The following is a 288,358-nucleotide window of genomic DNA, read 5'->3' on the forward strand; positions in this document are numbered from 1 at the left end:
CGGTCGCGATCCTGACCGGCTGTAAAATATTTGTTTTATTCACAGACGTCGAATTTTATGTTTAATTTCGTCGACTTAAATGCAACAAGACGATAACCTATGCGCAACTGTGGGAACTTATTACGATATTATTTCCGTAGGTATATAAATAGGCATACGACATTGATAAATACAAGCATTCCGTAATGGCGTTCCGTATGGAAGAATTTCTAACGTTCCCTTTATTTGAAAACTTTCACTATAGTATACAATATGTTTAGAGGAATTTATATAATTTATATCTTGTTGACAAGACATTCCGTGACCTTTTGGAGCTCTAATCTCTCTGGATTTTTTTCTCCAGCGGCACTGTAACAGCCACGTTTACGCTAATAAACTGGGGATGTCTAACCAGCAAATAAATGTTCGTAATCCCACGATGTGGCAGCTAATTTACAATCTAGATTGAAGGAGTGAACAACTAGATGACCATCATTCGTGTGATGATATTATTAACACTAAACTTATTAGTGGTACCGAAAAGTAATGTTACTTTCTTAAGTTAAATTCACACGACTACATTTTTAACAAGTTTTTATTTCTAATCAACAATATATTCACCTTCGTTATCAACTACCTTTTGTCATCTACTATATAAATTTTCAATGCCGGAGCGGTAAAACTCAATCGGTTTTTCTGTAAAATATGTCGACAGACACGAACCTAATAGTCTTATCTGAATTTTTTATAATTAAATTCACACTTTAGATATAGAGATATAATTTAAATCGATAACTATACGAATTGCGCAGATATATATATTTAAATTAACTCTTGATTCGAAATTCAATAAGAATTCCTTTGTAAAATAACACCTTCAAAAAGTAATGTTAAAGATGTTTCCAATGTCAGCTCAAGTCGAGGTTGACTCCATGTAGACCTTGGACACATGCACATATCCGGTGATGTAACTAAACTAATGACTTAAATCCAGGTCTTAAGGATATCCCCGAGTTTAATCACTGTAAAAAGTTCTTGGTAGTTAGCTCTGACACTGGACCCTTACAGTCGTTCAACGGGCCATAGAGAGACCTAAGAATGAGGAGAACTGTAAATGAACAAAAGTGACCGATATAGCCCAGCGGATTGAAAAGTTTAAGTAACAATGGGAAGACTTATATGCAGGATAGTCCGTGGAGCAGTATTTTCCAACCTTTTTTGTGCCATGCCCCACCGCGGCCTTTCTAAAATCATCATGTCGAGTCCATTTTCTTTCCCCCTGTGGGGCGTGGGCCCCAAGTAGGGACACACTGTTCAAGAGTCTTCAGGTTCTGAAATGGAGTCCGCAGACTGGAATAGTCAGCGTAGGACATCAACACACAAGGACGGACGACAATGTTACGGTCGTCGGAAGTCTCTGATCCTTTCGTATCTCCGGGGTAGGCCACAACGTCCAGCAATAGTGGCCTTAAAGCTGAATTGGTGATGGTAATGAAATAGGTCTTGGCTATGAGTTTTCTGTGCTCTCCTACGTGTCTATCGTTCAAAAACATAAAGAAAAATCTTTTGACTTGTACCAAACATAATATTGACGTTTACGTGGGTAAACACCTACCGCACAATGTTTCACCAACATTAATTAAACTTTACATATTTTTTACATACGTAATACTAATGTATTGTTTAATGTTGTCGGTATTAATTACATGAGAAACTTTTGATGACGATTTTTTTCTTTTTCTTTATACAGGTTGATTAGATATACATCTAAAAGTTTTAAATGTATGAATTTATTGATCGTTTGCTGTCAATCAATGTACGCCCTATCCAAAAATCAATGGTTTCAAAAATAATAAATAACTTAATAAAATGTAGTACAAAGAAGTGTTTTTAAAATTCGAACTGCTGTATATTCAAAATAATTATTGTTTACAATTAATATTGTTTATTGTTTAATATTGTCAATACAAACTTTTTATTGCCTGAAATTACTGGCCTGATGCATCCCGATAGAAAAAAAACATATTTCAGAGTGATCACTATATACAGGGTTATTATTAAAGTGTAAAGCCTTGAAGCTTATTGTTGAAATATGAACTATAGATTCACCCCATGCTTTTATACCTGTATCTAATCATCCTGTATAATATGTCTAATATTATTATTGTATCGTTACCACAGGTTGAACACATGCATTTTTTTTTGAGAATTGGTGCATGTAGATGTCCCATAAATCGGCGTCAAGGCCAAATCGGGATAAAAGGTTAAATAGTGGTAAGTCCCAGAAAATTAATTATATACATAACTTTTCCCGTGCGGTAGATCGAAGTTGTATGTCGGATATAAGAGTAATGACTATCGAACCCACTTAGAACCCAGATAGAACCCACTTATTTTAAGTTTAAGTATACCATTATCGACAAATAAATACAAAAATCTATTTAATTTTAGCCTGTATCAAATTGAATTTTTCTAGCTCTCTGGACTTACTTAAGTGATAAAAGTGAACTTACGTATATGATAAATAAAAGGGTCAATGTATAACTTATTTGTAGTCAATTAACATATGGTACATCTAATACAGAACTGTAACCCAGTGGTAGAGGACTAAGACTTGAGATCATAGGTCGCGGGTTTGATTCCCAAGATACAATGTTATATAATTAACCCTTAGTAGACTGATTTACGAAGGTGATTTTTTTTAATATTACTGTGTTTGGTTGAGGGTCTAGATGAAGGGAAAAACAGATTTTTTTTTAATTACGTTGGAAAGAATATTATACAACAGTAAATTGAGTACAGCCAACCTATTAAAAAAAACTAATAGTAATGTTAACATTCGGTTTAAAAGATTGTTATCAAAATTGAAACTCTAGGTTATTAAGGGTTAACACTTTTTAATTATATTGTCAATAGTCACAAACAATTTCCAAATGATGGGTTGTACCACCACACTGCGATCGCCAACTCGCCTGTCAAGCATGGCGATTATGGTATTTCCCCCCATAGATATCTTTAGGAGAGGCCTTCGCTTTGTAGTAAATTTTTTAGTCCACGGACCTTCTGTTTCCACGGACTCAATTTCGATGAAGCTGCACAAAGCCTAGATCAGCTAGCGACATAACTTCAAACGCATCAAATGCAATGCAAAATCATATATTAATTCATTCATATCAGCGGATAAACGCTCATTGCAATGCATAGGCCTTCCTGTATGATCACAACAGTGATCGGTATTTTTTTTTATGGCCTCCGCTATTGGGAGCCTCGTACCCCTATTTATGGTGGAATAGGGACTTTATCGGCAATTTAATTTTTTCACATAATTTTTTATTTTCTCTCTCTTCTTTCATACTTTACTTTCTCTTTCGGTCTATTATCTATCTTTCATGCTACATTTCTGCTATCTTTCCCTTTTGCTCTGTTCGATCTTTCATTCTTTCCTCTTTTCTTTTTACATTTTTTCAATTTACATTTTTATTACTTATATCCTATAATTATTTTCTATCACAATTTTGTATTTCATTTTGGTTCTATTTTGTCTTTTTTTTATCTATTTATTTACTGTGTTTGCTTTTTGATTATTTCTATCGCAATTTTTGCGATTTTTTTGCAGAGGGATACGAATGACTGTTTATCTTTTCCGCCTGACAGGGAGGCTATTGTCTAGTGGCCGGTATTATACTGGCAGCGTCCAGTGACTTTCCGCGGACTTAATTAAAACGTAATTATAATGTTATAAGAATAAGTGTTCCAAAATTCGGATTCCTACATATTAAAATTAATTATTGTTACCTATGTGTCTCTGCAGACTTTGAACCAGAAGTAATTACCTTATCCCATTACAAAAGAGAGTATAAATTAATGTACATATTTTTCAAAGAGGTCTTTTTTACATATTGTATGGTTTAATAAAAGTGACGATATATACAGAACGTCATATAAATCAACGTCAAGCCGAAATCAAGTGAAACGACAGGTATTGGCTAACCCCAGAAAATAAATAACAAAATATATCATATGTATATGTATATATTTTTAACGTGGTCGAATAGTGTGCTAGTGTAAGGGAGTCTCGTGGTAAGTTAAGACCGGCCAAGCTGGTCTGAATATTGGTGATGGGCGCTAATGGCAGAAGTGCTTTTATAGCTTCGTTGGCATTAGATTGGATTGGCATTCACTAACTAATAAATTAAAAATAACTACATTTAAAAAACTTTTAAGTTAAACGGTTTTTTTATACCCATATTGTGGTGGTTGTGGAAAAATATGTAATCCGCCATTTTGTATCGGCGGCCATCTTAGATTTATAATGTTATTGATTTTATTATATTGTATTGTCATCTAAATTAAATGTGTGTACCAAATTTCAGATCAATCTGACAACGGGAAGGTGCTTAAATTTCAATTTCTAATTTTGACCCAAATAAATAAACAAATAAATTCCGTACGGGTCGAACTAAATAAAACCGTTTAAAAACCCACGGCAGATGTGCCGCCTGATGTATTGTATTGACTAATTGATGCCTAATCATTTGTCGGAAGAAAGCGTGGTCCTCTTCTTCGAAGACCTTTACCTGAATTGACGACAGAGTTGGAAGAGGCTCCGTAAGAAAAGGACCAATATTTAGCCACTTCCGCACATGCAGTGGAGTTATATTACACAGATTATGTTACACCGAGTTATGTTACACTCTGTGTTTGGCACTAATCGGTGTAACATAACTCCTGAAGATGCCCCTTGGAGGGGTGAAACACGTGTTGAGTGATTTGACGGTGGCAGTTGTATAATTCTCATTCTTTGCCGCATGCGCATTTGTCAGCGGGCTAGCGAGCGGTGCACTTTGTTGCGCGACTACCACTGCATGTGCGGAAGTGGCTAAATATTGGTCCTTTTCTTACTTAGGACGCCTGATTCCATTAAATATAGAAGAGGCTCTGTTTAAGTCGCAGGTGAGTGTAACACTACGTCGCACACAGATGCGAGTGCGGCGCGTTTTAAATCCGATTCGGATGTCTTTAGCGCGCCGAGAGACTCGAGCTGGGGAGATTGCCTTGTGACGTGGTCGATACCTTGGAGCAAGCTTGGAAGAACTCTTGGACGATTTCTAGTTGGAGGTCGCTGTGAAGATCAATGTTACGTTGGAATCACCTGGCACCGGTTGAGAGCCTGGTGAAGCGGTTCTGTAACGTTTGTAAGGGTTGTAGTACGTGCGCCGGGGCGTGGGCGAAGACTACGCTTGCGTAAGCAAACATGGGTCTTACACAGGTTTTATAGAGAAGTAGTTTATGTCTGACGCATGCTGTCCATAAGCTGGACTTAGAAGGTGACCAACGTCGAAGTTCTGAAACGAATCGGCCATATACGCGCACTAATGCTCACAGTAAAACGAAGGAAAATCGCTTACTTGGGACACGTTCTTCGACACCAACGATACAATCTTCTTCAACTTATCATGATGGGAAAGGTCGCTGGTAAAAGGAAGGTTGGTAGGAGAAAGAAGTCGTGGCTTCGTAACATTAGAGAGTGGACCGGAATCGCCAGCGCTGCTGAGCTATTACGTAGAACTAAAAATAAGAAAGAGAGAGCAGGAAGCTGATAACTAACCTCCACTAGTTGGAGAGGCACTTCAAGAAGAAGAAGTTTATGTCTGAGGGACAACTTACTTGATGGAGGAGGGGGTAAAGCCTGAATAGTATGGTGCGGGATTTGTTTGCAACTAGGCTCGTGTGCTTGTGGAATAGTAGCCTAGTGTCGAAGGTGACACCTGGGTACGATACTTTCGACGAGCTGATCTAAATGGCCCTTTTCATTCCCCCACTAAGTAGACCGACGATATATTTAGGGTCGTCGAAAGTCTGCTTCTAGGTTAAGTTAAAGTTTAGTTTAACTGATCACCATCGATAAATAGAGTAAGAGAGAGAACATAAGACTAGATAAAGATGGAAGTACATAATTTTAAATTTCGAATTTTGACCAATACAGCTCATCTACCAATCTTTTTCAACATCAGGCCACTGAAATGATAATATTTATCTGTTGTTCACAGTAGAGTTATTTACTGTGACGTGGAAACGAAAGATGCATTACAAAAGTGTAGAGTTTTATCGGAACAACCAAATGAACATCACGTTACATTTGTTTAGTATTTTTCAAATTTTTTTATTAGGGCATGGATGACACTGACTGGTACACCTGTATATTCGTGACTACTATGACTAGTTTGCTATCGCGGAAAAGCAAGCACCGGTGGCCACTTAAAGCTCATGACCGGCAGAACAGAAGAGGTCGACATACGTCAAGCTATCTGTCCTCAAATATCTCATGTGCGTTCTGTCAATCGCGACTTCGCCTTTGTTTGTGCTCACATATCTTAGACGGTGGTTAACAGCTATACGCGCATACTCTTCGTTAAATATATATTTATTTAGAGGTTTTACAAAACAGGATACAGTCAAAGTACAGTAGTAAACAGTTTTTTTAAACAATCATATATGTGTCTAGGATTCATCGCTCAATATACACAGCAAAAACAAACACAGATGTATTATTTTCTACATCACACTAATACAGGGATTACCGAAAGGCGGCCCGCTAAACATATAAATGCGGCGCGTCAAATATTTCTAAAATTAAATTTATTTTAGCGATTTATTACTCGATCATTACATTGTTATAAAATTAATTATAATAAAATAGTAGTACAAACTAAAAAAAATGAAATAATTTAGCATTCATATGTTAAATCTTTACATTTTTAGTTTCATATTTTTTTATTCTTATATTTTTTATTAATAAATATTTGTAAATTATTAACAAGCGGCTCGCAAAAATTTTTTGTTGATTAAAAAGGTAGCTCAACCCTGCTCTAATATATATAAACATATATATGAGTACAAAGAAAAATTACGCTGAAACAAAAAACACGTTTTTCCTGAGGAAACTTGGAACCTGCGTTAAATCTGATCTCATCATCAGCCGTTAGGCGTCGGCTGCAAGTGATAGGTCTCCCCAAAGATTGCCACGGTGATCGGTCTTGCACTGCCCTCATCATTAACTATGTTGTCGGTCCTCCTTAAGAAGTCCAGTGTCTACAGGCCTTTCGGACCTAACGGTCTTAGGTTCGAACTCCGTCAGTGACCTTGATTCTTTTACGTATCTCCTCATTTATAATTCGATCTCTGTCTGCTCTGAACTGCTGCTAATTAAGTTGTTTGTTTATAAAATTCGCAGTTCAAAAAATAAGTCGATGCCACTAGAATTTACGGAAATAAAATTTTATATAATTCACAGAATAAAAATCGGTAAAAAAACTTTTAAGTTAAACAGTTTTTAAACGGTTTTATTTGATACCCATATTGTGGTGGTTGTGGTAAAATATGTACCTAGTCCGCCATATTGGAACGGCGTCCATCTTGAATTTTTAATTTTGACACAATCATCGTGTTTTACTAGTGTAGCCCTTTCATTTGATACCCATATTGAGGGGGTTAAGGAAAAATATGTAATCCGCCATTTTGTATCGGCGGCTATCTTAGATTTATAATGTTGTTTTGATTTTATTATATAGTATTGTCATCTAAATTAAATGAGTGTACCAAATTTCTGATCAATCTGACAACGGAAAGGTGCTTAAATTTCAATTTCTAATTTTGTTCCAAATAAATAAACAAATTCCGTACGGGTCGAACTAAATAAAACCGTTTAAAAATGAAATGAACATCCGTATATTGTAACAGGTGACACCTGTTAAAATTACGTTTATTTTTAGGTTTGTTTCATGGTAATTATAATTGTTTCAACCTTTATATAATACGAGAAATTTCAGTTCACAATTACAACGCCAACGAGGTATTTTGATTGACACGCTCCTTGATTTTTAATTGGTGGTTTATTAATATTGTATTACATTTAACAATACATTTTGAAGCATTCATAAGTAAATGTTTAAATTTTTTTAATGTAAATGACTCTTTATTTATTTCCTTTCGTCATTCTTGATGGTTGATCTCCATAGGTTATGGCAGAAGTGACCAAGTTCCGGAGCAAATTTAAAAATTTCAAATTTTCAAACAGCTTTTGAATACATATTTGAAAGTTATGAGAAACAACGATTTTTTTTTTCAGAAATTTTATTTATTGAAACCACATTTAAATAAAAGTACGAAATATGTGCATTAAATTTAAATATTCAATACTATTATTTTACTTCTCACTAAAAAAAATCAAATTTGGTGTTTTATTTTTCTTTGTTAATTAATTAAAAGTCAATTTGAAACACATACGGAACGGCATTTTTATTAAATACAGAATGAGACAGAAAAGTGCAAATTTCGATTAAGGTACTAACAAACCGACAATGATTATCTAGTTCAAAAATAATGTGATACAGGCACAACCCTGATGAAGATATTTTTAACTATAAAATTTCCTTGTAAATTTTCGTGGTTTCAGACCACAGACGCAAAGGCCTCCCCTAAAATGGGGTAAATATCTATGGGGGGATGTACTACAATCGCCAGGCTTTTATGAAATATTGTACTTTTATATCTCCAGGTTTTTTAAGATCTTGAGCAGTGTCTGTCTAGAGATAAGATTAACATTGTTCAAGATCCTAAGACCATAATATACAGTAAATAACCAGTAAAACTCACAAGCAAAGGTCGCAAGTTCTTATATATTATACTTTGCGTATCATTTAATTGCCACTGCTCACAAATAACTTTCCAGTGGATGGGCAATAGCGTCCTCTGCGCACCAAAATACCATAGTGCGATTGCCAAGCCGTCTGCCAATCGTGGCTATTATGGTATATCCCCCAAAGATATTAATATAAAGAAAAATTAATTCCCTTTTTTAGGCTCCATAAAGTTGAAACTCCTTTGTTTTTTTTTAAATGTTCGTTTTTTAAAAGTCCATCAAACTTGGACTGGTGAATAATTCTATAATACTGTGAGGAAATTTTAAGTAATAGTAAAGTTCGAATATTAATTATTCTATTACTGTAAAGGATATTTATTACAAGTATAGTAGGATATTTTGTACAAGTAATAATATCGATCATCCGTCTAAATTTCTTGTGGATTTTTTTCATTCTTAAGGTTTCAAACGCCCTCTGATCTACTTTATCTCTAACGATGCCATTATTGATCACAATTTGATACCAGTTTCAATCAAAATGTACTCTTATAAATTATAATATATGAAATGCACCGCCCGCCAGCCCGCTGATAAATGCGTATGCGGCAAACAATGCGAATCAGACAACCGCTTTCTTACTTAGGATGGACTTCCGCGAAGTAACGCCTGATTCCATTAAATATTTATAATATATATAATAATATGAATAAATAGCTGAACCTGTACCTACTACTAAGGGCGCCTATGAGCCTTGGTTACTGCTGAGAAATTTAGGTCGAGCTTGCACTGGCCACCTTAAAACCGGTGATGAATATATAGACTACCAAACAGTGAATGGTCGTCGACAAATTAGATTCAACTCAAGTCTGAAATTTTGTTCATCGCCCCTCATTATTATCGATTAAGTGTTGGCAACCAAAAAGGTCAATTTATTTCTTTTTAAATTTACCAGGCAATTATAAAATCAGAATAACCCAACCGTAGATGATCTATTTTAAGATAAAAGCTGTTTAATGTAATTGTATATTGCCTTTTTTGTTAAACTTTTTACGATCTACATATGTATTATGTCCAGATCACAGCCATAACTGTTCGGTTATTTATCAAGAATGATTTAAAATTAAGGTGTGGACATTTTCTGCCAATCAACGAGTGTTGTGCCGGTATTTAAGAATAAAAATAGATACGATAGTAATATGGTATGTGCAGGGCGAGTTACCGAACGAGTTATTCTCAAGCGATATTTGTCGAAAAGAACTTAAAATAGAACATTCGAGAGTCAATGAGAGGTTACTCAATGAGCTATATTGAGTCATTTTTTTTAATATATATCCATATATTAAAAAAAATGACTCAATATGGTCGACCGATTTCTATTAATTACTTCTAAGTTTCTCTCCCTATTTGTAACCTCTCTTCTATTTATAACAATGATTTCCAAGACATAGAGGTAAAGAAAAAAAATATTGTACTATATATTTGTAGTCTCACACGGTTAAATTTAGTAAATAACACATCAGGATGACATTAGCGTAATTGTGGTACAAACGCGAGCGAAATCGAGCGAGCGAACGAATTGTTTCGGGCAAAATGCATCAGATTCGGCTTGCAATTTGACTGGCTGTAGTTTACCGGAACAAATCGGCAAAAGCAGCGTTGCGACAAAGGTCTACTGGCTATATTCGAATGTTGATGCGCGCTGTTAGCCGTTTTGGCTTTTACAGCTTCTTCGGACTCAGGGCTCGCGGAACCGAAATCCGAGAGTTAATAAACTAAAAAAAAAATCTCGCGATCGCAAAGGCCACGGACGGGAACGTGGGATCACTGCATAATATAAAGGGCGATTACGACGTTTTCCCATCAGAAACTTTATTACGTCACCTATAAGGGAGGGGGGAAAGTCGTCGACACTCCACGCGTTGAGATCACAATGGTATTCGAACATTACCCTGCAAGAGTCGAGAGCCTAATATCACGCAACCATACGCATAAATATTTCGTCGGTCTATTTAGGGAGGGGGGGGGAGGGTTCTACCCACGTCTGCCCGTTCGTGGTCGACTCTCGAGAACCTTTCGTCGATGTCCCTCGACGCCATCGACAGCAAAGCGTAGACCACGCCACGCAATGCCGGACGAGGACGCACCGACCCCGAAAGGACGCATTAAAAGACGCCCCCCAAAAAAACCGAGGGGTGCCCCCATCAAGAAGGTCACACACAAAGTGACAAGACACGCTCAAGCAAGAGGGCGCACCGAATAGCAACTACCAGGAGGTAGTTGCAAGAAGAAAAACAACAAGACATCGACGCCGAAGCGGACTCCAACACCACCATCGAAGGAGAAAAGCAGCAGCAGCAACACAGCAAGTCTCTCAGCAGCGCGACGAAGCGCCGGGAGGCGGCGACTAGTATAGAGTAGAAGGAAGGAATTTTTTATTACTACTTATTCATCCCACTATCATCGGTTTAACAATAGAAATAATCGAGACTATGATAAGTGGCCGTTAAAATTAGGTAATGTTCGCAATACGCGGGCCGGGCCGGACTGGCGATCGAGTGCAGAGAGATGGCTGGCGGGCCGGCTTTCTGTGCGATCATTAAACAACCGTTACTCGAAATCTGTTGGTCTAAAAATGGCATCTCTCCTACATTTTTTATGAAGAATTGAAGTCCGAATTGGTTATACAGGGTGATTGATTATATGCAAATTAATGTTGTTACATATGCTATACCTACATTGATTAAAGAGTTTCAGGAATATTAAAAAACGTAATAAAATGTTTAAAAAAATATAATTTACTAACTGCCCCCGCAGATTTTGTACTGACATATGTTATAAGTCTCCCGAAAAAAAATTAGTGTAACATATTACAGAATGATCATTTTGTACATTTTTACACAGGGTGATTTGAAAATAGGTGTAAAGCATTTTGCTGACAAATAACTTATACATTAATACCTTTATAGTTTTAAGTAAGAAAAGGACCAATATTTAGCCACTTCCGCACATGCAGTGGTAGTCGTGCAACAAAATGCACGGCCCGCCAGCCCGCTGATAAATGCGTATGCGGCAAACAATGCGAATCACACAACCGCCGCTGTCAAATCACTCAACACGTGTTTCTCCCCTCCACGGGGCATCTTCAGAAGTTATGTTAGACAGATTAGTGCTAAACACAGAGTACAAGTCATGTTGTTTACATAAATGGTGTTCACGTGACACTAGTTACCATCTTCTATTTTAAAATGATTCTTTCTTCTTCTTCTTTGACTTCCCGTGATCATAACTATGTTGTCGGTCTTGGTGAGGGTTTTAGCCAAGCTTGGATTACCAGCTCGTGGACCAGACTTGAGAACTTTTCAGCCACATAGGTCATCGCTTACACGAGCGGTGTACCCCGCCAGCTGCCATTTAAAACGAGCAATTCTTCGAACTACGTCGATAAATGAGCATCAACAGGTAAAAAGATGATACATATAATGTCCAAAAAAAGCCACTAATTCAAAATATTCGAAATTAAAAGAGGATGTTTTAATAAAATCCAAACGATTAAAATCGACATTATCAAAATTAAAATGGCGCTAAATGCAATTTGATACGTTTATCCAATTACTATATAATTACTGAAGCGTCAAATGCAGGATGTGGACAATTAAAAGAAATACAATATTTTTGTTTATTAAACACCGACCGCCATTATTTGAGGTTAGTTTATTTAATAGTGAATAATAATTAAATTTTAATTAATTACTGTAATCATTAGCTAAATCTTGGCGAAACGTATAGCTATTAACTCGTTGGATGGCTTGTAATTATATATAAAGATTTTTAGACTTCTTTTTTTAACGGATGTCAATATCACTGGCAAGTGGTTTGGATATGATAAACTGAAACTATAAATTTATAGTTTAACGAATTTTCATTTAATAAAGCTTCATATTCGTCGCCGTCATCACACAGTGTGAAATCTACTGGATTTATTAGACTGTTTTAATGATATTTAATCAACAGCAATCTTAGAGCTAATCTAAATTCATTTTGTAATAAATGAATTTGAGCTGCCTTTTTATTGTTATATGTAATTTTATGTTTGTATATATAATATTGTTAATGTTTGAACGGTAATTAAAACTCTTACCTTCTTTTTAATTCTTTTCGTTTCTACTCTATTCCTTTCTTTTCTCTTTGTTTATATCTCTCTTCCCACGTACTGTTCTTCTTTTTTCCTTTCTCTGCTAGCCTGTTTCTTTTTTTTTTCTATCGGTCTTTTTTACTTCTTTGATTCGTTCTTTATTTCTAATTAATTACTTTCCTCCGCTTTCCTTCTTCCATTTCTCTCTTTCTGTCCTAGTTTGTTTATTCTTCCTTGTGGTATGTTCTTGCCTTTTTCGACGAAATAAAGTAGGTTTCGATCAATATTTTTTGGAGAAAAACTTAACTTTGTCAGCAATTGTATTGAGTTATATAAACGTAGATATTAATACAAATTTTTGTTACAAATAACACATACTGTACAGTGACGCGTGGCCGTTAAAAATAAAATAATGGTCGCGGTAAGCGGGTAAAATCGGACTGACAATCGAATTCAGATACATGGCTGGTTTTCTTTACACCCCTAAAGACATTACTCCTACTACCACTATGTCATGTGTGTGATTTTATGCTGCTAGCCAGTTTGGCTTTGTGCAGCTTGGTCGAAATTGAACACATAGAAGACAGAGGTCCGATATCTAAAAGCTTTAGTCTGGCAAATCGTATTCCAGTTACAACGGTGACTCACGAAGAGCGACTATACTTGTGTAGGTTTATAATATTTTAATTGTAGTGTAGTTTACGAAGCCAGGGGTACTCGGCATTCGGAACCCTCTCCTGATCACACTCACTTGAAAGCGCTACCGACACCCATATTTGTCACTTAAACAATAGAGTCTTAAAGTGTGTTTTAAAACATCACGTGTCCTTCATAGTTAATTAACTTTGTCGCCCAAAGCATAGATGGACAAATCGTCTCGGTATCGGCTGGCGGGGGGTGCACTTTGTTGCACGACTACCACTGCATGTGCGGAAGTGGCTAAATATTGGTCCTTTTCTTACTTCTATTATTTAACATATAAAAATAAGTATATCCGATTGGCGCTCAGACAGGCTCGCCCACGTTTAACTTGTATAGAAATAGACTAAGTATTATTCTCTTGCTGGACTAAAAGAAAAAAGTCTATTCCGATGTTTTTCACTAATAGTGAGATCTAGTACATAATACAGAATCTATTTTTAAGATATACAAATGATGTTTGTAATTGACTCGCTGCGTTAAATTCTCTTAAAGATTTCCTCATCATCATATCAGCTGATAAACCCACTGTTAAGACATAGAACTCCCCCAAAAATATTTATGAGGTCATGTATCGTAATGGCCACGCTTGGCAGACAGTTTTGCGATCGTAGTGTGGTGCTATAGTAAGCAAAGGTCGCTGCTGCCCATCTGGAAACTTGTAAACAGTTGCATTCCTATATAATATATAGGATGGTAAGTAATGCTATTAAAAGGAACAAAACCAAATGAAAAAACTGGAACCAAAAATGAAATAAATTCACATATAAACGAACTTATCAAATAATAATAGAACATAAGACAAGTCTAGCAACGTATTAAAAAGTTCAAATCCAAACAAATCTGTGATATCAAAAAGTAAAGATAAAGATTGGAAAATAAAAATGTACCTAGCCACCTAAGAGTAAAAAAGATGAGGAAAGGAAGACGATGAAAGCAAGAAGGAATGAAGGAACAAAAATTGCAAGATATTGTGAAGGAGAAAGGAAAGAATAAAAGAAATTGAAAAGTATGAAAGTGAGTGTCGAATAAAGATAAAACTCTGAAAAAATTATGTGTAAATAAAATCCCTGTCCCAAACTAGATAGAGGGTACGAGAGGCTCCCAATAGCGGGGGCCATAAAAAAAATCCTATATAATGAATGCACAAAGTGTGAATTATAAGATTGCATCTCTAAAATCAAACCTGCGACCTACGATTGCTAATCTTATTCCTTTACTGAGATACCACACCGCGCTTATTTGTTGCCAAATAATGTATAGCACAGCCTACTAATGGTTTTAGAAGTGATAACGACATTATTATAAAGTAACAAAAAGTATTTACAAAACTGATCTTGCTGCTACTGCTATCTGTTTCTACTGACTTTGTACTACTAGATGTTGTTGACCGATCGTATTCTAGTGGAAAAAAAAAATTCCGAATGATCACTTTATACAGAGTGTTTGGAAATATGTGCATATTACTGACTATTACTTTAAGTGTTGGAGCCGACTATTTTGTATGCGGCGAGTGTATGGCCGCCGGCAGCTAGGAAGCTGCTGGTACGCAGGCAATTAGACGCGGTCCAGCGGAGCTTCGCGCAAAAAATTGCGAGGACCTACAGGACCGCGTCCCTGTACTCGGCCCTCATCCTTGCCGGGCTGCTTCGTTTGGACCTGCGGGTCCAAGAAGCAGTCCGTTTATTTGAAATAAAGCGAAGATTCTCTCAGCACGCGGAGGGGGACCGGGAACTGGAGTTGCCGGCAAGCTTCTTGAAGCTACCACACCCGTCTGAGCAAATCGGTGTGGAGTTCTCCTACCTGGAGGCAGGTGAGGAGGCTGCTCAGCTTGCCACCGCGGCTGCTGATCAGGTAATTTATACCGACGGCAGCCGCATAGAGGACAAGGTGGGTGCGGCGTTCTGTGTCATGCAGGGTGCCGCACAAAAATACAGCAAAAAACTCAAGTTGGGCGGCTTCTGTACCGTGTAGCAGGCAGAGCTGCTGGCTTTAGCGGAAGGAACGGGATACGCGGTCAGCGCAGAAATGCGCCATACTAAGCGACTCGCGATCCGCCCTCCAGACTGTCGCAAGACCTGGCACCCTCCATCCCCTAGCGTCAAGAAAGCGCGCGAGAAAGGGAAGGATGTAAGTATCTTTTGGGTGAAAGCGCACGCAGGGGCGGAGGGTAATGAGAGGGCGGACCAGTTGGCCAAGGACGCGGCCCTGAAAAATAAAAGTAAACCTGCATATGAGAAATGCCCCATCTCATTCGTCAAGCGGCAGCTTAGACTGGAAACGTTCGTCGAATGGAATAGGAGGTATGTGGAAGGAGAGACGGCTTCGGTAACGAGGATATTTTTCCCGAATACCACGCAGTCCTATCGCGTGCTCCGCAAAGTCGAGATGGATGCGCTCTTGGCCCAGCTCTTCATATGACACGAGGGGTTCTCTGAGTACCTTCACAGGTTTAAGCTCAAAGAGGACCCCTCGTGCTACTGCGAACCGGGCGTGGGCCAAACCATGGCCCACCTTGTGGCCTATTGGTCGCACATGCAGGAATGCGCAGTGCCCTGGAAACGGAAGTAAAGCTAAGAGCAGATTTGGAGAGCATCGCCGTAATGATGAGCGACGACAACATTCGCCCATCATTCCTATCGTTTGCTCACAGGGTGGTGAGTGATACTGTTGAAAGGAATAAAACAGTATAGATAAGTAGGTACAAAATAAACTGCACAAATAACTAGTCAATTAATAATAGGAAAAATAATCTAAAATAGAATAAGAAAAAAGTAGTATTGTATTAAAAAAGTCAAACCCAAAAAAAGAAAACTGTGATATAAAAATAGGATAAGTAATAAAATAAAGAATAAAATAAATGTACCTAGCCACCTAAGAGTAATAAGATGATGGAAGGAAGGCGATGAAAGCAAGAAGGAATGAAAGAACAAAATGAAAGATATTGTGAAGGAAAAAAAGTAAGAACAAAAGAAATTGAGAAGAATGAAAATGAGAGAAGAATAAAGATGAAATTTGAAAAACTTATTTGTAAACAAAGACCCTGATCCCAACAAATTAGAGGTACGAGAGGCCTCCAATAGCGGGGGCCAAAAAAAAATTACTTTAAGAAATGAGCTCTTCATTCACTTTTTTTAATCGTTTACACCTATAACCGATCATCCTGTATATGTTAAGTCAATAAATTATATGATAACATCGCTTTTTTCTATTGGACTCCGGCAGGTCAATAACTTTTGAAAGCGCGAAGTCCGTGTGGAATGTGCACAGCGGCAGCAAGAAGTTTCCAGCGAAATCTCGAAAATGTTTTAACATTACGTTTTCGAATTGCAAAAAATAGTTTTTTTTGTTTCGCTACCCGCTGCGAACGGCCTTGACATTTTCGAGTAACGTTAGCTTGCCGAATATAACCGGATCCGCTGGCGCCGCCGACTTTGTTTCAGGAACTGAATATAACACATAAAAAAATTAAAAAGTAATCAGTACGTTCATTTTTTTTTTATCGCGTGATAACAACTTTTAAATAGGTTCACTGGGTACTTTTCCGTTAGCCGAATAAATAACCAAAAAAAATCTGAAATAATAAATGAATAAATAATCGGCTATTGTTTTGATAATATCTGCTATAAAATAAGGCATAGGTCTACTCTAGCGATTGCCTTGATGATCACATCCAACGACTAACCGCGATCTTCACCATGTAGTCAATCCACCAACAATAAATAAACAGGACAGCGAAGTTTGAGTAAATAAGGTTTTTTTTTTTTTGTTGGCCCCGCTATTGGAGGCCTCTCGTACCCTTAATTAGTTGGAATAAGGGTCTTTGTTTACAAATGAGTTTTTCAGATTTTTCATCTTTATTCTTCACTCACTGTCATACTTCTCAATTTCTTTTATTCTTACCTTATTTCCATCACAATATCTTTCATTCCTTCTTGCTTTCATCGCCTTCCATCCATCATTTTAATACTCTTAGGTGGCTAGGTACATTTTTTTTATTATTTATTTGAGTAAATAAGGTTAGGTCAGGTTCACAATCGGCGACGGACAGATCCAACTCGAACCAAGAACGCGCCATTGGAATCGCTGACTTTAAGAGACGGTGACTGAACTCCCATTACCTTCAGCGACTCTTAGGCGGACGGTGCATCGATGTGGTTTCGAACCAACGTGATAGCAACATGGGAGTTTCAGGAGTAACGTGAACAACTCATACTCCTGGACAAGTCCCACATTATTCAGTCTTCCCCCAGACGGTATCTTGAACATCCAGATTTTTCCTCGAAACCAAATTCTTCAATAAGATAAGATAACCTAATTCTCCGCCCTTCCATTCGCAATTATTGTTAAAAAAAGTAATTTACTATCATCGCTAAAGCTGGTAATCGTTCACGACAAGACATGAGCCTTCATTGGCATCGTCCTGCACCTTGCGTCTCCTAGCGACTTTGATTCTTAAATGCATAATAATGAAAAACTACAACATACCACTTAAACGGAATCAGTAGCAATAAATGCATAGTTTATCTGCAATATAATGTGTTTTTAATAAATATATATATACTAGCTGATCCCGAAAACGTTGTTTTGCAAAAAAAATATTTTTAATTTTAAATTTAAAAATAAGGGTTGATCGTAGAGGGGTGAAAATTTAGGGTTGTATGTATTTTTGTATGTAGGGGTATGAAAAATAGATAGTAGCCGATTCTCAGACCTACTGAATACGCATATTAAATTTGGTAAAAATCGGTCGAGCCGTTTCAGAGGAGTTCAAGTTCGAACACCGTGACACGAGAATTTTATATATTAAAAGGTATACATTGTTGTAGGATAGTTATAGGACATAACTTGTCAGATATGAACTGAAAACAACACTTGTGAATATGAGTTTATTGGGTATGCCAGACAATTTTAATAGGTTACGCGGTAAGAAAATAAACAAGGAAACACACGCGTCCGCCGCCGTACTTGAACTCTCACTAGGATGATTGATGTTTGCAAGCATCTCCGTCATCGCTGCTTGCGGGCACCGACGTCGTCGATGCTCGTCGCCTGCGCACACGGCTCTGCGCTTTGCACCCGACCTCGTTCACGGCAACTACGCTAGATGACGTAAATTTGCCACATATTCTATTTTTCCTTGCATTATAGTGTACTTATCTGCGAGATATATTATAAAACGATAAATAAAAGTCATGCATTTAATGGTTAACGTCTATCCGCTTTGTACATCTTACACTGCGCTTGCACATTCGTGGACTCGACTCCAGAATTTTAAGGCTCCAGCAGCACTCGTTCTGTGTGTTAGGCACTGTGTGCCCGCTGCAGATTCAACTTGCCAATCCTCTAGGCTATGCCGATTACTTTCGACCACCACCAATAAAGTCACGCACAAGGTGACAAGACACGCCCAAACAAGAGGGCGCACCGAATAGCAACTACCAGGAGGTAGTTGAAAGAAGAACGAAGACATCAAGAAGAACATCGACGCCGACGCGGACTCCAACACCACCATCGAAGGAGAAAAGCAGCAGCAGCAACACAGCAAGTCTCTCGCAGCGCGCCGAAGCGCCGGGAGGCGGCGAATAGTATGAAGCAGTAGGCAGGGAAATTTTCTATTAGCTCTATGAGCCCTGAGATCGACGAAGTTGTAAAAGCCCTGTAAGGCTAACAACAAGATCACCATTCGGAATACAGAGATTACTTTCGTTCCTCTACGGAACTCTACGGTGGGCTGCTATTTTTTATATAAAAATATTCGCACTGTTATTAAAGCGTTAATATTATTTACCATTTATTTAAATTGCAACGTAAATAAAACTCTTGTGACATACATTTTTTTTTTTGTTATTTAACATAGGCAACCATTTGTTAAACAAATACTTCAATAACAACTTTATTTTCAAAACTAAAATAAAGCAAATAATTTTATTATTCGAACATCGTAAGGATTTTTTTTGTATTTTGAAAAAATAAGGTTTTGGCAATAGTTTTATTGTCCTAATATAAGATTATTTTATTGAGTACAATGCCCTTTAAACCGGAATATTGTAACACAAACTCATTGCCGGTCGACGCCAGAAATAGGTTCCGTATGTGTTCTGATACGACGGCCTCGTACAGAGAGTCCTTTCAAAATATAATTTAAGGCTATATATTCATGCGTTCAATTTGAAATTAATCATAAAGTGATAATTAAGATGTGACACTGAAAGTTTGTTTCAAAAATTAAACCATGCAACTACTTATAAATTATTTATTCTTTTTTATAATTTCTGAGCAAATTTTGGATTTTTCTCTGCATTAAGTTTCATAATGCATTAATGATCGTATCAAATATTTTAAAATAGTATCATACCATTGGCAGAAATTGCTCAAATTTGTTTGTTGGTAAGTAAAACATAGCCAGACTCCATTGTGAGCCCCAGGACGTCCCTCAAAGAGCTTTGTACGACAACGTTTGAACTTGTTAAACCAGTTGCGGAGTTGAACGAGATGAAGCTTCATTACTAATGCTAACCGAAGTCAAGTCTGTTGGTGACTGACCGACACTTTATAGGTGACAGGTCGCAACGAAAATCTAGAAACTTCGTGCAACGAAAACGATTACGTGTTAAATCCATAACGACGTTGTTCAAATGTTTTATATACGTAAAAACATTGGTGAAGTGTTCTATTTTTGAATTTTACATAATTTTTAAAATTAATGTTTTAACTGGCCAGTTTTAAAAACTTTAATTATATTAGAACTCCACGATTTCAAGCAGAGAGTGCCCGAAAAAGTCGAGGCTTAACTCGATTGCTTTTATCAGTTAAATGGAATAATTAAATAGCTCTGTGTTTGGCACTAATCGGTGTAACATAACTCCTGAAGATGTCCCGTAGAGGGGTAAAACACGTGTTGAGTGGTTTAGCGGTGGCGGTTGTGTGATTCGCATTGTTTGCCGCGTACTGGCGGGCGGTGCACTTTGTTGCACGACTACCACTGCGTGTGCGGAAGTGGCTAAATATTGGTCCTTTTCTTACTAAGGAATAATTTCTGCCAGAAAAAGACAAAGACTTTTTTTTAAATACGTTTATACAAGTTAGTTGGCTAAAATTCCTCTTTCACAAGAAAGAATCAAAGATTAATCACCGCTATGACAATTTTTTAACATACTGAAAAATTCACATGTTATCAAACTGGAATAATCATTAGTTTCGTAAGACTACATTACAAAAGTAACTGTACCATAACACCGCAATGCGATCTCCAACCTGTCTGCAAAGCGTGGCGATCAAGGGACATCCCACATAGAAATCTTTGAACGTAGTTTTGAATGAAAAGCTCTCTGCAAGGCTTAGTCCTCTATCGATGGGTTGCCATTGCTTAAAATCATAAGTATGGTTTAACAATAAAACTTATTGTAGCCGTAGTGAAGAATAATACGGAGCATTCTCATGTGCGCGCTACATATTTTTTGCATTCCGAAGAGCAGCTTCTTATCTACCTTCGTCTAGCAGCTGTTTTTTCAGACTTCTGTCAAGGAATCCTTCCATCCGGTCATTTCAAGAAGCGTTCGCCTAAGTGACCTTACTCCAACACGAACAGGATCAGCACCTTCAACATTCTGGTACTTCAAATCCTGTAAAAGTCTCCATGCCAACACGAAAGTGAAGTGCAGTACCCTAGAGACTGAAACAAAGCTAAAGATAGTCATAGAGAGCATCGCCGTTATGATGGGCGACGACAACCTTCGTCCATCATTCCTAACTTTCGCTCGTGGGGTGCTGAGTGATACGGTTGAAAGAAATAAAACTGTATAGAATAAGGTACTTAATAAACTCTGCACAAAATAAATTGTTAACTAATAAAAAGAAATAGAAAAAGAAATGTGTAATAAAGAATTAACAAAGTAAAATAAATGTGTAAATAAAGATAAATTAAATGTAAGAAAAAATTTAAGAATAAAAATAAATAAAATGTACCTAGCCACCTTAGAGTAAGAAAAGATGAAGAAAGGCGAGGAAAGAAAGAAGGTATAAGAGAGCAAAACGAAAAATATTGTGAAGGACAAAAGTAAAGAATGAAAGATATTGTGACGCGTGAAAAAGAGTGATAAATAAAGAAAAGACTGAAAAAAATTATTGAACAATAAAGTCCCTAATCTCAAAAAGTTAGGGGTACAAGAGGCCCTTAATAGCGGGGGCCATAAAAAAGAAAAAAAACACGAAAGTGCGTCAATGCTTGACTAAACGCTGGATATTGTATTTGAAGAGTGTCAATGTAATCAAGAATGTGTAAAATAACATATTAATTAAACAAGTAACTATACAGTGTGATTATTTATAGGTGTAAAAGCGTGAAAAGGTTGAACGCATAGCTCATTTATCAGCAAAGGACATCACGCTGTATTAATCGACCACTCTGTAATGTTTTACAATAACTTTTTTATTAGAATAATAATAATAATATACAGGAAAACAGTAAAAAATAATTAATTTTACACCATGTTAAAATTAAAATATTTGTTAAAATGTCTTTTCTTACAAAATTATCAATACTCTATTTAATTAATTACATTATTTACATATTTTATTCATTCCATATAAATTAATTAAAATTGGTAATTTTTAAATAACAGTTTTTATAATTTCAAACTACATTTATATGGACCCCCTCAGGGTAAAAGCCTCCTCCAAAGCTTTTCATTTTTCTCTATCTTAAGCAACTTGAAGCCACCCGTGACATGCCGTAACCACGTTCTCGTCAGCCCATCTGGCATTAGGTTTGCCTCTGGTACCTCGTGGTCCTATCTATTTTATAACCCATTGTGTCCACTTGTTACAACCTACCCTCCGAACTAATTATTTACATACCAAATATTAATTAACTGCAACAGACTTACACAATCACGTATTTAAAGATTTTATACATCATTCTAATCATCCTATATATCGAGTTCGTACCGTGATCAAAAATAATATTTTGACAGAACGCTCGTTGGGAAATCAAGATATAATAAAAAACATATCACAGTTTTTTCTGTGTCTTTTACCATTTTAAAACTTATTTCTTGTTTCTTACTTTTAATTTATAAATGTTCACCTTTGTAAACCATCAACCATACAGGTTTTTCAAAAAGCGAAATATTTCATTATAACTTTTTAAAAAAAAAATTATAAATTATGAGGTAAAAATATTAATTAAAAAAATTAATATCAAAGAATAAATTGTGTAAACATAAATATAAACTGCATATAATCTAGTGGCCACAGTTAAATGCTAATCGAAGGAATCAACGTGTCTGCCTCCCAAGAGTAGGGAGGCCATCAACATCAGAACAGACAGGACACGCTCAGAGGGCCGCCATAAAGAAGGCAATATCAACACCGAGAGGTACAGAAGCAGTTACGACGGCAACAGTTACGGAACAAGAACTGCTTCCCGCAACAACTCCTGGGGGACGAAGAAAGAATGTACCTAGGGTTGGAGATCCGCAAGCTAAAATTTCAATTTCTACAACGCTGTTAGCCTTGTGGGCGGACGGACATCTAGTATTACTAGAGAGATGACCTTTGCATCTCTACAAGGCTTGTGTAAGACCAATAATGTCCTACGCGGGTGTAGCCTTCGTTCACATTAGTGAGTCAAAATCGAAGCGCCTGCAAACGATCCAGAACCGCTTTGCCCGAAAAGCAACCAGAGCAGAACCCTACCAGAGGAACGTCGATATTCACAGCGACCTGAACCTCCCAACCATGCAAGAATTCTTCGGAGAGGGGTCAAGGAAGTACTTCCAAGACGCCGTACACCACCCGAATCATCTGGTGGGCCATGCGGCCGACTGCGAACCAGAACAAAACTTATCGACAGCGTAAAGCGTAGGTCACGCCACGCACTGCCCGACGAGGACGCACTTACCACGAAAGATATCAAAAGACGCCCCCCAAAAAGACCAAGGAGGAGCCCCCATAAAGAAGGTCACACACAAGGTGACAAAACACCCTCAAGCAAGAGGGCGCACCGAATAGTAACTGCCAGGAGGCAGAAGCAAGAAGAACAACACAACACAACAAGACACTGACGACTACTCCAGCACCACCATCGAAGGAGGAAAGCAGCAACACAGCAAGTCTCTCGCAGCGCACCGAAGCGCCAGGAGGCGGCGAATAGTATAGAGTAGAAAAAAATTCTTATTAGCTCCTCCGCAAGCCCTTCGATCGACGAAGTTGTAAAAGCCCCACAAGACTAACAACAGAAACAACAACTAAAATACAGAGGGATGATGACCTTTGATACAGCAGTATTTACATTGGTTGTATATATATGGTATATTGGTGCATCATTAAAAACGATATGTATACGTTTATAAATGCGCCTGTTTTAATTATTATTTAATAAGTGTTTCGGTGATATTGTATTGAAATTTAGCGCAATAAAATGCACTAGTGTAAATCACCGATTAATATGAGGACTGGGGATATAGATAAACGTCAGACCGTCTGTTCTTGAACATCTCGTGTGCTTGTCTACCGCGCACGCGCCCGTCTCATCACTCGCATGCTTCAAGCTGTGATTTTCACTAGTATATAATTCAAAATTTAAATTATTTTTAACCCTTTTCTTGATAATGTATCTGTAGATATACATCAGAATTAAAAAAAAATCATTAATCATTTGTATGTGAATGTATAGGTAATTACTTAATTTTCGAACGCTTGTTCAGTTTTTTCTGTTGGCATCCTTGGGTCTTAAAAGTCAAGTGGTATGAATATTAATGTAATATTTTAAAAAAATCTACCAAGTTATGGATTAATATAGTACCTATTTATACGTACATTTGAATCGTCAATTATTTAAACATTATAAGCAATAAGCTAGCTACCGCTCGGAACGCTGGAATGGTGCCGTTCCCACAAACAAGCCAAGTTCAAAACATTTCTAATAACATATAAAACCTCATTTCTATAATAAGATTTATTAAATAATATACTTTTAAAACTAAGAAAAAAAATCCAAGACATCTTGTGAAACTTTATTATATATGAGTACACTCAGACCCATAAAGGATTTGATAATTTTATCAGGACGATATTTACTCATTAAAAGTTTATTTATATTTCTTGTACTTATCACGTGTATGTCACTGTTTTCCAATTAAATATTAAAATTTTCGACAATGTCTTATTAAATACGTATGTATTTAGTGATTGTAAATTTTCCGTCACTTTATATTTATAAGAGTTTATTTTATGTTTTTGATGTAATTTTTGTTGCCAATTTAAAATTGATAATTACATGTATTAAAGAGAGAGCGAAATGCTACAAGGCTGAAATGCAGGAAAATGGAATATGAAGTCCTTGCCCTCTGCTCTTTAGTGTTAGTTATGTTTTTACTAAAATGCGATAAGAACATTTCGATGGTAAACAAATGTTACGTCTTACACAGATATCGATTACAATCCTATGATTTTTACGTGTCTTTTAGCCAATTTACTTTCTTAGGATTCCAGATATATTTAGGCAAAGTCTAAGTTTATTATATAAGATCATTACGATCATCTAAATTCTTCAGTTTAAAATCAACTTTACGTTAGATCGTGGCACGCCATCTACCGAGAATGACAACAAACTCAGTCTGGTTTGTTATTTTTTTTTTAAGGTTGTGTTTGCAAAAAAAATTTTTTCCTCAAATTTGTAACAATCATTAATTTGAATCGTAATAAAGATAAGAAGCCATACTTAAATGCTAAAATAAAGTAATTTATATATGTATACACGGATTACATAGTACAGTATACATATTACACGGTATAATATAGTACCTTCTAATATTTTTGTTTGTTTTGCCACAATGAACGATCATACACTACCCGAAACAAGCGACATCCTGCGACTTTACCTATATCGCCGGTTCGCCTGAAGGGAAGCCTCTCTAAGCCGCGTTTACCGGATCGTATTCGCCGCTCAAGAACCTTTCAGATCATCGGTCGCACGAGCGATATGCAACGCCCACTGCCACTTTCGACCAGCAATACTTCGGAGACCTTAGTTCTTGTGCGTCATTTCTGATTCGGAGATTCAGCAAAATTCATCGAAGAAACACCTCTAAGATGCTAGCCACTACCAACTGGTTCTTTAGATGTCTGGGAAGCGGCCTAGACCCAGCAATAGAAACTTTATGACTCTACAATAAAATACCTGGCGTGTCAGAACTATTTGTTAACATGTATATAAACTATATGCGTGATATATGACATTTTGGATTTGTCAAAATTGACCAACACTTACTAGAGTCATCTTTTGACAAATACACCTATCCCCCGATTTACACGGTAAATACGTTCCTGAGAAAAACGTGTAAATCGAAAATTAAAAATTTTTTAAGTCAAAACCGTGTAAATCGAAAAGCTGCATAATTTTGCTATTTAACAGTTGTGTTTTTTTATATATTTTAGGTGTACACAGAAATAAAAATAAAATGCATTAACAAGTTACAATATTTAATATATTACGGCAACAATGTTTTTTTTTAATTTAATTACAATACATTAAACAGAAGAACAAAAAATAAAACCATAGGTGTTTATTATCCTTTATCACTGTCAGAAATTGCACTCATTTTGGAATCGAAGGTCGAATTCACTTTCATCACTCAAAGTTATTCGATGTTTGAAGCAGAAATATTTACATTATGGTAGATGGTGATAAAATCGGTTATTAGAACAAAAAAAAACTTATTTGGAAAACCGTGTAAAAGCGAAAACGTGTAAAACAAGTACCGTGTAAACCGGGGGATAGGTGTATATGATAATACCTTTTATCTGCGTTCTTTTATTTATGCAAGATGATGAATTTTTTTCGTCATCATCACCATATCCAGCGACTTCCCGCGAGCATGTTTGTGTCGATAATTCAGCTAGTGGGGGCCCCCACTACCTGCAAGTCTGTAAATGTTAACAAACAAACGAAAGTACATTCGTTTATTTTTATAATCTCAGTATTAAACATCAAAATACATTTTTTTATTCTAATTACTTTTAATGTTTGCGGAACAGGCACGGAAATCGTACAGTCATTAAGCGGTAACATGGCTCGGCTGTACAGTGAACTGAACACTGAGATAGCGGAGAAAGGTGGGAAAATACCGAGGCAGGCGGTCGCGGATTGTGTTGCCGGCGGTGTCTTCACTTCTGAAATTTTGCGGACGAGTCTCGGAAAATTTATGTAAAATTTCAAAATCCCAAGTTCTTTCATAAAGTTTAGCATCAAACACGTCATTTATATTTATACAAAAATGTAACAATTCATTATTTTCATTTTATCCGTGTGTCCGTCCAAAGATATTTTCGTTTTCCGAAGACCTCTACTCGTCTTTGCAATTTAAAAAGTAAGACAATTAATGGACGTTAATATGGCCCGACTCGTATATATTAGTTATTTTCATATCATTTAGTATTTTTCAAGACAAATATCTTACGGTTTATTATGGGATTATGCTGCAAACATTATCTCTATATTTATTTTACAAAAACGTAGCAGTTTAGGCTATTTACATACATAATTTTAACTTAAGATTCCCAGAGAGATGTTTTTAAAAAAAAAATATTCTGTCTAATGCGTTTTAATACTTTTTTTTTTTAATAACATACAAACTAAACTACGACTAAATTGAGTGTTGAAAAAGATAACATATCCCTAAATTTTCCACAAGGTATCTGAGAATTTTATTTTTTTTAGTTTTAAATCTAAAATTAAAAGTTTATTATTAACTATTATACTTATCCCCCTTTTATTTACATACTAAGTAGAAGAAATTTCCACCTCTGATAACACCGCCCATTGAACTTTTCTATACTAGTTTATAACTATGTATATATTATCTAAAGTACATAATAAATAGTAATTAAATAAAACAAAGACTCTAGACTCTATGTCTTATAACATCCAAAAGTTTTTAGTCGATCAAAACGTGGAACTTGGTTTATATACTCATTAATATAGTTGATATTATAATGTATACATCAAATAATGTTAAATTTCATTTGAAAAGAGCAATATTGAGTTTCTAAGCGGACCTTTTCAATATATCAGCATTCAGAGCCAGTTGCTTGGTTTCAGTTGAAGTTGACCCGGAGGCTTTTACAGTCTCATCGGAACCGAGTTCACGGAGCGGAATGGTCCGTGAACTTAAAAATAAAACAGAAGCTGGACAGACGCATTTCAGTTGTACGATGACGTTCGCACTTAGTAAACCGCTCTACCCGAGTAGAGCTGTGTAGTGTTGATGTTGTGTATGCGGCTTGGGACGGCACCTTGTACCACATGCGAGCCAAGGATGAATCCAGATCCAACCTCGGTTCGCCCACGCTGTTTGCAGGTAATGAGCGGGCGGCCGCCCCCTAAAAACGGGTGTTGTGAGTAGTGTTTTGTTTCATTGTAAATGACGCGATGTCACGTGCGGAGTGTCGCAGTGGTTGCTGGTGCTGTGTGGCGCTTGCAGTGTTGTGAATGTCTGCAGCAGGTGTGGTGTAATACGTGTTCAGTGGGAACCCTGTGATGGGCGTGAGGAATACGTCTTTGGGAGGTCTCTTGGCCTTTACCGAGATACGGGGGGAGTAGCGGGAAGCACTCGCTATGAGAGGGTTTGGGCTAGATGAAGCCGACTCAAAATAAGTCTCTAAGCAAACCTTAAAGAATACCTTGGACCATCAGGAGTTTGAGGTCGCTACAGAGCTGGTGGTAGCTCTCTATTTACAATAATTGGCGATTCAAAAATGTGTTTGTCAGAATTCTTGCAGAAAGATGTCCAATGCTGCGCTTGTTTCGTGATCTCCACTTCAAAACTTTAAGGCCTCCGCCACCATCTATTCTGCGGGCTCTGTCCGTAGCTTACTTTCCTCTTCGGATCCTATTATTCAGTTCAATTTAGTAATTTAAGCCTGCTTGGTATCAAACAAAGACATGCCATTCATCTTCATAATCCAATAAAACTATTAGTGATTGATTTCAAAGGCTACTTCTGATACGAGATTTGTAACTGTACATATTTAGCTATAAGAAACCTTTTCTTATTTATTTACACTATTTTATACACCATAGACAATAACTAGAAAAAAAGAAGAAAAAGTAACAGTTCATATAGAGGTAATAAAGACGGTCTTATCGCACGAGGCGATCTTACCAGACAACCTTTGCATGAAGATGCAAGACATGTAGTAAAGGGCAGATTAGGTTGTACATACATATAAATATATACATTACTACATACATATATACAAACATACTTATATAATATATATACATATGTAGACATAAACATACATACAAATTCTTATATCGTGTTATGAAATTTGTATATATATATATATATAAATAAATATATATATATGTGTATATATATGTTGTATGTATAATATTGTTTGTTAAAAAAAATCTGGTGGAGCAGTAGACGCCAATAAGAAGAATTATTTCATCATTCATTTCAGCTGTGTGATGTTACCGACTGGTCATAGGTATCTCCAGCAATACCTTGGAAGCGGTCTTAATTCCACGTCCATCGATAATCTTAACGAGAACCTCTGCGTCGTGCGCGCTGCGCCTTTCATTCCTTGGTCCTCACTCTAGAACCTTAAGACTAAAAAGAACTACGTAAATGTTTCATCAATATCTATTATATTTATTGCGTGTCAAAATAGAAACGGAGGGAAATCGACTTTTAACATGTCAAGGCAAATATTTTAGAGCATAAAACTAAAAGTTACTATTATATTATGTTCGATTGTTTTCGTTGCTTATTGGTTAAGATTTCTAAAGGCGAAAATATTTGACCAGTTTGTGTTTGAGATGATAACCTACCGATCTGAGATCTGATGATCTGTTTCCGAGGAGTTTTATAACAAAAGTTCTAGGTCACACAGAGAGCTATGGATTGACAGCGGGCAAGTGCGAATTCTCGTAGGACTGACGGCTACTGCTGATGAAATGTTACCATGAGTTGGTGGACTCCTTCACTAGGTAGACCTATGACAAATAGTAACTGTGGCGATCTTAGACAAGATATGGCAATGATATGACAATGATAATAATTGAAGAAGTTATTTAAATATAAAAAATAAATGCACAAACAAACCGCTAGACTTATTTGAAACGTGCTATTACTAGGAATTACATCCGTTGACGGCGCATCGTGTTCCTGGAACCGATGACCTCATCAAAACAAATACGTCATTATCAATGCAATGCTATGGTTGTGCGTGAAGCATAACTATGAGATACGGAATTAAAAAAAGTTATTTCAAATTACGAATAAGTTTCTGATGCGCATATTTCAGTGAGTGAGACGTGGTATCTCAGCGGTAGAAGACTGAGATTTGCGTTCGTAAGTCGTGAGTTCGATTTTTCACGATTATATAGGATCGCCATTGCTCACTAACAAGATGTCAAAGGATGGACAGCAGCGTCCTCTGTGTATCATTACCATTACAATATCATATTGCGATTGCCAACCCGCCCGCCAAGTGAAACGCAGGCTGAAATTGAAACGATATTTCAGCGACCATAGCCGAATATATGTCAAACATCAAAATTTTTTTTTATTACAGAAAATTTTATTAAATTTTTTTCAGTCTCATCAGCACGCTGTGGATTCATTTACATTATTGATATTAAAACGTACACATAAAAAATTGTCAAATTTCATTTTAAATACCAATCTTTGAGTTTCTAGCCGGCTTTTCTCAACAGTTCAACGTTCCGAGTCGATGATCACTTACTACTTATAATATTAAAATAAAGGACAATTCAAAAGCATATATAAATGCCTACTTTAGTAAAAGTATTATGAATTTGAATATGAATTTGTTTGAAAGTGTGAGTGAAAGGGTTAAATTAATACATTGTAATTTAAAAAAAACCAGTGATATTTTCGGTCTCCTGGTAGTCAAAATTATGAAATACATTACCGTTTATAATAATTATCATTTTATGTGAAACTTACATTTTTTTTTCTTTCAAAATATGACAGGCCTATTATAACTTCTGCGAGTACCAAAATCGGCAGGGACAAATAAACACTAATCAATTATAACATGTGATATTTTTATTCGAATTTTAAAAACGTATTTTTTTTTCTATAAATTACTAGCTGATCCCGCAAACGTTGTTTTGCAAAAAAATTAAAGTTTTTAATTAACAAATGTAAGATAAGGGTTGATCGTAGAGGGGTGAAAATTTAGGTTTGTATGTATTTTTGTATGCTGTATCATAATAAAATAAAAACCAAAAAAATTGTCTAAAAAAATTAAAAATAAAATTTAGGGGTGGACCACCCTTATTACTTAGGGGTATGGAAAATAGATAGTAGCCGATTCTCAGACATACTGAATACGCATGTAAAATTTGGTAAAAATCGGTCAAGCCGTTTCGGAGGAGTTCAAGTTCGAACACCGTGACACGAGAATTTTATATATTAGATTATTTAGTTTTCGAAACCGAAGATTTTTGATAGGGTATACCATACATTATTTGATTGCAAATGTTATACAATCACGTATATAAAAGCTTGTACAACTAGTTTCAATAATCCTGAAAATCTAGTTTGCGCCGTCATAAAAAAAAACTATTTTGACAAAGACGTAATACAAAATGGCCACCCTATAACCTCCAGTTCGCAGAGGTATTTCGTTAGACGCTCGTTTGGAAATCAAACTAAAGATGGTAAAAAACGCGACACAGTTTTTTTCCGACAATTTTTCGAAAATGGTCTATGCACACATTTCGCAAGTGAACGGAATGCGGTTCTGCACGAAGGCCTTTTCCAGTTTCTATAGTTATATTTGCAATCTAAGAACGGAGTAAAAACGTCACCGAGCAAATTCTATTTCCTAACTGAAGGCGACGCTTGAAAATCGTTACTGAAAATAAACCACTTTTTGACTGAATTATATTTTTAGTTTTGAGTAGATATATTCATTTTTTCCCATCTTCTCCCTTCTACCAAGTTTAAATATATCTCTAAATAACTATAACATATGGAATTCCATCATGTCAGCCCCACCTGTCACCATGGACTGCGAAGAGCGCAAAACTTCCGGAAAATTTTATTTCAAATCTTCTTTGTTTTTAAAAACTATTTGATATAAAATAACTCACGTAATATTCATCGTTATATATTCATGGATTTATTGAATAGAGATCGTATAAAACTATGATTTTATTGTTTTTTAAAACATAGAAAAAAAACAAAAATTGTATGTTATATAAAACCATAGAAAAAGATGAAGGTAAATGGGAACATCAAATGTGAACGATATTTATCAAGTAAGACTTCCGATCATCCTGTATATTGCTATGTGTGATCAATAACTGCATTACACTTCATCCTTCACAGTTTCATTCATTCATCGTCTATTTTTCCTCAAAATATGTTCCATTCCTCTTGCTTACTAATCATCTTCTACACAACGTCTTCCTCCCTTCTCCTCCTTCTAGTTCCTAACTATATTTTTAAATTTTTCTAGACCTATCCAACCTTTCTAATCTATGTGTTATTTTTGTTAGTTACAGTTTGTGTAATCCCATTGCAGAATTACAAGGAAGTAGAGCTTAAGCCCTGACGTGTCGAACTCGTGGAATCTGCAGATTCCACTTACGCAGTAGAGCGAGAGTAAAGTCAGGTCAAAAATTATAATTCTTTTATTAAAACTATTTATCACGTTTTGGCAACACAGTGGAGACAAAGGAGTCCGTATAAAGATTTACGTTTTAAAAAGGTTATATTTAACATGTCCTAAACGAACAGAAACTATTCTTCTAAAGTTATACCACGTGATTTTGGTGGCAAATTAACAACGTAATCTTGTAAAATATTCAATAGAGAAATTACAAATGCAAAAAATTACTTTGTTTTTCACCTTTAAGACATTTAACAACCACATAAATGTGGTTCCAAGGGAACGTTCAAAGGACAGATAAAGTCCATAATTTTATAGAAAAAAAAACAAGGAAAACAAAATAATTAATTATTTTTCCTAGAAACTGTGACATACAAAATATATGTTTACAAGAAGCAAAAGCAAATTATTTTTACGCATCATTTTCTGGACATTATCACAGAAATTATATAGAAAGCTTCCGTTGCTATATTAAAAAAAAAACTTGTTTGTAAAACACTGTAAATGACTTCATGGAAGATAGCATAGCTTGTAAATGACGTCTTTGGCTCCATGTTATTACAATCTTTAATAAGTTATGTAAATTTAAATTATTAAAAAAAAAAACAAAGTCCCGCTGAGTTTCTTTCGCCAGTTTTTGCTGATCTGTGGTATTTCATCAGAACAAGTGGTAGACTCAACTTGACGTCAATGAAAGATGTAATCCATCGTAGAATTAATCAATAATTTTTAATTTTAAATTTGTTAAGTAAAAATACAATAATTCTTACTAATTACACAAAAACAGTCGAAGCGTCAAAATAGTTATAAAAGCGTAAAAATGTAAATTTATATTGCGTCTATTGTATTTTGAAATAACGCTGATAAGATAAAAACACGCCAGCCTCTAATAATTTAATATCGTGAAACATAAATAATTGTAACAAACAATCTATAATTCATGTGTCATTATTTTTCGAACGATAAGACATCCGTATTCCATTTTAAAAACATATCAACAAAGTCAATAGACGGCATAAATTTTCCGCTCTTTACCTAATTTAACGATAGAAATATGAACAAGTACGACACGATATTGCAATGACTATTACCACGGCGGTATTATTCGCTATACTGAATTACGTGTCAATGATTTGCACGACTCTTACAACCGAATCCAACGATGTACCAAACGGAGTCCGTATATTATTTATTTCAAGGAGCTATTCGCTTCCACGTGCAACGATTTATAAAATAATATCACAAGCGTCAGGCAAAATACCTATCACAATAAGACATAAAACATAGCTGTTGCACATTCTATTGAACGCAATTGCTAGTACGAGCCGCTACGGTCGCATTTATCCGTAACTGTATTTAATTTGTAGGGAAGTCGGTTTCGAAACAGTCGACTAGCGCAATGAAAGAACACGGACATGACTTGCTCAAAAATATAAAACGAATTTTTAGATTATCGATTCCGTAAGCCAAAGTCGCCGACTGTACTATTTTTATGTAATACAATAACGCCTACAAGTGCACTTTTCATTCGTACAGGAAGTCACGCACACATATGCAGATTTACATAGAAAAACAGTCGCTCTAGCACTGTGGGCATAGAAAAAAAACTTCAAAATAGTACGGCTTCTCTTGTTTCCTCGTCTAGCGATAGGAAAGTGAATCGTTTAAGTATGCGGCCCTAAGACCGTAAGGTTTAGTTTCGCCCGCGCGTAAAAACGTCCATCCTTGTCTAAGGCCCGAACGCTTTCGAGTTTTCCCGTTCACGATCCAACTCAAAATACGCCAAAAATGACGTCGGACCGAATGTTTCGAAAACAGTGTGCCGCGTTAGAGACCGCGGGCGTCGCGCGCGCTCCTTCATTTTTGTTTGGAATTTTCCAACTCGCGAACCGTCGCCCGGCGTAAGTTTTACAAACAAATCTGTATCCGTTTCGCATTTTTCGCGATTAGCGCCAGATACGAAAGTCACAAGTGTCTATGTCGATAGGGTCGCTTTTCGGTCGCCGGCGCGCGTTTACCCGCCCGAGTTGAATCGGTGCGTTCGCCTACGACCGGACGAGAGCTCGACGGGCTGCTCGAATCGGGCGCGTTTTGCGTAGAAAATTCTGACAGGTCGGAACCGTCACAGGGAATAATGTCGTTTTTATTACATTTTTTGATAAATTATTATTTTAGTTGCGACCTGACGACCGCTCGACGGCCTTATCGATTTTCCTATTTGGCGCGCGACTGTGTTTTGTACTTTTTCGAAAGGTCTGCATGCGAGCGTCTAGGCGCTTTCGAAAAACGTTTTACTTGTATTTTCTCGCAGCGAACGGACGTCGCGCGCGGTGCTGCAAATTGGTAATAATTCCGTCGATTACACAGTGATACGGTGCCCGAATATGGGTTAGTGCTCCGAAGGGAGTCGACACGGGGCCGATGTTTGCAGTGCGATGTCATTGAACGGTTGTACAGTGGGTGTTTTCACTAATTTGTTTGTCTAATAGTTGTGTCTAGTGCATTCCGTGCGTGAAAGCAATCGGCTGAATTGTGTTGTGACGGATGTCCGGGGGGCAGAGCGGCGGGACGCGTCGCCAGCGCCAGGGTTCGCCTGCCGAGTGACCACCGTCAGTCGCTTGAAGTCACAGCGGCTGAACGTCCCAGTGAGTACTCCGTTAGAACAATTCTAGAAAGTCCACTACAATTGATGCATGTCCGCAAAGCCCCAGACCTTCGACCACGATTCATATTTTTTCCAAAGTTGTAAAATGTAGAAAAAGTTACGTGTTACGATTAATAACAACAAATATTTAAACCTTATTAAACACCTAGGGAAAACGTTGAAATGACGCCCATCAATCTACATCTCCAGTGTTGCGATTAGCATAGATAAAACTAGTAGAACGAACTAGAGAACATTGTTATTTAAATTTATTTAGTTACAGATTTTATGTCTGATTTAAAATGTGTCTGAATTTTATCTATAACTAATCTGCACATGTTTAGTAGGAAATGCATGCAAAATTTCATTTAAAATCATTTGCAACTGTACTGCATCAAATAAGAATCTAGTTCTAAAAAAATGTTTTATTAACTTTAGTAGCAATTAATATATTCTTTATGACCATAATATAACAGGAGGAAAGACCAGTCCAGGTGTCTAGATCATTTAAATATTTAACATCTAATGTGTTCACTTTAAGCTGCAAACTATTAAGATTTTAATGTAATTAATTTTTTATCTATTAAACATGTTTTTAAAAAAATATGCGGGAAAGTGAATCACAGCACTTAAGAAAACCAATATTAAAAAAGCTAATTTATTTTGAATTATTTTAATAAAATTATGTATGCAACCTACACATTATACATTTAACCAATTGACTGATATGAATTGTTAAGTTTGGCTGTATATTTGAACCCAAAAATTAAGTTAAAGACAAAATGGAACAATGGTTTTTTAACCGATTTCAACTATCTCCATTACCTAATGTTAGGTATACATTATATAAACTTTCTACTGAAATTACAGATTGAAATATGGTGTGTTTATCCAAAACTAGCAGTTAATTCTCACAATATTTTTCACTATCTCTATTTCTGTATAGTATTCTTGCATGTATAATAATTAAACTTTAAAGTGAATCACCATAGTCCATTTCAATTCAATTCATTCAATCACTGCTTTTAGTTTATAACTATCTAGATACATTAGTTCTAATTAAAAATACTCTTAATCATAAATATAGACAGTTATAACAATAATATGTTCAGATAAAATCTGATTAAGCATTATTTGAATGCATTCATAAAATCATTTGAAACTTTCTTTAGCATCTATCTGAATAAAGAAGTACTTTTCTGCTGTAATTTATGTTATTTTATGGCGATTTAGGTCTTAAAGTTTAGGAGCGGTGACTGCATACTGGTAATTGCTTTGTAATACCATGATCATAGACAACCTCAGTAAGAACATTGAAAGATGCTGGTCCGAAAGCTGAGATGTAAAAGTTGAAAGATTGTTTATAATAGAATGTGCTTTATATTTTTTGTTAACAGGCATGTAAATGTGTGACAGATAAATATACCTGCTATTTGTGCAAGTAAGGATTCCAAAAACCATTCCTTTAAATAATCTAACCATTGAACCTGCTTCCAAAATTTGCTATCTTATTCTTTAAGTAAATAAGTGTGTTAATATCTAATGTTTGGTCATAAATAACATGTATTTAGATATTCAATTAAAACTGTGCATAGATAAAATAATTTTGATATGAAACTATATCCAATCTTCAGACAGAATATCGCTTCTTATGCTTAGTGTTAAAGGAAGATTATAAATGATTAAATATTTATACTGTGGTAGAGTTCGAAAAGAAATAAATAAACAGAAGCACTTAAAAATTTTTCTTTTCATTACTAAGACCAATGTTCATACCTAATTTAAAACAACAATTAAATAAATATATATTCCGTTATTTGCTATTTAAGTAATTATGTTAAATTTAGATTAAAATAATCAATTTTTAACAACAAAAATTAAGCAAACATGTGAAATGTCAGTGAACTACGAATCGCTTATCATAGTTCATTATTAAGTTTTATATGCATATAGCAAAATATTTAAACTAATAAGCTGTATAGTCAATGGAAAAGTTCATTTTTTTCATTAATTAATGCATAAATTAATTATAAAAAGATCTTGGAATGAATATTAAATAATGCAAGTTTTTACAGGTAAATTAAAATAATTTAGGTGCGTTTTAGAAAGCTAAGAAACCAGATATATGCAATAGATATACAAGGTGATCAGTTATAAATGTAAAAACTTTAAATTAGCTCATTTACGATCAATTATTATATGCTACAAAAATATAGTGATGATATAATAATGGAAATTAATTTTCAAAATTAATATTACTGCATACTAAAATGAATTATCTGTCCCTGCAAACTTTATAGTGCCAGAAATCATTGGCCAGTCTCATTTCAATAGAAAAAAAACCTAAAGCTCTATATATTTGCTCCTTTAAAGCTGCTTTAAATCTATAAGCAATCACTCTGTGATTAGAGAAATAATCTCTGTGGTGTTTTTTCCATGTCAGTTCTATGGATGTCAGTAACTTAATTTCTATGATAAACACTATTTTAATATATTTTCTGCATACTTTCGACCACATAAACGAAAATATGTTAGTAGTCAATTAACAGCTGACTTCTTGGCCTTCAAGAAAAACACATGCACATCTACTAATATATTATATTTATAGTTTCTGTTTGTCAGTTTAAGCAACAAAAATTAAAACATTTTTCATGTTTCAAATTATTTATTTATTAACTCTGTCTATTTACACATTGTTTAATGGTGCACTGAATGCCATGTAGCACATGAATGCATTATCGATTCAACTCAAGGTAGAGAAATTTTAAGAAGGTAGAAAAATTATGTAATTATTTAATGATAAATTATTGTAAAGGAAATGTATAGGACATTGTATATGTAATCAATTCTTAAAGAACTCACGCTTTTTACTGCTACCTAAATGGCAGTTGCTAATTCCGCGGGTTCAAGTAGGAAGGGCGCAGAAGGCGGACTAGCCTAAGACATCATTTTAAGTAGCGAATGTCGGGGGCTCCTAGAGGAGCTTCAGCTCGAGACATAGTATTATTTCACCCTGTCAGTTGTCGGCAATACCCGCTTAGCATTCCTACACAAGGGCGCTAGAGAGCGCTGAACCTCTATTTGGCCGGATGCTATTGTCTTCTTAATATTTTGAAAACGATTTTGAAAAGCGTTAGCGCTGGTAAAAGTAGGCAAGAAACTCCAGCACTGCGTAAATTTAGAGGCCTTAATAAGAAATTTTGTCCAAGATGATTTATGAGAGATTCATTATCGTCATCATATCAGACATAAATGTCACATAACCAGAAAAGACGTTCATAATCTGGAACAGCCGAGAACAAACGTCTGAGCGGTAGAAGTCCCATCTGTCGAGCCAAATCTCCTAAACACTCGACATCGAAGTTAATGCTTGACGATGCCAAACATATCTATTTATTTATTAACACTTTTTGTACACCATAACAATAAATAGAGGAAAAAAATAACAATACATAAAGAGGTACAAGAGGCGGTCGTATCGTTCGAGGCGATCTCTACCAGACAACCTTTGGATGGAGATGAGAGACATGAAGGAGAGGGCAGCTTAGAATGAACATACATACTAATACATACACTACTATACACACGTACAAATATATATATATATATATATATATATATTCTATTTTAGTGGCGAAGGAAGTGCTGTTTTATTTTTTTAAATGCGATTTAGCGCATCTAAATATAATGAATTACCTATCAAAACATAGGAACAGATGGTGTAGCATAATGACGAATATCACTCTGCGTTTAGAGGATGAAGATAATTATGGGAGAAAGAGAAAGCTTACGTTTGCGTACTTTAATATCCCGTCGAAAGTACTGCCGGTAAAGTTTAAGCGGGGTATGTTTTCTGAACTTTAACAAGATCTCTTTCTCTATAGCTGGAGGTCCTATACTGCACATGCTGAAGTAGCCTCAGTAGCCACCCGTGCTCTGCATAAAATAAAGACAATGTAAAATTTATTATTGTATTAGATATTACTTCAACAGCTGTATAGTTTTTATTATTCCAACCACTAGATCTTAGGGACGTTTTAAAATCACCATGAGACAAACTTGGTTGGTCATCGCTTTTGCCTGTGTTACTGCATGGCATAGGAAACCCCCTAAGGTCATTTGTCCACATTGTAGGCGGATGAAATACGCTGCTCGTGTCGTGGTCTCCACTCCAGGGCTCTGATCTTAAAGCCCCAGCTGCATCTATTACTGCGCAGATAGAAAAGATATTGTGATATTATCCTAGTTAAAAATACATCTGTTTCGCTTTATTGCAACAACATTACTTGCAAAATAATTGTATACGTATTGATAATTTTATTTTATGGTATTATTAGCAGATTAGACACCTGTTTCCATTCACTTCAATTAGTGTTAATCTATATAATTTTTTAATTAAATAATACTGTTTACTAATTCGAATAGAAGTTTTAATTTCGAATTTTAATTGTATATTAAGAACATATCACGATGACCTTTTAAAATTGTTTATCGGTCGGTTTAAAAATGTTGATAATTTTCCTATATATTTCTTCATTAGCGATAATAGCATAAAATGTATCTAAATATGTTATTAATTTTGATGATTAAATTCGCGAGGTTATGACGAGTATGTCTCTGGATCATTTTGATCGTAAGAGAGTTTGACACTTGAATCAGCCAAAGTTATCCTGGCTTTTAATACGTATTGCGTCTGTATATTATTTCTCCTCTACCGGTAAACACACAAAATCGTTAATAGTAGGTGACGCCAGGTAGAAAATATTAAATTATAAAGGAATGTAAATTTTCATTCTGGTGGAAAGGCGAGGAAAGTGTAATACATATTAGAATTATTAAAATTAACAATATAGGAGAACTCATAAAATAAATTCATACAAATGCAAGTGTTTGGACTCTTTTAGCGTCCCTCAAAAAGAGACAAAAAGATGCCTAAAAATGTCACAATAAGATCTTCTTCTTTTTACTTAAGTCATGAGTGATCAGGTACCTTCTACGCAATTATCTAGCATCTTACACTTCGTCATCGTTTAAGATCAGGCGAGAGTAAGTAAAAAACTTCGCCTATAAACAATAAATAAAAACTCTAATTCTTAATATTGACACTTATAATGATTTAGAAATTTTAAAGAAAGTATATTTATTGCATATTGATATAGGTGTAAGCAAATATAACATCGAATACAGAGTCAATTGACATAGGTGTATAAGATTTAAATGTATAACTAATTTTCTGTCAATATTTTCATAAATAACGTAATGATAATAAAGTTGGAAAAATCGTTAAATATATCTGATTACTGCATATTAAAATTATTTTTTATTATCTGTTCCTATTTTATGCAGATTTATCGCAAATAGGTGTAAAAGTTTGAACGCTAAGAAATAAGTTATATATTCTCCGTTTAAAGCTTCTTCATCTATGTAAATCTTTATTCACCCTGTATAAATATTGCAGCGGAGAGTTTGTGGGCTAACAGACTTTTTTTTTATGGCCCCCGCTATTGGGGGCCTCTCGTACCCCCCATCTTTTGTGGGACAGGGAATTTTTGGGGCAAATTTATTTAATTTTTCACAGAATTTTTTATTATTTTCTTTCTCTTCTTCCATACTTCACATTGTCTTTCGGTCTATTCTTTCATTCCACAATTCTACTGTCTTTCCCTTTTGCTCTGTATCACCTTTCATTCATTCCTCATTTCTTTTTACATTTTCTTAAATTACATTGTTATTTTATATCACAGTATTATATATTACTAGCTGATCCCGCAAACGTTGTTTTGCAAAAAAAATTGATATTGTAATTTACAAATAAAAAATAAGGGTTGATCGTAGTGGGGTGAAAATTTATGGTTGTATGTATTCTTGTATGCTGTATCATAAAAAAATAAAAACAAATAATTTCGTTAAAAAAAAAAATTAAGTGTGAACAACCTTTATCACTTAGGGGTATAGAAAATAGATAGTAGCCGATTCTTAGACCTACTGAATACGCATGTAAAATTTGGTAAAAATCGGTCAAGCCGTTTCGGAGGAGTTCAAGTTTGATCACCGTGACACGAGAATTTTATATATTAGATTTTGCTTTTATTTTGTCTTTATTGCTAACAGACGTTCGAGTAAGCACGCGTACTTGCGGCTCGGCGACCTATTTCGCTCGTCTGTCATTTTACGTCTCGTCGCGCACGTTTTGGAGCAGCGATCCACACACAAGTGCACTTATAACTCGTTAACTAATTGTTATTTGTTTTCTTTATTGAATATCCATACCAGTGATTTAAATAAATACTTACCTTCTTTATTTATCAAGAATAAATCAATCTTAAATTTTTGCTGTGTATAACGGTTCTATTTAATTGTGTTTGTAATTATACGTGTTTCGAAAAATTTTGCTATGCATCTGTCATTATTAAAATATTTGAACTCTTTATTAAATGATCTATCCCAAACTTTTTTGTGTCATAGACCCCTTGCCATGTTTTTCCGTGTTGGGTACACCCCCTAGGTACCTGATATTCTTTTCCTGTAAATTTATTTGTTTGTCCCACATTCGTATTTATAGAGTGACGAATTGAACAAGTCAGTGCAAGGTAGCGAAGCTCTGAGACTGCGACTCTCAGGGTTTTACTTTGGGAATCACTGATCTGTCTGAATGATAAAAAGATGAAGGTAATTTATCGCATAGACGCAGCGTGGGTAAATCGCCCACAACTGGCTTGATGCGATAGACCGCTCATTGTGGCGTCTATCGGCCTATATGATGATGAATAAATTATATTTCCTCAACGACAAGTCTTTTGTGTTCCAAATCACGGAACAGTTTTATCACTTTGTTTGCCTGTTTGTCGACGTCATGCTGAGTTAAGAAATTTTAACATCGCGATCTTTATAAGTACGAAGGTCTGTCACGTGTGTTAGAACGTTTTTAAATTAAAATCTCTTTGTTTATAAACACTTTTGTGAACAGTGATGATGTCATATATTTTATACGAAGCCAAGCCAGTGCACGCCGGAATTCCAATTGATAATCTAACATCGGAACTAAGTCTTTAACATACTCTGTTATCAAAAAAGTAAAGTAAAATTGTTATTTAAAACAACTGGGCATTAGGAAGACAGGTTTTTCCTATGTTTGTAGGACAGTCAGACATTTGCCAAGCGTCTGTTTGTCAAAAGGTTTAATTATATACGAGTTACGTGTTTATGTATACTACCAAAATTATGAATGAATGATGTTTTCGATTTTTATTTGGGGTGATTTTGTTGAGCTTGTGGTTGTTGAACTTGTGTCAAATTTTGTTTTCGGAACGAATGTTCTTGTGCGTCGTACGTCAATAATGTTTCGGAAGGCCTTTGGTTATCAAACTATGACAAAAAAACATATAAGCAGTACAATGAGTTCAAAGTGCACCAAGAACGCGTTGAAGACTGGACGACCATCAACATCTACCGAAGAATGAAAAATTTCGTGCTTGAAAATCATCAACTATCAATTAGAAACCTCGCTGATAGTATTCGAATTTCAAACGCGTAAGTCTCGATTGGTACTAAAATAAAAAATCGAAAAAAAAAAAAGTCTTTTTTTTCGATTTTTTTTTGCCAAAAGTCGTTTCATATCTTTCCGCAACCGCCGTATTCGTTTGATTTGACTTTGCGCGACTTCTAGCTATTCAGCAACATGAAAAGACCAACGCGGGGACGACGTTTCAACACGATCGAGAAGATAAAAACCGAATCGAAAAAGGTCATGAAGGCTATACAGGACAAGGACTATTCCGACTTTTTCGAGGACCGGAAAAAGCGTTGGACACGGATTACTTTAAGGGGAATAAAGTTGATTTGGAAGAATAAATAAAAAAGAATTTACATTTTATCAACAAATTTACTTTACTTTTTGATCACTGTATTATATTCAACGATTTAATGCTTTTACGTATTACCAATCACCCTGAAATGCTTGCCTTTATTAACATAACCATTAATGATATATATATATATATATATATATATATATAACAAGAGATTTCCTCCCACCTATGTACTGACTAATCGATATCTCTGGAATAATAAAGCTAATTATATATTAAAATTTGTTATGGTAGGAATATTACTTTCGCCGAGTACAGGTCAGCTATAAACGAATTTTACGAAATTCCAGGGCAGGGAAGTTTTTTTATCTATATATGTGATGAAATTGTCTTAAACATTTTTAACCAATTCGATATACAGTCTTCCACTGATAGGTGGAACGGTAATATGTTTAGATAAGTTTACGAAGTATTTTGTAAGTTATGTTTTTCGGTGTCGAGTATGCTGGGGTCATTATTGTTATCTTAATAGGGCAAGTAACGTCGTGACGCGATGGTCCAAATCCAACACATAAGAGACGCTAGTAAAGATAGAAAAATCTATAAATATCTCGACGATTATTTGCGATTTCATTTAAATTTTTAGTTATAGTTGACGATAAAAATTTAAATACTCTGACTGTGTTATTCAAAATGTAATTAATTTATTTATACAATACATAAAAACAGTTTTAAAAAATCCTATTAAAAAGTGGCCGTTTCTTTTACAAGTGATCGTTTGTGTTTTTCAGTAGAAAAATGCCGCAAGAGCTTAAATTAATATGAACTAGGATCAAATTGAGGTCCTAGTTTCTAAAGTAATTCGAAATACACCCAGGAGTTCAATGGAAGCTAGACTGGATTCTACCTTTGTATGATAAAAAATGGTTGTTCAAATTCTTAAGCTTATAGGGTTGCTGTTGCTCACAAGCTTACAGAAGATAGGCAGCAGCGTCTGCGTACCATAATACCAATGCGAACATACTCCCTCAACCTTTGGTTAAGACCTATGCCTAACAGTGGGCGTCTTCGGCCTGAAACGACGATTAACCCGTCGTACGCCGCGACGTGGCGCCTGTCAGTGTTGGAAACGAATTTTTTAAAATGATAAAAGAAATATTATTGTTTATGATTCTTTCATCTGCAGTATATACAGAGCAAGCGATTTTAAACTGTGTTTCTAAAATGATGTGATATAACGTAGCCTACTTTATATCGTTAGAGTTGGGACAGATATGTCCATTGACGACATGGAAGGCTCAACTACAGGCTTGCGCAGGTAATTACCTGTGTAGGATGGGACGCGAAGCAACGGCGAACTGCTTCCACTGCGGTGGGGCCGCCCAGGATTCCGCCTCGCACACGCTCACGGACTGCCCGGCGTGGCAGTCGGAGCGGCAGATCCTGGCGGACGAGATCGGACAGGACCTTTCCTTGCCAGTAGTCGTGTCGGCGATGCTGAGCGGGTCATCGGCGTGGAGGGCCGAAGCGTCTTTCTGTGAGACCGGCAGAAGGAGGCGGCTGAACGAGATCGGCAGAGGACAGATCCCGCTCGGAGACGACGCCGTCAGTGCAGGGACGCGCCTCGCGACGGCCCTCCGATGAATGGTGCTCCCCTACCACTTCGGAGTAGCGGGCATTTAGGGAAGGGGTCCTAAACTCCCACTAGCTTCGGCGACTCTGAGGCGGACGATGGTTCAACGTGGTCTCGAACCATCGTGATAGCACCACGAGGGTTTCGGGGGTAGCGTATACACGCGGGGGGGGGGGGTTTAGTGGGTAGGAATCCCACATATCCCTGGCCCCCGCCAGGGGCGGGGCATCTTGAACGTCCGGAAGATTTCCCCCCGCGAAACCAAAAAAAAGAGATATATGTCCATAGGCAGTTGACAGGTTAATAATAAATTTGCATAAAATTTAACAATTACAGTTTTTTTTTTCATTTGATTGAAAAGAAAATATGCAATCAGTTACCATACTATTTATAATTGAGCGTATTCCATATTTACGGTACGGAATGCATTCGCCGTTGTGCGTCGCGTGTGTGTGCGCTACACATGCAGTCGCCACGCTTCAACGAGTCCATTTATTAAAAGTGTGGAATTAAACACAACACTAAAAATGTTTTCTATATAAGATAAAAAATGCGTTACCGGTAATTGCAGTACGTGCAAATTCACCTACAATTTTCTAGAAAATTGCTGGAGTGTATTTTCCTAATGATTGTTTATCATTATATAAGTCGGTAGATGTCCACTAATATACGGATGAAGTTAGTGATGGTAAGCCTGTGGAATTTTGCAGCTTCATGGGAATGGAGGGATGAAAATATGTGCAGTGTATCGTATGTAAGTATACGGGTTGGAGGGCAGCGAGGACCACTCGGCAATCTAGGGTACTGATCCGACCTCTGATCGCTCTTGCTGATGACGAAGACGGGGGCGGGCAGCCGCCAACATGCCAACTGGTGCCCCAAAGATCGCAACGATTATCTCCATAGCAAATACTAACTTCATCAAAGTTTATTCGATATATTGTACATTTAGTATTGTAATGTTTATATTAAATAATAAATATGGATAATCTAGGAGAAAATAAAAACACCTACTACATTCTGTATTCTGCCAGTGTTGTTTATTAAAACTATTTAATCCTTGATGGCGTGTATATTTACAAAAATCTTGGATTTTTGCTGCGAAATCGAATCAGAAATGAGAAAAATTAAAGTTATATTAATTAAATGTCTTAACCGACTTAGCCTAGGGAAAAAAGCTGGTCCCATAGCACGCGGAACAAATGGCCGCCGGAGCCTTAAGGCTGTTGTATCCCGGTAATCGAATCGGCGACCTATGAGTCGCAGTCCTCCACCACTGGGCTATATCTGAACTATGGCTCTGGCTATACTGAACTTATTCTTGAAATTAGGTTTCACATATTATAACATAAGCACCAATTTCAAGATACCTTAACGATTTTCTTATATGTTTAGTGTTAACATTCTTGGTGTGCTCCAACTTGTAAATAAATAAATAGTTCTCAATATGCTGTTAATATATTGAAGTGCGATTAATGGGTAATGTTATATTCAACATACAGGATGTTTAGTGTTTATTTATACAGGATGATTGGTTATAGACGTAAAAGCCTTAAAGGAGTGAAGGTATAGCACATTTGTTAGCAATGAGCTTATACACCTATTTCCAATCAACCTGTATAAAGACATCGCTCTGAAATATTTTATATAAATTTGTATTTTCTCTTGGAATGCGACAGACCAGTAACTACTCACAGTAAAAAGTCTCCAGGGGCAGATTGTAAACAGTAGTTAATTTTATTATGTTATAATAATATCAAAAATGCTCTTTCTTCCTATATTATTACCACGTTATTTATTATTTCTGAAAACATATATTTTTAAACAGGTTATATCCTACATGACTGACTGGTTTCTGATGATGATGATGTTGTTAGCCTTGCGGGCTTTCACAACTTCGTCGGACTCAGGGCTCGCGAAAGAACGTCGTCGAAGACCCGCGAGCTAATATTTATATACTATCCTACTGCTGACTCTCGGCGCGTGTGAGCACTGCAAGAGACTAGCTAGAGTTGCTGTGGCTTTCCTCCTTCGATGTTGGTGTTGGAGTCGGCGTCGGCTTTGTCGGAGTTTTCGTCTTCATGTCTTCTGTGTTGATGATGATGATGTTGTCTTCGTTTTCTTCTTCGATGTTTTCTTCTCGCTACTGTCTCTTGGCAGTAGCTATTCGGTGCGCCCTCTTCGTCGGGCGTGTCCTGGCCATCTTGGATGTGGTCTACTTGGTGGTGGCCCCCTCTGATGTTTTCAGGGGGCGTTTTTTAATGCCTTTCGGGGTCGGAGCGTCCTCGTCCGGCACTGCGTGGCGTGGCCTACGCTTTGTTGTCGTTGCGTGTGTGTCTGGTATGTAGTTGGCCGCTTGGACCACCAGACTGTTCGGATGGTGTATGGCGTCATGGAAGTATCTCCTTGACGCCTCTCCAAAGTATTCTCTGATTGTGGGGAGGTCTAAGTCGCTGTGGAGGTCGACGTCCCTCTGGTATGGTGCCGCACCGGTTGCTTTCCGGATGAAGCGGTTTTGAATTACCTGCAGGCGATTCAATTTCAGCTCGCTGACATGAGCGAAGACTACGCTTGCGTAGGACAGTATAGGTCTTACGCAGGCTTTATAAATGTGAATTTTGTGCTTCAGCGAGAGTTTGCTGGAGGCACAGAGTAGAGGGTGGAGTTTACCCAATACGAAGGCTGCTTTGTTCCTCACGGTTTTGATGTGAGGTGAGAAGTTTAGTCGGGAGTCTAGGGTGACTCCTAGATACTTGACCGATGCTTTCCATGGGATTGGACGGTCGAAGAGGGTGATGTTGCCTAGTTTCCTTCTCTCAGGTACTGGCTTGAGTCTGCGCATCGGCTTTCTTTCGAATTTCCGGCCGAAGAGGACGGCTTCGCTTTTGTCCGGATTGATGTTGATTCTCCACTTCCGGAACCATTCGCCTAGGCGGTTGGCCGCGGTTTGGAGTCTGATCGTGATTCGGCCCTGATGCTTGTCTGTGTAGAACAGGGCCGTGTCGTCGGCGAACATAGCTAGTCCGACCTGGGGGTCTTTTGGTATGTCGCTGGTGTACAGCGAGAATAGGAGCGGTGAGAGGCAGGAGCCTTGTGGTACTCCTGCCAGGAGCGGTCTTTTGGAGGACCGGGCTCCTTCCACACGATATCTGAACGTGCGGTTCTTCAAGAAGGCTTGTATGGTGAGCACAAGCCTGTCGGGCACCTTGAGTTGATAGAGCTTATATATTAAGCCCTCGTGCCAGACTTTGTCGAACGCTTTCTCGACATCGAAGAAAAGTGCGCCGGTGAGGACGGGCTTTTTTGATCTTCCTTGACCTGACAGTATGTGTTCTGTCAGTCTGTGTACTTGGTGTACACATGAATGCTTCGGTCTGAACCCGAACTGTTCGTCCGGGATGAGGTTTTGACCGAATGCGAATTTCTTCAATCTTGATAGGATTATTCTCTCGTACACTTTTCCCTTGGTGCAGAGGAGGCTGATGGGGCGGTAGCTGCTTGGCAGCTCTCGGGGCTTGGCTGGCTTGGGGATGCCGATGACGACCGCTTCTTTCCACTCGTCGGGGAAGGTGCAGCTGGCTAGCAGGACATTGAAAATACCTGCAAGCAGAGTTAGTAGCTGCCCGGGCAAGGCTCGGAGCACCCTATTGGTGATGCCGTCCGGCCCGGGTGCCTTATTAGGTTTGAGATCTGTTATGATCTCGGCGACTTCCTTTTCTGTCACTTCCGGTAATGCATCTCCCTCTGGGGGGAGTGCGGTTCTCCTACTTACTTCTGTGTTTACCAGATGTAAGTGAATAGGGTCGGTATAGTGCGTAGATGGTGTGCACTGGTTTTCTAGACTGTCGGCTAAACATTCGGCCTTTCTGAGTCCTCGAAGGCGAGATCGGCATTGTTTGTCCTAACTAAGGGGGGATGGTTGCGCAGTTGTCCATCTTCAGGCTTCTGGCCAGCCGCCAGAAAGCGTACTGCGACGGTTCCAGGTCCTGAAGCAGCGCATCCCACCTATCGTGTCTAAAGTCTGAGACGCGCGCTTTCACTTGCCTTTGTAGGCGGCGCAGTCTCTGTTTGTTAACCTGAGAAGGATGTTTGTCATGCTGCCTCATAACGGCATTCTTTTCCCTAATCAGCCTCCGAATGGAGCCTGGGAGAGCCCCGAGTCGGTGTTCCGATTCGGGTATCACCCTTGTGGCTTCTTCGATTGCTGATGAGAGGTGAGCTGTTAAGGATTTGATCGCTCGGCATGCTATGTCGGGCGTATCAATTACGTCTGGAATCTCATCCAGGTACTGGGGTTTCGTGGCCTCGAGTTTGACCCCGAGGCTACGCCAGTTGACGACGGTTTTGGTCAGAGGGACCTCACCGCCGGACCGGCCCAGCTTCATGACTACTGGTCGGTGGTCAGATGTAAGATCTTGTACCACCTTTATAGCTGCTACTTCTAATGTTATGTTTTTAAGCAGCGCTATGTCTATTGTTGACGGCCGATGGGTGACTGAATGTGAGTACCTCGTCGGCTTATTTGGAGCGACTATGTCATAGTTAAGTGTCCCCGCTAGCTTGAAGAGCACCTTACCGTTCTGATTTTGACCTGATGCGTTCCAGGAGGTGTGTTTACTGTTGAGGTCACCTGCCAGAAGCACTGCTGGACCTAGATTCATAATGGATTCCAGGTCCGATTCTAATATTGGTTTCTTGCATTGTTGGTATGCAGACACAATTACTAGGGACTGATGGCCCGTCATTGCCACCTTGCAGATGGTGGCTTCTAAGTTGACTAAAGGGGGGGGGTGTGATAGGCACACAGTAGAGTTTTCTTTTGTAATAGATCAGGGTGCCGCCTAATGGTCCGGTCAGCCTGTCCTGTCTAACTATTTCATAATTGGCTATCTTGGGGTCGCGAGTTGCTGGTTTAAGAAATGTTTCTTGAATGAGCATGATGTCTACATCGTGCTCCCTAAGAAACAAGCCGATCTCGTCCCTCTGAGACTGGAGTCCGGCCGCGTTAAAGTACGCGACAGTAAGTGTTTTAGGTTTAGTCCTTTGTGTATTTGTACTACCCATTGTGGTTAGTTCTTGTGTTTAGTGCTCTGCTTTGAGAGCCCTGATTGTTGCGGCGTGTCTGATCGCCACCTCCATCCTTTCTTTCCACCCGCTAGCGGCGTGGAGGTCATTTGATAGCGCTAGAACGCTATCGATGTCTATACGGTCCAAGAATCCCGTAAGGGACTCTAGTCCCGCACCTAAGTCTGTCATACCTGACCTGGGGGTGGGTTTTCTTGCTGCTGGTGCTGGTGGTTGCGGCCTTGCGGCCGCCGCAGCTCGAGCTGACTGGGTTCCCGGCAGGGGTTTGGCCCATGCCGAGACTAGTGGAGCCGGTGCCGGGCGCAGCGGCGCTGGCGGTGGCTGGGTGGCGGTTGTGGTACCGCGTGGTTCCGGGCGGGGGCGGTGCTGGTAGCGCTGATTGCGCTTAGCACCCCCGCGGTGCCTGCGCGGAGCTTTGGAGCATCCGCGATAGTTCGCGGGATGTCCTTCAGCCTTACACAGGCAGCAGGTTGGTGGGTCGGCCGAGTTGGCCGGTCTATCGCACTTAATTGTGCTGTGATCTCCATCACATTTAACGCATCGGGGGCGGGCGTAACAGTTACGCGCCGAATGTCCGTATAGTTGGCAGTTGTGGCACTGCCCTACCTGTCCTTTCCTATGCGGGGTTTCTATTTTAATGCCGCTGAGCTGGCACAACGTTTTTACGTTGTACACTTTTTTGCCCTCCGGGGAGAGCTCAATTGAAGCCATCAACAAGGGGATGGGTTGTTTTGTCCTAGAGTTGGACATCCTGTAGACACTCCTCGCCGGAATGCCTTGTGCCTTAAGGTCTTCGAAGGCCAGGCCTGCGTCAACCTCAAGAGGGATGCCTCTGATGACAACCCTTAGCTGTTTGTCCTCCGGGAGAGCATAGGTGTGAAACCCTATGTTCTGTGCCCTGAGGTGCTTTGTAAGTTTACGGTAGTCGTCTACCGTACCTATGTTGATAATGATACCCTGCTGGGTATTTTTTGCCTTAAGGCAAGAAATTTTATTTCTGGCTATCCATTTGGATAGCTCATCCCATTTGCCCTTCTCCTGAAGGATAATGGGCGGAGGGGGTTTGGGACCCCTGGGTGCCTGTGGTTCGATTTCTTGCGGAGCCTTGCGCTCCGTCTGGGCCACTTTCTTAGGCGGCGATGCGCCTGGGGATGGGAGGACCGAGGTGTCCTCGGTTTCGCTTTTTTTGAGCGCACGTTTGCGCTTTTTAGTAACGAGGGTGAAGCCCTCGTCACCTGTCGAGTTAACTTGTTCGACTTCCATGTCGGAGCCGCTGGACTCTGACTCTGAGGTCGTTTTGGACCTCCCGTAGGAGGTGGAGGGCCGGCCCTGTGGGGTCGGACGGGTCTCTGGCCTGTGTGCGGCCTTTGGGTTTTTATCCGGCACTGCTGTGCCGTCGTCGGTTTCGCTTCCGAGGAAGCGTTTATGCTTCGCTATGAAGCCTTCCCATAGCTTGGGGTGAGATTCCTGAAGGAAGAGGACTAGGTGCCTCCCTAGTTCCTCCATCTTGGTGCTGTTGGATGGTCGCGTCAGTTGGTTACTCCCCGCCTAGCGGCAGGGAGAGAGAGTCTTTCCTCCCTCGGTAGCCTGCTCGCTTGCGCGGCAGCCACCAACGGGAGGTAAGGGCGTCGAATTGGTCTCCCAAGGGAGACGAAATAATTGGTGTACTTACCCCACTGGAACCCAGCGGCGTTTTCCACCTCAGCGTGGCACGTGCACACTCACACACTCGGGCGCTTTGAGCGCACCGTCGGCTGCGCGCACTTGCACTAGACACGACCGCCCGGTGGGCTGTCGCGTCGAACACTGAATCACACACAACTACTCGTCGGTAACTTTGGCGGGCAGCATGGGCTGCCGGGGACTGCACTATGGGAGCGCACGTCCGTCCGCGTCGACTACCTGCGAGCGAGTCTATCCTACATGAATTGACAGAAATTCGACTATACATTCGCCTTTTTGAACTGAGCCTCTGTAAAACCTGTAAAATCAATCAACTTGTATAAATAAAATTAATTTTCACCTAAATATAATTTAGTACCAAACCGATTATTTTAGCATTTGCTCCATGTTTAGAAATAAATTAAAATAGGAATACGAAATTCGAACCCGATATTGTAACCAGCATTTACAATTCAAAAGTTTTCACAACTAATGACTTTATTAGGTATAAAATAATACATTAATAAGCATAATTAATTTGTTGAAATAATGAAAATAAAAAAATCTGCTTGGTTGCAATTTTACGACAGCAAATGCAAGGTCGATAGGCGTCCGATATCGGTTTCGCATCACAAAAACGTTTTAAACTAATGTGTATTACATTTCAATTATTGCGTTTCTTTTTTAATATTTTTGTTTATAAAAGTTTGTTTAAATCGGTGCGGTTCAAGCTGGTGATGATATACGGATCCGAGAAGTGATCGCTTAAGATGGGCCTTATAAGAAGGCCACTCAGAGAGCAATGGAGAGAGCTGTGCTCGTTTCGCAGAAGAACCAGTCACTGACTGAAGTGGCAGCGGCCGATACACAAAGCTTGTGCAACCGATAGCCTGATGGGTCGAAAGGTTCTCCAGTAGCGACCACGTGGACCCCGCTAGGTGGACCGAAGATACAGAAGTCGCGGGAAGTTGTTACATGTAGGCTGCGCTAAACCGGTCTTCGTGACCATCTTTGGGAGAGGCCTCTATACCTTGCGTGAACATCTATGGCCTAAATGAATGTATAAAACACATCGAGGTTAAATAAATACGTCGATTTATATATTTTTTTGTTTTCTTTTTACACAGTAATAATGTGCATCTAATAGTATATATAACAGAAAACACTAAAAAAATTAATCATAACACATGAAAATTATACGATCCATGCAACCTCGAAAAGATCTCTGCTGGAAAGCGTTTGCACGACATAAGCTTCGGTTGATGGAATTAGCGGAAAAGCAAGCAGAATTAACTTAGTCTTATCTTCTTTTATTGTTTACTTATTGTTAATTCTTTGTCGAACATAGGGAAGAAATGAACCCTAGAAATTTATCGTATATTTAACCTGTATCAAATTTGTCTCTTGAGTAACTTTAAGTATAGATTGGGAATACGGTGACACATTTAGATCTGGTTGGTTGGACTTGACTTACTCCGACACAGGGCCCCTATGATAGATAGTCGTTTCGTTTCATATACGCCGACTACAAGGGAAGAATAAATGAAAGTGTGGCAATGATGTCACCTGATTATTTTGATTCAGGCAATATCTAATGAAAGTGTATAAATATGTATAAATCTGTTTTAAACATAATTAGAAAAATAGTTGTTGAAGAGTTTCTTCCTGCTTCTTCTCCACAACTGTAACACCTTGCGAAGGAAAGTACAAACAATAATATTACAGATTAAAAATAGATAATAAGTTGACGATCAGTAAGATTCCTGTTAAAAGTTTCTATTATGAATAAACGTGTTTTATCTTTATTTTTATTTATATTAGATTGTATCCCGGAATTCGAACCCGTAACCTGCAATTGCGTCTCAGTCCACATAATTTGAGTAAGTATTTTTGAGGCTTTTAATTGAAATTGTTAAAATTTTGGAGCAATCTATTTAAACTTTTTTCATGGGTGGACAGGGTCCTTATTTACAATATAATTTTTCAAATAATTTTAATTTATTTCCATACTCACCTTTCGCCCTTCTCAATGTCTTTCAATCTTTCCTCTAATTTCAAATTTTTTAAGTTTTTATTTTTTCTTATTTGTTTAACAATCTATTTATTCTCAATTCCTTGTTTATTTCATTACTATCCATACGCGGGCCGATATCGCAGAGATCAAAATGGTTATATATGTTTAAAAACGTAAATTTTAAAATTATAACTTATATATAGTTCTTTCTGGGAGACATGTGTTTGCAGTGGGCGTATATATATACAACTTAGTCACGATGATTTTTTTTTTAAGAAAAAAATTATTGCGGATCACACGAAGATAGTTACTAATATAGACTTAAATTTTCTTGAAACGCTTATAAACATAATATTTTCAAATAAAACCTTCTGTTCAACCTTAAGAGAGGTTCTCTTCTACGCTTTGTATAGAGTCAATCTTTGTGCACGTCGACAGCTAGTTGTTACAATATCAACTCTGGAACCTTCCGTCACATGGAAACACAGCGTTAAACATCGATTAACCTGTGAAACTGGCGAACTCAAACCGGTTCTTATCCAGTTTTCGACTGAATAGAAAAATACGGACTGTTCTAGAACCTACAAAATTATGGATACAACGACTTCTAAATAATGACATGGTTACAATAGAGATTTATTAAAGTAGCCGATACGCATGTTCCATACTTTTAATATTTTTTAATTTGTTTATTTTTTATATTAATAATGTATTGCATACATAGCAGCGTAGAAAACTTAATATAAAGGTTGAATGTCTTGACGTCTTTTGGAAATTCAACCCTTTGAAACCTTTAAAGGGTTGAATGTCCAAAAGACGTGAAAGACTTATACATACAAACACATACAGGACCCTGTATGTGTTTGTATGTATAAGTTTTGATAGTAAATATTATTTAATTGTATGCTATTTAAAATTTCGTTTTACTTTCACCTTTTTCTGTTTTAATACAGGGTGATTGATGTGTAAACTTTTAAGGGGTTAATGTATCTCTTTTGCTGTCAAATTATATTAAGGCGTATCGTATTCAAAAAGTCAATGATTTCAGAAATAACGAATAACGTAATGATATTGGTAAAAATCTTTTCAAAATTCGAATTGCATAAAATTTATAATTGTTTTCTTAGTTCCTGAAAACTATAGTCTCAGAAAATACTGGCCAGTCTCATTTCAATAGAAAAATAAATTATTGACATAAAATTTAGCAGGAGAAAAATTAAAATAATTTCTAGAAAAAATGGTATAAATACACTTCATTTCCCATGTGAACCACAGAGTATAAAAAACCTGCTCCTTCTTGACATATTGACGTCAATCAAAATATTGGATGTAATAAAAAAAAAACACGTACCATAAAGCATTACAAAGAAGATATAATATCACATTATCACAAGTCTTTGTATATATAAAAATAGAAATTTTATTTGGTGTTGCTTACAATAAATATATTAAATCATTAAATAAACTGATGATGAAGATGCATTTTTTTTCTGTCGTACGGCGACAGATCAATATTTTTGGATCGTAACATTCGTTTTTTTTTATGGCCCCCGCTATTGGGGGCCTCTCGTACCCCCTATCTTTTGTGGGACAGGGACTTTACGGGCAAATTTAATTATTTGCATAATTTTTTATTATTTACTTTCTCATCTTTCATACTTCACATTGTCTTTCGGTCTATTCTTTCATGCCACAATTCTGCTGTCTTTCCCTTTTGCTCTGTATCAACTTTCATTCATTCCTCTTTTCTTTTTACATTTTCATAATTACATTGTTATTTTATATCACATTTTTATTACTTAAATTCTATAAATATTTTATATCACAGTACGTAACATTCGTTGGAGCAACTTGTGTGTAACGAATATTAAACGTGTCTTTATAAATAGATAGTAAGAAAATTCTTAGAAATGTTTAAGTTGGCAATAAAATATATATTTTTAATTAGTTAGGTAAAAAAAATAATTATGTTTGTAGCAAAAATTAGCCAGAAAAGACGGACGTGAATAAACATCCGCAAGATGTCAGTGACAGGAAAAGGTGTCGACGCGTGTCAAGCTTGTGTACAGAGATCACGACCCTAAACGATGAAGACGTGACAAAAGTAAAAAAAATGTTCGATATTTAAAATTAATGTATTAACCTTATTTTAAGAAGTCTCAAAGGTAATGTAACAAATTTAAAAAGTTTTTTTTTAACAAATACTTGTGAAGTTCCTATTACAGTGTGAAGTATTTTTAAAAGTGATAATAAAATACTACTATATTAAGGATATTTTAAGAGTGACAATAAAAAACACGTCTGATTTGTTGCGGGCTGCTCTCAAATTAGCGTGTTTAGAACCATGTTTGTGATGTATGTGTTTGTATTTAGAACCAACTTTAGGTTGAAATATGTTTCCGTCCTCGTTGTTACAACCCATAGACACCGAATACAAAGCATAGACCACCAGGGGATATACTATACATGCTATAAGTACACTATACATATATAACTAGGAACCCGATCTGTGCTAGACGAAAGTATTGACCACATCATATGCTCATCTCGCGCGTTCAAGTCACGGCGCGAACGATAAACCGAATCGGTTTTAAAACGCGCCGCCCTCGTGTCTCGTGTAGTGCCATACTCGCCGGCGATTTAACCCTTAAATGCACAATGATGTAAAACTGCAACATACTACTTAAACGTAAAATGGGTACGACACTTAAGAGTAAATGCATAGTGTTGTATATCTCCAACATAAGATTTTTTAAAAAGTAAGTATAAAAAATATTATATAGATAATTCTTTCTATTTTTCCCTGAATTTTAGTGTACTTATCTGCAAGATAGATATTTTTTAAAAGTATAAATAAAAGTCATGCATTTGAGGGTTAAACCGATCCTCTTCCAACTCCGATATCGATTAGCTAAAATGTCTTCGGAGAAAAGGTTCACGCCTTTCTCCGAAAACCGAGTAGATAACAAGTAGTCAATACAATACGTGTAAGCGACGCATCCGACGTGGATTTTAATAATTAGCTCACCGAGTTCGGATCTGCGAGCCCTGAGTCCAAAGAAGCTGTAAAAGCCAGAACTCCTAACAGCGTTCAGCACCAATCAAATATGGTCTGGGAGGCGTGTAGGTGATCGCAGTGTGTTGCTGTGGTATGAAAGGACGCTGTTGCCCATCCTCTGAAATTTTTACATAAAGTTCGAATTATATAACATTATATCTCGAGAAATGAACCCGTGACCTATGATCGCATCATCTTGTACAAAATAACTAGTCAATTAATAATAGGAAAAATAGAATAAGGAAATGTAGTAATGTATTAAGAAAGCACAACTCAAAGAAAACTGTGATAAAAAAATAGAATAAGTCAAAAATAAAGAATAAAAAGAAAAAAAAATGTACCCAGCCACCTAAGAGTAATAAGATGATGGAAGAAAGGCGATAAAAGCAAGAATGAATAAAAGAACAAAATGAAAGATATTGTGATGGAAATAAGGTAAGAATAAAAGAAATTGAGAAGTATGACAGTGAGTGAAGAATAAAGATATAAAATCTGTAAAAACTTATTTGTAAACAAAGACCCTGATCCCAACTAATTAGGGGTACGAGAGGCCTCCAATAAAAAAAATCATCTTGTACAGTTGGACTGCCACTACTCACATCCTTACTGTGATGCTAGATGTTATAGGGAAGCTCAATATGATCCTTGTTTCTAACAAATTGCGCTATATCTTCTCATGACGTATACAGCAGTGATTGTTAATGATTCAAAGGAGATAATATAATGAATAAATAAATGTATTAAAAATACGGTTTCATATAACACTCAACTGTTTTTTTATTACTATAACATCCGTTCATAACAAATATTAGCAAAAGGAACATTCTGGATTAAATTGCACACCGAATATATCATGCATGTGATTGACGAATGAATTTATAAAAACAAATCTAAATTCTTCCACGATTTAAATTTTTATTACTTTCATCTCGATCAATTTGAATGCATACATTAATATATTTAAGATAACTTTAGCTTAACTTGCAAGTTAAAAAAAAAAACATTGAGATTGTCCAATAAAAATATCCGAACACCGGAAAAAATATTTAGAAAGTTAATTTTTAATGTCAGCTGGATCTTGAACTTTCGACCGCTGGATCGTAAACGTATGGACGGGGTTGACAAGGCCAGACCTTTTAGTGCCGACTTTTTGAGGATATAGATATTCCGCAAGGGCTTTTGTTTCTAACTACTCCTTCTCATGGTCCTCTTGGATAACAGACTCCGGGGGAGTCCTTTGGTTCGCTAGGTTGCACTTTGCATCTCCCGACATCGGACCTCGTGGACGGCCATGACAATGTGTGAAAGCGTTCTCATGTCTCTGCCATTTAGCGATACCTGAGGAATCACAGGGACATTCGATCCAAGTCCAAAACAACCTCTCTTTCCTTAAAGAAATTTGCGAAGGTATTCTATGTGATGGCTGTTTTATGACTGCGTAACATCTTGAATTACCCTCGCAGTTGCTTTAAATGCAAGACTGTCGTCCACTACCATCTATTAATAGGCTAATTGCAAATTTTGAACAAGCTACGTCATTTAGTTTGACAGCCATTAAAAGCAAAAAATCACTTAAATTTTAACAAAAATAAAAAAGTGTATTTATGCGTTGATTAGTGTAAAAAACCATCAGTGAAACCACGTAAAGTTTTGATAATTAGCTAATCAAGAAAAAGATCGCTCGCCGAAATCAACTCTGATGGGCAGCGTTCAGAAAGCTCCGAAACTTACGTCCAAAATACCTCAATGTTAGAAAACGAAGTCCTTTGACCTAGTTGCCGGTGATGACATATAGATCCGAGATGTGATCACGACGGGACTCAGGAGAAGGCTCAAGGTCACTCATAAAGCAATGGAGAGAGAACGGAGTTTCGCTGCAAGGTAGATACAGAAATGAGGAGAGCTGCAGAAGAACCAAGAACACCGATGTAGCTTGAAGAAGTGTGTGTGTGACAGTGGTGCACATCGCTCGTGCAACCGATGACCGTTGAGGCCGAAAGGGTTCCGAGTGGCGACCACGAGCCGGTAGACGCGGCGTGGGAAAGCCCCCACTAGGTGGACCGACTACATAGTTACAGTTGCAGGAAGTCGCCTGGATGTGGGCAGCGAAGGACTAGTCATCGTTGCTGATTCCATCTCGCTGTGAAGCTTCGGGCACAGTTCTCTCCATTGACAACGTTTACAGTTAGTACTAATAATAGTAATAATATTTATTGTCCGAATTGAAATCGACGTTCTGTTTTTAATTCAATGTACTTTAATTTATTGTTAATGAAAATGGACAAAATATTATCATAAATATATTATGGCCACTGTAAAAATATTGAGCTCTTTAAAACGATTTTTTAAAGAGATATCAAACTTTATTAAATTCGAATGAAAAAGATAAAGCCGGCAACCGAACACGGAAAATAATTGATGATTTAAAAATGCGTATACATACCTACCTCGATAAAAAAAATTTGAATTTTAATTTGTTAAACTCAATCGAGAACATTTTGAATGAAATTCGTATATTTATAATGTTAATATATTAATGTATAAATTAATATACATAAAAGTAATAAATATTATATTTAAAGTAAATAAAAAATGGATATTTCTTCATAATAATATTAAAGACTTTATATCGTGATATTTTTTCTCCGAGAGAATTTCATACGTAGGGAAGCGTTTTCGTTTCATTTATTTACAATAATTCATGATAGTTAATAATAAACTACGAATATGCAACAACATATGACAAATTATGAACAGATATGTTGGACTGTACGTGACAGCGGCCAAAGTAGTTTTTAAAGTGACGTCACAAAACAATGGGTGCTCTCGTCATTTGTTTTTTTTTTTTTAACATAGCTCGAATCGGAGCTGTTATAGCCAAAACTGAAAATTCGCCAAATAATACGGGTTAAGCTGTACTGTAGTACGTGGCCGAGTAAGAGTTTCCACTGTCTGTATTCTTACCTATATATTATATCTTGCCTTGTAATCATTTTAAGTTGAGCCATCAATTATTTCTCTCAGAACAGTCTCGAAGCAGCATGTCCTAGTGGGGGAGCTTACACCACCCACTAGGGTGGACCGACAACATAGTTAAAGTCACGGGAAGTGCCTTGATACGGGCAATCTAGTTCACGGACTCTTTCGCTCCGTGAACTCGGTACCGATGAAGCTGTAAAAGCCTTAGGGCTAACAGCATTAACATCTTCAGAAACAATACAATGATACGGGCAGTGCAAAAACCGTCATCTTGGCGATATTTGGGCCTCTATCAGCAGACATGATGAAGATGATAAAATAGTCAGTTCTTTATCGATATATTAATAGCTGGCTATATGGCTATATTCCAATGTTGATGGGCGCTGTTAGCCGTTTTGGCTTTTACAGCTTCATATCTAATTGTGAATATAAGTGTGAGTGGCTAAAACCCACGAACGCTTGGAGTGTTAGAGTGAGAAAGATACTTCGGACCTTCCCTTTCTCTGAGAGATTGTAAAGTCAAAACCAAATACACAACAATCACATTTATTTTTGTTCTCTCAATTTAAAAAGTCAAAGTTGTCCATAAGCGGTTTACCAATTAAAAGCTAAAAATATCCGTTGGCGCACCATTCCGAGCTATTTATAGCTTTAACAAAAGATTTATCGCGTCGCCTGACCTCCGAGACGATATTATTTAAGTAAACAGATAATATGAAAGGATTGGGGCGGCCGTGCTGCGCGTGCCATTTGGCTAGTCCCACCGCGGACGGCAACAATATAAATGCCAGTATTGTGAGACAATGAGGAACGAATAAGCTTATGATTCATTTGGAACCGGTACAGCGATGTATGAGCATGTTGTATGCGCAGCACAATTATATACATGATGTTTTGTTAATACGACCAATGTTGATGTATGGCTGTGAAGCTTGGACGCTAACTTTGAAAGAAGAACAAAAACTGCTAGTGACGGAACGCAAATTCATGCGGAAGATCTTGGGACCAGCGAGAAATCAAGACGGATCTTGGAGGCTCCGAAAGAATGCCGAAATTCAGACTATAGTAGCACAGCCAAATATCATTGGCGAATATAAAGCTCAACGAATCCGCTGGCTTGGTCATTTGGAGCGAATGGATCGGATCGGAGCGTGAAGGTAGCGTACCTGAAAAAACCGAAGGGTCGAAGACCAGTGGGTAGACCCAGGTATTGCTGCATCGATCGCGTTGATGCAGACTTGCGCGAATTGAATGTCAGCCAATGGCAGACGATGGTGCAAGATAGAGGAAAGTGGAAGTCTCTCGCTTCGGAGGCCAAGACTCACTTTGGGTCACTGAGCTAGCGGAGTAGTAGTAGTAGTATTATGTTTTGTTATAGATGTGAAAGGGTGAATGTATAGTTCTTTTGCTGAAAATTAATATATGGAACAATCTAGCCAAAAGTTACGGGTTACTACATATTTTTTATTTATGGCCCCCGCTATTGGAGGCCTTTCGTACCCCTAATTTGTTGGGATCAGGGTCTTTGTTTACAAAATAAGTTTTTCAATTATTTTATCTTTATTCTTCACTCACTTTCATACTTTTCAATTTCTTTTATCCTTCACAATATCTTGCATTTTGTTCTTTCATTCCTTCTTGCTTTCATCGCCTTCCTTCCATCATCTTATTACTCTTAGGTGACCAGGTACATTATTTATTTATATCACAGTTTTCTTTTTTTTTTGGGGTTTACCGGCTTAAGGACCTAGTCGCATTCCAATAGAAAAAAAACTGTTTAACATATTTGAAAATTATGAATATCAGGGTGATTAAAAATAGGTGTAAAAGAAAAAAAAATATTTGTAGACATGTAGCTTACGTTTCTTATCATTCTGTTCGACAGAAATAAGTTTATATTTTCACTAAGTCTCTCTCCCACTGTTCATAAATAGTTTTACTATGAACTGCTTCCATATGTCGCGGCTCCTGGACTTTGCACATGTCTAACTAGATCTAGGCCTGTTCACCGGTTGAACCGATGTCCCCGTCTTCGTCAGGACCTCAACTGATTGTACTGATTGAACCGAAAGGAAATGCTATAGTTTCCACTTATTATGTTTTATTTGGCCCCCGTTCTTGCGGACATCTATAGCTATTACAAGGACTCTTTGTGCAATAATTTTTCCGTTTAATTTTCATTAGCATTCTCTCCTCATAACCTTCTCTTTTTCTTCCATTTTATCCTCTTTCAAACATTACATTATGTAAGTAAGAAAAGCACCAATATTTAGCTACTTCCGCATAGCAGTGGTAGTCGTGCAACAAAGTGCACCGCCCGCCAGCCCGCTGATAAATGCGCATGCGGCAAACAATGCGAATTACACAACTGCCACCGTTAAATCACTCAACACGTGTTTCACCCCTCCACGGGGCATCTTCAGGAGTTATGTTACACCGATTAGTGCCAAACACAGAGTGCAACAGAGAGCACTAGGATGGACTTCCGCAAAATAACGCCTGATTCCATTAAAAATTACATTATCTTTCACACATCGTCTCTCTTCGCCACTATTGTCAATTTATTATTTTTTATTTTATTTTGTTTTTAACTCTAATTCGCGTAGGTATTATATAGTTGTGGAGAAGAAGCTAGAAGAAACTCCACAACCACTTACTCCACGATGACCGCTTGCCATCATTCGGCGACTTAGACTTAGATTAAGTCGTCGCTCCATTTATTGGGAAGCATTACCAAGCCACGTCTACGGGCTCGAAGATACCACTAGATTACCTTATAAATAAATAATTTATTATTTTTTATTGTTTCAAAATTAAGGCTCCACTTTGGTGAATTAAAACACGTGCCAAAAACAAGGTCAAGCCGAGAATCATCACTCGGAGTCCGGAAGGCAAAAAAAAAATTAAATACCTTATGTGCAGTTGCGTGTTACGTTATTAACTAAATTAATTAAATTTAATTAACCTAATGGTTTGCAAAGTTTGATGAGTTTATATCAAATAATATTATTTGGACAAAAATACAGTCATAACAATAAATTGACGGAAAAACCTTTTTATTGAATAAACGTATATTTAAATGACAAAAATCATTGGCAGTGGTGTCGCTTGATTATTTTGATTTCTATTAAGCGATCTTATAAAATGTATATGTCTAAATCTGTCTGTTTAAAACTATATAAAAATTGTGTGTTGTGGAGTTTCTTCCTACTTCGTCTCCACAACTATACCTCCTTGCGAAGCAGAGTCAAAAATAAAATAGATTAAATAGAAAATTTGTCGATCAATAAGATCTGTTAAAAGTTCCAATGTTTAATAAACGAATTTAATTTTTTTATTTAATAAATTAATCAATATTTAATTGTGTATTTGCCGTTCCGTGTAAACCAACTTTTACATGCTGTTATAAAAGTTTTAACATCACACAGCACAAACCAATCTCTGAATGTGCAACACCTACAATCAATTCAATGCAAGCAATCGGAGTTGGACTCTTTTAAAGACGTTCTTCTTCTTCTTCCTTTCCTTTTCCCTTTATTCGGGGTCGGGTCTGCTTATCAATTTGCGCCAGGCCACTCTTGGGTTGTCTCTGCATCAAGTTGAAGGGTTCCCAGTTACTTTCCAATCTTTTAAAGACGTTAAGTCTATTTAATGATATAGCGCTTAAACACTTGCCGATGTACTCGTTAATTGAATTATAAATTATTATCTGAAATGCTTTTTTAACTCGTACAGTAAATAATCTTTATTCGCGGGATGAATGTTCCATCAATATGCCGAGAATACAGAAACTGAGAATCTTGAATGGTAATTTAATTGGGATTATAGGCGATACGTTCCTAAGTGACAAAATTCTGCCGGCCGACTGGGTCGCGCTGGGTTTGTGTCCTCGAGGGCTGGCTGGGTGAGCCCCGCTGCTCCTATCTCGCAGATACTACCTTTGTGTCTTCCTCGTCTCCTAGCCGAAATCTGATGCAGGTTCGGAAACTCGAATCCGGTAATTTTTATATAGTTCACGGACTCCTCCGTTCCGTGAACTCATTTCCGATGAAGCTGTAAAAGCCGCAAGGCTAACAGCACAAACTTCATACGAAACAATACAATACAAGTGACAAAGTAAAAAAAATAATGTAAATATCAATTTCATTGAAGTTTTTGAATATATTGATTAATATCTTAAGACTACAATGGTATAAAGATTTTTGTGATTATTCTTTATTCGCAGGTTATATGTTTTATAAATATGCCGCGAATACAGAAATCGTGAATACGGAATGTTGATATATATGCGATTAAAGGGAAAACGTTCCTGGGTAAAAAATAAAACAAATATGTGAAAAAACCTATTTAAACGAAGATTTTGTAATTTTCTCTTGCTTGTCAGTTTTTAAAAGCTCCTTCAATTCGGACTGACACGCAGCAGTCGTATTAGCAATATGTCACTTAAACTTAAGACTTGGTTACATAGATGGATAAAGTTCATAAAGAAATCTCAAAGCTCGTTTGCTATTTTTAAGCCTTCACTAAGATTTTTCAAATTAAATGTCACGTTTCCAGCGCTTGTTGAAGTCTCTTTTTCAATGGGCTGTGAATTTGACATTTTAACATAACTTCTTTTATTATTCTTTTCGATGACATTTACAAAGGATATTGGGTTCTATACCTATTGCAATCCTGTTATTATTATATATGGTACTTATTACGCGAATAAAGAAATTTTTAGCTGCGAATATTTTTTATTGGGTCGCATTTAATTCGCGAATTGTGAAAACACGTATGAAGGACGCTAATAAAGAGTTTTTATTCTATTGTCTTGTTGATTATTAATTATAAATATCGTTTTATATTTTTTTTATGGCCCCCGCTATTGGAGGTCTCTCGTACCCCTAATTTGTTGGGATCAGGGTGTTTGTTTACAATTAAGTTTTTTAGATATTTCATCTTTATTCTTCACTTACTGTCATACTTCTCAATTTCTTTTATTCTTACCTTATTTCCATCACAATATCTTTCATTTTGTTTTTCCATTCCTTCTTGCTTTTATCGCCTTCCTTCCATCACCTTATTACTCTTAGGTGGCTAGATACATTTTTTTTATTCTTTATTTTATTATTGACTTATTCTATTTTTTTATCACAGCTTTCTTTGGGTTGTGCTTTCTTAATACTTTACTGCACTTTTCTTATTCCATTTTTCCTATTATTAATTGACTAGTTATTTTATGTGTAATTTATTAGGTACCTACTTATCTATACTGTTTTGTTTCTATTAACAGTATCACTCACCACCCTACGAGCAAATTTCGTTTTATATTTACTGCCTGGTATACTTACATTAAAATTGAGCAGTGGTAGCCCAGCGATAGACGACCGAGACGACATGCGATCGCAGGTCGCGAGTTCAATTCCCGGTATACAATCTTATATAATTAAAACTTTGTATTAATTGTACAAAATTGTCAATGCTCAGTAACATCTTCTTTGTACTATATTGCCACGCTGTGATCGCCAACCCGCTTGCAATGCGTGGCGATTATTGTATATACCCTTATAGATATTTTCTTTACAGTGGGAGCCTAGGGGCTGAAACATAGACACCTACATTAGTGAAAATATATTTAAATTCATGTTATATGTTATATGAAACTTATAAAAGTACATTATGTTTCGCTTTTACAATAAAAAGTTATAACATATTATTTATGCGTCATAATTTAAAATTTATTACGTAAAATAGTGACAGATACGGGATGTACAAAAAAAATGAAAATTAACTCGTAACGAGTAAATTTCATTTCAGCCATGGAATGTCCACTGATGGACATAGAACTCCGCTATATATGTCCAATAAGACCAGTAGGTAGCGGTCCGCATGATTGTCAAAAGGTCTTATAGTTCTGGAATGGAGACTACGGGCTGGCAAGTGACAAGGCGACCTTTTTAAGGTCCTTCGAATAGACTCAAAAGAAGGAGTGATAAGGTAAAATTAATTCAAATTCAAATCCCTCAAGGTTCCGTTAACCAAGTTGTGGGTGTGGTGAGGGCGGAACTGTGTTCGGACTCTTGGAATGTCCACTTGTCTTCATTTACATAAACTGACCGTTAAAGGCCCAAAGTAACGGCTTCGGTCATAGATAAATATTTATGGAATCGGTTTCACTGTCCGCCATCGTTTACTTTAGAACTGGTGCCGGGTGTAGCTCGCGGCACAAGAGCGTCAGTATAGTCATATAGACAAAGCATAGATTTTTTTTTCAATTTTAAAATCAACAAGAAAACAATAAAATATTTCACAAGTAATTTTATGTACAGTTGGCATGGTGATTAATCACAGTTAACTCTGCGTAGGTACTTCGGCGAGGCGTTTCGGTACTTGCTCGGACTTTCCTCGTGGAGGCACTAGAACCTGATTACTCCATAGTACGTCCCCTAAGCTGTATTTGTTGCTACTGTGATTTAGTAGTATGTAGCAGCTTGAACCGAAGCTCTCACAGGAGCCCTTGTAGATGGACCGTGGTTTCCACTCCAGAACCCTATGGCAACATCTGCCATCTGATTACCATTAAGTAATCTATCGGGGATGATAAAATTTACCTGAGCTTCCTTACACATGTTGGACGTATATCCTTAGCGTATCGCATAACCAAAGATGACTTGGTTAAGGTCGTCGAATAACATTTGATGTTAGTCTCTTCCAACCGGTCTTATTGTAAAATTATCAGGGAGGCCTATGTCCAGCTGTGGTCATCTTACAGCTGTAAGGGTGGTGCTGAATCTTCTTGAATCCTATCATTTGTCCTAGTAAAGATTTATTTAATAATTGTGTAGAAATGTAATCATTCCTGCTTAGCCCAAATGTTCGGATACAAATACGAATTATAGTCCTTCTATCTCGTTAGTGTACATTGTAAAAATGTGCATCACTGCACAGGATGATTGATCATTGATGTAAAAGTTTTAAAGCGGTGAAGCCATAACTCATTTGCTTTAAAATAACGTATGTATACCATTAATCAAGAATTAAAAGTGACAGGAATAATAAATAACGTAATAAATATATTCATTTTCAAAATTCGGAATATTTAATTAATAAAAATTTATTTTTATTTTTAATCTGTGCTTGCAGACTTTGTACTGCTACAAGTCATTGGACTGACATTCCAATAGAAAACATAAGTTAGTGTGACATATTACAGAGTCATCACTTTAAATAGGCCTTTACTCCTGAAAAGCTTTTGCTCCTATCATCGAGCACTCTGTATGTACAGAATTCAATTTTATATAATATACTCACATAAATTACCTGTTAATACGTATTTTATTGCAATCGGTTGCTTCGCCGAATGCGTGCGACTTGTAGCCGTCGGTGTAAAGCAAAACATAAGGCGATCTAACTTTATCAAACGACAATCGCGAGCGATATCTCGTTTTTCGACTTTTATAGCCGAATACTAAATGATACTACACAATAAATCTTTCAGATTTCGATCGGAAAAAAATAATTTAATGTCAAATTTGCTTGCACGCCTGTCGACGGTTGGTCACCACGTGGGTGGATTTAAGTTATTTATTATGTCAAATGTAAATTTGAAATGTGTTTTCGTCATATACATCATATTACCTGATAGACGTCCACGGAGGAGCACAGCTCTCTCCGCCAAATATCGCCATGATGATCTTATCTGCCCTCATTCAGCGACATAAGACTACCCCATACATTTCCTATTGGATTGGTTGGAAGCGACCTTCATCCATCGTCTTCAGACATCATTGCTGTTCTGTGGTCTCCACTCCAGGACCTACAGGGCCCAGCGACCATGTGTTCTATGCGCTATGTTGCCACTGCCCCCTCAACTTGGCAATGCGTTAGTCTATGACGAAAACTCTTGACCTTTGATCTCGTAAGAACCCGACTATTTTCCTTTTTATCTATCTTTTCGTGAATCATTGAACGATTGTGAGCGTGCCAATGATGCCTGCAGTATAAGACCACGATTCATTGCCATAAGTCATCACTGGCAACACACAGCGATCGTAGACCTTCGTTTTAAGTAACTATAAGCAATGAAAGAAATTTCTCTGACTACCCACATAATTTATCTCGGAGGAATAGAGATATCGGACAGCGAGAAGGGCATGTGTATGGTAAAGTCGGCAACATTTTGTGTTTGTGTGAACATTTTGTGACATTTTCTCGAACCAATAAGCTACTTATAATATATTTGACAACTTAGAGACTAATCAAAAGTACAATGTTCCCTGTTTTGTTATTCTACCCGCATTAAAACACTTATCGTCATGATTTTATTGCATTTTAAAGTTGCGTTGGAATAATTAAGGTGTTAATACTCAATCGGGTGAGATGGTAAGGCGCTATCAGACGATCGCGGGCTGCGATTGACAGAGATAAGGCGGTGTAAATGTATTTATGTTGCATTAATGCTGCCGTTCAGAAGGCGAACGTGTGAAGATATCTTTAGATACCATCGCCTGTAAATTTTATCGCAAAAAGATCGGTGGCCACCATGTTTATGGAGGTGGTCCAAAACTGTGAAACCATGGTGGTGTAGCTTTATTTATATTCCATTAGGATTGGGCATTGTTGACCTTTGCAGCTTCGAACTTGGGACGCACAGATCCGAAGTTCGTGAGCTGTTAAAATTTAATATGCCGACACTGGATACAGGCCGCTTCCAATCAGTCCTGTTCTTGTTCAGCTGAACTGTTGATGATGATACTCCAGGCATCTCAACTTAAACCATATTCCAATCTTTTTGTGCATTTAGGAGTAAAAAGTGTATCTATCATAACTGAAATGAAACAATGTTATGTAAAGTAAAATATCATAAAAGGTTCTAACAATCGCGCGGCCTATCAAATGGCACACCGTTTGTTGTGGCGACGTTTCTCAATGCGTTGTCCTGTTGCGAAGCCTCCACTCAAAGTGTGTCGTTCGGGACAATAGCGTTCTTGAAGACGATAGACGAAATGAAATGTGATATTACTGCCGTTGGAATGAGGAATAGATCACCTCTGATCTCAAGTTACATCGAGATCTTAATTATTTAAAACACAGACTCTACGGCGCCAGAATTCATGAGTAAATAAGATATGTTATATACTAGTCTTTGTAAATATTGACCTACCCACATTTGTGACAGCAATGTAAGTTTTTATTATATATTGAAGAAATAGCCGCAGTACTTTTTTTGAGAAAAGCGTGATATCTGCTTAGCCGACGACGTTAACATGATTTCGGAAATTAAACAAACTTCCGAAGACGAGAGATGCAGGTCGCTTTCAACGAAAACACACAACATAATGGACAAGGTTGCATTAGGCGGGGCGTTTATCTAGTAAAGGCTTTATTACTTCACTTTCACAGCGCACTGAATCAAAACTAACACAGCATCAGGGGACATGCTTCCGCACAGCATTTCTCTGTAATTCGTGTAATTCATAAAATTTAACTTATTGCTCTTTACAAAGTGTTGTCAGTGCATCTGACAATAATTTTTTAGTAAGAAAAGGACCAATATTTAGCCACTTCCGCACATGCAGTGGCACCGATTAGTGGCAAACACAGAGTCTCTGTGTTTGACACTAATCGGTGTAACATAACTCCTGAAGATGCCCCGTGGAGGGGTGAAACACGTGTTGAGTTGTGTGATTCGCATTGTTTGCCGCATACGCATTAATCAGCGGGCTGGCGGGCGGTGCACTTTGTTGCACGACTACCACTCCTTTTCTTACTTAGGATGGACTTCCGCAAGGTAACGCCTGATTCCATTAAATAATAATTCTTTACTCCTCGACCGCACTGATAGAATGCTAGAGGATTTTATTTTCTAAATTTAAATTTTTGTTACAAACAATGAAATTAAAGTAAAGAGCATGTGCTAGTCAAGAGCGAGTAAAGCAATTTCGGATTAATCCGCGGAAAAATTTCAAACTTTTGTTACGGAAAGATAGATCAATAAAGCATATTATTGTGTTAAAGGTTATATAGGAGATAAACATCTAAAAATATTAAGCTGAAGTCCACATGACAAATAGACGATTTAAAACAGGAAAAATTGCTTTAAAATAGTAACTTTCGAGTTTTCTGACAGGTTTTTTCTAAAAAATTAAAATTCAAACCTGGCGGTAGTCTTTGTAAAAAAAACATATTTTAAATGTATGTTATGTTAAGTGCTGAGATTTATGTTTTTTTGTGCACGGCAAAGCCTATTTAAATGAATAAATATTTCATTCATTTGTTTCAATCTTTCAAGGAAACAGGTAGTCACTATTTACTATTGGCCTTCGAGTTGACCTCCGTGACATGTGATCGGAGGTCAGTTTAATATAATAAAAAATTATTACAAAAACTTGTTTTATTATTGTTTATTTTCTGTTTACCCAATTCCGGCCCTGTTCATTTTGATATAAAAAAGAAGAAAAAAAAATATCGTCAATATTTACAAATGCACTCCGTAGAAGAACCTGACACTACAACAAGAACTAATATTTATTTTTTAATATTAATTAACTAATATTGATGTTTGGCTGTGAAGCTTGGACGCTAACTTTAAAAGAAGAACAAAAACTGCTAGTGACGGAACTCAAAATCATGCGGAAGATCTTGGGACCAGCGAGAAATAAAGACGGATCTTGGAGGCTCCGAAAGAATGCCGAAATTGAGACTATAGTAGTACAGCCAAATATCATTGGCGAATATAAAGCTCAACGAATCCGCTGGCTTGGTCACTTGGAGCGAATGGATCGGATCGGAGCGTGAAGGTAGCGTACCTGGAAAAACCGAGGGGTCGAAGACCAGTGGGTAGACCCAGGTATCGCTGGATCGATCGCATTGAGCCAGACTTGCGCGAATTGAATGTCAGCCAATGGCAGACGATGGCGCAAGATAGAGGAAAGTGGAAGTCTCTCGCTTCGGAGGCCAAGACCCACTTTGGGTCACTGAGCTAGCGGAGTAGTAGTAGTAGTAGTAGTAATTAAGCATTCCATCACCAATACATAATAAATAATTTTGAAAGTTTGTAAATAACATTATGACAAAATTAAATACGTTTATCTATTGTAGGTATTTACAGATCTGGCTATACGAGTAAAAATGCTTATATCTAAAAGTCAATAAATTAATAAAACGGATTTTGAAATAATAATACGGTCCTTTTGGCATTGTATTACCTACATAAGTAATCATTATGAATTAAAAAATATACACAAACGTAAGTAATTTTTTTGTTGTACCCTCACTTACGACGGGCCTCATAAGAAGGTTCAAGGTAACTTAGAGAGATGGAGGGACCTATGCTCGGAGTTCGAGACAGAAATGAGGAGATCCGCTGAAGAACCAAGATCACTGACCTTGGAATGGACGCGGGACATCGCTTCTGCAGCTGATGGCCATTGGGGCCGAAAGGTTCTCGAGTGACGACCAATAACTAGTAGAAGCAGACTGGATAGGCTCTTTACTTTGCACTTTAGAAAGTGTATACATAGATAGCATAACAGAAAAGAAAAAAGTACAGTGGGCGATTTTATCGCACGACGCAATTCTTCCAGAAAACGATAGTATGGAAACAGTAGAGTATGCTATGTAAACATGTACATGATATACATACAGACGCAAGATGAATACAATAATTCAAAATAAACTCGTAACACGATAACAAATCGTTTATAGTTCTGGGTGTGCGCATATGTATATTTAGCGAGATATATCAGACCTTCCTTTTCTTAGTTTTAAATAAAATAAAAGAATATTATATAAATCTTATTTTAGCATTTAAGAGTTGAAAAAATAAGAGATTCGTATTATATCCGTGGTATTAGATTATGAATCTATACATATATTACAAGTACTACATAATATTTTAATAAATTCAATACTTGCGCCAATAAGTCGAGAACTTTCCTTTTTAAACATGTAACGATTTGCTGACAATCTAATTCCGAGGGAGTTTATATCAAAGTAAGTACGCTTTGTACAGGATATCATAAATTAAGTTCGATTTTTAAAAAGGACAAAGTAGTAAAAGATTAATGATCAGAGGACTTAGTTGAAAGACAATGTGTAAAAAAATGTGAGAATAAAATACAGTATAGATAGCGAAAATGAATATTATTAATTTATTTATATTAGTCTAGTACCCTTAGTATAATGTCTAAATTGATTGATTTCAAAAAAAAATCTTTTGAATTTAACTATTTTAATGTGTTTTATTAAAATAAATAAGAGTCGATTACTCGAGAGTTTATATTAGAACTGTGAGTCTAATGGTACTCTAAGCTATTCCCCCGGAAACCTACTCCAAGTTGTAAACTTGTTATTCACAGATAAGACTATGGATCTTTATATAAGTAAATACAGCTTACCTGCTTATCTATATTTCTAAGAAATACACGTTATATCTTATTTAGTATACGCTTTGATTTCTAGAAACTCAACTGTGGCCTTTATAACAAATTTGTAGTATTAATATCAAGCAAAGGACAAACAGGAAACGTAAGATTTTTGTTTGTGTTCAAAAAGAAGCTACGCGAAATCTTTTGGCATAAATATTAACACTTGGATACGAGAGCTCGGCTCAGGGCCGACATACAATAAGACTCCTTTCGAAACTCACCGACATAAATTAACTGCGAAAACTAATCAAGACATCTTTCCATCTCACACAACTACTAAGCGGGCACGGGTACTGCAAGCAGTACCTGCACCGTTTTAAAATAATCGATAACGAGACTTGCACATGTGACGACTCCACTTTACAGACTTTTGATCACTTACTCAGACACTGCTCCCGATTCGCATCCAAAAGACGTGACCACGTGACCTTGTGTCAAAACTTTAATATACCTCCGTTCAACTTACCGGACCTTCTCAAGAAAAAATGTACTGCAGAATCTTTTGATGAGTTGGCCCGGCACATTGTCCTAAATCTCAAGGCATTTAACGGGCTATAGTGCTTGGGCGGCGAGTTCAAATAAAACTAACGATACCAATTACAATTATTAAAAAAAATATTAACACTATTTAAATATTATATATGTTACATGTATATATCACCTCTGCCTATAGGCAATTGCCCACGATATGGAGAAACAGATAATTATCGCCACACTGGGGAGTCGAGTTGGCGATCGCAGTTTGGTGTTGAGGTGCGCGTGTTTATATATATATATGTATATATATATATATATATATATATATATATATATATATATATATATAGAAACTAGATGTACCAGTATAGTGTACGTTTGACGAGACGCACACGGGGTTTTCATGGCTTGACGTTTGTCTACCGGTTCTGCCGCTTATATATCGGCAGATGACTATCACTTGCTTGTACAATATAGATGATATATTTATTACAATACAAAATAAATTAAAATTCTAAGTTTGTTAATCGTTGGGTCGACGTGTCACTTGAAGTAATATAGGTCGCTTTAGTGGCCACTCCACAGTTTATAGACCTCTTCGCTGCCAAGGTCGGAAACGCATCCGATCGATTTGTTATTCTCTCAATTGATGATGACGAATTGGGCAGGGCCATTGTTATTATTGTTAACGAAATGAATGAAGAACCTAACTTAAATATACAAATGAATCACTATTCTCTTATGGGAATAGACATTGTCATTTATTTATTCTCCAAGATGGGACAAAGGGCATCTACAGTACTTCGCCATCCCGAGCGGTCTTGAGCCTCACGCTTTACTTCGCTTCACGTCATTCCAACTGCCTTCACTTCTGCAGTGATTGTCCGCCGCCAGGTTTGCTTTGGGCGGCCACGTCCTTTCTTTCCTCGAGGATTCCATTCTAGGGCTTACCCCGGTATGTGCTCAGGGTCCCTTCGGAGCGTGTGCCCTATCCAGTTCCAATTGCGGCGTTTGATCTGCTGGTCGATCGGCATCTCACCGCAGCGTTTCCAGAGGTCTACGTTGGAGATTTTCTCAGGCCACTACATACCGAGAATTCATCGAAGACAGTTGTTAACGAAGACTTGGAGCCGACGCGTGATATCCTTGGTAACCTTCCACGTCTCGTATCCATATAGTAACACGATTTTCAAATTGGACCGGAATATTTTGAGCTTAACTCTCCTAGTTAGCTTCCGTGATTGCCATACAGACCCTGAGTTCGACGAAGTTGTAAGAGCCCCACAAGGCTAACAACATGTGTAACATCCAGAATACAAATTAAATAAAAAAAAATAACGCTAACAGCGTTGTGGGCAACCCCACATATGTCATCTAAATTTATGAGTACTACGAATGACATAAAAACTTCGGTGCGACATAGACGTTATAAGCATTATTACTAATTGGAGCATTCCACATTGGTGACCCCAGTTCTAGATCATAACCTCCAGGAACTATTTCGGCAATACAAAAATCGCTGTGAGTACATACCCATATAAACAAAACTGTCGACTAGAAGCTGATTGCTTTCAACTGAACCCATTGCAAATGTATGGAGGAGGCTTATGTTCCGCATTCGATCACTGAACTATGAAAGTTATTCTGTCGAATGCAAATTAGAAGAATTTTAAATGTATCTACACCACGTACTTAGAGTGGAATTTTAAAAATTAACCTGCTGAGATAATTTTTAAGGGCAATAAATTATATGATAACCTCAGTACGAGATAATGAGGATAGAAGCCGCGACTTGCTGACGACCGTTGGTATCTCGTTCACTCCTAGTCAGCACAATCAGATTTCGATGCGAGATCAAATGATCTATTAAATACCTTTAAAAATTATTCATATGTTTACTGTACTTAAATTTTATTGTATCATTCATTTCGCACATAGGGTCTAGGAAGTCTGCCTACTGTAACATATAAATAAGAAAAGGACCAATATTTAGCCACTTCTTTTTTATTATCACTCTGTGTTTGGCACTAATCGGTGTAACATAACTCCTGAAGATGCCCCGTGATGGGGTGAAATACGTGTTGAGTGAATTAACCGTGGCAGTTGTGTAATTCGCATTGTTTGCCGCATACGCATTTATCAGCGGGCTGGCGGGCGGTGCACTTTGTTGCACGACTACCACTGCACGTGCGGAAGTGGCTAAATATTGGTCCTTTTCTTACTTAGGATGGACTTCCGCAATTACGCCTGATTCCATTAAATATATCATACTAAAGCCTTAACGTACGTAGAGGTAGATACAAAAACAGGAAAGACTCGATAGAGACCTGCAATTGTAGGTCGCGGGTTTGATCCCCGGGATATAACCTTATATAATTCACACTTTGCGCATTAATTATAATAGCCATCGCTCTTAAACAGGTTTCCAGCATACGGGCAGCAGCGTCTTCCGTATACTGTAATACGACAATACGATAGCCATTCCACATACTAGTCGTGGCGATTATGGTATATCATTCGTAGATACCTTTGGGGAAGGCCTATATACACCTATGAGCCTAAACGATTACAAGGCTTTGCTATTCCTTTAGTAGTGGTAGATAGGTAGTGGTAGCGGGCGTACATTTATGGTACAATGTGTCTAGTGCGAATTAAAAAATCAGCTTCTAAAAACTCTAATGAAAATCCTTTAAAAGTTGGAATAGACTGTCATATCAATTATATTATCAATTTATATAAATTTATATGTTAGTGATATTGATATATTCCCGTGTTCTCTCGTATCTGTTAAAAAAAAAATTTCGTTCGAAATTATTGAGTACATAAAGTGCAATTTAAACCATAATATAAATATATAAACCATAGTCTTTGATCCCTGTTTAGTAATGTTTTTATTTTTATTTGTTTTTTCATTGTTTGACTATAAATCATTATATGTTCTCTGTGAGATAGTTATAAGGTAACAACTGTAACTAATTTTATATTTCTAAGCTTCTAAGTTCGTACTTTCTTATTGTCTTTTGTTACTGTCTATCTCCAATAAAGTAAATAAATAAATAAATAAATCTGTCCGTTTGCATTTTATGTTTAATATAAAAGAGTATGCCCATTGACGTATTATCATGTGAGCCGATTGCCGCCCATCTGCACCGCATAGGCGTCGCCCAAAAAACGCCACAATGGCAGGTCCTGATTGACAATACCGTGTTAAGTAAAAAGGTATTATTTGTATAGAAATGTATTGCAATACAGTACACTGTGAGGTACAAATGGCAATTGCTTACAAAATATACACAAGGAACATCACCCGCGCAAAAAGGACAAATAATAAAAAAATAATAACTGTTACGGAAGGCAAACATTAGCCTTAAATGATATGCCTGAAGAGTTTAAATTTAAAATAAATAACATACTATAAGGATATGAAAATAGTTAAGTTTCATAAATCAGAAATATAAAAAAAAAGTTGTACATAATGTCTTATTGTATTGTATAACTTATCTAAGAGTCGATTTGGATACTCTGTGAGTCTGAGCTAGTCCAGAACTGACACTGTGACCATCCGATGTTCTTCACGTACTTCAGTGGAGTTTCTTAGAAGAGACATCAAATGTTTACATTGTTTTACAAGCAGCTTATTCGGCAAAGAGAAGTCTAAGAAATAGATATCGTTCCTTGCCTAGCTTGCGCATTATTGTGCAATAAGCCGTCTGCTGATTTTATTACTAGGTATAAAATAAATAACAGAAACGAACAATTTCATCTTGACGTAGATGTTTATTTGTATAATAATTAAATGTAATTTGTAAATGTAATTTAGCTTACCGTGAAACTATATTTATTTACATTATACTCTGAATGTGAGCACTAAAACAAAGTAATAGTTTATATGGTGCAATATTTTTAAAAAACTTGTATTTTTTTGCTACTCTAACTTAAATAAAAATAAAAAAACAAGATTTAGAGACGGGGTAACTTTATTTGGAACTATCCCATAACACGAGAAATAAAATTTAATTAAATTTCTTCTTCAAAAAATCTAACAAATCTTTCACGGGTGTGAATGTACGCACATATAAATTTTCTGGAGATATCATAGGCTTTCTTTTTCTAAGTTTAAAATTAAAAATTAAAGTTTGTTGTTAAATAAATCGTATTATGGCATTTGAAGGTTTTTTAGTTGATCATAATGTGTGGAAACTTTGTTGACTCGATACATAAAGGTCGATATTATAATGTATACGTAAAACATTGTTAAATTTCATTTAAATAGAGCAGAGTTCCCCAAACTTTTTTGTGACGTAGATCCTTTGCCATGTTTTTCCGTGTTGGGTAGACCCCCTACTCACCTGATATTGATTTCCTGTAAATTTCTAACTGTAGTGAAGTTTAGTGTATGTTCAAAATGTATTGCGACCACAAAGCGAATACCAACATCCTACAACTTACACAATTTTATAAACATATATAATAATTTTTTTACTTCATAGGTACTTTAATAAATAATGTAAATGTTTTGATATTATAAGATAGTATGATGAAAGTAAATTGGTACTATCAGTGTATGTGTTGAGATCTACTATCATGGACCCCCATTTTCATTTCATGGGCCTCAAATTTTTTTTCGTCGTCGTAGACCCCTTGCAGGTTGTCATAGACGCCTAGGGGTCGATATAGACCACTTTGGGAATCACTGGAATAGACCAACTGTTAAGTTTTCGGCTGACTCTTAGTAAATTAGCATTCAAATCGTAGCTTAGTACTTATAATGTTAAAATAATCAACAGTTCAAAAGTGCGTGTAAATGCCTATTCGGATACAGATATTTTGAAATTTAAATAATAGCGACGCTACATAATTTTGTAACACAAAATCTCGTGTAGCGCCCCACGTTTCTGTTGGTAACGTCAGACGATTAGAAATATAGTCGTTGCGAAAGTGTTACTGCCTGAGGTATAAGATCGATGCAACGGGGAGAGCGCAGTTGACAAGACGCACACGATATATAAGAGATTATTATATTGGGCGTGGCGGATCCAAAATCCGCGAGTTACAAAGTAAATGAACAAAAACCTACGTCAGATATACAATACGCTGTTGAAATAGAATACGTATTGTGAACAAGCAAGAATGAGTTTTAAAATGCGCCGCGACGTATAGGCGACTCAGAACAGTTATCTCCCAACCCTGATGTCTGTTCAGCTGATGGTCTTCGGAGAAGTTCACGCCTTCTTTCGATAGCCGAGCTGATGACAAAAGCCTAATGACTAGAACTCGCATGCACTTTGGATCTGATCGTCCTAATTATAACAAACTCGCGTGCCTTCACTGAACGTGGACATTAAATAATATTTAACAAACTATTCACTTTGGTTATATAAATATTATAAATTCCATTAATGCTTCATTGTAATCTTTACCCTACATGTTTACACTACCCTGACGTCGTGCAAATGTTCGATGGTCAAATGACTTGTGACGTTTCCAAGATTTAATATATGGATTTCAATTTTTAATTAAGCATTGAATATTGATTGTTGTAAAAATAGAATTATTATAATCTATATTTTTATTAAACATGATGTTCGACTAGAGCAGAGTTCCCCAAACTCTTTTGTGTCGTAGACCCCTTGCCATGTTTTTCCGTGTTGGGTAGACCCCTACCTACCTGATAAAGATTTCCTGTAAATTTTTAACTGTAGTGAAGTTTAGTGTTAAAAACTTAAAGTAAAACACATGTTAATTTATACATTTATTAATTGAATTTAAATTAAAACTACTAAAAATAAAATTCTGGCGTCAATTTTGTAAGGGTTAATCTTAAATCTCCTCGGCTAATGATGGTCGAATCTGTTTCTTTTTTTCTTCATACGTACTTTTATAAATAATGTAAATGTTTTGATATTATAAGATAGTATGATGTAAGTAAATAGGTACTATCAGTGTATGTGTTGAGATCCACTATCGTGGACCCCCATTTTCATTTCATGGACCCCCAATTTTTTTTTCGCTGACGTAGACCCCTTGCAGGTTGTCATAGACCCCTAAGGGACGATATAGACCACTTTGGGAATCACTTGACTAGAGTAATGCAAAAATGTCACTTCGGTAAACTTACCATCGTTGGCCTTGTAATATATAATATAAATATTAATTTCACTAAGTTTCCTTATATGAATTAGTGCCAATATCATTAGACTGCCATTTATAAGTAAAACTAGATATTATTTTTATGCTCTTTAACCAAATTAACTAATTATTAATTTAAATTACAAGATTAAAATTACTAAGTATTTATTATCACTGTGATATGATGAGACTGAAAACAATTTTAAAGCCATAAAATTATATTTGGGTTCGTTTCTTTATTTTCCAGTCGGGAATGTTTCTTCTAGAGCTTCGATTCAATATTAAGTATAGTTCTTTTATTCCTGTGTATATCTTACTAGAGTACGTACTCTAACTTTGTTTTATTTATCTATTTATTTATTAACACTTTTTTTGTACAGCATAGACAATAAATAGAGGGAAAAAGAAAGAAATCTAGAGGTACAAGAGGCCGTTATATCGCTCGAGGTGATCTACCAGAGAATCTTTGGATTGAGATGGGAGACATGAAGGAAGTTTAATGTACTCATAACCTTATGTTTTATGTTGCTATACTACCTGATCTGTGAATCTCGCTGCTACTGCCCCTGCGATACAAGCTTTGACTAGTGTGCGGAATAACAGTACTCGTGTCGCCATGCATCTATCAATTGTAAATGTATTCTTTATATCTGTTTCTAGTATGCATTTCTGTACCTTGATGAATAAACCTGGACTGGCGGGCGGTGCATTTCATTGCACGACTACCACTGCATGTGCGGAAGTGGCTAAATATTGGTCCTTTTCTTACTTAGTATGGACTTCCGCAAGGTACTTAGATATTTAAAAAGAACTCTTGGCAATCATATGAGGTATATATATCATACTTATATTGTTTGGCAAAAGTAAGTCTTTTCGAAGTGTTATCCAAGTATTTTTGCCTGGCAAAAACCACCGATGAAGGCAGAGGGGAAATGATGAGAATGACTCCATAGAATCAAAATTTAATTTAAAACCTTACAGCGTCCCTATTCGGTGAAATGAATTATATGCCCGAGCCATGGTTCTCAAGGTAATGCTAAACGCCTACTATTATCTGCCAGCTCAAGTTAGTGAATATATATATGCCAATGAGTAAATATCGGTGGTTAATGAAAAGACATAATTTATATAACTTTGGTAATTGCTTTAAGGTGTAAAAGCTTGAAAGAAATTACATATTCATTGTTTTCCAAAACTCTATCAAAAATCAATGGTTACACAAAAGAATAATAATGTGGTAATAATATAGTAAGAAAAAAGTCAAATTCAGATAACTATAATACGTATTCAAATTAATTACAGTTTACTATCTGTACAGCCAGTCGTTGGCTTGTCACATTCCAATAGAAAAGAAAAATTAATGTAACATATTTCAGAGTAGTTTATACAGGTTGATTAAATAGATTTAAAGTATTTTTGACAAATGAGCTGTATAATCATCCTGTATAGATAACTGAATAACGAACGTATCTACAAAGTTTTGGTCGGAGAAATTATCAAGAGAAAGAAAAAAAATATATATTTAATTGGTACACGATAAGAGGCGGTAATAAAAACCCCACCCGAGCAGATAAGTGAAGGCGCTGTTTAAAAAGGCTCGCGGGCAGCCGGAGAGAGCTAATGGTCGTTGGTGTTGATAACAGAATCAACTTACCTAATTACTTTTAATACTGTATTTTGACAACCGTTAAAGATCTAAGACCCATAAAATTACTGCACCCAGCTGTTTACTGCAAAAAATATATAAAAATACACTGTTAAAGCAATTATCTTTACATTATTTATTAATTCAGGAACTGTCTATTTTTAGAAAGGTTGTATTATACGTTGATTAATAGTAAATAAGATATATTCTGTCATAAAGAAGTAACCGACAAGGGCCGCGTCCAAAAAATCAAATATTTGGTGAGATACCTCGCTGATAGTGTTGGAATATCATTGTCTTAGCTCGAACCATCTTGAAAGATTTTTTGTTTCAAACGCGTCTAGACTGGTCGATGTCATGGGCCCATATCGCTCCGCAACCACCATGTTCGCCTCATTTGGCTTAGTGCACCTTCCGACTATTCAAATTCAAAAAACCAATGCGCAGACAAATCAAAATGTAATACAATTGAGGAGGTAAAAACCAAATCGTAGAAGGTCTTGTAGGCTTTAAAGGAAAAAGACTGTTCCGACTGTTTAGAGGACTGGAAAAAGTGCGTATAATTCGTGACGGGATTACTTTGTAGGGGATGAAATTGATTTGGAAAAATAAATGAAGAATTAACATTTTATGAACAAATTCGTCTTAGCTTTTGATCAGCCATGCACCTCGCGATACTCGCCTATATGAAAATGACCATATACTAATAATTTACTCAATTAGTGATTATTGTAAATTTAAAAGAAAGGATATTATTAAACCTTAACCGTTTTATTAAACGGTTTTATTTAGTTCGACCCGTACGGAATTTATTTGGATAAAAATTAGAAATTGAAATTTAAGCACCTTCCCGTTGTCAGATTGATCTGAAATTTGGTACACACATTTAATTTAGATGACAATACAATATAATAAAATCAATAACATTATAAATCTAAGATGGCCGCCGATACAAAATGGCGGATTACGTATTTTTCCTTAACCCCCTCAATATGGGTATCAAATGAAAGGGCTACACTAGTAAAACACGATGATTATGTCAAAATTTAAAATTCAAAATGGACGCCGTTCCAATATGGCGGACTAGGTACATATTTTTCCACAACCACCACGATATGGGTATCAAAAAACCGTTTAACTTAAAAGTTTTTTAAATGTATTTATTATGGGTGCAGATTCCGCGGACCAGCTCTGGGTTCTCTTATCAGATGTTTATTTTCTTTATCTCTTCCATTTGCGTGGTAACCGCACAGTAAGAGGGCTCTCGGAAAATATCTTTTACACAACTGTCCGGATGTTGTTTATGCATTTTTATATACGTATATGTGGGAAGGCGTAATTAAAACTATACGCGACTAATCACTCGTTTATTGTTTAAAAAGTTTTTAACACGTTGAATGCCATGGGGGTCACTGGTGACCCCTGCACTCGGATTGATAAAAATATATATAATTCAAACAAATGTCAGTACTTATATTTTTTATTATTATCATGGCTGAGGTAGTGGTGTAAGGAAATGAATGCAGTAGAAACATCTGAAAATAGTTTAATTTATACATGAAATATAGTTTTATTATGCGCGCACGTTCGTATTATCTTCAGTTGAATGTCAGTTGAATTGCTTGACGTGGAATCTTCATTTGAAATCATAATTTTATGGGCTAACTAAAAAAATAAATAGGAGATACGAAATACGTGATTGTTAACACTTTCGAAAAGAATAAAATCTTGAAACTATTTCTCAACAACGCGAGGAAACAATATGAGACAAATGACGATTGCATATTTTCAATTGTCAATTTTTGAGATATTTTTAGAAGTCTCGCGCTCCAGCTCCGCGGGGGTCACTGGTGACCTCCGTCGCAATTAACATGCCAAACATGATTGTATACTGTAACTTATCCATTGCAGATAATATTTTGATGTTATATGTATCGCATAATAGAAAATTTATCGTGGCGCTGCAGACATTTCCTTTAAAATTGGCGTGGCATTCAACGTGTTAACAAACAAAATGCTTCTTCATTTTTTTACTATTAACATACTCATTGACATATGTCATAGACGGGCAGCTAAAAATTAAAAAAAAATCTCAGAGATTCTTGAAACATCACCCGCAAGGGCTTTGTAAGGTTTTTATTTTCAAATTATAGCCTACAATTTAGAGTCCGGGTCCACTTTGAAGAATAGCAACACATCCTTTCTTCGTAAAACTTCCTTCCTTCGTAAAACGTGACTTCTTATTTTTAAAGAAAGGCCCCGCCTACTGCAAGGCATAATAAAAGGATGATGGTTGCTCAGGGAGAGACTAAACCCAAACAAAAAAGCTTGTCCAATATTTATGGGCGTGTTAAAATGACTAAAAATGTATTTTATGAAATTATAATTGAAAACCAAACACGTAATGAAAGATAAAGTCAAAAATGTGTTCATGTGCGATTTGTCCGATATTTTTTTAGAAATAACAAATATATTAAGAATTAAAGGGCTTCTGTACGATAAAACGCTTAACTACGAAGAAATAATGATAATACAGAAAAAATCTAGTAAAATACTTTAAAACATTATCATCATTTCACCCGTAAGATGTCCACTGGCGGGATATTGGCACAGTTCATAGCTAAACTAATGCAACAAAATAAAACTATTCGTTTAATATTGATATAGTTTGAAACAAATGATAAAAAATGTGAAGTATAAAAGAGAAATGTCTGTTAGATACTGTGAAGAGTGTACAGTGATTTAAAATATTGTCCCTGTGTACCTAAGGCGGGTTATACGAGAGCTCCCCAATAATAGCAGGAGCTTTTTTGTTATTAATTCTAATTTGTATCGCTAGTATTATTTTTACAATATTTTTTTTCGCTTTAACTAAACGCAGACAGTTGGGAGAGGGTTGCCGCTATTTGATACGGATCTTATTTCTCCCAGCTGCGAGGCACGATAGCGTTTTATAATTTTTTTACAATTTTTCTTACATCATTTTCTCTTATGAGTAAATACAGCTAAAATTTTTAGATATTGACAATACAATTTGGAATTTTTCTCAATTATATATTAGTTGGTACATTATTTTATTTCAAGTCGTTGCCCAAGCGCTACAGACCGTTAAATGCCTTGAGATTTAGGACAATGTGCCGGGCCAACTCATCAAAAGATTCTGCTGTAGATTTTTTTTGAGAAGGTCCTGTAAGTTGAACGGAGGTATATTAAGGTTTTCACATAAGGTCAATTTAAAAAATATATATTGATATCGTAAGCCCTTAAAGTTGAATACACAAAATATATTTAATTAATTATTTCATGTTATTTAATTAGGATCGTTCTTACTCACCGCTTGTCACTACTTGTACCGCAATAGATAGCAACTGGAATGAAATTAAGCTTCTCTTAATTACTATTAATGAATTTTGTAAAAGGCAATCAAGTCTACCATTTGTGTTACTCATTAGCAAATTATATTATTTAAAACTGGCGCCAGACTAATTTAAATTTATAAGAATAATTCGAAGAAATTATACGGAAGTTAATTATAAAACTTTATATAGTTACCCACAAAAATATAGAACGTGTCTTAGAGGGTGGAATTGATTTATCACCCGAGTACGTTGGCAAGGAAATTGATAGCTAAGATTGAATTAGACCGTGTATCAAATATGTACAAAGAATACTTGCAGTTTACGAGACCCTATCGTAACGGCAGCGACCACATCACTGATGGCGTTCGAAATCAAATCGCCATTCGAATTTCAATTCAAATTCGAATGGCGATTTGAATTAGAACGCGAAAGTATTGTGGTCGTACTGGTCGGTAATACGGAGTGAATGCTGCGTCGAGTGAGGAAGGGACAAAGATTCTTGGTAGACATGTCGCAGTGTATGAAAATATCAGTGATGTATTCGTTCGAGCCATGTGAAGCTCTGCATCACCTTACAACAACAATATAAATAATTTCGACTGTAAAAACTCTTTAAATCATTTCTTATAAACAGAATCAGATCTTAATTAAATGCTGCAAAACGTTATTGGAAGACCATTAACAAAATTCAAAACACATATTAATAAATTGACGGAATAAGCTTAATATTCAATAAACGAATATTTAAATTCCATTGCAGTGGTGTCGCCTTATTATTTTGATTTCATTGATGCTATATCTGATAAGTGTATATGTATAATATATGGAGTTTCTTCCTGCTTTTTCTCCACAACTACAATACCTCGCGAAGCAGAGTATAGTTAAAATAAAATAGATTTAAAAAATCATAAATAAAAAGTTTGCGATCAATAAGAGTTCTGTTAAAAGTTCCAAAGTTGATTAAACGCATTTTATTTTATCTTTAACACTTGCACAAATTCAAATTCGAACGCGTGAGAATTATATGACGTGAAAGTGTTATGGTCTTAGTGGGGAATATGTAGCTACAGGTGTACAATTTTATTATTCAGATATAATTTAAATACAATTGAGTACTAAATATTAACTTACGTATAAACATACGGAAGGCATGGAACGGAACATACGGAAAGGAAAATAGGGAAATAAAATCATGAATGCTTTATCTTTTAAATTTACATACATAAAAGATACATTGATAATTTACATAAACCGTGATGATAACAAAAGAAAAATAATTGTTATCATTCATACGTCATTTCTATGTTATTTTTCAAGCAGATACAAGTTAAGTCAAAGTACCGCCCTTTCAAACGTCCTTGACTCGAAATGTTAAGCGAGCATCGAGAGACAACCAAAGCATAAGCGATCTAAAACCTCTGCGGTCCACGATCCGGAGAAATAAAGACTTGGTTAAACGTATTAGGCATCTTACAATTTATTAGGTTCTCGTTGTTTCGTTTTTTCGTATCACAAACTGTATTACTTCACAAATGAACATCACTCAACAGCTTTTTGTAACCGCGTGAATCAAAACAAGATAGAAAAACAAATCGTATTTACGTAAAACTTCGTTTCTCGAAAATCTTTATCTGTAGTTTAAAATAGTTTATTATTATTGCTGGTAATTTTGTTAAACAGATAATGAATTTATATAATTAATATTGGAACGCGCGTGTTTTAAAGTGGTGACTAATAATCTTGTATTGTTTCTGAAGATGTTAATGCTTTTAGCCTGCTAAGGCTTTTGCAGCTTCGTCGCAGCGGAAGAGTCCGTGAACTAGATTATTAATTTAGCGCTATTGGCTATTAAAAAATCTAGCGGCCCTAGTTGAGGCTAATTAATCCTTCGAAATTTGCTGCCACTTCGAATCGTGGAATATGCAAATGCCGGCCTATTTGTACAGAATGAAAATGTAAACACCCTTTCATTTTAAATATCGTATTGGTCTCAACAACAATGAATTCCGAACGAAGGGAACTACCGCTGAGCGTCAGGTGCGTTCGACATTCGTTCGTAATTAAAAAAATGAAAGAGTCTGTATGCAGCCAGCGAATATCAAAGTTCGATGCCCGGTAGTCAATCGTGCGATGACATAAGGAACACACCGTGGGAAACTCAAGAATTATTGTTTTTTTTTTTTAATCGCCCGTTAGAATTGACATAGGAAACGAACTAAAACCAGTCCACTGCATCAGACGCTGCCTAATTATATCTGCTACGTGCAAAAACCTGTTCCGACTTGTACATCACCGAATTGACATTTTGCGATGGGCAGGTCGAATAATCTCTATCGAAAATATTTAAATAGATTAGCTTCTTTTTATGTATCCCAATATCAAGGAGCCGGCGAACTGGGTTAACTCGACAGCGTTTCCGGTAAAATAAAATAACATCTAAAAAATCAGAAACAAAATCGAAAAATCAAGAACTGAAGTTTGAAGTTCATTCTGAAGTATGTAGTACCTATTTTTTTTTATTAATTACGCCTCAAACTGCCCTTTTCCTTTATGTCTATCATCCCCATCCAAAGGTTGTCTGGTAGAGATCGCCTTCAATGAGACCGCGTTTTGTACTATCGCGGCATAAATTATTTAACTTTTGTTAATTATATATAAATCTTTATTCTACATATCTTACGTATTCATATTATTATGATGTACAAAAAATAACATATAAATAAAAACCAAAAAATAAACATGTCAAGTTATATCCTTAAAATAAAAGATCAGATGGTCACCCTACAGTATTAAATGTTATTTATTATATAATAATTATTATAATTATATAGTTTATGCAACAATGTGGCGATGGAAGAAACAAACCTAATTTACGTGGGAACACGGAGAACTTCAAAAGATAACGTTGTTGATAAGGTAAAAAAAAATGAATTAATTCGCATTTGATGCGATCGTTACGTATAAATTAACAAAAAACGTGTCCGCTCTGAATGAAATCTCTTGATGTTTTTATACGAATTTTAGTTGCTATGAGCTATTTAGCTGCTAAGCTTAACGCTAAACCTGCTATATTTGGTAATTGCGGAATAGCATCGTTTTATATAGTCTTGCTATTTTTATTGCGTAATAAAAAAAAACCAGACGGCCGTTGGTATCGAAGGTTCTCGACGACGTATTTAAAGTAAACGATAGTCGCTAGATGCGAGCAGCGTAACACCGGTCACTGTGGCGGTCTTTGGGGGAGGGGGGGGGAGGCCTGTGCCTTGAACTAGGCGTCTATCGCCTGACATGATGTCTATGCACAAACACAATTGTTTTAGTGCAAAAAGCGATGTAACTTGATCGTAATTTATAAGAATAATATCACATTTATTGCCCATAATATACACAATAGGACTCCTTTCGAAACTCACCGACATAAACAAACTGCGAAAACTCATCAAGACATCTTTCCATCTCACACAACTACTAATCGGGCATGGGTTTTGCAAGCAGTACATGCACCGTTTTAAAATAATCGATAACCAGACTTGCCCATGTGACGTCTCCACAGTACAGACTTGATCAATTACTCAGACACTGCTCCCGATTCAAACCAAAAGACGTGACCACGTGACCTAATGTGAAAACTAATATACCTCTGTTCAACTTACCGGACCTTCTCACGAAATAATCTGCAGCAGAATCTTTTGATGAGTTGACCCGGCACATTGTCCTAAACCTCAAGGCATTTAACGGTCTGTAGCGTTTGGGCAGCAACTTGAAATAAAATAATATGCGAACTAATATATAATTGAGTAAAACTTCCAAATTGTATTGTTAATATGTATAAATTTTAGCATTTACCCATAAGAGAAAATTGTGTAAGAAAAATTGTAAAAATTATAAAACGCTGTCCTGCCTCGCTGCTGGGAGAAGAAAGATCCGTATCAAATAGCGGCAACCCTCTCCCAACTGTCTGCGTTTAGTAAGAGCGAAAAAAATATTATAAAAAAACACTTGCGATACAAATTAGAAATAATAATATATTACTATTTAATTGCGGGTTAATACACTGGCAGGGTTTGAATTCTTACATCAACAATAAGTCTATTTAAATAAAAATGAATCACTAAATGACTCGCTCAAAGAAAATTTCTGGGACGAATCAATTCGAATATTTCTTTAATGTATTAGGTACGTCGCAAGAAAGAGAAAAAAAATGATAATTTGCGACGAAAATAGTTAAAATAAAAATGCACATTTAACCATCGAGTTAAATAAACATTTGTTATTAGCTATCAAACATTTCATACAATTAAGATCGAAACTAAAGAAAAATATGTCTTGTACCATAAAGCATTAAAATGAAAGAATAATCACATTATAAAATTTACTATACGAAGTAAAAATAAGATATGAAATTATTTATTTTGCTGTCCGAATAAGACCAACCAATAATTTTTGGCGGTGTAAAGTCTATGACAGAAAAACATAGAACAAAACTTTCTTCTGCTATATAGCATAGCACATTATGTTATTTATTATATTTGTAACCATATATTTTTGGATAAGGTGTATCATATAATATTTGACAGCAATTTAAAATTAAACTTCTTAGGTTCTCTACTATCTGCCCCATCGCCAGATTTCGATTTGACATTGACTTATGGGACAGTTTATATGTATATAATAGTTTAAGTACACCGAACACGTCTAACAGGAAAACCTTATCGTTCGCAACGATTTCGCAGTAGTTTTTTTAAATTTTGAATTGTCCAAATAGACTAATTATCTTTTACGTAACCGGGTCCCTGAGGTCAAATATATACAGCGAGTCGTAGCGTGCGAGTTTCGCGTAGCAGATCAACGAAATCGTCGTTACTGGCTGTGTTATTGGTTTGAATGAAGAGAGTCGTCATTTCAGCCCATAGACGCCCGCTGCAAATCATAGACCACCCCCCACAACATTTTAGAGGATATATCACCACGCTTGGCAGGCGGGTTGGCATTCGCAGTCTTGATATGCAAAGGACGGTGCTGCTCATCTTGAAACTTGTTTGTGAACAGTGGAATTATATAATTAATGTACAAAGTGCGAATTATAAAATAAAATATTAGACTGTACCCCGGGATCGAACCCGCGACCTGCGATCGCAAGCCTCGGTCCTCTACCGCTGAGCTATTAGCGATTAATGCACGCGAGTATCACTATTATATGTAGAACGTTAAATAATACAAACAACACCGAATGTTTTCACATCGTAATATTTTTTTTTACAAGTTTGTTTAATGACCTTAAGTTTAACATAATTTAGCAACATTACACGAGAGTGTATTATGACACCGTGCACAGTTGATTCACTGAAGTTACTATTTTTATGAAGCCTAGAGAAAAACATAGCAAAGATTTACTTTACACTGTCATCAATGTGGAATATGAGGTGAATTTGTTAATATAATATAAATACTTTATATATTCTTCCAAATTCATATACATATATACACACACACACACACACATATATATATATATATATATATATATATATATATGTGTGTGTGTGTGTGTGTGTGTGTGTGTTATAAGACAAAAGGCACTTTAGCCTACGCGTTTTCCAGTCCCTGAAACAGTTGGAATAGTTTTTTTCCCGTCAAGCACAGCCATCAAGACCTTCGATTCTGTTTTTATCTCCTCAATCGTGTCGAAACGGCGTCCCCATTGGCAATTTGAGTTAGCTGAATAGCAAAAAGTCGCACGGCGCCAAATCAGACGAATACGGTTGTTGCGTAACGATATGAGTCGAATTTTTGTTTTAAAAAAGCCGATAAGAATCAATGCATGGCACCGACATTCATCAAAATGGTTTGACCTCAGCCAAATGATGTTCCAAAATTTGACAAACAGGCGCTTCTATCTTTTATCTTATAGTATCTACTATCAACGTAGGTTAAGAATATTACATGGCTTCATTATGCCCGGAATTTTAAATGACAATTTTACCTTACTTTTTCATCACAGTCAGAGATATATATATATATATATATATATATATATATATATATAAGAACAGGCTTCCATTGTTTAATTTAAAAAAAATGTTAAAGAACGTTAATACGCTAAACGTTACTACTTTTATTAACCTTTATAGGCGGAGCATTTGACTTTTGTCTCGCTTGATCTTAAGCGATGACGAGGCCAATGATGGAACATGCCCAGAAGAAACCTATTCACTCTTGTCTGACTCTTAAGTTATATTTATCTGGAAACAATAACTCCGGTAAGTTGTTTCACTCTCTAACACTACACTGTTAATGACTTCATAAAAGATAACATACCTTGGGAATGATTTGTTGCCTCCAAACTATTTTCAAGGTTTATTAAATTAAATAATTTTTTAAATATATGCATATAGACCAGCTGAGATTATATTCCAGTTTTTCCCGGATCATTTCAGAGCTATTGCATCCGAACATGTAGACTCGACTTATAGTCAACAATAGGTGTAATTCTTCGTATGTTTAATAAATAAATTTTGTAATATTTAGGATGCGAATTCGCGTTACCGTAGTTATGACAACAGGAGTCAAAGAAGATCGTGGTCTTTTAGTCAGGATTCTAGCTTAACCCGTTCCATTGTCCCAGTTTTTAAACTTAAGTAAATTAATTTTCTTTCCTGTATGTGTTTTTGTTGTCGTTGAGACAGTGCAGTTGTTTGTTCTAATTACTTACCCCGGACGTATAGGCCAGTCTTTAGCCGCTCCCATGTTTCCGGCAGCTTTATAATCAATACATCCTCATTCCAAAACCGGTTGCCAGACATATATTAATACGGTACACGGCGCGAATGCACCGTAAGACGTCATAGGGTGGCTGTAGGGAGGTTTATTGCGTCGGCCATTTTGAGACAACCTCCTCCTCCACCCACATCTCCATATCGCCGTAAATATAGATTTTAAATTAGGTCGCTTTACCATGGCGTTCCATACATTTCACTCAAAATAATTTACATTAACACTTTCAATACATACCTACCGCATATATTTATAGAAGAAATATTAAACTATGTCTAGCCATAAATGTGGTACAAGAAAAATACTTTTTATTTAAATTACATATCACATTATTTAAAGTAAGTAATATTTGTTAATTTAGTAGGTATCTCAGCGATAGATACTGTGTAACGAACTTGCAATTGTAGGTCGCGCTTTCCATTTCCAAGATACAATTTTACATAATTCACATTTAGTGCATTAATTGGACCTAAATTTATAAAAAATTATAGGACCTAAAAATGAGGGGTGGAGTATCTTCTGGATATCCACAAGATACCCTTCTCTCTGGGAGAAGAACAGAGTTATGTGAGATCCTATCCACTAAAACCCACTCGGTGGTCATTTTCGGTACCTTTAAAGGTGCCGCCGAATCTCTTACGAAACCTGCAGCTGGGTAGTAGTACTACGTCATAATATATCCTGGGAGTAAACTATGTCTCCCCTGCTTCCTCGCTACATCGCAGCAACACGAGGCCACTTCCCGTTGTTATTATCGAGTTGGCATTGAGTGAACGATGAAGGCCTTACTCTCAACGTCCGCGAACACTATGAACTTTTAGTCGCCTCTTACAACAGTGAACCCGGGCTAAAAAGGTTTTATAAAATGTCTATGCCTTACAATGGTTGTCTATATGCTGAAATAATGACGATGTGTTTGTTTATACGTAAATATACGAAAATGAAAATATTTAAAAATCAGCCGATAATCAAGTTCAAGTTGCGAGTGAAATAGCGCGTGGAACAGATGGCTGGTGGGGTCTTGAAGTTCTGTAAACTACCGGCACACGTACAGACTAAATCTTTTGGAGAGGCATATATCCAACAGTGAACGCACTGCGACCTAAATAATGATGATATGAAGCTCATTCAAAATTATTTATATCATGTTCAAATTGATTATCTTAATTGGGTTTAATTCAGTCCATTAAACTATGTGGCCAGTTATCAATAGAGTCACGCACGCTGTTCATGAAAAAACTCTTCACTGCCAATGTCATGGTTTGTTCAAGGCTTTGAAATAATCATGGCGTTTCGAACAACGCTTGAGTGGCACGAGCTTTATGAGTTGTTGGTAAGTCCAGCTGATATGACCATTCTTGGTTATGCAACATTATCATGCTAACAGGTTTAACCACTTCAACTCGATGTTTTGACATTATTTACCACAAAATGACGACTCACTTCTCTGTAGCTTCTATCTCAATACAGACACGGAAGTCGAACAGTATCTGAACTTTGAGCAATTAATATGGTCTTCCTAACTACACGAAAACCTCACTTTGCGTCGTGGTTACGTTCCAAAAAAACAAAAAATAAAGTTTTACTATAGCAAACCATGTAAAGATCTAAGATAGGTTCCAGGATTACGATAAATACAACTTTTTTTAAAGGAAATTGAACAAAGTTTACTATATTTAAAAAACAAAAATAATATAACTCTGCCAATTAATAAACTGGAAAAATATATACCTTTTTTGTAACCAGAAACAACTCGTTAAAATTTATATAAATTTATTGTTCTCTTTTAAAAAAGCACAACACATTACGTAATTAAAACTGAACTCCAAAATTAGCAAAACAAAGTGAAAATAAAACTGTTTTAAAATTGCGTTTATTTTTAGTTAGAAAGGCAATCCTCGACTTTTGATAACATGGCGCAATTAGAAACAAAAGTGTTGCCATCTTTTGGAAAAAAAAAGACAATTTTTAAAAAAAATTGAAGACTCGAACCAAAAACAACGCAACCTCAAAAATCTAACGACGCACAGCGAAAATTAGTACTAATTAAGCAGCGACGCAACTTTGAAAAAAAAAAACGCAAAACGAAACTACATAAAGCGAGGTATTGATGTATGATATAATGAAATATTGCTCAGCAGTTAATATTTTCTAATCAGTTAATGAGATTTTTTCTGCGATCTCGATTTGGGGTCCAACCATAGAATTTTATTTTGATTTTAAACCTCTATTTATTTTTAAATTATCAGTTAAATAATGACTAGTGGTTCTCTTAAAGGCTGCTGATCACAAATATTTAAAAATTAGCGAAATGATTATTAGCACTATATTCATTTCTTCGTATAAAATATTTTGTGTTCGGGGAGCTTCTAGATTTTTTATCGCATCAATATTATGAGACCATATATTTTTCTTTCGCAAACAGAGGAGAAAGAAGTTTCATTGTAACTATTACTAGCCGTCGCAATCTTAGTTTTAAATATGAAATTACAAGTACGTTATCAAATAAATCTTATCACAGCATTCAAAGGCTTTTAGTTGATCGAAATGTATGGAATTAGGATAGTAGACTCATTAAGACAGTTGATAAAAAAAGTACAATGTAATTTTTTAAAAAAAAACAGCAACTTTTGAGTTTTTGGCCGGCTCTTCTCGGCGGTACAGCATTCCGAGCCTGTGGTAGTTTACTCCTGGACTGACTTCTTCTTTTCAGTCCTCCTGCAAAGATCGCCACGATTACCAGCCTTTATTGCCCGCAACCAGCGAGTTCACGCGATCTTAATTACGTCGGTCCATCTAGTGGGGAGCTTGCCCACGCCGCGTCAACCAGCTCGTGGTCGCCACGAAAGAACCTTTCGGCTCCAACTGGCCATCAGATGCATTAGCGGTGTGCCATATAAATTGAGTACTGACATATGTTTATTGTAAAATAATTGACGAATCAAAAGTGCATTGACTAGAGACACTTGACCATCGCAGAAAGACTGGCTGCAGGCAGTGCAAGATAAGTCATTATTGCGATCTTTGGAAGAGGCCTGTACCTTTTGGTGGGCGTCTATGGGCCCAGATGACGATCGCGATGAATTATAACCACTGCTGGTGTTCCTGCATTAATATATAAATACAGTAATACCCCGCTTTACGCGAGGGATACGTTCCAAAAAAAATCGCGTTAGCTGAAATTCGCGTATAACGAGGTTTGTGATGAAACATAGTCAAAAATTATTACAAAAAAATACAAATCATTTTAATCAATCACTTTAATTCTAGGAAAACTTTATGCAATACATACTCTTATTTTTTAAGGTAAAACACATCTATTGTCTTTTGGGTAACGTTTTGTTTACGTTCTTGTAAAATACGTTCATAACACTCAACACTGTTTTTAATTGTTTGACAGATGGTCAAGACACCATAGAGAAGTTGAAATTCGAGGCATTTGAGCGCGAAATTTGCAATTCACGTTATAATGAAACCGCGTATAACGGGGTCGCGTAAAGCGGGGTATTACTGTATCACGAAGCACTAGCGAACAGGTGCACGTCAGGCTTTCCATCGAATTGTGATAATAAAAACAATACAGTGGTGTCAAATTAAAGACGTGGTAACTCGACATATGATAGAAATACACATCGCTACACCGGGTCGAGTGGTCGGCTAATTCTTAGAAGCGTCCAGAACCACGGTCAGTCGGCGTTACGTTTCAAACAGTTATTGTTATATTTTTGACACTTGTTACTTAGTCATGTGTATATGTAATAGAGCGGATGCCTGAATAAATTTGCGTACCTGGTGAAGAACCTCAAGTTAGAAGATAAAGATAGCATCACTGTGTTTTATAATTACCATTCGACTAAGAAAAGTTTCTAAAATGGTCCAGGTGGACTTCCAGAGGCCCACGAAGTACCAACAAGGGTAAAATGTGGTTGGAATAAAAATGAGAATTAGTGCGCTTAAAAATAAGTGGCTAAAAATGCTGGGTTATACAGTAATACCCCGCTTTACGCGACCCCGTTATACGCGGTTTCACTATAACGCGAATTGCAAATTTCGCACTCAAATGCCTCGAATTACGCGAAAGAATGCGTATAAATATAATGTAGTCATCAACTTCTCTATAGTCGCGGGATCCCAATCCCCAACAGTGTTGGGTGTTATGAACGTATTTTACAAGAACGTAAACAAAACGTTACCCAAAGAACAATAGATGTATTTTTCCGTAAAATTATAAGAGTATGTATTGCATAGTGTTCCTAGAATTAAAATGATTTGTATTTTTTTGTAATAATTTTTGACTATGTTTCATCATAAACCTCGTTATACGCGAATTTCAGTTAACGCGATTTTTTTTGGAACGTATCCCTCGCGTAAAGCGAGGTATTACTGTAATAGTAAAAAAGAACAAAATCAAAGTGTTCTTAGCAGATGCTAGCTTGACAATAGCGATGTGATGTTTTGTGTCATTTTTATTTTCATAAAAACGTAACTAATGGCTACCAAAGTCGATTCGCGCGCGTTTGCTAAATATTGCATCGGAATGAAAGTAAATTGCCCACAATAATCTTGTCCGACTGCGGCAAAACAAAATTGTTGCGCAAAAAGACCTTCTATTCGATTGAAGTTAATCAAAATGGCCGCGCTGCTTTGGCGCCATTTTGTAACATTTAGCGCCAAATGTCGGACAAAAAGCGACAAATAATAGTTTTTGTGAGTAGTTCAAAAGGTGAATATTACAAATCGATTTTCATTTTGTTTAATTGTTATCGATTTGAACTTTCAAAGTTTTAAGAACGTATATATATATATATATATATATATATATATATATATATATATTCTAGAAACTGCACTTGAAAATATATAATTTATTTGATGTCCCCGTCCGCTTCGCTTGCTCCTCGCGCTGACTTTGTATTTCATAATCTCTTTTATAGTCCCAGAGACAATAAGTCAGTACAAACTTTAAAGCTATAAAGTTATCACTTTGAAATATATAAAAAGTATCTATTGGATTGCGACAATCCAATATCTTCTTTCAAGTACATGTACGAAACAATAATTATTTTTATGCACAGTAATCCGAATTGTAAAAGCGATTTTTCTTACTATATTACCAATACGTTTATTTTTGTTTGAAATGTCACATATGTTAATTTAGTGAAAATATCTGTACATTGACCTCTGTATAGCTTTTTTTTAACCTATCATCCTGGATATACGTATATAAATTTATATTAAGGAATTAGACATTAAAATGTACAAGTGAAGAGAAGAAAGAAAAGAGCACGAAAGTAGTTATTGCAGCGGTCTGCTTCATCTCGTTCTTCGCGCACGAACTCACATCGCCACGCGAGAAGAACCCTTCTTCCACAACAGCTGGTTGAAGGAGCAATGTTATAAGTCCACTGTCACTTCGGACGTGCAAATCTTTGAGCTTCGTATATGTATATAAATAGATAGATATAATGGAATAGTAAAATAAACAAAATTTATAAGAATTATGACCTAGAACCTTGAACTCTTAAAAATCCAAGTGACGTGGACGAATGAATCACGTCTCCGATATCCTCGCGATAAACGGAGTTCGTTTCGGACATTTGTTTATTTATGGTCGTTTTTATTGACATTATTGCGGTTGAACATCTATACGATCGTTTTAACTGTTTAATCTACATCATCTGTGGACATTTGACACGGCATATAAATTTATTTAATATTTTTTTATTAGTTACCAGCCGAAACATGTCCAGTTGTAGATATGAATAATCAATTAGGCCTTAATAAATAAAAAGGAGCTATATGTAAAACACGTCGTTTATTAAAGAATGCCTTATAGGGGGGTTCAATCTGATACTTGTTATACGAGTGGTAACTATATTATATATGTTTGTCTAACACAACTACAGGCGATGTACAATTGGTCGTGTGAAAAATATGGAATTTTAATATTGATGCCACATACACTCGAACTGCTCACGATTCCGTTATCGATGTACGAACCACAAAGTATTTGAAAAAGCAATAAGTGATAATCATGAATTCGGCAAGATTATTCTCTATGGCGTGGAAGAAGAAAATAGGTATTCAAGTTTATAAAATATGTAAAGCTGATAGAAAGCAATCGCAGCTTAGTAGATCTCTATCCACAAAGTGGACAGAGGACTTTCTTAAGGTCGACGAAATATAGGACGCAGAATATATATATATATATATATATATATATATATATATATACACATAAACAATGAAATACGATTATTCAACATAGAAACTTTTAACATAACTTTTATTGATCTCCAGCTTATTGTGTTTATTTTTAAATATATTTTATTTTTGACTTTGCTTTGCAAGGTGTTATGGTTGTGGAGAAGAAGCATGAAAAAATTTTACAACAACCCATCTTTTAATAAAATTTAACACAGATTTACATATAAACACATTTTCAGATACAGCCTAAATGAAATCAATAATGAGGCGACGTCACTGCCAAGGATTCGCTTCAGCGCATCGAGCGATCTTCAACTGGCCCTTCTGATTGCTCTGAATCGCCATCGCCATCGCCATCATGATAAATTTCTAGAAGTGTAGTCTTATAAAAGTCTTAATAATAATTTTGATTTGTTCGTAATAATCGCCGAAACCAACCGATAATCGATTAAGAATTTTTATCGAAATTGCTGTAGTTTTTTGTGGCTCGATCCAACTGGATACTTTTTATGACGGTCGCGTTTCCATTTTAACAAATTAACGAATTATAATTTCGAAACTTGGTGTATTCATTTTTACGAATTTATGTTTGCTAAAAAGTATGTATTAGCTAGATTAGATTAGTTAAATATGTTGTGCCGAATAGTGTATACATAATTAAAATATGATTAATTGTTTGCACATTTATAATGCCCGCGTTTTTAATTAACCATCTTGTTAATTATTCATTATGCATTATGAAATGTTCGTATAAGCTAAATCAAATATGATTTAATATGTAAATTTTTTTTTTCAATCTACCTACGTTAGAATACGTGCCATTCTCTAATTACGCTGATATAGTTTTTTCCGTTATTCTGTGCAGTACTCAGAGTTTAAGTCCAATGACATATGTTAAACGTTTTTTTATACAATTTATATTTTCTAAATTTAAAAATATTTTTAAACTGCCAGCCAGTTTTAAAAACTTTAGTGTCACGAACGTTCTTAGCGATGTTATATAAAACGAAATACCTATACATCCAGTGACATGGCACATGGCCAGTAACACTAGTTTAATCTGGACAAAATGAAAAGAGCTCCGTAATGCTACCGAAACAGCTGTACCACGCCTTAGGAAAAAGCGGGGTGGTGGAAGCTGATGAACAGAGAACATAGTGCTGCCGCCGCGAGCGTTGTTAGCGGACTGACGGAACGGAGTAAACGATACCCACATCCAAAGTGTTTCAAACACTAGTATAAAAGCCAGTAGAAATTGATCACAATAGTGTGCACTACTTTTGAAGTGGAAAAGTGAAGGTGGACAGGCTACATGGCAGAACAGAGGGCTGCGGGGATGTTGGGGCTCAGGAGTAGTGACCACGAACTGGCAAACGCATGTCAGGATATTCATTCATAATATGGAGAGAGGACATTATCAAGTTTCACTGTATGAATGTGCTTCCGATCGGTTCTTTTGAAAACCGGGGGGGGGATGTCCAGAACTAGCCGCCCTACAGCTTAAATGATGATAAAGTTATCGAGCCTTCAATATCTTAAAAAATATTGAACTTAAGTACAAACGTTAAATTTTAAAATTCTTTATTCAAGATGGATCACATCTCTTATTGACGTCAAGATGAATCTAACAGCTACTCGGATGATAAATGCCTCAAGCCTGAGAAGATAGCTCGATGGAATTTCAGCCAGACATATACTTGTCTATAAGAATATAAACTGACATATTTAATGAATATAGAAGTAACTCAGATGTTTATACATCACGCAAGGTGTCCTAAATTTTAAATGTAGGAAATAGAAATTTATCTGGAATTTCAAAAATACTGTCTTTCTAGGTTTGTTAACATGTATTTAAATAGAATACTTCCGACGAAATGTTTTATTTTGTATATTTACTATGCAATAATACGTAAATATGACGTACGGAAATTGTAACTCTGTAAAAAAAACAACTGCGTAAAAAATATGTTAATTTCATTGTGTGTCGCGTATTGCTTGTCGCGTATTCGAGATTCTTGAGTTATTGTAAATAGTTGTTGTATAATATAAGTACATATATATAGAAAATATCTGCTATATGTGAATCTCCTATAGACAACCTTGACGTGTGTTTGAGTCCCTAGCCCAGCGGTGGACGTTGTGCGGTTGAAATGATGATGAAGTAATCACATGGAACCGACATATAATCGAGAATCTGAGTTATCAGTTTATTTTGCGAAAGAAATTTCTTGTCTAAAGTCATTTGGGGTATTCACGTAATAACGCGACCGAAGCATTAGGTTGAGATAAGCTTGTTTTTAAATAAATTGTTTTCTTTTTTAAAATAATTCCTTGGGAATTTATGCGATAGCGTCCATTAATTAAAATAATTATGTCAACTAAAATTAATTCAGATATGAATGCTATTTGAATATGTATGTAGACATCGCGATGGTATCGAGGTACTGTCAAAGGAGAGGCCAAAATAGAATAGCTCATGAAGTTAAAAAATAGTAAAATAATAAAGTAGAAATAATCTAACACTCGAAAGTAAATGAAAACAAGTCGGCGCGGTCGGACCGCATTGGAAAGTCGACGGCGCAGTCAGACGGCGGTCAGGGCTGTCGCGAGAAAATTGTAAAATAAATTGAATCATAGTACAATTGGCAAATCAGTTGCTTTTTTATTAATTCTAATTTGTATAGCTAGTGTTTTTTTTACATTATTTACTTTTAGCTTAAACTAAACGCAGACATTTGACATCTTCTCCCAGCTGCGAGGCACGACAGCGTTCTATAATTTTTTACAATTTTTCTTACACAATTTTCTCTTATGGGTAAATACAGCCAAAATTTATACATATTAACAATACAATTTGGAATTTTTACTCAATTATATATTAATTGGCACATTGTTTTATTTCAAGTCGCTGCCCAAGCGCTACAGACCGTTAAATGCCTTGAGAATTAGGACAATCTGCCGGGGCAACTCATCAAAAGATTCTGCTGCTAAGGTTTTCACATAAGGTCACGTGGTCACGTCTCTTGGATTCGAATCGGGAGCAGTGTCTGAGTAAGTGATCAAAAGTCTGTACTGTGGAGTCGTCACATGTGCAAGTCTCATTATCGATTATTTTAAAACGGTACATGTACTGTTTGCGATACCCGTGCCCGCTTAGTAGTTGTGTGAGATGAAAAGATGTCTTGATGAGTTTTCGCAGTTTGTTTATGTCGGTGAGTTTCGAAAGGAGTCCTATGGTATGTTGACCCTGAGTCGAGCTCTCGTATCTAGCCTGCCAAATGCGGTTGTGTTCAGCGCGGATTGCGCTCTTCACGAAACTCATTGGGAAGTAGACATAAGCCGGTGCAGAGTGCATTGCGGCAGCACTCTTTGCTGCCAAGTCGGCTGCCTCGTTACTGACAACGCCTGTGTGGTCTTTGACTCAGGTAAAGTGTGGTAAAGTGCGTGCGTGTATCAGAGGGCAAATCAGTTGCTGTGGGCACAACTGATAGCCGCTAGACGCTAAACCAAGACTAAAGAAACTAAGGACCTGCAAACCTACATTTCTGTACTTTACATCTGTTTTGACTTTATATAAGATAAATTCAGTGCTCTTAGTCAGTGAGCGCATAAAGCTTTCGCATCGTATGAGGCACGTGGAAGTAACTTGACTACTGCTGCGGTCTGTAAAGGGTCATTTTCATTTTAAATATTATTTTAGTTATTACGAAGAGGCCATTTCGAATACGAACACATTGTTAGTTAACGCGGCTAAGTAATAACAATAAATAATAAACCGAACTGAGCTTCTTGACATGACAATATGAACTACGTCATAAGCTGCTCAAGTCTCTGCGCGAACGACAAACGAATCGGTTTTAAAACGCGCCGCCCTCGCCTGCAACTCAGAACAGTCCTTTCCCAATATTTAATTGAATCAGGCGTTACCTTGCGGAAGTCCATCCTAAGTAAGAAAAGGACCAATATTTAGCCACTTCCGCACATGCAGCACCGCCCGCCAGCCCGCTGATAAATGCGTATGCGGTAAACAATGCAAACGGGCGATGCACTTTGTTGCACGACTACCACTACATGTGCGGAAGTGGCTAAATGGTCTTTTTCTTACTTAATCCTTTCCCAACTCTCATATCGATTCAGCTGAAGGTTTTCGAAAAAAAAAAGGTTTACAGCCTTCTTCGACAAGCGAGTAGATATCAAAACGTCAATACAATATGTCAGATGTCACAACTGATGTAGAATTTTTTTTGAATTTATTAGTTCACGGGTCCGAGCAAACTGTAAAAACTAGAAAAGCTAACAGCGACCAGCAACAATTGTATATATATAGCCATCAATATATTAAGAAATTTTTAATAGCGACCTCGTGTCATCAAGGGTATAAGTGCAATTGAAGATATAAAAGATATCTTAACATAATTTAATTTTTTCACTGATGACTGATGACTTTTAATATGTCCATTTTGCCGAATTTACAGTTATAAGTACGGTATATAGTAATTGTATTTTTTCATTCCATTACTGTTTTTGTTTAGTTCAACTTCATCATACGTAGATCCGTCATAAGGTGATCATTGAAAATCATCGATGTCTCGTCGGAAACGAGGCCAGATCTTAAACCACAGGGTTTGCTAAACTAGACAGAAGCGTTCGTGAAGTTTCTTCCGACACTTCTCCCATCGCTTACACATTTCGAAATTTAAGTAATCCAGGCAATAGCAACCGACCAAGTCGAGGATGGGCTCTTTCGGGCGCCTATGTATAGAAATGCTAAACGAATATTATAAATGAGTAACTACACAAACCGAAGTCACTTCGTTAGAACCTATCTACTGTCTATTTTTTTTATGACCCCCGCTATTGGGGGCCTCTCGTACCCCTATATATGGTGGGATAGGGACTTTATTAGCATTTAATTTATTCACATAATTATTTTATTTTCATTCTTCACTTAATCTTTCATACAATATGAAATATATCTTTTATATATCTTTTATACCACAATTCTGCTTTCTTGCCCTTTTGCTCTGTTTTACCATTCTTTCATCCTCTTTTCATTTTACATTTTCTTAATTTCTAGTTTTGTTGTATCACATTTTTATCTTTACCTTTATCACAGTTTAATATTATTTATTTTTACATATCTTTTTTGTTTTTGTTTTTGTTGATGCCTAACTTTTATTTTTTTCTATTGCATATTGTATAATTCTTTTGCAATAACTGAGGAATTCTTTCATGGTTTCTTTTCCGCCTATCAGGGAGGGTATTGTCTCCTCCCTGATTTCAACGCCAGTCTACTGTCTATTCTATTCTTTCGGTGAAGTTATTGCTGCTTGCGTTAAGGCTTTTACAGCTTCGTCTGACATGAATTCCCGGAGCGGAAGGGTCAGTGAACTATACCAAAAACAAAAAAAACATTCGTGTTTTAGAACCTACATTTGGTACTCTGATTCAGGTTGAGGCAGCTGAGACGAGGCTTACCTGGTCGTGTCAGTGTTGATGTTGGTGCAGTGCGTGTGGAGTGAGGATTATAGGGCTGCGTGGACCACTCGGCAACCTGAGGAAGGATACTGATCCTACCTTGGATCGCTCACGCTGTTCACGATGACGGGGTCGGGCGGTCGACGCCATTTGCGTATCGGACCGTAGACTCGTTAGAACCCTGAAGCCTAGATACTATTGACTGAAAAAGCTATCTAACACACAGTGGCCTACCAATCCAGTGTAATAGTATATAGTGGCCCAAGCGGAGGCACTCCCGGATTCCCGTGTGCCCTAAAGCTTCGATGCCATAAAATAAGCCATAACCTAGCCCTTTTAAATCCGCAGGATCAGCAAATGCCAAGTAGGTAGCAGTGAAAGACTTGTAAAGAAAAATGGTCAACTACCATTCACAGCCGCAACCAGCTATTTTTTTGTCGCCTTATGCACTTGTATATGCTTATGTATAATATAATATGCTTATGTATTATGCAAATAGCAACACTTGATTTCTCCAAACTCAAGGTTAACCTTAAGGCACGCGGGTGGCGGGGAATTGTGCGTCGTTTAATGCAATTTTAGTCACAACGGAGCGCTTCACGGGACAACAGCGTGTTTTTCGCGTAAAACTATTTTACAAAAACAACGATTCAAAAGTGCAAAAATTTATGGCTATAGGGTGGCTATATAAAATTTTCTTTATTTTCTTGAATTAGAAGATTTTGTGTTACGTAAAAACTTTATTTCATTTCGCCTCAATTTGGTGTGCATTAAATGGGACATACGCGCACAGTTTCTCACTCTGACAACCAGTTATTTATTAATTTGACGCTATTTTTAGTTACCAATTCATAGATATGCGATTTAATAAATATCTTTCCTAATCATTAATAATTGAGATTAAATTCAAAACTAATGCGTTCGGAGAATTTTAATGGAAATCATTACTTAGCATATTAATTATTTACATCTATTTACTGTTTTAAATAAAAGATTTATATTAATATATACTGATAAGGCAGGGTGATGACTTACTTAGAGATACGTGGTTTCTGATTCCGTACTTCTTCGGCAAGCCCACAGTCAATGAGCCGTGGAGGTTTATATACGAGATTTCTCTATGAGATCTAATCAGGAGTACGAAGATCTTTAGACTAATGGAAGTATCTGAAACAATCCAGTCGATTTGCATGTTGAGCTAGCAGTGGGCATACCCTTTCGGCCTTAAATTTCTGGACTTAAGCCCGCAAGGTAGACAGGTGACCGTGTTAAGTTCTCCGTAAGTTGCTAGATGCAGGCATAACCAGTCTTATACGAAATCTAAGAGGGTGGTCTATGTGATTGAGACACTTAGTTAATATAACATCTGATTACATTTGTTTAAAAAGTTTCGATGCTCCCACAATTAGGGAATAATGTTTGTGTTACTCTGTGGTTATTTATGATACCTCTTGTAATATATTTGTGTGCACTATATAAGAGGCGTCCTTTCAATGATCTTCATACATTAATATAGGACACAATTTGGGAACAGTGTTGGTTTGCAAGTTTTTTAAAATATTCCGCACTGTTTGCGCTTCGATTTAGTTCTTGCAAAAAATATATTAGTCACAATTATTATTAAAAAACAATATTCAAATGTTTCACTAGTAGTCCTTTCGGTTTTCTATAGCATTTAATTACTGAATTACAATCTTACTTTGAGTTAAGATCCATGCCTACATAGTTATATCCTTAAACGACGTTTCTTGGTTTTTATTCGTATAAAAACTAGTGTTTCAATACATTTTATAACGTCTGTAATTTTGCGTGTTCATACTTTACCTGTTCATTTAAGTTGGAAGAAATTATTCTTTTATTTTTTCTTGTTGATCAAACCTTTTCACTAGTTACACTATAACAGGCGATTTATACAACAATGCGATCACTACAAGTTTCCGCCTCTAGCATTATTTAGATTGTGAGGATGTGCAAAAGAATCATAATTCTACGTAGAAGAAAGTTACCCAATAAACTTTATGGCATATACAGTATGCGGCGGGCACGTAGAAATATATATATATATATTTATAGCCCAGCATATTCACTGCAAAGTGGTCACGAATAGCAATTTGAAATGGCAGTGGGCAGATAATACAACGCGTAAAACACGAGTATTTACTTTCTGCAGTCGAAAACAAGAACCGGCAAGCGCAATATAAGACAATAAGGAAGACGGACGACCTTGTTTAAGTTACAAGGAGCTTCCAATAAATTGTAAATCTATGAGAGTGGCCTATGTCTAACTTTGGAGGTCCAAGAGCTGAAATGATAATAATAAAAGATGTAGGATAAGCTACGTAATATATGTTCCAGTTAAAACAATTTAATGTGCGATCGAAACAGGCTATTGAGACATCAAATTCAGCGCAGACACTACACTTGTGATCTCGAAACATAACATACTAACTGCATTGGCGGCGGAATAGACGCCAAAGTGATACCAAAACCCACCACCAGTTCACTACCACCTTTCACCCGCCGAACGAGCTGTGATTTCAAAAGTAAATCATTATATAGCGGTCGCGAAAGGCTACTGCCATTGGCTGTTTAAGTCGACCGGCTTGATGAGCTTTGATAAATTAAAATATACACGTGACTGGTTATTTCGATGCAGAAGCCAATTTGGACAGATAGGCGTGTTTACATACCGCCGGCCCAATAAACGTGTGGGCGGTTTACCAATAGATTAGTGTATTCACCGCTCGTTAGGTATTTGGTTGACGTTGACCACTCCTTTTCTTGGCGAGCCGATGACCACGTTGTTCACCACTCAGTTCACACTGGAGCTGTGCAGAGCTTGGGTTCTATTGAGGAAGTACATCAATCAGGCTTCTTTATTAAGATATTATAACGAAAGGTCATGGAACCCTTGTATAACGTACAGAAAAGTAATCTTGTAGAAAGTGGTTGCGGATTGGAACAGATAAACATCATAATTAATGGAATCAGGCATTATTTTGCGGAAGTCCATCCTAAGTAAGAAAAGGACGAATATTTAGCCACTTCCGCACATGCAGTCGTAGTCGTGCAACAAAGTGCACCGCCCGCCTGTCCGTTGATAAATGCGCATCGGCAAACAATGCGAATTACACAATTACCACCGTTGAATCACTCAACACCTGTTTCACCCCTCCACGGGGCATCTTCAAGAGTTATGTTACACCGATTAGTGCCAAACACAGAGACTCTGTCGTATTCTTGTCGTAGTCTTGCCACAAGACTCGGTCAAGACTCGGCGCCAGATAGTAAAGTTCTATTCACCCAATCTTGGTTAGAAACTAACGTTCCTAATTTCATCAGAGCTGAAGACTAGCCGTCAATCTAGTCTGGTAGACTAGATTATGATTTGTGATCAAATTTAGAGAGTAAGGCTTGCTTTAAACGTCATGATAATTTGGACTCCCTAAAACAATTCATACGATTGGCGTTTAGGAATTTTTGTGATATATAATTTGCGTTTTAATTTTTATAACTGATCTCAACGTTAAAAGGACTGTATTACAGCCTGTAAAGAGCATTTCTAATAAGATTTATATATTCTTAATGGTTTCATTATAACACACTGTAGTAACAAATGTCACGTACAATAAGTCGCTTTTATTAAACGGTTTTATTTAGTTCGACCCGTACGGAATTTGTTTATTTATTTGAGTCAAAATTAGAAATTGAAATTTAAGCACCTTCCCGTTGTCAGATTGATCTGAAATTTAGTACACACATTTAATTTAGATGACAATACAATATAATAAAATCAATAACATTATAAATCTAAGATGGCTGCCGATACAAAATGGCGGATTACATATTTTTCCTTAACCCCCTCAATGTGGGTATCAAATGAAAGGGCTACACTAGTAAAACACGATGATTATGTCAAAATTTAAAATTCAAGATGGACGCCGTTCCAGTATGACGGATTAGGTACATATTTTTCCATAACCAACACAATATGGGTATCAAATAAAACCGTTTAACTTAAAAGTTTTTTAAATGTATTTTTAACTATATTTATGGAAAGACTAAGTATTTGTCGGCGCTGTCGTGGTGCTGTCAAAGTCAACGTCAAGAGTGACTTGTCAGTCACTAGCGGAGCGTCGTGTCTATGGCAACGAGGCGGCCATCTTCGATCTTGAGAGTTTATGATAGAAGGTTCGCAAGCGAACCGCGTCAGCGATGAATCGCTCAATATCGTATCAATCATTCTGATATCCTACTTAATTATTATCTGATTGCGTAAAAACGTTATTAAAAAGAGAATAAAACAATAATTTTGAATCATACACAAGATTACTTTAATTTTCAAATTTTAATAACTTCTCACGGCCACGCCCTCTTGCGCTTTCATATTTATTATCTGTGTCTTTTGTGCATAGTACAAAAATTCAAGTGAAAACATTACAGAATGAAGTAATAAATAACATCTGTTAATAGTCCCGATAAGAATGCCTAATTGTGTATGTTTAAACAGAATTTGATGATCATCACAGAAGAGGTCCAACCCTGCTTCCGTTGTACACATTTAATTGTAACACAAGTATACTCTCGTATATATTTACTTATACACTCACAGATTTCGAAACTGAGAGCCCTGAATCCGTTGAGATTTTAGGTACAGTGTGTTAATAAAAATCCATCAAAACACCTAACGCAATTAACTAAATAAAATTATTTTATCACGAAAGTTGAAGGAACATATTTAGCAACACAAAATGCGCAAGTATAACACGATGTCAATCAAGTAACAAGTTTTTTATTGCCCATATCTGATGGGTATTGGGCATTTTAACACCGAGATTCGACGATTTAGAGCCCTATTTATTACAATGTCTATACCTAAGGATACAGAATTAAAACACTAGACAAAAGATCCTTTGTCCTATCTATACAAATTAATTAAATTGGAGTGTCTGTTTGTAATAACAAAATAACTGCATTTTACTACATGCTTATGAATAATAATTATACCAAAATGACATTTTTTTAATTTTGTCGTTATGTTTGCTCCGGTTAAACTCTGAAATTAGTGAACCTATTTCGACGGGACGTATACTGGCAGGTAATTGATATAATAAAGAGTAACTTAGGTTAGTTTTATTTTAGAAAAATTGTTACAATTTAATAATCTAAAAGAATCCAAATTTTCACTACGAAATACGGAGTAAGAAAATAAGCTAATGTAATGAGGAGAAACAAAGGCTAGTTTTATTTCAGAGAAACTCTTAAACAAGAAATAGAAAGAAGTCCACTGACGGACTTGGTAGCAGTAGATGTAAAGTCGCTGAAATGATGATGTCGAGCATTATGTCAAAACGTATGTTAAAATGAAACTATTTTCTATTAATTTTTATAAGTAAATTTTTACTATTTTCTTGTGACAACCCTGAGTCGCAGAGCTATAATTGCGTCGACGCATTGAAACGCAACGCCGATTGGCAACACTGGCAACAACTGGGCCGCAACCACACCGCGCTCTCCGTCGTTCGTTCATTCATATTCGGTTCTGTTAACCATTGTGGCATTTACATCGAAGTCTGTGGTCAGTGCACGCCCTGTTGTATTGTGCGCGGGCCTTTGCAGCTTCATTTGTATATTTTAAAGTTAATATTGCTGGCACGGTCAAACCAATATCGGCCACGAATAGAAACGACTTTGACATATTAACACTAAAGGCTATGCGAGTCCATGCAGGCCACCGGTGTGAGGGGTCACCCGTGAGCCAAGTATGAGATTTATAGGAAGTGTTTTCCACAATCCACATAATTAAATCGCAAATAATAAATTGATTAACAAGCGCGATGTGCGTACGGCGATTTATTCGGTTGTTATTGGATTTATCAGGAATGCTAGGATCGAAACAAGCGAAGCTCTTTCCATGAAGATAAGAAACAAATTAAAATTCAGAATGTTTATTTATTAAATATATACATACTGGTATCAAATAATGTTGTTCGGTTCGCCGAAATCTATTATTAGAGCAAATAAATATTTATAAAATAGATAAAGAAACCTGACTTCAAAGTTAATTAATATAATTGTAATCTTAAAATATCTCTAAGGAAATTAATGGATTATAAATAATGTAATTTAAATAGAAATATACGCAGTTATCTATTATTAGTTCTGTTATTGGTATATCATTAAATATTGTGTATATATATATATATATCTTTATTTAAATAACATGTTACAGAAAATGTCCGGACGTAAACGATTTTTTTTAAATTCTTACTCTTTTCTACCTTATGGGATAGGGAGTTTTATTTTCTTAAAATTAGTTTGTCATATGATACTTTTATTTCCGCGCTCTTCTTTCATTGTTCCTTTTTTTTCTAAACTCTTAATTTTATATTTCTTTATTCTTTTTACCTTATTTGTTATTCTATTTTTTAACATTTATTTTTATATTTCAACTTTTGTTTCTATTTATTACTTTTGCCGCGATTTCCCTACAAAATTAAAGGAATGTTGGTCTCTTCTCTTCGTCATTTATTAGCAAGGCCATAGTTTCCTTGCAGATCTTCATGCCTAACCTCGACTCGGGGTCCATCGAATGCGGAGGCGTATATGTTACCTAGTACTCATTGCTTGTTTTATTGTATCACAGGATTCATTATAATTTTTGTCTTTAATTATTTAACTGTTAATAGGCTTAAAGATACTAATACATAAACAACATTCATTTGCCTGCCATCTATCTTTTTACCTTATATATGCTGTGTGTTTAGTTTTATGTTATAAAGTTAACCAGTAATTGTTCAAGTTAAATCTCAAACAAATATAAGTAAAGACCCAGAAAACTGCACAATATGGCTACATGAAACAAAAGGCGAGCTAACCAACCCAACCAACGCCCATCGCTTACCCAGGGCATAGTGAGCGGGTAACGTTCTGTTTTCAACGCCCTCATTATATATATTTAAGTAAGAAGAGGACCAATATTTAGCCAATTCCGCACATGCAGTGGTAGTCGTGCAATAAAATGCACCGCCCGCCAGCCCGCTGATAAATGCGTATGCGGCAAACAATGCGAATTACACAGCTGCCACCGTCAAATCACTCAACACGTGTTTCACCCCTCCACAGGGCATCTTCAGGAGTTATGTTACACCGATTAGTGCCAAACACAGAGTCAGAGCCAGACTCTGTGGGCGGTTGTGTGTGGTTATATAATTGTACACTAGATAGAATGCTAGAAGTTATTGACCTTTTGCATTCTATTAGAAAAAAACCTTAGATACTATATTTGTTGATTAAATGTGAAATAATTTAATTTTACTATCGATAAATATTAACTGATATTGCTTTTAAACGACAATATCAATTTTCAGAACGTGCGAACTTAATTTGGACACATATGTCGAAAATTTTTGTAATTCGGATTATATCTTTAACTTCAAAAATGCGTATTTATTCGTATGTATATAAATGTAAACAATATTCATTTTGTGTTTCTAGAAATCTATAGGTTAAGGCCTGTTGACGACGAATCGACGGTTGATTTGCTGTATGCTGGCTATTAGTACAAGCTTGTTGACATAAGAGGCGAGCGCTTTTTTCTCTTTTAGAGTATTCAATATGAATAGTAATATTAATAATAAAGTTTTTTATCATTCCATACAATTTTGATAATTTTGCACTAAGTTTGTACGGACCCCCTCAGGGTAAAAGCCTACTCCAAAGCTTTTCATTTTTCTCTATCTTTGGCAACTTAGAGCCACCTGTGACCTGCCGTAGCCGCGATCTCGTCAGTCCATCTGGCATGAGGTCTGGTACCTGATGGTCCCGTCCATCTTATAATCCTTTGTGTCCACCCGTTATACGAATAGTATACAAGGATAATCTTAAACTTGTAAGGATTCATGATTTTGAACTTATCGACACTTATCAGTGTTTCTTTAGCTTGAATTGAACCATGAAGAAGCACATATACTTTTTAAACCGTTCCATGGACAACAGGGTAAAGATAAGAAAGTCAGAAAAATCTAAATTTGAAAAAAGAATTTATATAAGCACTTGTACGACATCTCTGAATCTTAAAATAGACCTGCAAAAGTTTCGGGACGTGGTACGGGATCAAAACTTGCGCCACCCGATCGGCTCCGCGATAATTTCAAATTCTTTACAACCGATAATGTTTACCTATTTTAATAAATAAGGTGCTTTATATAAGATTTATCGTTTTGCTAGAACACGACCTGATAAAATATGTGCGTTGGCGTCTTATCGTAAATTTAATTCAATTAATATTTAATATTCATACAGTGATAAGTTTTTTAAATTATGTGAGAATAAAGATGTGCTTAACATCTAAATTGCACTCGGCCCCGTCACGTACGGAAACAGGAAAACCTTATCGCATCAGTAAGGAAATTTTTCGGCCCGGCCTACAGGTGGGGGTAAAACACTTGTACGGGGTTTACCTAAAAGAAATTTGCTTTTTGAATCAAAGCTAAAACATTTGTGTGATAAGCCATCTATTCATCTTTTACTCTTTTTATTTTTTGATTAGTTTGGTTTGACTGATACTTCGATTACTAATGTACATAATATAAGTTCACTTATTTTGTGAAGTTTTTTTTCTTTTGTTTTTATATGTTTACGTGTGCAAATAACATATATATTATAAAACATGAATATCCAGTAGATTAGGATTATTAGGGCTAGATGATGGCAACAGCTCTGATGAAGACCCGTTTGTATCCAACAAACGCGTTTTTTTCGTTTAATCACCTACTTTAGAATCGAATCTTCATCACTTGTGCGGATGTAATGACACCCTGCTTACAAAAATGCGGCTGCCGCTCCGCGGTAGCGCTAAAACATCCTAAAACGGGAGTAGTAAAATTTTTTCGTCAGTAAATATTTTTTGCAACGTTCCTTTACTGCGGGTTAAGTTTTTTTTTTATTTTATAACAATACCAATATTAAAAAAAATTTCACACCGAATAGCAAATGAGGAAATTTAAATTAGTAAAGTTTTTTTTTACTCTTTTACAATAACACTGTATAAAATGCCCACTCTAAAATATGTTGCTTTAATTTTTTTTATATTGGAATGCAACTGGCCAATACCTAATAATTAATTTTAATGTGTAGTTATCGGAATTTTCAAAACGCTTATTGCAGCATTATCATGATTACTATATTACCATTGCGTTAGTTTTTAATTTTAAAAACAAAAACATATCAAGGTTTCTCAAATGAACAATTCAATTTTCTAATATTAACAATTATGTATGTTACATAAGCCGGTCATACGAATTTTGGAAAGACTAAAATATATAAGGCGTGGCACAAAAAAGGTTGGGAAATACTAAATCACATGACATATGGTAAAACCATATAAAACTTCTTGACACTGTATTAGAATTTTGTTTTACATTTTTATTTAATCAACATAACAGCTCTGAGCCTTATAACAATGTTAGGTATTTAATGGAATCAGGCGTTACCTCGCGGAAGTTCATTCTAAGTGAGAAAAGGACCGATGTTTAGCCACTTCCGCACATGCTAGGCACATGCAATGATGACACGTGACAGAGTGATAAAGTAAACGAGACGATGACTCAGCATATTCTGCAGAGCGTTCAACAAACACTGCGACGGCACTGTTCTTCCGTCAGGACCATTCTGATGAACGCGTGCGGCTCCCAGGACATCCGATTTAAAATATTGTGTTGTCTTGTCCTTTTTCTGTATTGTACGTAATATAAAACATGTTGCTTGCTGCATATGTATTGTGACCTCTGTATGTTTACATATTATATCTCGTATCTTTTAAAAAACAATTTCGTTCCAAATTATTGAGTACATACAATGCAATTTAAACCATAATATAAATATATAAACAAACATAATATAAATGTATAAACCATAGTCTTTGATCCCTGTTTAGTAATGTTCTTATTTTTGTTTTTTCATTGTTTGACTATAAATAATTATATGTTCTCAGTGAGATAGTTATAAGGTAACAACTGTAATTAATTTTATATTTCCAAGCTTTTATGTTTGTACTTTCTAACTGCCTTTTGTTACTGTATCTCCAATAAAGTAAATAAATAAATGAGTAAAAGTATAATTAAATAATTTGTACTTATAGCATCTGACGTAGATTTTTTTTAAGACTAAAGGCTCGCAGATTTAGGAAACCTTAGTGTGAAGAAGTTGTAAGAGCCAGAACGGCTACCAATCGAATATAGTCAGTACTTATTGATAATATATTTTAATAGATAGACAGTAAAATATTTAGTTGAAACTTTATTATTTATTTTAACATAGTTAAATAAGTAGGTGACGATATAGTTTTATATAATACTAGCTGATCCCGCAGACGTTGTTTTGCAAAAGAAATTAAAGTTTTTAATTAACAAATGTAAGATAAGGGTTGATCGTAGAGGGGTGAAAATTTAGGTTTGTATATATTTTTGTATGCTGTATCATAATAAAATAAAAACCAAAAAAATTGTCTAAAAAATTAAAAATAAAATTTAGGGGTGGACCACCCTTATCACTTAGGGGTATGGAAAATAGATAGTAGCCGATTCTCAGACCTACTGAATACGCATGTAAAATTTGGTAAAAATCGGTCAAGCCGTTTCGGAGGAGTTCAAGTTTGAACACCGTGACACGAGAATTTTATATATTAGATTTAAGCGAGTAACTTTTGATTATTTATTACTTTTTTGTTCCCATTTAACATTTAGGTGATTAAATATGTAATTTAGATAAATGTATCCTATCCGTGTCAAATGTACTCAAATTTCAATATGTATCATAGCGCTGAACCTGAATGATGGATTATGACCCGTACTGTATTTAAAATAAGACTTATATTTCAACTGTAGGAGGAAGTGTTAGTAACCAACACGGTGTGACGTAAGAAAGGACTGTCTCACCCAGAACGTCTGCCGCAGGAATTCGTCGACGCTCTGTTATCGATACAGTAATTGGGTCAAATACAGAGCTCGCTAGTCGGAGCGTACAAGGAAGGTATTGATAAGTCAGTGCATATTTAACTCTTTGTAAATGAACTACGCAATGATAAGTTTAATGAGAGTCATTTAGGTGACTTACGTGAAGGTTCAAGGTTAACCACAGAGCAATGGAATCAGACGTAGTTTGACAGGAGAACCATGATCACCGACGTACCTGGAAGAAATGGACAGTGCGCGGACACATCGCTTGTGTAACGGACCCAAAAGGTTCTATATTCGAATGTTGATGGGCGCAGTTAGCCGTTTTGGCTTTTACAGCTTCATCGGAGTCGAGCTTTATTAGCTCGCGGATCCGAAATCCGTGCTAAACAAAAAAAAAAAGTTCTCTAATAGCGACCACTGTCTCTAGTGGCGATTTTTTAGGAAGGACTCTGCCCCCCCCCCCCACCCCCATCTATGTGACCCTTGATTATATCATTGGTCCATCTAGTGGATGCCACCCACGCCACATCTACCGACTCGTAGTCACCATTTGTAAAGATTTCCACGCAAACGGTTGTCACCTGCACGGCGATGTGTATCGCTACACAACGACGTAAGACTAGCAATTCTCCGAGCTACATCTGTTACTTTGTAAGAAAAGGACCGACCAATATTTAGCCACTTCCGCACATGCAGTGGTAGTCGTGCAACAAAGTGCACCACCCGCCAGTCCGCTGATAAATGCGTATGCGGCAAACAATGCGAATTACACAACTACCACCGTCAAATTACTCAACACGTGTTTCACCTCTCCACGGGGCATCTTCGGGAGTTATGTTACACCGATTAGTGCCAAAAACAGAGTGTGAAACTCGCTCTGTGTTCACTGTGCTCTCTCCGTTAAAAATCTGTTACTTTGGTTCTTTTGCGGATCTCCTCATATTTGTCTCGATATCGCAGCGAAACTTCAAGCATAGCCTTCACGTTTGATATCTGGGTGATCTTGAACCTTTTTACGAGGTCCATAGCAAATAACTACGTCTCTGATCCGTATGTCTTTTTTGAACCTTTTTTGAAAATTTATTTCGAACGAGACGGTTCGGAGTTCTCCGAACGCAGCCCATCTGACATTAATCAAAAACTATTTTTATGAGTATAAATATGCGAGTGTTTTTGCGCGTGTGATACAAAAATATAATTTTAAGGTAAAAAAAATAGTTAAAATTGAGCGCAGGCTGTTTTCCACTCCGATCCTATTGGAAATCTATGACGAAAATCTACATCCAGGATGCTATCGTATGATTTAATTACACATTCAGCTTCTGAGAAATTTTCAATTATATGTCACTTCGAAACAAAAAATGTAACTATATATCAGTCTCACGTATTTCAACTGTAGATCGTTATTAGTTGTTTATATTTTAAAGCAGTGATTCCCAAAGCTGTCTACATTGATCTCTAGGGGTCTATGACAACCAGCAAGTGGTCTACGTCAGCGAAAAAAAATTGTGGGTCCATGAAATGAAACTGGGCCCACGATATTGGATCTCAACACACTGATAGTATCTTATAATATCAATACATTTACATTATTTATAAAAGTACCTATGAAGTAAAAAATTATGTTTATTTAATGTTACGTATATTTTATATCACAGATACAAATTTTAATTTTGAGTAATTTTAATTTAAATTCAAATAATAAATTTATAAATTACCATGTGTTTTTACTTTAAGTTTTTAACACTAAACTTCACTACAGTTAGTAATTTACAGGAAATCAATATCAGGGCAGTAGGGGGTCTACCCAACATGGAAAAACATGGCAAGGCGTCTACGACACAAAAAAGTTTGGGGAACTCTGTTTTAAAGTGATCAATCAGACAGACTCCATAACTTTCTATAAATCGATTGACAAGTTAGTGAAATGAAATCGTAACTAATTGCGAATTAAATATTGTTTGAAACGAATAAACTTTGACCAACGAATTATAATCAAATTATAATTTGCCAAAAATTGTTTGGCAAATGAAGCCTCCTGGGCACGAAAAATTATAATTCATATGAATATTATCGTTTATGGTCAAATTATTTATCGCACATGCCTTTCGATTGTGAAATGATTTACCGCTAAATTTAACTCGTGCTAACTCACTATATTTAAGAAAATGGTTAGGATCTATTTACTAGACCTATGATTATCTATCTGTTAATTCATTTCTTTTTCTTTCGCTCTTCCTTTACTCTTTCTGAAGCAAGTGCGATCCAAATCAATTTTATTTTTATTTATTATTGTATGATATTTATAATGTGTATAATACATTATTTATTGTAAGTATAAATGCTATATACATATGTATTTATGTTTCTTACACAGTAACTACCCTCGATTTTTATTTCTGCTGTTTCCATACTATGGTTGTCTGTAAGAGATTGCGTCGTGTGATAAGATCGCTCATTGTGCTCTTTTGTTTATTATTATGAAACTTTTTAAATATATCCTGGCTTGTATAATGAAGAATTTTAAATAAATATCTGTCTACTGGTTATGCATTATAATTTTTAAATAACTTTTTTTAATTATTTCCAAAAAATACCTATTTTTCTAATGTTTAATACTGAAATGTTTATATTTTTATTTCTTGCTGAATGATGTTATAAATAAATAGTGGGCAGGCGAACTGTAAACTTCGATTTTGTACAGCTGTCAACGAATAAACTCTGATACAGACCAAACAAATGTCACAGAGATAATTATATTTACTTATGTCTGTACCACGCGGAGCGGGACGGAGCGACGCGTGCGAGCGAGACGCGTGCGAGCGCGGCACGAGATAACTTATCATTTTCGGTTACTTTGAGCCAGAAAAACATGATTTTGTTAATTTTAAATGAAGTTCAAATATACTCTCACGTAACGGGATGTGTTCTAAAAAAACAAAATTTCATTTTATTCATTAAGAAAATTTAAGGGAATTTATTGCTAACAAAGTATAATGTTTATATCAAATTTAAATTAGTATCATTCTTACTTTGTTTGGCTAGCGATGCATTTATCACGACGTTGATTCCACGATCGGAAGCACATCTGATTGCTTCTTGTTGAAAGCCCTGCATCTGCGACAGGTTCTTCCGATGTCGGGTATTGTGTCAAAACAGTTTCCTTTCGGCAAGGATTTTAATTTTGGGTAGAGCCAGAAATCGCATGCTGCTAAATCCGGAGAGTATGGCGGGTGTGGACAGATAGTTTTTTTGACAGTTTGACATTTTCAGAAAAAATTTAATTGCTAAATAATAAATTAAATACTAGCGGGTAAAAGTGAGTCAAGACTGAGGCTCTCAGAAATTCCTTCGCGTTTTGCTACATATTTAAAAGGTGTAGGCTACACGCCAATTGCACTCTGCCTTGTCGAACCAACGGAAACTGCTATAGCCAGCTCGGTAGCGGTCTTAATGCAAAAAAAAACTTTTCGGTTTGAGTGAAACACCAATCAAACAGATATACACAAAACTATCCATTTCTTAATACTGAATTTTTAATTACTTTTCATTTAATTTTATCCACAGACTTACATACCCATTATTAATATATATTATTTATTTATTGTCTAATTAAAAACTATTATCAAATTTAAGTAACTAAATATTTTTTCCCAAAATGCTGTCATTGTCCAATAAGGCAATTCTTAAAAGGTTACACTTAACTGTATAATGCTTGGTCAATATATCGAAATGTTTAATATGTACAAGTCATCGTTTTACAACGGAATGTACTTGTAATAATGATATTACAAACCTTTGAAAAAAAGATAAAGGTTTACAATTACGATTGGATTTATTTTAATATTCGTTGTTGGCACCAGTCGTGAAGAGTCAGTCGTCATCATTTCAGCCGCACCACGTTCACTGCTGGACTTGGGCCTCGCCCATAGATTAGTCCTAGATCTTCCGACTACCGTAGCAAGATCATCTGTCCAAGTTATAGGTGGTCGTTCCACTGGTCTTCGCTTCATACAGCCTCGACGAGCATTTGTTTCACGCGTTTATTTTATTAAACGGTTTTATTTAGATCGACCCGTACGGAATTTGTTTGGGTCAAAATTAGAAATTGTAATTTAAGCACCTTCCCGTTGTCAGATTGATCTGAAATTTGGTACACACATTTAATTTAGATGACAATACAATATAATAAAATCAATAACATTATAAATCTAACATGGCCACCGATACAAAATGGCGGATTACATATTTTTCCTTAACCCCATCAATATGGGTATCAAAAGGGCTACACTAGTAAAACACGATGATTATGTCAAAATTTAAAATTCAAAATGGACGCCGTTCCAATATGGCGGACTAGGTACATATGTTTCCACAACCAATATGGGTATCAAAAAACCGTTTAACTTAAAAGTTTCTTAAATGTATTTATGTTGCTTGACTTTCGCTGCATCCTGGCGGCGGACGAAAATTTGAAAGGCGGAACAAATAAGAACGAAGCTTAGAACCAGTAGAGATGGCGAAGCGTTGTGAACTTCCCCTGCCTCACTTGAAAGACATGACTTAAATCAAGCAAAGTGTTTTAATTTTCTGGCTCATTTTGTAAAATCCACGGGTACCGCTTGGCATGCGGCGATAAGGACTGACCCTTTGACCGCGATATCACTTTCCAAAATACAGCGCTTTACTGATAGTTATATCACATTCCTACAAACTGGTCTGTTCTACTGGATACTCTCTTTTCTCTCATACCTTTATTTGGTATCCTAATGTCCCATTAGCTCCACGTACTTAGGTTGACAAATGATATTACATAATTTATTTATTTACTATTGTATATTACATTACTGTACTATTATAGTTGTAAAGCTCATAATCGCTCAACAAGCATTAGAGGGAGAGGGCTTTGTACTCACCTGGTCGTACGAAATAAATCTACGAAGTCCACCGGATTGGAATGCGACTAATGACCTCCGGTACAAAGTACACCTATCCCTCGATTTACACGGTAGATACGTTCCTGAGAAAAATGTGTAAATCGAAAATATAAAATTTTCAAGTCAAAACCGTGTAAATCGAAAAGCTTGCATAAAATGCATAAAATTGATTTTTTTTTTCAATATTTTTAGGTGTACACAGAAATAAAAATAAAATACAAGTTGAAATATTTAATATATTACGGAAACACTGTTTGTTTATATTTAATCACAATACATTAAACAGAAGAACAAAAAATGAAACCAAAGGTGTTTTATTATCCTTTATCACTGTCAGAAATTGCTCTCATTCTTTTTTTCTGAATCGAAGGTTCGAATTCACTTTCATCAATCCAAGTTGTTTGTGCCGATTCGATGTTTGAAGCAGAAATATTTACATTATGAGAGATGGTAATAAAATCGCTTATTAAAACAAAAAAAAACTTATTTGGAAAACCGTGTAAAAGCGAAAACGTGTAAAACAAGTACCGTGTAAATCGGGGGATAGGTGTATGCACTAATTCATTTTAATGTGTAGTAATCCGAATTTTGTAAAACGCTTTTTATTACTACATTATTATTACATTGTTATTTCTGAAAAAAACAATGATTTTTTCAGATAATGTGTACCATAGATTAATTGATAGAAAATAAGCGATATACTCTTTAAAGATTTTACACCTATAACCAATCTACGTCACAGACATTACCAACTAGACAATTAATTTTGCAACTCTGTAGGCACTAATCGGTGTAACATAACTCTTGAAGATGCCCCGTGGAGGGTTGAAACACGTGTTGAGCGATTTAACGGTGGTAGTTCTGTAATTCGCATTGTTTGCCGCACGCGTATTTATCAGCGGGCTAGCGGGCGGTGCACTTTGTTGCACGACTACCACTGCATGTGCGGAAGTGGCTAAATATTGGTCCTTTTCTTACTTAGGATGGACTTCCGTAAAGTAACGCCTGGTTCCATTAAACATTAATTTTATCACGACTACTATCTAGTCGGCCGTTGGTGGCCAGTCTTTGATTTCGACCGATGACCTATTTAGATTTTTTAATAAAATTACGCAAAACATTATTTGACTACCATGAACAAAATTCAAAGCGCATATTAAAAATAGATCGACAGCTAAAGCTTATTATTCAACAAACGAACATTTAAATGATAAAAATCTTTGGCATTGTTGTCATAAAGTGTATATGTATAAATCTGTATTGTTAAACTTCATAAGATGTGTTGTGGAGTTTCTTCCGTGTTTTTCCACAACTATACCACCTTGCGAAGCAGAGTAAAGTCAAAAATAAAATAGATTAAAAAAATAAATCGATAATTTGTCGATCAATAAGATCAGTTAAAAGTTGGTATGTTGTTCAAACCCATTTTTTATCTATATGTATATAGGTGTAAGTGTAAGTTGAATAATCAGATTGAATGATGTGAATGCACGTAGTGCCCTCTGTTGTGATTAGTAAGACGGTGGAGAGCGAGGTTAACAAGATAGACACGAAATATTTTAGAAAAGAAAGTTTGACTTTTATCTACTTGTCCAGTCCTGCTTTACACAAGATAACTGGCGTGCATACGGATAATAAACGTTACCTACGATGACATTGAACCGTATTACATTTGACTTGAATATTTATTTATTTATTCTTATATTCATCCTATATAATCATACCTATCTTTCGCTCGTGGGGTGGCGAGTGATACGGTTGAAAGAAGTGTAGGAAACTGTATAGAATAAGGTACTTGATAAACTCTGCACAAAATAAATTGTTAACTAATAATAATGAATAGAAAAACAAATGTGTAATAAAGAATTAAGAAAGTAAAATAAATGTGTAAATAAAGATAAAATAAATGTAAAATAAAATTAAAGAATAAAAATAAATAAAATGTACCTAGCCACCTTAGAGTAAGAAGATGATGGAAGAAAGGCGAGGAAAGAAAGAAGGTATAAAAGAGCAAAACGAAAGATATTGTGAAGGACAAAAGTAAAGAATGAAAGATATTGTGACGCGTGAAAGAGAATGATAAATAAAGAAGACTGAAAGAATAAATTATAAAGTCCCGGATCCCAAAAAGTTAGGGGTACGAGAGGCCCCCAATAGCGGGGGCATGAGAATTACAAAAATATGTTTAATTACGATTACAAAAAAAAACTATGTAATATTTCATATTGTTTTGATGATGGGTCTATCGAAATTCAAGACGCACATGAGATATTTAAGTACAGATGGCTTGACGTTTGTATACGTCATTCATCCGACTGCCCAGGAACTTTATGTGGTGACTAACACTTCTACGCACACTGTTCATTTTTCAATAACCATCTGTCAGTAATAAAATTGTGATGACGTCACAGAAGTATTCAGTTGATATAATTGTAAGTCACGCAAATATTCCACAGGATCTATTTTTTTTTAACTGACATGTGTTTGTTTAACTTTAAACCGGTCGATAAGCGCTTATCGCTTGGTCGTGTCGTATTTTAAAAATCATATTTTTGACCAGCGCCGTGTTGATATGTCTATATAAATAAAATCAAATTATTAAAGGTTGACGAGGATATTTTTCGCGGACGCCATTTCAGCCTACCGCGTGCTCCGCAGTGTCGAGGTGGACGCGGTCACGGTCCAGCTCTTCACGAGGCACGGGGGGTTCCCTGAGTGCCTCCACAGGTTCAAGCTCAAGGAGGACCCCTCGTGCTTCTGTGAACCGGGCGTGGACCAGACCGTGATCCACCTTGTGGCCCGGTGTCCCGCATTCGGGGGACTCCGGTTCGACTTCGAGTGCCGGTCTGGTGTGAAAATCAGGGAGGAAACAATAGCCTCCCTGATAAGAGAAGAAAATACCAAAGAAGAGTTCCTCCTACTCTGTAGACAAATAATAAGTATAGTAATAGATAGAAATAAAAGCTAATAAAAATGTAAACAACAAAAATATAAAAAAAAATAATGTAAGACCAAGTGATATTGTAATATTGTATATTGTTTAAATGTAAAAGAGTAATGAGGGATGTATGAAAGGCGTTACAGAGCGAAAGGGAAAGACAGAAGAATTGTGGCAAGAATAAAAAAACGAAAGATCATACGATGTATGAAAGACGAAAATGAAAATATAAAAATATGTGATACCACAAAAAAAAATTATTAAAGGTGTTACCAACCAACCACAATATGTGAACGGCTTCATTAAATCAATAAAGCTTTTTTGTCTATTTCCGTTAAGGCATAACGAAGGTTCTTATGGAGAAAAATGAATGCGTGGGAAATAGTTGATAACTTCATTTCCCATGTAAACTATTAAGTACTTTAAAGCATCTGTCAGTCGTAATATACAGTAGACATGTAAGGATATAAACACCAAAAAATGTCACCTATTTATGATATACGTAATATTACAATGAAAAAATAGAAAAAAATAATATAGCAATTCTTATTTATTATTTTGACATTATATTAATAAATAAAGAACATCTTTAATTACACTCTATTTATTTTATTTTATTAGATATAAGAGCAGTGGGTAAAGAAATAAATGTTTCTGTGTTGAGATTACTAGGTCGTTGTAGCTTAATATGTGTAATACAGTTTTTATAAACCCATTCTATGTGCCATGCACCTAAGCCTGCCTAAAATTCTTACGACCCCCTATGTAAAATAAATACTTATGTTGAAATTTAAAGGTTAAACTATCGGCGGAGTCCATTTCGAATTGCCCTCTTAATTATCAAATTGCCGCCCTGTGAGGAGAGTGCCTCACATCATTATTAACCATCAAAATATAAAATTGATTAATGTATCAGAAAAAATCCAATTCACTGTAAAGTAAATACTGTTATTCCACTTTTCACACTATTATCAAGGCCAAGTAGCATAGTTTCCACTAGACAACTTATCACCTCGATGGTTATCGAATGACTGACTGAGCTCCTGACTCAATAATCAAAACGCTGTTCAACCCCACCACTCTCAATTCTTTTACCGGAAGTTATCACAAAAGAGTGACGGGGTCAAGTAGTGTTGCCATTTAAGAAAAATAAAACTACCCTACCTTATAAAATTATTACGAATGATTAAATGTAATTTTGTAACGAGTAGGTATTTATAAAATGTGAATCTACTATATTATATCAATTTCAACACTTAGCAATTTTATATTTATATGTATGTGGGATGTGATTAGAAAACAAAATTCTAAGCAAATCTCATTTCTCACAAGGTTCTCTTGTCATCTTCAACCAAAAATTACCATAATCAAAAATATGCTTAACTAAAATATAATCTAAACCACACCTGCACACACGCACATACACACATATATATATATATATATATATATATATAACACACATATATAACATGTGATGTGATGACCTATATGTATATAGGAATAATATAAACAAACAGACGGACAATATCGCACCGGAAATATAAACTCGTATGGCCGCGCAGACTGCGTTGAAATAATAAACTTATTGCTGTTTAAGTATCACGCAGCGACTCGCCGGCGATAAAACTCACATTTACTGCTAACTGCTATTCCCAAATTTAATCGATGCTCTGACGTTTCTCTTAAACGAGAGTTGACGTTGAATATTGAATTTTAAATTCGACTTATAATTTATTTATTGTTTTTCGAAATACACCCATGATTATATATGCATCATTGCATGTAAAATCAACGTGAAATGCAGTACGCCCATTTCTCTTTAGGGTTTAGGCTTCGTTTTGTTTGGCTTATCTTTGGCATCTTGAAACTATATCTCAAACACTTACGAATTCGTTCGAAATATACATACATAGAATACAATCAGTAACTTAGTTATAAGCTATATTGTAACCGTAAATTATAATTGTTTAATAGTGGTTCTCCAGTGGTAATAAATACATTTAATAAACTTTTAAGTTAAACGGTTTTTTCATAAACATATTGTGGTGGTTGTGGAAAAATATGTATCTAGTCCGCCATATTGGAACGGCGTCCATCTTGAATTTTAAATTTTGACATAATCATCGTGTTTTACTAGTGTAGCCCTTTCATTTGATACTCATGTTGAGGGGGTTAAGGAAAAATATGTAATCCGCCATTTTGTATCGGCAGCCATCTTAGATTTATACTGTTATTGATTTTATTGTATTGTATTGTCATCTAAATTAAATGTGTGTACCAAATTTCAGATCAATCTGACAACGGGAAGGTACTTAAATTTCAATTTCTAATTTTGACCCAAATAAATTCCGTACGGGTCGAACTAAATAAAACCGTTTAAAAAAGGGGCGGTAGTCGAGGCGCGGGTATACCTCCCACGAGTTTGGCATGTGTGCGAAATCCCCAATCCACCTAGAAGCTTGCGTTTATCAACCGTACCGTTCTGTTATGAGTCTCCTTTAAGAAGCCTTTTATCTTTTTGCCTTTTCTAAATTTTAGGAAAAGGCTTTGAATAAATAAATTAATTGTAAATAAAATGACAACCGTTTAGTGTGGAGGATGGATGGAAACTCGACAGGGTGCGTTGGATTGACGAGGGACTAAGCGCAGAGTGGTGGAGTGGTGGAGTTGGATGTAACAGTTCATCTAATGTTTATCCCACTTGTTTCAGGTACAGCAGATCACTGAAATACATTCCAGGCTCCACGCAACCGTCCTTCACCTCAGCGCAACCACTTCCACCTGATGATACCAAAGTTCTAGAACGTTTTCGTTGGAGTGCCGTGGTGGGGCTGCCAAGATGGTGCCGCAGCAGTACTGCTTGCGATGGAAGCACCACCACACGAACGTGCAGAACATGTTCGCGCAGCTGCTCGAGAAAGGTGAGACCGTCTCGCTGGCTAGGAACAGCCCCCTAACGCCATTTCTGAAATGTCAGACAATTTTATTTTTTTATTTCATTGTATCAATCATTTTTGATGCAAGAAAAAAATGAGCTTGTAACACCAAATTTCCTTTTTGTGACAAGGTATACACTTACCTCTGAAGCATTATTAAATATATCTGCGTTAAAATTCTAAGCATATGTTAAAGCAAGATGGATCAGTAGACTTATTACTATATTAAAGATCACATTAGAGATAAATATGGCAATAGTATAATGGTGATTTTCGTGATTTTCGTAAGGGTTTAAAATGTAACCATCGAGTATCTTACCAGGTTCTTTTCAATTGAATCAAAATTCTCTTTTTGATTTTTAATTTTCTTTCTCTTTTACGATATTTACTTATTTCAACTATTTAAATTATTTTGTACCTACACCGCTTTGGCATATATTTGTAATTCTTGTGCAGATATATATGAACAGTAACAAATAAAAGATGAATAGGAATGTACACAAAGTAACCACAAGATATTAGGATGAACTTGTTGTGACTTTCTCCAGTCTCTATTAAATAAGTGATTACTTTGTAGGCACATGTTTACTATCTGAAGTAAGCAATTGTTTATTGAAACACCTGTGTAACTTCGGAATAATGCAATAATTGCAAAAATCCTCCAAACCACCAAAACTTCATACTATAGTGTAATGGATTTTTAAGTGAAAATACAACTTTGAATGAATTGCTTTAACGACTGTTTAGAAAGCATGTGGAAGTGTTCACAGGAAAAAAACTAGACAAACTTGTGTTCCAACTGTTGGAGTATCGAGCTCGTGTTTTAAGATTTTGAATATTATGGGACTTTTTTATTAGTTCTAATTTGTATCGCTAGTGGTTAGGTTAAGTTAGGTTAGAGACGTTCGCGGGAGTTTAGGGTGGGGGCCCTAAACTCCCACTAGCTTCGGCGACTCTGAGGCTGACGATGGTTCGACGTGGTCTCGAACCATCGTGATAGCACCACGAGGGTTTCGGGGGTAGCGTATCCATGCATACCCCGGGACGGGCTATCGAAAAATAGCACAGCGCGAGGGACGACCGCGTGGCGATCCCTGACCGGGAGATACCGCGGTCCCCCGTTTAGCGCAGAGGGCGACCACCGGGGGGGTTTTAGTGGGTAGGAATCCCACATACCCCTGTCCTCCCCCCCAGAGGCAGGGTATCTTGAATACCAGAAGATTTCCCCCACCGAAACAAAAAAAAAGGTTTGAGACGTTATTATGCTTGCATTCCAGCTTTAGGAGCATTATAAGGCAACAACTATAGCCTAAGTAAGCCCGGGCTGCGGTTTGTTTGCTGTTAAACTTATTGGAAACTTCGGAATCGAAACTCCACCGGACACCTTACAACCAAATAGAGACCCCTCTTAAGCTACTTTAAGCGGTTTTATGCATCATATAACTTACTTGACTTAATTTTGTTACACCAGATGAACAAAAATTCGCATCGATGAAACAATCGATATATTCCGCTACGTTTTGTCAGACCGTTAATACGTGCACGTATATAATGCATTTGTTATCAGTCGCCGTTACCGCCCGAGCCTCGAGTTAGTGGAATCAAATTAAAATTTCTTAAATTAAATCTGATCTGCAGATAAAATGTTATCTGCGTTTTTATACAGCCGTCTGTATTTGAGCATTATTATTCATATTTTTAATGACTTGTTACGTTTATTGGAATATCATTTATTTAAATTAAACTTATTTTTTTTAAATATTGTATTCAAGTTATTGTATTGGTGGGACCAACAAGTAAAGACGTTTCTACGCATGTTGATTTTTGATTGTCTTTTGGTTGCTAATTGCGTACTTGGAAGACTTTGTATGCTAGATGGCAAAAGCTTATTAATATCGAAGGCGAATATATTGTTGATTAGAAATAAAAACTTGTTAAAAATGTAGTCGTGTGAATTTAACTTAAGAAAGCGACATTATTTTCAGGATCTTTTAATATATTGAACAAATTGAACAATATGTCCCAAAAAAAACTACCTCTACAGCTTAGCTAGGGAAAAATGGTTTCAGAATAGAAAACGGTAAATAAGTAGTGTTATTCCCCTAGTGTTACCGTATCCGCTGCACCGCGCCTTGGGAATGGTTGAAGGGAGGGAGTGGGCAGAGGAGAAAGAGAACGAGCAGTTCGTCAATCCGTGAATGTTGTCGGCGGACTGACTAACCACGATGTCTCAATATGCGATCGCAAGAATAATAATAATCATCTCAGATACTAGCGCACAATACAACTGAATGTTGGCAATGCGGAATAGGTGTGAGGAAGTGATCGCACAAACCGTATTTTTAAAAAATGGACTTTGATAGGGCGTCGTTAAAAACTAACAAGACACCAATGATTTTATAAATATAATCATGATGATTAGACGACTTCAACTTACTTAATAATAGTTCACAATGTATGTAATATTATACGTAATTGTAAAAACAAAGGCACGAACGCTAATGTCTCTGGAATATGGATCAGTGTTAGTCCCACAAGTGGCAACTTTGATTGTCAAGGGGAGTGATTCAAAAATGGACTCGTCAGGTGTTTAATCTTTTAGCTTTTAGCTTTAATATAAAGTTATGCATGTTACATAGGTGGGTCGTGAGAATTTTAGAAAGACCAAGGTGGGGCATGACATAAAAAAGGTTGGGAATCGCTGATATACATCCTGCTAGAAAAAAAACATGAAAGACGTCACAAAATGTCGTGATTTATGTCTTTACTTTAAAACGAAGATACTGCACGATAAAATTTCTAGTCTAAGAAATCTCTAAACCACAAATGGAGGCAGCCAGATGAAAGTCAAGTCTTCTTCCTGGCACATTTCTTAGTCCTTTGCATTATGCCGGTAATTTACGATATACTGGACGATATAATCAGTAAATGTTTGATAAAATGATAAAAATAACATAAAATGAATGACGAAACGTCGTTTCGATGCCTTTAAATTGATACTTTGCTTAATTTATTAACACAGTTAGATTTGAGATAGGCTTACCGAATTACGAAGCTGCTTCCTTGTGGACTTACATTTCCGGGCGAGCACCATTTGCTTTTCCACTGCGTTGGAAGGCCGCCGAGAATTTAGATGGCACTTGAGGAGGTTTCCTAGGACTTCGGCTTATGTCACTCAGTACATTGCGTATCAAAGGCGCACAAGGTGGGTCGAACTTCGGCTTGTTCAGCTACCACCTGGCTATCATTACTAAAAATTTAACGCTGGCAGAAGATGAGGAAGAAGATACTGGCAAACGTAAACACGTGATAATAAAAGTAATGAATAAACCTAGTTAAATGTCCATAATATTAAGTTAAAATGAAAAGATTAATTTTTTTTATGAACTATCGAATAAATAAAAAAAACAATGTAATAACTCTCTACCGTACATTAGTAGAGTTTTCTTGGTGTAACTACAAATAAAATCTATGATACAAACCCACTGCTGGTAGATGATGACATTTATTGTAAATGTAAGACAATACAATATAAATGAATCGAGGACATCGCACCCTGTCATGGGCTCGTAAGACAGAAGGGTTCTCGTCCGAAAGAATTCCCACGAAATAAACAAACAATGAGCATAATTAGCGTTTACGACTTCGGTTTATCGGTGTCGATTGGAAAATATAAATAAACAGGATCCCGCGCGTCGCCGTGGGAAATATTTAGGGTGACGACACATTAGGGCGTAATGGCTTTTTTACTGATAATATGCTAAGAAATATTATTTTAAATAATTTAATCTTGTGCTAATGTTCATTTGTATTTCAATTAATAATTTACAAACATTATTTTGCATATAATAGCACGCTGCATGTCGCGCAAAATAGATAGTTCTAAAGTGAAGACGGGCAAATGTAGCGGAAGACGCCAAGTGGCCCATTTGGAAAACTGAATTAAATGAGAAAATAAATGCAAGTTCCTCAATTCCATACTAGATGGCGCTGAATGTATTTTGCATCGCGCTATTGTTTGTACGCAGTAATACGAGCAAATTAACTAGAATATTTTTTTGCCAATTCTTCTATAAACTTAATAAACGGAGGAAGTCAAGACACACAAAGGGTTGTAGTGCCACAGGTAGTAAGAAGTAATAAATGAAAACAGCCAAGTTTTACAAGTAACTTTACATTTATATATTTTTAATGACTTATGCATTGTTGGGGTAATTCCAACCTCTAAGCTGCTGTCTCGTGCGTGGGTGCTTACGTGCCATATATACTATGTACATTTTTTTTTATTTCATTACGATTTTTTTATTATTACTATTAATTCTCATTTGTATCACTCGGATCTTTTCGTTACGGTGTGATTTTTTCGCGTTTAAAAAGCGCAGACAGTTGAAATTCAATTCGGTTCTTTCTTCTGCCAGCTGCGATTCACGACGTTTCATTACTTAATACAGTTAAATTTATATATGTAAAAAATATAATTTATGACTTACTAAACTATACATTCATTTCTACATTATTTTCATTGAAGCTTCCCAAGCGTTACAGACCGTTAAATGCCTTGAGATTTAAGACAATATGCCGGATCAGCTCAACAAAAGATTCTGCAGTACATTTATTCTTGAGGAGGTTAACTCATAGTTGTATTGCCTAGCATAGTTTCAACACTCGTACATGCTAAGTAAGAAAAGGACCAATATTTAGCCACTTCCTCACATGCAGTGGTAGTCGTGCAACAAAGTGCACCTCCCGCCAGCCCGCTGATAAATGCGTATGCGGCAAACAATGCGAATTACACAACTGGCCACCGTTGATTCACTCAACACATGTTTCATCCCTCCACGGGGCATCTTCAGGAGTTATGTTACACCGATTAGTGACACTCTGTGTTTGGCACTGGTCCTTTTCTTACTTAGGATGGACTTCCGCAAGGTAACGCCTGATTCCATTAAATACTCGTACATGCGTCACTATTGTTGTCGATAACCTAAAAAACAGCGGTATGATGTGGTTTTTCGCCATATTGATATCTGTGGAAAATTTGTCGACTAAACAATCCATCGTGGGTAAAGGGCTACCATCAAAGTGGACCGAGGACATAGGTAAGTTCGCGGGAGGTCGATGAATTTGGGCAGATGACCAATGCCCTGCCGTGAGTGTCTATCGGCTGAATAGAGGAACAAAAATATTAAATTGGCCGTGCAATAAATACATTTGTATTTTAAATACAAACATCATGTATACCATATAGCGATAGATACCTCTAATGGTATAATGATGATTATAAAACAATCCAACTACGGTAGTCGGATGAAGCTAAAAGCAGTCCGCTTGCAGCGTCCTATGGGAAATCTTTGGTGAAGACCCATGTCCTGCGGTGAACGTCCTGTGGCTGAAGTGATAATGGCGATGATGAAGGTCGAACGAGGATTTCAGGTTTGAAGGCCTGAACAGTAACACAATTAGATTATTTGGCTTATAATCAAGAAATAATGCATTCGCACCAAATGGCGGCATTTGAAGGGTTAAGTATTTGACATCGTTTAACACGGATGGGTCTCAATAAAAGCGAGGGACGACTGGATTAGTTTTACGACTATCCACGTAATCACGCCGATATGATAATATTTATGGTGATTTTTGTTCCATCGTAAAAAATTTAAATGCACTTTAATTATCTCATATTTTACTAATCTTAATGGAAATTGTATAAAGAAAAAAATATTTATGTCCGTCGATTAAATAAATAAAACGATTATTGATAAACAATTATTTTTTTAATTGAATAAAGATGGCCGCTGAGTACTTAAAGTGGAGAACAGCGTAAGACGTTTGCCCACTAGGTGAACAAACGGCCTTATTAAAAGTTAAATCACTCAACACATATTTCACCCCTCCACGGGGCATCTTCAGGAGTTATGTTACACCGATTAATGCCAAACACAGAGTCATTCCATTAAATAGATAAACAATTCCCAAAATTTTATTATTGATACAGTATAGTCGATGACTCGTGAGGTAATTGTTTTTATTATTGACAAAACACTCGTCCGGTCTTCGGACAGGCTTACTTCAACTGGTCAATGTGAACAAGGCTTTCTAATTTATTTCGATCTAATTGATCAAGGGGCGTGGCTGAGGTGCATAACAAGGTTGAGTCACAATTCTCTTATTTCGAATACATTATTGTTGTTATTAATGCCACGTGATGTATAATACATTGTTGCTTTTAGTAAATGCTCTGTAGAAGGTAAATAATAAAAATAAAATTTAATAATAAGATCGGTGAAGCGGAACGCTAAACAATGTAATAATTAATTAAAAATTAAAATAAACACAAGTAGAAATAAGTATAGAAACAAGTTGTAAACATACGTGACATCAAAGAATGTAGCGAAGAAAGAGGGGCGATCTGTGTAAGGACTGTGAATAATAGGATAGAGAATGCACGAAAAAGATTGAAAGAGTATTTAATCGTAAAGATTGTTAAGGACAAGAGATGAGAATAAAAAATATGTATGATGAAAAATCTCATTGCTAAAAATACTTTCTGTTATAGCTTATTGATAGGGGAACGAGACGGCCACAAAAAGGGGGTGCCATATAAAAAATATACTATTAATTATATTATACTGTCAAATTCGAGACGAGCTACTTAATTTGTATTTGACAGCCATTAAAACAAGAATTTTAGCATTAGTTTTGGCGTACAAAATCAGTCACTGAAATTCGCATTATAATGCTGGTGTTTTTTTATCGCAGTAGATGCCAGTTTGTTTAGAACGTGATTCCTATAGGTTGAAGGAATGCAACTCGCTGCGAGTTATTTTGTCCACCGTTAGGCCTGTTAGATAAGACATTATCGAAATTATTTCGTGACCGGTGGTCCCTTGACTACAAACCAGTTCATTGGTTCCGCACAGATAAAATTTTACTTAAAGCCCTGAGAGTCTAATTCAAAGGTTCTCAGCTTGTGCATGTGGATTCCCATGGGACTACAGGAGGCTCGAAGGGGGTCTACGATAGCGTGACTAAAAATGGTAATTTAAGCGGTAGTACACGAAAAATAATTTGGTTTATTATTTTATTATTACACCGTAACAGTTACGTTACATTGTTACAAGTTCTCTTTAAATAAATCACAAATTATCAAATTTCAGCCGTAACATAGAAAATTGTTGAACATACGTATAAACGAACATATATAAACAAATAATAAATATTTATAATTAATTAAATTATAATAATCCTTGGCAGTGATGTCGCTTGATTATTTTAATTTCATTGATGCTATATCTGATAAGGTATATGTATAAATCTCTATTAAACTTTATTAAAAAGACGTGTTGTTGTAGTGCTGCGAAGCAAAGTAGTCAGAAACAGAATAGACACAAAATTAAAATAATAAGTTTACGATCAGTAAGAGTTCTGTTAAAAGTTTTTTATTATTTTATCTATTATACATGAGAGTGAAATACCCACCCTGTACTACGTTTGATCCGTCGATCGTGTTACACCCTGTATAATAAATGTCGCGGTCAGACTCTCAGATGCCGAGGCCATCTCATTAACATCTCCGTGCATTCAAATTATGTTCTGTAACATAGATAACAAGCATCGTTTTAATTCCATCGTGATAATATCGGACATTACAGTAATTAATCGGTGCACATAAATTATTTGGCCTCCGATTTATTTTACCATGTGATTTAATGGGACCAACGGAATTTTACTATTCGGTACAAGATGCACCCGAATCGAAAACACGTATGAAAGGTAGTAACAGAAAGTGAAGATTTGAAAACGTGAAAAACAATGATCCAGTTGTAAAATCGGATTTAATCCACGTGGTTTTAAATAAATACTTACAAATATGCACCGTATTGTAGTACACAATAAACAACATATAAAAAAAATTCGCAGTCAATTGAAAGCGACCGCAACCTCCGATCATAATATATTGTGGTTTTGCTTGAGTATCTTCCTATACTTCTCCCAGTAAAAACTTACTCTTGTTGTCTTGTGTGTGTAAGCTGAAGAATGTCACTTTGATGACACCTATCATCATCATTTCAGCCGCAACACGTCCACTGTTGGACATGGACCTCCACCATACATATGTAATTGTACCGGTTGGAAACGGTCTGCGTCTAGAGTCGTCCAAGGATCCAAGCTTGTTGGTGAACGTTCTACGCCAAGTCCCGTGGTCTTCACTCCAGAACCATATGGCTCCAGCGGTCATCTGTTCTGCGCGCTATGTGGCCTACCCACTTCAAGTTGCCAACCCGCTGGGCTACGTCGGTCACTTTCCTTCGCCTACTGATCTCCTCGTTCCTAACCACCTGCATTGAAATATATGTTTGTAGACGATCGCTTTCGGTGTATCACTGTTACTTTATTTCCAATCCTTCTGTATCTGGTTGTGATCTAAATCGTGATCTTATCTAGCTTTGTTCCTCCATCTGGTCTGATTCTCTGTGACTCAGAAACATTCATAATGAGAGTAATGCACGTCACTAGGTCTTTTCGACAATGACTTTCTGAAAATTTTAAATAACGGCATTAAATTAAAAAGAAATATTATAATGTTTCAGAGCGCTTCTGCGACGTGACGCTGTACTGTTCGCCAAGTTTTGCGACGCAAGTGCCCAACAAGGACACCGTGGAGCCAGAAAACATACGGGGCGTGTCCCTCCGGGCGCATAGGTGAGAACTCTCTGTCTCCTATTAGAACAAAAATCATACAGGTAGTTTGAAGAGTTGCTCATCTGAAGTAGCATGGGCAGGGCATATCGCTCATGCTATCGAGAGCCGTTGTGGCAGAAAAGTTCACGAGAGAACAACAACATAGTCAAGGTTGTGGGAAAACGCTGCCGACTAGTCGTGGTGACGGTTTTGGTAGCGGAAGCAAATGCATTGTAGCGGACCTCTATCGACTACCTGGCATCGAGTTCAAAAGTGCCTTCGTGCGAGAACAGCTGGTTCAGCTTCTCGTTTTAGTGATCGCTTTCACAAACAGCCTTAATACACGAATTAAAGGAATTAATTTAAACAGTGTATAAATAATTAAAAACCCTTTTCACTGTAGTAAGATTTTTATATTACATTTTTATGTATTTTATTTAGCGCGATAATTCGGCGACATTAAACGGGGAGTTTTTTTTATAAATCGTATACTTGTACACAGTTGCTGTAATGGTGTTACTTAAAATTTATGTAGCCTAGACAAGGGTGTAGCGCAATCTTTTCCATAGCGGGCCCCACACGGGGGCAATTCGAAAGTGGACTCGACACTAGTTTAACTCTTACGCTTTAACATAAAAATTATAGATATATATGGTTTACTGCACCAGTGAATTTTAAGGTACTGCGAGAGAAATTTAAAAGTATTTTTTAACAGTCTTGGTGTTCATTTACCTTTATCATACCAACACTTACTAGGTACTTAGATACCATAGCTGGTCAAATGACCCGACTTTGTTTCGTGCTATAATGTTTGAAATAGATATACGATATACGACAAGTATTACCTAAAATAAACAAAATAAAAAGATAGTATGAAAGCCGTAGAGTAATTAGTAAGAAAAAGTAATGAAGTCAAATGATAAAAGCAATAAGACATTTACTAGCATTTTCAAAGCAAATGTTGATAATTTGTTGTTTGACCCGTTGTAGCATGTTTAGTATCAATAATTAATTTTTCGAAAAAACATTTTCTTACTATATTAATATAAGTTATTCATTCAAAAGTGGGTGGCGGATGCAAAGATTAAGTGTTTTCAATCCGAGAGTACATAATATTACATATCACAGGTATACTTTGGAAAATCTATCTCGACTTTTCATTTAAAATGCGTAGGAACTTTAATTTATTGCACTAACCTTCCGAATAGTAATATCCTCTATTCATCTAGTCATAACGATAAAACACCATCGCCGGAACAGTGAATTACAGACGAAACTGATTAAATTAAAACAACCTGTCTCTTATTGAACATCAGCGTAAAAAAAATTATATTCTTAACAATTTTTATTGCCTAACCCAGAGTTCCCCAAACTTTTTTGTGTCGTAGACCCCTTGCCATGTTTTTCCGTGTTGGGTAGACCCCCTACTTACCTGATATTGATTTCCTGTAAATTTCTAACTGTAGTGAAGTTTAGTGTTAAAAACTTAAAGTAAAAACACATGTTAATTAAAACATTTATTAATTGAATTTAAATTAAAACTACTCAAAATAAAATTTTGTATCTGTTATGTAAAATATACGTAACGTATTAATATTTTTTTACTTCATAGGTACTTTTATAAATAATGTAAATGTTTTGATATTATAAGATAGTATGATGTAAGTAAATAGGTACTATCAGTGTATGTGTTGAGATCCACTATCATGGAACTCCATTTTCATTTCATGGACCCCAAATTTTTTTCGCTGACGTAGACCCCTTGCAGGTTGTCATAGACCCCTAGGGGTCGATATAGACCACTTTGGGAATCACCGGCCTAACCTATCATCCCGTATCTGTGAGATCGAACTCACTCCCAAATGATATCGTTATAGCCCATCTATGGTACCAATGTTTAACGACGTCCCACGGAAACATATTAACTGAAGGTTAACGGCTAGAACATTCGATGGGTTGATCGTAAAACGTGTGTTATGTACGTCGCTTCTCTGTGCTGCTCGCCATAATCATACCATAAACCGTCAGAAGCAACAAGCTATATAGATAACATTATGTGGACATTAAAATTAAAATCACACTAGTGTTTTATTACCTTTATCTATCGTCTTACACCTAGCGATGGACGGTTAATATAAATTTTAGTTTTGATTGCAGCTTAAATGAAGCGAACAGCGTCCAAGGTGCACGTGACAACAACATTAAAAGCGGCATTAAAATACATTAGTGTTTAAGAAAAGGACCAATATTTAGCCACTTCCGCACATGCAGTGGTAGTCGTGCAACAAAGTGCATCGCCCGCCAGCCCGCTGATAAATGCGTATGCGGCAAACAATGCGAATCACACAACCGCCACCGCCAAATCACTCAACACTTGTTTCACCCCTCCACGGGGCATCTTCAGGAGTTATGTTACACCGATTAGTGCCAAACACAGAGTCAACTACTATCTATCTAATGGCATTTTATTGCACGACTACCACTGCATGTGCGGAATTGGCTAAATATTGGTCCTTTTCTTACTTAGGATGGATTTCCGCGAGGTAACGCCTGATTCCATTAAACAATAGTATTTGTTCTATCAAAACAAGACTCTTCCTTCCCAGGTCATGTTCCTCACTACTGAGGATCGTGCCTCTTTTTTGTACAGTTTTTGGTGAACTATGTAACACCATTTGTCTGCGGCAGTATGCTTCAGCTCCTGTAGTGTAGAACGTAGTTGGCATCTAATCTGACCAGCGCAAGAAGCTGCGGTTTCCTGGTCAACGTTTATCTACCTGGTCCAGAGATCAAGAGCTTTTGTAAATTATTACAGCTTTTTCCTGTGACCAAAAAACTTAAAAATCTCCCTTGAATGTAAGGCCAACGGGCAATATCCATCAGTATCGATGCTAATAAGAATAAACAGCCGATAAATGTTACACATGTATATGAACGTATATATGTTACATATATTTTCGTATTTTCTTCCCTACTCTTGTCACATTAGGTTTTGTTAAAACGTTGATGGTGACTTTATTACACTTTAAAACACAATATATTTGGAAATACATTGAGTCGTTTTAACTCATAAAAATTGTTTTTTTTTTTTATATAAGTTATGTTGGAAGATGATGGATGCAAGCCACTTCCAACTGATCTGGTATACAGCTGAAGTGATTGTGGTGGTGTTGCAGGGTGGTGCTAGCGGCGTGCTCGGAGCTGCTGGGCGCACTGCTGGGCGCCCACGAGGCCCATGGCGAGCCCGTGCTGGTCATCGACGGCGCGGAGCCGCGGCACCTGCGCGCGTTGCTCGACTACATGTACACCGGCGAGATGAGCGTCCACCACGTCGGTGCCCTACTTACACTTATACACACCCGGCTTTTTTTAAAAAAGGAATATATTTATTTAAAATTCGCTGTGATTGGGTGATGCCCCCCATTAGGTGGACTGATGATAATTAAGCGTTATGAGAAAGATTTATTACAATAAATTTTATGTGTAAAGGGGATTACTATATCAACACTAGTAATCATATGTATTACATCACCGATTTTCCTTGAAAAAGATATAGATATTATACAGATATATAAACAAACATAATATAAGTTTATAAACCATAGTCTTTGACCCCTGTTTATTCATGGTTTTTACTTGTTCGGCATTAAATGTTTTCAGTGAGATAGTTATAAAGTAGCAATTGTAACTAATTTTATATGTCTATGCTTCTATTTTGTACTTTCTTACTACTTTTTGTTACTGTTTATCTCCAATAAAGTAAATAAATAAATAAATACGGAGACAAAGTCTCTTCACCTTTCTCGAAGGTTGTATTATAGAAACAGAGAAACTGCTATTTTTTACTGTGGCCTCCTCTTAGTTTATGACATTGTTGTTATAGTGCTATTGAAACCGTCTAAGGTATGGGCGGCGACGGAGGGAAGTATTGGCCATATAACTTCGTTCGGTAATTTCCTCGTTCCCCACACCGCTGCTCTCTCCTAAGGCGCGGTACAGTCGTTTCGGTAGCTTACGTGTAACGCAATTGTATCTGGTGTTGCAGTCCCAGCTGGCGAGCCTGCTAAAGACGGCCGAAGAACTGCGCATCAAGGGTCTGACGGATCTTCGGTGGAACAACAAGGACGAGCCACCGCATTGCGACACGGGTGAGCAGCTGCGGCTGATGTTATTAATGACGTCACTAAACCATCTTTTCTAGAAGATTCCTGATCTCTTAGATCTCGCTGGAAGAAATTCAATACTTATGTTGCATCCATCCAGCAATCGTTTGCAAATATTATATGCTTTAGTTTAGAAAAACTATCTCTACAGTGTAAATCTCACATAGTCACTGAAACAATTAATTTATTGCAAACTTAATTACCCGCATTGGTATCATTTCTCTCTTAACTTCAATTTTAAGATTGATAATAGTAATGACCGGCTATAAGATGTGAAAATACAAATAACTGGGTCCTTTACTAAAAGCCACCATTATATTATGTGTTAAGATCTGCAGCAAGCTGAGTAAGGGTTCATGTTAATTATAAAGTATTTCCACTGTTCACAAGGTTCCAGAGGAGGAGCAGCATCATCCTCTGTGTGCCAAAATACCACACTGCGGTCGCCAACTCACCACACAAGCCTAGAGATCATGGTTTACGACCATACAGTGCCCGACGATAAATATTGCTCATCGACCTTTGGAAAGAGACAATTGGCTAATTTCGGCTTCGTAGATCACTATCTCTGTCCCCCACTACCTATGTGACGTTTTGTCCATCATTATTTTTCATACGACAGAGATAACGAAGCCGAAACTAGCCGATTGTCTCTTTCCAAAAGTCGACGTGCAATATTTATTGCCGGGCACTGCAGATATCTTTGGGGATAGCCTATGCCTTGCAGTGGCCTTGCACTAGGAAAACTTACCTATTGATTTTTCTTAATGCATTCGTTCCGAAACTGAATTTTGAAGTTTTACAAAAGGATTCGAAAGACTTGGCAAATCTCCCATTGCTAGATTTAAAAAAAATGTCAACAAAAGTTTTTGTTTAGAGAATTACGAAATACTTCATAGAAAATGGACCTTAGGAATGATGGGTTTGTCACCAGAATATTTCAATCTTCATTACACATGTAATAATATTTTTTTTCGTTTAGTGGTCTGTGGCATTTGTCAATAGATGTAAGCAATCCAAATTTATTGAAACATATCCGCCGTCTAGGTGTCGTCACGACCACAACCACGTCCCAGGACAAGAGACCGGCCGCTGAGAAAGTCGAATACAAGTCTGTCTCAGAAACAAGGCCCGCGCCCGAGACGAGAACGGGAGTCGAGACCAGACAGGGCCTGGAGAGCAGATCTAGTTCCGAGACCAGACCAGGCGCAGAGATTAAAACGGATCCGCACGAGACCAGGAGTTTTATGAAGCGAGAGACTGACACCGCTGAGATTAAGTCCACGGAGAAATTTAATGTTAACGGTGAGATATTAACTTGCTTTGTTTACACTACAGTAATGTATCTGTAACCCGCATTGACATTGCACTCATATTTATTTAAATATTTATTCATCTATTCATGTTAATGCCCACATGTCACATTCATAAGATAATTTGTGTGACCACTTGTGTTCTTTATGAATATAATGTCAGAGAAGCCCAAGATAAACTGGAATCATAATATAAGGCATTCTTCATGTGAAAGCTATAGAAAAGTCCAAAAATGTGCAGATCTGAAAAAAATTCCACAAAAATCTCTTTTTTTCGTGGTCACCTTTAAAATATCTCTAACAAAGTAGTAGAGCAATTCATTTTCTAATCTTTTTATCACTTACAAATAATGTACAAAGTAATGGGATTATTTTAGTCCTGAAAAGTTCAAGTTCACTTAAAGATCAATGAAGCGAGCAAAATGTATAGGCCTGCCTTAAAGATCGTCACGATTACTGTAGCTAGCTGCTTCCCGCGAACTTAACTTATGTTGTCCTGACTATGCCTGAAGACGAAGATTCTTGATCGGTGTGTGTTGCGGATAATAACTTACGGATCCGACATGTAGTTCGCCGATGGAGGCCTGTAGTGTATTATTATAGCATATATAGATTTGTCCAAATTTGAGAAAGGTATAACAAGCTTATCTTTATTACTAGTGTTAACCTTATGTACATCACCATGTCATCAAATTTCATGTCTCAATTATATATATATGAATAGTTTCATGATTATCTAATACAAAGTAAACATTTATTTACATATATTCCTTTACATGAGCAATACAATATTAAACTAGTAGAGTAACACCCTAATTATGTCTTCGGTTCGCTTAGTAGGGACCCTACATACGCCGCGCCTTTGGAACGTGTTCACCAGACCAGAACCTTTCGGCTCCAACGGCCTGCGGTTGCACGAGCTATGCGCTCCAAGCAGTTGTTCGAGCTACGTCGGTAACATTGATTCTTCTGCGGATCTCCTCAATTCTGATCTAGTGGTGAAACTCCAACCATAGCTTTCATAACCTTTGGCGGTCCTTGAACCTTCTTATGTAGCCCATTGGAAGCGACCATGTCTCAGACCCCTAATTCATCATCGGTAACACACACTAGTCAAGAACCTTCGCCTTCAGGCATAGTCAAGATAAAATAGGTTCGCGGGTTGTTGCTAGTTGCAGTAATCGAGGCGACCTCTAGGGGAAGCCTACGTATTACACATACAACCTCTCGCTTTCTACCAAACACTTCAGTCGTAAAACGAGATGTTTGTGACCAAGTTCGTTTGTAATTTTTCAGGAGGACCACCGCCTTTAATAAAATTACCCTTGAAAGAGAAAAACAGTCCTGTTAAGAGAGATAACTCCGACACGTAAGTAATTTAACTTGAGAGCGAAAAGATTAAACTATAACTATAGTTATACTATAACATAAATGTACTACGACTTGAATATATACATCAGGCGTACACGAATAACTAAAATAATAAAGTTTATCTGTAGAGATTTGTATACAGAATTGCTTGAATTTTAAAACATCATGTCCTCAAGTTCTATGGATTTAGATTTGTGTGCTTAGTTTGTAAATACTGTTTTTTTTTTATTCTATTAAAAATCCAAACAGCAATGAGGAATTTGAAATTGTATACTAAATGATATGATATAATGTGGCTAAGGAAGAGAAGGGATGTAAAGATTATGAATGAAAGAAAGAAAACAAGAGAATAGGAGACGAATGAAAGAGGATGTAGCAATAGAAATCGTGAAAGATGAGAGATAAGACGAAAATAAAATTGTAACAATAAAAAATATTGAAAAATGAAGTTCCTGCCCCTAATACGACTGGGGGAAATGAGGCCTCCAATAGTGGGATATAAAAATGCCATTTGAAGTCTATGATAGTTACTCGTCTTGTAGATAAACATCCCAGGGGAATCGCCTTTGTATTAAGTACAGTATACCCATATAATTTTTTATTCTGTATTTCCAGCGACAGTCCAAGCCCAAAGAGACAGCGACACACTAGCGCCACGGAACACACCGACGACGAGTTGCACTCATCCAAAACGTGAGTACCAAACAGTGCCGAAATACACAAACAAAACTGTATATTTAAAAAGGAGGAGAAAACTCAAAATCCCATCCCTGAAAACAAAATGAATGCCTAAATCTAATCAAAAAATTTTGGTTACAAATTTTGAAATAATATGCGATACTAGTACATGAACAATTAGCTTTATTTCATAAGCATTGGCGATGATATATGATATACAAAGTGATTGATTATAAGTGTAAAAGCATTGAAGGGGTGAATTTATAGCTTATTTGATGTCAATTAATGTATATGAAATCTTATCCAAATATCAATAGGTTAAAAAATGTCGAATTATTAGTAAGAAAGCTCATTATAAAAATTGAGATTACTGTATATAAAAAAATATTTTTTACTATATGTTAACGCAAAGTCTGCAAGACTGCCAGAAGTTGTTGGCCTGTCGAATTCCAGAGCAGGCTTTACCTTAAAATAGGTCTTAGTCTAAGCGACCTCTTTGCTCTGCTGGATCAAACCCATGGAATCTGCACAGCAATTTGTACAAAAATAAAAGTCAAGTCCACAAAAGAAACATCACTAAATAACTTTATTTACTTTTACATTTATTATAACATATTTACTTTCTTTAATTTCAGCGAACAAGAGTGGCAGCATGGCAATATGGTAAATGTCTTTTCTATTTAAATGATAATGATTAATTTTTAAAAATATGGACAGTAGTAGCCCTGGGGTAGAGGACTAAGACTTGTAATCATAGGTTGCGGGTTCGATTCCCCGAATATAATCTTAAATAATTTGTGTTTTAATTATAAAGGAATATTACTAATTATAAGTTACTTGAAGATGGGCAGCAGCATCCTCTGTGTACCATAATACCACACTGCGATCACCAACCTGCCTGCCAAGCGTGAATTTTGGCATAACCCCGCATAGATATCTTTGGGGAAGGCCTATACCTTGGAGTGGGCATCTATGAACTGAAACAACGATGAATGATAGCTGCTGAACGTTAAGGTTCTGGAGTAGACAACTGCAACGAAAACGTTTACCCACAACGTGACAAGACGCTGGATAGGTCAATCCTTCTGGTCCTATTGTAAATCTAGTATCCAGTAGTGAACATGTTACTGCAGGAATGATGACGATGGGTTATGTACTTTGACAGAATATTAGTAAACTTGACAACATCCCCAGTAATACTTTGCGGAGGATTTATCACTGGACATTATAATGTATTTCCTGGATGGTACCACTTTCAAAACCCTAAGCCCCCTTAAAGCCAAGGCAGCCATCTATTCTACACACTAGCTAGAGCTATGGTTACTTTCTTACTAACCATAACCCGCTCTATAATGTAGGAATAATCCTTTAGGTAGAGGTCTGCAAAGAACTGATTTCAATAAAATCTACCCACAAGAGGAGGGTTCCCTTCCGTTAACCTTGACCGGTTGATCAGTAAAAGAATGCTTATTTTAAAACTAGTTCTTGTAGATATAATAATTGTCAACAATATTGTGTTATACAGTCAGTTCTCTACTTACGAAGGGGTTCGGTTCCTCAACTTTGAAAGTAAGTTGAAATGGTCGTAAGTCGAATTTGATACAAAATAAATAATATAATATGATAGACATATATGTATATATTATATAAGCAGATATGTTATTATTTTAGAAAGTTAATTAAATAACTACATACGTAAATAAGTGTATATATGAGCATTATTCTGGCTTATGGTCGATTATCATCTGAGCTACTGATATTCATTGTTGTCTCTTGAGATTTATCAACGAGTGTAGTAGTAGTGCTTTTTGTTTTTGTAAACAAATCCAATTTTGTTTTTTTTTTTTTGTTATAAATTTCATCATAACAGGCAGTTGCTTGGTGAATATTTGTACCTTCGAGAATGTATCGTTGCTTGAGTCCATATTTACAAATATTTTAATTGTCACTAGAAGCGTGCAAGATTATATTAGATATATATGTGACGAAAATTATATAAATAAATTGACACATTTTTTAGTAAAAAAAATTATGAAATTTTTTCTTCGTAAGTCGAGGCAGTCGTAACTCGAGAACTGACTGTATATGTTTAAATTACTATGAATACATTGTAAGCCTGTGGGTGGATTCATATTCTCAATTTTTGTATATTCCTCTGTATGTGTTGTGTTTGTGTGTTGTCTAACATTGTGTTTGACTGTGAGAATATAACGGCGGAGCGCGTGGTGGGGCGGTGCACGGGTGAAAGCGGAGCGTGGTCCCGAGATACGTCCGACGACGAGTGGGCGGACGCTCCCGCTGACATTGGCTCCTTCCTCAGCACCAGTCTACGGGTGGACGGCGACAACAGTGCTGGTGAGTATCTTTCACCATCATACCGTCCACCATCACACGTTTTCTTTATAAGCCTCGTCATGGTAGTTGTTAAAATAAAACTGAGTTAATTATTGCATTGTTTTGTTGACCGTGGCAATCTGGTACATATCTTTTATATTCAAATAACATTAATAAATCTTTAAAAGCTGTTGAGGACTTTAGGTTCAGAAGTGGTGATAACAGACCCACAACCTTGTTAAGGTCGTCATAAGACACTGGAGGCAAGTCCTACCAAACTGTTTTATAATCTACGAGGAAGTCTGTATGTGTGTGTGTGAAAGTATGATCAACTGTGGATGTCTTAAGACTTAAATAATTATGGTTAAATGTTTCATTGAGTCATGCAACGCTGCCTTTCTCTTTTATTATATACAGGATGATTGGTTATAGTAAAAGCTTTAAACAGTTGCATGTATTGCTGTCATATAAGGTACATTTTACCCAAAAATCAATGTTTTCAGAAATAATAAATAACATAATGATAATATAGTAAAATTAGTTATTGTTTATTATCTGTCCCTGCAGACTTTGTAGTGTCAAAACTTTTTAGCGTTTTGCATTCCATAAGAAAAATGAATTAATGCAACATTCATCAGTGTCATCGCATATACATTTAGTTGGCAAAATGTGTACAAGCTTTAAATCGTTTTATTGACAAATAAGCTATACATTCCCTACAGACCAGACCTACACTAAATCACCCTGTATAAACGTCGAAGAAGTAGTCTTAGTAGTGTATTAAAGAATGATGTTAGTTTTTACCAATGTCATTAACATTCCCGTGTGTGACCCGCGGGCATGAATTCACGCCTGGGTGACGTCTTAAATATTTCTTTTTTTATGAAATACTAGTCTATATTTCTTATTGGAATACGATTGTAAGCACTTATTCTTATAGTAAAAATCTTCCAGGATCTATTTTTATCAGTACTTTATTGCTGTAATGTCGGCGGCATTAAAAATCTAATTGATTCTGGACAGTTACCATGCGGAAGTCCATCCTAACTAAGAAAGGGCTAATATATTTCTACTTCCGCTATGCAGTAGTAGTTGTGCAATGAAGTGCACCGCCCGCCTAAAATTAATGTTTAATGGAACCAGGCGTTACCTTACGGAAGTCTATCCTAAGTAAGAAAAGGACCAATATTTAGCCACTTCCGTACATGCAGTGGTAGTCGTGGAACAAAGTGCACCGCCCGCTAACCCGCTGATAAATGCGCGTGCGGCAAACAATGCGAAACACAACTACCACCGTTAATTCACTCTACACGTGTTTCACCCCTCCACGGGGCATCCTCAGGAGATGTCACACCGACCAGTTCCAAACACCGAGACTCGGTGTACTTCTAGTCACTTTCTTAGTGAGAGTTAAATAATTGTGGGCGTGGCACATTGGTCGTGCAACCGACGGCCGTCATTGGACGTTCACTGAGCGCATGCTCATTGCTAGCAACGTAAGATCGTTCATAGTGGTGATCTTTGGAGGCCTAGACCTTGCAGTGGGCGTCTGTCGGCTGATATGACACACACAATCACACTTTTAATTCAACACCAATTTCTTCACTATACAATCACACAGTAATACAGGTGTAGCATTTACACCACCTGATAACTCATTGGTGGAGTTTTTCCTGCTTGTTCTACACAAGTATAACACCTTGCGAGAGCTGAGTGGTGTCAAAAATAAAATAGATACAAAAAAGTAATGATCAATAAAATTCTGACAAAAATTCCAATGTTGAATAAAAGAAATACACCTTTTTTATCTCATCTTCTTTATTTTACGCACCATTAATATGATGTAGTAGCCGTCACATGGTGTTCTGATCAAAAATGTTATTTAGAAATAGTCTGTGTATATGTAATTTACGTCATAATTTGTTAGCCGCTCATCTCCTCTGGTTAAACAAGTGTCTAGTCATAATCACAATCGCTAAAAATATTGAGAGCAGTGTAACCTATTACGACACTCTTCTAGACGCTTCTGTCTCGGTGACATCGATATATTATATCGTTCCATGACCACGCACTATCTAAAATATGTGTAATGTTTTTATTTAACCAGTGGACGCCCACTGCAACACATAGGCCTTGACATGACCGGTCCCGTCCGCATCAAACGACTTCCCGCTACCTTAATTATGTCGATGGTCCTCCTAATATATATATATATATATACATATATATACATATACATACTAGCTGATCCCGCAAAGCTTGTTTTTCCATGTATGTTACTTCTAGGAAACATTTTTTTAGTTCAATACAATAAAATTCTTGCAAAAACAATTGAAGGGGTAGGGGGAATTGGTAGGGATTATAGGGTTGATCGTAGAGGAGTGAAAATTTAGGGCTGTATATATTTTTGTATGCTGTATCATAAAAATACAGAAACAAAAAACTTGGTCTAAAAAATAAATAAAAAATTTAGGGATGGACCAGCCCTAACATTTAGGGGGATGAAAAATAGACTTTGTCCGATACTCCACCCTGGCCGATATGCTCGCTAAGATTCACGAAAATCGGTCTAGCCGTTGTGCGTGACACGAGAATTTTATATATTAGATGTGTGTATATATATATATATATAAAAGGTAAAAATATTTAGTTACTTAAACTTGAAATTAATAATAAAACCCTGTGATTACTTAATCAAACACAATGCTTTAAATAAAAATTAAAATGATAATAGCACTGAATAAATAATATATATATATATTATTTATTCAGTGCTATATTATATCGAGTATATTAAAAATCTATCTGAAAGTGAAAAATTTTTACTCGACATTGTTACGCGTTATTACAGCTTCTCGAACGCCATTAATACACTGTATATTTCACGTTGCTTCCAGGAGACGAGTCAGACGACAGCACAGCGCTCACCGGGGCCTCCAGCGTCACAAACCCGGCCTCCGTCCCCCCGCCTCCCACGCCGGACCCCTACTCGTTAATCCGTTAGTACTCTTATTTTTTTACACCGGCATTAAATACTTTGGCTAAAGCCTTTATTCACCAAACCTTAGCAACTTGAGCTTCCGAATTTTTGGATCTGACTGTACGCATATATGATAAAGTTTCACAAAATATCTTAGACTCTTTTTTTTTTACTTTTAAATTTAAATTAAAAAATATATATATTATTAAATGACTTATCATTGCATTCAAGAGATTTGGTTGATCGAAATGAGAGGAACTTAGTTTAATGGAATCAGGCCTTAACTTGCGGAAGTCCATCCTAAGTAAGAAAAGGACCGATATTTAGCCACTTCTATGGCATATAAATAACAAGCGGCAACGGACTGAGCTCACTCTGTGTTTAGCACTAATCGGTGTAACATAACTCCTGAAGATGCCTCGTGGAGGGGTGAAACACGTGTTGAGTGATTTGGCGATGGCGGTTGTGTGATTCGCATTGTTTGCCGCATACGCATTTATCAGCGGGCTGGCGGGCGGTGCACTTTGTTGTACGACTACCACTGCATGTGCGGAAGTGTCTAAATATTGGTCCTTTTTCTTACTTAAGAACTTAGTCTGATGACTTATTAATATGATTGACATTATAATGTAAATATGAAAAATTGTTAAATTTCACATAATTAGAGCAGCTATTGAGTTTTCGGTCGGTGTACCGAAGTGAGGGTAAATGCATACTTGAATAAAGATATTTTGAATTTGTTGAAAATTTTAGAATCGAACACGGCAAGCGGGAAGTCGTTGCAGATAGACCCTCGCTTTGCAGACGTGGTGAAGCTGAACGACTATCTGCAGCACGGCCGCCGTCCGCACTTCTGGGAGGAGCATTACGTCAAAAGGGTAAGTTTCACGCCTAAAACGAACACGATACCCGTAGTCACGGGTAAAATTGAATCGCGTGTAAGTGAAACGAAAAGGCTTCACACAGAAAGACAAAGGTACTAGAGCAATATGGACTTCAGCTATTTGAACCTAACGACTTCATCGAAGTGTCAAGAAAATATTTCAAAGAAAACCAAAAATCGCATCAAACAATTAGTAGCACAAATTTATCAACACCCGACGCATATACCATGAAAGGACTAAGAGATCTCCAAAAAATTAGAGAAGTTGTCACTGACCAGACACGCAAGAATGCCGCCCGATAGAAGAAAAGAAAGAAGAATATTTTAGTGTTAAGAGTTCTGGAATGCGTCAAACAATGCCCATGTAGGGGAAAAGGACGTCAAAATGCAGGTGTAGTAGAAGGAGGTTGATTGTAGCACGCCGTTCTTAACAGCGACGACCACAGCCAGAAACCAGCACCTAATTCACCTAACTTCCTCTTTGAGAACTCCCACTTTCGGATTCTAGCATAATAACCACAAATAATAGGAAAAAAGAATAGGTCACGCAAAATGGAATTTTTAATGGCTCATACATATAGTACCAAATAAACCACTATCCTAATATAACTGGCTGTTAATTGCGTATCTCCTCTCATCACCCCCTCCCCCTTTCAACTTTTATTGTTTCTATTTAACTTATTTTTATATTATGATAATTGTTGTATGTACATACTGCCCTTTATAATTAGATTACTTAGAAATTCAACAATCCAGTCTCCGGCAGTATAAAGTCCTCACAGAGTAATTAGAATTTTGAAAAAACTTTTTTACTACAAATATTTTTATATATAAACTTTGTAACTTTTTTAAAGCGTAATACATGCCACCATTCTAGCCAGATTGCGTCAAATATATATATATATATATATATTAGTAGGAAAGTAAAGACGTTTTTGCGCATGTCGACATTTGATTGTCATTTGGTAGTACGTACTTGGAAGACGTTGCATACTAGATGGAAAAAGGTAGTCGATAATGAAGGTGAATATATTGTTGATTAGAAATAAAAACTTGTTCAAAATGTTGTCATGTGAATTTAACTTAAGAAAGAGACATTACCATCCGGTCCACCTAATATAATAATGAGAACTGCTGCTTTCCCCAGGTGATGGAGGCGGTGCGACTGAAAGAGTTGGAGATGAAGCAAGCGGCGGAGATCCTGGGTGTTAGTTACGGCACGCTGTACGGCCGCTACCGCGACGTCTACGGCTGTATCAACAGGCCTTACCGGTACGCTTTAGCCTTCTTTATTTCTCTTCGACGAGACAAGGATATGCTGTCTTCAGAATATGCACTACCCCTATGAGACCAGGGTGAACGCTTTTCCGATTTTTTTGTAAATATGGAAGAAAACACCAGAGTAAAAATATTTTCTTTGGTAACTAGTCCCAAAAAGACTTCCATGTCTCTCATTTATATTCAAAGGCAGCCTGGTAGAGATCGCCTCGAGCGATAAGACCACCTCCTGTACATTTATATAAATTCTTTCTTTTTTTGTAATTATCTATGGTGTGCAGTAAAGTGTGAATAAATGAAATAAAAAGACCGGAGAAAACCCTTTGAACATTAGTAACTATACCCTAAGGAGACTATAGGGAGCTCTGTCCTGTATATAGGTAACAACACCATAACAAGACCGGGAAAACCGCTCTCGGATATTAGTAAATAAACCTCAACGTAGCTAGGGTGGAACCTCTCTCTAATATTAGCAAATACTCCATGAATAAGATCAGGAGGAATGTCACCTAAATATTACTAACTACAACAAGGCCAATGTGATCTCGTTCTTTTAAGACTGCATTTTGAATATTAGTAATTGCAAATAAGATCTGGGAACGAACTGGTAGACAAGTCGCGGGATGCGGGCAGTACCAGACCGGTCATCGTGACGAAATTTGGGGGAGGGGGCTGTGAAGCCTTGCAGTGGGCGTTTAGCGGCTGACATGATGATAATGAGACCAGGGGAAACTCGACGTAGTCAGGGGAAACCGTCTTCGAAATATTGGCAATTAACGTAAGTAGAAGGCGTAACTTATTGCGTATTTATTTATACGCATATAGTAAAAATCTTGCGAAGCCAAAGCCTAAGTAACCAATTTATATATGATAATCATATCTATGTGCATAAAAATAGTAATTAACATAATCAAAATAAGTTAATTTATGTAGGTATTTAGTATCATACAGTCATGATTTTACAATGAATTTCTGTTTAGTTGTGCTGTCAGCTCATAGATGCCTTCTGCAAGGTATATGCCTTCCCTAAACATGTCTGTCATGGGGGTATATACCATAATCGCCATACTTCGCAAGGCGGATTGGCGATCTCAGTGTGATATTATTGTATGTAGATGGCGCTGCTGTTCACGGGAAACTTGTTTGTGAGCCGTGGCAATTCTATATAATTAATGCACAAAGTGTGAATTATATAAGATTGCATCTGGGGAAGCAAATTTCAGTTCTCTGCCGCTGGACTACCATTGTTCCAGTGGGCGCCACTCAACAAATTAACATGTAATTAATTTTAAAAAATTCAGTAACTGTACTAATATAATCCTTAAGTTTAAAGTTTATTACCTATTCAAAAGTATTGCGACGTGTTGCGTCTTTCTTTGCTACAATAACACATATAACAACAGCTCGGAAAGCCATACAAAATGAATGTACACCGGACCTCTGAACTGTCAAGATACAGAATTTGCACCATATTTAAATGATGGCAACTGATATTCCAGCACCGCGCGTGACTTCTGGCAGGCGAAGGGTCCGTCGGAAGTGCTGGAACGGCTGCAGCGTGGTGAGCTGACGCTAGAAGCGGCGTCCCTAGCGCTGGGTGTCAGTCCTGCCAACCTAGCGGCTTACGTCGCGGACCTGGCTGGTGAGAAAGGTGAGCTTCTATCACGACAAGTTTCACGCACACATGCATGTAAACATACATCCAATTACGAGTGGTACAACTATAATATACTGGTGGCAGGTGATCATTTTCTTATACCTAGCTTACACTGCTGCCCAAGTGATATTTTCAGATGCGGTTTTGAGAAGGCAGAGTGCTGTAGGCACTTAAGCCTTAAACCTTTTTTAATGTAGTGAAGCTCTAGAGCCTCTTAAAGCCTCCATTCTGACCGCTATGTACACGCCATTCATAGCAGTCTATATATCTTAACTTCTTAACATATTTAGAGTAAAAGATAATTTAATTTCTGTTCACATTTCATAAATTAAATAATTTGTATTTTATCGAAGTTTAATATAATTAAAATTATATTTGTGCCTTTCTATCAACATAATGTCCCTGTACTAATTATGACATGTCTAAAACCATATTAATTGACTTGAATTTTGGTTTGATGTATGAATATTTATTTCGTCGAGAAGAGATCAGATATAGATTATATATCAATGTGTAAATTACCATACATTACAATAATAAATGTTTAAAGTGATAATATTATTTTTTAAGTATATGTTTGTGTTATAGCTTCAGAATTCGAGCCAATACCCATCGAGGTGGACCCGTCGCTGAAGATGCGGTCGCGTACGTTCAGCGGCGGTGCTTCGGTGCCCAGACCGCAGCGCAAGCCCGCGCCGCCACACGACAAGGTCAGCAACACTTACACTCCCTCACTATGTGCATTTTAAATACGTATTTATATAAATGTGATATAATCCGGATCTGTGATATTTGAGAAACGAGTCGACGAATGAACGAAAATTACTATTAAAAATTACGATAGTGGATTGTAGAATGAAAGAAGAGGAAATATAAGATCGTACGAAGAATAACATAAAACTATAGAAATAAAAGGGAAAGTAAGTGAGAAAATTATTAAAGAATATCAGACATATGTACAACAAGATATTGCTTCCGCAGTGAGGGAGAGAATGCTTATTTTTCTACCACATGATGCAAATGTATGTATAGGTTATGGGATTCTTCCTAGGGCCTGTAGAGCTTGAGGTAGTAACAACACGAAGTCCGAAGTAGAAGTGTGTATATTCATTCGAGCATCGCCCGTATTTATACCAACGTAAATGAATAATTTGTATTTCTGTGGAACTTCCCTTTTCTATGCGCTGGCGTAGTGTTGCCCCTACAAGGTCAATAGGCAAAATGTAAATTAGCATAGCTGTAATATTAAGAACTGAGGTGAAGAATGAGAGAAGACGGAAGAAAGGAATGTATTAAATGATAAAGAGTGGAAGACATTGTGATGTGTGGCAGTAGAGAGATTGAATGCTAATGTGACGTATGACAGAAGAAATAAATTAAGAGTGTGCATAACTTATTGTAAATATTAAAAACCTTAACCTTACCCATGTTAGGGGAATACGAGGGGCCTCCAATAAAAGGGGGCCAGAAAAAAAAAGAATAGGTCAATAGGATCGTGTACAGCAGTAATTTTGTTAAAGATACGACAGTTACAATTGAACGGATTATTTTTGTAATAGTTTTTTCAACAGCCTTGATAAAGTAAAGGTCTCCGTACCTAAGCATTATTATCACTAAAGATACTTTACACTTTAGTATTTTTTTTTTTCGATAATTCAAAGAAATCACACGAAAGTACAGTATATATTGTACACAATTGACAACGGCAATAACAGTTCCTGCTATAATGTAAGTCATGTTTATAACAATATGATTTACGTAACACTATTAATATATTATTTATAAATTCATGTGCTTACTCGGAACCGTGGAAACCGAATTTATGTAATGTAACAAACAACATTACTCCTACAGCGTCCGAAAATATATTTTTCAAAGCAATTGCGCAATTAAATAAATGATATATTATACGTACCAGTTGCTGAATGTGTTTTTTTTTTATTTCTTTTTTAGGTGAGTAGGGAAAATGATAAAAATTATCAAAATGATTAAATGATTAAAATGACTGCGTAAATGGTTATAATAATAATACGAAGACGGTGAAAAAAATAAAATTGCTTATATATTGTGGATATTTTGGTCGTGTTGTAAATCAACAATGGGCCCGGGGTGCCCATCTATGATCTACTAATTATACTAATTTTTGACTCTTATTTTTTTCTTCATATATCGCATTATTTTTGTCGTTTATATAGTATATATGGTGAGTAGAATATAGAAAATGTCAAGTAACAAATCAATGGGGACTTTGGGAATTGTAGTTCTATATTGACCGAATAGAATCGGTTGCAACATTAAAACTCTAAAACAGTGACAATGGATATACTTTTGCGATATTCTCCAACCGTATACTCTCCTATATTTTTTATATAATTTGAATTGCTATAAGTTCTTGTTGAAACATTTTACTAATTTTTGAGTCAGCAACTCAAAGGGCCTCGGAAAGTCTCTAAGAAAGCCTCTTTCATCATCGACTAGCACTACTAGACATAAGCCTCTTACATAGATTTGCAATAGGATCGATTGTAAAAAGCCTGCTTCTAGCATAGGAACGATATAGATATAGTGAAGTAAAAGCCGGCTCAATAATAATGTGCACTCTTTCCTAGGATATTAAAATTTATTACAAATTAAAATATATATAATGAGTGTAAAAAATAACTATAATAATTATTAATTTAAAAAATAATACGAAAGTTATTTGTGCAACAAGTTGTACTATTCCTGTTGCATAAGCGGAATATACAAGACTTGTTATTATGTTAGGCAAAAATTTATTTTAACCTTTTTTATTAAATAGTCGACTAGCTTGCCCCCTTCCCTTTATTTTTTTTTAATGGTCCCCGCTATTGGGGGCCTCTCGTACCCCTATCTTTGGTGGGACAGGGACTTTATTGGCAATTTAATTTTTTTCTCATAATTTTTTATTTTCATTCTCTACTTTCATTCTTCACATAATATTTCATTCTATTCTTTTATGCCACAATTCTGCTTTATTTCACTTTTGCTCTGTGTCCTTTCATTCTTCCCTCATTACTTGTTACATTCCCTTCCCTTTATCAGGCGCTGAGTGAAGCAAAAAGGGGTGCCATTTATGATCAGTATATATGTCATCTGTACAATAGTGAAATATAATGCCGGGTTATCTGTTATTGCAGACAAAGAAGGTGATGGTGGGTAGCGTGACGGACGAGGACACGATCCCGGCCAGCGTGATCGCGACGCACGACAAGACGCAGTACGGCGCGCACCCCGCGCACATCGCGCCCGCCAGTCAGTACACGCGCAAACATATACATACCAGCACAACAGACACATACCAGCACAAGAGACACATACCAGCACAACAGACACATACCAGCACAACATACACATACTAGCACAACAGACACATACCAGCACAACATACACATACCAGCACAACATACACATACCAGCACAACAGACACATACCAGCACAACAGACACATACCAGCACAACATACACATACCAGCACAACAGACACATACCAGCACAACATACACATACCAGCACAACAGACACATACCAGCACAACGGACACATACCAGCACAACAGACACATACCAGCACAACAGACACGTACCAGCACAACAGACACATACCAGCACAACAGACACATACCAGCACAACAGACACATACCAGCACAACATACACATACCAGCACAACATACATATACCAGCACAACAGACACATACCAGCACAACAGACACATACCAGCACAACATACACATACCAGCACAACAGACACATACCAGCACAACATACACATACCAGCACAACATACACATACCAGCACAACAGACACATACCAGCACAACAGACACATACCAACACAACAGACACATACCAGCACAACAGACACATACCAGCACAACAGACACATACCAGCACAACATACACATACCAGCACAACATACATATACCAGCACAACAGACACATACCAGCACAACAGACACATACCAGCACAACATACACATACCAGCACAACAGACACATACCAGCACAACATACACATACCAGCACAACATACACATACCAGCACAACAGACACATACCAGCGCAACAGACACATACCTGCACAACAGACACATACCAGCACAACAGACACATACCAGCACAACATACACATACCAGCACAACAGACACATACCAGCACAACAGACACATACCAGCACAACAGACACATACCAGCACAACATACACATACCAGCGCAACAGACACATACCTGAACAACAGACACATACCAGCACAACAGACACATACCAGCACAACAGACACATACCAGCACAACAGACACATACCAGCACAACAGACATATACCAGCACAACATACACATACCAGCACAACAGACACATACCAGCACAACAGACACTTACCAGCACAACAGACACTTACCAGCACAACAGACACATACCAGTACAACAGACACATACCAGCGCAACAGACACATACCAGCACAACAGACACATACCAGCACAACAGACACATACCAGCACAACAGACACATACCAGCACAACATACACATACCAGCACAACAGACACATACCAGCACAACAGACACATACCAGCACAACAGACACATACCAGCACGACAGACACATACCAGCACAACAGACACATACCAGCGCAACAGACACATACCAGCACAACAAACACGCACAAGCACAACAGACACATACCAGCACAACAGACACTTACCAGCACAACAGACACATACCAGCACAACAGACACATACCAGCACAACAGACACGTACCAGCACAACAGACACATATCAGCACAACATACACATACCAGCACAACATACACATACCAGCACAACAGACACATACCAGCACAACAGACACATACCAGCACAACAGACACATACCAGCACAACAGACACATACCAGCACAACAGACACATATCAGCACAACAGACACATACCAGCACAACAGACACATACCAGCACAACAGACACTTACCAGCACAACAGACACATACCAGTACAACAGACACATACCAGCGCAACAGACACATACCTGCACAACAGACACATACCAGCACAACAGACACATACCAGCACAACAGACACATACCAGCACAACAGACACATACCAGCACGACAGACACATACCAGCACAACAGACACATACCAGCACAACATACACATACCAGCACAACAGACACATACCAGCACAACAGACACATACCAGCACGACAGACAGATACCAGCACAACAGACACATACCAGCACAACAGACACATACCAGCACAACAGACACTTACCAGCACAACAGACACATACCAGTACAACAGACACATACCAGCGCAACAGACACATACCTGCACAACAGACACATACCAGCACAACAGACACATACCAGCACAACAGACACTTACCAGCACAACAGACACATACCAGCGCAACAAACACATACCTGCACAACAGACACATACCAGCACAACAGACACATACCAGCACAACAGACACATACCAGCACAACAGACACATACCAGCACGACAGACACATACCAGCACAACAGACACATACCAGCACAACAGACACATACCAGCACAACAGACACATACCAGCACGACAGACACATACCAGCACAACAGACACATACCAGCACAACATATACATACCAGCACGACAGACACATACCAGCACAACAGACACTTACCAGCACAACAGACACATACCAGCACAACAGATACTTACCAGCACAACAGACACTTACCAGCACAACAGACACATACCAGCACAACAGACACATACCAGCACAACAGACACATACCAGCACAACAGACACATACCAGCACGACAGACACATACCAGCACAACAGACACATACCAGCACAACATACACATACCAGCACAACATACATATACCAGCACAACAGACACATACCAGCACAACAGACACATACCAGCACGACAGACACATACCAGCACAACAGACACATACCAGCACAACATATACATACCAGCACGACAGACACATACCAGCACAACAGACACTTACCAGCACAACAGACACATACCAGCACAACAGACACATACCAGCACAACAGACACATACCAGCACGACAGACACATACCAGCACAACAGACACATACCAGCACAACATACACATACCAGCACAACAGACACATACCAGCATAACAGACACTTACCAGCACAACAGACACATACCAGCACAACAGACACATACCAGCACAACAGACACACACCAGCACAACATATACATACCAGCACGACAGACACATACCAGCACAACAGACACTTACCAGCACAACAGACACATACCAGCACAACAGACACTTACCAGCACAACAGACACATACCAGTACAACAGACACATACCAGCGCAACAGACACATACCTGCACAACAGACACATACCAGCACAACAGACACATACCAGCACAACAGACACTTACCAGCACAACAGACACATACCAGCGCAACAAACACATACCTGCACAACAGACACATACCAGCACAACAGACACATACCAGCACAACAGACACATACCAGCACAACAGACACATACCAGCACGACAGACACATACCAGCACAACAGACACATACCAGCACAACATACACATACCAGCACAACAGACACATACCAGCACAACAGACACATACCAGCACGACAGACACATACCAGCACAACAGACACATACCAGCACAACATATACATACCAGCACGACAGACACATACCAGCACAACAGACACTTACCAGCACAACAGACACATACCAGCACAACAGATACTTACCAGCACAACAGACACTTACCAGCACAACAGACACATACCAGCACAACAGACACATACCAGCACAACAGACACATACCAGCACAACAGACACTTACCAGCACAACAGACACATACCAGCACAACAGACACATACCAGCACAACAGACACATATCAGCACAACATACACATACCAGCACAACATACACATACCAGCACAACAGACACATACCAGCACAACAGACACTTACCAGCACAACAGACACATACCAGTACAACAGACACATACCAGCGCAACAGACACATACCTGCACAACAGACACATACCAGCACAACAGACACATACCAGCACAACAGACACATACCAGCACAACAGACACATACCAGCACGACAGACACATACCAGCACAACAGACACATACCAGCACAACATACACATACCAGCACAACATACATATACCAGCACAACAGACACATACCAGCACAACAGACACATACCAGCACGACAGACACATACCAGCACAACAGACACATACCAGCACAACATATACATACCAGCACGACAGACACATACCAGCACAACAGACACTTACCAGCACAACAGACACATACCAGCACAACATACACACACCAGCACAACAGACACATACCAGCACAACATACACATACCAGCACAACATACACATACCAGCACAACAGACACATACCAGCACAACAGACACTTACCAGCACAACAGACACATACCAGTACAACAGACACATACCAGCGCAACAGACACATACCTGCACAACAGACACATACCAGCACAACAGACACATACCAGCACAACAGACACATACCAGCACAACAGACACTTACCAGCACAACAGACACATACCAGTACAACAGACACATACCAGCGCAACAGACACATACCAGCACAACAAACACGCACAAGCACAACAGACACATACCAGCACAACAGACACTTACCAGCACAACAGACACATACCAGCACAACAGACACATACTAGCACAACAGACACATACCAGCACAACAGACACATACCAGCACGACAGACACATACCAGCACAACATACACATACCAGCACAACAGACACATACCAGCACAACATATACATACCAGCACGACAGACACATACCAGCACAACAGACACTTACCAGCACAACAGACACATACCAGCACAACATACACATACCAGCACAACAGACACATACCAGCACAACATACACATACCAGCACAACATACACATACCAGCACAACAGACACTTACCAGCACAACAGACACATACCAGTACAACAGACACATACCAGCGCAACAGACACATACCTGCACAACAGACACATACCAGCACAACAGACACATACCAGCACAACAGACACATACCAGCACAACAGACACATACCAGCACAACAGACACATACCAGCACAACAGACACATACCAGCACAACAGACACATACCAGCACAACAGACACATACCAGCACAACAGACACTTACCAGCACAACAGACACATACCAGTACAACAGACACATACCAGCGCAACAGACACATACCAGCACAACAAACACGCACAAGCACAACAGACACATACCAGCACAACAGACACTTACCAGCACAACAGACACATACCAGCACAACAGACACATACCAGCACAACAGACACATACCAGCACGACAGACACATACCAGCACAACATACACATACCAGCACAACAGACACATACCAGCATAACAGACACATACCAGCACAACATACACATACCAGCACAACAGACACATACCAGCACAACAGACACATACCAGCACGACAGACACATACCAGCACAACAGACACATACCAGCACAACAGACACATACCAGCACAACAGACACATACCAGCACGACAGACACATACCAGCACAACAGACACATACCAGCACAACATACACATACCAGCACAACAGACACATACCAGCATAACAGACACTTACCAGCACAACAGACACATACCAGCACAACAGACACATACCAGCACGACAGACACATACCAGCACAACAGACACATACCAGCACAACATACACATACCAGCACGACAGACACATACCAGCACAACAGACACTTACCAGCACAACAGACACATACCAGCACAACAGACACATACCAGCACAACAGACACATACCAGCACAACAGACACATACCAGCACGACAGACACATACCAGCACAACAGACACATACCAGCACAACATACACATACCAGCACAACAGACACATACCAGCACAACAGACACTTACCAGCACAACAGACACATACCAGCACAACATACACATACCAGCACAACAGACACATACCAGCACAACATACACATACCAGCACAACATACACATACCAGCACAACATACACATACCAGCACAACAGACACATACCAGCACAACAGACACATACCAGCACAACATACACATACCAGCACAACATACACATACCAGCACAACAGACACATACCAGCACAACAGACACTTACCAGCACAACAGACACATACCAGTACAACAGACACATACCAGCGCAACAGACACATACCTGCACAACAGACACATACCAGCACAACAGACACATACCAGCACAACAGACACATACCAGCACAACAGACACATACCAGCACAACAGACACATACCAGCACAACAGACACATACCAGCACAACAGACACTTACCAGCACAACAGACACATACCAGTACAACAGACACATACCAGCGCAACAGACACATACCAGCACAACAAACACGCACAAGCACAACAGACACATACCAGCACAACAGACACTTACCAGCACAACAGACACATACCAGCACAACAGACACATACCAGCACAACAGACACATACCAGCACGACAGACACATACCAGCACAACATACACATACCAGCACAACAGACACATACCAGCATAACAGACACTTACCAGCACAACAGACACATACCAGCACAACAGACACATACCAGCACGACAGACACATACCAGCACAACAGACACATACCAGCACAACAGACACATACCAGCACAACAGACACATACCAGCACAACAGACACACACCAGCACAACATATACATACCAGCACGACAGACACATACCAGCACAACAGACACTTACCAGCACAACAGACACATACCAGCACAACAGACACATACCAGCACAACAGACACATACCAGCACAACAGACACATACCAGCACGACAGACACATACCAGCACAACAGACACATACCAGCACAACATACACATACCAGCACAACATACACATACCAGCACAACAGACACATACCAGCACAACAGACACATACCAGCACGACAGACACATACCAGCACAACAGACACATACCAGCACGACAGACACATACCAGCACAACAGACACATACCAGCACAACATACACATACCAGCACAACAGACACATACCAGCATAACAGACACTTACCAGCACAACAGACACATACCAGCACAACAGACACATACCAGCACAACAGACACACACCAGCACAACATATACATACCAGCACGACAGACACATACCAGCACAACAGACACTTACCAGCACAACAGACACATACCAGCACAACAGACACATACCAGCACAACAGACACATACCAGCACAACAGACACATACCAGCACGACAGACACATACCAGCACAACAGACACATACCAGCACAACATACACATACCAGCACAACAGACACATACCAGCACAACAGACACTTACCAGCACAACAGACACATACCAGCACAACATACACATACCAGCACAACAGACACATACCAGCACAACATACACATACCAGCACAACATACACATACCAGCACAACAGACACATACCAGCACAACAGACACTTACCAGCACAACAGACACATACCAGTACAACAGACACATACCAGCGCAACAGACACATACCTGCACAACAGACACATACCAGCACAACAGACACATACCAGCACAACAGACACATACCAGCACAACAGACACTTACCAGCACAACAGACACATACCAGTACAACAGACACATACCAGCGCAACAGACACATACCAGCACAACATACACATACCAGCACAACATACACATACCAGCACAACAGACACATACCAGCACAACAGACACACACCAGCACAACATATACATACCAGCACGACAGACACATACCAGCACAACAGACACTTACCAGCACAACAGACACATACCAGCACAACAGACACATACCAGCACAACAGACACATACCAGCACAACAGACACATACCAGCACGACAGACACATACCAGCACAACAGACACATACCAGCACAACATACACATACCAGCACAACATACACATACCAGCACAACAGACACATACCAGCACAACAGACACATACCAGCACGACAGACACATACCAGCACAACAGACACATACCAGCACAACAGACACATACCAGCACAACAGACACATACCAGCACGACAGACACATACCAGCACAACAGACACATACCAGCACAACATACACATACCAGCACAACAGACACATACCAGCATAACAGACACTTACCAGCACAACAGACACATACCAGCACAACAGACACATACCAGCACAACAGACACACACCAGCACAACATATACATACCAGCACGACAGACACATACCAGCACAACAGACACTTACCAGCACAACAGACACATACCAGCACAACAGACACATACCAGCACAACAGACACATACCAGCACAACAGACACATACCAGCACGACAGACACATACCAGCACAACAGACACATACCAGCACAACAGACACATACCAGCACAACAGACACATACCAGCACAACAGACACTTACCAGCACAACAGACACATACCAGCACAACATACACATACCAGCACAACAGACACATACCAGCACAACATACACATACCAGCACAACATACACATACCAGCACAACAGACACATACCAGCACAACAGACACTTACCAGCACAACAGACACATACCAGTACAACAGACACATACCAGCGCAACAGACACATACCTGCACAACAGACACATACCAGCACAACAGACACATACCAGCACAACAGACACATACCAGCACAACAGACACTTACCAGCACAACAGACACATACCAGTACAACAGACACATACCAGCGCAACAGACACATACCAGCACAACAAACACGCACAAGCACAACAGACACATACCAGCACAACAGACACTTACCAGCACAACAGACACATACCAGCACAACAGACACATACCAGCACAACAGACACATACCAGCACAACAGACACATACCAGCACGACAGACACATACCAGCACAACATACACATACCAGCACGACAGACACATACCAGCACAACAGACACTTACCAGCACAACAGACACATACCAGCACAACATACACATACCAGCACAACAGACACATACCAGCACAACATACACATACCAGCACAACATACACATACCAGCACAACAGACACATACCAGCACAACAGACACTTACCAGCACAACAGACATACCAGTACAACAGACACATACCAGCGCAACAGACACATACCTGCACAACAGACACATACCAGCACAACAGACACATACCAGCACAACAGACACATACCAGCACGACAGACACATACCAGCACAACAGACACATACCAGCACAACATACACATACCAGCACAACAGACACATACCAGCACAACATACACATACCAGCACAACAGACACATACCAGCACAACAGACACATACCAGCACGACAGACACATACCAGCACAACAGACACATACCAGCACAACAGACACATACCAGCACAACAGACACTTACCAGCACAACAGACACATACCAGCACAACATACACATACCAGCACAACAGACACATACCAGCACAACATACACATACCAGCACAACATACACATACCAGCACAACAGACACATACCAGCACAACAGACACTTACCAGCACAACAGACACATACCAGTACAACAGACACATACCAGCGCAACAGACACATACCTGCACAACAGACACATACCAGCACAACAGACACATACCAGCACAACAGACACATACCAGCACAACAGACACTTACCAGCACAACAGACACATACCAGTACAACAGACACATACCAGCGCAACAGACACATACCAGCACAACATACACATACCAGCACAACATACACATACCAGCACAACAGACACATACCAGCACAACAGACACACACCAGCACAACATATACATACCAGCACGACAGACACATACCAGCACAACAGACACTTACCAGCACAACAGACACATACCAGCACAACAGACACATACCAGCACAACAGACACATACCAGCACAACAGACACATACCAGCACGACAGACACATACCAGCACAACAGACACATACCAGCACAACATACACATACCAGCACAACATACACATACCAGCACAACAGACACATACCAGCACAACAGACACATACCAGCACGACAGACACATACCAGCACAACAGACACATACCAGCACAACAGACACATACCAGCACAACAGACACATACCAGCACGACAGACACATACCAGCACAACAGACACATACCAGCACAACATACACATACCAGCACAACAGACACATACCAGCATAACAGACACTTACCAGCACAACAGACACATACCAGCACAACAGACACATACCAGCACAACAGACACACACCAGCACAACATATACATACCAGCACGACAGACACATACCAGCACAACAGACACTTACCAGCACAACAGACACATACCAGCACAACAGACACATACCAGCACAACAGACACATACCAGCACAACAGACACATACCAGCACGACAGACACATACCAGCACAACAGACACATACCAGCACAACAGACACATACCAGCACAACAGACACATACCAGCACAACAGACACTTACCAGCACAACAGACACATACCAGCACAACATACACATACCAGCACAACAGACACATACCAGCACAACATACACATACCAGCACAACATACACATACCAGCACAACAGACACATACCAGCACAACAGACACTTACCAGCACAACAGACACATACCAGTACAACAGACACATACCAGCGCAACAGACACATACCTGCACAACAGACACATACCAGCACAACAGACACATACCAGCACAACAGACACATACCAGCACAACAGACACTTACCAGCACAACAGACACATACCAGTACAACAGACACATACCAGCGCAACAGACACATACCAGCACAACAAACACGCACAAGCACAACAGACACATACCAGCACAACAGACACTTACCAGCACAACAGACACATACCAGCACAACAGACACATACCAGCACAACAGACACATACCAGCACAACAGACACATACCAGCACGACAGACACATACCAGCACAACATACACATACCAGCACGACAGACACATACCAGCACAACAGACACTTACCAGCACAACAGACACATACCAGCACAACATACACATACCAGCACAACAGACACATACCAGCACAACATACACATACCAGCACAACATACACATACCAGCACAACAGACACATACCAGCACAACAGACACTTACCAGCACAACAGACATACCAGTACAACAGACACATACCAGCGCAACAGACACATACCTGCACAACAGACACATACCAGCACAACAGACACATACCAGCACAACAGACACATACCAGCACGACAGACACATACCAGCACAACAGACACATACCAGCACAACATACACATACCAGCACAACAGACACATACCAGCACAACATACACATACCAGCACAACAGACACATACCAGCACAACAGACACATACCAGCACGACAGACACATACCAGCACAACAGACACATACCAGCACAACATATACATACCAGCACGACAGACACATACCAGCACAACAGACACTTACCAGCACAACAGACACATACCAGCACAACAGATACTTACCAGCACAACAGACACTTACCAGCACAACAGACACATACCAGCACAACAGACACATACCAGCACAACAGACACATACCAGCACAACAGACACTTACCAGCACAACAGACACATACCAGCACAACAGACACATACCAGCACAACAGACACATATCAGCACAACATACACATACCAGCACAACATACACATACCAGCACAACAGACACATACCAGCACAACAGACACTTACCAGCACAACAGACACATACCAGTACAACAGACACATACCAGCGCAACAGACACATACCTGCACAACAGACACATACCAGCACAACAGACACATACCAGCACAACAGACACATACCAGCACAACAGACACATACCAGCACGACAGACACATACCAGCACAACAGACACATACCAGCACAACATACACATACCAGCACAACATACATATACCAGCACAACAGACACATACCAGCACAACAGACACATACCAGCACGACAGACACATACCAGCACAACAGACACATACCAGCACAACATATACATACCAGCACGACAGACACATACCAGCACAACAGACACTTACCAGCACAACAGACACATACCAGCACAACATACACACACCAGCACAACAGACACATACCAGCACAACATACACATACCAGCACAACATACACATACCAGCACAACAGACACATACCAGCACAACAGACACTTACCAGCACAACAGACACATACCAGTACAACAGACACATACCAGCGCAACAGACACATACCTGCACAACAGACACATACCAGCACAACAGACACATACCAGCACAACAGACACATACCAGCACAACAGACACTTACCAGCACAACAGACACATACCAGTACAACAGACACATACCAGCGCAACAGACACATACCAGCACAACAAACACGCACAAGCACAACAGACACATACCAGCACAACAGACACTTACCAGCACAACAGACACATACCAGCACAACAGACACATACGAGCACAACAGACACATACCAGCACAACAGACACATACCAGCACGACAGACACATACCAGCACAACATACACATACCAGCACAACAGACACATACCAGCACAACATATACATACCAGCACGACAGACACATACCAGCACAACAGACACTTACCAGCACAACAGACACATACCAGCACAACATACACACACCAGCACAACAGACACATACCAGCACAACATACACATACCAGCACAACATACACATACCAGCACAACAGACACATACCAGCACAACAGACACTTACCAGCACAACAGACACATACCAGTACAACAGACACATACCAGCGCAACAGACACATACCAGCGCAACAGACACATACCTGCACAACAGACACATACCAGCATAACAGACACATACCAGCACAACAGACACATACCAGCACAACAGACACTTACCAGCACAACAGACACATACCAGTACAACAGACACATACCAGCGCAACAGACACATACCTGCACAACAGACACATACCAGCACAACAGACACATACCAGCACAACAGACACATACCAGCACAACAGACACTTACCAGCACAACAGACACATACCAGTACAACAGACACATACCAGCGCAACAGACACATACCAGCACAACAAACACGCACAAGCACAACAGACACATACCAGCACAACAGACACTTACCAGCACAACAGACACATACCAGCACAACAGACACATACTAGCACAACAGACACATACCAGCACAACAGACACATACCAGCACGACAGACACATACCAGCACAACATACACATACCAGCACAACAGACACATACCAGCACAACATATACATACCAGCACGACAGACACATACCAGCACAACAGACACTTACCAGCACAACAGACACATACCAGCACAACATACACATACCAGCACAACAGACACATACCAGCACAACATACACATACCAGCACAACATACACATACCAGCACAACAGACACATACCAGCACAACAGACACATACCAGCACAACAGACACATACCAGCACAACAGACACATACCAGCACAACAGACACATACCAGCACAACAGACACATACCAGCACAACAGACACTTACCAGCACAACAGACACATACCAGTACAACAGACACATACCAGCGCAACAGACACATACCAGCACAACAGACACATACCAGCACAACAGACACTTACCAGCACAACAGACACATACCAGTACAACAGACACATACCAGCGCAACAGACACATACCTGCACAACAGACACATACCAGCACAACAGACACATACCAGCACAACAGACACATACCAGCACAACAGACACTTACCAGCACAACAGACACATACCAGTACAACAGACACATACCAGCGCAACAGACACATACCAGCACAACAAACACGCACAAGCACAACAGACACATACCAGCACAACAGACACTTACCAGCACAACAGACACATACCAGCACAACAGACACATACCAGCACAACAGACACATACCAGCACAACAGACACATACCAGCACGACAGACACATACCAGCACAACATACACATACCAGCACGACAGACACATACCAGCACAACAGACACTTACCAGCACAACAGACACATACCAGCACAACATACACATACCAGCACAACAGACACATACCAGCACAACATACACATACCAGCACAACATACACATACCAGCACAACAGACACATACCAGCACAACAGACACTTACCAGCACAACAGACATACCAGTACAACAGACACATACCAGCGCAACAGACACATACCTGCACAACAGACACATACCAGCACAACAGACACATACCAGTACAACAGACACATACCAGCGCAACAGACACATACCTGCACAACAGACACATACCAGCACAACAGACACATACCAGCACAACAGACACATACCAGCACAACAGACACATACCAGCACAACAGACACTTACCAGCACAACAGACACATACCAGTACAACAGACACATACCAGCGCAACAGACACATACCAGCACAACAAACACGCACAAGCACAACAGACACATACCAGCACAACAGACACTTACCAGCACAACAGACACATACCAGCACAACAGACACATACCAGCACAACAGACACATACCAGCACGACAGACACATACCAGCACAACATACACATACCAGCACAACAGACACATACCAGCATAACAGACACTTACCAGCACAACAGACACATACCAGCACAACAGACACATACCAGCACGACAGACACATACCAGCACAACAGACACATACCAGCACAACATACACATACCAGCACAACAGACACATACCAGCACAACAGACACATACCAGCACGACAGACACATACCAGCACAACAGACACATACCAGCACAACAGACACATACCAGCACAACAGACACATACCAGCACGACAGACACATACCAGCACAACAGACACATACCAGCACAACATACACATACCAGCACAACAGACACATACCAGCATAACAGACACTTACCAGCACAACAGACACATACCAGCACAACAGACACATACCAGCACAACAGACACATACCAGCACAACATATACATACCAGCACGACAGACACATACCAGCACAACAGACACTTACCAGCACAACAGACACATACCAGCACAACAGACACATACCAGCACAACAGACACATACCAGCACAACAGACACATACCAGCACAACAGACACATACCAGCACAACAGACACATACCAGCACAACAGACACATACCAGCACAACAGACACATACCAGCACAACATACACATACCAGCACAACAGACACATACCAGCACAACAGACACGCACAAGCACTAACATATACGGACAAACGTATGCGCTCTCTCAGAGAGAATGTTTGGGTCCCAGTTGTAGCTACAACGTAATATACACATACATAAATAGAGATAGCTTTTGTTACCGGATGTTAAAATTAGCGTAAGGCAGTATTAAACATTTTGGTCAACAGGCGGCAAGTGGCCGACGATCCGCGTGGCGTCGCTGGAGTCCCTGCGCGAGGCGTCGGGCTCCGCCCCCAGCCCGGCTCCCTCCCCGTCCGCGCTCATGCGCACGCGACCCGACCTCACCATCGTGGCCGCGCGACGCCGCGACGACGACGCGTGATCACCATCACCGCCGGCTATCACCACGCTACCACCGCTCCCTCGCGACAATCTAAACGCAAAGTAAATTGGTAATTTTACCTTGTTTCACCGACTCTTGTAATAGGGTAATTTATTACATTATCACCGTAGAGACATGACTCTACCTACCCCGTATCTTTAGTAACCTTTAACTTAACTAAATGTAAACAAGATGGTAATGTCGAACTTAGTGAAACATCATTATTTATCTATTATTATTATTTCGTAATTGTTGTCAAGCCAGATCATTTTTATTTGATAATAAGTGATCCTGTGTCGGGCCGGTTCATTGCTTTATATATCATCGCCAAAGAAAAAATTTATATACTTACATCCTACCCGACAACATATAACTAAGCTAAGATATGAAACCTTTATCTCATGAATGTATAGCTATATTTTGTATATATTTGATCTTAAAATAAAATCGTCGACGTCCACTGTAAAACGTAGTTATTATGGTATAGACCATAGATTTGCAGTTGAAACTCTAATAAGGACGTCCACATCAGAATCATAAGACCCTGGCCATTTGTTCCGTGCAATACGTGGTCTGTCCACTTTAACAATTAGCAATTTCCACTTGCTAATTGCTGGGCTCCGGATCTCCTCATTCCTGAATCCTGATAGCCCTCTCCGTGTTGAACGATTGCCAATGAGGCCTGAAATGAGAAATCTGGTTCCAGTGTGGTAAAGACACTGGTAACATAAAATATTTAGTGGCCATCGATGATCATGTCAACGGCCCGTTGCAAGGGAAATGCTTTCTCCAAACATGCCTCGATTACTGGGCTTACCTTGACCCGTATGATCAGTCGGTCCAACTAGTGGGAGACAGAAGGGCCTGCCCACTGCAATTCTTCGAGCTACGTCGCTGACTTTTATATTCGGTGGTCACAATTTGGTGACATAAATTCTTTAGTTCTATTCATACATTAATTTTGACATTATGATCTTGTTAACATATAGTTAAGCACTTACCTCTATACAGTATAGAGTATTATATTGTAATATAACATTTTGTGATCGAGCGGTAGGCGAGTGTGGGCTAGAGTGATACGGCAGAGCCCGGTGAAGCTAAATCCCTCGACTGTCGGCTTAACCAGCTGATAGTTAACTCCTATTGTACATATTGTGTAACAGACCAAAATATTTGCGTGCCCACAACGGGCACAACTAGCAATGTATATCGATTATATATTTTTACTTGTAGATCTAAAAAAAAACAATCATGTCACACGACTGATGTATATGTGCGTGTAATAAAAAAAAATACTTTACACATGTAAATGAATATATAAATGTAATATATCCAATTCCATTTATTTCTATAAAGAGGATATTTTAGTATAATCAGATTATATGAAATAGACAACTAAATGTTATAATTTAAATGAACTTGTAATGATACGAATAGTTTGTATTCATATATATTAATTTTTAATATAATTTTTATTGTATTAAATGATCACATGAATACAAGAGCCGTCGCTTAGTTAAGTTTTAGCTTAAATGAAAAGTAGTTTATATGAAATGAGATATATTTATATTTTCAACTGTTCCTCCGGCCGTTTGGCGGTGTTTGTTAATTTTTTTTTACATTTTATAGTTTTTTTTTTTTCGTAAATCGTCAAAGGAGTCTCTCAAGTAATCCAATGTCAGTGTATCAGATCGTAGTTATAAACAAATCGACAGAGACTCTTGTTAAGTTTATATTGTGTCGATGTTTTAAGTTAATTTAAGTATTAATTTTCTCTCATCTATTCCGTTAGTTTTGTGTTTTTCAACCTATAGTATGCAACCTCCTTGGGCAACAGATGTCATGATTCTATTTAAAAAAAATTGTGACAATTATTCAAGAGTAACCTTTTATTTATAAGACATTTAAATAAATAAAACTGTTTTAAATTTTTAATTTATAATTTTCTATGGCCCAAAGATATTGCGTATTTAAGTCTGAAAAACACTGTTATATGATTATAAGTAGTCCTATCATCTGTTTACAAAAGACAAATTAGTAGAAATATTATTCCCAGGGCATATTGATTGTTGATAATTTATTAGCTGGTTATTGGGACTTTAAGGCTGCGTTTCAGAGATAGATGAGGAAGTGTTTGTTAAGAGACCATAGAAACATTTCTGGTGTTGTTTGACGTTTCTATAATAGAAACAGCAAAGTCGATCGAGGTTTTTGTTCATAAATTACTAAAGGATTTCTATGTAAAGGTCAATCTTCAGATGATGTTTGAGCATGTGAGCTGAAAGATTTAGGCCTTTCTAGAACGAATATCAGGTCATTTCTGAAACAATGAACTACCAACCTACCAATACTGCCTGTTTTGGTAATATACCAATATTTAGGTTTAGTAGTTCATTTAAAATTTTTGATTAGGTAGAGAAAGGGGTACCCTCTCCCTATATACAATGGATCCGAAATTCGCACGGTTAGTCCATAGAGTGCTGAGAAGTTGCGTTTCACCTTCAATAACTGACGCCTGTCAAAATCTCTACGAGTTAAACATCATAACCGCCCATCGGTTCTGTATTGGGATCATACGATGAAAAATTTAATATATATCTTTTTTTAAAAAATTTCTAGGGCTCACGAGATTTTGTATTATGTCGTATCTATAGAAAACATTGTCAAGTACATAAAAACAGTTTTATATTTATGTTTTTTGACGCATCCTAGTTCTACAGTGCTACCGGAACCTCTTTACCGCGCTTTAGGTATGCGTACAGCGAGACTTGAGTGGTTAGCGCTCTTCTTTTCTCTGCCCCCACCTCGCCGCTGTTGACGCGGTACAGCGGTTACGGTAGCACGCATATATCTTGTGAAACTGCAGCTTTAAAGAATTCTTTAAGTGTCGATACGAAGATTTGTTCAGATCGACAACACCGTTTTGTTTCGTTTAATATAAAGGTTCATTTAAATATATGAAAAATGATTATCAACGTCCCTCCCACAGCCCACCCCTCGTGTCTTACGCGTATTTATATGAATTAATATATTTATTATACATAGCCATTAGCCTGTCCAACATCAATTGGATGTCTCGTACCAAATTGTCAATGTAATATAATTTATTATTTTTATACGTTAATTGTTATCGACTCATAGGTTAATTATTAGTTTATTTATTAAGCGCAACGGCGACGGAACCGCGGCGCGCTCGGGGAGAACAGCACGCCAACACGCAGTATGTTCACGTTATACACGGCATATTCCTCGTTCAACTTACTTGCGTCTTGAGAATTTAAAAGTGCAATTTGATAGAAATCTGAATGAGATTCATTAAGCTACAAGGGCACCAAATGCACTCTGACCTAAGAAGAGCCTACAACAAATTAAAATGACAAATACAATGCTTGGACAAATACACTCTTAAAACTTACTAACTAAAATTTTTAATGGAATCAGGCGTTACCTCGCGGAAGTCCATCCTAAGTAAGAAAAGGACCAATATTTAGCCACTTCCGCACATGCAGTGGTAGTCGTGCAACAAAGTGTACCGCCCGCCAGCCCGCTGATAAATGCGACAATGTTGAGTAATTTGGTGGTGGCGGTTGTGTGATTCGCATTGTTTGCCGCATACGCATTTCATTGCACGACTACCACTGCATGTGCGGAAGTGGCTAAATATTGGTCCTTTTCTTACTAACTAAAATTTCGTTAAATAAACTTCTTAAATTTATTGCATGATTTATAATGAGAAAAAATACTTGAAATAATTTGTATTTTAATATAAGAACATAAACGAATCTTTAATATTAATGCTATGTGTTTGTGCTGCCATCTTGACCTACAAGGTTAGACGATCTTGTTGAAGATTTAGACTGCCCAACTATATGTTATATATAAAAATTGTAATTACTGACTCATAAATAAGTTTATTCGTTCAAATAAATTTATTTTTTAATAAATAATCAAATATAATATATTTAGTGGTTTATAAATGATAATTATTTCTGTTTTACTCGCTATTAATTTGTAAGGCAGGCTGTCCCATAAAGTATCTTTGATGTTTTTTGGAAGCAATTGATGGACTTACTGTACAAATGTTGCGCGAGTTGGAAATGCATTTGTAATTATTTATTAATAATTTAAAATGTTTTACGTTTCTCATCCCCGAGGCTCGCCATCTGATTCCGTCTGAATATGAAAGCTCGGTGTAACCTTCTCAAAGCGAATGTTCCGAGTTAAAAGCGTGGAGCGGTTGACATCTTACTACGCAATTTGTATACATTATTCGTTTTTATTCTAGCTGTTACTTGTTATTATTTACACCGGACACTTTGTAGAGTTTTATATTGATATGTATGAAATGATTTATGATTTACAATTAAATATATTCACGTTTTTGTAATTTATATATTAACATTTGCAAATGTTCATGTTGATGCGCCGTGTGTGCGATTGCAAATCGTCTATAGTTTTGTGTCGGACGACGAGACCGCTCTGCCAGGACTACGCGACTACAATACATACTGTTAGGTAAATAAAGATAAACAAAGTTTAATAAATTGTGTTTTTATTGATTTCCTCCTCCTCCTCCTCCTCCTCCTCCTCCACTACCATCTGGCTTAGGTGAGTGGCTACGTTCAAGATCACGTTTTTTGAAGGTAGCACTCACAGTCATTGGGTACCGCTCCATATTGCAATGGTTGGCTATGGCAGGTTATTCCCCGCGTAAGATTCGGCGTTGAACTGCTACGGTTTTATTATTATTATCCAGTTAGGATACGGAATACCCAATTTTGATAGAAACTACAATCAGATTAAACTCTACTAATAACAGAATCTGTTAACTAACTTTAAATGGCCAGGAGAATCCAAAGGCAACCTAATCTAAGAACTCGTCACAAAGTCGGGAGGTTTGTTTTTGTGATCCATCTCACAATATGTTTAGTAGAACAATTCATTTCACAAGCTTTATTATAATCACTTAAAAATACGTTTTACTACATGATTATTGAAAAATTACATGTGAGTACATTGTGTTAGATTGTTACATGAGTTTTAAAAAAAAAATTCTACTTTCTATCTGAACTTGAACATATTGATAGCATGGCAAGGCTGTTAACTAACAAAACTTTATCCTTTACTTTAAACTATTTGCGCGTACTGGCGCGGTGCGCTAGAACTCAGTGCGTTGCCGATGTCCCCGCTGCCGCTCTCCGTTGCTTCTATCGATGCTCTCCTTCCTTCTGTTGGCTTTTTTCCGATGGACCCTCTTGCTTGGATATGTTGAGTAACTTTGTACATAACTTGTTTGGGTGGCCTTTCTGGACTTTTTTCGAGGCGTATTTTGATCGCTTTGGGTATCAGTGCCTCTTGGTACAGTAATTCGAGACGTGGCCAACGATTTTTTATAGCCGGGTTCTTTTCTGGTACGTATTTAGTAAAGGGTGGTGTACGGTGTCTTGGAAATATGCCCTTGACGCTTCTCCGATGTACTCAGTTATTGTCGGGAGGTTTAGGTCAATGTTCCGCTCCGGTTGCTTTTCGAGTGAAACGTTACTGGATCACTTTCAGGTGATTCAATATGTCCTTAACAACGCGGGCGAAAGTGATGCTCGCGTAAGGCATACCTGGCCAAACAGAAGGATTTTGTGTGTCAGCGATTTAGTGTGCTGGACGCATTATCTACCCATATCGAACGCGGCCTTGTTCCTTCTTAAAGTAGAATGAAAAACTGAGTTGGGCACCAAGGCATATAACCGATTTCTTCCAAGTAAGGGAATTCCAACTGGAAAATATTAAGAAAACCAGTTGGAACCTTACTTCGCGAATAATAGCGAACATCCGGGGCCTACAAAGGGTCCGAGGACCGCGAAGGTTGCAGCCGGGAGCCGGGAGAGCCCTGGACTTAGTATAAGTAAGGTAGCCGCCGAGTATTACACGAAATTACAGACAGTTTTAAAATAAAAAAGTGGTGGGTAGACATTAAAAGTTGTCGAGGACCCTGCGCACACTGCAGGGTGCCATTTGCAGGGCCCCCTAAAAGGGCGGACAACTTAAAAAAGTCAAAAAGAACCTTGCCCACCACAAAAGGTTAAATTCCTGCAATAAAGTAAAATAAGTTTGGCATTATTATTAGGAATAAAAATACTCGGCGGCTGTCACCGGGATTGAGGTCCTTTTGACCTATCCCATAGCTTTAAGATTAGTTTTATAAGACAATAGTTGCTGTTTATAACAAAGCATCTCAATAAAGATAAGCGGACGGTAGACAGGAAATAAGATAAAACCGAGCCAAATTCGCGTCGCCGCGGCCGTAGCAAAACATCTGGCGCGCACCTGAACGCCGCGGAGAGGGACGGAAGCACCGGGCGGCGCAACCGTCTCCCTCGCACGCGCACGCGTTGCCGTGCGCTGTTGCCAATTAATATTACAGCGAGTTTTGGATCTTTGTTATAAACAGCAACGGCAAACAGCAATAGAATAGTGGCCCTATTGCCTTAGATTAAGAGCCATATTGCACTAGAATTAAGTTGACTAATTTATATTTTATTTAAAAATTGACATATTCTATTTTACATTTTAAAATATTTAGAAATAGACCAAGTATACAATACTTGAGAATAATTACAATAGACAAATATATTGACCAAGTATATAATACTTGTATACACTTTTATATTATAACATCGTATAACGAAATCAAATTTAAATTCCAGACGAGTACCCCTACTATGTACCGGACCCCCACAAAAACCACCGACGCGGGCGAGGTGAGCCAGGCAGGCGCCAGCAAGGCGTGCAGGGTGAGCACCTCGCCCATTAGAAGCGTCCGGAGGAGTGTGGGGGAGTGGGAAGGGCAGGTAAAGAAGCCCAGGACCTCTCCGCGTAGTGTCGTACCGGCCGTCAAAACAAGGACGCGTGCGATGCCGAAGGCCGTGGAGCCGATACCTGCTCCCGCGGTGGCCGGACAATCCCCGAAAGGGGACAAACCGGCGTCCGCGGACCGAGTGAAGGAGGCGCAAGCGTGCCTAACAAAGGCAAAGTTACATCTGGGCAGCTCGCGCAACCTGAAGACGGAGATTAAAGAGCAGGTACTACACGTTATAAACCGGCTCTACGAGCTCTTTAAGGAGGCGGAGCTCGCAAATAGGGAGCGAACCCGGGACCCAACAAAGGGTCCAGTAGAGGAACCGGCGAGTGTGGCGAAGCGGGTGGAAGTAGAAGCGAAGAATCCACCCGCAAACCCCCCGCCGGTGAGTCATTGCGAGCTCCTCAAAAAACTAGACAGCCACGCGAGACTCCTTGAAGCCAATACCAAGGAATTGGAGGGCTTGAGGGAGTCTCTCGTGGCTGTAAAAATACAAAAAATACAAGAAAAAGCGAAGCCTCCCGGCACGTACGCGAGCGTGGCGGCCGGCCCGGCAAAAAGGCCGCCACCGGGGTGCGAACCTAAGCACTCGGTGGCAGTCTCGTCGGGGACCGACACGGGCGAGCAGGTCCTGGGAAAAATACGGAAAGCCCTAAACGCCACCCAGACCGGCATAAGGGTCGACCGGATCCGCAGGGTGCGGGACGGTCGGGTCATCCTGGGCTGCGACTCAGAGGTCGAGCTGGAGAGGGTGCGTGAGGGGCTGAGGAGGACAGGTAAGGACCTGAACCTTGCAGAGGTTAAAAACAAGGACCCACTGGTGCTGCTTAGAGACGTAATGGCCTACAATACTAACGAAGAAATAATAAAGGCCATTAAGACCCAAAACAAACACCTGCTAGTCGACGTCTCTGAGGAGGATCAGAGGGCGGAGGTAAGGTTTAGGAGGAGGGCGCGAAATGTGCAGACGATCCATGTGGTCATGCGCGTGTCGCCTGCGCTCTGGGGACGACTGACAGCTGCGGGCTATATGCACGTGGACCTCCAGCGAGTGCGGGTGCAGGACCACTCCCCGCTAGTCCAGTGCACTCGGTGCCTGGGTTACGGCCACACCAAACGGCATTGCGCGGAGAGCGAAGACCGCTGCAGCCATTGTGGTGGCCGGCACCTACGCGTCGAGTGTCCGGATCGGCAAGCTTGCCGGAACTGCCGACAAGCTAAGGCAGACCGGTGGGACCACGGCGCATTCGACGAAGACTGTCCTGTGCGGAGAAAGTGGGACACCATTGCACGGGCGTCCGTAGCGTATTGCTAAGGGCACCCAGGTGACTCACCGCACTCTCCGCGCAGGGCACCACCAGTACCGCGTGGCGCAGCTAAACCTGCAAAGGTCCAAGCTCGCTACTGCCGAGCTGATATGCGAAGCGCCGAAGAGAGGCTGGGCGTTCGCATTGGTCCAGGAGCCGTATATCGGCGCTATTGGCGAGATGAGGCACTACCCAGGGACAAGGGTGGTACAATGTGTCGCGCGAGGCAACGGGGAGGTTGTCAAGGCGGCCATTGTGCTATTCGACGACACCATCGATATCACTCAATGTCCCCAACTCACGTCTGGCAACGTTGCCGTGGCCAGGCTGAGGACTGGGGCTTGGGAGATAGGGGTGGTGTCCGTCTACCTGGAGCCTAATACGCCCGTCGGACCATACCTGGACCGGATCGGCTCGGCCGTGGAGGGCTTGGGGACTGCCAACGTGGTGCTGGGTGGCGACGTCAATGCGCATAACACCTGGTGGGGTAGCCGGTCCACGGACCGAAGGGGAGTGGAGATCGCAGCCGCCCTCGACCAACTGGGGGTGCACGTGATGAACCAGGGGTCTGAGCCGACGTTTGATACGTATCGGGGCGGTAAGCACTACTCCAGTCGCGTCGACATTACTGCTTGCTCGACCACCCTGCTCGACCGAGCGGTGGGCTGGAGCCTCGTGGACGACATATCCTCGTCGGATCACAGGGCAATTGTGTTCAATCTGAAGCTTGACAGGTCCCGAGGCACGGACGTCAAGCGGACCACACGGCAGTACACTACCCGTAGAGCAGACTGGGGCGAGTTCCATCGAACTGTCGCCCGGCTGCTATCGGATCGCTGCCTGACGTCTGCCGAGGTGAATCAAATCACCGAGGAGGGGGCGTTGGACAGCATGGTCGGTCGGTACGTGGAAACCGTGAGGGACGCTTGCGAGTTGGTCCTGCCGAAGGCCTCCAAGCGGAAGAGGACGGAATTGCCCTGGTGGTCCGAACAGCTCTCTCTCCTCAAGGCGGATGTCTTGAGGAAGAAGAGAAGGATCAGGGCCACGAGGCCGGCTCGTAAGGAGCTGGTCTGGCGCGAGTACTGCGACGCGAAGGAGGCATACCGCCTCGAGGCGAGGCGCGCTCAGACCCATAGCTGGAAGCGTTTCTGCGAGAGGCAGGATCGCGAGACCATGTGGGACGGGATCCACCGTGTGATGCGTCGCACGGAGGTGAGGCGAGAGGACGTCCCCCTCGTCCAGTCAGGTAAAGTGCTGGACGCAGCGGGATCAGCCAGGTTGTTGGCGGAGGTTTTCTTCCCGGAGGATGACCCCGGGAAGGACAATGCGGACCACAGAACTGTAAGAGCTAAGGCCGATGAAGTCAATTCGGGGGACCATGACGGAACATGCGATCCCCCGTTTACGATGGAGGAGCTCCGATGGTCCGTATCGACCTTCAATGCCAAGAAGGCACCTGGCTCTGACGGACTCACCGCGGACATCTGCCGAGCGGCCGTCGCCGTGGACCCCGCTCTGTACCTCGCGCTCTCCAACCGGTGTCTCGCGCTTTCCCACTTCCCCACGAGATGAAAGGAGGCAGTGGTCGTAGCGTTGCGGAAGCCGGACAAGGAGGACTACACGCACCCGAAATCCTACAGGCCCATCGGACTCCTGCCGATTCTCGGCAAGGTCCTAGAGAAAATGATGGTCCGTAGGATCCGGTGGTACACTGCGCCGTATGTCAGCAGCCACCAATACGGCTTTATGCCGCAGAGGTGTACCGAGGACTCCCTGTATGTCCTGATCCAGCATCTGCGAACTCGGTTGAAGGAGAAGGAGATCGCAGTGCTGGTATCATTGGACATAGAGGGAGCCTTCGATAACGCCTGGTGGCCTGCTATACGGTGCAGACTGGCAGAAACTCGCTGCCCCGTGAATCTGCGGCGCCTTGCCGACAGCTATTTTAGCGATCGCAAGGTGTCCGTACGGTACGCGGGGGCAGAGTGGGCCAGAGAGACCACCAAGGGGTGCGTGCAGGGATCCGTAGGCGGCCCAACCTTCTGGACCCTCCTCATCAACCCTCTCTTGGAGGAGGTGGTAAAGACCGGGACACACTGCCAGGCGTTCGCAGATGACGTCGTGCTGGTCTTCTCGGGGCAGAAGGCCCAGGACATCTCGAGTCGGGCCAATGCCGTTCTCGCCCATGTTCATGAATGGGGGGTTAGGAACAAGCTGAGGTTCGCACCACACAAAACCAAGGTGATGGTGCTAACCAACAAGCAGAAGTTCGACTACCCATTACTGAGCATGGGGGGCGAGCCGCTTGGCCGGACTGGGGAGGTCCGGATACTAGGCCTCACAATTGACGATAGGCTCACGTTCAACAGTCACGTGAAGAACGTGAGCAAGAAGGCACAGGGCCTCTATCGTCAGCTGTGCAGGGCTGCGAAGGTATCTTGGGGTCTGAACTCGGAGGTGATCAGAGCGATGTATCTGGCGGTGCTGGAGCCGACGATTTTGTATGCAGCGAGTGCATGGGCGCCGGCGGCTAGGAAGCTGCTGGTCCGCAGGCAGTTGGACGCGGTCCAGCGGGGCTTCGCGCAGAAGATCGCGAGGACCCACAGGACCGCGTCCCTGCACTCGGCCCTTATACTTGCCGGGTTGCTTCCCCTGGACCTTCGGGTCCAAGAAGCAGCCCGCTTATTTGAAATAAGAAAGGGTCATTCCCGGCAGGTGGTAAAGGACCGAGACCTGGAGGTACCGGTCAGCTACCTGAGACTACCACACCCGTCTGGTCAAGTTGGTGTGGAGTTCTCCTGTCTGGGGGAAAGTGCGGAGGAAGTCCGACTTGCCACCGCGGCTGCCGATCTGGTAATTTATACCGACGGCAGCCGCATAGAGGATAAGGTGGGTGCGGCGTTCTGCGTCAAGCGGGGCGCCGTAGAGTCATACACAAAGAAACTCAAGTTGGGCAACTTCTGCACCGTATACCAGGCAGAGCTGCTGGCTCTAGCTGAGGCAACAGGGTACGCGGCCGGCGAGTCGGCGCAAGTCTGCGTCGTACTGAGCGACTCGCGGTCCGCTCTCGAAACTGTCGCAAGATCGGACACCCTCCATCCCTTAGCGTTAAGAGTGAAGGAGAATGTAATGAAAGCGAGAGAAAAAGGGAAGGATGTAAGGTTGTTCTGGGTGAAAGCGCACGCGGGGATGGAGGGGAACGAGAGGGCGGACCAGCTGGCCAAGGAAGCGGCCCTGAAGAGTAAAAGACGACCAGAGTACGAGAGATGCCCTGTTTCATTCGTCAAGCGGCAACTGAGACTGGAGTCGCTCGACGAATGGAACAGGAGGTATGTGGAAGGAACGACGGCTTCGGTAACGAGGATGTTTTTCCCGGACGCCGTCTCAGCCTACCGCGTGCTCCGCAGCATCGAGGTGGACGCGGTCTCGGCCCTGCTCTTCACGGGGCACGGGGGGTTCTCTGAGTACCTTCATAGGTTTAAGCTCAAGGAGGACCCCTCGTGCTTCTGTGAACCGGGCGTGGACCAGACCGTGATCCACCTTGTGGCCCGGTGTCCCGCATTCGGGGGACTCCGGTTCGGCTTCGAGTGCCGGTCTGGTGTGCAAATCAGGGAGGAATCAATAGCCTCCCTGATAGGCGAAATTGAAACTAGAAATGACTTCCTCGAGTACTGTAAAATAATCATAATACAAGCAATTAATAAAAATAAAAGTAGGTAAAAACAAAACAAAATAAAAACAAGACTGAAGTAAAATAAATAATTAATTGTATAAGAAAACAACTGTGATAAATGTACCTAGTAAATAAGAACTGTAAAAAAATAAGAGGACGAAAGAAAGAGGAATAGAGTATAAGGGCATAAAAGAACAGAAATGTGACATGAAAGACAGAAAAGAACGGATGATAAGATGAACAAGAGAAGATCATGAAAATAAAAAATAAAAAAAAATTTATGTGAAAAAATAATTGTAAAAAAGGTCCCTGTCCCAAAAATCAGATAGGGGTACGAGAGGCCCCCAATAGCGGGGGTCATAAAAAAAAAAAAAAAAAAAAAAAAACCGATTTCTTCCTAGTGTTAGATCGGTCGAAAAAAACCATGTTATCGAGCTTCCTTTCCTCGAATATTGGCTTCTGTCAAGCCTTCTTCTTTGTTATGTAGCCTCGGTCGAAGATGTTGATTCTACAATGATGGCTGCGGCTTGGAGTACGATATGCGGCCATTGTACTTGTCTGAGTGGAACATGTCGTCCGCGAACTAAGCCCTCGTACCAAACTATTTATTCTGGAATATTTCGTGACCGAACACGGAGTTCTTAAGTTGGGACAAGATGACTCTCTCATACACTTTTCCCAGTGTGCAGGGGAGGCTAGTGGGGCATTAGCTGTTTGGCAACTTCCCGGATTTAGCCGATTTCAGGATGCCGATGACTTGCTTCTTTTCATCCCGGTTAAGAGCAGCTGGCGGGTAGAATATTTAATATACCTGCAAACAGAGCTATTAACTACCGGAGCAGGGCTTAAAGGTAAGGTGCTTACCTTATCAGAGATGCCGTTCGGCCCGGGCGCTTTTTCTGACTTAAGGTCATTGATAACTTCTGTGATTTTTATCTCTGAGACTTTGGTTAGCTGGTCGCCCTCTGGACAGAGGGCGGTTTTCTTACTGCTGTGTGAACTAGATATAAATAAATGAGATTTGTGTGTAAATGGCGTACACAGATTTTGCAGACTATCCGAAAGACACTCGGTCTTCTTGAGTCGTTGAAGGTGGGGTCGGCGTTATTTGGTGTAATTAAAGGAAGGACGGTTGCGTAGTATCCCTCTGCGAAATTTTTTAAAACCACGTGAGCCACGATAACCAGTGATGCTCTGCCCGTATCCAGCGACTTCTTGCGACCTTGATTATATCGTTTGTCTACCTGGTGTGTGAGGTCTTACCCCCGCAGCTTTTCCCGGCACACTGTCGCCACTCGAGAACCATTCAGCCCCAACGTTCGTCAGTTGCACACGCGGTGTTCTCCGCCATCGACCACTTGAGAAGAGTCGTTATTCGAGATACATCAGTGACTGGTTTTTCAGCTGATCACATTTTTGATTTCATATCGCAGCGAGGCTTCGAGTATATCACTCTCAACTGCTCCCTGGGTGACTTTGATAAAGATATATACAAGCTCATCTTTATTTATTCTGCTAACCTTTTGTATATCATCGCTTTTATTTCTTATATTTATAATATAGAAATAGACAAGATTATTATCTATATAGCGATTACATACAGTAGTCATTAATTTTCTTTACCAAATCTTTCTTAGAGTCATTCAAGCTCTCATATTATAAATTCCACTCTTGTAGGAATAGAGAGATTTTTTGTCTTTACTAAAGTGAAACAGGTGTGTGATGATTCTTATAAGCGAGTGGAATGCCAAAAAGACAGTTCCGTCATTCAAATATATCTAGATCTAGTGTTCTCAACGGAAACGTACATAGATAGTTTGATGAGTCTTAATGTACAGTGCGGTTTGTTGACTCATTGCTTTCTGTTGACTCGTCGATTGACTTAGTTGCGCTTGATGAGTCGTCATCGTTTTGCTCGGCTAAGTGCGAATATTTATATACTTTTGAATTCGATGCAAACGATTGATGATATTCAGCCACGACGAGAGTTCAAACACTTTGTGTGATCGTCGCTCCATTTTTCTTGTTTAACATTCGTCGTGTGACGCTATACTTTCTTTTAATTTGATAGTCCATATAAAAGAACGCTTCAAATGTTTATGACGATCTGTGAACTGCCATTCGTAGTGAGGGTGGTGGTGATGGTGCCAATCACGTCGGGGTCACCAGTGTTTGGGTCGTGGGGTAGTTATATGTAAATCAACTATGCACTTCTATACAAAGAACTTGATGTATTACTGTTCGTAAAACTTATAAGATAGTAATAAAACTGATCAGTCACAGTCTGTATGTATCCGCATAATAAAATCCCAAGAGAGTGATAGCCGACACAGTTCACAGCAGTAGATGAGAACAAAGGAGAATGCCGCGAAGAAATATTGATGGTAGGTAGAACGTAACAATTAGGCGTAGTCGCGACTTAATAGAAACACAAAGCAGCACGCGCCGATGTGCGTGGCCGGCAGCAGACTGAAGGCCGCTCGGGCACGTGCGTGAAGTTGCGCACGAGTCGCCTTGTTATTTATCATAAGCCGGTAACTGACAATTTGGTAAAATAATGTGGTTACGCCACAGGTACCCGCACGTGCGAACTTGACGACTAAATAAATACATTTAAAAAACTTTTAAGTTAAACGGTTTTTTGATACCCATATTGTGGTGGTTGTGGAAAAATATGTACCTAGTCCGCCATATTGGAACGGCGCACATCTTGAATTTAAATTTTGACATAATCATCGTGTTTTACTAGTGTAGCCCTTTCATTTGATACCCATATTGAGGGGGTTAAGGAAAAATACGTAATCCGCCATTTTGTATCGGCGGCCATCTTAGATTTATAATGTTATTGATTTAATTGTAATGTATTGTCATCTAAATTAAATGTGTGTACCAAATTTCAGATCAATCTGACAACGGGAAGTGCTTAAATTTCAATTTCTAATTTTGATTCAAATAAATTCCGTACGGGTCGAACTAAATAAAACCGTTTAAAAAAAATTAACTAAATCACTGCTCTTCTCTATTCTCTTTCGTCATTTCTAACAATTGTACGATATTTAGGTATGTTTAGTTAATAAAAAAAGTTTCGTTATTAAACTAATATTTTTTATTTACTTTATTTACTTTCTAATATCTTACTTATAAGTTCTGTATAGCTGTTAGCTATGCAGTTCTGGATACCGTGTCCTAACACACTGGCTGGCGATAAAATAAAACAACCAGCCGTTAGATACCTATCAAACGACTGTAAAAAATCTTTTTACCATTTTTTGGCGAAACAGAATATATGTCGTATACAAATTGATATATCAGAGCTCATAGTTGTGAAGGATAAAATAATTGAAGTATACACCGATACCTTACTTTGCGTCGTTTCGATTTGCGTTTTTTTCGAAGTTGCGTCGCTGATTAGTTAGTACTATTTTTACTGTGCGCCGTTAGATTTTCGAGGTTGCTTTGTTTTGGGTTCGAGTCTTAATTTTTTTTTTAATTTTCTTTTTTTTCTTAAAGATGGTAACACTTTTGTTTCTAATTGCGCCATGCTACCAAAACTCGGGAATTCCCTTTCTAAGTTTATATTAAAATATAATCCCAATGAAAACCAAAACGAGGGCATAGCTGACATAAAGGGTTAGATAAGTTTGAATTAATTTCAAAAATTAAACTACCATATCAACTAGCTTCTTGTTCAGTACAATTTAGAACTTCACTTAAAAAAATGGCAAAAAGTAAAAAAATATCAATTTATGTTGCAGATGGAAACGGAAAGAAAAAAAGTTTCATCCACCTCCCTATATACATTTTTACCCAAGAAAGATAAACTGTGATTATTGCCATAGCCACCTTAAACAACACTACCTGCAGTTGTTCAAAATTATTAGACAACTTGTTTATAACTACTATCATTATGTAATGAAATCATAAAGAAATATTAAGAAACATTCTCCAATATATTGGGGGACCGGAAAGTAATGTCGTTTCTGTCGTCGTATTTTACAGAAAAACCGATTGATTTTTACCACTCCGGCATTAAAAATTTGTATACTAGATGACAAAAGGTTGTAGATAACAAAGGTAACATATTGTTGATTAGAAATAAAAACTTGTTAAAAATGTAGTCGTGTGAATTTAACTTAAGAAAGCGACGTTACTTTGTGGTCCCCCTAATACATTATCCTTCTCTACTCTCAATTACTTTTTACTATCAATTGTATAAAATATATATACATACAAATAGATAAATGAATAAACATAGAAAATATATCTATATCATATATTGTGAAATATTACAATTAACAAAGATAAATTTTATTTCAAGAGATAATTGCCCATATTGTTATAATTAAGGGGTCCACTGCCTTCTTCGTTTGATACGGTAGCTTATTCCAAGCTTATTTTGTAACTGGTTTGGTGCTACTAACAAATAAATTAGAGAAATTACAATCAATGCTTTAAGATCTCACTAGCATATATAGAAAATCAAATCTAACCATATAAAAGAAGAAGAATTTCAATTGTTGAAGGTAATGTTAAATAACAGAACAAAAGATATTTGTTGACAATAAATAAATGGAATATGGAACCTATGTCAGTAATAGTATATCATCCATTCAGGACAGATAACTTCATTTCAAAACCAAAAGCTATATGATAATATGCCAATAATGTGTAATCATGTTGTTTGTTGTAAACTTTTGGATTCGTTGTTGTTGGCGGCCTCCTATAATAATTTTTAGTGCTAACCAAACAAATTGCAATTTAAATTTTTCAGTAGATAAATATTTTACAAAAAAAAAAACGAAAATATAACAACCCACAACTGAAATTTTATAACCCACTTTTTTAATTCAAATACAAAAGCTGATTCCTGTTGCAGAAGTGTAACACAAGTTTTGCTGTGATGTCATTAATTTATAAGTATTAGGGCTGCATCTGAACTGCACAAGATCATTATGTTATTGTGAGATAAAGGCAAATCAAACAGAGGACTGGTGGAATGTTGATACATTTATCTGAGCAAAGGTGATCATGGAATAGATGCAGAGCTACAACGTCATATCACAGAGGACAGCTCAAGAAGCTGACTACCTGAAAAAAGTACAAGTAGAATGTACCACATGAGTTGTATTTATAAACCTACATCAATACTTATACTTTATAAAACTGTAACTGTAAACAAAATTGGGTTTCACAAAACTTAAACAATTCATTTAATAATTTATCAAGATTTTTATAATACTTTACAGTACCCTAATGAAACTTGACAACAATATATTTAATGTACAGACATTTAATCAATATTCAATTAAATAAAAATAAAAATATTGTTTCTAAAAATAATCCAAAATACTCAAGCTTGACATGACATAATTGGATTAGTTAGGGAAACATCAAAAGCCAATAAACACAGTTTAACATACAAATAATATGGTATTGTAACAAAAAATTATTTCTTTAGAAAGACTTTGTACAGTACCCGGCAATAAATATTGCACATCGGCCTTTGGAAAGAGGCAATCGGCTAATTTTGGCTCCATAGAAAGTTATCTCTGTTGAACGAAATACAAACGGTACAGTATCTATTACGACCTGTTAAAACAAGTATCATTTGCTTCTTTTCGTAATTATTTCTATTCTTTGTATAAAATACACCAAATTTTCTATAAGCGATGGCTTTAACTTTAACATTAATTATAAATTTAATGATTTTTTGTGGTAATATTGTTAATTAAATAAGTTTTTTTTATATGATACCGGTCAGTGGACTTGGAGATTTTTCGAAAAAAATCGTTGATATACATGAAATAAAGAAAGAAGAAAAAGAAGACTCTTAAGACTCTTAAGAAGATTTTAATGTAATTTATAATTATAATTGTATTGGTATTAAATATCTTCATTTAAAAATTAATATTGGGAAAACGAACATTATTTTTTTAAGAAATTACAATAAAGAGGCGTTGTATTTGTTAAAATCTTTTCATGGTAATGCACAATGTTTTAACGTTCGCTGCTTTTCTTATATAACACATCTAAATTATAACAATCTTGTTAGAAAATACTAACATACCCTGTTGCATATATTAATAACAGCGACGCATTAGCTAAAACGACACGTTCGAAAATTTCGCTGGCGTCGATATATGTAGAAAAGGCTACCCTCAATACATTCTTTTTATTATTTTTGTTTTAAATAAAATAAATTTTCTTAATAAATCAATGAATATGTTTTGCCTCATTTAATTAATATCTATGAAAATGAATATAAGAAATTATCGAGTAGTTAGGGATACTTTAAAAAAATTAAAGCAAAATTTACTCGTGATGATAATATATTCGATATTATTTTGTTAGGAGTTCGTGAAAATTATTGTGAATAATAAGATAATAAATAGGATTAAAAAGAAAGTTAATAATAACTGGAAAATATTGAAGACTAAAATAATGTTGTTAACATTATATTACTTTTCAATTGAATTTTTATTTCAGATGAACTATTTTCAGTAAATAAATCAGTTCAGATCCTGCATTAAGAATGATACACAAATTTTAAAAAGAAGTATGAACCTATAATAAAAATAAAGTTGAAAGTTGAAGCCGAATATACATTAGTAAGTGAAATAATTACATATAATATATATACTTTCTTTCTTTGTTTAGTTAAATGGTTATAAGACTCGATTTGTCTCGATTGATTTTCATTATTTAGATTATTAACGTTATTGCACGGTAAATTAAAAAAATATCGTAATAAAGTCACAAAATCGATAACATTACTGTGCAACTATCTTATTAGCTTAAATATTTTTTACGCTAGTAAAAAAGAATCATGGCAAAAAATTCAGGATCCAAGCCATGAATTAAAAAAAAGAATTAAACATAAGGTAATGACAAGAAAAAGCTGCTCCTTCTTTAGATCGTTGGTGTTGGTCGTTGGTGTAGGTCGCTAGTGTTGGTCGTTAGCTTGGTCTTGAGTGTTGGACTTTTAAATTGTGATTTTTTGTAGTCAATAAATAGGACATCGTTGTACTAGGTTATTGAATAGAATATGGATTGTATATATCTAGAATCCTTTGTTTATCCAAATTTAGTAAAAGAAAACTGTTAAAGTTTGTTAATTAAATTGGTTAATTAAATAGTTTAAATATGAAATCAATTTTAATTTTTTAATGTGTGTGTACTAGTTTTGATGTAGAGTTGTTATGGTCAGTTAATTGTAATGGTTAATGAGAGTCCTCTTTGTTCCTATTTTATTGTTATGCTATATTCACTATTGGGGTAGTTGCGTCTTCGTATTGGAGCCTGCAGGCATCCCATACTTATTCACTCTGTTTCAAGAATATTCCTGGTCATAAGTGTTTCTGATGATAAATTGATTGAATATACCTCCAGTTATTTTAGTTTGCATATCTTTGTTTGTTATTTTGGTTGTGAAGTCGATATACAATACGTTGTTTTCAGAGATATCTTGTTTCTAGCAATTCGTTTGTCTATTGTGATGTGGCATGTTTGGTTACTTTTTCCATTTTTAAAATAAAATTAAATGGTTATCAAAATGTTGGAAAAATGTTTAAGATTGTATGCATATTGTCATTGTTGATGTGTGGTCATTGTTAGGTAGTTTCTGAATAACTCTTATTTATTATTGCTGTGGTGCATTATGTCATTAATTAAACTATAAAAACAACAGAAAATTATTGCTAAAATAAGATTAAGAGTAACAATTTCACAAAACATTCTCTTTATTGAATATTCATAATATAGAATTTATTCCTACAATACCCTCCCTCTTTAAAAGTATTTCTTTGTTATTTATTTGTTTAACTGTCCTATTTTGGTTCTATGTATAAGCATTGAAATCACCAACAGCCCTGCATATTCCCTGCACCACAGTGTCTTTGAAAGCCTTGGGTGACTTTTTGAAAGATTTGGGTGTGTACTATTGCATCATGTATTTTACTGGTTGTAATTTATCTGAGAATGAAAAGGTTCGCCCATCTGAAATGGTAATTGTAATTATACAAATAATATTTGCCTTTACACCTTCACTCGCCTCGACCATGAACTTGAATTTTGATTTGTCCATTATTCTTAAGAATCAGCTGTAGAATTGTTGTTTTATGTAGTGTTTTTGTTACTGAGGGACAGTAAAACTAACTAGATTTGTGTTATTCTAGGAATTAGTGAATTTATTATTTACACAACTCTTAAAATTGTTACAAAATATTGTTTATAATAATAAAAATTATAAATTATGAACTACCCTGGAAAGAGAAACAACCGTTATATCATAACCGTTCGTTATGTGGAAAAATTCTAATGAATGATGTGTCATGCACTTTGTGTACATATATATAAAAGCTATTTATATACTTCACCTCTTGAATTGAATTCATGTATTGGACTTTAGTCAGTATTGGATTGTCATAGGATATGGATCCGCTTGGTGTGCCTATTGGTTAATGCCTCTTCCAGTGGCATTGAGTCAGGATATTTCTCAGTTTAGTAGGCTATTGCTAGTGCAAAGCTTTCCTCTAATTTGTATAATTATAGAAAAACTTTTAAATAAATAATAAAAATGAAATATAAGCTTGTATAATTTCTCTTCTTTGGCACCTCTTTGTTTTGAGTCATTTTCTTAGAGCATTTGTTGTTGTCTCCGATGTCTTGATATCTCTTGGATGAAACTGTAAATAATTTGGTTTACATTCTGTCTTGAATTCTATAAAAGGCATTAGAATTTTTTTTTTTTTGTTAATTACAAGAGTCACATCTATGTAACTAAATTGCTTATAGACATCCAACAGTATTAGAAGTTGTTCCTGAATTTTTTTATGACATTTGTTATGTTAAATATATATTCTATCACTATATTAGTAATTTCTTTCATAGCGTTTTTGTTAGACTTGACAAAGATTATGTTATCTTAATATATGTGATTCATTGATTTAATGCATGTCTGTCAGTTGAAAAAGGCCTCCAGCTTAAAGGTTGGAGGGTAGGGGTATATTTCCCCACTGACTGAATACGTTGACCAGAGGTATTAGGGAAATGGTTTCTGGTTATTTGCTATATTTTTTGTGTTGTTCTGCAATTACCTTCTTGTTTAGTACACTTTTTGCTTTTAGTTTGTTAGGAATTGTTGCTTTAGGTATCTAATGTATACTCTTCAAGTAGTACTTTGGGAATGATCAGTTGCATTACATGGTGATATGGACTATAATAAAATCTTTATGTATTGTACTTAATAACCTCAACTTTCAGCTGCGCTATGTATATACATATTTAAGTTTTCATTTATTTAGAATATTATTCAACAATGTAGTCCTAATATTTCTAAAATATTCTTATGCTGAAGTTACATGCTAAGCTTCAGAGCTGAACTCCATAGGACCACATAGGCTTTTTTAGTTTTATTTTTTTTTTTCATTTTAATAACTTTTTATGAGACAGACTTTACTAAGCATCCATTATAGTCTTGTATCTTATGATGATTTCATGTACATGGCAATAGTTTCTTTTTATGTAAGCTGGTGATCAAATTATTGGGTTGTTCGGAAAGTTAGTGCCAATATTTTAGAACATTCGCAGCTTATTTATATATTGTTTTACAATTACCAATTTTAATTATATAGATACCTTTCTGCTCACAAAAAGACTTGGGCTACAAACTTTGAAAAAAAAAATTACATATCCATAAAAATGAATCTTAACAATTGTGTTATAATAGATTATTTGTGATTAATTCATCAGGAATATTATAAAAGGTTGTCAAATATTTCCCTTCCGCTTTTTTGCTCTTTATTCAATGCTTTATAAAAAGTGTTACAGTGATCGGATTTAGTTCAAATATGCGCCGTTTTGTTCGATAATCTGTTTCCATCTAGACGGCAACTTCATAATACCTCCCTCGTAGAAGCCCCCCTCCTTATTTGCGAAGAACTCGGACAGCCACTTTTCACAAACCTCTTTTGAGTTCAACTTTACACCACCAAGGGCGTTCGCCATGGACAGGAACAGGTGGTAATCACTTGGCGCTATGTCCGGGCTATATGGTGGATGTGATAAAACCTCCCATCCGAGCTCCCGTACCTTCTGACGAGTCATCAACGAAGTGTGTGGTCTGGCGTTGTCCTGGTGGAACACTACACCCTTCCTGTTGGCCAATTCTGGACGCTTCTGGTCGATCGCCTGCTTCAAGCGGTCCAGTTGTTCGCAGTAGATGGTAGAATTAAGCGTCTGGCCATATGGGAGCAGCTCATAGTGGATGATTCCCTTCCAATCCCACCAAACACACAACAAAACCTTCCTGGCCGTCAATCCCGGCTTGGCCACTGTTTGGGACGATTCACCGGCCTTCGACCACGACCGTTTTCGCTTGATATTGTCGTATGTGATCCATTTTTCGTCGCCAGTCACCATCCGCTTCAAGAATGGGTCGAGTTCGTTCCGTTTCAGCAGCATATCGCAGGCGTTGATTCGGTCCAGAAGGTTTTTTTGCGTCAAATCATGCGGCACCCAAACATCAAGCTTTTTTTTGTATCCAGCCTTCTGCAGATGGTTTAAAATGGTTTGGTGACTAACTCCCATCTCCTGGGCGATGTCACGAGATGCCACATGCCGGTATAACTCGAAGTAGTCCATGATTTGATCGGTATTTGTCGTCACAGGTCTTCCGCCGGCTGACTTATCCATGGTGTCGTTTTCGCCGGCTCTGAATCGTCGAAACCATTCCTCCGCGGTTCGAATTGATAGAGTACCATCCCCCAAAACACCATTAATCTCACGGAACGTTTCTCTAGCGGATTTGCCTTTAACGAAGGAAAACTTTAAAATAGCGCGAATTTCGGCGTTAGTGAACTCCATGTTTACACGTCTATAACTGTTGAACGCAATATCCAAACTAATCATGCATAGCGTCGTTTTATAGGTTATGTCAAGACCTTTCAAATTATGTATAGTATTGCCAGATACGAGCTCTGTAGCGCTTTGTACATAGCCGCGAAATCCAAAAGACAAAAAGGCGGAAGGGAGATATTTGACAACCTTATACATAGCGTCTTCATCAGCTTTATGTGAGGCTTCGTCATTTCGATTTGTTGTAAAATTTTTATAGTAATCACATTTAACAGGGGAATGTAGTAAGTGTATCAAGTTTTCATTGTTACATTGTCACAGTTCTACCTTCAGGATGTAATGACGTTTTCAAACTATGCGCTCTACCTAATACAGATCTTTTTAAATTAAAGGCTTTTGTTTATCGTCATTATAACCATATTTGAATTGTATGAGATGAGGTTTGGACTTTTCTAACTTTATCCAAAATATTTTAAGCATATTGATTAGAAACCCTGTGGCTGTTACTTTTTTGGTTTAGGTTTTGTTTTAAAGAATCTTGCTTAGTCATTTGGATTAGATGAAATCTTTTTAGATATTTTGATTATTTTGTAGCAATCATCTGATGAAAAATGTTTTGATTTTTTTTTCGTTTCATAACAATTAATTCTGCTCCTATTTCCTTTTATTTACACAAGTTTCAATAAACGTAAGACAGTTTTAATATTTGTTTAGCCCGGTAGATGAATCTGAATACGTTATTATTTTTTCAAAGTTTATCGCGTAAATCAATGTACTTAGATAAAATTTCTTGAGAACTACGAGGTGTGGCTTTCATTTTTACTGAATTCATGATATCTGATGTTATAAACATTCAAATTTCGCTTATAATTAGCTACGGATGTGGCCAGTTTGGGAAATGCAGATGCTTATTTCAATTCGAAAGTAAATACAATTTTTTTTCTGATGTTGCCATTGGGTCGGCGGCTATTTGACTACGAGCCCGTTCAGCTAAGTGAATTTTCTTTTCAATATCTGCCGTCCAAATCCCGTCACCGTCAGGGGATTATTTATTTGCAAAGCATCACAAGTTTGACACGTATTCTTTGATTGTTGATTAAAATGTAAATTAAATTTTATAGAGAAAACATTGTAGCAATATTTTTCTTTCACTGGTGCTACATATTCATTTTCTCATTGTTAAGTATAGTTTATACATCTTAATATTTAGGTCAGATTATGAGATTTAGTGTAGTGAATACTGTAAGGTGGAAAAAATGTTTTATAACATCTGTGTCATCTATTTTATTGCTTGCAACATAGCCTTTGCGCCGATCAAACAAAGATTTAACTTGTTCTTTACAACAACATTTGTATATATACACACTTGATAAGTGTCTCTAAAATATTTTTAGGAAACAGCGGAATGTCACTTCTGTGTTTTCTAAAGTAATATGTAAAAGAATGTGATCTTCATTCATTAGTTTTATTCGTGGGGCGCCTTCTTTTTATTTTGTTAACTATGATAGAATCTCTTATGAAAATATTTCGGTCTAGTTGACTATGTAAACTAAACATCTTTATGGCAATATCTCTCTCATCGAAAAGAATTTCTTGGTTGTACTTTTGAAGCCATCTGCATTTTATGTCGAAAAATGTTTATGCAGGTAATAAATGTCGTCTTCTATACGCCAAGTCTTTTATTCTATTATGGTTTTGTAAAATTCTTGTCCATCTATCAGGATTACAACTTATTTTTCCTCCCAATCAGATGAATCCGTGGAAAATGATAAGTCTTCTTGAACCAGACTTCCCGTTATCGTGTTGATGAACTATCACAGTTTTCCTCATTCACGTTGTGGAGTTTCACTCATCTTAATTGTAACGGTATAATATTTATTTCTTTAAAAACAATCTGGGAGTAATGATAAAAAGTGCAAGAAAATGTGTAGTCTGTGTAATATTGGTGAAGTATGTAGTAACATTCAGCGTGCGAGATCACTGTTGTATTAACTATTGTTTACGTATTGTTTCTGATGAAATTGATGCTGTTAGCTCTAAGGCTTTTACAGCTACATCTGACATGAAAAGATAAAGCCTATATACAATGGAATAGGCTTTGTTTCTGACAGAGCTTACGTGTTGACGCAAGGAGAGTCTAGCACCAAAAGTGATGCCTAGGTGTTTAACTGATTTCATCAATGGGATGGGACGGTCGAATAGGTACAGACTGCTCCGATTGTAACTCCGCCTTTCTTCACGGTGACGGGATAAAGAAATGACAATCGCCTGAGTTTTATCTAGGTTAACGTATATTCCCCATTTCCTAAACCATACGCTTAGGCGATTGGTCGCGGTTTGGTGGTGACGTCAGGGGGTGTTTTGGAATCTGATTGTAATATAAAATGCGGTAGCGTCTTCAAAGAGGACAAGCTCGACCTTGGGGACAAGATCAGTGTTGGAGGAAGGTATCCCGCGAAGAATGATTTAATAACTGAGACTTACAAGTTCTCACGAGGGTGAAGCCCTCGTTATCTTTACCTTTAATGAAAGACTACTTCCATCTCTGAGTCCGAACCGATGTCGCTGGGGATAACGATGGGGCAGGAGGTCGGGGACGTTGATAATTCTACACGTGAGGTGGATGCGATCAGGGCAGCGTGTGCCGGTGTGTGACGAGGCGGGCGAATTGCATACTAGAACGCGAACGATGTTCAGCGATTCGGTGCGCATTCAGCTGACTGGCGAAGAAGTCGACCAAAGCATTTACGTGAGAGCAGCGCTGGCCGCGAGAAAGTCGCGGATGAAGCGTGCGATCACCACGTGGTATTGGAGTCGACTGACGGGGAGACATCGCTTTTATCCAGAATAGTTGAACCAATTGATAGCTTTGCAAGGCTTTTACAATTTCATCTAACTTGGGCTCGCGGGTCTTCGACATAACTTAGCCCCTAACCTTAAATTATTACTTAAAAAGTGATTGCGCTTCCTGGCACCTCGGTGTGCTGCCGATGTCCCCGCCGCAGCGCGCCGTTAATTATCCCGGTGTTCTTGTTTTCGGTTGGCGTGTCTTGGGCGTGTCGAGTCACATTGTACGTGACTTATTTGGGTGCCCCCCCTGCTTTTTTGGGAGGCGTCTTTTGATTCCTTTCGGGATCAGCGTGTCTTTGTGTAGTTTTACGCTTTTTTACTGTCGAGTTTTTTTCTGGTACGTAATAGGCCGTTTGAGCTATTAGATGGTTCAGGTGGTGTATGGCGTCTTAGAAGTATGTCCTTGGCGCCTCTCTGGAGTACTCCTTTATGGTAGGGAGGTTTAGGTGGCTATGGATGTTGACGTTTCTCTGGTAGTGCTCCGCTCCGGTTGTTTTCCGGGCGATGCAGTTCTGGATCACTTGCAAGCGTAGACGGGGCGCGGTGGCGGCTCAAGTTCGGTCAATATATTCTTTTACAATTTTTTTTTAGAATACCTGTCTTAATTGTAAATAAGTTCTATCTTATTCTAATGCAATTGGGCAAAACCATGTCAAACACAAAGAAAAGAGATACTAATGTTAAGGCAATAGGGCCATCTGTTTTCTTGTTGATGTTTTGTTGCTGTTAGCCTTGCGGGCTTTCACAGCTTCGTCGGACACAGGTTTTTTTTTTTGACACTAATCCTACTGCCGTCTCTCGACGCGTGGCTGCGCTGCGAGGGACTTGCTTGTATTGCTGCGGCTTCCTCCTTTGATGGCGGTGATGGAGTCTGCGTCGGCGTTGTCTTCTTCGTCTTCTGTCTTGATTTTCTTCTCGCTACTGCCTCCTGGCAGTAGCTGTTCGGTGTGCCCTCTTGGTTGGGCGTGTCTTGGCCACTTTGAGAGTGGCCTTTTTTGTGGGGGCCCCCCTTGGTGTTTTCGGGGGGCGTTTTTTAATACCTTTCGGGGTCGGAGCGTCCTCGTCCGGTATTGCGTGGCGAGGCCTACGCTTTGCTGTGGTTGCGTTTGTGTCTGGTTCGTAGTCGGCCGCTTGGGCCACCAGACTGTTCGGATGATGTACGGCGTCCTGGAAGTATCTCCTTGACGTCTCTCCGAAAAATTCTTGAATGGTTGGGAGATTCAGGTCGCTATGAAGATCGACGTTCCTCTGGTAGGGCTCCGCTCCGGTTGCTTTCCGGATGAAGCGGTTTTGGATCACTTGCAGGCGATTCAATTTCGACTCACTGACGTGAGCGAAGACTACGCTCGCGTAAGACATTATGGGTCGTACGCAAGCCTTGTAGATATGGATTTTGTGCCTCAGCGCAAGTTTGCTGGAGGCACAGAGTAGAGGGTGGAGTTTACCCAATACGAAAGCGGCTTTGTTCCTCAGGGTTTTAATGTGAGGTGAGTGACCGATGCCTTCCATGGGATTGGTCGGTCGAAGAGAGTGATATTCCCGAGTTTCCTTCTCTCGGGTATTGGCTTGAGTCGGGGCATTTGTTTCCTTCCGAATTTCTGGCCGAAGAGAACGGCTTCGCTCTTGTCCGGGTTGATGTCGATCCTCCACTTCCGGAACCATTCGCCTAGGCGGTTGGCGGCGGTCTGGAGTCTAATCGTGATTCGGCCCTGATGCATGTCTGTGTAGAACAGGGCCGTGTCGTCCGCGAACATGGCTAGTCCGACTTGGGGGGTCTTTTGGTATATCGCTGGTGTACAGCGAGAATAAGAGCGGTGAGAGGCAGGAGCCTTGTGGTACTCCTGCCAGGAGCGGTCGTCTGGAGGACCGGGCGCCTTCCACACGATATCTGAATGTGCGGTTCTTCAAGAAGGCTCGTATGGTGAGCACGAGCCTGTCGGGCACTTCAAGTTGATAGAGCTTAAATATTAAGCCCTCGTGCCATACTTTGTCGAACGCTTTTTCGACATCGAAGAAAAGTGCGCCGGTGAGGACGGGTTTCTTCTTCGATCTTGCTTGACCTGACAGTATGTGTTCTGTCAGTCTGTGTACTTGATGTACACATGAGTGCTTCGGCCTGAACCCGAACTGTTCGTCCGGGATGAGGTTTTGGCCGAATGCGAAGTTCTTCAGTCTTGACAGGATGATTCTCTCGTACACTTTTCCCATGGTGCAGAGGAGGCTAATGGGGCGATAGCTGCTTGGCAGCTCCCTGGGCTTGGCCGGCTTGGGGATGCCGATGACCACCGCTTCCTTCCACTCGTCAGGGAAGGTGCAGTTGGCCAGCAGGACGTTGAATATACCTGCAAGCAGAGTTAGTAGCTGCCCGGGCAAGGCTCGGAGCACCTTGTTGGTGATGCCGTCCGGCCCGGGTGCCTTATTTGGTTTGAGACCGTAGATGATCTCAGCGACTTCTACCTCCGTTACCTTTGGCAATTCTTCGCCCTCCGGGGGGAGGGCGGTTCTCCTACTTACTTCTGTGTTGACCAGATGTAAGTGCATAGGGTCTGTGTAGTGTGTAGATGGAGTACACTGGTTCTCTAGGCTGTCGGCTAAACATTCGGCCTTCTCCAGGTCATCGAAGGCGGGATCGGCGTTGTTTGTCCTAACTAAGGGAGGGATGGCTACGCAGTTGTTAGTCTTCAGGCTTCGAGCCAACCGCCAGAAGGCGTTTTCTGACGGTTCGAGGTCTCGAAGCAGCGCATCCCACTTGTCCTGTCTATAGTCTGAGACGCGCGCTTTCACTAGCCTTTGTAGGCGGCGCAATCTCTGTTTGTTCTCCCCGGAGGGGTGTCTGTCATGTTGCCTCATAACGGCATTCTTTTCTCTGATCAGTCCTCGAATGGAGCCTGGGAGAGCCCCGAGTCGGTGTTCCGACTCGGGTATCTCCCTTGTGGCTTCTTCGATTGCCGATGAGAGATGGGCTGTTAAAGATTTGATCGCTCGGCATGCTGTGTCGGGCGTGTCAATTGTGTCTGGGATCTCGTCCAGATGCTGGGAGTTCGTGGCCTCGAGTTTGATCCCGAGGCTACGCCAGTTGACGACGGTTTTGGTCAGAGGGACCTCACCGCCGGACCGGCCCAGTTTCATAATGACTGGTCGGTGGTCCGATGTAAGATCTTGGACCACCTTCATAGCTGCTACTTCTAGTGTTATATTTTTAAGCAGCGCTATATCTATAATGGACGGCCGATGAATGGTATTATGCGCGTACCTCGTCGGCTTATTCGGAGCGGCTATGTCAAAGTTTAGTGTCTCCGCTAGGCTGAAGAGCACCTTACCGTTCTGATTTGAACTTGACGCGTTCCAGGAGGTGTGTTTACTGTTGAGATCACCTGCCAGAAGCACTGCTGGACCCAGCTTCATTATGGATTCTAGGTCCGATTCTAACATTGTTTTCCCGCACGGTTGGTATGCGGAGACTATTACTAGGGGCTGATGGCCCGTCAATGCCACTTTGCAGATGGTGGCTTCTAAATTAACTAGAGGAGGGGGTGTGATAGGCACACAGTGAAGCTTCCTCTTGTAATAGATCAGGGTGCCGCCTTTTGGTCCAGTCAACCTGTCTTGCCTAGCTATATCGTAATTTGCTATTTTTGGATCGCGCGTTGCGGGTTTTAGGAAAGTTTTCTGTATGAGCATGATGTCTACATCATGTTCCCTGAGAAACAGGCCGATCTCGTCCCTCTGTGACTGGAGTCCGTCCGCGTTAAAGTACGCGACAGTTAGTGTCTTTGGTTTGGTCCTTGTTTTGGTTGTACTATCCATAGTGGTTAGTGACAGATTTAGTGCTCTGCTTTCAGAGCCCTGATGGTTGCGGCGTGTTTAACCACCACCTCCATCCTTTCTTTCCACCCGCTGGCGGCGTGGAGGTCGTTCGAGAGCGCTAATACGCTATCTATGTCTATGCAGTCCAGGAATCCCGTTAAGGATTCCAGTCCCGCGCCTAGGTCGGTTTTACCTGGTTTCTTGGCTGCTGGAGCTGGTGGTTGCGGCCTTGCGGCCGCCGCAGCTCGAGCTGGCTGCGTTCCCGGCAGGGGCTTAGCCCATGCCGAGACCCTTGGTGCCGGAGCCGGGCGCCAGGACACCGGCGGCGGCTGGGTGGCGGTTGTGGTGCCGCGCGTTTCCTGGCGGGGGCGGTGCTGATAGCGCTGGTTGCGCTTAGCTCCCCCGCGGTGCCTGCGTGGGGCTTTGGAGCACCCGCGGTTGTTCGCAGGATGCCCCTCGGCCTTGCACAGGCAACATGTGGGTGGGTCGGCCGAGTTGGCTTGTCGGTCGCACTTAATTGTGCTGTGGTCCCCGTCGCATTTGACGCATCGGGGGCGCGCGTAGCAATTACGCGCCGAATGGCCGTACAATTGGCAGTTGTGGCACTGCCCTATTTGGCCCTTCCTGTGCGGGGCCTCTACCCTGATCCCGCTTAACTTGCACAACGTTTTCACGTTGTACACTTTTTTGCCCTCCGGGGAGAGCTCTATCGTCACCATGAGTAGTGGGATGGGTTCCCTTGTCCTTGAATTGGACATTCTATAGACACTCCTGACTGGAATGCCTTGAGCTTTCAGGTCTTCAAAAGCAAGACCCGCGTCGACTTCTAAGGGGATGCCTCTAATGACCACCTTCAGTTGCTTATCCTCTGGGAGGGCATAGGTATGGAAACCTATGCTCTGGGCCCTGAGGTGTTTTGTGACTTTACGGTAGTCTTCTACCGTACCTAGGTTAATAACAATACCCTGTTGGGTGTTTTTTGCCTTAGGGCATGAAATTTTGTTTCTGGCTATCCACTGGGATAGCTCATCCCATTTGCCCTTCTCCTGCAGGATGATGGGCGGAGGGGGCTTGGGACCCCTGGGTTCCTAGTGTTCGACCTTTGGGGGAGCCTTGCGCTCCGTCTGGGCCACTTTCTTAGGCGGCGACGCGCCTGGGGATGGGAGGACCGAGGTGTCCTCGGTTTCGCTTTTTTTGAGCGCACGTTTGCGCTTTTTAGTGACGAGGGTGAAGCCCTCGTCACCTGTCGTGTTCACGTGTTCGACCTCCATGTCGGAGCCACTGGACTCCGACTCTGAGGACGTTTTGGGCCTCCCGTAGGAGGTGGAGGGCCGGCCCTGTGGGGTCGGACGGGCCTCTGGCCTGTGTGCGGCCTTTGAGTTCTTTTCCGGCACTGCTGTGCCATCGTCGGTTTCGCTTCCGAGGAAGCGTTTATGCTTCGCTATGAAGCCTTCCCATAACTTGGGGTGGGATTCTTGGAGGAAGAGGACTAGGTGCCTCCCTAGATCCTCCATCGTGATGCTGTTTCGGTGGTCGCGTCAGTTACTCCCCGCCTAGCGGCAGGGAGAGAGGTCTTTCCTCCCTCGGTAGCCTGCTCGCTTGCGCGGCAGCCACCAACGGGAGGTAAGGGCGTCGAATTGGTCTCCCAAGGGAGACGAAATAATTGGTGTACTTACCCCACTGGAACCCAGCGGCGTTTTCCACCTCAGCGTGGCACGTGCACACTCACACACTCGGGCGCTCTGAGCGCACCGTCGGCTGCGCGCACTTGCACTAGACACGACCGCCCGGCGGGCTGTCGCGTCGAACACTGAACCACACACAACTACTCGTCGGTAACTTTGGCGGGCAGCATGGGCTGCCGGGGACTGCACTATGGGAGCGCACGTCCGTCCGCGTCGACTACCTGCGAGCGAGTCTGTGTTTTCAATCACTCTCGGTCCGGGGGCTCGTGAGACACTACATGCATTGTACGGTACGTCACTTGGCGGGATCAATAACGAGTGAACGTGGATTCTTGGAGTCGCTTCATATCTAATGGGGTATTAAATTACTGATGTAATTTTACATCATCGACGGGCTAGGTTATTTGTAAAAGAAAAAAAAAATCACTAGCAATGACACTAAACTTTGCACGCACAGATGCTTTTGTTACAGTAACCTACTAGCGATGATATACCCGGTGATTCTATAAGAATAAATTTTCTTGGGGCAGGCGATAATAGCGGAGAAAATGTAACGTTATCTAAATTTGTATAAGTGCGTTTAATACTTTGACTTGTTAAGAAGGTAACTGTCTTTATTTGTAGGTTAAATTTAAGGCCTTATAGGTTTAGGTGGCTTTAGTTTCGAAAATATTTCTTATTTAGCCGCTTATTTCGAAAGTGGCCTAACTCTATTTATCTTCCAATCGAGATATTTAAAGTTATGCGTTTCAGTGAATTTAAAAATATACGTATAGGATATTAATGATTTATATCGCTTAAGCGAATCTAAGGATATTAAATTTAAAGCTCCCGTTAAAATAGTGGCAACTATTAAGTAAATAACGTGCGTTTTCTTATCAACAATTGGCATGGGCCACTTTCAATATTAACAGACAGATTAATTATAAAATTTGAAGGTGCCCAAGTCCATTCAATATAATTTAAGATGTTTCAAATTGAAAAAAGACAATACTGAATTTGTTTTACTTAGGTTGAAAACACTTCGGAAACCTAATTTATGTGATTCAAAACATTTTTTTTTAATTACTACAGAACATAGAAAATAACAAACATAAATTTATTACAAAATAATTTACTATTCGTCTTCATTTTATTCGTGTGAAATGGATTTCAAGGAATTATGATTTCCTGGTGTTGTATGATATCGTAACAGGTCAATTATTTCCTTAAGTTTTGCTGTTGTAATTTGTCTAATGTTTTTAAACAATGGTGTCAATACAATATTTTCGAACTTTCTTGGTCTACCCCTACGTGGTAAAAGACTGAAATTTTCATTCTCATTGATGTCTTAAAGAAAATTTTACATGGTTCCTTTCTAATAAAACGCTTTCAACATATTCTTAGCCAGTTTATTGATTCTCCATCAGATTTATCTACCCTTTTAAAAATTGCGTCTTCTAATAATTTTGTTGATACGAAATCTTTTTGTTTCATTTCATTTACAATAAAATAATTACCCTTCCGATACTTTTATCTTGTAATAATCTTGGGGAACGAACAGTAAATTATTTTTTTTTAATGCCATTTCTGTCACGCCAAAATCTCTATCATTTAGAAAAAACGAATGCCCTGATATTAAAAATTTAATGATCTGTGATTTCCACATTATTATCCAAAGTTTGGACAATCTTTAACCACATTAAAGCTACTTTAATGTTTCTATTTAGCCCGGTTTTGCCATAATGTGTCTTTCACTTCTTAAATTTTTTATATGTTTTAAGATGCATAAAACAACTTCTTGAGCACCTCTGAATGCAATAGTTTCATCCCAAACGTACATGTAAATATTATCGTTATGAATATTGTGTATCCCAAAATTTAGAATATACGTATTGCATTTGTAATATACTACTGAGGTAGTCAGCTTGGGATACGGTAATGCTTTTTGCAAGTCGAACGAGAAAGCAAAATAATAATCCGAATCACGTGACACTTGCTTCTGCGCTTGTTTTAGGGGATCTCTAGCTGATTCTGCCAGTCTTGAATAGACATTATTTATCATTATTCGATTCTATAATTATATTGTTTAATAAGTCGCATTTTTTGGGATGTACCTTTGCGCGGTTGGTGGAAATGTATATTAAAATCTTTTTTAAATATTTTCTTATAAGTCTACTCACTAACGGCTTTTATTCCATTTTCTTCGCAGTGGAGCTCGTATAAATTAGACATTTTCCTGATAGTTAGATCTGGATGTAAATAATTTCTATTAGGATTATGAGATCTGGTATAATAGGATACAAAATAGGGAAACTTCAATATGTTTTTGAACGTGGTTTTCGCTTCTTCGGATATTTTTCTTGCGGAGGATGCGGAGTGCTCCAATTAATATTTATAATATTCGCAAATCGTAACTAATTCGATCGATGCTTATTATGTCATTGTCGCACTGACGTTCTTATGTCATTCGTATTACTCATAAATTTATGTGACATTTGTGGGGTTGCCCACATCACTCCCCTCCAAAGACCGTTTCACGGGCGGTTAAAATTTTACGTTCTTATCTGGTCCTGAGTTCTTAATTTTCTCTTTCGTCTTCCTGGGTGGGAGTTTAGCTTTCTTGTAATGTGTATGCCGGATAGCTTCGACTTTGGAGTCTAAAGGCTTAGTTCCTCGGGTGAATATGTTGCATCCTAGGAATTTGACTTCCGACGCCCCAGATATGCACTTTGCTGGGTAACAGTGGTTTTATACTTTTTTTTTATGACCCCTGCTATTGGGGGCCTCTCGTACCCCTATTTATTGTGGGATAGGGACTTTTTTAGCATTCCATTTATTCACATAAATTTTTTATTTTCATTCTTTTTTCTTTCTTTCTTCACATTCTCTTTCGGTCCGTTCTATCTGTCATACTACATTTCTTCTTTCTTACCCTTTTGCTCTGTTTTACCATTCTTTCATCCTCTTTTATTTTTACATTTTCTTAATTTCTAGGTAAATTATATCACATTTGTCTTTTTCTTTATCACAGTTGATATTATTTATTTTACATTTTCTTAATTTCTATTTATTTATTTTTTATTTAACAGTTTATTGTACACAATAAAAACACTAAAGTAATCATACAAATATAACTGACACAACAGGCACTACTTATTTCTAACCAGAAATTTCTTCCAGTAGGCCTACGGAAGGAGATTCATAAAAAGTAAGGCAGACACAACGTGCACAATAATTAAATTGAAATATTTACAATAGATACGACTTTTGACCATAATTACATACTTAACATGAACATAAATGTATACTTACATAAATAAGCATAATAAATAATATATATACATAATATAAGCATAAATACATATATAACATATATAACTAAAAATATTATTTATACTAGACAACTAGCGATAAATAGTGCTCTTTGACTCGCTTTTTAAATACAGGTAATGATGGACAATCACGTACTTCGTAGGGGAGAGCGTTCCATAATCTTGCGGCATGGACAGTGAAGGAATAGGAAAAGAAATCAGAGTGATGGGTGGGGATGGCCAGTGACGTCCTTACGTTCGAACGACAAGGTTTGTCCTGGGCCCGGGAGAAGTGGAAGAGGTTACGGAGATAAGAAGGAGCAGAGGGATTGTATAGGATGTTATAGAGAGTAGAAAGAACATGAGCGTTCCTGCGGTGACGAATTGGAAGCCACTTGAGTTGCGATCGGAACTGAGTAATATGATCGTACTTACGTAAACCGAAAATATATCTAATACATACATTTTGGAGACGCTCTAGTTTGTTTAGAAGCTCCTCAGTGGCATCCAGGTAGCACGCGTCAGCGTAGTCAAGAATGGGGAAAAGGAGAGTCTGTACGAGGGAGATCTTGGTTTTCAGAGGTAAAAAGTTCTGGAGACATTTGAGCGAGTGAAGTGAAAAATGTAATTTTTTGCTGACCTCATTGACGTGCGGGAGCCAAGACAAATTGGAATCGATGATTACCCCAAGATTCTTTGCAGATTTGCTAAAAGGTATAATAACGCCATCGTAAAGCAATGGACGGATAGCAGTGACAGCGCCAAGACGCTTATACATATATGCGCTCCCAATAAGCAAAGCCTGTGACTTTTTCGGGTTTACTACTAGTCCGAAAGACTTAGCCCAAGTAGAGATCCGCTCCAGATCGGCATTGATAAGAGCAATAGCATCATCAAGATGAGAGATTTTAAAATGCCGATAGATCTGCAAGTCGTCTGCATAAAGATGGAAGTTAGACAAAATTACAGTGGTGACTGTGTTTATAAAAACGGAAAACAGGAGTGGTGACAGTACACCACCCTGCGGCACACCCGCACCGAGATCGCACCAGTCTGAGGAGACATCATCAGAGTGGATCCGCTGAGAACGACCACGAAGGTAAGACTCAAACCACGCCAAAGCAAGAGGAGAGACGTTAAGAGAGCGAAGAATAGCGAGAAGGACATCAAAGTCTACAGAATTGAAAGCGCTGCTAAAGTCGAGTAGTGTTAATATCGTCAGAGACTTGTCCTCCATTGCAAGACGTATATCATCTGTGACCTTTAGCAGCGCTGTCACAGTACTGTGACCTGACCGGAAACCTGACTAGAAGGGAGAAAGTAGACTATTTGATGTAAGATAAGAAGACAGCTGATTGTGGACAATGTGTTCGAGGACTTTGGAAAGGTAAGGCAATAAAGATATGGGACGAAAATTGGAAAAGGACGTAGGATTGGAGACTTTTGGAAGAGGAATAATATTTGCACGCTTCCAGGCTGATGGAAAACAACTATTTACTAAGGAGTAATTAAAGATGTGACAGAGAATGGGTAAGAGTTGTGGAAGTAGGAGAGAGATCATGCGGGAGGATATATCATCATTGCCCACGGCTGTAGAAGTGATAGCGGGAATATGCTTCTTAACGTCCTCCTCCGCAACAGTAGTTAATTGAAAAGAAGAGCAAATAGGGCGTGGCTGGTCATTGAGATGCCCCAATGTGCGAGCTTTAACACTGGCATCTAAGGTCACAGGCACAGAATGGACATTTAGTGCATTCAAATCCACAGAGCCACTAAAGGAATTTGAAGTCTTACCGATGCGTAGTGACCTCAGAAATGACCAAGTTTTTGCTGGGCTAGAGCCAACGATGGAATCATGTATATGGCGTCTTCTCGCATCCCTACACAGACGACTGCAGAAGTTTCTCCAATACTTGTAGCGACCGAGGTTTATGTCTGAAGGACATTTATTGTAGCGACGCTTGGCGCTGTCCCGTTTTAACATCGCATCTCTAATATCCTGCGTGATCCAAGGCGCAGGTGCATGTCTTAATCTAATTTTCTTGATTAGGGCATGGGCATCATAGAGCTGGAAAATAAGCCTCTGAAATTCTTGAACCTTCACGTCAATGTGGTCGGCATCAATAACAACACTCCAATCAATATGGACTGCATCACGTCTCAAAGCCTCCAGATCGATACCACTGAAATTACGCAAGAGTCGAAAGTTGGGTTTAGGTTTGGGAGTACGAGTTTTAAAAGAAAGGTAGACAAGATCATGGTACGAAAAGAGGGCAGGAAACTGGCCATGGATAGCAATTTTATCTAGGGAGGAAGTGATCATAAGATCTAGAAGGGAAGGAGTACAGTGGGGGGAATGATGGGTAGCGGAAAGCGGAAGTATATCCAAATTGACAGAGGACAAGAGAGACTGCAGTTTTTGAGTTCGTGCATCATTTTTAAGTAGACACGTATTAAAGTCGCCTAGCAAAAGAACGTGTTCATAATTAGGGCAGACATTACACAACAGGTTCTCGAGCGAGTTGAAATAATCAATATGCAGAGAAGGAGAATAGAACACAGCAAGTAAAATTTTCTTATAGTTGAGAATTATCTTAATAAAAAGATGTTCAGCAGAAAAGGAGTACTTGCTTGGGGATACATCGATAACTGTGTGTGTAATATCCTCCCGAAGATAAATAGCGACACCGCCGCCTCCCTTGCCCGTCCGATCGTTGCGTATAAGAGTGAAACCAGGAAGTAAGAATTGGGAAGAAAGGAGAGAGGGTTTCAAGAAAGATTCTGAGATAAGAACTGCATCCACGGGACTATTGCTAAAAGAAGCCACAAGATCAGGGTAGTGAGCAGGGATGCTCTGGGCATTAATGTGAACGACGTTGAAATTATTTGGAAATTTGGAAAATATAGTCTTCACCTGATCATGCACAAAGCAAGAAAGGGAACCATCACTATCAGAGTCAGCACTTAAAAAGTCGTCAGAAGATGAAGAGCAAGAAAAATACTGATTGTCGAAATCACGCAAGCTATCCATTTAAAAATATATATATAAATCCTATTATATACTACAATATACAAAATAATAATACAAGAATAAATACAAGTTATACCTAACAATACACAAATCTAATTTACAATTTAACATCTTCACTTACCGCAAAGCGTACTGGAAGATTTAATTTACAGTACAGCAAGTGGACATAATAAAAGCGTGTTGAAAAAAAAAGAAATCCCAAATTAAAATCAGAAACAGACCATACAGTCAACAAACTATTACCTATCGCATTCTTGAAATTATTTACTATGATAAATTCGACAATTGCAGAATGTCCCCAACAACAAGACGACAATGCCATAAAAAAATTTTAAAAGTACTATTTTTACATTTATTTTACGAACTTGTGTGTGGACTTGTGCAATGACAAAACGTTGAATGTTCATTGACAAAAAAAAAAAAAAGCAAATGTCATATGTCAGTCACGTCAGTCAGTCAGGTCACGTCACAGCTGAAATTGTAAACAAACTTTAAAATACATTAAATAAAAAATTAGAAGTTACCTGCATTAAAATAGTATTAGATATTGGTAAAAATACAGAAATTTAGCGGTAGCTGTAACGATAATCCAACCAAGTGAAGAGGTGATGTTATATTACGAACGCGACATCGAAAGAGCTCACTTCCTTGTCCTTTTAGCAATTGATGCTGTTGAAGGCTTAGTCGAGGTGGTCTTGCATCTGGTAGTCGACGCTTTATCAGTCCCAGGGTCCCGCAGTGGATCTTTGGGAGCCACCGGCAGCGGCGCAGCATTAATACTCGGAAATCGGGCGATCAAGGATTGCAACTGGATTGAAGTTTCAATCTTCGTACGGGTCTTATCGGGAAGGATGATGGCGATCTTCCCATCCACCGACCAGCAGTTTCTGACGCAGAAATGTTTGCGAGCGGCCATGAAAACTTCATGTCTGGTCTTTGTTAGAAACTCAGACACCACAATACCTGTGTCCTTGAGCGCCGTTTTAGAGTCCCAGACGATTTGGCGATGATCTAGATCTCGAAAGCGAACGAGGATTGGACGAGGCTTGTCAGTAGAGGTCCGCAACCGGTGGCAGGATTGCAAATCCGCAGAGGTGAAGTCTGACACTTTCATTTTGTCGGTTACCACTTTTACTACAACCTCACCAACCTTTTCTTCTTTTTTCTCAGCAACTCCATGGAAGAGAAGAGTTTTCCTACGCAAGAAGGCTTCGTGGCGTTCCTGGCTCAAAGAAAGAGCTTCCATTTGGACACAAATCTTCCTGAACATCTGACACACAAAGCCCTTAAACTCCGCAAACTCACGGGCCAGTGAAGTCAGGTCCGGTGGTGACAGTGGGCTGCTGGGTGAAGTGGTTACCTTGTCAAGACGCTCTTCAAAACTGCTCATTCGAGCAAATAACTCAGTGATTCCCTCGTTTGATGAAAGTGATGGCAGTTCCATAGTGTGGTGGTTTCCGATAGTGAGAGGTGCACAGGAGAGTTGATTTTTATGTTTGCGGTAAGCGGTGATGAGTTATTTGATTAAATGCACATTGACATTTATTGAAAATTTATGTAATAACTTTATAAAACAAATTAAATTGAGCAGTGGATCAAGTTGATTTTTACTGGGCGACGTCTACCCGCACATTTGTGTTTTTCTTTATCACAGTTGGTATTATTTATTTTTACATATCTTTTTGTTTTTGTTTATTATCTAGCTTTTGTTTTTTTCTATTGCGTGTTTTATGACTTTTTTTGCAATTTTCGAGGAATTGATTGATGGTTCATTTCCAGCCTATCAGGGAGGGTATTGTCTCCTCCCTGATTTCTACGCTAGACCAGCACTCGAAGCCGAACCGGAGTCCTCCGAATGCGGGACGCCGGGCCACAAGGTGGATCACGGTCTGGTCCACACCCGGTTCACAGAAGCACGAGGGGTCCTCCTTGAGCTTAAACCTATGAAGGTACTCAGAGAACCCCCCGTGCCCCGTGAAGAGCTGGACCAAGACCGCGTCCACCTCGATGCTGCGGAGCACGCGGTAGGCCGAGACGGCGTCCGGGAAAAGTGTCCTCGTTACTGAAGCCGTCGTACCTTCCATATACCTCCTGTTCCATTCGTCGAGCGACTCCAGTCTCAGTTGTCGCTTGACGAATGAAACGGGGCATCTTTCATATTCCGGTCGTCTTTTGCTCTTTAGGGCCGCTTCCTTGGCCAGCTGGTCCGCCCTCTCATTCCCCTCCATCCCCGCGTGTGCTTTTACCCAATACAATCTTACATCCTTCCCTTTTTCTCTCACTTTCATTACATTTTCCTTCAATCTCAACGCTAAGGGATGGAGGGTGTCTGGTCTCGCGACAGTTTGGAGGGCGGACCGCGAGTCGCTCATTAAGGCGCAAGCTTGCGCTGACCCGCTGGCCGCGTACCCTGTTGCTTCCGCTAGCGCCAGCAGCTCTGCCTGGTATACGGTGCAGAAGTTGCCCAACTTGAGTTTCTTTGTATGCAACTCTGCGGCGTTCCGCGTCACGCGGGACGCCGCAGAGCCTCCAGGTCTTGGTCCCCTACCACCTGCCGGGAATGACCCTTTCTTACCTCAAATAAGCGGGCTGCTTCTTGGACCCGCAGGTCCAGAGGAAGCATCCCGGCAAGTATAAGGGCCGAGTGCAGGGACGCGTTCCTGTGGGTCCTCGCGATCTTCTGTGCGAAGCCCCGCTGGACCGCGTCCAACTGCCTGCGGACCAGCAGCTTCCTAGCCGCCGGCGCCCATGCACTCGCTGCATACAAAATTGTCGGCTTCAGCACCGCCAGATACATCGTTCTGATCACCTCCGAGTTCAGACCCCAAGATACCTTCGCAGCCCTACACAGCTGACGATAGAGGCCCTGTGCCTTCTTGCTCACGTTCTTCACGTGACTGTTGAACGTGAGCCTATCGTCAACTGTGAGGCCTAGTATCCGGACTTCCTCAGTCCGGCCAAGCGGCTCTCCGCCCATGTTCAGTAATGGGTAGTCGTACTTCAGCTTGTCGGTCAGCACCATCACCTTTGTTTTGTGTGGTGCAAACCTCAGCTGGTTTCTGACTTCCCATTCATGAACATGAGCGAGAAAGTGGTTTTATACTACTACCATGATGTATCATGAGAAAAATGAACCCAACATAAGAGTACAATTATCTCGTTTGCATCTGCAACTTTGGACATGGGGGATTGCATTGTGATTACTGTTTAGGGCTGATGTGATGATTTTTAGGTTCTCATGGTTCTCTTTAAATCGGACGACGTGGCTTCTCTTTAAACAATGGAAACAATCTATTGGATGTCCCCCAACACTGCATTTCTTTTTTTTTTATGCGGAAAACAAACAGTGTCTTATAACTACAAATAAAAACCTAAATAAAAACTATACACCAATTACATGTTTTCGAACATTGATACACAAAGATAAAAAACGCAAAAAGTAAAAAACAATAAAAAATACATTATTGCCTTTAAGTTGAGCGAATACACTAAAGTTAATATGAAGCTATCATCACGCTCCAGAACTGTCAAACCACGCCTTCGATAAAGTTTGTTTAAAATTATGCGTGTTAGAGTCAAACAAATCTAGTTCGGGGTACCGAACTAATTTGTTCATCTCTCTCGCTGATCTTATAAAGAAGGAATTATGTCTGTAACTTGATGTACATTTGGGAATGTTAAGATACATAGGCTGTCTAATTGTCCTATTTGGAACAACTAAGTGAACATGAGTTAGCAAGTGTGGAGTATCTACTAAACTCTGTGCAATATTCACTAGAAAAACAATGTCTGCAATTGTCCTTCTTTCTTGAAGTGGTAAAATGTGGTGTCTGATGCACCTTGAGATATGATTTGAATCGAACTTTCTGCATTTATATTACAAGTATTTAAAAAATTTACGTTGAATTGACTCAATCCTATTACATGTACACTGTAACGAGGATTCCAAACCTGAGAGCAATACTCGAGGATACTACGCACCAAGGAACAATATAAAATTTTCATCACCTTTGTACTTGAAAATTGGAAACAAGATCTAAGAACAAAACCCATTGCTTTCCGCTTCTTAGGATGAGTTGAGCAATTTTCCATGTAGCTGCATGCTCTTTTTGCATCACCCTCACTGTTGATGGTGAACACACACTCGTTACATGAATGCTTATTGAGAGAATTCTTTTTGTAGATTGGCGCATTTTGCAATCTATATTTATACAATGATAAAAGGATTCTCATGTGCTTCTTTTTCCAACTTTTCCTTCTGCCATCACTTCTTTTGGGTTGGAAAGCGGGACGATAATGAACAATATTGACAGAAATTTATTAATTGGGTAAACCATTTAAATTGTTGTGATTGGGAACACAAATCTTTGTATAAAAGGGAGTCTTTTTTTACTATATCACTATGTCAGGTCGGGGTCACTAATTTGGAGGATGCGGAGTGCTCCAATTAATATTAATAATATTCGCAAAACGCAACTAACTCGACCGATGCTTATTATGTCATTGTCGCACTGACGTTCTTATGTCATTCATATTACTCATAAATTTATGTGACATTTGTGGGGTTGCCCACCGTCTTGATGATCCAAGCATCCTCCCACTTATATCATTGCACACATTTGCAGAGCTAAGTACTCGACAAAACCGTCCTTCGTTAACTTTAAATGTATTCAAAAAGAATTTTTTACACACGGAAAAATTTCCGAAATTTTTCTAGAACGTAGCAAATATCTAAAACTAAAATTTCTTGAACATTTTCCATTTGTTGAACGTCTTCGTTCTACAATTTCATGCTCGACACTTTCGTGAAGACATTATTTTCGACATTTTGTTTGATAAAATCTGTCAAACCCCAAAACTTCTCGAAAATATTCCTTCTCTCTTCTTCACTGTAATTTTTATGCAAGCATTCCGACAACCACAATCTTTGTTTTCGAAATTTTTTCCAAGGACTATATTTCCGATAATAGTACAATATCTTTTTCCCGAATATTGTTTAATTTTTCACACTTTTTGGATGTATGATGCATCAGTCTTTTCTATATTATTATTCTAATCTTCTTCCTCTGAAGACGAATATTGTTGTAAAATTCGGTCTCTTTCGATTTTTTTAAATTACTAATTACTATTTCCTCTTCATTATTTGAACCAATTAATAGTCTTGTTCTGTTTTTCTTCATGAGTGAAATGATCTCTAAAATTTAATGGTAACTTTTAAGTTTTATATTAATTCAACGTACAGGTTATTTAACTAACGCAATTGTCCCAAAAATTAGGTTATCTTGTAAATACTAATTATTAATTGGAATTAACTTCATCACTGCTTTCCGACAATATCAATAGTAAATATCTTGAAGTAAGATGTGTAAATGGAGTTGGGCCTCTTTTAAACTACACGGTTCAGTTATCTAATTAACTCCGAAAACTTGAGTGATAAAAATTTATTGTATTTGCTCTAATTATAAACAACCTGAAATGCTTCACTGATATATAACATGAAGTTGTACATGTAAACATGGTAACCGTCAAAAAGTTGAAAAATGGAGTTAGGTCACTTTCAAAATAAACGGCTCAATTCACTGTCTCTGACCGAAGTATCGTTACTGACAGATTTGTTTCCAGGTACTTGTAACTGTGAAGTTTTTGGTATAGCCTTAAGGCTTTTACAGCTTTATCGGAAATGAGTTCACCGAACGGAAGGGTCCGTGAACTATACTAAACTAAGGCATTCAGGTTTCCGAACCTGCATTCGACACTGATGGAGGATGAGACAGTAGAGGCGAGGCTTTCCCGATCAAGCCAGTTTTCGTGTACTGAGTGTGGAGTGAAAGTATGGACGGCAGCGTGGACTACTCCGCAATCTAAGGAAGGATACTGATCCTAACCTCGGATCGCCCACGCTGTTTACGTTTCGGACGGTGGAGAGTAATATGTTTGATTTTTGGGTATCGCACGCTTTTTTTCGTGCGGCGAGCGGTCGTCAGTACAGTGGTTGTTGTAGAGGTTGAGTTTGCGCTTCCAGTGTTGCGAGTGTCTGAAGCGTGCGGTTTGTGGCGAGTGGGTTGTGGGAATCCTGTGATAGGATCCGTAAGGACGTCTTGTGGACGCCTTACGAGATTTCTGAACTTTGGCACCCCTGTGTTGAACAACGATTGTAGCCCCCGTTGCCGGACATCATAATGAGTCCGGTAATAAAATTTTCAACACATAAATGCACTCAATAAAGTACGTGTTCTAATAGCATTGACACAATGAGTAGGATAATACACAAAAAACTAGTGAAAAGTCAATTTACTGACAAACTAAAATTGGACTGATTTTGAAATTTCGTCGGTTCTTGAAGGTTTCAGGATTATTTTACAGGAATTCAATGTAAAAATTATGCTACATTTTCGCTATAATTTTCTGACACAAATTTAATCCTTTGCTGTTTTTTTTATTTTTTATAAGCACCAAAAAGTTTTTAACATCCTCCACACCCAAAATGTGATTAATTATGAACACAAACATGAAAAATAACGTAACTTGTAGAGCAGCCATGTATTTATTTTCTCTATTTTATAATAAAGATAAATTAAAACTGAAAAACTGGGTAAGTCTTCGTCCCAAGCAATTTGTCGCTGCCACGTTACCTGCGGTATCAACCTAGATACTAAAGTCACCGGTGAAAGAAAACTAATAGGATCGAAAACTCTCCGAGTTAAAGTTAACACGTGCAATTGATGTCTCTGTCTAGTTCTAGTTAAGGCGGTGGAAAAGATTTCATTTAAACTCCTAGCACATCGTCAGTGGTATGCCACTCTAAACCTAGAACAGACTCTACAGAGTTTTGTTTAGCGTTAACAAATTGAACCTCGCCTGATTAATGATAAATTTAGCTTCAGATTCGAATTGTTGAACTGCTTTTTCTGACTTTAGGCTAACTCTAAACAATTGTCTATATAAAATGACTTAGCTAGTAAGTCTGCTATCACTTTCAGTTTACCCGTAACCTGGTTCAAGTGATGTTGTATTGTAGCAGATAATAAAAACTAACTAGACGTTAAACCAAATACGATTCTACAGTGTCTATTCGTAATAAGTTCGCCATTTTCCAAACATAAAGATCTCAGATATTATCTCTCATTCGGGTAATAGAAATTTGTAAATTAGCTTTAGCGATATCAGCAGTCATTCTTATCTTTACTTTCAACAAACCTGTCAATAAACAAGGAATATAATCAAAAAAATTCTCTCCCTTCTCTAAACAGCTATTTAGTGACCTGCCTTGTTTATCTCTGGCTGAAGCGTCGTACACGGACCGTACGTACATACCGGACATATCTTAAGGCTAGAATCTTTCACCACTGGTTGGTGAGGCAAATAGTGAGATATTTGAAAATCTAGATCTGGGTCGGTGACAACTTCTATAATATCTAAAAGAATGAGGCGTTACCTCGCGGAAGTCCATCCTGACTACTATTGTCTTATGTGAAGTTTTTGCTGTTAGCCTTGCGGCTTGCGGAGAACGAACGCTGGCGGTTCTTCTGCGTCGGCCGTACGAGAGCAGTCCTGGGTCCCGTGATCGCCCAGGCATTTAACGCACCTCGGACGTGCGTAGCAATTACAGGCCGAATGCCCGTATAGTTGTCAGCGGTGGCACTGTCCTACTAAGCGCTTCTTGTGTCTTTCTTGTTCTTCCTTCTTACCTCTTTTTTCCCTCGGTGGTAAGTTCGATGGTGAGCATCACCAGGGGAATTTGTTTCTTCGTGCGAGAGCTCGACATGCGCTTCGCACTGACTATCGGGATCTCTTGCTGTTTTAGATCCGCAAGTATGTCATCGGTGGATATTCCCACCGCGAGGCCTGGAGAAACGACGCGGAGAAGACGTTCCTCTGGTAGGGCGTAGGTATGGAACGAGAGTCCCACTGCCCTGAGGTGTCTGGTCACTGTGCGGAAGTGATCCACCGTGGTGGGGTGGATCCGAATGCCCTGCGCGGTGTTTTGCGCTTTCTGGCAGGAAATATTTTGGCTGTCTAGCCAGGGCGATAGCTTCGTTCACGCGCTTTTGCCTTATGCGACATTAGGTAATGGAGGCTTCGCAGATATCGGGGCGGTCTCTTGTGAGGATCGGAACGGTTGGCATCCTGATACCTTCTTCGCGGCTTGGGGAGGAGGAGGGGTGTGAATCATCACCCGAGGAGGCGACGTTGGGGGCGCGTTGCGCCTTCTTGCGCTTACCCTTCACTAGGGTGAAACTATCCATGGAGTTGTCCAACTACATTTCAATCTCGGTGTAGGTGCCCGAGCGTGAGCCGAAGTCGCTTGGGACGATGGTGGGGCATGGGAAGGCGGAAAGGACGCGGGAGCCGCACCCTGTGGTTGGTGGGTGGGGGCATCGGGGGAAACGGAGTCTTGCGCACGCTCCCGAGCAGAACGCACCTGTCCGTGACGCCTAACCGCACAGTCGGCGCTTTAAAAATAGCTTTCAGTGGGATTTAGTGAGAAATAATTATTAAATTTTATACCAAAAAATCCGCGAACTAAACCCGAACATAGTGCAGTGGAAAAATTCACAATCGAACGTTATTTCGATTTTTTACAAACAAATTAGTGAAAAAGGTGCGGAACAGTATAAAACTTTCAAAGTCCCGCCGCGCGCGAATAAGCGCTGCGACGTCATAAACTGAAAGTGCTATCTTGTGCGCGCTTACGAGAGCTACGCGACAGTATAATCAGAAAAATTTTAGGCAAAAAACTCGCGAAACCCTGAAGGAAATAAACTAATTCCAATTGGATTATTTCCAATTAGAATCCCGGCAAGGAGTGAAATCGTTGGCGGAACGGTGCGTGGCGCACCTTTCCTGTTGACATCAGTTCCGGATCGACGAGCCCGACGCTTGGGGCTTCGGTCGGCTCTTCTTGGCTCATAACCAGGAAGCGTGGGCCGAAAATCAACACCAGTCAGCCCACGGGGTCGTCGAAACCAGACATCCGCGGCCAAGTCAGGCAGCGGGTTCGAGGGGAGTGCAGCCGGGAGTCCGACGACGCGGGACAAACTTCACTAGATAAGGTAGCCGCCGAGTTTTTAACTTGCGAAAATAAAAATTTATAAGTGGTGGGTAGAAGAGAAAAATTGTCACGGACCCCGCGCAAATTAGCAGGGTACCATTTTTAGGGCCCAATAAAGGGCAGACAATTATAAAATAAGAAAAATCTCTTCCCACCACAAAGGTCAAATACCGATCAAAAGATCGCAAATAAAATAAATTTGACAAATATTAGAATAATAAAATACTCGGCGGCTGCCACTGGGATTGTGGTCTTTTGACCCATCCCATAGTTATTAAGAATTAGTATAATTAGACAGGAGTTGCAAGTTATAACAAAGAAATCTCAATAAAAAGGTGCGGACGGTAGACGCTAAAAAAACATAAAACCGAGCCATATTTGCGCCGCCGCGGCCGTAGCGTAACATCTGGCGTGCGCTTGAGCGCCGCGGATAAGGACAGAAGTACCGGGCGGCGAAACCGTCTCTTTTGCACTCGCCGCCGGGCGCTGTTACGTCATATCGGGTGCGCGCTGCCGTCCGCATCGCGCGAGCCGCTGCGCCGCGCGTAATACTCTAATATTATAACGTGTTGAGATTTCTTTGTTATAAACAGTAACAGTAATATAGTGGCCCTATTGCCTTAGGTTAAGACCAGCCCTATTGCACTAGGATTAAGCTTTTTTACACCTGACAAAATACACTAGTTAGTAAACGGCCCTATTGCCCTAGGTTAAGAAGAGACTATCTATCGCATTAGGGAAGATAAATATAAGACCAAACTAACTATAACCAAACAAAAGAATTAAAGAAGCGGCAAACCGCATTCCATTTGCCCCCGCCGCCCGCGCGTCGCGCGTCTCCCCTCACTGCCGGGCCGCGCGCGCGAGCCGCGCTTGTATAAACAGTGCCGCACCTGTGCTGGCAGTTAAGGCCAAGCACTTACGACAACATAATACAGGAATTACAAGAATTTATATTTTACTGTAATTAAATAAATAGGGGCCTATTGCCATTAGGTTATAAGTTAGTATATATAGACAAGATCGCCCTTTTGCGCTAGGTTAGGATTATTTAAATTATTTTTTACAAAATAGAAATTTTTTAGTTTTTATATAAATTTGACAAAGTATTTAATCTTAAATATATTGACGCGTATCCCCTTAAGAATGATTAGGACCCCCACAAAGACCGCCGACGCGGGCGAGGTGAGCCAGGCAGGCGCCAGCCAGGCGTGCAGGGTGAGCACCTCGCCCATTAGAAGCGTCAGGCGGAGTGTGGGGGAGTGGGAAGGGCAAACGAAAAAGCCCAGGACCTCTCCCCGTAGCGTCGTGCCGGCTGTAAAGGTAAAGGCGCGTGCGTTGCCGAAAGCAGTGGAGCCGACACCTGCTCCCGCGGCGGCCGGGCAATCCCCGAAAGGGGACAAACCGGCTTCCGCGGACCGGATAAAGGAGGCGCGAGCGTGCCTGACAAAGGCGAAGTTACACCTAGGCAGCTCGCGCAACCTTAAAACAGAAATAAAAGAGCAGGTGTTATTAGCCATAAACCGGCTCTACGAATTATATAAGGAGGCGGAGCTCGCACATAGGGAGCGAACCCGGGACCCAAAAAAGGGTCCAGTAGAAGAACCGGCGAGTGCGGCGAACCGGGTGGAAGTAGAAGCGAAGAATCCACCCGCAAACCCCCCGCCGGTGAGTCACTGCGAGCTCCTTAATAAACTGGACAGCCACGCGAGACTCCTTGAGGCCAACACCAAAGAATTGGAGGGCTTGAGGGAGTCTCTCGCGGCTGTAAAAGTACAAGAAAAGGTGAAGCCTCCCGGCACGTACGCGAGCGTGACGGCCGGCCCGGCAAAAAGGCCGCCACCGGGGTGCGAACCTAAGCACTCGGTGGCGGTCTCGTCGGGGACCGACACGGGCGAGCAGGTCCTGGGCAAGATTAGGAAAGCTCTTAACGCCACCCAGACCGGCATAAGGGTCGACCGGATCCGCAGAGTGCGGGACGGTCGTGTTATTCTAGGTTGCGGCACAGAGGCCGAGCTGGAGAGGGTGCGTGAGGGGCTGAGGAGGGCAGGTAACGACCTGAACCTTGCAGAGGTTAAAAACAAGGACCCACTGGTGCTGCTCAGAGACGTAATGGCCTACAATACTAACGAAGAAATAATAAAGGCCATTAAGACCCAAAACAAACACCTGCTGGTCGACGTCTCTGAGGAGGATCAGAGGGCAGAGGTGAGGTTCAGGAGGAGGGCGCGAAACGTGCAGACGGTCCATGTGGTCATGCGCGTGTCGCCTGCTCTCTGGGGACGGCTGACGGCTGCGGGCTACATGCACGTGGACCTCCAGCGAGTGCGGGTGCATGATCACTCCCCGCTAGTCCAGTGCACTCGGTGCCTAGGTTACGGCCACACCAAACGGCATTGCACAGAGAGCGAAGACCGGTGCAGCCATTGTGGTGGCCGGCACCTACGCGCCGAGTGTCCGGATCGGCAAGCCGGGAAACCTCCCGCCTGCCGGAACTGCCAACTAGCTAAGGCAGACCGGTGGGACCACGGCGCATTCGACGAAGACTGTCCTGTGCGGAGAAAGTGGGACACCATTGCACGGGCGTCCGTAGCGTATTGCTAAGGGCACCCAGGTGACTCACCGCACTCTCCGCGCAGGGCACCACCAGTACCGCGTGGCGCAGCTAAACCTGCAAAGGTCCAAGCTCGCTACTGCCGAGCTGATATGCGAAGCGCCGAAGAGAGGCTGGGCGTTCGCATTGGTCCAGGAGCCGTATATCGGCGCTATTGGCGAGATGAGGCACTACCCAGGGACAAGGGTGGTACAATGTGTCGCGCGAGGCAACGGGGAGGTTGTCAAGGCGGCCATTGTGCTATTCGACGACACCATCGATATCACTCAATGTCCCCAACTCACGTCTGGCAACGTTGCTGTGGCCAGGCTGAGGACTGGGGCTTGGGAGATAGGGGTGGTGTCCGTCTACCTGGAGCCTAATACGCCCGTCGGACCATACCTGGACCGGATCGGCTCGGCCGTGGAGGGCTTGGGGACTGCCAACGTGGTACTGGGTGGCGACGTCAATGCGCATAACACCTGGTGGGGTAGCCGGTCCACGGACCGAAGGGGGGAGGAGGTCGCAGCCGCCCTCGACCAACTGGGAGTGCACGTGTTGAACCAGGGGTCTGAGCCGACGTTTGATACGTATCGGGGCGGTAAGCATTACTCCAGTCGCGTCGACATTACTGCTTGCTCGACCACCCTGCTCGACCGAGCGGTGGGCTGGAGCCTCGTGGACGACATATCCTCGTCGGACCACAGGGCAATTGTGTTCAATCTGAAGTTTGAGAGGTCCCAAGGCACGGACGTCAAGCGGACCACACGGCAGTACACTACCCGTAGGGCAGACTGGGGCGAGTTCCATCGAACTGTCGCTCGGCTGCTATCGGATCGCTGTCTGACGCCTACCGAGGTGAATCAGATCACCGAAAAGGGGGCGTTGGACAGCACAGTCGGTCGGTATGTGGAAACCGTGAGGGACGCTTGCGAGTTGGTCCTGCCGAAGGTCTCCAAGCGGAAGAGGACGGAATTGCCCTGGTGGTCCGAACAGCTCTCTCTCCTCAAGGCGGATGTCTTGAGGAAGAAGAGAAGGATCAGGGCCGCGAGGCCGGCTCGTAAGGAGCTGGTCTGGCGCGAGTACTGCGACGCGAAGGAGGCATACCGCCTCGAGGCGGGGCGCGCTCAGACCCATAGCTGGAAGCGTTTCTGCGAGAGGCAGGATCGCGAGACCATGTGGGACGGGATCCACCGTGTGATGCGTCGCACGGAGGTGAGGCGAGAGGACGTCCCCCTCGTCCAGTCAGGTAAAGTGCTGGACGCAGCGGGATCAGCCAGGCTGCTGGCGGAGGTTTTCTTCCCGGAGGACGACCCCGGGAAGGACAATGCGGACCACAGAACTGTAAGAGCTAAGGCCGATGAAGTCAATTCGGGGGACCATGATGGAACATGCGACCCCCCGTTTACGATGGAGGAGCTCCGATGGTCCGTATCGACCTTCAACGCCAAGAAGGCACCTGGCTCTGACGGACTCACCGCGGACATCTGCCGTGCGGCCGTCGCCGTGGACCCCGTTCTGTACCTCGCGCTCTCCAACCGGTGTCTCGCGCTTTCCCACTTCCCCACGAGATGGAAGGAGGCAGTGGTCGTAGCGTTGCGGAAGCCGGACAAGGAGGACTACACGCACCCGAAATCCTACAGGCCCATCGGACTCTTGCCGATTCTCGGCAAGGTCCTTGAGAAAATGATGGTCCGTAGGATCCGGTGGTACACTGCACCGTATATCAGTAGCCACCAATACGGCTTCATGCCGCAGAGGTGTACCGAAGACTCCCTGTATGACCTGATCCAGCATCTGCGAACCCGGCTGAAGGAGAAGGAGATCGCGGTGCTGGTATCATTGGACATAGAGGGAGCCTTCGATAACGCCTGGTGGCCTGCTATACGGTGCAGACTGGCAGAGACTCGCTGCCCCGCGAATCTGCGGCGTCTTGTTGACAGCTATTTTAGCGATCGCAAGGTGTCCGTACGGTACGCGGGGGCAGAGTGGGCCAGAGAGACCACCAAGGGGTGCGTGCAGGGATCCGTAGGCGGCCCAACCTTCTGGACCCTCCTCATCAACCCTCTCCTGGAGGAGGTGGCAAAGACCGGGACACACTGCCAGGCGTTCGCAGATGACGTCGTGCTGGTCTTCTCGGGGCAGAAGGCCCAGGACATCTCGAGTCGGGCCAACGCCGTTCTCGCCCATGTTCATGAGTGGGGGGTCAGGAACAAGCTGAGGTTCGCACCACACAAAACCAAGGTGATGGTGCTAACCAACAAGCTAAAGTTCGACTACCCATTACTGAGCATGGGAGGTGAGCCGCTTGGCCGGACTGGGGAGGTCCGGATACTAGGCCTCACAGTTGACGATAGGCTCACGTTCAACAGTCACGTGAAGAACGTGAGCAAGAAGGCACAGGGCCTCTATCGTCAGCTGTGCAGGGCTGCGAAGGTATCTTGGGGTCTGAACTCGGAGGTGATCAGAGCGATGTATCTGGCGGTGCTGGAGCCGACGATTTTGTATGCAGCGAGTGCATGGGCGCCGGCGGCTAGGAAGCTGCTGGTCCGCAGGCAGTTGGGCGCGGTCCAGCGGGGCTTCGCGCAGAAGATCGCGAGGACCCACAGGACCGCGTCCCTGCACTCGGCCCTTATACTTGCCGGGTTGCTTCCCCTGGACCTTCGGGTCCAAGAAGCAGCCCGCTTATTTGAAATAAGAAAGGGTCATTCCCGGCAGGTGGTAAAGGACCGAGACCTGGAGGTACCGGTCAGCTACCTGAGACTACCACACCCGTCTGGTCAAGTTGGTGTGGAGTTCTCCTGTCTGGGGGAAAGTGCGGAGGAAGTCCGACTTGCCACCGCGGCTGCCGATCTGGTAATTTATACCGACGGCAGCCGCATAGAGGATAAGGTGGGTGCGGCGTTCTGCGTCAAGCGGGGCGCCGTAGAGTCATACACAAAGAAACTCAAGTTGGGCAACTTCTGCACCGTATACCAGGCAGAGCTGCTGGCTCTAGCTGAGGCAACAGGGTACGCGGCCGGCGAGTCGGCGCAAGTCTGCGCCGTACTGAGCGACTCGCGGTCCGCTCTCGAAACTGTCGCAAGATCGGACACCCTCCATCCCTTAGCGTTAAGAGTGAAGGAGAATGTAATGAAAGCGAGAGAAAAAGGGAAGGATGTAAGGTTGTATTGGGTGAAAGCGCACGCGGGGATGGAGGGGAACGAGAGGGCGGACCAGCTGGCCAAGGAAGCGGCCCTGAAGAGTAAAAGACGACCAGAGTACGAGAGATGCCCTGTTTCATTCGTCAAGCGGCAACTGAGACTGGAGTCGCTCGACGAATGGAACAGGAGGTATGTGGAAGGAACGACGGCTTCGGTAACGAGGATGTTTTTCCCGGACGCCGTCTCAGCCTACCGCGTGCTCCGCAGCATCGAGGTGGACGCGGTCTCGGCCCAGCTCTTCACGGGGCACGGGGGGTTCTCTGAGTACCTTCATAGGTTTAAGCTCAAGGAGGACCCCTCGTGCTTCTGTGAACCGGGCGTGGACCAGACCGTGATCCACCTTGTGGCCCGGTGTCCCGCATTCGGGGGACTCCGGTTCGGCTTCGAGTGCCGGTCTGGGGTTCAAATCAGGGAGGAGACAATACCCTCCCTGATAGGCGGAGAATATAAAGAATCATTCCTATCCCTTTGCAAAGAAATAGCGGAAAGTGCAATAAAAAGAAACAAAACGTAAATATAGGAAATTAATAAATAAATATATATTAAAAAATTAAAATAGAAAATATAATTATTAACTATTAAAATATATAAATCTGTAATAAAAATTATTATTGTATAAGAAACAAAAATGTGAAATAAAAATAAAAAAAAGCTATTGAAAATGTAAAAAGCAAGGGAAGAATGATAGATGATCAGAGAAAAAGAGAAAGACAGACGAATTGTGGCATGAAAGATTAGAACAGAAAGAAAGATTATGTGAAGAATGAAAGAAAAGAGAATGAAAATAAAATAACTAAGTGAAAAAATTTAATGCTTGTAAAGTCCCTATCCCAACATAAATAGGGGTACGAGAGGCCCCCAATAGCGGGGGTCATTAAATAAAAAATAAAAATCGGGGGAAACGGGGGAGTCGGTTGTGTATCGACTCGACTCGCTCGCAGGTAGTCGACGCGGACGGACGTGCGCTCCCATAGTGCAGTCCCCGGCAGCCCATGCTGCCCGCCAAAGTTACCGACGAGTAGTTGTGTGTGATTCAGTGTTCGACGCGACAGCCCGCCGGGCGGTCGTGTCTAGTGCAAGTGCGCGCAGCCGACGGTGCGCTCAGAGCGCCCGAGTGTGTGAGTGTGCACGTGCCACGCGGAGGTGGAAAACGCCGCTGGGTTCCAGTGGGGTAAGTACACCAATTATTTCGTCTCCCTTGGGAGACCAATTCGACGCCCTTACCTCCCGTTGGTGGCTGCCGCGCAAGCGAGCAGGCTACCGAGGGAGGAAAGACCCTCTCTCCCTGCCGCTAGGCGGGGAGTAACTGACGCGACTCAAACCAAGACCACCGAAACAGCATCACGATGGAGGATCTAGGGAGGCACCTAGTCCTCTTCCTCCAAGAATACCACCCTAAGTTATGGGAAGGCTTCCTAGCGAAGCATAAACGCTTCCTCGGAAGCGAATCTGACGATGGCACAGCAGTGCCGGAAAAAAACTCAAAGGCCGCACACAGGCCAGAGGCCCGTCCGACCCCACAGGGCCGGCCCTCCACCTCCTACGGGAGGTCCAAAACGTCCTCAGAGTCGGAGTCCAGTGGCTCCGACATGGAGGTCGAACACGTGAACACGACAGGTGACGAGGGCTTCACCCTCGTCACTAAAAAGCGCAAACGTGCGCTCAAAAAAAGCGATACTGAGGACACCTCGGTCCTCCCATCCCCAGGCGCGTCGCCGCCTAAGAAAGTGGCCCAGACGGAGCGCAAGGCTCCCCCAGAGGTCGAACACCAGGAACCCAGGGGTCCCAAGCCCCCTCCGCCCATCATCCTGCAGGAGAAGGGCAAATGGGATGAGCTATCCCAGTGGATAGCCAGAAACAAAATATCTTGCCCTAAGGCAAAAAACACCCAACAGGGTATTGTCATTAACCTAGGTACGGTAGAAGACTACCGTAAAGTCACAAAACACCTCAGGGCCCAGAGCATAGGTTTCCACACCTATGCCCTCCCAGAGGATAAGCAACTGAGGGTTGTCATTAGAGGCATCCCCTTAGAAGTCGACGCGGGTATTGCTTTTGAAGACCTGAAAGCTCAAGGCATTCCAGTCAGGAGTGTCTATAGAATGTCCAATTCAAGGACAAGGGAACCCATCCCACTACTCATGGTGACCATAGAGCTCTCCCCGGAGGGCAAAAAAGTGTACAACGTGAAAACGTTGTGCAAGTTAAGCGGGATCAGGGTAGAGGCCCCGCACAGGAAGGGCCAAATAGGGCAGTGCCACAACTGCCAATTGTACGGCCATTCGGCGCGTAATTGCTACGCGCGCCCCCGATGCGTCAAATGCGACGGGGACCACAGCACAATTAAGTGCGACCGACAAGCCAACTCGGCCGACCCACCCACATGTTGCCTGTGCAAGGCCAAGGGGCATCCTGCGAACTACCGCGGGTGCTCCAAAGCCCCACGCAGGCACCGCGGGGGAGCTAAGCGCAACCAGCGCTATCAGCACCGCCCCCGCCAGGAAACGCGCGGCACCACAACCGCCACCCAGCCGCCGCCGGCGCCCTGGCGCCCGGCTCCGGCACCAAGGGTCTCGGCATGGGCTAAGCCCCTGCCGGGAACGCAGCCAGCTCGAGCTGCGGCGGCCGCAAGGCCGCAACCACCAGCTCCAGCAGCCAAGAAACCAGGTAAAACCGACCTAGGCGCGGGACTGGAATCCTTAACGGGATTCCTGGACTGCATAGACATAGATAGCGTATTAGCGCTCTCGAACGACCTCCACGCCGCCAGCGGGTGGAAAGAAAGGATGGAGGTGGTGGTTAAACACGCCGCAACCATCAGGGCTCTGAAAGCAGAGCACTAAATCTGTCACTAACCACTATGGATAGTACAACCAAAACAAGGACCAAACCAAAGACACTAACTGTCGCGTACTTTAACGCGGACGGACTCCAGTCACAGAGGGACGAGATCGGCCTGTTTCTCAGGGAACATGATGTAGACATCATGCTCATACAGAAAACTTTCCTAAAACCCGCAACGCGCGATCCAAAAATAGCAAATTACGATATAGCTAGGCAAGACAGGTTGACTGGACCAAAAGGCGGCACCCTGATCTATTACAAGAGGAAGCTTCACTGTGTGCCTATCACACCCCCTCCTCTAGTTAATTTAGAAGCCACCATCTGCAAAGTGGCATTGACGGGCCATCAGCCCCTAGTAATAGTCTCCGCATACCAACCGTGCGGGAAAACAATGTTAGAATCGGACCTAGAATCCATAATGAAGCTGGGTCCAGCAGTGCTTCTGGCAGGTGATCTCAACAGTAAACACACCTCCTGGAACGCGTCAAGTTCAAATCAGAACGGTAAGGTGCTCTTCAGCCTAGCGGAGACACTAAACTTTGACATAGCCGCTCCGAATAAGCCGACGAGGTACGCGCATAATACCACTCATCGGCCGTCCATTATAGATATAGCGCTGCTTAAAAATATAACACTAGAAGTAGCAGCTATGAAGGTGGTCCAAGATCTTACATCGGACCACCGACCAGTCATTATGAAACTGGGCCGGTCCGGCGGTGAGGTCCCTCTGACCAAAACCGTCGTCAACTGGCGTAGCCTCGGGATCAAACTCGAGGCCACGAACTCCCAGCATCTGGACGAGATCCCAGACACAATTGACACGCCCGACACAGCATGCCGAGCGATCAAATCTTTAACAGCCCATCTCTCATCGGCAATCGAAGAAGCCACAAGGGAGATACCCGAGTCGAAACACCGACTCGGGGCTCTCCCAGGCTCCATTCGAGGACTGATCAGAGAAAAGAATGCCGTTATGAGGCAACATGACAGACACCCCTCCGGGGAGAACAAACAGAGATTGCGCCGCCTACAAAGGCTAGTGAAAGCGCGCGTCTCAGACTATAGACAGGACAAGTGGGAAGCGCTGCTTCGAGACCTCGAACCGTCAGAAAACGCCTTCTGGCGGTTGGCTCGAAGCCTGAAGAATAACAACTGCGTAGCCATCCCTCCCTTAGTTAGGACAAACAACGCCGATCCCGCCTTCGATGATCTGGAGAAGGCCGAATGTTTAGCCGACAGCCTAGAGAACCAGTGTACTCCATCTACACACTACACAGACCCTATGCACTTACATCTGGTCAACACAGAAGTAAGTAGGAGAACCGCCCTCCCCCCGGAGGGCGATGAATTACCAAAGGTAACGGAGGTAGAAGTCGCTGAGATCATCGACGGTCTCAAACCGAATAAGGCACCCGGGCCGGACGGCATCACCAACAAGGTGCTCCGAGCCTTGCCCGGGCAGCTACTAACTCTGCTTGCAGGTATATTCAACGTCCTGCTGGCCAACTGCACCTTCCCTGACGAGTGGAAGGAAGCGGTGGTCATCGGCATCCACAAGCCGGCCAAGCCCAGGGAGCTGCCAAGCAGCTATCGCCCCATCAGCTTCCTCTGCACCATGGGAAAAGTGTACGAGAGAATCATCCTGTCAAGATTAAAGAACTTCGCATTCGGCCAAAATCTCATCCTGGACGAACAATTCGGGTTCAGGCCGAAGCACTCATGTGTACATCAAGTACACAGACTGACAGAACACATACTGTCAGGTCAAGCAAGATCCAAGAAGAAACCCGTCCTCACCGGCGCACTTTTCTTCGATGTCGAAAAAGCGTTCGATAAAGTTTGGCACGAGGGCTTAATATATAAGCTCTATCAACTCAAGGTGCCCGACAGGCTTGTGCTCACCATACAAGCCTTCTTGAAGAACCGCACGGTCCGATATCGTGTGGAAGGCGCCCGGTCCTCCAGACGACCGCTCCTGGCAGGAGTACCACAAGGCTCCTGCCTCTCACCGCTCTTATCATATCTACAAGGCTTGCGTACGACCCATAATGTCTTACGCGAGCGTCAGTGAGTCGAAATTGAATCGCCTGCAAGCGATCCAGAACCGCTTCGTCCGGAAAGCAACCGGAGCGGAGCCCTACCAGAGGAACGTCGATCTTCATAGCGACCTGAACCTCCCAACCATTCAAGAATTTTTCGGAAAGGCGTCAAGGAGATACTTCCAGGACGCCGTACACCATCCGAACAGGCTGGTGGCCCAAGCGGCCGACTACGAACCAGACACAAACGCAACCACAGCAAAGCGTAGGCCTCGCCACGCAATACCGGACGAGGACGCTCCGACCCCGAAAGGTATTAAAAAACGCCCCCCGAAAACACCAAGGGGGGCCCCCACAAAAAAGGCCACTCTCAAAGTGGCCAAGACACGCCCAACCAAGAGGGCACACCGAACAGCTACTGCCAGGAGGCAGTAGCGAGAAGAAAATCAAGACAGAAGACGAAGAAGATAACGCCGACGCAGACTCTATCACCGCCATCGAAGGAGGAAGCTGCAGCAATACAAGCAAGTCCCTCGCAGTGCATCCACGCGTCGAGAGACGGCAGTAGGATTAGTGTCAAAATTTTTTTAGCTCGCGGGTCTTCGACCCGCGAGCCCTGTGTCCGACGAAGCTGTGAAAGCCCGCAAGGCTAACAGCAAAAACATAAACAAGAAAACAAGTACCGTGTAAATCGGTGGATAGGTGTAAAGCACCGGGGCCGGACGGTATCACCAATAAGGTGCTTAAAGCCCTGCCCGGACAGCTTCTCACTCTGCTTGCAGGAATTTTCAATCTTCTACTAGCCAGCTGCACCTTCCCCGAGGAATGGAAGGAAGCAGACGTCATCGGCATCCCAAAGCCGGCCAAGCCCAGGGAGCTGCAGAGTCAAGAGGGCGCACCGAATAGCAACTGCCAGGAGGCAGAAGCAAGAAGAACAACACAACAAGACACTGACGACGACTCCAGCACCACCATCGAAGGAGAAAAGCAGCAACACAGTAAGTCTCTCGCAGCGCACCGAAGCGCCGGGAGGCGGCGAATAGTATAGCCTAGAAAATTTTTTTATTAGCTTCCGGGTCTTCGACCCGCGAGCCCTGAACCCGACGAACTTGTTAAAGCCCCACAAGGCTAGCAACGAATACATCAACCTGAATACAGTGGAGGGTAGGAGGACAAGCATGTTTTATTCAATATGGTATCGTTAAAGAACTGTCCGTCATTTAGTGCTTAATCTACGCATCGAATTTGAAAAACTGATCTGATATCGCTTAATACTTTATAGGCAATCTCTACCTGTAAGCCTTCAACTTGTATTGTTTCCATTCATTCAATTTGCATATACCTCACTGGTAATCTCAATGTATGCATGCGTTATCTTTAAAAAAAAATATCAACCCTTTTTGAACCCTGTTCCGTAAGTGTAAAAGTTGGCAAGATACACAAGTTCACCAACAGTGCGCAGCCTTTGCGCGCTAAGCCTTCAATTATTTTTATCAAATTAAATTTAATAGCTAGTTTAAAGAGAGGTTTGTTTCACGCAAGTCCGTTAACGGAGCGGCTAGCGGAAAAATTATGATTTTAAAATCATTGGATACATGCGCGGTAAGTCTGTTACTATTTCACACAAATGTTCATAAGTTGTAATCAGTACAAAGTGTGTAAAATACATTCTGCTGGTAAACTGGCTTTACGCGAAACAACAATCATATATTACTCCATTGTATAACCCTTAATTTGGCAACATGTTTTTTGGATAACTTTTTAATTTGTGTTATTTTCATGTCTGTATAGACATTGGGATTTCTGTAAAAAAAAACAAAAATATGTAATTTTCCATTTTTTAAATAATTAATATCCGCTGTGGCGAACACTGACAATTATATTAAATAGTTGTTATACATGTCCGGTGTACCGACCAGTATTAAATACGCGGTAAATAAAAAATTTAATTCTTACGAAATTTACACATTTATTTAGTACGAAAATTAAGGAAACTGTTTCTGGCAGTTTTGCCAGTTGCAAAACAAATGATGACATTGCATTTTATACAAAAATCAACTGTTTTTAAACGGTTTTATTAAGTTCGACTCGTACGGAATTTGTTTATTTTGGTCAAAATTAGAAATTGAAATTTAAGCACCTTCTCATAGTCAGATTGATCTGAAATTTGGTACACACATTTCATTTAGATGACAATACAATATAATAAAATCAATAACATTATCAATCTAAGATGGCCGCCGATACAGAATGGCGGATTACATATTTTTCCTTAACCCTCTCAATATAGGTATCAAATGAAAGGGCTAGACTAGTAAAATACGATGATTATGTCAAAATTTAAAATTCAAGATGGTCGCCATTCTAATATGGCGGTCTAGGTACACATTTTTCCACAACCACCACAATATGGGTATCAAAATACAGTTTAACTTAAAAGTTTTTTAAATGTATTTATTTTATAACTATATATACAATGTCCATGTGACCTAAATGAAAAACAATAAGCATTAATTTTTTATATGTTTTCTTTTGTAACTTAAAATTCTTTATGTATTTAATTACAACAATAAAACAAAAAAAAAACAATGTCTATAGTGTTTACGTGGTAAGTGATCAATTATCGTCCCCCAAAAGTAGAAAATTATTGAAATCCTAATATTACTAATAAAAATAGGGGTAATTAGTAGAAAGGTGAAAGTTTAGGCTTGTAATTTTAAGACAAATCCAATAAAAAAATTGAGATGTGTCACCTTCGTCACTCAGAATTTTGGATATATATGTGGAATGGAACATAATAGCATACGTGAATAGGAACGTCAGATGGTGCAAGCGAGAGGTGTGAGAGGAAGGGAGAGAGACGACGTTTGAACGACGAAACGTTCGAAAGACTAAAATTCAGTCCCCGCATCCCGATTACCACATATATGTATATATATAATTAAAAATTGTCAGATCTTGCTGATCCTGGCAAGCGAGTCGATCGCAAGCAATGGCGACGTGTCCTCATTCCAGTTGGTAAGACAATTCAATAAAATATTTGCTTTTAACTGAAATATTTATAATGTATGTACAAGGTTTTAAAAAAAATAGTCATAGTCAAATATTTTATATGTAAAACATTAATAAGTACTTCATTTGTTCTAGCTTGCAAGACTGTCATTCCCGACAGTTGAAACGGTGAGATAATTTTGCTTAAACCCACACAAAATTGAATTATCATTACAGGTCTGTATGTAATACCTAATTTTCTTACGCATTTGTTAAGCGATAAGAATTATATGTAAAAATATTTCTGTAACAGAAAAACTAATATTTATTTCATAATATAAACAATGATTCGATGTTCAGTCTCTTTAAGTGTATAATATTACATATACAGGATTCTTTGCTGTTCCTTAAACAGATACACGTACAAAATGTGTTCTTTGGAGTATTAACAAATTATATATATCATAAGATGTTCTATGTCAATATAAGTGTTACTTTTTAACCAAATCTAAGCTACGATACTAAAAGACTACGATTTTTGATAGGAGGCGGGAAAATCCGAAGACACTTCCGCACTTCCAAACGCTGTGCACAGGAATTCCTTGCGCTGAGGTGCAAGGAAACAATAAGGGAGGCGGGAAAGTCGGGAGACACGTCCTAACGCTCCAAGCGCTTAGCTCGCAATGATGTTAATGCTATTGTCTCATGTGAAGTTTTTGCTGTTAGCCTTGCGGCTTTTAGAGCTTCATCGGTAATGAGTTCGCGACTAGGCTAGTGTGCCTGTGAAATAGTAGCCTAGTGTCAAAGGTGACACCTAGGTATTTAACGGTTTGCGTCCAGGGGATAGGACGACCGTAGAGGGATATGACGCCCGGGTTTTGACAGAGCCTATATCTAAGTTGACGGGAAAGTTTGAAGACGATCGCCTGACTATTGTCAAGGTTCACGTCTATGCGCCACTTGCGAAACCATTCGCCTACTTGGTTGCGCGTTGGAGGTGGCGTGTTAATGTGGCTGCGTATTTGCCCGTGGCGAAGAGCGCAGTGTCGTCCGCGAAGAGGGCTAGGTTGATCTTCGGGTCGATGGATTTGCTCGAGTGGCCCCTAATCTTAATAAATCTGTGCAACCATGTTTTAAGGTTATAGTATTCCATCGCTACCAGACTGTATTTTTGTGAATATGTTTTCAGTAAATAACATTTAAGCGATTTAAAACTAAAACCGTTTTTACAGAAACCGTACAATTTGCCGAACGCAAAGGAAATCGATCCGCGACACAGCTACGCCGACGAGAAGTTCGAAAGGCTGCAGGAGTACTACAGCTACATGAATAGCAGGATTAAAGAGCCTCACAATCCGGTACATACTAACACTCAGATTTAACTTGGTAACGTTTTTTTAGCTGTGATCGAAGGTAAGTTCACAGAAACAACAGGATGACTCCCAGGCGACCGACCTGACTTCAACACTACTCCCCATACATCGTTCAGATAACACACATCTTACATGTAGTTCAAAGTGACTCGGCACGTATTTCTTTTCTCTTTTTGATGAAGAAATAAAAACAATTTGCGAATCACATCTTGTATCTGTTATAGAGAATAATACATTCATAATATATTAATGTGATATTGGAAAAATGGCCACTGGATTCTTATGTTCTGTAGTAGGGACTACAAACCCTGCAAGCGAGCGTGGAGCCTCGCATTCACACGGTGGACAGACAGCCGTTTCCAACCGGTTTTATAAGAAACGTAAGGGTCTGGCCTATGACCAGCAATGAGCGTCCTCTGGGCCTTTGCACGCTATGTGGCAGGCCTACTGCCCTTTCAACTCGGCAACCCGCTGGGCTATGTCGGTTTTCTCCGTTCTCTATGGATCTCCTTATTCCTGATTTGACCTCGCAAAGAAAACTCGAACATATAGCACTCTCCATGGAGCTTTGTGCGAACGTGATTATTAAATTTGAGGATGAAGTTTAAACAAACCCATTTCAATGGCCAAATAAAGGTAAACAAGTTGAGAATTTCTACCTCCTTTAGATGTATGTTGTATTGTGTATATTATGACAACGAGCGCAAAACCATGTGGTAATTGATTTATTGATAAATTACATTGTTCTGTTTAAAGGCTGGTTATATTCTGAACGTTATGGGTAAAACTGTAAAGTGACTAATAAATCACTATAACGTGATTTTGTTATTTTCTATGACTATGATTATTCTTTAATTTATTGCAACATTCAAACGCACTTACGCAGGGTTTACTTTAAAAGCTAATGGAGGCAAAAAATAATTTCTATTTTAATGATTTCTGGATAAAGATGCTAATGTTATTGGCATCGCCATTTTGTTTATATTTATTACACTCCTATGCTAATAAACAATGGCATACAGCATATATAAAATATGTAATTTTATTATTTTTAATGATATATTTCATATGCACGGACAATCCGTAGTACAAAAATTGCATGTAAATCAAATAGCATTGCATCCTAAGATAAATAAATAGGACATAATGGTATGAAAATTAATATATTATAATTGATTTACTATAGTACAGTAAAATACACGCCATTCGCTCTTCTCTAAGACATGATTCACCAAAAACTAGACTTCCGTCTGAAACCAGCAAAAAGCCCGGCTTCATCCTGATGATAAACGTTTGTCCTTGATGATGTAAATTTAAGTACTATGGATTTAGTAGTTTCAGAGTCATTAACAATAGATTCGGGATAATTTTCATAAGCAGGTGTCTGTGTTATTTCATTTTAAACACAACAACGTAAATTCTAGTAAATATAAAACATTTTAACAAATGTAGTGCTTATATAACGGAACATGTTTGCAACATTTTCATTAATTAGGTACTACTAAACATAATTCTTATTGAAGATTTACGTAAAACAAAATACAAAGACAATACTTATGTATTGTCTTTGTATTTTGTTTTACGAAGAACTAATACGAGAAACTAATACAGGCAAAATATATTTCATTTCAGATCATTACATATTACGATACGTTCATTTGTAAGGAGCTTTCTCTTGATTTTAATATGTTTTGTTTATGTATTTTTGTTCTAACAATACTACTACCTCATATTAGGATTGTTTATTGCAAACGTATATTTAAAACAGACGGAAAGACGCGAAATCTTGGAAACCGCCCAAAAGAAACTGTTCAGTTTCATTGACACCCACATCAAAGACCTGAAGCGCCTCCTTTTCGAAACGGACATGGCGCTGATGTCCATGGTGCTTCTGAAACTGAACAAGAAGATGGACACGTCTGAAGCAAAGATCAAATCGACGCAGGCCAAGATACCGTTCGGACTGTATGCGAGCCCAGGTGAAGTACAATTCAAGGAATAAATGTAGTTCTATTTTCTATAAGTATCTAACATTCCGTGAACCTTTAGCACCTCTCTGACTCCCTATAGCCTTTCTAATATGTACAATTAATAAGATCCTTTTTAAATACGTGTTATGAATGCTATATGGAACGTCATATGCCTGGTTACTTACTTTAGAATATTTACATAATTGAAATATACACACCACTTAAGTGACGTTTTGTCAGTTTTGCGACAGAGATAACGCTCTACGAAGCCGAAATTAGCCAGTTGTCTCTTTCCAAAGGTCAATGTGCAATATATTTTGCCGGGAACTGTAGTTTAACGGCTTACGAAAATCACATAATCTTACAATTAGTAGACTAGCATTAGAACACCTGGACGCCTTGGCAAAATTTTTATATAAAAAATTCCAATTTCACGTATGCTTATGTCATTATGTTACTTTGACGATCGGAAAGGAAACCTAGTCTTAATGTAGTCTTCCATAGTTGTCTTTAAACTGATTTTTTTTATCGCGGATAAGAAATAAAACAAGAATAAAAATTACTCTTGAGAACTTCTTTCTATGGAAAGATTTTTTAGTATCAAACAAATCAACGAGACATAACGAACTAATCGAAGTGGTACATTGTTTCGCAAAGGATTATGAATGTACATTATAATTTATTAATGCAATGTTAAAGAAAAGAGAAAAAGAAGAAAAGTTCTTCGAAGAAGTTCTTGGCAGTATAATTCATTACAATTAACTTTATTTATATCTTCTTTACAGAATTCAAATGCCTCGGAACTTCATACTATATTGCGTCAGCCCACAACCAAGAGGATGCGCAAATGATACTCTCAAGCGAAAGAAAACCACATTGCTATACATTTAGAGGTACTCTACCCAGATAACCTTACCTAAAGCTCAGAGCTCGCGAAATTAGTCAGTCTGGTTTAAAAGACGCAGTGAGAGACTTTCCTAATGTTGTTCTTTGTTTATATTGCTTAGTTGAGATGTTTTGTTATTTCTTGTACTATAGGTGCATTTGCCTTCTCCGGTTTTTACCACCGACACTCGGAGACCACGTACGTGGGACCCCACGCGGAGCAGTTCCAAGCCAAGGACCCCAGTCAGGGCCTGTATTGCCACTCTGATGACAACTGGAGCGATGCGCAGTGTATTTACAAGTAAGAAATATATACAAATTACCTATTTCAATATAGAAACTAAATTTATTCTCTTTCAGCGATATCCAACTGCTTTCGCTAGTTGAGAGGAATTTAGGTTTCAATGTTAACTTCCACCTCCAATTCTTCGTAGACAAACCGAAGTCACCAGGACGGTCGTTTTGGGCACCCCTGTACCGAACAACGGTGTCTGGAGAACGTCTGTAAAACGCGCCTAGTCGCCCTAGCCTTACCAGCCTAATATCCCTAAAACAACCCGGGGCGCCGGGCAGGAGGAACAGTTCCCAGTTACACGCGGACCGCGACCTCGGGACGGGGAGAAACGGCGACGACGCGCGATCGGTTTCGAAACGCGAAACATGGAGTGCGAACAGGCCAACGAATGTTGTCCAAGCGGGTTGCGCGGAAGCGGCTTGCTTCTTGACGAAGTAGCCGTTCGGACCGAAGCGACGGGGGTCGCGAACCGAACGTACGATCACTGCCAGCTCTCAAGAAGGACCTCCTGATATTCTCTTGTAGATGCAAAACGCTGCGTCGGTTACTAAGGGAAACAGGGAAGTCCGAAGACACTTCCGACACTCCAAACGCTTAGCGCAGGAATTACTTACACCAGGTTGCAGGTCAGCAATAGGCCATAGGCAATAGGGAGGCCGGAAAGTCGTGAGACACGTCCGATCGCTCCAAGCGCTAAGCTTGCGAGTCCACTTTAACCTGCCAATCCGCTAAGTTACGACCAAATTACTTTCGTTTGTCTGTGGATATCTCTGTTCTAGATTCCATTTCGTAGAGCACACCCTACAGTAGTAGTAGACAAGTACGTTGAGCATCTGCTAGACAATGCCAAATACATCACTGATAACCCACATTGACCGTAGATCTTCATATTTAGGATATTGGATGAAACGTTGATAGTATTAATGCTTTAATAATCAACAATTTTTTCCAAAAAAAATCTATTTCGTACACTGCAAGACTTGTGTTTATAATTTTCTGCGCGCTTGATAGAAGTGTTGTTTTTACTGTTATCTGCGCATTTTTTTCATTTTTTGTCTTCAAAATCATAATCTTTTCCGCGCTCAAACGAAAATGAGAAAAAAAAATAAAACTTACTATAAGACGACGGGGGTTTTTATAGACAATACCTACATTGATAATATTGAGCATACACGATGACGTGAATTTTCCGTTTAAAATGTTATGAAGAACTATTAAGTCAGAAATTGTAAGAATGTTATTACAAGTGGCTTTAAATTAGTATTTAAATATAATGTAATTCTTTGATTTCTCATCAATAAATCTAATATGCACTTTTTGCCATGCACTCGCAACTGCTTTGTTTATGTGGCGATGAAGCTAGGTTGTTAATAATCGTCTTTACAATAAATAAAACAGCTGTTATAATATGGTTTTAATCTTTTTACGTGTATGCGATATGTTAAGTTTGAACTTGTCACGTATCTAAGGGCAATCGATATAATCGTTTAGAGAGACAGTTAGTCAGAAGTTAAAGTTTGTTGTAGAATAAACCCCCGCGAAGAGTTTCCCGAATCGGTGGAGTACGAGCCGAAGGTGTCGTACTGGTGCGGCCCGTACCGCTACTTCCTGCCCGCCACCACCGACGTGCGCTGCATCTTTTCAATCTTCTCTATGAACTTCGTGCTTCGCTTCGGCTACGATGGCGTCACCTACAAGAGCTCCGATCTCTCCTTCGTAAGTCGCATATCTTATGAGCTTTGACCCTCCTTTTTTACCGCCTTCCATTTCGTTCTATTCTAAACCTTTCATCAAAACAATTATATCGCTAATAGAAACATGAAAACAACTTTATTAGTTACATCAAACAGAAGTTAAATATAGTGTCTAATGGATTCAGGCGTTATTTTGCGGAAGTCCATTTTAAGTAAGAAAAGGACCAATATAATAGTATATAACAGTAGTCGTGCAATAAAGCGCACCGCCTGCCAGCTTGTGATAAATGCGCATGCGGCAAACAATGCGAATTACACAACTACCATCGTTAAATCACTAAACACGTGTTTCACCCTTCCACGGGGCATCCTCAGGAGTAATGTTACACCGATTAGTAGGACTCTGTGTTTGGCACCAATCGGTGTTGAGTATTTGTGTTTGCCGCATGCGCATTTATCAGTGGGCTGGCGGGCGGTGCACTTTATTGCCCGATTACTCTTGCATGGCGAAAGTAGCTATATTTTGGTCCTTTTCTTACTTAAATATAGTGTATTAAAATATATAAATACTACAGACACTAATAGAATTTTTTGATACTAAACAATTTTAAAATATTAGAGAAAATCACTAAAGCTTATATTTATTAACTAAGTATAGTTATAATAATACAAAAATTATACACAAAAATTATGATAAATATTTTGTGTACGATAATTTCAGATGTACCAAAACGGACAGGTGTTCTACACGGACGAGCCGTGGGCAGGCATGTCCTGCTGGAACTGGGCATGCAAGTGGCGTCACAATCAGAACCAGCGCTCCAACGAGTTCTTCGTCAACTGAATGATTGAAATATATCCGTTTATGTATTGATTGTTGTTTTTAATTAAAGTGATTCTGTTCTTTCGCTACATGGAAATTAAAAAAGGCATTTATTACACACTATAACATGTCCTCTATGTTTAATATTAAAACGTTAATTTTAAAAGGAAACGCTTATTTATTAAGTCAACATAGTTGAAGTACCACACAATTATTTGCGCCGACGAACTAGCCGAAGTTAAACAAAATATTACTATTAATATTGCCAAGTGTATAGGACACATTATTAATTGTATAAGTTCCAACAACGTTCCGGTGAGAAAATCTTGAAATTTTTACAAATCCCAGAACAGTATTAAACATCGCATGCACAGATTTTTCAAGTCTGTAACACATCTAAAATAATCACAAGTTTAAAAATCGTTATTGAAGCGGTATTGATAGGTACTGAAAAAGTCTTCTTAGAAGATTTTTGCCTTTATTGCTGGAGTTCCTTTATCTTCTGTAGCTGGCTGGATGGGTCTCACCATAGTGAACACATTTCATTTACGTTAATTCATTACCTGTTATATTTTGCAATCCTGAAGTCTGTGATTACTAGCTGCTGAACCACAAAGTCGTTCATTGCCGGTTCTCAGGGATGACCTTGGATGTTCACTACAGTTAGAAACAGTAAGCTGTGTCAGCTACTATGGGAGGCGGGGAAGTCCGAAAACACGACCGAACGCTCCAAGCGCTGAGCTTACGTCTATCTTAAACTGCTTTTGCTTTTTCTCTGTTGCAGTTAATGCTGTTAACCCTAAGGCTTTTACAGCTTCATCGGAGCTGAGTTCCCGGAGCAGAAGGACCTGTAAATTAGATTTAAAAACTAGAGCTGATAGGGGAGGGGGGGCTACCAGTTGCACGGTGACGTTCACACGTTGGGGTGTGTTGCTGATGTGTGCTTGCGGCTTGGGACGGCAGCGTGTACCACAAGCAAGCCGAGGAGGGATCCGGATCCAACCACGGTCCGCCGTTCGCGGATAGGGTGCAGACGGCCGCCCTCGGACGGAATGCTCCCGAACACCTGACACAGAAGGCTTACCAGAATGCTAGTCCTCTGCCAAACAGCACGCCACCCCGCCAACTATCTGGGTTACGCTAAGACGAACAAGCGGTGGCCGGTAGGCCATCCTCGCGACGCACGCGTCGTACAGAGCCATCCGGCCGCCCCCGACAGAGGCCCGAGGCCAACACCCCGCCCCGCCCTCTTCCCCCTCCCCCGACCACCTCCGCGTGGGCCAAGCCCCTCTACTTCGCACGGGTAGCGGCTCCCTTCAGCCCGCGGTAGCGCCTCCAGCGCTCCCATTTAAGGTTGCCCCAAAACAGCCGAGCCTTCCACAGGGCTCGCAGACTTCACGGAGGACTTGGCCTTCCTGACCGCGTTTCTATCGCGCGTTAAAACGCCCTCTCCTTCGCCACGAAATTTCGCGCCGCTAAGGGCGCCTCCCTTAAAAAAAAGCTCAAAGCTCTTGGTGCTCGCCGAATACGAGCACCTTATCAGAGCAATCGAAGAGAGCTTTCCTTAAAAGCCCTCTTCCTCTACATACTGAGCTTAGCCCGCGCCCCCTTGGCCGGCACCATACCATTGCCGGGGGCGAGCTAAGGGGACGGATTAAGCCTTCCGCTATATGACGTCTATTTTAATATTGACGGCCTCTCGGATAAAAAGGATGAAGTGGCTCAGTTTCTGAGTGAACATAACGTCGACGTTCTGCTCATCCAGGAATCCCACCTCAAGCCCTCTAATCGCTATCCCAAAATAGCTAATTACCACCTCGTCAGAAATGACAGACTACTCAGAAAGGGACGAAGCACTTTGATTTATTTCAAAGTCTTTGCACTGTTCCCCTCTCGATTCTCCATCACTCACCAACTTGGAAGCCTCTGTAGTGTCCCTCACCGGACATCCTCCACTAATACTAATATCTGCATACCTGCCTGGTAACAAAGAGATACTCCGCTCGAACATTAGGACGCTCACCTCCTTAGGTCCCGCAGTTTTGATTGTTGGCGACTTCAACAGCAAGCACGACAGCTGGAATCTCAGCTCTAACAATGAAAACGGGTCTAAACTTTACAAAATAGCCGACGAACTAGCTTAAGTTACAAGGGCTCCCTCATCACCCACTCGCTACCCCAACAACCTGCTCCCTCACAGGGCGTCAACTATTGACCCAACTCTAGTTAGCAACGTCATGTTGCAAATTAATAGCATCGAGTCGCTTCACGAACTCGACTCTGACCACCGTCCCGTCCTAATGCAACTGGGCCAAGGCGCAACATAGGTTCTTACAACCAAAACTAGCGTTAACTGGCATGCCCTCGAGTCTAGTTTCTAAGACATGAACTCCCAGCATCTCTCTAGTATTCCCGACAACCTCAACTTGCCTAAGGAAACACTACACAAAATAACACGTTAACTCAGCCACCGAAGAACCTACCCGGAGGACAGTCATCAAGCGCAAATTTGTACTCTCTCCCGGACTATATTCGGTGCCTGAATAAACAAAAAAACGCTGCCACCAGACTCCACGATAGGTATTGCACCGCGAATAGACTGCGCCTCTGCAAACTTCAAAAACTGGTCAAAGTACGGCTTGCGGAGCAGAGAAACAAAAAATGGGACGATCTTCTTAGTGACCAAGTCTCCTTCTGCCACTCGTCTAGGCAGGTGGCCGCGACTTTTAGGCGACGCGAAATTAATGCGCGCGTTTTACTGGAGGTGTAGAGTGCGGTGTCGTCAAACTTTTTTTCAGTCTGCTTTGGCGCCATCTAGCTAATTCCTAATTGTCTATCCCAATATAACTCCAACAAAGCTATTCGTAACTCCTATTAAACGTGCAATTTAAGAGGAAGCTGAAGCAGTAGATACTTTTTGATGGTGGATTATTTTTTCGGTAATAAGATGGGCGCAATGATCCAATGCTCGGTTAAAAAATCACGAGCCTTTCAAATTGCAGATCTCAAATACAGAAGCACAGTGAAACAATCACCCAAGTTTTTCACTTGCAGTTTGGTACTTGTACAAACTATAAATTCTGTTAATAATGATCATATAAATGAAAACGGACACAAATTTGTAACAGGAAATAATAGTGAAAGGTATTTGGTAAACCAGTTTATTTTGTATAAATTGCGTGATCCAAATACATTTGAAATACCAATAGAATCTACGAATAGATACATTACACATAGAATGGTTACATTATTAATATAAATACAATATTAATAATTACATTAGTAATAGAATCTACGACACAATTTTTTCCACTTGAATTTAAGTCTAAATTCTGAATTTAAATAGCCTTTAGAAGTTAAAAACTAAAATAGCGGGTAAATACGGCGGCGCTCCGAAGCGACGTCGGATAGCAGCTGAACTCCGTCACAGCACTTTGTCCAGCTCTGCGGCAAACCCCCGCGCAGTCGTCTCGCACGCCGCTGCTGCTTGCAACACCACTCCGGTCTTAGTAGAAAAGATCTGGGGAAAAAGAATCAGAAAATTTTATTTTCCTGCCAGACCTGATGTTGGTAATAGTGAGCTGTTCTAAAAGAGGACTAGCTACTTTGGCCTTTACCGCCGATATTCTCTTCGCGCAGTAGTAATGCAGGTTTATTTCTGAATATACTGACAGTTGCTAGTCCTTTGAAATATCGAAGTATCTTATCGTCACGTGTTACTGTTACATTAATTGGACCTATATTAAGCGGTACTAAAGCTCCACGCTAAGCATTTGTACGTAAAAAAACATGCCTACAGATTTCAAGTCCTCATAATTATATTTTGAATTGAGAGTCTAGAACCAGGCACGGGTTCTAAGTTTGTTATGTGCTAGCGCGAAGCTCATGCGAAGTCTTTGTCTGACGCTGGTGGAGGTCGAATATTAAGGATGAACTCACCGGGTATGCGTAATGCCTCACCATATACCATTTCTGCAGAGGAGCAGCACAGGTCTGTCTTCCGTGAAGTCCTTAAACCCAGAAGTACGGTGGGTAGGACATCCGTCCAACGTGCGTCGTTGTGTGCCGTGATTGCTGCCTTTAACGTCCGGTGTAGCCGCTCCACCACATTCCATTAGTTGCTGGATGATAAGCTGGGCACCACAGAGTTGTCAGTGCCCTAAACAAACGTGAAGTAAATTGGCGACCTTGTTATTGTTTCAGGACGTCAAAACGAGCATACTATGTATCATAAAACTTCTTTGCTATAGTGTCAATGATTTTACTGTATTTGCGAGTAAAACCTGTCTACGGCAGTTAAGCAATATCTATAGTCGGCAAATGGCGGCAGCGGTCTGGTCAGGTCTAATGAATGAGGTTGAATCGTGGTCCTGATAGTTCGAAGGTACCAAGTGCAGAAGATGTATAAGCGGGGAAACTACTAGCGCCAGCTGTCGGCGTCGGTCGAAACTAGAGTTGCGCAAACGAACTAAATTTAACACCTAAAATTTGTTTAAATGAATGGTATATTCAATAACGGACACTTCGTATGATATTCAAATTAATCTGAAGATACTTTCCAGCAATTCTAGACAGACGATCATGCTATTTAATTAATGTTTTTCTATATTGTTATCACTTCTGTTCCTTGATTCATATGTGAAGGACTGCCACAGCTGTAACTTCGAGTCTGTACACCTCTCTTGGAGAACGTAACATCTACTCGCCAGCTCGTTGGTGTGAGACCTGTAACATAATGTTTTGTTTTCGATTAGGCTATAATAAACTAAAAGTATGATTTCAAAACAAAGCACAAATTACTTTATTTTTACCTTATGAGCAATATTTTATTTTATATCACATCTTGAGGTAGATGATATGCGTCGTAAAAGGCACTGATTCCTGTACTCGTTGTTTCAAAATCATTTTCATCCAAATGCTTCTAAATTCAAGCCGAAAGATTTTTTTTTATTGAACAAAGATGTCCCGAAAATGCCATGCACAAGATTATTGTTAAATAGCCCAAAACACTTTGAATGGAAACCATAGATGGCTCTAGTACTAGACGCATGGAGTTCTGAAAAGAACTCATTGACGTTCTCAGAAATAGAATGAAGCTCTGAAAACAACTCATTGGCGTTCTCAGAAACAGGATGGAGTTCTGAAAAGAACTCATTGACGTTCTCAAAAACAGGATGGAGCTCTGAAAAGAACTCATTGACGTTCTCAGAAACAGCATGGAGCTCTGAAAAGAACTCATTGACGTTCTCAGAAACAGCATGGAGCTCTGAAAAGAACTCATTGGCGTTCTCAGAAACAGAATGGAGCGCTGAAAACAACTCATTGGCGTTCTCAGAAACAGGATGGAGTTCTGAAAAGAACTCATTGACGTTCTCAGAAACAGGATGGAGCTCTGAAAAGAACTCATTGACGTTCTTAGAAACAGCATGGAGCTCTGAAAAGAACTCATTGACGTTTTCAAAAACAGCATGGAGCTCTGAAAAGAACTCATTGGCGTTCTCAGAAACAAGATGGAGCTCTGAAAAGAACTCATTGGCGTTCTCAGAAACAGGATGGAGTTCTGAAAAGAACTCATTGACGTTCTCAGAAACAGGGTGGAGCTCTGAAAAGAACTCATTGACGTTCTCAGAAACAGCATTGAGCTCTGAAAAGAACTAATTGACGTTCTCAGAAACAGCATGGAGCTCTGAAAAGAACTCATTGACGTTCTCAGAAACAGTATGGAGCTCTGAAAAGAACTCATTGGCGTTCTTAGAAACAAGATGGAGCTCTGAAAAGAACTCATTGGCGTTCTCAGAAACAAGATGGAGTTCTGAAAAGAACTTGTAGGAGTGGTCGTAGTACTGTAGCTTCTTGTTCTTCTATAGCTTCTTGTTAATGTTGACCGCACCTCCGCTAGCACTTATAATGAGCGCGGAGACTCAACAGCGCGATGCAAACTTTTGTTGCGTCTACTGTGGCGCCATCTGTCATTTATCCGTTTCATTGCCGCCACCGCGATCGACGGACACGTGGGTAAGAGCTCGTTGCTAGGGAACGCGTGTTTGAGTGGCACGCGATATGCACGCCACAAACTCATTGACGTTCTCAAAAACAGGATGGAGCTCTGAAAAGAACTCATTGGCGTTCTCAGAAACAGGGTGGAGTTCTGAAAAGAACTCATGGACGTTCTCAGAAACAGAATGAAGCTCTGAAAAGAACTCATTGACGTTCTCAGAAACAGGATGGAGCTCTTAAAAGAACTCATTGACGTTCTCAGAAACAGCATGGAGCTCTGAAAAGAACTCATTGACGTTCTCAGAAACAGCATGGAGCTCTAAAAAGACTCATGGACTTTCTCAGAAACAGGATGGAGCTATTAACACTAGGTTTACGGGGCGCGTCAATTTGACGCATATTGAACTTTGTAAGAGAAATTACAGAAATCGTTTGCATTTTTATTTTTTTATATTAATGACTTTTATTCATTGATCAAGGGAAATATATATTGAAGTCTATTTTCTTTAAAAAATTTGAAATTTTGAACTTCTGTGTGGTATACCTATCTCAACGATATGCGTCAATTTGACGCGCTCGCAATATAGTGAAAAATTTGAGTAAACACGCAAAGCCACATAAAGAGTAAATAGGAATGTACCAACAATACTTCTATCCTTTATCTATGTTATCCGATGTCGTCATTTCAAATAAAACAAGTAATAAACAAATGTCGAAAAGCAACTATAGAACGCAACTATTGAAAGAACGAAAAGCAACTATAGAAAGAACGAAACGCAGAATATAAATTAAGTGCCAAGAGATTTTCTAGGTTTCAGTAGCTTAGTTCAAGTGTTGAATATTATTGTAAACCTCAATTTTATACTTTTTGAGAAATAGCCCTTATTTCATCTAAATATGTCTAGAAGAGGAGATAAAATTTTGCATAAGATAGTATTAGTGAGGAGTGTTCGGGCTCTGAAGTGGATATTGATTTTATTCAAAACAAGGATGAGATCGAGATTTTGGAATCTGATGAAAGCATGCAAGCAAAGGAATCATCAAACAGTGAAGAAGAAAACCTTCAAAAACTAAGTTCTCGCAGAAAAATAATGCGTATCCTATCCGATGCTAAATCTGAGAATGAAACTAGTATTACGGAAACTTCCCAAAATTTAGAGGCATTCTGTGACACAGAAATAACAGTAAATGGAACAACTTGGACAAAATTGGAAGTGGGCGGATCAAGTGGTCGATATCCTTCCTACAAAATCTTCAAAGACATCGCTGGGCCTACTGGCCACGCAAAACGAAATGTGATGGAAGGAAACGTAAGCAGTGCTTTTCATTTGATTATTTCCAAAAAAATGATAAATCATATAAAGAGTTGTACTGAAGAAGAAGCACGTCGTGTTTTGAAAAGTGATTGGACGATTTCAACCACAAAATTGCTTGCATTTATTGGAATTTTGTACGCTAGGGGAGCGTATGGAGCAAATTCGCTAAATGCTTTTTATTTATGGTCCAAGAAATGGGGACCCCCTTTTTTTTCTAATACGATGCCCAGAGATGAATTCATGCAAATTCTTCGATTTGATAAGAAAACGAAACGATCTAAACGTTTACGCACAGACAAATTTGCAATGATATCCGAAATTTGGAATCAATTTATAGACAATAGCCAATGCTGTTATAAACCTCACGAGAATATTTCAATAGACGAACAGCTGTTCCCTACTAAAGTCCGCTGTAAATTCACACAATATATGCCAAATAAGCCGCACAAATTTGGCATAAAGTTTTGGTTGGCAATAGATGTTCAATCTAAATACGTTATAAATGGGTTCCCGTACTTAGGTAAGGATGAACCGCGAACTTCAACACCCTTGGGCGAATTTGTAGTTTTGAAATTAGCCGAACCGTATCTTCATCAAGGCAGAAATATAACCACGGATAATATTTTCACCAGTATTCCTCTAGCTGAAAAATTAGTTGCAAAAAAAACTAGTTTAGTTGGAACTATTCGAGCCAATAAAAGAGAACTTCCAAAGCCAGCCAAAATCAAGAAAGGCAAAATGAATTTGTATTCTTCAGAACATTATAAATCAGGAAAATGCATACTCACTATATATAAAAGTAAATCAAACCTAAAGGTGCTGTTACTAAGTACTAAGCATACATTTGTAACAATAAAAGACAATAAAAAAACATACTCTAGAAACAATAGCATATTACAATGAGACAAAGTTTGGAGTCGACGTAGTAGACCAAATGGCTCGCAAATATACCACCAAAGCAAGCATCTTTTCGATTCCAGGTATTCTTCAACATTTTAGACTTAGCGGCAATAAACGCATGGATCTTATACAGAGAGTGTACTGGATCAAAAATATCCAGAAAAGATTATCTATTTCAGTTGGCCAAAGAATTTGCAGAAGGAGAAAAAGGAAAAATAAAAAAACACAGATTATAATCACCCATCACCTAGTACTTTTACTTCGGGAGAACGCAAGACTTGCCAAATTGGCTTTTGTAAAAGAAACAGGAGCAATAACATCTGCAAAATATGTAAAAAGGTTGTTTGTGGAAAGTGTATAAACAAAATTGAGTATTTGTGTAAAAAATGCGCAAAATAAATGCGGAATACTAAAATAATGTATAATTTAATTATTAAATAATGAAAACTTTTTATAAATATATGTCTTATAATGTTATTTTTTACTTATATAATAGTAATAAATATATTCTTTTCTAATTGTTGTTATATGTAATCGTTCATGCGTCAAATTGACGCGTTTTCGTAGAGATAGGTATATGAAAAACGATCGTAAAGCTAGTGTTAAAAGAACTCATTGACGTTCTCAGAAACAGCATGGAGCTCTGAAAAGAACTCATTAACGTTCTCAGAAACAGGATGGAGCTCTGAAAAGAACTCAATGACATTCTCAGAAACAGGATGGAGCTCTGAAAAGAACTTATTTATTGACGAGTAATGGTCAATGCACATCTTTCTGCGATATTCGTGAATTTCTCCGCGTTATATTATTACGTTTCAAGTTAGACATGCGCTAATCAGCACAAGAACACTGAACAACTAGTTTCTTTTGTCAGAAGTACATTCAAGCTCTTTTTACAGGTACATATTAAACGAACGATTCTGATAATGTCTTCTCTAATCAGACGTCATTTAACACGTTGACTGCCGCTTCACCCGTATTCGGGTGACAGTCAAGTTTCGGATCGGGCCGCGCCACCCGTATATTGGGGTGACGCTTATTTGACTACTTGCCGCATATCATTCGCCTGCATAACACTGTTTACATGTACGTCTAATGCTTCCTCCGAAATCATTTTTTCGAACGGCGAAATTTTGCTGTCTTCGACGAGAACATGGACTTGTTGTGCTATCAGACAACCCAAATAATTTTGAAGCCAATATTTCGACATTTCAACGAATTATTAGGGTAGAGATTTTCAGTTATACCGCTCGTTACTCGGCAAAGAGTCAAACTGATCCTACACAATACCGAAATAAGAAACAAGTGCGAAGTAACGAAAAACACGATTCACATTTTTTAAATATCCGAATACGCTCCGTATAGCGGTACACGTGGCCTGACGGGGATTTCATTGAAAACGCGCGTGGCAGTCAACGTGTTAAACTGGGAAGAAATCGGGCTTCAGCCTAGTGTTTTCTTTAACGAGAACTTTAGAACTTTTCGCTTTATTAACTTCTGTCCACGTATCTAGCTTATACTAACTGTGATGTGGAAACACGTTTATTTAATTATTAAAACAATTTGTGCGCGGAAAATGAACAATTCGCCTACGCGCGGTTGCGCATCGAACCATGGCTAAAATCCGACTCCCAGAACTCCAACGGCCGCAGGCGCACGTGCTGCGCGTCTTGGCTACCTGCCAAGAGCAAGCAAGAGCGCGTATCGTGCACGCCGTGCGAGTGAGCGAGACGGGTGGGCGAGACAAACAAAAGGTTAAGCGTTGTGACGACGTCCGCGGGAACTTTCACATCTGGCGGGTTTTTATATAGCAATATTATTACATACTCCCCCTTTTGACCAGGACCAGTGACCTCACAACTGGTCAAACCGACACAAGCTTTCGCGGTCGGCCGCGAGGACGTTTTGGAGCCACAGGCTCAGGAATCTTAGTGCATTCACCCTCTCGCGAATGATAGCGTCTTAAGTCAGAGACATGATACTTCCCAATAGTAATGTCGGACTTATCAGGAAACGCTAACAGGTACGTAGTTGGGCTAACTTTCTTCTGAACGACGTAAGGCCCGTCTCGTTTAGGTACGAACTTAGCGCTGACTCCTTTTGCAGAGTTGCTGAGAACGTGCGTTTTCATCAATACGAGGTCGCCGACGTCGAGACTGTCACTTTGACGAATTTTATCTTTAACAGCTTTGCGGAGGTCTTGTTGGTGTTCAATACTTTCTTTGCTGGACTGGAGAGTATCTGCGAGTCTTAGCAGATAAGGTGTGATTTGCGGCACGTAGTTCTCCGCTTCGACAACTGCACGCAAGTCCGTCTGAGCTGCAATTGGTGAGCGAAGTTCGCGAGCAAAAGTCAGGTATGCAGGAGTCTGTTGGGTTGCTTTTGTCAACGATGTGTTTAAAGCGAAACGAATAAAGGGCAGAGATTCAGGCCATTTTTGATGGTGATTTTCCACGAGGATAGCCATTTGCACCTTAAGGTCCCTGTTCTTCCTCTCCACAGGATTCGCTTCTGGATGATACAGGGGCACCAGATTCTGCTTAACACCCAAAACAAGCATGGCTTTCTGCATAACATCGGCGACGAATTGGACACCATTGTCAGAAATTAATCGCCTAGGAACACCAAAACGAAGGAAAACCTCCTCTATCAAGATCTTAGCACAAGCTTCAGCAGTAGCTTCAGTAAGCGCAAACAGCTCTACCCACTTACTGGCGGTGTCTTCGACAATAAGGACCCAACGTTCACCCTTGGGACCCTTAGGAAGTGGACCGAACAAATCTACTGCTACAACTTCGAAGCGCTGTGCGGGTACTGGAGTCTGCAACAAGCCTGAAGGCTTCTCATTCGAAGGCTTGTAACGCTGACATTCAGTACAAGACTTGAGATACTCCGCTACAAAACGACGCATTCCAGGAAAATAGAACCGCTGGGAAATACGATGCAAAGTCCTATCAACACCACCGTGACCAGCTGTTGCAGCGTCGTGACATTCAACCATAACTTGCTTCCGACGGTTGACTGGTACAACAAGCTGCGGTTCTTCCGTTTCTGCTTCCGTATATCGGTAAAGTATCCCCTTTGACATATGATAACCTCTATCTGTCCACCTACAAATCTCCACTTCTTCCTTTCCCTCCAGGCCCAGGATAATCTTCGCGATTTCAGGATCTGCGAGCTGATCTTTTCGAAGAGCGGTTGCCTCCCATCGTGGCGTTTCAACCACCACCGTACAGACGCCACAAGCATCTCGAGCCTCCTCAACGCATGGCGGTCGACTGAGCGAATCTGCGATGACGTTTGCCTTTCCTGGGGTGTAGTCCACTTGGAGATCGAAAGACTGCAACTTCATAGCCCAACGGACCAATCTACCTGCAGGAGACTTCAAGGTTAGTAACCACTTCAGGGGCTGGTGGTCGCTGGCGACGCGCACGGGATGACCATCGATGTAGCCGCGAAACTTCTCGACTGCCCACACAACTGCAAGAGCTTCACGCTCGGTGGTTGAGTAGTTTCGTTCCGCCGAAGTCAGAAGGCGGCTGGCGTACGCGATCGGACGCTCCTCGCGCGGCGACTCCCCCTGCAAGAGAGCTGCACCTAAAGCATAGCTGCTCGAGTCAGTCCTAAGCACAAAAGGAAGACTATAATCTGGCTGGATGAGGATTGGAGGAGAGGTAAGTGATTTCTTAAGTTCCAAGAACGCAGCGACTTGAGCTTCGCCCCACAACCAAGACTGATCTTTCTTCGTCAGCATAGTCAACGGTTGCGCAACCTTTGCGAAGTTCGGCACGAACTTACGGAACCACGAGCACGTCTGTAAGAAGGATTTCAAGTGCTTCACATTCGTCGGCTCGTTCATATCGACAATGGCGCTGATTTTGTCAGGGTCCGGCGATAGCCCTTGAGACGAAATCACGTGACCTAGATACTTAACACTTTCTCTAGCAAACACGCATTTAGCTCGATTGGCGCACAGGCTGAAGACACGAAGGCGATCGAAAACAGCTCGAAGATCCTGTAGATGCTGAGCAAAGTTTTCAGAGATCACGATGAGGTCATCTATGTAACCTAAAATAGTCACGCCTTGCAAAGCAGACCCCGAACGAAACCTGTCAATCAGGCGCTGGAACGTCGCTGGAGCGTTGCGCAAGCCAAAAGGCATACGCTTGAATCTGAAAACGCCAAATGGTGACACGAAGGCGGTCTTGTCACGATCCTCTTCCTTGACAGCAACCTGCCAGTAACCTGCCTTGAGGTCGATGGTGCTCATGAAACAGCTTTTGCCAGTATACTGCAGTAGATCGTCGATCACCGGAAGCGGATAGGAGTCGACCTTCGTGATGGAATTCAATTTGCGATAATCCACACAAAATCTGTAGGACCCATCCTTTTTAGGTACCAACAGCGCTGGTGCTGCCCACGGAGACTCACACTCTTCGATGACACCCTCCGTCAGCATCTTATTAATTTCAGCCTCCATAACTTCTTTTTTCGCAGGCGTCAGGCGGTACGGCGGGACGGCGATCGGCGGGTGGGTGCCGGTGTCAATGCGGTGTTCAGCGAACGACGTCGGTCCTCCCCCTTCTCGGAAAATGTCCTCGTATTCCTGCAATGTCTGCGCAAGGCTTGCTCTTTCAGGTGGTGACAGCATCATACCCTCGTCCGAACGCAACATGTCGGCAGAGGCGCACCCGATGAAGTTACGTGATTTCTCACAACGCAAGGGGTGAATGACCTGAGGTTGATTAGCTGTGAACCACGTTTCATTAAAAATATCAATAACCAAACCAGCTTTACGTATAAAATCAATGCCTAGCAATGTTTCATTGTTAACTGCATCTGGAAAAATAATAAATGTGATAGGTATTGATGCGCCCGCGAGCATCACCACAACGTCCACCAGTCTGACTGTCACGTCACGCACTACACCGTCAGCAAGTTTCACAGTCATGACGCTACTACGCATCGGCTGCCCTAACTTAAGCAACAAGGAGTACAGCGTGGATCCGGCAACGCTTCGTTTAGCCGCCGTGTCTAATAGACCGGTACCGCGATAGCCAAAAATCTCTATGTCCAAAATTGGACGGCCTTTGGTACAAACATCCGGACGCAAGCGCTCGGTACGCGAGTTATCCACTGACCGCGCATCAGGCACATCATATACATTACAAACAGAATTTAAAAAAACAGTATTACAATCAAAAGAAACATGGGCTTGACATTGCGATGCCTCGGTTTTGGAATATAAATGCCTATTTGTTGACATAAAATCGCATGCAAAGAACGAATCCTTAGTGTCCGTATTTTTTGTATTACAGTTAACACAATTAGCACGAATAACACTTTTCATACCACAACCGTAACACGAAACTGTATGCGGATCACTTTTAGATCTAAGCCTTGAGCACTCATCGCGATTATGTCCACTCTTCTTGCAGTAAACACAAAACCGTTTACCTCGATTCGGCGCATTCGCTGCGCTTACCACAGCAGGTACAGCGGCGGCGGCGCGTGCGTTGCACGTGGCACGCGCGCGCGAGCCCGCACTCCCTGCTCGCTGATCGCTTTGTACACTTTCTCGTGTTAATTTGAAACGAGCCGTGCAACCGGCGAAGTTTCCCGACGGAGACGGATGAGCCGAAGACGACGATGGCGATGGTGATGGCGAGGGCGCTCCTGTGGTGAAGGCCGGCGATCGCAGCAAAAGACTCTCGATTAGCTGGCGGTTTGACTCCGCTTGAGCCTTGGCGAACGCCGCCATGAACGACGATAGCTGCCCCTCGGTCATGAACCTGTCCGAGTCCTCATTCTCGACGTTGTTACGGACGCCTGGAACCTTACGACGCGGCATCGCAAACAACAGATGCAAACCACTGACGGAATTCACTCCGATAACGCACAATTGTTAAATTTTCGATGGGATTCTTCTACGACGCTAAGATGGCGAACGGTTGAATACGCGATTTCGTCGATAATTAGCGTGTAGGCCACGGGTTGGGCGCCAGTGTGATGTGGAAACACGTTTATTTAATTATTAAAACAATTTGTGCGCGGAAAATGAACAATTCGCCTACGCGCGGTTGCGCATCGAACCACGGCTAAAATCCGACTCCCAGAACTCCAACGGCCGCAGGCGCACGTGCTGCGCGTCTTGGCTACCTGCCAAGAGCAAGCAAGAGCGCGTATCGTGCACGCCGTGCGAGTGAGCGAGACGGGTGGGCGAGACAAACAAAAGGTTAAGCGTTGTGACGACGTCCGCGGGAACTTTCACATCTGGCGGGTTTTTATATAGCAATATTATTACATAACTAAATACCAGTTTTGGATTTGGCGACTAAAATACAAATAAGTGATACCAATCTGTAATTAAAATGCGCGTTATAAAGAAAAATATAAGCTTTACACAAACTATTTTAACGAAAATGCGTGTTATGCACTTAACAAGTACATAAACTGTGAAGCATTGAAACTGGTTGTTAGTTTCTCACGAGTGACTAACGGATTAAACTTAAACAAACTATGATCACGGTATCTCGTGTATATTTTAATGTACTTAACAATATATGTAGTTAAACTTAACTTATGTTCGCGGTGGGCGGGGCCACGTCTGACTGACAATCGAGTTCAACCAGGTACAGGGTTCCCTTTCTTTATACCATACCCTTAGCGACACTAGCATCTGTTCCTTAACACCGGAAAGACAAGAGCTTAGTATATACCTATATTACCCTAAAGCCATCTTAACCTTTAACTGTGGACGCGCGGTCTCACAGACCGCTTGCAGTTTGTAATTTTTGTGTTTACCCCTTTCCCTTTGCTCCCCGTGTTTAATGCTCTCAGTAGCTTTAGTTTTAGCGCCGAAACGTATATTGAGATGATAGGTTGTGTCGGCGGCCCCAAATTAGCTGAGTTATTTTACTTTATACTTTAACCGCGGTCTGTCGGACCGCACGTCCACGTTTCCTGCGCAAATAATATAAACGGTGACTTTTTTAATTTGATTGTTTTATGTTATTTTCCTTCAAAATGTCAATGAATATTGAACGAGAAGATGGCCTATGCTCATTTTATATCGCATTCTTGACTTGTGTGGTATAAATGCTCATGTACTACACTATGAGCACCAGAGCAAAAAAATAGAAAGTGGGGTATTCCTAAAAAAAAAATAGCACGATCTTTATCGTTCCGCATATGCAAAGAGGAGCAATAAAACCAAGTATTTCAAACGAATTGAAAATGACAATGAGGCTAGTTTTATTAGGGGCAGATATGCTCTTAGATGAACCCCCTAGCCAGGAGGGATATTCATTAAAGCGAAAAACATGCCGTCTTTGTCCGCCAAAACTAAAGAGAAAGTCCAATTACACTTGTATAAGTTGTAGGCAGGTCATATGTTTACAGTGTTCCAAACCCTAGTGCAAGGACTGCCAATAATTTTAAGCAATTGAACCAATGTCAAAAATTTTGTATTTTAATTTGAGAAGACTTTAATTCGTTTTTATATTAGGTTAAACTGTAGATTTATAGTTTTCATTGTAATTTTTTCTAAAAAGTTTAATTCATTCGAGTTTTTCGTCCTACAATTGATCTCTAGGAAATGTATGCCAAAAAGTGCCTTTTTTGTTAGTATGCTTTATTTTATTTACAAATAAAGAAAGATTGATTAAAGGCCTCGAAATTATTTAATTTCAATATACCTAAAATACAATAAGTACAATAGTGTACAAATAAAATTAATATTTACGTAATATTTGGACTTCAGAACATAGCGGTCTGAGAGACCGCGCGTCCATGGTAGTGTGACAAAAAAATGACGTCCATAGTTAAAGGTTAATGACTGCTTTGTGAAAAAATAATGAATGCAAAAAGAAATTGGTTTAAAGTAATTTTGAATGTTTTTTATACCACTTACAGTAATATAAAGAGTTATTAATAAGTATTAACAATAAAAAAGTATTTTAGTTAAAAAAGAATAATTTATACATTATGTGGATAAATCACTTGCGAGATAATATTTTTCGCGGTATAAGTGGACTGTATTCCCAGGGCGATTGTATAAATTACGCGGTATGAAATATTATGCAGTGTCAGTTTGTTACAATAGGACAAAAAATAAAAAGATAGGAAGGCAAGGGCTCAGGAACTCACCATATGAGTATCAATTCTGGTCTTCAGAGTCCTGAAAGCGGCGCAGATCTTGATCCTCGTTGTAGCTTTATTTTTTTCAATATGCTTAAAAGCAATGTTTCGTTCCTAAAAGAACTTATTTACACATGCAATTACCTTGAAAGCAATGCAGTCCAAAAAAAAAAAGAATTTATACACATCCAATTATTTTGGAAGCAATGTGTAGTTCTCAAAAGAACTTTTATATAGTCACGATATTATCTGGCAAGAGATGTTATTGCCAAAAGAACTTTTAAATGGAAGCAATTATATTAAAACAGATGTACAATATCTAATACGTGTATTTTTATTTCCTATAGCTCGTATTTATTAGAATATTAAAGCGCATATATAGCAATTTTAATAAAAGGACTTGTCAACGAAAACTTTTAACAAGCAATACAGCGCTAAGCAAATGCGAATCCTCAATGCAATAGTTGCCGGTGTAAAGTATTATGAGTTGCGCCTCGGAGCTATGTGGCTTCAACTTTAATATGTCACAAACTAACTTCATATTTATTTTTATAAGCCATGTCCCCCACTTACCTTTTCCAAGATTACCCTACATTTCACATTTACAAATACTTGCAAGAATGCCACTTAACTACATCATGTTAATGATTTCTTTTTTTAAGTAATTGATACAAAGCTCCTGGCTTTGATCTAATCGCAAAGGAAACCTTAATGCAACTTCCTAGAAAAGCTTTGGTGATTATCAATACGCTTATCAACGGTGTCCTTAAAGTCCAACATTTCCCAAGCATGTGGAAGGTATCAATCATCACAATGATACACAAGCCTGGAAAACTTCAAGATTATAATGTAACATCACTTCATACAGACCGATAAGTTTATTGTCCTGTCTAAAGTGTTTGAGAGAATTCTACTGAACAGAATACTGCCACTGCTAGAGGAAAATGAAGCAAACCCTGAACATCAATTTGGGTTTAGGAATCAACACTCGACTATAGAGCAGGTACATCGGGTCTATGATAAGATACGACATTCCCTTGAAGCTAAGGAGTACTGCTCTGTGTTTCTCGACATCCAACAGGCGTTCGACAAAGTATGGCATAAGGGCCTTCTGTCCAAAACAAAAAAGCTACTACCACACACCTACTATACCTTGATGAATTCCTACTTGTCGAATTGCATGTTCCAGGTACAGGAAAGTGGAGATGTATCAAGTATCTATGAGATCTTGGCTGGAGTACCCTGGGGCACCATTCTTGGCCCAATCCTATACACCCTGTATACAGTGGACCTCTCACAGACATCACAAGTGATGAATGCTACATTCGCTGATGATACTGCACTGTTGGCAAGTAGCAAAAATCCCCAGACTGCTTCAAACATTCTACAAGAAAGGCTCAACAAAGTAGATGACTGGCTGCAGAAGTCGTGCATTAAGGCAAGTGCCTCTAAATCGATCCACACTACTTTCATGCTTAGAAAAGGAAACTCCTAACCCATACAATTGGATAACAACACCTTACCCCATAGTGACTCAGTGAAGTACATTAAAATACATCTGGGCAGAAGACTTACATGGAAACAGCAAATTAAAAAGAAGTGTGATGAGGTAAACATATGGTTCCAGACTATGTACTGGCTGTTGGCTCGTAACTCCAAACTATTGATGGACAAGCTCCTTATCTACAAAATTATACTCAAACCTGTGTGGATGTATGGGATCCAACTCTGGGGAAGCGCTTGTAACTCCAATATAACCATTATACAAAGGCTACAAAATGGCATACTGCATACCATAACAAACACTCCATGGTTCCTCACAAACTTTAAAATCTACAAAGCTCTGTAAATCAAAACAGTAAAGGGAGAGATCCAGCAGTCAGCTACTAATTATAAAAATCGGCTAGTCAAACACCCAAATGACTTGGCTTTCGAATTGACTTGCATCCAGTACAGGAAACATCTCAAACACCATGACATCCAGAGACTAGACGCTTGATGGTGAACTAGGAGTGTCTCCCCCCAGGGAGACCCCTACCAAAGCTATAACCACTCAACAAATCCACTTAAGAGTCCTGGGACTGACTGTAGATGAAAACACACACACAAAGGAACACAAAAAAAAAATTGATACATTTTATAGTACACCACAACCTAATAGTTTTACTTAACAATATTAAAATATATTTATTATTTCCGGAAATGATTATTGCTCATAATTAATTAGATTCAAAAATGAAAACACCACACATGCATGTAGCACTTGATTCTATTAAAAAATTTCAGCACAATAACAGTTCTCTAGTACAATAAATTGCATTAAATTCATGTACGCCTGGTAAAAAATAACATTGCAAGTAAACTACAGACATGCTTAAAAGTATACCATGCAACACTTGAAATAACAAATTTTAAAAAAAATCATATACCTACTTGAAACCAAAATGTAGTATAGCAGATACTGAAGACTATTTGCATCCCATACAATCCGCACTTTTTCGATTGGACAAGACTTGATATTCCTGAAAACCAAAACAAATCATTGTTAACTTTACAACTAACTTTAAAATATTATGTTTTAATTAAGTACAAAACAAAACAATTATTCCTAATTGATTCTATCAGCAAAATGTAAAAATTAAACAAGCAGAAACTGGAAACATTTTTAAGAATGACTGTGACTGCTCATGAAAAATATTGAAGTCAAGCAATCTCTGAAATGCTATTTAACAAGATGCGAGTGAGCATAACATCATGTTATGCCAATTTGGTATTTGCATATTAATTTTAAAAGAGATCCACATATAAAATCTATATCTTAAAATAAAAATAAAGGTTTACACATGTAAGTTCTTTGTATATCATATCTGAGGACTATTTAAATCTAATAAATGTTTATTTTGCAAAATTGAACAAAAAATATTTATATGCATAGAATATTGGAAAAAATTGTGAAATTTGTGATATATTTATATTATCATCAAATATAGACATCGTGAGCATGGTAAGGCAGACACTATTAGTGTTCAACATCTATTCTCTTAATATCTTGTATTTTCTTCATTTGTTTAAATATAAATAATTATGCTAAATTAAATCTCAAGAAAAAAAAACAATAATTTTAATTAAGAATAATTCAGCAAGTGCTGTAAATGCCAAATGGGAAAGAAACACATTTAAAATGTAATTCTTAATGAGCAAAAAATTTTACAATATTTATGTAAATCTTTTGTTTACTTTGGGGAAAGCCTTGCAGTGGGCGTTGGCAGACATTATGATTATAATAAAATAGGTAACTTAAATGTTGCAGATGAGAGAAAAGATGTATGATAAACACTGAAATAAAAAAATAGCAGCGTCTGAAACCAAGAATAATTGAGTTGACTATACTGTAATGTGGGATACATTTCATTAAAATAAAAGTTTAAAGCACCTTCTCTGAAGTAATACAAGTATAAAACACCTCATGTATAAGGAACAGTTAAAAAATATGTTAAATTTTTTGCTTTATATCCTTACCTTTGAAAACCTAATGAGTATCTTTCTTCACACTGAATATTTACAGAAGTTGAGTCCCTCTGAGGCGATATCTGGAAAATATTAAAAAATAAAAAATAAAAAATAAATATGTTCATGAACAAACGACGAAATGGAGCACAAAGCCTGAACCTTGGAAACTTGGATCCTTAAGGCACTGTTCTAAAAACTTGATATATAATGTTACACGTAATATTAAAGATTCACTTCCGCCATAATTATTAAAATCTGGAGGTTTTTATATTATTTCTGTAATATATGGCGAGTTGGAATAATTTGTACAATAAACTTTAAATTAAAAGAAGAAAAAATATAATTTAATTTTATATATTCGCAATTTATAGCACTTCACGAAATGGCTGACAATTTACGTAAATTTTGAATGGAAGAATATAACAGCGTGGTATATTTAGAATTATGAACTTTATGATCCTTTAACAAAAATTGCAAAATAATGTGGAATTATAATTAAATATTCTGCTAAGAGTTCAATGAAGTTATAAAAGCACAAAATATAAGTAACATACCTTGCGTGTAGACTTAACCAAGACAATTAAAGCTGCTCAGTAATTTCGAAGAAACCTGAAACAATTATGGCGGTTTAATATATGTAACATTGTACGTTGCCGCATATTTTATCGTGGTCCTATAAACTTTGTGAAAATCTATGCAAATTAATAAAAATATGACTTACCTTCAAATAACGGTTGTTCTTTTTCTGACTACGAACACAAGCGGTTACCGAGCTCAACTAGACGTTACTAAGTCGGTGAACATAAATGAATATCTATGAAAACATTTATATAAAAAGGAAATACCTAGATAATGTTACCACTCCTAATTAAATCTAGATTGTTCTTTCTTACTTAACATTTAAAGTTGCCCTTGCATAGTTTTAATGAAATTTGAACTAAATAATATAAATAAAATAAATGTATTTCTTATTAACTATATATCTCTAAAAACAATACAAAAATTATATTATAAATGTAAAACATTTATCTGTTTTACATACTATAATATTCAAAATTAATAAACAGTATTTACTTATAATTCATAGTAATTTTATCCGCTGATAATTTTTGTAGTTTTTTAATAACATAGCTTTGCTTTCCGTCGAATCGGTTAAAACTTGGTAAACTACTGCAATACAGTATCTTTTTCTTTTGTTTTATTCAAAATTTGTTTTCAAAATTGTAATAATGATAAGCTACATTACATAACAGAAATTATTGTAGCTGAAACATTTCAACGAATAAAAATGTTATTTTAATAATTCCAATAAACTAACATTTTTAAAAAGAAAATCTAAATTCATAAAATTTTCTTCAGGAAATTATTTTGAATATCTGTGAAAATATTTCAACTACAACTTACTTATTTAAGGTAGAAACATATTTGTTCAATGATTTAATTATTGACATTTTGGAAATGATAAATTAATCATCCCATCTACACTGTTCTTATTCTTACAAAACATGTTTTTACCTATGGTACATAAATTCAACTCGATAAAAGGGGAATTACCAAAAAGTAACGATTACTTTTATGTATTGTCGCAAACAAAGGAAACAGTATGCAAGTGTGCGAAAATTTCTTGAGAGATGAAACTTTATGGTGTGCGTAAACTAGGGGTGTCCACTTAAAAAATATATCGATATATGTATTCGATATAAAATATCGGTACGTGACATCGATGTTTCCCGATATATCGTTTGAAAACATCACACAACTACAAGAGGGTGCTCATAAAGTTACTGTATAATAGAACATTAGTTTATTTGATGAATGAGTTAGTTGTGAGTGCCCCGCAGTTGATTTCTCCTGTGATTGGTCGACAATGTAAACCGACAGAATTTAATCTTACAAAGATATTTTAAGAAGATAATTTAAGAATAATAATAAGAATATAATCCATAAGCTTTGCTATTTTAAAAAAAGCTGTAGGCTTACTCTACTCCCTACCACTTCAAAACCGCGGAATTTGTAAATGCCATAAAGCAGCAGTGAGACTCCGGGAAAAAAATACAAAACAAATTACATAGTTTTGGTGACAAAGTTGCCGCTAGCTTTTGAGTAGGTATGTCGCCATCTGCGACCAACTACTAATTGTTTGCGGATTAAATAAAAATAGAAATCTATGTTGGATATCTCTTCTTCAGATCCATTGGTCTAAATTGATATATCTTTCTTAATAATATTTTTATCACCTTACATGCTCTTGCATGTTTTCAACTTCATAAAACTAGGATCCGTAAAAAATTTGTTATGATCGGTATCGGCTAATACCAGTGTACATACTCGTATATACGAGTACTGAGACCGATATCCATTTCATACTTACTTCAAAGTATCGATATAAAAAGTATTTGGTATCGAAAGTCAAGCATCGAATAAGAACTTGTATTTACTTGTATCATTACATCCCTTAGACACATGACCGTTAGTTTGCAAACTGACACAGGCCAGGTTAGATTACTTTTCATCTAAATCAATGTTCAATCCGATGTAATAATTTTTTGTGTGGTTCCTATTTATCATAGTCTGTAAGTATTTTTAGCTTACTGTGCGTTTAATGTATTTCATTTTTGGAACATCATTAGTTTGTATCTAAGGGCGTAGTTAATGATGAGCGTCGGCCATTTTCTTAGACGCAATAAATAAAACCTTCCATCACTTGCAATAGGCAACTAAAATGTTGTTTAATCGCCTTCAATGATTGCGGAATATTTAAATCACCATATTTTTTGTTTTAGTCACCTTCAACCAAGGAGTTACGAAGCTGGTACACAGTGACCATATGCACCATGGATTGGATTCAAAAATTGAAGTGCATCAAACTTCGTATGAATATTAGACTTATACTCCCATATTCATGTGCCAAGGAATCATGTGGAATTTTGTATAAATGGTTAGAGAAAATTGGTCTGTTCATAAAACAAAGCTGCATTGTCAATTAGTCCGTGTACTAAAATTATCCTTACAAAAGGAATTTTATTGCAGTTACAAATTTTATACAACTCTCATATGCATATGAAGTATAAGTAATATAATTACCCTCTGAGAGGTAGTTTTAACTTGAAATACTTCATTAAAATGATTGATGATGTATATTAATAAAATGAATGATTTTAATAATACATAATAGGTGTTGGTCTAATAAGAATCTTAATACAAGCTTACTCGCACATCTGGGTATATAGACCTTGAAAACCTATGTGAATAATATAAAGAATTCATACAGTTGTGTGACTACAAGTTAAAGTCCTCTTGCACTTAAGTTGTTATTTGTCAACAAGACAATTATTTTCGCCTGCAAGTGGTTACCCTCTCTCTAATTAGATGTTTTAACTTTGAATGTTAGTGGCTCTCCCTGTGAAAGATTCTTCAGATTGTATGAAATATATATAGTGTTCTTAAGTAGTAATTACGCTTCCCAGAAGTTTTGACTTTTAATGTAGGAACATTAAGACTAAACGGATTGAGTTTCTCTAGATAATAATCTTGTGGTATTGTTTGTGGGTTGTCTTAAATACCTATGGAGTATTCTTAAGTAGCTTCTTTTAAAATACACTTTAAATGTAAAAATTGAGCAAAATTAAATGGACTGAGATTATTTATTGATAATAATAATATAGTGCTGTTTGTTGGTTGTTTCAAAAACAGTTTTGTTAAGTAGTGGTTTCTCTCAGAGAAGTTTTTACTTTAAATTTAAAAACAGTGAAAGACTATATATGGTGAGATTATTGATTTATAATAATGATATAGTATTGTTTATTGGTTGTCTTAAAAGCTTAGTTTTCTTAAGTTTTGTTTCTCTCCAAGAAGTTTTAACTTTAAATGTGGGAATAGAGAAAGATTACATGGACGGAGATTATTTATTTATAATAATGGAATAGTGTTGTTTGTGGGTTGTCTCAAAAACACAGTTTTCTTAATTTGTTGTTTCTCTCCAAGAAGTTTTAACTTTAAATGTGGGAATAGAGAAAAATTACATGGACAGAGATTATTTATTGATAATAATGGAATAGTGTTGTTTGTGGGTTGTCTCAAAAACACCGTTTTCTTAATTTGTTGTTTCTCTCCAAGAAGTTTTAACTTTAAATGTGGGAATAGAGAAAGATTACATGGACAGAGATTATTTATTGATAATAATGGGATAGTAATGTTTGTGGATTGTCTCAAAAGCTTAGTTTTCTTAAGTTGCTGTTTCTCTGAGAAGTTTTAACTTTAAATGTGGGAATAGGGAAAGATAACATAGACAGAGATTATTGATTTATAATAATGATATAGTATTGTTTGTGGGTTGTCTCAAAAACATAGTTTTCTTAAGTTGCTTTTTCTCTAAGAAGTTTTAACTTTAAATGTGGGAATAGAGAAAGATTACATGGACAGAGATTATTTATTGGTAATAATGGAATAGTGTTGTTTGTGGGTTGTCTCAAAAACACAGTTTTCTTAATTTGTTGTTTTTCTCCAAGAAGTTTTAACTTTAAATGTGGGAATAGAGAAAGATTACATGGACAGAGATTATTGATTTATAATAATGATATAGTATTGTTTATTGGTTGTCTCAAAAGCTTAGTTTTCTTAAGTTTTGTTTCTCTCCGAGAAGTTTTAACTTTGAATGTGGGAATAGAGAAAGATTACATGGACAGAGATTATTGATTTATAATAATGATATAGTATTGTTTATGGGTTGTCTCAAAAACATAGTTTTCTTAAGTTGCTTTTTCTCTAAGAAGTTTTAACTTTAAATGTGGGAATAGAGAAAGATTATATGGACAGAGATTATTGATTTATAATAATGATATAGTATTGTTTATTGGTTGTCTCAAAAGCTTAGTTTTCTTAAGTTTTGTTTCTCCGAGAAGTTTTAACTTTAAATGTGGGAATAGAGAAAGATTACATGGATGGAGATTATTTATTGGTAATAATGGAATAGTGTTGTTTGTGGGTTGTCTCAAAAACACAGTTTTCTTAAGTTGCTTTTTCTCTGAGAAGTTTTAACTTTAAATGTGGGAATAGAGAAAGATTATATGGACAGAGATTATTGATTTATAATAATGATATAGTATTGTTTATTGGTTGTCTCAAAAGCTTAGTTTTCTTAAGTTTTGTTTCTCCGAGAAGTTTTAACTTTAAATGTGGGAATAGGGAAAGATAACATGGACAGAGATTATTGATTTATAATAATGATATAGTATTGTTTGTGGGTTGTCTCAAAAACATAGTTTTCTTAATTTGTTGTTTCTCTCCAAGAAGTTTTAACTTTAAATGTGGGAATAGAGAAAGATTACATGGACAGAGATTATTTATTGATAATAATGGGATAGTAATGTTTGTGGATTGTCTCAAAAGCTTAGTTTTCTTAAGTTGCTGTTTCTCTGAGAAGTTTTAACTTTAAATGTGGGAATAGAGAAAGATTACATGGACGGAGATTATTTATTGATAATAATGGAATAGTGTTGTTTGTGGGTTGTCTCAAAAACACAGTTTTCTTAATTTGTTGTTTCTCTCCAAGAAGTTTTAACTTTAAATGTGGGAATAGAGAAAGATTGCATGGACAGATATTATTTATTGATAATAATGGTATAGTATTCTTTGTAGGTTGTCTCAAAAACACAGTTATCTTAATTTGTTGTTTCTCTCCAAGAAGTTTTAACTTTAAATGTGGGAATAGAGAAAGATTACATGGACAGAGATTATTTATTGATAATAATGATATAGTATTGTTTGTGGGTTGTCTCAAAAACATAGTTTTCTTAAGTTGCTTTTTCTCTAAGAAGTTTTAACTTTAAATGTAGAAATAGAGAAAGATTATATGGACAGAAATTATTGATTTATAATAATGATATAGTATTGTTTATAGGTTGTCTCAAAAGCTTAGTTTTCTTAAGTTTTGTTTCTCCCCGAGAAGTTTTAACTTTAAATGTGGGAATAGAGAAAGATTACATGGACAGAGATTATGTATTGATAATAATGATATAGTATTGTTTGTGGGTTGTCTCAAAAGCATAGTTTTCTTAATTTGTTGTTTCTCTCCAAGAATTTTTAACTTTAAATGTGGGAATAGAGAAAGATTACATGGACAGTGATTATTTATTGATAATAATGGGATAGTAATGTTTGTGGATTGTCTCAAAAGCTTAGTTTTCTTAAGTTGCTGTTTCTCTCTGAGAAGTTTTAACTTTAAATGTGGGAATAGAGAAAGATTACTTGGACAGAGATTATTTATTGATAATTATGATAAAGTATTGTTTGTCGGTTGTATCAAAAATGATGTTGTTTCTCTCTGAGAAGTTTTAACTTTAAATGTGGGAATAGAGAAAGATTACATGGGCAGAGATTATTTATTAGTAATAATGATATAGTATTGTTCGTGGGTTGTCTCAAAAACACAGTTTTCTTAATTTGTTGTTTCTCTCCAAGAAGTTTTAACTTTAAATGTGGGAATAGAGAAAGATTATATGGACAGAGATTATTGATTTATAATAATGATATAGTATTGTTTATTGGTTGTCTTAAAAGCTTAGTTTTCTTAAGTTTTGTTTCTCTCCGAGAAGTTTTAACTTTAAATGTGGGAATAGAGAAAGATTACATGGACGGAGATTATTTATTTATAATAATGGAATAGTGTTGTTTGTGGGTTGTCTCAAAAACACAGTTTTCTTAATTTGTTGTTTCTCTCTGAGAAGTTTTAACTTTAAATGTGGGAATAGAGAAAGATTACATGGGCAGAGATTATTTATTAGTAATAATGATATAGTATTGTTCGTGGGTTGTCTCAAAAACACCGTTTTCTTAATTTGTTGTTTCTCTCCAAGAAGTTTTAACTTTAAATGTGGGAATAGAGAAAGATTACATGGACAGAGATTATTTATTGATAATAATGGTATAGTATTGTTTGTAGGTTGTCTCAAAAACACAGTTTTCTTAATTTGTTGTTTCTCTCCAAGAAGTTTTAACTTTAAATGTGGGAATAGGGAAAGATAACATGGACAGAGATTATTGATTTATAATAATGATATAGTATTGTTTGTGGGTTGTCTCAAAAACATAGTTTTCTTAAGTTGCTTTTTCTCTAAGAAGTTTTAACTTTAAATGTGGGAATAGAGAAAGATTATATGGACAGAGATTATTGATTTATAATAATGATATAGTATTGTTTATTGGTTGTCTCAAAAGCTTAGTTTTCTTAAGTTTTGTTTCTCTCCGAGAAGTTTTAACTTTAAATGTGGGAATAGAGAAAGATTACATGGACGGAGATTATTTATTGATAATAATGATAGTGTTGTTTGTGGGTTGTCTCAAAAACACAGTTTTCTTAATTTGTTGTTTCTCTCCGAGAAGTTTTAACTTTAAATGTGGGAATAGAGAAAAATTACATGGACAGAGATTATTTATTGATAATAATGATATAGTATTGTTTGTTGGTTGTCTCAAAAACACAGTTTTCTTAATTTGTTGTTTCTCTCCAAGAAGTTTTAATTTTAAATGTGGGAATAGAGAAAGATTACATGGACAGAGATTATTTATTGATAATAATGATATAGTATTGTTTGTTGGTTGTCTCAAAAGCTTAGTTTTCTCTAGTTGTTGTTTCTCTTCAAGAAGTTTTAACTTTAAATGTGGGAACAGAGAAAGATAACATGGACAGAGATTATTTATTGATAATTATAATATAGTATTGTTAGTAGTGTTGTAATGAGTGGGGAGTTGAGTATGTAACCGAAGCGTGGACTACACGGCGGTCGGGAGAGACACAGGCCCCTCCAGACCGTCCTCGCTTGAACGCGGGTTAGGCGGACGCGGCCGCCGTGTCATGTTTAGGTGTGTAGTGCATGACATGTGCATCGAGACCGTCGGGGCTCGATGTGAAGGGTGCGTCCTAGCGTTGTGGCGGAAAGTGATGACTGGATCTTCGGCGAAGGGAGGGCCCGTATAATGACGCCAGGATTGCGCCATTGTTAGGAGTAGTGGTGAAGTTGGGGTCGACCAACACCTAAAGAGTTGTCAGAGTCGCGTACTAGAGGAGGGGTGGGGACTATTTTGTCTGCTTTGATACTTCGGGTCAGCTTCCAGAAGGCGACGTGGGAAGGCTCGAGGTCACCAAGCAGCGCATCTCACTTTTTATTTCTACGATCCGCCAGCTGTTTTTTGACCAGCCTTTTGTAATTTGCGGAGACGAAGTTTATTTTCGTCGGTCCTATATTTATCATAGAGCCTCAATGCCCTATTTTTAGCTCTAATAAGTCGACGAATATTGTCCGGAAGAGCGTTGACAAAATCGTTTTTGACAACTATCGTCCGGGAGCAATCTTCGGCGGCCGATTGCATATGGTCTGTGAGGGAGTGAATCGCCTGGAGTGCTTCAACTGGCGAATTGAATGAATCAGGTATGCTAACGAGATGCTGGGTGTTCATATCCTTGAGTTTTGACTCAAGTTTATGCCAGTTAACGCTAGTCTTGGTCACAGGGACTTCGCTAGTACTGTACTGTTTCTGAAGAAGTTAATGCTGTTAGCCTTGCGGCTTTTACAGCTTCATCTGTATGAGTTCACGGAACGGAGGGGTCCGTGAACTTTAAAACTTAACAAGTTTGAGTGTCGAAACTCGTATCAGGGACGGTGGTGAGACTTATGGAGGGCGACGAAGATGAAGCTCAGGAACACAGGAACAACCTGGTCGGCCCTTCGAAGACACAAATCCGTCGCGACCTTGCTGGCCGGTAGAACGCACGGTTAGTGCGCGTGTCTGATCGATGTTGCTGTAGTGTAATGCATGAGGAGTTGTGTGATAACGGCAGCGTGGACCACTCGGCAATCTAAGGTAGGATACTGATCCTACCTCGGATCGCCCACGCTGTTTGCGGCGGCGACGCCGGGAGGCCGGCGCCGTTTCTTTTTCGGACGGTGAGAGGTGTTGCGTTTGATTTTAGTACCTCGCACGCGTGTTTTCGTGCCGTGGGAGGTTGTCAGTGGAGTAGATGATGTGGTGGGGGAGTTCGTGCTTGTAGAGCTGCGAATGTCTGAGGAGTGAGGTGTGTGGCGAGTGGGTTGTGTGAACCCTATGATGGGATCTGTGAGGACATCTTTAGGACGCCTCACGAGGTTGCTGAATGAGGAGCCGGGGTTGTAGCGGGTTGAACTCGCAATGAGAGGGTTGGGGTGGGCAGAGGCCTTCTCTAAGTATGCTTTGGAGCATGCTTGGAAGAACTCTTGCACGGTTTCTAGTTTGAGGTCACTGTGAATATCTATGTTGCGTTGGAACCATCTAGCACCAGTGACAAGCCTGGTGAAGCGATTCTGCAGCAACTGTAGGGGACGTAAGATATGAGTTGGGGCATGGGCGAATACTACACTTGCATAGGCGAAGACTGGTCTTATGCAAGTTTTGTAGAGGAGGAGCTTGTGTCTAAGGGACAACTTGCTTGAAGGGTTGAGGAGTGTGTAAAGTCTGAATAATATCATGCGGGCTTTATTAGCCACTTCGTTCGCACGAATCTGAAATTTCAACCTAGTGTCAAAGGTGACACCTAGGTATTTAACTGTTTTAGACCAAGGGATGGGACGATCGTAGAGGGAGATTACTCCCGGGTTATGTCCTTGTCTGGGTTTGGTACGACGGGACAACTTGAAGACGATCGCCTGACTTTTGTCAGGGTTCACGTCGCCAAGGCTTCTCATCCTGTCGTGACGTCATGTATCAACATTTCCTATCGCCATATTACATCATCATGTAAACGGGTAGTCTTGCGTGATTTCTATATTCTCCAGTCGTCATTCCAATGTCTCAGTTATTTTATTTACTATTATGGAATCGAAGAGCAAATTCGGGTTTATAATACATTTTTTTATTTATATAAATGAAAATTTTATATTTTGTCATGGTATGCATGCCATGTCTTTTTTTTAATATGGTTAAACGATGAAAAAAAAAAGTGAAACACGGTAATAGTAAAACAATCTAGCCCATAACCAATTAATTTTATCAACACGTGATGGTCTGAGATGCTAGATATGAAGAAAATAGATAACGATCTTGTTTGGTTGTGTGTGCGTTTCATATTTTTACCAAGAAACATTTTCCATCTTCCATCAAGTTTTGTCCCTACGTTCAATTTCCCATTACTCTTCTTCAGGATATCATGCAATTCCTGGAGAGTTTCCTTGAGAGACTTGTTAGCATGTTTATAATTTGAGAAAGTGTTTTCACTGTGTTTGACATTATGCGCTTCTTTTCAATGTGTTCGAAGAAAGATGAGTCAAATTTGTGTATTCTATGCTCGCTGAAGCAAGGTACTGTGTCAACTTGATTGTACACTCCTGAAAGAAGACCAGTTTGATTTGCGCATGACATCGTCGTATAATATCTAATTACAGGCAACTTGATTTTTGTCATCGAAGGAAAGCTTCCTTGCTGCCTGAAACATGATCCCACATCTTCTCTTGTGTACCACGTAGAGACATCTGTAATCTGCGACAATATGTCCAAGTCTTTCTTGTATGTTCCGAAGATCCCATGAAACACAATTTGGAAAGCACATTTGTAAGCATACCACCCTCTTGCTCCAGTTTTGCTGAAGAAATCACAAAATCTTCTAGTGTTGTTGTTGAGCTCGCTATGCTCCGCCTGCGGGGGGTTTGCGGGTGGAACCCACTCTTCTCCTTCCACCCGTTTCTCCACACTCGCCGGCTCCACTACCGGATCCTTAGCTGGGTCCCGGGTTCGCCCTCTACTCGCAAGCTCCGCCTCCTTAACAAGTTCGTAGAGCCGATTTATGGCGCTTAGCACCTGCTCTTTAATTTCAGTTTTCAGGTTGCGCGAGCTGCCAAAGTGCAGTTTTGCCTTACTCAGGCACGCCCGCGCTTCCCTTACACGGTCCGCGGAGACTGGTTTGTCCCCTTTCGGGGATTGCCCGGCCACCGCGGAAGCAGGTGTCGATTCCACGGTCTTCTGCACCGTCCGCGTCTTTGGTTTTACGGCCGATACGACGCTACGGGGAGAGGTCCCGGGCTTCTTGGTCTGCCCTTCACACTCCCCCACACTCCTTACGCTTCTGATGGGCGAGGTGCTCACCCTGCAGGCCACGATCGCTCCTGCCTGGCTCACCTCGCCCGCGTCGGCGTCCTTTGTGGAGGTTCTAACCATTTTTTTATGACTTGGGGTACTCGTTACACTTATAATTCGGTTTAAAAACCTACTTAACTGTTAAAAAAATAAAATACAATAAATAATCTACTGAGCCTAGTGCAAAAGGACGTGCAACCAGTTTAATTTCTAATATAATGTCGGCAATAGGGCCTCAGTTTAAATTTTATGACAGCTTGTTTTTTTTGGTCGGACTTTGACCATTGTGGTGGGCAGAGTTTTTCTTGTTCTGAAGGTGTCAGCCCTTTTCTGGGCCCTAAAAAATGGAACCCTGTTAGTTTGCGCAGGGTCCATCACAACTTTCACAATCTACCCACCACTTAAATTTTATAAATTTTGAAAGTAAATATATCAGCGGCTACCTTAGATAGTTTTAGTCTTTTTTCTTCTTGCAGCCTCCGGCTTCCGGATGCACTCCCTCTCGAACCCACTGCCTGGCTTAGCTGTGGATGTCCCGTTTCGACGACCTCGTGGGCAGGCAGGTGTTGCTTTTCGCCCCTCCCCCCTCCTCGGTTATGAAACTGGAAGGAGCGGAATGTAAAGCTCGTTGTGCCGGAACAGGTGTTGATGCAGGAGAGTGCACTCCGCACTATTTTAACACATTACCGACGAGTAGCGTTTCAACAACATACGTACATCGGACCGGCTGTTCAGCCACAGATTCTTCCTGGCGCCGGCTAGGTTTTGGTTTAGCCTGTCGCGCCGCAGTGTTTGTGCGGTTCGTGTGTTCAAATAAAATTGTCTACTTTCTGTTATTATAGGATAATTAAATTTAATAAAGTACTTATATTTTAATGATATAAACGATAAATAATATTCATTTTATGTATTACATATTTACTACAAATAAGAAAGAGTGAATATTTTTTAAAGCATGGTATCTTTCAAAACAGTCGCCTTTATGTAGTGGAACTTTGCAAAATTTACAAACATACGTGTTCTTTTTATGAGCTACACAAACAACAAAGTTCTGGAACTTCGGCCTCTGGTCACTATATTTATAAGTTTGTGTTTTCCGAAATTCGATAGTTTTCCGGGATGGTCTGATCTGGCTACACGATGGTTCGGGATCGCGTCGAGCCATCGTCCGCCTCAGAGTCGCCGACGCTAATGGGAGTTAAGGGCCCCCACCCTAAACTCCCGCGACTCCAAATGCCCTGTTTATGGTAGGGGAGCACCATTCATCGGAGGGCCGTCGCGAGGCGCGTCTATGCGCTGATGGCGTCGTCTCTGAGCGGGATCTGTCCTCTGCCGATTCCGTTTGGCCGCCTCCTTCTGGACCATGACGGTCTCACAAAAAAAGGCCACGGCCCTCCACGCCGATTACCCGCTCAGCATCGCTATTACGACTGCTGGCAAGGAAAGGTCCTGTCCGATCTCGTCCGCTAGGTTCCGCCGCTCCGACTGCCACGCCGGGCAGTCCGTGAGCGTGTGCGAGGCGGTACTCTATCCGGCTCGCCACCGCCGTCCCGGCGGAGGGTGCGGACTCTGTCGTTGACCCTCGCATCCATCTCCGCCATAATGTCCAGAGGCGGAAAGCGCGCCAGGACTGTCGCCGCCTCGAACAATGTCGTGTACGATCCGTATGGCCATCCTCCGCTGGACGCTGTAGATCTTAGTTCTACAGCGTCAATTCGCCAGCCTTCTTGCCTACACGGGCGCCACGTACAAGGCTACGGACCGCACGATCCCTGTATAGAGGTGGCGAACTTCCTCCGTGGGTCCCCCGAGATTAGGCAGCAGTCTGTGCATGGCACCCGCTATCCTCTCAATCCGGGGACGAGGCGATCGAAGTGTTCTTCGAAGCCCCAGCAACTGTCCAGAGTGAGGCCAAGGTACTTCATGTACCGTCCCACCGTGACATCGTGCCCACCGACGCGAACGCACGAGTCGGTCGGTTCCCTCGTTCGAGGCAACCGGTGGAACCACAGCACCGCGGTCTTGTTTGGCGTTATTTTCAACCCCAACTCGCCTATTTTAGCGACGACGACTTCTGTCCCAAGCTCGGCGAGCTCCCTGGCCCTTTCGAAGTTGTCCCTGCTGGCGACCACAAGCGTGTGTCGTCGGCGTAACAAACGACGCTCACGGCAGCAGAGAGACTGACTCGCAGAACCGCATGGTACGCGAAGTTCCACAAGATTGGTCCTTAGACCGACCCTTGCGGCATCCCGCGCTTGATCTCTCTCCGGTTTCTCTTTTCATCTTGATCCATGTACACGATGGAACTGTCTCGCAAGTTGTCGCCGATGACGCCTCGCAGGCAGGGAGGGACCTAGTGCTGGATCAGTCCCTTTCTTATTGCATTCCTGGGCAGCGAGTTGAAAGAATTGATGATGTCGAGACTTATCGCCAACACTACACCACCCCGAGACACGGCCTGCTTCGACAAAGACCGGACGCGCATGATCGCGTCGTCGGCCGAACGCCCCAGACGGAAGTCAAACTGGCAGTTGACGAGATCGGGACGAACGCGAGACAGATGCCGCCGATACGGGCGGCAAGTATCCTTTCGAACAGCTTGCCGCACTCGTCCAACAGGCATATGGGACGGTACGTAGAGGGAGATTCTGCGGCCCTGCTTTTTGTCAAGAAGACCATCTACTCACACGTCTTATATATATACGTATGCAAGCATGATGCCTCATTAACGACATGATTCCAATCGAAGTTGAGGAATTTTAGATAACCTATTTCGGTGGCAATTCCTAGACGTAACATCCTGGATTCATATCTACAACGATGGCGAGTCTACATTTCTCGAGTAGAGCCTCATTCTCCGCATGGGCAGGTGGGGAATGTTGCATATAATTATGAAATTCTTACGAAGTTAAATTCGCAGCACGACAAATCCTAAGCATTCTTCTGGAGAACCAAATCTAATTTGGCCTCCGCTCTTTTACGGGTGTTTGTACATTTAGTTAATTTTTTAATGTAAAGAAATCAAATATGTTACACTTGTAATGTCCGTTGATGGATGAAGTTGCAAAAATTGCCTTTGAAAGAAGCCGTGCGTTCTGATACACGCACTCAAGTACAATAATAAAAAGTGTTACGTTCGGATACAATATCGAACAATTGTTGTCCTAAAAAATTACCTTTTGTATATAAAGAACTGATGGTACATATGGGTACCACTGAAAAACCCGGCTGGTACATATATGTACCATATAAAAAAATATCCACCGAAAATATTAATTACAAACTATTTTGATCACTTACTTGTAATTTACTCTCTGGTGATTTACTCTAATAATATTCAATAATAATAGTGTATTACAACTTTTAAACACTTTTTAACACTAAAATTGCTCAAAACCACGTGCAGACAATGGAAATTAGCGCTAGACTAGCTAGAGTCATGCAGACAGCTTGCGATTTTCGTACATAACCTCAAAACCAAACGCATAAACAACGGCCTGGTACAATTTCCACTGAAAACGAGTGATCATTTTAGGTTCCAGTGGTTTTCACACATTTGTGGTACACATATGTATCATCCGGGACGAAAGGGTTAACTTATGTTCATATTTTGAATAGGAAGTCACACGACCTAAACTGTTACTCGCGGGATATAATGCTGAAAGTAGTGCCCATATAAAACATTGCACATTGCTTAGTTTATTTTTGATATCGTGAGGCAAATCTGTATAAGAATTTCCACGTAACGGATTGTATTTGTTGATATTTATATCCATAATAATTTGTCGGGTGGCGATAGGATTATATCCTTCACTTCAACGGCGAACTGCGGATCGAGTTGTCCTATGACATGATAAAATTAAGTTGTATCTTGCGATATTCCGGACAAAGCGAACTGACCTTCGAGCTAAGCAAAGCACACCGCTGGTTCTTTAGGCCAAAATGGGGGCACGCGCACGCTTACTCAGCAAATAGCTTCTCCATCAGCCGTTTGTTGTGTATTTGGCGGCGGCGCTGCGCCGTTATTATTGTTCGACATGCCTAATTTGTATCACATCGGGGTCACCAAATGTGGTTTCCTTATTAAAACTCAGATATTAGGAATCTACTTTATTTTTAGGAAACACAAATTATACATAAAACATAAATTAGTATTGACACGTAAAACGAATTGACTTAGCAAAAGTCCTGTCAAAAACGAAAGAGGCCAGGCGCCCACATAATGATATTCCGAATACTCCATTCACTTTATTTTCAAATTTAGTGATTTTATTTGAAATTACTTCTTGCTATGTATCGACAAAATTATTAAGGTCTTCAGATTATTTATGATAGAGTTGGGTGTTTGAAAATCAAAAGTATTAGTTATCTCTTTACATTGCTAAATGAAATTTGCATTTAAAATAAAGTTTACTTTGTAAGTTTCTGCGTTTAAAATACTTTCTTTAAGCAATACAATGAGTGTATTTTTAATCAAATGCATCATTATCGGAGAATGGTGTTATTCTGTATGTATGGACCCTTTTTCCAAATGCAGTTGCAACCCTTTATAAGGCAGAAGGATTCAGAGGTATAAAATAACTTGCGCTTATATTTTTGGCATGTTTTTATTTATATAACAAAAATAAACTTAAAAGAAAAATACTAATTATTTCGGAAGTTTTGGAAAAATAGGCGGTAAAAATATTCCCACTGCCCATCAAAAAACCCACATGCAAACTAAATTTGTGACATTATTTTCTGTGAAATTGTACAAAACAAGCCGTAATACAAACAGGGAGATTACACTTACTGCATTTTATTTTGCAACGTTTATCTTTGACCTTTGTGTTACACAATTTACAGCGTCGGTAAGTCTCCAACTCTGCCAGCATACGGTCACCTATGTTTACAAACCGCAGTTCTTCAGGTACAGCATTTACACTTTTTTGATATACCTCTGGACATGCTATGCGTAATTTCTTGCAGTGGAGTAGATGATGCTGTGGGGGAGTTCGTGCTTGTGGAGCTGCGAATGTCTGAGGAGTGTGGTGTCAGGTGAGTGGGTTGTGTGAACCCTATGATGGGATCTGTGAGGACATCTTTAGGACGTCTCACGAGGTTTCTGAAAGAGGAGCCGGGGTTGTAGCGAGTTGAACTCGCAATGAGCGGGTTGGGGTGGGCAGAGGCCTTCTCAAAGTATGCTTTGGAGCATGCTTGGAAGAACTCTTGCACGGTTTCTAGTTTGAGGTCACTGTGAATATCTATGTTGCGTTGGAACCATCTAGCACCAGTGACAAGTCTGGTGAAGCGATTCTGCAGCAACTGTAGGGGACGTAAGATATGAGTTGGAGCATGGGCGAATACTACGCTTGCATAGGCGAAGACTGGCCTTATGCAAGTTTTGTAGAGGAGGAGCTTGTGTCTAAGGGACAACTTGCTTGAAGGGTTGAGGAGGGGGTATAATCTGAACAATATCATGCGGGCTTTATTAGCCACTTGTTTTGCATGAATTTGGAAACATCCTAGTGTCAAAGGTGACACCTAGGTACTGAACTGATTTAGACCAGGGGAAGGGACGATCGTAGAGGGAGATTACTCCCGGGTTATGACCTCGTCTGGGTTTGGTACGACGGGACAGCTTGAAGACGATCGCCTGACTTTTGTCAGGGTTCACGTCGATACGCCACTTGCGAAACCAATCACCCAGTTGATTGGTTGCACTTTGGAGGTGGCGTGTTTGTGTGGTGGGGAATATGCCTGTGGCGAAGAGAGCGGTGTCGTCCGCGAACAGGGCTAGTTGAACATTGGGGTGGGTGGGGATGTCACTAGTGTATAGTGAGAAGAGTAAGGGGGATAAGCAGGAGCCCTGAGGGACGCCAGCTTTGAGAGGGCGGAGGGAGGAAAAAGTACCGTCTAGTTTGTATCTAAAGGTACGATTCGACAGAAAGGCTTCGATGATCTTGACGAGCCTATCTGGCACACCTATTTTCCACAGCTTATATAATAAGCCGTTGTGCCAGACCTTGTCGAATGCCTTAGCGATATCAAAGAACACCGCACTTGTGACAAGGGAGCGGGGCCTTGCGAAACCATCTAAGATGTGTTCCGTAAGTCTGTGTGCTTGGTGCACACAAGAATGGTGGGGGCGGAACCCGAACTGTTCGTCGGGTATGAGACGGAGGTCATGTGCAACTTTCTGGAGGCGCTTAAGAAGTAAGCGCTCGAATAGCTTACCTAGAGTACTCAGTAAGCTAATGGGTCGGTAGGAGGACGGGAGGTTGGGGGGTTTTTTGGGCTTTTTGATCCCTATTACGACTGCTTCTTTCCAGGTGTCTGGGAAGGTGCAGCTCGATATTAGGGAGTTAAATATTGCCACTAATAGAATGATTAGGTGGGGGGGAAGGATCTTTAACATTTTATTTGAGATGCCATCGGGGCCTGGAGCTGATTTGTTTTTGAGCCCCTTGATTAGATCAGTGACCTCGTCGGGGGTTACAGGGGTGATATTTGGGCCAGTGTGAGGTTTTATCAGCCGTTTTTTAACGGTGATGTTGACCTCACGTCTATGTTGAGGGTTCACAGGGGTGGATGAGAGTGTGCATTGGTTCTCCATGCTGTCTGCCAGACATTCAACCTTATCGATGTCATCGAATGCTAAGGAGTTGTCGGAGTCGCGAACAAGGGGTGGGGTGGGGACTGTTTTGTCTGCTTTGATACCTCGGGTCAGCTTCCAGAAGGCGACATGGGAAGGCTCGAGGTCTCCGAGCAGCGTGTCCCACTTTTTGTTTCTGTGATCCGCCAGCTGTTTTTTGACCAGCCTTTGTAATTTGCGGAGACGAAGTTTATTTTCGTCGGTCCTATATTTGTCGTAGAGCCTCAGTGCTCTATTTTTGGTTCTAATGAGCCGTCGAATATTGTCCGGAAGAGCGTTGACAAAATCGTTTTTGACAACTATCGTCCGGGAGCAATCTTCGGCGGCTGATTGAATATGGTCAGTGAGAGAGTGAATCGCCTGGAGTGCTTCAACTGGCGAGTTGAAAGAGTCAGGTATACTATCGAGATGCTGGGAGTTCATATCCTTGAGTTTAGACTCAAGTTTATGCCAGTTAACGCTAGTTTTGGTCACAGGGACTTCACTAGAGAACTGGCCCAGTTTTAATAAGACGGGTCTGTGGTCAGAGTCAAGTTCGTGAAGCACATCGAACGATCTGACTAGAAGTGCGACATTTTTGAAAAGGGCTAGGTCAATGGTAGATGGCCTATGATGGGGGTTATGAGTGGGGAAACGTGTGGGAGTGGGAGGAGCCATTATGGCAAAATTAAGCTCATAAGAGAGTTTAAGGAGCTTGCTTCCTTTTACATCGGTACGACCACGGTCCCAGCTGTCATGTTTGCAGTTGAAGTCGCCTGCTATCAGTACAGCTGGACCCATAGTAGTGAGTATTTGTAGGTCAGAAGTGACCAGTGGTTTGCTACCTGAAAGATAGGCGGAAACTAGAATAAGAGGAGGATGACCTGAGAGTGTAAGTCTGCAGGCTGAGACCTCTAGGCTAGTAAGGGGAGGGGAGATAAGGGGAGTGCATTGGAGGGACCTTTTGTAGTAGATCAAGGTCCCTCCTCCTCTGTTGGGAATCCTATCATTTCTTACTAACTGATAGTTAGCTATTTTAGGGTCAGCTATGGAGGGCTTGAGGTGCGTTTCTTGCAGTAATAAAACATCAATGTTATGTTTCATTAGGAAGAAAGCGATCTCGTCTTTTTTAGTAGCGAAGCCATCGATGTTGAAGAAGGCGACAGCTATGGAGGAGGGTTTGATTCGACCTTTAAACTCAAGCATGGCGACGTCAAACAAGAGTCCAAAGGATGCGGATCAGTGTCCGTGTGGGTGTGGAGGAGGACTTACGGGAAGTCTTCCTCGATGGCCCTAATGAGGTGTTCGTACTCGGCTAAGACGAGTAATTTCGAGGCACCTTTGGCGGCTTTGAATTTAGCAGCAAATTCGAGTATGTCACGAGTGTTAACTCGTGACAGAAATGCACCGAGGAACGCAAGGTCGTTCTCGTTGCTGGTGGGCCTCGCTTGTTGCGAGGGGAGGACCTTGACGGGGGCAGCGGGCATGGGGCGAGGCTGAGGGGCAGAAAGCCTCTCATTAGGGGGAGAGACAGTTGCGACGCGGGGGGGGTAGAGGGGCTTTGCCCATGCTGAGACGGGCGGGGGAGGGGGGAGTGGGCGGGGGCCGCGGGTGGGGGGGGCCGGAGGGCCACGCGGGTTGTGTCCCCGCGGAGGGCCCGCCGGGCGCCGCTTGGGGGCCCGGGTGCACCCGCGGTAATTAGCGGGATGACCGGAGGACTGACATAGGACGCAAGCCGGTGGATCCGTAGCGTCGCTTTGGCGTGTGCAGTCCTGGGTACCGTGGTCTCCCAGGCACTTGACACATCTCGGTCGTGCGTAACAGTTGCGGGCCGAGTGGCCGTATAATTGGCAGCGGTGGCACTGCCCGACGAGTCCCTTCTTGTGGGGGGCTTCAAAAGTAAGTCCCGTGAGGGAGCATACTCTTTTCACCTCAAACAGTTTCTTGCCCTCTGCTGAGAGCTCAACCGCAAGCATTAGAAGGGGTATGGGTTTTTTAGTGCGCGCGCTTGTCATGCGCTTGGCACTGATCATAGGGATGCCTTGCTTAGCAAGGTCATCCAGTACGGCATCGGTGGAAACTTCCACCGGGATGCCCCGAACAACTACTCGGAGGATACGTTCCTCCGGGAGGGCGAACGTGTGGAACGAGAGTCCCACAGTTCTGAGGTGCTTTGTTAGCACCCTGAAGTCATCCACCGATGAGAGGTGAATGCGAATACCTTGAGCGGTATTCTGTGCTTTCGGGCACGTGATGTTATGGCTATCTAGCCACGATGAAAGGTTGGTCCAGGCACTTTTGTCCTGGAGGACGATGGGGGGGGGGGGGCTTCACCGATGTGTTATTATCGGTGGTGTTTTTAGAAGGTACGCGGGGTGAAGGGCGTCCCGATATCTTTTTCTTGGCCGGTGGTGTTGGTGAGGGGGGTGAGTCATCCCCCGATGATTGTGAGTCATTTGTCGTTTTGTAGAGGCGCTGGGACCTCTTCCTCTTACCTTTTACTAAGGTGAAGCCGTCCGTGGAGTTGTCGCACTCCATGTCGGCTTCAGAATCTTAGGATGCGCGCGAACCGTCGCTAGGGACGAGGGTGGGGCACGGGGAGGGGGGGAGGGATGCGTCGTGGCTGTTTGGTTGATCAGGGGAGGCCGGGGAGTCCGTCGAAAATTTTTCCACCGAGGCAATGTGAGCAGCCCATAGCTCTGGGTGCTTTTTTGCAAATTCCGCAAGTTGATGCAGCGACATTGTTGTGTGATGATTAGTATGAATTGTTGAGTGGTGTTGTATAATAGCTACAATGTCTCCCTGCCCGGTGGCAGGGAGTTGGGGGGGCTTTGTGGAGACTGCAGGAGTGCAGAGAGTCGTCTCCGGTACAAGTGTGACCGTAATAAATACGGCACTAGAGTGCCGGACGACGGCGAGCGGCCGGGGGTTAACCCCCTGCCGAGTGTTAGAATGTGTAGTAAATTTATACTGTCACTTAGAAATAGAAACAAAAAATTCTAATAGGTAAGATAAATCGCGGCCTAACTATGTTAAGACGCTCAATATCGTGACTAAATAATTGTGACAAACAAACCTAAAAATTTGCATAGGCCGAGCACGTCAGCCGCACCGAGCGCGCCGCGGGGACCCGCAGCTAGGCGGGCGCGCGGCGATACGCAACGGCGCGCGACAGTGGCGCGAGCGCGCGGCGGTGGCGCGCGACGGCGGCGCGCGGCAGCGAAGACGCGGCGCGCGGCAGCGAAGACGCGGCGCGCGACGCGGTGGGCGGGGCGCGACGCGCGGGGCGACGCGCGAATTAATTTGTAAACGGCACTGACGCGATCGACAAGTTTGAACTTGTCGGGCGGAGCGCGGACGTCGGGTCGTAAGGAACAATCTCGAGCGGGCAGCACTGGTCGCGTAGGGCGCGGACGGAGCGTGCGATCGCTTCGAGAGATCGAGCCGAACTGACTAAATTCGCTGACTGACTGACTGGTTTCTGATGATGATGATGTTGTTAGCCTTGCGGGCTTTCACAACTTCGTCGGAGTCAGGGCTCATGACGTGTATGGCGTCATGGAAGTATCTCCTTGACGCCTCTCCGAAGAATTCTTGAATGGTTGGGAGGTTCAGGTCGCTGTGAAGATCGACGTTCCTCTGGTAGGGCTCCGCTCCGGTTGCTTTCCGGATGAAGCGGTTTTGGATCACTTGCAGGTGATTCAATTTTGACTCACTGACGTGAGCGAAGACTACGCTCGCGTACATCATTATGGGTCTTACGCAGGCTTTATAAATGTGAATTTTGTGCTTCAGCGAGAGTTTGCTGGAGGCACAGAGTAGAGGGTGGAGTTTACCCAATACGAAGGCTGCTTTGTTCCTCACGGTTTTGATGTGAGGTGAGAAGTTTAGTCGGGAGTCTAGGGTGACTCCTAGATACTTGACCGATGCTTTCCATGGGATTGGACGGTCGAAGAGGGTGATGTTGCCTAGTTTCCTTCTCTCAGGTACTGGCTTGAGTCTGCGCATCGGCTTTCTTTCGAATTTCCGGCCGAAGAGGACGGCTTCGCTTTTGTCCGGATTGATGTTGATTCTCCACTTCCGGAACCATTTGCCTAGGCGGTTGGCCGCGGTTTGGAGTCTGATCGTGATTCGGCCCTGATGCTTGTCTGTGTAGAACAGGACCGTGTCGTCGGCGAACATAGCTAGTCCGACCTGGGGGTCTTTTGGTATGTCGCTGGTGTACAGCGAGAATAGGAGCGGTGAGAGGCAGGAGCCTTGTGGTACTCCTGCCAGGAGCGGTCTTTTGGAGTACCGGGCTCCTTCCACACGATATCTGAACGTGCGGTTCTTCAAGAAGGCTTGTATGGTGAGCACAAGCCTGTCGGGCACCTTGAGTTGATAGAGCTTATATATTAAGCCCTCGTGCCAGACTTTGTCGAACGCTTTCTCGACATCGAAGAAAAGTGCGCCGGTGAGGACGGGCTTTTTTGATCTTCCTTGACCTGACAGTATGTGTTCTGTCAGTCTGTGTACTTGGTGTACACATGAATGCTTCGGTCTGAACCCGAACTGTTCGTCCGGGATGAGGTTTTGACCGAATGCGAATTTCTTCAATCTTGATAGGATTATTCTCTCGTACACTTTTCCCATGGTGCAGAGGAGGCTGATGGGGCGGTAGCTGCTTGGCAGCTCTCGGGGCTTGGCTGGCTTGGGGATGCCGATGACGACCGCTTCTTTCCACTCGTCGGGGAAGGTGCAGCTGGCTAGCAGGACATTGAAAATACCTGCAAGCAGAGTTAGTAGCTGCCCGGGCAAGGCTCGGAGCACCTTATTGGTGATGCCGTCCGGCCCGGGTGCCTTATTAGGTTTGAGATCTGTTATGATCTCGGCGACTTCCTTTTCTGTCACTTCCGGTAATGCATCTCCCTCTGGGGGGAGTGCGGTTCTCCTACTTACTTCTGTGTTTACCAGATGTAAGTGAATAGGGTCGGTATAGTGCGTAGATGGTGTGCACTGGTTTTCTAGACTGTCGGCTAAACATTCGGCCTTCTCTGAGTCCTCGAAGGCGAGATCGGCATTGTTTGTCCTAACTAAGGGAGGGATGGTTGCGCAGTTGTCCATCTTCAGGCTTCTGGCCAGCCGCCAGAAAGCGTACTGCGACGGTTCCAGGTCCTGAAGCAGCGCATCCCACCTATCGTGTCTAAAGTCTGAGACGCGCGCTTTCACTTGCCTTTGTAGGCGGCGCAGTCTCTGTTTGTTAACCTGAGAAGGATGTTTGTCATGCTGCCTCATAACGGCATTCTTTTCCCTAATCAGCCTCCGAATGGAGCCTGGGAGAGCCCCGAGTCGGTGTTCCGATTCGGGTATCACCCTTGTGGCTTCTTCGATTGCTGATGAGAGGTGAGCTGTTAAGGATTTGATCGCTCGGCATGCTATGTCGGGCGTATCAATTACGTCTGGAATCTCATCCAGGTACTGGGATTTCGTGGCCTCGAGTTTGACCCCGAGGCTACGCCAGTTGACGACGGTTTTGGTCAGAGGGACCTCACCGCCGGACCGGCCCAGCTTCATGACTACTGGTCGGTGGTCAGATGTAAGATCTTGTACCACCTTTATAGCTGCTACTTCTAATGTTATGTTTTTAAGCAGCGCTATGTCTAATGTTGACGGCCGATGGGTGACTGAAGGTGAGTACCTCGTCGGCTTATTTGGAGCAACTATGTCATAGTTAAGTGTCCCCGCTAGCTTGAAGAGCACCTTACCGTTCTGATTTTGGCCTGATGCGTTCCAGGAGGTGTGTTTACTGTTGAGGTCACCTGCCAGAAGCACTGCTGCACCTAGATTCATAATGGATTCTAGGTCCGATTCTAATATTGGTTTCTTGCATTGTTGGTATGCAGACACAATTACTAGGGACTGATGGCCCGTCATTGCCACCTTGCAGATGGTGGCTTCTAAGTTGTCTAAAGGGGGGGGTGTGATAGGCACACAGTGGAGTTTTCTTTTGTAATAGTCCTTGGCTGACTGGTTTCTGATGATGATGATGTTGTTAGCCTTGCGGGCTTTCACAACTTCGTCGGACTCAGGGCTCGCGAGTCGAAGACCCGCGAGCTAATATTTATATACTATCCTACTGCTGACTCTCGGCGCGTGTGAGCGCTGCAAGAGACTAGCTAGAGTTGCTGTGGCTTTCCTCCTTCGATGTTGGTGTTGGAGTCGGCGTCGGCTTTGTCGGAGTTTTCGTCTTCATGTCTTCTGTGTTGATGATGATGATGTTGTCTTCGTTTTCTTCTTCGATGTTTTCTTCTCGCTACTGTCTCTTGGCAGTAGCTATTCGGTGCGCCCTCTTCGTCGGGCGTGTCCTGGCCATCTTGGATGTGGTCTACTTGGTGGTGGCCCCCTCTGATGTTTTCAGGGGGCGTTTTTTAATGCCTTTCGGGGTCGGAGCGTCCTCGTCCGGCACTGCGTGGCGTGGCCTACGCTTTGTTGTCGTTGCGTGTGTGTCTGGTATGTAGTTGGCCGCTTGGACCACCAGACTGTTCGGATGATGTATGGCGTCATGGAAGTATCTCCTTGACGCCTCTCCAAAGTATTCTCTGATTGTGGGGAGGTCTAAGTCGCTGTGGAGGTCGACGTCCCTCTGGTATGGTGCCGCACCGGTTGCTTTCCGGATGAAGCGGTTTTGAATTACCTGCAGGCGATTCAATTTCAGCTCGCTGACATGAGCGAAGACTACGCTTGCGTAGGACAGTATAGGTCTTACGCAGGCTTTATAAATGTGAATTTTGTGCTTCAGCGAGAGTTTGCTGGAGGCACAGAGTAGAGGGTGGAGTTTACCCAATACGAAGGCTGCTTTGTTCCTCACGGTTTTGATGTGAGGTGAGAAGTTTAGTCGGGAGTCTAGGGTGACTCCTAGATACTTGACCGATGCTTTCCATGGGATTGGACGGTCGAAGAGGGTGATGTTGCCTAGTTTCCTTCTCTCAGGTACTGGCTTGAGTCTGCGCATCGGCTTTCTTTCGAATTTCCGGCCGAAGAGGACGGCTTCGCTTTTGTCCGGATTGATGTTGATTCTCCACTTCCGGAACCATTTGCCTAGGCGGTTGGCCGCGGTTTGGAGTCTGATCGTGATTCGGCCCTGATGCTTGTCTGTGTAGAACAGGACCGTGTCGTCGGCGAACATAGCTAGTCCGACCTGGGGGTCTTTTGGTATGTCGCTGGTGTACAGCGAGAATAGGAGCGGTGAGAGGCAGGAGCCTTGTGGTACTCCTGCCAGGAGCGGTCTTTTGGAGTACCGGGCTCCTTCCACACGATATCTGAACGTGCGGTTCTTCAAGAAGGCTTGTATGGTGAGCACAAGCCTGTCGGGCACCTTGAGTTGATAGAGCTTATATATTAAGCCCTCGTGCCAGACTTTGTCGAACGCTTTCTCGACATCGAAGAAAAGTGCGCCGGTGAGGACGGGCTTTTTTGATCTTCCTTGACCTGACAGTATGTGTTCTGTCAGTCTGTGTACTTGGTGTACACATGAATGCTTCGGTCTGAACCCGAACTGTTCGTCCGGGATGAGGTTTTGACCGAATGCGAGTTTCTTCAATCTTGATAGGATTATTCTCTCGTACACTTTTCCCATGGTGCAGAGGAGGCTGATGGGGCGGTAGCTGCTTGGCAGCTCTCGGGGCTTGGCTGGCTTGGGGATGCCGATGACGACCGCTTCTTTCCACTCGTCGGGGAAGGTGCAGCTGGCTAGCAGGACATTGAAAATACCTGCAAGCAGAGTTAGTAGCTGCCCGGGCAAGGCTCGGAGCACCTTATTGGTGATGCCGTCCGGCCCGGGTGCCTTATTAGGTTTGAGATCTGTTATGATCTCGGCGACTTCCTTTTCTGTCACTTCCGGTAATGCATCTCCCTCTGGGGGGAGTGCGGTTCTCCTACTTACTTCTGTGTTTACCAGATGTAAGTGAATAGGGTCGGTATAGTGCGTAGATGGTGTGCACTGGTTTTCTAGACTGTCGGCTAAACATTCGGCCTTCTCTGAGTCCTCGAAGGCGAGATCGGCATTGTTTGTCCTAACTAAGGGAGGGATGGTTGCGCAGTTGTCCATCTTCAGGCTTCTGGCCAGCCGCCAGAAAGCGTACTGCGACGGTTCCAGGTCCTGAAGCAGCGCATCCCACCTATCGTGTCTAAAGTCTGAGACGCGCGCTTTCACTTGCCTTTGTAGGCGGCGCAGTCTCTGTTTGTTTACCTGAGAAGGATGTTTGTCATGCTGCCTCATAACGGCATTCTTTTCCCTAATCAGCCTCCGAATGGAGCCTGGGAGAGCCCCGAGTTGGTGTTCCGATTCGGGTATCACCCTTGTGGCTTCTTCGATTGCTGAAGAGAGGTGAGCTGTTAAGGATTTGATCGCTCGGCATGCTATGTCGGGCGTATCAATTACGTCTGGAATCTCATCCAGGTACTGGGATTTCGTGGCCTCGAGTTTGACCCCGAGGCTACGCCAGTTGACGACGGTTTTGGTCAGAGGGACCTCACCGCCGGACCGGCCCAGCTTCATGACTACTGGTCGGTGGTCAGATGTAAGATCTTGTACCACCTTTATAGCTGCTACTTCTAATGTTATGTTTTTAAGCAGCGCTATGTCTAATGTTGACGGCCGATGGGTGACTGAAGGTGAGTACCTCGTCGGCTTATTTGGAGCAACTATGTCATAGTTAAGTGTCCCCGCTAGCTTGAAGAGCACCTTACCGTTCTGATTTTGGCCTGATGCGTTCCAGGAGGTGTGTTTACTGTTGAGGTCACCTGCCAGAAGCACTGCTGGACCTAGATTCATAATGGATTCCAGGTCCGATTCTAATATTGGTTTCTTGCATTGTTGGTATGCAGACACAATTACTAGGGACTGATGGCCCGTCATTGCCACCTTGCAGATGGTGGCTTCTAAGTTGTCTAAAGGGGGGGGTGTGATAGGCACACAGTGGAGTTTTCTTTTGTAATAGATCAGGGTGCCGCCTAATGGTCCGGTCAGCCTGTCCTGTCTAACTATTTCATAATTGGCTATCTTGGGGTCGCGAGTTGCTGGTTTAAGAAATGTTTCTTGAATGAGCATGATGTCTACATCGTGCTCCCTAAGAAACAAGCCGATCTCGTCCCTCTGAGACTGGAGTCCGGCCGCGTTAAAGTACGCGACAGTAAGTGTTTTAGGTTTAGTCCTTTGTGTATTTGTACTACCCATTGTGGTTAGTTCTTGTGTTTAGTGCTCTGCTTTGAGAGCCCTGATTGTTGCGGCGTGTCTGATCGCCACCTCCATCCTTTCTTTCCACCCGCTAGCGGCGTGGAGGTCATTTGATAGCGCTAGGACGCTATCGATATCAATACGGTCCAAAAATCCCGTAAGGGACTCTAGTCCCGCACCTAAATCTGTCATACCTGCCCTGGGGGTGAGTTTTCTTGCTGCTGGTGCTGGTGGTTGCGGCCTTGCGGCCGCCGCAGCTCGAGCTGACTGGGTTCCCGGCAGGGGTTTGGCCCATGCCGAGACTAGTGGAGCCGGTGCCGGGCGCAGCGGCGCTGGCGGTGGCTGGGTGGCGGTTGTGGTACCGCGTGGTTCCGGGCGGGGGCGGTGCTGGTAGCGCTGATTGCGCTTTGCACCCCCGCGGTGCCTGCGCGGAGCTTTGGAGCATCCGCGATAGTTCGCGGGATGTCCTTCAGCCTTACACAGGCAGCAGGTTGGTGGGTCGGCCGAGTTGGCCGGTCTATCGCACTTAATTGTGCTGTGATCTCCATCACATTTAACGCATCGGGGGCGGGCGTAACAGTTACGCGCCGAATGTCCGTATAGTTGGCAGTTGTGGCACTGCCCTATCTGTCCTTTCCTATGCGGGGTTTCTATTTTAATGCCGCTGAGCTGGCACAACGTTTTTACGTTGTACACTTTTTTGCCCTCCGGGGAGAGCTCAATTGAAGCCATCAACAAGGGGATGGGTTGTTTTGTCCTAGAGTTGGACATCCTGTAGACACTCCTCGCCGGAATGCCTTGTGCCTTAAGGTCTTCGAAGGCCAGGCCTGCGTCAACCTCAAGAGGGATGCCTCTGATGACAACCCTTAGCTGTTTGTCCTCCGGGAGAGCATAGGTGTGAAACCCTATGTTCTGTGCCCTGAGGTGCTTTGTAAGTTTACGGTAGTCGTCTACCGTACCTATGTTGATAATGATACCCTGCTGGGTATTTTTTGCCTTAAGGCAAGAAATTTTATTTCTGGCTATCCATTTGGATAGCTCATCCCATTTGCCCTTCTCCTGAAGGATAATGGGCGGAGGGGGTTTGGGACCCCTGGGTGCCTGTGGTTCGATTTCTTGCGGAGCCTTGCGCTCCGTCTGGGCCACTTTCTTAGGCGGCGATGCGCCTGGTGATGGGAGGACCGAGGTGTCCTCGGTTTCGCTTTTCTTGAGCGCACGTTTGCGCTTTTTAGTAACGAGGGTGAAGCCCTCGTCACCTGTCGAGTTAGCGTGTTGTTCGACCTCCATGTCGGAGCCGCTGGACTCTGACTCTGAGGTCGTTTTGGATCTCCCGTAGGAGGTGGAGGGTCGGCCCTGTGGGGTCGGACGGGTCTCTGGCCTGTGTGCGGCCCTTGGGTTTTTATCCGGCACTGCTGTGCCGTCGTCGGTTTCGCTTCCTAGGAAGCGTTTATGCTTCGCTATGAAGCCTTCCCATAGCTTGGGGTGGGATTCCTGGAGGAAGAGGACTAGGTGCCTCCCTAGTTCCTCCATCGTGATGCTGTTTTCGGTGGTCTCGTCAGTTACTCCCCGCCTAGCGGCAGGGAGAGAGAGTCTTTCCTCCCTCGGTAGCCTGCTCGCTTGCGCGGCAGCCACCAACGGGAGGTAAGGGCGTCGAATTGGTCTCCCAAGGGAGACGAAATAATTGGTGTACTTACCCCACTGGAACCCAGCGGCGTTTTCCACCTCAGCGTGGCACGTGCACACTCACACACTCGGGCGCTCTGAGCGCACCGTCGGCTGCGCGCACTTGCACTAGACACGACCGCCCGGCGGGCTGTCGCGTCGAACACTGAATCACACAACTACTCGTCGGTAACTTTGGCGGGCAGCATGGGCTGCCGGGGACTGCACTATGGGAGCGCACGTCCGTCCGCGTCGACTACCTGCGAGCGAGTCTCCGTGTCTCTTCACGTCCTTGGCTTTTTCAGTTTTCTTGTTGATGTTTCTGCTGTTAGCCTTGCGGGCTTTCACAGCTTCGTCGGATACAGGGCTCGCGGGTCGAAGACCCGCGAGCTAAATAAAAAATTTTTAGACTATCCTACTGCCGTCTCTCGACGCGTGGTTGCGCTGCGAGGGACTTGCCGGTGTTGCTGCGGCTTCCTCCTTCGATGGCGGTGATGGAGTCTGCGTCGGCGTTATCTTCTGTCTTGATCTTGATTTTCTTCTCGCTACTGCCTCCTGGCAGTAGCTGTTCGGTGTGCCCTCTTGGTTGGGCGTGTCTTGGCCACTTTGAGAGTGGCCTTTTTGGTGGGGGCCCCCCCTGGTGTTTTCGGGGGGCGTTTTTTAATACCTTTCGGGGTCGGAGCGTCCTCGTCCGGTATTGCGTGGCGAGGCCTACGCTTTGCTGTGGTTGCGTTGGTGTCTGGTTCGTAGTCGGCCGCTTGGGCCACCAGACTGTTCGGATGATGTACGGCGTCCTGGAAGTATCTCCTTGACGCCTCTCCGAAGAATTCTTGGATGGTTGGGAGGTTCAGGTCGCTGTGAAGATCGACGTTCCTCTGGTAGGGCTCCGCTCCGGTTGCTTTCCGGATGAAGCGGTTTTGGATCACTTGCAGGTGATTCAATTTTGACTCACTGACGTGAGCGAAGACTACGCTCGCGTACGACATTATGGGTCGTACGCAAGCCTTGTAGATGTGGATTTTGTGCCTCAGCGCTAGTTTGCTGGAGGCACAGAGTAGAGGGTGGAGTTTACCCAATACAAAGGCGGCTTTGTTCCTCACGGTTTTGATGTGAGGTGAGAAGTTTAGGCGGGAGTCCAGGGTGACTCCTAGATATTTGACCGATGCCTTCCATGGGATTGGTCGGTCGAAGAGTGAGATATTCCCGAGTTTCCTTTTCTCGGGTATTGGCTTGAGTCGGGGCATTTGCTTCCTTCCGAACTTCTGGCCGAAGAGAACGGCTTCGCTCTTGTCCGGGTTGATGTCAATCCTCCACTTCCGGAACCATTCGCCTAGGCGGTTGGCGGCGGTCTGGAGTCTAATCGTGATTCGGCCCTGGTGCATGTCTGTGTAGAACAGGGCCGTGTCATCCGCGAACATGGCTAGTCCGACTTGGGGGTCTTTCGGTATATCGCTGGTGTACAGCGAGAATAGGAGCGGTGAGAGGCAGGAGCCTTGTGGTACTCCTGCCAGGAGCGGCCGTCTGGAGGACCGGGCGCCTTCCACACGATATTTGAACGTGCGGTTCTTCAAGAAGGCTTGTATGATGAGCACAAGCCTGTCGGGCACCTTGAGTTGATAGAGCTTATATATTAAGCCCTCGTGCCAAACTTTGTCGAACGCTTTTTCGACATCGAAGAAAAGTGCGCCGGTGAGGACTGGTTTCTTCTTGGATCTTGCTTGACCTGACAGTATGTGTTCTGTCAGTCTGTGTACTTGATGTACACATGAGTGCTTCGGCCTGAACCCGAACTGTTCGTCCGGGATGAGGTTTTGGCCGAATGCGAAGTTCTTCAATCTTGACAGGATGATTCTCTCGTACACTTTTCCCATGGTGCAGAGGAGGCTGATGGGGCGATAGCTGCTTGGCAGCTCCCTGGGCTTGGCCGGCTTGTGGATGCCGATGACCACCGCTTCCTTCCACTCGTCAGGGAAGGTGCAGTTGGCCAGCAGGACGTTGAATATACCTGCAAGCAGAGTTAGTAGCTGCCCGGGCAAGGCTCGGAGCACCTTGTTGGTGATGCCGTCCGGCCCGGGTGCCTTATTAGGTTTGAGACCATCGATGATCTCAGCGACTTCTGCCTCCGTTACCTTTGGTAATTCTTCGCCCTCCGGGGGGAGGGCGGAACTTCTGTATTGACCAGATGTAAGTGCATAGGGTCTGTGTAGTGTGTAGATGGAGTACACTGGTTCTCTAGGCTGTCGGCTAAACATTCGGCCTTCTCCAGATCATCGAAGGCGGGTCACGTCCTTGGCTGGCTGCAGCCTTTTTCTTGGTCAACTGTTCGGTACGTGAACTAGCCAGGGTTTTAAAGAGAGAAACGCGTTTGCTCAAGTTCTTTAATTTATGTATGTATGTACATATATATATATATATATATATATATATATATAAATAAATAAATAAATACACACCGGTATTCGGCAGGCGAGAAGACTCGCACGGGCAAACTGTTACAAAACGTCCTAACGTTAACAAACGTCCTCTTATATAAAATAGAGACTGTATTACACATATTTGAATACGTATAGAAAATATTTGCGGCCCTGAAAAGGGCCGTTTAATTATATAATATTGTCCGGTGGGGAAAATAAAGTTAAATAAAACCACAAGGTATTTTTTATCACATTGTTGTTGTAGTTCGGTGCCAAGAAACAAGAGTTCAGACGTTCCTTTATCATCAGAAACAATCAGCGGATCCCCAGGGATTGGCTGGAGGGGAAAATAAAGTTAAATAAAACTACAAGGTATTTCATATCACATTGTTGTCGTAGTTCGGTGCCAAGAAACAAGAGTTCAGACGTTTCTTTATCATCAGAAACAATCAGCGGATCCCCAGGGATTGGCTGGAGGGGAAAATAAAGTTAAATAAAACTACAAGGTATTTCAAATCACATTGTTGTCATAGTTCGGTGCCAAGAAACAAGGGTTCAGACGTTCCTTTATCATCAGAAACAATCAGCGGATCCCCAGGGAATGGCTGGAGGGGAAAATAAAGTTAAATAAAACTACAAGGTATTTCATATCACATTGTTGTTGTAGTTCGGTGCCAAGAAACAAGGGTTCAGACGTTCCTTTATCATCAGAAACAATCAGCGGATCCCCAGGGAATGGCTGGAGGGGAAAATAAAGTTAAATAAAACTACAAGGTATTTCATATCACATTGTTGTTGTAGTTCGGTGCCAAGAAACAAGGGTTCAGACGTTCCTTTATCATCAGAAACAATCAGCGGATCCCCAGGGAATGGCTGGAGGGGAAAATAAAGTTAAATAAAACTACAAGGTATTTTATATCACATTGTCGTCGTAGTTCGGTGCCAATAAACAAGAGATCAGACGTTCCTTTATCATCAGAAACAATCAGCGGATCCCCAGGGATTGGCTGGAGGGGAAAATAAAGTTAAATAAAACTACAAGGTATTTTATATCACATTGTCATCGTAGTTCGGTGCCAATAAACAAGAGTTCAGACGTTCCTTTATCATCAGAAACAATCAGCGGATCCCCAGGGATTGGCTGGAGGGGAAAATAAAGTTAAATAAAACTACAAGGTATTTCATATCACATTGTCGTCGTAGTTCGGTGCCAATAAACAAGAGTTCAGACTTTCCTTTATCATCAGAAACAATCAGCGGATCCCCAGGGATTGGCTGGAGGGGAAAATAAAGTTAAATAAAACTACAAGGTATTTCATATCACATTGTCGTCGTAGTTCGGTGCCAATAAACAAGAGTTCAGACGTTCCTTTATCATTAGAAACAATCAGCGGATCCCCAGGGATTGGCTGGAGGGGAAAATAAAGTTAAATAAAACTACAAGGTATTTTATATCACATTGTTGTCGTAGTTCGGTGCCGATAAACAAGAGTTCAGACGTTCCTTTATCATCAGAAACAATCAGCGGATCCCCAGGGATTGGCTGGAGGGGAAAATAAAGTTAAATAAAACTACAAGGTATTTCATATCACATTGTTGTCGTAGTTCGGTGCCAAGAAACAAGAGTTCAGACGTTCCTTTATCATCAGAAACAATCAGCGGATCCCCAGGGATTGGCTGGAGGGGAAAATAAAGTTAAATAAAACTACAAGGTATTTCATATCACATTGTTGTCGTAGTTAGGTGCCAAGAAACAAGAGTTCAGACGTTCCTTTATCATCAGAAACAATTTGCGGATCCCCAGGGATTAGCTGGAATAGAATATTAAAAAATAAAAATACAATGTATTTCATATCACATTGTTGTCGTAGTTCGGTGCCAATAAACAAGAGTTCAGACGTTCCTTTATCATCAGAAACAATCAGCGGATCCCCAGGGATTGGCTGGAGAGGAATAATAAATTTAATAAAACTGCAAGGTATTTCATATCACATTGTTGTTGTAGTTCGGTGCCAAGAAAGAAGGGTTCAGACGTTCCTTTATCATCAGAAACAATCAGCGGATCCCCAGGGAATGGCTGGAGGGGAAAATAAAGTTAAATAAAACTACAAGGTATTTTATATCACATTGTTGTCGTAGTTCGGTGCCAATAAACAAGAGTTCAGACGTTCCTTTATTATCAGAAACAATCCGCGGATCCCCAGGGATTGGCTGGAGAAGAATAATAAATTAAATAAAACTGCAATGTATTTCATATCACATTGTTGTCGTAGTTCGGTGCCAAGAAACAAGGGTTCAGACGTTCCTTTATCATCAGAAACAATCCGCGGACCTCCAGGGATTGGCTGGAGGGGAAAATAAAGTTAAATAAAACTACAAGGTATTTCAAATCACATTGTTGTCATAGTTCGGTGCCAAGAAACAAGGGTTCAGACGTTCCTTTATCATCAGAAACAATCCGCGGATCCCCAGGGATTGGCTGGAGAGGAATAATAAATTAAATAAAACTGCAAGGTATTTCATATCACATTGTTGTCGTAGTTCGGTGCCAAGAAACAAGAGTTCAGACGTTCCTTTATCATCAGAAACAATCAGCGGATCCCCAGGGATTGGCTGGAGAGGAATAATAAATTAAATAAAACTGCAAGGTATTTCATATCACATTGTTGTCGTAGTTCGGTGCCAAGAAACAAGGGTTCAGACGTTCCTTTATCATCAGAAACAATTTGCGGATCCCCAGGGATTAGCTGGAATAGAATATTAAAAAATAAAAATACAATGTATTTCATATCACATTGTTGTCGTAGTTCGGTGCCAATAAACAAGAGTTCAGACGTTCCTTTATCATCAGAAACAATCAGCGGATCCCCAGGGATTGGCTGGAGGGGAAAATAAATTTAATAAAACTGCA

At 39.9% G+C, this 288,358-nt stretch overlaps 1 protein-coding gene and 1 long non-coding RNA gene across 5 annotated transcripts; one reads left to right on the forward strand and one right to left on the reverse strand.

The window, feature by feature from the left end:
* The first annotated feature begins 34,147 nt into the window (after positions 1-34,147).
* LOC137926253 (uncharacterized) lies at positions 34,148-171,988 on the forward strand. 2 transcript variants are annotated; one of them, XM_068769840.1, is made up of 17 exons: positions 34,148-34,753; positions 123,017-123,227; positions 131,834-131,945; positions 135,101-135,254; positions 135,970-136,072; positions 137,135-137,392; positions 138,697-138,769; positions 139,387-139,464; positions 140,085-140,112; positions 141,654-141,804; positions 144,681-144,782; positions 145,517-145,641; positions 146,794-146,918; positions 148,424-148,575; positions 149,170-149,291; positions 151,740-151,854; positions 167,313-171,988. In XM_068769840.1, the coding sequence occupies exons 2-17, from the start codon at positions 123,146-123,148 to the stop codon at positions 167,465-167,467; spliced, it is 1,935 nt and encodes a 644-aa protein (XP_068625941.1). In that variant the 5' UTR covers positions 34,148-34,753; positions 123,017-123,145; the 3' UTR covers positions 167,468-171,988. The 2 variants fall into 2 exon arrangements, with proteins under 2 accessions (XP_068625941.1, XP_068625940.1); XM_068769839.1 differs by having other exon boundaries at positions 151,740-151,819.
* Positions 171,989-237,757: 65,769 nt separating this feature from the next.
* On the reverse strand, positions 237,758-255,250 carry LOC137926148 (uncharacterized). Of its 3 annotated transcripts, XR_011107700.1 has the most exons (6): positions 255,166-255,250; positions 254,999-255,053; positions 254,454-254,524; positions 253,368-253,456; positions 239,394-239,503; positions 237,758-239,307 (listed from the first exon to the last, which is right to left on the reverse strand). It is a non-coding gene; the product is annotated as an uncharacterized lncRNA (long non-coding RNA). The 3 variants fall into 3 exon arrangements; XR_011107701.1 differs by lacking the exon at positions 239,394-239,503; XR_011107699.1 differs by having other exon boundaries at positions 237,758-239,503.
* Between the last annotated feature and the right edge of the window lie 33,108 nt (positions 255,251-288,358).

This window comes from Battus philenor, unplaced genomic scaffold, assembly GCF_028537555.1.
Source record: "Battus philenor isolate CCGP_79_NKW_IND1 unplaced genomic scaffold, ilBatPhil1.0.hap1 SCAF_29, whole genome shotgun sequence".
In the NCBI taxonomy this organism is placed as follows: domain Eukaryota; kingdom Metazoa; phylum Arthropoda; class Insecta; order Lepidoptera; family Papilionidae; genus Battus; species Battus philenor.

Coding starts and splice junctions, on each gene's coding strand:
- LOC137926253 (XM_068769839.1), top strand. CDS start 123,146: ATGGTGCCGCAGCAGTACTGCTTGCGATGGAAGCACCACCACACGAAC. Junction 138,770..139,386: donor AAGAGAGATAACTCCGACAC/GTAAGTAATTTA, acceptor CTGTATTTCCAG/CGACAGTCCAAGCCCAAAGA. Junction 144,783..145,516: donor GGACCCCTACTCGTTAATCC/GTTAGTACTCTT, acceptor TGAAAATTTTAG/AATCGAACACGGCAAGCGGG.